General features: G+C 37.5%; 11 protein-coding genes across 17 annotated transcripts; 7 read left to right on the top strand and 4 right to left on the bottom strand.

Moving 5' to 3' along the window:
* Positions 1–23,118: 23,118 nt before the first annotated feature.
* Positions 23,119–33,820, top strand: cnr1 (cannabinoid receptor 1). Of its 2 annotated transcripts, XR_005896428.1 has the most exons (3): positions 23,119–23,409; positions 24,322–26,094; positions 33,810–33,820. XR_005896428.1 is itself a non-coding variant. In XM_041063778.1 (2 exons), exon 2 carries the CDS (start codon positions 24,367–24,369, stop codon positions 25,774–25,776), a length of 1,410 nt encoding a protein of 469 aa, XP_040919712.1. In that variant the 5' UTR covers positions 23,119–23,409; positions 24,322–24,366; the 3' UTR covers positions 25,777–27,445. The 2 variants fall into 2 exon arrangements, 1 of the variants encoding a protein (XP_040919712.1); XM_041063778.1 differs by lacking the exon at positions 33,810–33,820 and having other exon boundaries at positions 24,322–27,445.
* akirin2 (akirin 2) lies at positions 29,394–33,188 on the top strand. Its single transcript, XM_041063783.1, has 5 exons — positions 29,394–29,899; positions 30,498–30,632; positions 31,543–31,692; positions 31,785–31,856; positions 32,519–33,188. The coding sequence occupies exons 1-5, from the start codon at positions 29,728–29,730 to the stop codon at positions 32,527–32,529; spliced, it is 540 nt and encodes a 179-aa protein (XP_040919717.1). The 5' UTR covers positions 29,394–29,727; the 3' UTR covers positions 32,530–33,188.
* On the top strand, positions 33,589–42,131 carry rars2 (arginyl-tRNA synthetase 2, mitochondrial). 2 transcript variants are annotated; one of them, XM_041063776.1, is made up of 20 exons: positions 33,589–33,727; positions 33,868–33,941; positions 34,060–34,162; positions 34,421–34,504; positions 34,589–34,689; positions 34,789–34,844; positions 35,194–35,277; positions 35,363–35,439; positions 35,589–35,747; positions 35,882–35,988; positions 36,242–36,337; positions 36,566–36,626; positions 36,996–37,072; positions 37,733–37,857; positions 38,150–38,217; positions 38,353–38,462; positions 39,226–39,321; positions 39,442–39,516; positions 39,654–39,717; positions 40,705–42,131. In XM_041063776.1, the coding sequence occupies exons 1-20, from the start codon at positions 33,692–33,694 to the stop codon at positions 40,789–40,791; spliced, it is 1,740 nt and encodes a 579-aa protein (XP_040919710.1). In that variant the 5' UTR covers positions 33,589–33,691; the 3' UTR covers positions 40,792–42,131. The 2 variants fall into 2 exon arrangements, with proteins under 2 accessions (XP_040919710.1, XP_040919711.1); XM_041063777.1 differs by lacking the exon at positions 33,589–33,727 and having other exon boundaries at positions 33,879–33,946.
* On the bottom strand, positions 41,328–45,447 carry slc35a1 (solute carrier family 35 member A1). Of its 3 annotated transcripts, XM_041063780.1 has the most exons (10): positions 45,254–45,447; positions 44,840–45,020; positions 44,283–44,442; positions 43,725–43,877; positions 43,482–43,548; positions 42,876–43,052; positions 42,649–42,783; positions 42,250–42,379; positions 41,807–41,875; positions 41,328–41,664 (listed from the first exon to the last, which is right to left on the bottom strand). In XM_041063780.1, the coding sequence occupies exons 1-9, from the start codon at positions 45,261–45,263 to the stop codon at positions 41,833–41,835; spliced, it is 1,056 nt and encodes a 351-aa protein (XP_040919714.1). In that variant the 5' UTR covers positions 45,264–45,447; the 3' UTR covers positions 41,328–41,664; positions 41,807–41,832. The 3 variants fall into 3 exon arrangements, with proteins under 3 accessions (XP_040919714.1, XP_040919713.1, XP_040919715.1); XM_041063779.1 differs by lacking the exon at positions 41,328–41,664 and having other exon boundaries at positions 41,689–41,875; XM_041063781.1 differs by lacking the exon at positions 41,328–41,664 and having other exon boundaries at positions 41,689–42,379.
* A 46,581-nt stretch (positions 45,448–92,028) lies between these two features.
* LOC121199203 (protein yippee-like 5) lies at positions 92,029–102,334 on the bottom strand. Of its 2 annotated transcripts, none has more exons than XM_041063682.1 (3): positions 102,218–102,334; positions 93,277–93,443; positions 92,029–93,102 (listed from the first exon to the last, which is right to left on the bottom strand). In XM_041063682.1, exons 2-3 carry the CDS (start codon positions 93,415–93,417, stop codon positions 92,881–92,883), a joined length of 363 nt encoding a protein of 120 aa, XP_040919616.1. In that variant the 5' UTR covers positions 93,418–93,443; positions 102,218–102,334; the 3' UTR covers positions 92,029–92,880. The 2 variants fall into 2 exon arrangements, with proteins under 2 accessions (XP_040919616.1, XP_040919615.1); XM_041063681.1 differs by lacking the exon at positions 102,218–102,334 and adding an exon at positions 95,210–95,365.
* On the top strand, positions 100,044–111,586 carry LOC121199197 (phospholipase B1, membrane-associated-like). The gene is made up of 42 exons (XM_041063674.1): positions 100,044–100,095; positions 100,315–100,368; positions 100,654–100,714; positions 100,805–100,839; positions 101,694–101,778; positions 101,874–101,925; positions 102,270–102,350; positions 102,525–102,590; positions 102,693–102,754; positions 103,026–103,101; positions 103,277–103,384; positions 103,647–103,721; positions 103,857–103,928; positions 104,111–104,185; positions 104,284–104,344; positions 104,568–104,626; positions 104,831–104,904; positions 105,020–105,063; positions 105,196–105,304; positions 105,419–105,470; positions 105,791–105,871; positions 105,958–106,023; positions 106,129–106,229; positions 106,404–106,485; positions 106,577–106,681; positions 106,836–106,931; positions 107,328–107,399; positions 107,629–107,706; positions 107,963–108,023; positions 108,392–108,450; positions 108,913–108,980; positions 109,078–109,121; positions 109,259–109,358; positions 109,459–109,510; positions 109,613–109,693; positions 109,788–109,853; positions 109,963–110,057; positions 110,399–110,480; positions 110,575–110,679; positions 110,769–110,864; positions 110,972–111,046; positions 111,335–111,586. The coding sequence occupies exons 1-42, from the start codon at positions 100,044–100,046 to the stop codon at positions 111,584–111,586; spliced, it is 3,270 nt and encodes a 1,089-aa protein (XP_040919608.1).
* Positions 111,587–112,894: 1,308 nt separating this feature from the next.
* Positions 112,895–116,968, top strand: LOC121199199 (serine/threonine-protein phosphatase PP1-beta catalytic subunit-like). Its single transcript, XM_041063675.1, has 8 exons — positions 112,895–112,971; positions 114,234–114,365; positions 114,498–114,728; positions 114,928–115,032; positions 115,458–115,529; positions 115,839–115,990; positions 116,608–116,742; positions 116,833–116,968. Exons 1-8 carry the CDS (start codon positions 112,911–112,913, stop codon positions 116,935–116,937), a joined length of 993 nt encoding a protein of 330 aa, XP_040919609.1. The 5' UTR covers positions 112,895–112,910; the 3' UTR covers positions 116,938–116,968.
* Positions 115,867–122,041, bottom strand: bpnt1 (bisphosphate nucleotidase 1). 2 transcript variants are annotated; one of them, XM_041063676.1, is made up of 10 exons: positions 121,962–122,041; positions 121,377–121,495; positions 121,165–121,269; positions 120,955–121,062; positions 120,772–120,820; positions 119,991–120,082; positions 119,712–119,909; positions 118,961–119,066; positions 118,636–118,788; positions 115,867–115,974 (listed from the first exon to the last, which is right to left on the bottom strand). In XM_041063676.1, exons 2-9 carry the CDS (start codon positions 121,491–121,493, stop codon positions 118,637–118,639), a joined length of 927 nt encoding a protein of 308 aa, XP_040919610.1. In that variant the 5' UTR covers positions 121,494–121,495; positions 121,962–122,041; the 3' UTR covers positions 115,867–115,974; position 118,636. The 2 variants fall into 2 exon arrangements, with proteins under 2 accessions (XP_040919610.1, XP_040919611.1); XM_041063677.1 differs by lacking the exon at positions 115,867–115,974 and adding an exon at positions 116,036–118,044.
* A 646-nt stretch (positions 122,042–122,687) lies between these two features.
* Positions 122,688–123,729, bottom strand: saysd1 (SAYSVFN motif domain containing 1). Its single transcript, XM_041063679.1, has 2 exons — positions 123,325–123,729; positions 122,688–123,147 (listed from the first exon to the last, which is right to left on the bottom strand). The coding sequence occupies exons 1-2, from the start codon at positions 123,505–123,507 to the stop codon at positions 122,824–122,826; spliced, it is 507 nt and encodes a 168-aa protein (XP_040919613.1). The 5' UTR covers positions 123,508–123,729; the 3' UTR covers positions 122,688–122,823.
* Positions 123,727–125,565, top strand: grcc10 (gene rich cluster, C10 gene). Its single transcript, XM_041063680.1, has 4 exons — positions 123,727–123,848; positions 124,403–124,456; positions 124,585–124,761; positions 125,047–125,565. Exons 2-4 carry the CDS (start codon positions 124,405–124,407, stop codon positions 125,184–125,186), a joined length of 369 nt encoding a protein of 122 aa, XP_040919614.1. The 5' UTR covers positions 123,727–123,848; positions 124,403–124,404; the 3' UTR covers positions 125,187–125,565.
* Positions 125,566–136,227: 10,662 nt separating this feature from the next.
* Positions 136,228–218,235, top strand: LOC121199566 (disks large-associated protein 2-like). The gene is made up of 13 exons (XM_041064376.1): positions 136,228–136,342; positions 178,399–179,555; positions 188,693–188,910; positions 191,424–191,577; positions 193,050–193,269; positions 202,022–202,066; positions 206,620–206,676; positions 212,089–212,447; positions 213,349–213,434; positions 213,511–213,917; positions 214,250–214,341; positions 216,114–216,266; positions 218,020–218,235. The coding sequence occupies exons 1-13, from the start codon at positions 136,228–136,230 to the stop codon at positions 218,233–218,235; spliced, it is 3,279 nt and encodes a 1,092-aa protein (XP_040920310.1).
* Positions 218,236–218,703: the final 468 nt, after the last annotated feature.

The following is a 218,703-nucleotide window of genomic DNA, read 5'->3' as shown; positions in this document are numbered from 1 at the left end:
TGATGTGAGAATGTCAGCACTGGAGCAACAGACGTGGAGGGGTACATTCAGCCAGTGGGTGTAATTTTCTTTTTATTTTGTGGCTGACATTTTCAAAATCTTTTAGCGTCATTAACAGCACCTGCACCTTGGCCTAAAAGCTTTAAGGTTGATGCTTAAAACACTAATGTATAGTTACAGAATGTCTTTGAATGGTCTCATAATGCCGCAGCGTGATCTTTGGTCTACTCTGACCTGAACCAAAGCTTGTGCGAGGTTTTTCAACACAATGTGCGCCAGTGAAAACACACAGGACAGAGCCACAGAGCGGTTTATCATGACTTGAGTTCCATTTTTTAGCTTCGGTTATTCCTTCTGTTAGTTATAAAAACACCATACTCCCTAACGTTGGCGGTGGCGCAATTTCAATCATCAGCGAACCGGATCAGAAATCTGTGGCTCCAGATACCTTGAATTGAGCTAAAGGAATCAGTAGTTTTGCGACAATACGATTGATCCCCTTGTTTTCTTTGGTATTAATTTAACTTGGTTAGCCAAGGATTGGTTGATTGTTTTATCCATAAATGTTTCTCAATTGATTATCAGTATACAGCAATATGAAATTACACATGATATGATGAAGATTTTATACATAACGTCCCACGTGTTCTCTAATGTGTCATCAGGGTTATCTTGGCTTGAGTTCGGAGGCAATAAAGGTCATGAAGTCTGAAAGATATCTGACATTTGAAAGTTATTACGAAGTTGAATCAAGGACTGAGTCTGCTTAAACAAAGAACTTCTCAGATCACCGAGCAACATTTGAAGCCTGCTTTCTAACTGCGGAATCGGGTGGCGGGTGGGCGGGGACTCTCAAAACAGACAATCCAACAGTCTGACAGCTTTATGAAGCAGTTTACCAGGTGTTCAGAGGTTTGCAAGTGAGTGCGATGAAAAACTTCTCTCTGGTTTTATTTTTCACACAGCTACTCGTTGCCTTCAAAGAGAGATTGTACAATTCATTACATCGAGACAACAAAGACCCACAGAAGCCACAGAGTAGTTAGGGAGAGATCAGGGAGGCAACGTGATGTAGTCAGGAGGAGGCCAATTGGGAACAGGTGTAAACATTTATACTTTGAGACTTGTTTGTTTCATGCATTACGGAACCTTTTAAGTTGAGCGTGGGATCCAGCTTCTGTGAAATGTGTCAGATACCGGGGACTAAAGTATTGATATCTCTGCCTCTACCAGTTTTGACCTTTCGTATTTAGTCGGTAAACTTCATGGAAATGCAGCTCTAAATTGATGGAGTTCTCCTTTCACATTACTATTTGTCATTTATCCACAAAAGAGGCGACGTTCCCGTTTTGGTGTGCCCTTCAGAGAGCTTTACTTTTGTTCCAGGGACATGAGATGAATCTGTTGCTGTTGTGAGAGTACTTAACCGCACCAAGTTGGAAATACTTACACTTAGTGCATCAAGAGCATGTTCCATCTGCAACACAAGCACCAAAAATATTTTTTTTCAAAGCAGCAATCCTTAGCTTAGCTACCCTCCTGCTCTTCATTTATTTATGATCAGTGAGAGATTTCAGGTTGGAGTGGCCCCCAACTCTTTCTTCTTTCTTGTTTCAGATGCCTGTGGTTACCAACATGGCGCTGATGCTCCTGCACCGTGTGTCATTGCTAAGGTGACCTTGATGTTGCAAACAACAATGGCAACCACGTCGGCGTTGATGCCCTGCAGGAAACATTTCTCCTGAGTGTTCGTTTGGGTTTGTTGTGAGTATCTAAGCATTTGTTATTTCACTCCCTTTACTCCTCGAACTGAAGTGGCTGCTTTCATTTTTCTCTAAATTGAGTGCTTTATTTACCTTTTTCCCAGTGTATCCGTCGTGAGGCCATTTGAGACTCGATTTTGAAATTAACTTGATTTGAAGATCTGAATGTTTCCATGCAGGAAAAACCTGTTTTGTGGTTTGTTTGTTTTTTTTTTTCATGACAAAAATCAGGTCAGATCAAAGGATATTCTCACACATCCACAAAATCTTTCTTGGTATTGTCATTTTTTCCATCTTTTCTTCTTCTATTCTTTCCAGAGACGGCTGACAGCTGATCTTGTGCATCATTTGTGTTGCTAAATGTTTGCATACAGTTAACTGGCAGCATTTTATGTTGTTTCTGAGTATTGAACTTCTTAAATTTCAAAGGCCGAATCCAAATGGTTTTTCTTTAGACATGTGGACTGTAATTACATTAAATCTGCAAAGGATCTATTCCATGAGTGGTTTGAAGCGCACAGTGAGAAGGCACTTCATTCTTCACTCGTTCCCATGAATATGAATAAAAGGTCTTGACCTGTCTCAGAGTAGACTGTTGAAAGGCTCTTAACTGTATTGACATCAAGGATTTATGTTAAATATATGTGCAGGGTCTCCTGCTTCACATAGTAGAACAGAGATAGATAGTGATTTGTATATGGAGTAAAACTCTTCACCAGATGGAGATGGCCAACAGGTTAGTTCCTCTGCTTTATGATTAAGATTATTTCCTTTCTTTTATATCTTCACATCCACATTGCAATGAATTAAGGCTCATTTTTTTAAAGTCTACACCAGATGCTCTGGAAGTCCAGAGAAAGTCCGCCTGAGGCCCCTTTTGGACTTAGATGAACTGCAGTCTTGGACAGACCTCTGATTCACGGGAAATGCAGACTTAAAAGTCTGCATGTGCGGAGACATCTGTACTTTTTGTTTCAGCCAGTCAGTCACCAACTACTGTCATTTTGGGTCACTGACAGATCAAGTTGCCAGTGGCAGCTTTAATATCCACTTAATGCGGTTAGGAGGCTCCATGTTGACCAGCCCATTATTATACAGATGCTGTAATTCATCACACAAAGAGTGTGTGTTGTCCTCTTTTGTAGATGATGTGTTCATATTTTCCTTTGGATAAAAATCTGCTTTTCTGTGCAGGTTTGTTGTTGCCCAAATATATTTGTAAATTTATCATCCACTAAGCTTTTAATACAATTTCAAGATCTAATTGTCCCAAACTCTCAGTATAATTACACAAAAATGTGATCTCCAGAATCTCGCCTCAACCGGGTCTTGCAGATCTACAGATTATCATATTCAAAGAGGAAGCAGAGTGTTTTGGAGACAAGTAAATTGAATTTGGCGGAAGCGAGAAAGGGGGGGGGTGGCAGCTTTTGTCACAGCAAAAGTAATTTTTCATGTGGTATAGCTGCAGGACCATGTGGTGCTGCTGCTACTGCTGCTGCTGCTGCTGCTGCTGTATGAAAATGATGGAGTCTTTACTCAGTGGGCATATCCATGTACTTTACTTTTTCTTTGACGAAGTTTCATCGCAAAAATGCCAGAAGGTACAGTCTCATCTTGCCACGCCTCATTATGTTCAGGGAAACAGCGACAGTGAGGTGTGGGGGAACGTTGGTGTGTGTCCAATGAGGAGTCGTAAAGGAAATGGACTCGACGAAGCCTCCTCGAAAAAGACGGCAGTCATAAAGACAGAGCTGACACGGGGGAGACTTTGTTGTCTTTGGAGAATCTTTCTGGGCTGCAGTGTTTCCTCTGAAGTAGCTCTCACTGGCAACCTGAGACACAATGCTGATGAATTATCTTTACATTATTGATACGTCTCTCATGCTCTCAACACTTATTTTACCGCTTCGATCTCTGTCTGTGAGGCTCTCTTTATGTTCCGTTTTATGAACAAACGATGCTGTCTACAGCCCTGTCTGAAACCACAACCCATTCACCAACTGGCTGATGCAAATCTGCTTGACTCATAACACTGATGCACAATAAAAAAAACAGCGGAATACAAGGGTAATAATAAATCGTGTTATCGTCTTGCTCCTGAGTTCCTTCCTGTGGTTATTCAGCATCAGAGCTTCAGCTGTGAAAGACAGTGGGCGCAGTTTATAGTGAGTCACATCACCAAATGATCAATAAAAGGTGAATTATGCTGTGATTAAATTGATTGATTATTTCATATGTACAGTCTCTCTATTTACTGTTGTACGAAGTTTGCAACATTCAAATCCAGCTCTAAACTTAACAAAGAATTTCTCCATCCATTACATTTAAATTTTGCATCCCTTTTCACTGTGACACTCTTTTACTTTGATGATTCTTGGAGGAGTTCAGCCAAATGCAAAGGACACAAAGCAGATTTTACTATGAAAGTACATGCCACGTTTCACTCCCCGTGAACGGGCTGACAGGCCGTAAATTCTCAGGTAGTGACAGAGAAAAACGATTCTTTGTTTGGGACAAGTTTATATTACAGACAGGCTTTTGTTTCTAATTTCCCCATTTAATGCAAGCAGATTGTATGCACAGGCTACACAGCCTGCAGGACCTCCACGCCCTCATACAAAAGTTCTCAAAAGGATTATTTCTTCTTTAGAAAGTAGTTCCAAAGACATCCGTTCATCACTTCCTATGTGCAAAGACCAAATATGAAATCTCTGCTGGAATGGCTCCAGGTTCACCTTTAATTGAATGAAAGCCATTAGCCGTAGAGAGCAGGAAAGCTGACTTTTTTTCATTTTTTACAAAAAACTGTTGCTGTTAATTACTTTGCACACAATGTAATCGAGCTTTGAAGTGCATTAATCGAATTTCTTTACACAAACCCCTCTTTTCATATAAATTGCATGAGTGCATTGCTTTTAAACCTGCCCTGCTTCTACCAAACAATCACTGCACTGTTACCATTCACATGTGCCCACAGCCAGAGCAAATGAACGTGCTGCAAAATTTACAGAGATGATTCACATCTGGTTTGAGGGCTTAAGGGGATTTGTCTTAAGTTTTAAATCATGATACCCACAGTATGTTATCAGGTAACTTTTCAGAGTGCTGGCATCTGACTATGAACCTTAACCCCAAAACAAGCATCACTCATCCTCTTGTATGTTTAGCTTGTTCTCAGGGACTGGTCAAGGTGAGAGGAAACAGATGTTTTATGAAGGTTTTTATTGGCTTGTGTACAGCATCAACACCCTGAGCAGACCAGACTGTCAAAGCAGCTTTTGTGGCGCTTTTTTTTTTTTTTTTTAGCTTTGTCTCATATCTTCAAACTCCATCTATCTGTAAGATTGAAGAGCTGAATGTTTTTTTTTTCTTTGCTGCCCTAGACATCACAACAAACATATTACAGGGTTTCATGGGGTTGTTCATCAATATCGGTGGTTTTACAGGAGATTTCTACCTTTTTATTACTCAGTTTCAGTCCCATACACTAGATGTGTTATATTCACTCTATTTTACAAAGTGAGATTTCATGGCATATTCAGTTTCCCCACAATTTAGCTACAAAGCCGAAAACACCTCACTGCTACACAGACAATTCTTGTTAATAGGATCAATTCATTGTTGAGTTTATTGTTTTTTCTGGGTTTTGTTGTTTACATGTACATGAAAAATATAGAATATCGGCAGACTTATCCTTTAAACCAAGAAATCCAATAACAGATCTGACAGACTTTGCCCGGTGACGTATTTTCACTTCAGTTCTGTTGAACCTCTGCTCTTGTTTGCAAACTTGTTCGCCTCTAATTTGAAAATATGACTTTATTTCTGAAGTCAATTACAGGCCCATGTAACTCGAAGCGAGAAGCAATTTTGGCTGAACCTATTGCACTTCCTCCCAGCTGCTGTGGTAGAAAACCCTCTTAATGTATCTGCAGAAGTGTTGCAGGTTGGTGCAGCTCTGCTCAGCCTCTACAGCTGTCACCACAGGGATCCATTTGATTTTTGTGAGCTCCTCCTCCCCTCGGCTTCCAGCTACACTAATGATATGACTTGGTGTCATTGGCAACGTATTTGATACCCGAGGATGAGACACTTAGAGTGGGGAAACAGCAAGCTTCATTTAGCCAACAGTGTTCGCTACAGTAGCTGGTATGGTTTTTCAGCACCCCTCTTATCGACTCTGACACTTTTCAAAAGGCCTGAGGCAGAGTGATTGACATGTGAATGAAAACATACAACAGTGTCTTTATCCTCTAATTTCTCCACACAGAGAAAATGCAAATAATAAGTCCTTTTCACGCTGCTAACTATTGTAAACACTCGTTCATTCAGAGGAAACAAGAAACCTCACATGACCGAGTATATTACAAATTGCATTTCAAAATTCTGTGCATCAAAAAGACGTGTTGCAGCTTTAAATCAGCCTGTTTGGCCGCGAGGCTGGAAAGAAAATAGATGCTGGAAATTGCACCCCAGCTGCTATTTGTAATTATGCATTTTTGAAATCCAAGAGCAGAAAATCAAGTCAGGATTTTTGTGTGAGGGGGTGTTTGTAATTGATATAATGGAGCTAGGGGAAAAGCTTTGAAATGAGAGCTTTAGCGAGGAGAGGAGAGAAAAGCCTTTGTGCAACTGCTGCACGGGCTCTTTGTCTTTGTGAGCGGAGGCAACACAAAGTGCCGCTGATCTGAGACACAGCGTTATTTTGTAAGGATTTAAGAGGCTGGATTCCCCGTCAATATTGGCCCCTGCTACATCAAAGAGTGCCCTCTAACTCAGAACAGACAGGCTCTGTGTTGTTCACGATCCACTGTGGTTTAATAGAGGACGGCGTTAATGAATATCTCTGTGTATCAGAACATCTTGGCATTACTGTCTTCCTGAAACAACAACAACTAAATCCTACAGATTTAATATCTATAAAACAGACTCAGACATTAATTTGAATGAGAAAAAGGCCCCCAAAAAACTTTTAACATGAGAAAGAAGCAAACTTCAGGAAGCACAACAGGGGGAGGGATCTTTCTTCCAGGATAGACAAATGTGTAATATCGTAGGTGCATCTGTGTGTTGCTTGGCAACCATTCAGCAAAATGTCCCTACATTGCTTGCTCTACATTGACGTCTTTAGATGCGTCTTGAAAGCCTCGGCAGACTGAGGCTTGTGTTCACGTCGTGAAACCTTTCCGGGTACATGTAGTAACCATTTTATAAAAGCAATAAACCATGTGAGGCCGTGGTTTACAGCAATTTCAGAATAGCTAAGGGGGTTTTAGACACTGCTCCACATCGTGCCTGACAACACTTAGCTGTTAGCCCGTAGCTGTTCTAAAATCACAGTTAACCATGGCCTCATGGGGCTTATTGCTTCAGCAAACATCTATAGAGAGACCTCATGCCCACCTTCCCATTGGCTATGAGTAGCAGACAGAATTGAACCAAGGGCTCAGATGTAATCATCAAGCAATCTGAAATTTCGCTCATGGCCACCTGTATCATTCTCTGTGCTCTTGATGCATCTTGATAAGCTTTGGAAAGAAATTTATAACAAATTCTCTATTGCTGTTTAAGAGATCGACATGGAAGCTAATAAAAACAATAAAAATGACATGGACGTTCATTACAGCATACATACGTTCTTTATGGCACCATGTTGTTGTTGAAACTGTGGTGAGAAAACAATTTTGTAAGATATCAACACAAATTATAGGAGGCAACCTAAGGATCTATGTCCAACATGGACATACCAGGCAGAATATGGGTCAGTTCTTTGTTCAGTTCTTTGTTGTCTTTTCATGGGATTTATTGAGAAAAATGTAGAATATCACCAGACCTAACCTTTAAGGGTATGGATGTCTGCCTGGGAGAATCAGGCCACAAGTATAGTGGCACTATTAGAAAAAAAAAAAACAACTAATTATCTTAAATTCACTGATAAATGCATTGTTTAGCTTATTGGAATCAAGTGGAGGGATGGAGGGATCAAAGAGGACTGGACAGAGATGAAAAACAGGTCACACATGAGGGGATGAAGTGGCGGTTGATTGCAGATCCAGAACAGATGAAAGTCAAGTTGAGGAACCCAGGGAGTTGAGGCCCAGGGTGGGTGAAACATTTTGTTGATTAAGCATGTCAGTGTTGCATCTTTTCCTTCCCTGGGGTTCTGGACTTAGAGAGAAGAAGAAGGTGAAAGGAAAGGGAGAAAGTTCAAGAGGGAATAGTATGAGATTAAAAAAAACAGCAGAAAAGTGGGGTTATAAATATCTAAATACTGTAGGTTGTACAGGAAATTGAATGCGGTGTGTTTTTTGCTGCTGAACTTGGTTTATAATCATTCATTTTATTTGTATTTTCCTTGTTTAGATGTACAGGTGTTAGTAAAGGTACAAGGCAAACAGACCACAGCTTGCAAACACTTTTTGTCTAATTTTCTTCCTCTCTCCCTGCAGATCACTTTAAGCTCTGAGATATTTTAGTCTGTCCTGCACACGCAGCTCGTTTAAAATCTACCCACAGATTTCAGTGATGTTCAGGTCAGGGGACTGTGAGGGCCTTTCCTAAAACACGCTCAGCTTCTTTTCAGACTCACTTTCTTGAGCGGTGCTTCCTGTGCCACTTGCTGCTACACAGCTCTAAAGGTGAATATTTCCTCCCCCACGCTGAACAGTTGGCGAGATGCTCTTTCATCAACTGTCGCTCCTTTTTTTTTTTCCCCTTTCCAAACACAACTTTGGTGATTGTGACACGAGAGCTCAATTTGAACTTTCTGTGTTCACTGCACTTGTTTCCAAAAATGGCTCTGACTCAAACAGATGTTGTTTTAATTTCAGACACTGACTTGCGCAAGCTTTTCAGCTTGTAAAGCAATGTTCACAAATAATTCCAGTATTGAAGTTGGAGTTGTAAGTCAACGTTTGTGAACCTGTAAAATAAATCTACGTGAGAAATTCAAGTTCGTGCCTGTCTAGAAAAGATTTGGTCGTCATCAGCACAGCACAGTGGAACGGTTCATCAGCACTCCCTGTTCCTCCTGCAGCTCGGTTCTCAGACTTTACTGGTGTTCCCAAACTTTTGCATGTGCCACAATTGCTGATTATTCCTGTCTGATTTTTGAGCTTAGGGAATAAAAACACCACAGTGCATTGATATCTGAAGCATTTCATGTTTAATTTTTACTACCTTGTTTACTGCAGAGGTTGTATTCACTTGTTTTCACTTCAAAAATCAACAAAATATGGACTTTGCCCAGGGGTGCCCACACTTTTCCAAACAACTGTAAGTGGTTTTAACAGCTAAGCCTGCGAACAAAACACAGAATCCAGTCTCTGAGAATAATACAGTATTGACAGTGCCTTACTTTATCTCCTCATTTAGACAGTGCTTTAGACAACAAACACCTCAGGGCTGCCGTTCAGTCTAACTTAAAGCTCAAAATCTGTATTTGAAGTATGGTGCCACCTGTCTGACTAAGGAATGTGTTTTAAAGCTCAGATTGATCACTGGAGCTTTAAGGTTTTCAAAAAGCAACTGCATAAAATCTTTGTTGTCCTCAGCAGTGGCGTAGCACAGCAAATCTAGGAACAAACACATGCATCTGTTGTGTTTATGACAGTACTCAGCAATGAAGTGTGTAACACATTTAAGAAAGTCGGCACACTCTTAAATCTCAGCATGCTTTATTCATATGCAGCTAGACTGCAACAGCTGATAGATTTTGTGAAAGGAAACTGCATCTGGATTGTGTTTTCTATTATTGTAATGAGATTATGTTGTTAATTTATGTATTTTGCAAAACACAAAAAATGTTGATACTGAACTCATCTGTGAAATGTTCAAACAGCGCATTTGTTTTCTATTTGAAAAACATCTATACTGTAGAAAGTCAGAGAACATAAGGACAAATAGGCCAAATCCCCATGTAACCTTGAAATAGATTGTACCTTTATATAATTACTATCCATTGATCAGTGTAAGTTGAGTTTTGTTTTGCAGTAAAATTCTGTAATTTATTTCTCCTTTCCTCTAAAAGGCCCAGCTGTTAACCCCCACAGTTGTGTCTCCACTCTACCTACATCAGTGTACCAGCAGGAACCATTAAGTAATTTCATGGTACCTGACTCATACAACAAAATTACAGTGTAAATCGTGGGCTGTGTTACAAAGTGTTACTACTGTCACTATAGGGGTTTTTACAGTGTTTTACAACATTATTTCTGTCACAGTTTTTAGGCCTTTATTATAACCTGAGCTGAAGATAAAACAGGAAAGCCATCTTACTCAACACTGAGAAAGGAGAACTATTAATAATATATTTCCCAATACAAGAAAAATAGAAAAAGGCTTTTCTGGAGTTGCAGCATTATGTTCTGTTGCAACATAAAAGCAGCATAATACAACTTTAAAAACCTACAGGCACAATCCATATGTATACGACAAAAGGTAGAACTGAAGGCAATGCTTCTTGATTCTTCAGCATGTTATTATATTAGCCAGCTAGCCATGTAGCATACCAGTATTAAACTATTCTAAAACTCTGCTATCAAGTTATGTTCACAAATGTCTTTCTGTTGTCAACAGCTGCTTCGCCCCTGATTGCTTTCCTTCTCGCTCCTGTCACCTGAAGTCTCTGGCATCAGCACAAGAAAAAGGAAAGTAAAAGTCTGAAGATGAAATAATTTTGTCCAGCCTGCTACAGGAGGACTGGACTCCTAATGTTGGGGCCCATTCCCTTTGCCTCAAACCCTCACATAACAACAAAGATGGCGTCTTTCTTTGTAGACAAAACTAAGAAGAAGAAACAATGGTGACTGAAATTTCTTAACTTAAAACATATGCAGCAACAATGGCCCCACGTTTCCCTCTTCTTGAGTTTCTTGAGTCCTGACAAATGAGCACCCTTCAACTTTTTCACTCCTTGTCAGCGCAGCCACAGCTCTGCAAATTGTGTCAAACCTCCTCCTCTGCTGTTTTGAAAAGTGACTGTGCTATGACAACATGGTGTGTGTGTGTGTATGCACACATTCTGTAAAAGATGTAAATAGCACAAAGGGGGAGATGACAGACCTTTCTCCCCTCCTCCAGCTTGTCCGTCAGTCACATCCTCAAGCTTCTTCCCACACCAGCCTCCACCATCAGCCAGCATCACTCAGCCTAAACTCCATCTTAGACAACACCTCCCACCCTCTGAGTCTGCAGAATGTTTCCTGTTGCCCCTCTGCACCACCTCTCCTTCGTAATGACACTTTAGTGTTTCACAGTTATTTTATTGCTTTCTTTTTTTAGAATCACCTTCTTACAACTCGTTTTTGTGTTTTGTTACATGTGCAAATTAACTCTTTAAAAACATATGAAATAGTTTTTATTCTGTTTCTCTCTGTGCTCATGTTGCCCTTTCTACCTCCAGGTTTGGTTATTTAAACTTTTTCCAGTAGACTGAAGGATTTAAGTGTTCCCCACAGTGGTGGAAGAAGTGCTCAGAGCTTTTTTTTTGGACTTTGAAATATGGATTAATGTGTGTATTATTTTAATGCTGCAGCTGGTGAAAGTGGAGCTGATTTTAACACCTTTCTTGCTTTATCTTTACTGTAGAGTAGCTCAGATTTATTTATTTTTGTTATATTTTGTGTTGTCTGCAAAATAACTAGTAACTTGCAGAGTAAAAAGGACAAATATTCGTAGTGGAAAGACACATAATGCCGCAGAAAATGGAAATACTAAAGTTAGAATAAAAGTGTTACTTATGTGCCTTACGTGAGTAAATGTACTTAGTTACAGTGGATATCGATGATTTGTAGATTTAATTTCATTTGCTAGATATTTATTCATATTTTATTTCACCCTGATCTATGCTTTTCTTGGTTTCATCACTTTTTCAAACCCATTTTGACTCACATTTTAAAACGACCGTTTGAACACTGCTTTAATTACTATTATTTTTATACAGAATCTTGCAGAGGAGCCGTGCAAAGTGTCATTTTTCTCTGTACTTATTGTGCAATATTTCCTCACTGGGGTGTTAAAATGATGGACAGACACCGATCTGTACATTTTGTACAATCTGAATCTGTGACGTAAGTATGCTCGCAAAGGTGTCTGCTTATGCAGAGGGAACATCCACACACACAGACACTTCTCATTATGTATGGATGGTTTAATCTCTGCATGATGCACATTTTTCCATATCCTGTATATAGGCTGTTATTTCCCATCACATTTTCTCCATATCCCTTTCATTTGCTATATGTCTCTTCTAAATGCTGCACTGCTATGTTTGGTACAGCCCTGCATTATCAGCGTATAGTCTCATGAAAAGCAAACAGTATTTAAGAACATCACCATGTGTATGACTTGAATGCGTCATAGTTTTTTTTATCATATTCTAATCTGAGTCTTCTTAATTTTTTCATTTTCAAAAGCTTCCATGGCTGCTACTTAAAATGCTGCGACGCACAATTGTTCCTCCATGAATTCACATTTTTCTGCTTAGTGCTCCAGAGCTGCAGTTTTCCTCTAATAGTCTAAGTTCAAAAACCCATTTGCTGTACTCACATTTAGATTCTTCTTTATTGTGTCTTGTTGTTGTGATAGTTGCTGCTGCAGCATGACAAGCAGCCCCCCTGCCCCCCCACCCTACAAAAAGGGTAATTAAAGTTTATTTCTATCTAATCTTTATCTGCATTTCAGCAGTGAAAAATGTGATTTTAATGTGGACGGTAAATGTAATCTGCCTACATTAATCATATCAGGACACAGTGTGAATGCAAAGTGAATACTAATGACGGTTGTAAAAATGAGCCTTTGTGTCTCTGGAGTTCAGACTTTCACCTTAAAGCCAGAGAGTTTCCATCAGCTTTGCGCAATCCATAAAAAGGCTTAGTACTCTGGCACTAAACCCCCACAAAGACACAACCTGCTGCTTTCATACTTCATCAAACAAGAAGTATATAACATTTAAATAGTGAGCTTTAATAGCGCTGGATCACATGCTCATCCTCAAACACAGGAGGCTGTCCTCCGAAGAAGAACGGAGGTCATTTCAGCAGGTGCAGCAAAATGACACGTTTACGTTCAAGTGCTAAGTCAGGTGATGCTTTTAAAGGGCATTAAAGTCGATATAGGAAGGACTCTGCTCCTCAACTCCCCTCGGCCCCTGTCCCCAGTCCCTGCTCACTTCTCCCAGGCCACATTTGTCACTTCATCTCTCCAGACCTGCCATTTTACATCTACCCACCAGATGTCCCTGGGCTTTCTTCCTGTCCCCATATCCATCTGTTCACCTGAGCTTCCGTCCCAACACCTGTTCCCAGTTCACTCATCACCCCAGCCACTATTTAAACCTGCCATTGTCACTGGCTCCTTGTTGATTTGTCTGTTTGTGGTTCCCAGTGTTTTCCTATGTGTCTGCAACCAGACTTTAGCTGCATGTCTGTACTTGCCAGCTTGTCTACCTGTAAGCTCTATTTCTTCTGTTAAAGCAAATTCACTGCATCGGCCTTTCTGTTTGTCTGCGTTTGGGTCCTCTCTGTCTCTGCGGTTATCAGGAGCCGTGACCGTCATTTATTTTGGAGGACTTGTTGAACAGAGCCAGACTCATCTGGTTCCCCCTGTCTCTTCTTCTGTTATGCTAAGCTGCTGGCAGTAGCTGCACATTTACCGCACAGACACGAGAGCGGTGCCGATCGAAGACTGCATGTAAAAGCTGCACAAGTGGCACAATTTTAACATGAAAACACAGCCATCACTGCAAAGTGAGGCTGCAGCAGAGATGATCATCTCATCCCAAACATTCACTCTTATTTGCTCCAATGGGATTCTGGAGCACAACGATGGGGCAGCTGGTGAACTGAAACTTAACAGAGACACACAAACTGTCTTCCAGCAGCAGCGACTGAGAGCTCAGTCCCCGGACACCTGGTAAACATCATCAGGTTGCGTGCCTTTTTGGGTACTGAACTCTGTAAATTACCCTCTCAGTACCATTTTGGAGCTGCCAAAGTGCAAAAAATTACCTTGTTCAGATCCAAAGCAAAAAATGTCCTGTGATTTTTGTGTGTGTGTGTTTAGAGTCAGAGGTTTGATAATCACAGTGTCCACCTGTGTGTCAGACCTGAAAGCTTGAGTATGTGCCAGTGAGGCAGAGGGAGGAGGAGGAGGGGGAATAAATAAGTTAGTTCGCTAAATAACATTAGCGAGAAACATTAGCAGCATATTCATATTGGAGAAGCTGTCCCATCTGCATAGAGGAGGCACACATACCTGATTTTTCTCATTAGATATTAAGACGTGATGGCTTTGAAAGTGGCAAACACTGCATCTCTTGCACATCGTAGTCTTGTCCTCATCAGTACCTTGGGGCGAGGGGGGTGAGAAACTTTAGAACTTGTGCTGAATGCCATGTTCATCAAGCTAAATGCTGAGAAAGCTGTGTTTAATTTAAAAATTAAATTAATATATAAATCACCAACTCAAAATGACGTTCACGTTAAAAACAAAGCGGCGCTTTAAGTTGCACCTTTTGTTGTGGGACTGTCTCAGTAAAGGCCGTGTTGTCTTATAGTTAAAACTCTCAGGGGACGGACGGTGCACAGTAGTGTGAATGAGTGCAGCCCCTCAGTGTTCACACTCTGGCTGGGAGCAGCTCTCCATGACCGTATCGGTCCAGGTGCCTGCTATGCAGCCACATGATGCAGCAACACCAACATCTCATTCAAAGGGACTCGGTTGCCATGACGCCCAAGCTTAGCCTTGTGTTCAGTCGGCAGATGTTTACCGTTTTCTACTCATTTTTCCTTTTGTTCTTCGTCTCCTCACCTTTCCTCAAGGAGCTGTAATGCACCAGTTGTGAGTGGCTCAGTAACACTTGTGGGATCACGATGTGCCGGGCCAAAATATACACCCACTTCAGCTCTGTTGTGCGGCAGAGGAGACATCCTTGCACCGACTGGATGTCCCTGGGATAATTGGCACAGAACATCTTGTTATTGGTCCCTTCTTTTTGTTTTTTTTTGGTGCAACGCTGCCTGTTGTGAAATCTCTCCCTGTGGAAAAAAATGATCATGTTCTCTTGCTTTGTCTGTGCTCAACCTTGGCTGTGTCATGTACCTAGTCATTTCAATACTCACTGGTTGTCATGCCAACAGTATATATAAGGCTGCCGTGCCAGTTCAGTGGCGAGATGGGATGTTTGCACTTCACAGTCAGACAGGCGGGTAGGTGCATAGTAGGTCAGACTGTGAACTCTGGTCTGGCATTTATATTTTTTTTTCTTTTGAGTTAGAAAATCTTTCTTTTTTTGCGATTTGTTGTAAATTTACACGCCTGCTGTCTGAATCTGCTGTGAATTTTAAATTCTTCTTTTGTATTCCCAGTTGTCCGATAAACATCCTGTTTCCATTTTGATTTTTCTGATAATTCCCTCAGGGAGAGGAGGGTTTTTAACATTTCTCCCATTTATAATTCACCTTGGAGTTGTAGTTCTTCTGGCGGTTCCCTGTGTAATGTGACCTTGTGTAAGAAGTTGGCATGTTAATGCTCATATTTCACTTTTTAGCCATTATTCTAATATAACCTGTTTTATGTGAGAGATCAAGACAGGATTAACAGGTTAGGAAACGTTTCAGGAAACATCTTACTCTATAAAATTATTTTTATTTTGAGTGACTTTGCATCAAGTCTTTGCTTTGATTTTTGCCTCTTCAGGACCGCACAACCAGTTTAACATCCAGTTTTCTCCTTTTTATTTTCCCTTATGTACCTTTAAAGCCCCTGTGAGCTTGATTTCATGTCTTGGATTTTCTCTGCGAAGTTAAATATTCATAACCTAATGAGCAAAAATCAAAGTTAATGTTCAGAAAAATATATATCTTTAATTATTATTTACTAAGAGTTTAACATTCAAACGTTCAGCTAATCTGGTCCATCACTGTACACACTGTGAGCTTGTGCCAGTTTTTCATTGAAGCTATGTGATGTTTAAAACTAATGGCGTTTTATACCCGAGAATCTTTTCTTGCCGTCTGTGGAAACTCTGGTATCTCCACTAGAATTTAAAATTATGTTCAAATAAAGATCAATGTAAGAAGTTAAAATGAGCCAGTCTGAGAGAGAAGCAACACTCTTTGGTTGAACTGACTCACAACTCACATGCAACCTGTGATGAGGGGCTGTGAGTGTAGACATTGCTTGGCTAAGAAGTTTGCAGTCCACAGTTTGTTTGCCCCTGTGTGGCGATTCTGAACATTCTGCAAACAAACATTAGGCACAAATTAAACTTAATTAAATTCAATTATTTTATGCTTGCTTTATTTTTGGACCAATCCTGTGACATGAAGTCTCACAGTGTTGACATTATTCCATCTCAACAAAAGTTACTGGATGAAAAATTACTGCTAAGAATATTGTTATCACTTTCTGATAGTTACCTCGGGAGGAAAGAGCTGAAGATATTTGGTCATTATTTCATCTCGGGTGACTTTTTGTTTGCCATTAAAAGTTCGTCATGACCCAAGATGAGTCTCAGGGGTAATTTATCATCACCTGCAAATACACAACTCAGAGATTACACTGAGTTCAACTATGAAAGTAATTGCTATCCATCTATTGTTGCCAAATATTATGAATATTATTGTAACACAACGAACATCCCAAGATGTCTCACTGTGTTTTGAAGATGAATTCATAATTGAAGCCTCCTGGCACTGGATCACTGATTACTAATTAATTTAGTCCTGTATCCATGGACTAAATATGAGTACTTAAATTTAATACTTTTTAAAAATTCTGATTCACATGCAGCTTTTGTTGTAAGTAGTAAGATTTAATGAGTTGGAGCCTCAGGCATTCCCAGTCCAGATGGGATACGTAGTCCTCCAGTGCGTCCTGGGTCTGCCCAGAGGTCCCCCCCCAGTCAGTTTTACCCGGAGCACTTCCAAACAGAAGGCACCCAGCAGACATCCTCACCAGCTGCCCTGCTCAGCCCTGTTCACCATAACAGCCTGCGTGACTGGCAGCCAGTCTCACTGTGTTTCTTAAACCCTCTGAAGAGTTAGCCTGTAAGATGGCTGCTGCCCCCTGTCACCTGGATGGGACAGACCTCTTCACTCTGTGAGGACTGTGGACTCAGAGGTGTGGATCTGATACTAATTTGAACTGCTTCAAGCATGAAATGCAAATGGCCCGGTGCACTTTGAGGATCGTGATCCAACGAAGTCAGGTGGACAAAATAACACATGATTAAACTCTCCTGAACCACCTGTTAGTTCTGCTGCTACAGGCCGAGGCTGCAGGTGGAACTCCCATGATGCACTGACCATTTCTTTGCTCTTCTTTACTTTTATATCTAATATTATCACATTTATTTCCCACCACTGCATGTCATTAACTTTGTGTCCCCCTCCCTTTGTGCTTTTTCCTCTCTGTCCTCTGTTTCCTCATCCTCATTCTGCCAGTGTCTCTGACTCTGGAGCTGCAGAATCCGGATCTGCCCCTACTACTCATTATTATTACTAATATTGGTGCAGCTGTCATTGCCGCTGTTATAATTAATAACACTATTACACCTCCAAGAATCACTATTTTTATTATCATTATAAAAAATTAGTCTTGTAGCGTTTGAGTACAACAATATTCACAGCTGTTCCTGGTGTCTCTCTCGTCTCTCTCTCTCTCTCTTCTCTATCTTCTATCTCCCCTCTTTCTCCTCTCTCTCTCTCTCCCCCATTTCTCTTCTCTCAACCCAACAGGTCATGTCAGACGTCCGCCCACCTTGAGTCCAGTTCTGTCGGAGGATTCTTCACGTTAAAAGTGAGTTTTTTTTCTCACTAAGTGCTTTCTCATGGTGGGAACTGATTGGTTTCTCTCTGAAACCCATCTGTGAAGTGCCTTGAGATAATGTGTGCTGTATAAAATTGAACTGAACTGAATTTAATTGAACTGAATTAAACCTTTGCATCAGCTCCTAATTCCATTTCATTTACAGGAAATCAGGAATGTCTCATATAACAAATACATTTAAAACAAGAACAACAACAAAAAAAAAGACGGCACAGAAATCACTCACTCAATACAAAAATAATGAATCAGATGCTGAACAGAACAGAAAAAAAAAATCTAAACAGTGAGAATTGCACACTTCACTCTGCAAATGCAAAACAATGTCTATTATTACCAGTTATCTGTGGTGAAAATAAATTGTTTTCTCAGTGGGAGCTTTCAGTGTGCAGACTCCAATGTTCTGCTAAAACAAGACGTATAAATCAGAGTTTCACAGTTCATTCTTAAACCTGGAAACAGCACTGGACAAAACAATCTCACCTCAAGGTCCATTTAGTCGCTGGAGCTTTCGATCACATCATACAATGTTGTCATACTGTACAGGTCAGCTCATGGTATACACTATACTTTATTTTGGGCTTTGCATTAAGCTCTAATTATATTAAATATGTACAGTTTATGAGTTGCATCCACAACCTTCTACTTTCAAAGAACTAGACATTCATGTCTGTCTGTTAAACATGGAGTCAGAGCCAGGAGATGGTCAGCTTAGTTTAACTCGGTCCCCCGTTGAACTACAAAGTGACATTTTTACACTTTACACATTTCTACACCGTTTCCAGTCTGAGCTAAGCCCAGCTGAACATTTCCCTTAAGACTGTGAAAAGTGGCAATTAAGAATTGATGTAATTCTAAAAAAACAGCTTAGCAGATAAGTAGGTATGAATCTTTTTTTTTTCAGGATTTCTGCAGCGTATATTAGTGGTCTTGACTTATCATTCATAAAATGTGTATGAGGACGCTTGCAGAGGCAGTATCGTCACTCCACATGCCGCAGCAGAGAGCCGCAGTGTTCACCCATGTGAGAAGTCCTGACTTTATTACATTTTGTATAAGTTTAGCAGGAACAGGGCGATAAACAAATGCTGATTTGCCTTTTTTTCCTGCCTGCAGTGCATTTTATTTCCTATTTCATTACCATGATACCTCTCTTCAACTTTTTACTTTAAAAGTAAAAACTGACAAACTAGACATGTTGAACATATATATATGCACATACACTTGCAGGAATATACACATACTGTGTACTGTATTTGGCTAATAATATTTCAATATGGGGTGTCTTTCTGAAATTACAGAGGGTTTCAAGCAGGAAGGCCCAACAATGGAAACATGATTATCTACCAATAATTTGATACAGAACATGGTAATGCCTCGCAGGTTAGATTCATCAACAGATGGCCCCTAACTACTACTGTTTTGAAACTAATCAAATCTATGTGTCATAATTGCTGATGATTATTCATTGTTTGATATAATTGAGCAAAAGTCCAGCATGGTTCATTGTAGAACTGGAGTAAAACTGTAATTTGTCATGAACCGATGGTGCAGCTGCAGCTCTGTAACATTAACACACAGACTTTATAGCTGGTTTGTGTTTATTTATGGAGGCACCAGACAACGGCTCATTTATCTTTATAGTTTTCTCAGCATTTCACACAGAATTATGAGCAAGTGCCACATGTGAAAAATGAGCTCTGAGTTAGTTGAACTGCTTACTGGCAGAAAAACAAAAGTATCTGCTTACAGTTCATGTGGCCTATTTTCAGATGGAGTTGACTCATGCATTTGCCATATGATAACCTTAATCACTGGTTTAGCCTATTTAGTGAAAGCATGAGCAACTGAACTCTCATGTTTCTCAAGGAGAGCGGAGGTTTCAAGATTTAGATTAGGGGAATACCGGTGGGAAACAAAGCTTAGATGAATGGAGGAATCCAAGATGGATATTGTTTATGCAACCTTAGTTGGCCTCTTATATTGATGAGGTTGTTAATGATGCATTAGTGAAGTATCTGGGAAATTCTGGCTTGGATTCAGTCGGCTAGAGCTCCTTCCTGAGAAAGCCTTGAATGTGGAACAACCTGCAGGAAAGAGACAGGATGTTAGACTGATGCAAAATGCATTATGAGTCCTGAGTGAGCTCCTATCCGCCTCTCACCCAGCACTGCTGTAATGTGAACCATGTGAAGCAAAGAAGCTTCACTTCAGCACTTCATGGGTTTGACTTGCACTCCTGGACCACTAGTCCACTGGCTATTGGTACGTAAATCTCTAAGTTTGAGTGTGAGGTCCTTCCTTAAACCTTGTTCTAGCTGGTACATGGTAAAATAAGCAATTACTAAAAGCAATAAACATTAAACTTAAATTTTTATTTAACAGACTTTGTTTTATTATATAAAATGAATATATGGTGAAAAGTTTGATTATGGGGGTGATATTACATATTAATATGCTAAAAAAGACCAATAAAGACCTAAATTGGGAAGTCTGTCAGTTAGCACTGAGTAGCTAAATGACATTCTCTGATCCATGGACTCAAAGTGAGTCACCGGAGGACAAAATGTTATGTACCACAACTGAAACGCAGATGGCCGTGAGCTTTGCTTGAGCCATCACTCATTGCTCACTCACAGGTTAGCATGCCAACCAAGTCAGAGAAAACTGTCACTGTGCACCAGTCAGTTTGGCAAACCACCCTGCAGCCTAAAGTCTAACTGCTCCATGTGGTGGATATTACGAAGTTACTGGGATCAGAATAATAAGCAGATGAAATTCAAATTATGTCAGACATTTTTTGCTGGAACATTTGGTATTTGCTATATCAGGTGTTTTTTTTATGTTTAGAGTAAGACTGATGCTTCCTACACCATGCTGGCAACTGTTTAATGGCAGATGTATGTTATATTTGGAGGTGCTGCATGTCTAAGCAGGGATAAAAGACAATCAATTACTTTACACTCTGGCGACAGGGAGGATTGTGGGTATTCAGGTTGCAGAGACATCAGTCTCACAGAGACATATTTAGCTGCTGCTGGCTGTCAATCAAACGGATGTGAATACTTAATCGTGCATTCTGCAGGAGTTAAGTGCAGATGTAAGAAAACCCTACACATTCCAGCATGTTGTCAACAAATATAAATCAAGCTTTAAAGGAATTACTGATGCTGCTATAATTACAGCCAATGGCTGTTGCTGATGTACCTTTCATTTGAGGGTCCTGTTGAGGGATGACAATGTGGCTCAGTTCGGTGGTTGGTTGGTCCACCACTTTGATCCAGGCTGATCCTTGATGAATTGGCACAAAATCTGATACAGAAATTAATTTCTCCAATGACATCCCAGCCTGCTAATTAGCAAATGTTAGCATGCTAAGGTGCCAAGCTATGATGGTGAATGTGACAAACACTACCCCTGCTAAACATCAACATGTTAGCACTGTCACTCAGAATATGTTAAGATATACGATATTATGATATTAGATTTTAGCTCAAAGCACCATTGGTCAATGATAACACACAAAAATCCATCACAGAGGTGTCAGAGGTTTCATGTCTGCAGATATTCTGTGAAATGTAGGAAACAAAACCCAGAAGTTGACACGGCACACTGAAGGTAATAACGATGAAAAAGTGAACTACACCACATTATCAAAGCAGAACTCCCAGAATGCACTGAAACATTACAGTCTGAAGCTCTATAACAATGAAAGTGCATCTGAGGGTGACGTTTTTATTCCAGGGTTTAAGAGGCAAACTGGGGGCTGGAAGATCATTACCTCCAGCTTCTGAGCAATCCGACAAACCCTGAGCAGAGGAAGCGAAACACTGTTTTTCTCCTCTCACTCCTTTGATGTTTCCTAGAACAAGGCATTTACCTGCCGGTTACTCTGCCAGAGCTAATCAGTTATCAGCAGTCGTGAAAGAGAGCTTTTATTTTGGGCCACTCTCAGGTGTGAATCAGTGTGTGCAGCCCAGCTTTTGCCTGTATCTAGTCCAGAAGATCGTGACTGTAAATAATGCATTCTCTCTCAGTTTGCCCTAAGATGAATGAGAATCAGCTGCAGCTACAAGTCAGTCAGCTGCTTACGCTGACAACCTGTCAGTCAGCTTTGTCAAAAACAAGAAACAGATTCACAGAAACAATGAGCCTGAAACTCCCCATGATTGGTGTTTTTTTTTTTTAGACATTCCTGTCATTTGCTGATCATAAATATCTTCTCATTTTGTGAAGTAGAACATTTTGTTCATTTCAGACATAGACGGCAGCTATAGCTGAGCGATATTAATAATTACTGTGTTGATGATAGAGCCATAGCTGCATCTCAGTCCCAATGTGGAGCAAGATTTTCATGTTCTGCTGGCCGAGGCAATCTGTGGTCACAAAATGTTGCATTAGTGCATCTACTCTGATTTTGTCTCTAACAATGCAGCCACTGACCTCCTGCTTCCTTGGCCTGCACTACTGATTCTGCCATTGTGTGTGAGAGTGTGAAGAAAAATAAAACATCACTTAGATGTTTGCCTGGACACGGCCAAATGAATAAATGGAAATTAGATCATTCATAATCAGTGAATTGAATCTGTTTTTATTAAGGCCAAGCAGAGGCCATGTCTTTGTTATTGTGATTCATAGCAGGATCTGACTTGTTAATTTGGTGGTGTGTAATCTGATTGAACGTGCTGATAACTAGCTGGTCTATCCTGGGGTCAGAGAGGATGTGAAAAGGGTAAAAAAAAAACATCACATCACCAGTCAGTCCTGTCTGAGTTTTATTTTGAAGTGTGTAGATGAAATTTCTGGCCCCTAAAATCTCCTTTTCTTTTGCATTTCTCTCCAAATATAAACACTGACTCACATTTAAATACTCAAAATACTGGGATCAGAAAATGTCAGGAAAGTGAACAGCTTGATAGGTACAAAGTTAACAGTTAAGTAAACAGTTATTTAGTGAGGCTGACTCGGTTCAACATTTGCAGCTCAGCCAGCATCAAAATGATGAAGTCTGCTTTCTGTGCTTTGAGGTTTTCAATTTTGGTTAATTATTCACACAATAAACAGACATGCGCTGACTATCAATTAAGTCTGCATCCCCTATCTGCCTTTGAATGCCTTAAAATGAAAGGAAAGCCCACTCGCTGCCATTAAAAAGTTTCCCTCATGTTGAGGTTTTATCGGAAAAATGAAGCTTTTTGTTCATTCGTTATGTTTAAATTGTGTTCACAATTACCTTATGGATTGGGAATTTAAGACGTTTGTCCTAAACTAGTTTAATTAATCTAGTTTTTTTGTGCTGTGTTGATGTCGCGTCTTTGTCCGAGCACATCATCTGCTAAGAGGAGCTTTGGGAATTCAGATCAGATCCTTTTTATAAGCCTCCACTACCACCACCATTGTCGTCTGGCTTGTTCCTATGCACCGCACTTGACAGCATCATGGGTTGGGCAGATAAAGCTATATGGAAACACGTGACGGGGCTTGTAGGAACGAAGCTTCATAAGTGTGAAGGCACAGAGAAAAAGGCTGGAGAGACGCTGGAGCCAGCAGCAGCGGAAGCAACCTGTATCCACAGAGCAGGAGCGCGCTCCAAGAGCGAAGATACTTCTCCAGACATCTGAAAAACTTACGTTATATAGAGAATCTGAAAAAGAAACAAATAATTATGATAGTGATGGTGGTTTCATTTTAACACATGCACGCTGGTTGTCTCTTCTTTTATGTAAGATCTGTGTTGGTTGGATGATGCGCTTCTGACTTGGATTAACGCGCGGTGATAAAGGGCGATTCTGCGCACTTGGAAAAATTATGTAAGGTAAAGAAGCACTTTTTCTCCTTAAAACATTTCTTTGAGGCTTTTAATATTGCTCTCCCGCTTACGCTGGTACTTTAAACGCTTTGTGTTGTTTATTCCCGCATGAAAGTGTCAGTGCTGTCTCCTTTTTTTTAAATGTGCGGATTCCTGAATGGATTTGTGCTTCTTGCGATAAATCTACGCTCCTACATAGAAGATCAGACTTTCTCATTGGCCAAATATTAAAATAACTTTACAAATTCTTCATATATCTAAATGATGAAGTAGCAGCTTTCCCACTATAACCTGTCTCTTTACTGTTGCAATAAATGAGACCATCCAAATTTGAGAATGCATGTATTGTTTTGCACAGAGGAAGTGTGGGCTTGTCGGCTCATTTTGCAACGGTGTTCCAGTCTATACAGGTGTAGAGGAATTGCATTGTTTTGTCTGTTTACCATTTGTCTTTTGGTTCTAATCCTCATAGAAAAAAAGAGGTATTATTATTATTATTTTTCAGCCTCATACTTCTTGTTTTTTTGTGTAGGTTTCCTTTTTTTGAAAAGTAAAAGCTCAGTGATGAATCATTTCATGTGTGCTGATAAGCAGTGGGTGCATAATACAGTATTTATAAGTACACCGGCTCTCAAAGAGCAGATATGGTTGATGTCCAATCCAGGAACAGTAAAATGGGTGGGAAAAAAATCTGAAATTGTACAAACTATAAAAGAAATGTGCGTTTCTAAAAAAATTGCAATGAAATATTTGTATAAAGGCATTTTTACATCAGAGGAATCGACTGAAATTGTACACTGATGCAAATATACTAGAAAATGTCCAGTGATTATATGCATGAGATTCTTTTTTTTTTCTTTTTCTTTTTGGTTTTTCAAATTCAAAGAAATGTCTGAAATATCTTTCATCAATTTGTAGGTTGTCCCGGTGTCTTACACTGCAGTATTACCTTCAGACACAGCCATGAAATCTGTGCTGGATGGTGTGGCGGACACCACCTTCCGGACTATTACATCTGGTTTACAGTATCTGGGCTCCAATGATGCTAACTATGACGACCCCATCAGTGATGTAGACTTCAAGGGCAGCTTGTCTCTGCAGAAGCCCTTATCTGCTTTCCGCAGCAACTCCTTCCCAGACAAAGTACCTGCAGACGAGGAGCTCATCCTCAAGGGCATCCCCTTCTACCCCACCAATGCCACAGACTTGTTTGGCAACAGGAGCACATTCAGAGATGAGACTGACAATATACAATGTGGGGAGAACTTTATGGACATGGAGTGTTTCATGATCCTCACTCCCAGCCAGCAGCTGGCTGTGGCTGTGATGTCTCTCACTCTGGGTACCTTCACGGTGCTGGAGAACCTGGTGGTGCTCTGCGTCATCCTGCAGTCCCGCACCCTCCGATGCCGGCCGTCCTACCACTTCATTGGCAGTCTGGCTGTGGCTGACCTGCTGGGCAGTGTCATCTTTGTCTACAGCTTTCTGGACTTCCATGTTTTCCACAGGAAGGACAGCCCCAATGTTTTTCTCTTCAAGCTGGGTGGAGTCACGGCATCGTTCACAGCATCTGTTGGGAGCCTTTTCCTCACGGCTATTGACCGCTACATCTCCATACACCGACCTCTTGCCTACAGGCGCATTGTGACACGGACCAAGGCTGTCATAGCCTTTTGTATGATGTGGACCATCTCCATCATCATCGCAGTGCTACCTCTGCTGGGCTGGAACTGTAAACGTCTCAATTCTGTTTGCTCAGACATATTCCCTCTAATTGATGAGAACTACTTAATGTTCTGGATCGGTGTAACAAGTGTGCTGGTTCTTTTCATCATCTACGCCTACATATACATCCTGTGGAAAGCACACCACCATGCTGTGCGCATGCTGAGCCGGGCCTCCCAGAAGAGCCTCGTTGTTTACTCAGCAGATGGGACTAAAGTGCAGACCACACGCCCTGAGCAGGCACGCATGGACATCCGTCTGGCTAAGACCCTGGTGCTTATCCTTGTGGTGCTGGTCATCTGCTGGGGCCCATTGCTCGCCATCATGGTCTATGACCTCTTCTGGCGGATGGATGATGACATCAAAACAGTATTTGCATTCTGCAGCATGCTCTGTCTGCTCAACTCCACTGTCAACCCAATCATTTACGCCTTGAGGAGCAAGGACCTGCGGCATGCCTTCCTCAGCTCCTGCCACGCCTGCAGGGGCAGTGCCCAGCAGCTGGACAATAGCCTCGAGTCAGACTGCCAGAACAGAAATGCCAACATTTCTGCCAACAGGGCTGCGGAGAGCTGCGTGAAGACCACTGTGAAAATAGCCAAAGTAACAATGTCTGTGTCAACTGAAACTTCTGCAGAAGCTGTCTAATTGGCCATCACAGGGAAAACTGTAAATGTCATCCTCCCCAAACAATGCTATTCAACACAACAAAGCAGAAGTTAGAAAAAAAAATCCTCTCCTGAAAGTATTGACTTACATCCTCACATAGACGCTTTAGTGGTTGCATTATTTTATGTTTGCGTGTGAGTACATTGTGTGCCAAAGTGCCAAATGGTATTGCAAGGTCATTGAAAGGACTCACGATTTGAAAGGATTATCAAAGACTATCCTAAGTCTGCTGTTTACCATAGACTTCATGATATCCAATTAGTGAAGGCATATTATATTTTTGTACCGTGAATTCAGGTTTTGAAAACAATATATCTTCATTTATGGGATAAGGGGCTACTGACATTTTTAATTAGAGATGTTTTACTGTGTCATTTAGACTTCAACATGTTTCTTGCACCATAAATATAAGTCCTTGCGCCTTGACTTTCTACAGGCTTAATGTACATGTTGCGTATAGACATTTCTATAAGCAAATAATGGAAAAAAAAAGCTCAAATGACTCTGATTGTTTCCAAAATTGTCATTTAACATGTCACTTTTGTACTTATTCTGTCAACACTCAGTGAGTGGCAAATGTATGAAGAGATTTTGAGAAATGAGAGGTGATTCAAGTTAAAAAAAAAAAACAAAAAACAAAACAAAAAACCAAACATATTTATCACCATCACAAAATAAACTCCAATGAGATGGAGGTAAATGAATTCACAGCTTGTGAGTATGTTAAATCTGAAATGGCATTTTCTGTGGCAGAGTGACGATCGTCCCTGTCGTCCATTTCCTTTACTCGCTAGCTGTTAGAACTTTAGAGTAACTTGTCTTTGTTCAAATGTATAACTAACAACTGTACAGTGTTTTCTCGCAAAATAAAGTGTTCAGATCAACTTGTTCAGCTCTACAGCCAACACAACAACAGCAAGCTTTTGGCCAAGGCTTGAACACATTCATTAAAACTGAATTTGGACACAGTGTGCTGGTCACTACTGTGACAACCTGGAGTGGTTTCTGACTATAGCTGCTTTCATCAAATGTGTGATTTTACTGGATTCAACCTTGTATGTGTGTGATATCTTGTGACTTGGTGATATATTTCCAAACCCCAAGCCTTTTGCTCATTGCAGTGAGTTGTTTTAGTGCTACTGTTGCAGCGGGGCATCATTTCAGGAAAACAAAATCAACCCATGCACAGGCCTAGTGAAGTACTTTTGGCGTAATTCTAAATAAAAAAATATGTCTGCTGTTAATTTTACTTATCTAAACAAAGACACAAGGATCTTTTCAATAGCTGGTAACCTGAATGGAAGTTTGTATGTTTGCATTGTGTGGAGAATCGACAACTGACCTTACAAAAGAATTTGCGAAGATGTGATTTTTCTAATAGGTGATGTAGTACTTTTAATCTAGAAATCTCACAGCACAATTGTTCTGTAGACATTTATCTTGGTGTAAAGTTATCCGGACAGCTGTTTATCAGTATGCTTTGCTGCCTCTTGTATTATTGAGTATTGAAGATCAAAATGTCATCTGTCAAGTGGCTTCTGTACAGTGGTGGCATAATGAGGAATCTATGACTTAAAAATCACAATCAGTCAAGTGTTTTTAGTATTGCTGTTTTCAAACTTTTGAATAAAGTTGCAGCTGGTTGTCATTTCGCCTGCAGTTATTTGAATGATTATTCGATGATGGGAAACACGGGGGCACGGCACATTTTGCTTATCCTCATCCATCAGTCATTGATTCAAGCAGAACAGATACAGCGAGAAGGAGCCAAACCCTGAGCTGATGGGAGCCCAAAGGCCAAAAATTATGTTTTGGTGCCCCCTTGTGGAAGATCTAACACTGTCAATAATCACAGCCTTTCTTATCACAGAGGGCATCTCTACACATGGAGTTTAGCTTTGTTAGTATTACTTGTTGTAACCCCGAAAGTGACAAAGTTGAAAGTAAACTGCTGCCTCGGCATCCTCTGATAGCGACATCTGCTCTGCTCTTTTCATCTCTTGGCCTAGAGGGATCGGAAAACTGCAACATCTGCTCACACAGATGTCAACAGGATTTCATTCATTTATCTACCAAATACTCAAATGAACAGAGAGCCACAAGGCGGGTTTACTCTTCCTTGTGTGAAAGGCTGCAATTAGGGCTGAAAACAGCACCTAAATAAATAATCGGTTGAGACTGGAGCTGATATAATTAGTTGATTAATCAATTAGTCAGTTGACAGTAAATTAATCAGTAACTGTTTTTTTGTTAATTAATTTTTCAAGCAAAAATTACCAAACATTGCCCAGGTCAATTTCTCAGTCCTGAGCATTTGGTGCTTTTCTTTGTTTTATGTGATGTAAACTTCTGATCTTTTGGTTTTGGACTGTTGGTAAAACCAAACAACCAACTTGAAGACATGAACTTGATTCTTAGGAAATTTTTCATCATTTTCCAACATTTTGTTTATGGTAATTGATACCAAGATATTTTCTATACCTCTTACACCTCTAAGTGTACCACCATTATGTTGCTTTAATTTATTCATATTGTCCCATAGGTTTGGTCAGCCTTCCAGCTTGAAACTGGAGAATAGCGACACAATAACATACAGTTTAGTGAAGCATTATATTATCATGGGTATAAAATGTTTTCCATTTTTGGCTCAAGAACAAGTGTTCACCATTAAAGCTACCAAGCCTCCTCCCGTTTTGTACAGTTTAAAAGACTTGTGTGTACAGCGGTGGTTGAGGAAGTGGTACTGTTTAAGGGAAATTTCTCAGACTTTTGGGTGTGTGTGCAGGGGGGTGGATGGGGCGTTTCAAAGAAAAAGAAGCCACACTGAGAGTTTTGCAAGCTGATCTTCAAAAAGTCCAAGTACATGTCTGTTAAGTCATTTGTTTTGATCAGTACTTAACCATCATATTTTATACTTAATTGTACCTCAATTGCATAACTATTTATTTTTTGTCCAACTCAATTAATTTCTTTTAAAAATCTGAACATGATCCACAGATAAGTTGGGTATTTATTTTACAGATCTACACACAGTCTAAGCTTTTATTTCAAATGAGTTCATTCTCAGGCAGCATTATATTTTCGGAACCAAAAATATGCCTAAATTCAAGAATATGAGTTTACAGTGAGTAGCCGATTGTGTCATAAATAACATTACTGCGGAGAAGACATTCTTGTGGTGGCATTTTAGCCAAAGGTATCCAATTAACTGTATTGCATATGGACATGAATCAAATTAGAAAGGCCGACCTAAGATCGTAATTCAGTATTTCCTCATAACTCAATCCTCATAAGCTGTGTTAACGCTTGTATAAAGTGTAACTGGTTTTAGAAAAGCTAACTGTAAATATAACAGAGTGTTTTTATAAATACGTAACAAACGCCTCTGTTCGATTTTTAAGTTTTGAGTAAAAGTGAAACTTCGCCGTTGTTTTGGGGGGTTTTGTTTCCAAACAAAACAAATTTGAAAAAATGACTTCTTCTGGGTTTTCGGGAAATGTAGTATTCAAGCGTATAAAATGACGGACGCGACAGGAAATAAAAACTACAAGTACCAGCAAGAGATCGTTTTCTCGCGCATGCTCATAACCGACGAAACAAAACGGGGTAGTCTGAGCTGTTGCGGCAGGCACTGTGAAGTAGTTGAGGAAAATCTGAAATCATCTGATTTTATACAATATACAACTTAAATAATTTTATCTATTTTGGTTCATGATATAGCGGCCGACTTAAACTCGGAGAGATTTGCCAGCACAAGACAACGAGAGACGAAAGAAGTGCGTATTTGTCTACACCCCGGAATCGCTGCTGCGGTCCTACCTAGCTAACGTTAGCTAGCAATAGCAGCACAGACCGGGGCCCAGTGACTTTCCCAGGCAAGAGGGAATTTGAGGATTTCTGTTTCAAATTCTTAAAACAAACTTAAGCGCAATGGCTTGCGGGGCTACTCTGAAAAGGACTCTTGACTTTGATCCGCTTATGAGCCCGGCTTCTCCTAAAAGGAGGAGGTGCGCTGCGGTCATGTCTCCGGTCTCTTCACCACAGAAGTATCTACGTATGGAGCCTTCACCTTTCGGGGAAGTGTCGTCTAAACTCACCACAGGTATTGCACTCTTAAACCAATGTGTCCGTTTAATATCCAGCAAAGCATGTTTAATCCCTTCCCAATTTTATTTTGGATTACGTTTAAGTCGCAGCTTAGCGTTAGCATCTCCCCAGTGTGTACCGGTATTTCGTGTGGCTCGAACAAAACTCCATACGTAATTTCTTGAGTTAATGAGAGCTGGTGGCGTTATTGCTATTTTTCTGTACATATGTGTTAGAAACGATGTTATGTGAATATTTATTGCTAAGTTGTAAATTCGGCTAACGCTGTGGTATCTTTTACGATTACATTTTGACTTTACTTATAAGTGTATAGTGATTTGGGGAAGTACAGTGCTATAATAACAGGAAACCTTTTTCTCTGTTTTGTGTTGCTGTTGTGTAATTGATGGGTGGATGCCATGATGCTTGTAGTGTTTGTTGGTCACTGAATTGGACACACAGCATTTGTTTAAATGGCGTAACTTATGCTGTATAAGCACACATAAAATTATCAAGTCTGTGAGTTGTGTAGTAGCTTTGTCTTCACACAAGTGTCACATCTTTATGTGAAGATGTTGGCCATATAATGGACCAAATGCTTTTCTTTGTTTCAGAGCAAATTCTACACAACATCAAACAAGAATACAAGCGGCTGCAGAAACGACGACACCTGGACAGCGCTTTCCAGCAGGCAGATGGCTGCTGTCCTCTGGACCTGCAGAATATTCACAGTGGATCTGCCCTTCCAGGTAGCTACAAGTGCCCCATCTTAATGAAGATGTTTTTACATATCCATCAACCTTCTATTTGAGTTAATAATTTTAAGGGTAGTGCTAACTCTGTTATATAACAGTAATTTCACAGATAAGCTCACCAAATCACAAGCATATTGGGATGGATGGGTTTAGTTATTGGTTGCGATGACAACATGGCTGTTAAAAGTTGACTGTTGCACATGGTTACAAGTTGGATATTCAGACTGAATGGCCATTTTTCAAAAGTTTGTTATTCAGTCTGACATTGCTTGCTTGCCAGCCATTTTGTCTTGGAGAATGGTTTGATTCTGCATATCTAGTAACTAGCAACTCCACTTTGACATCAACAAGTTGGGATTCTTTTTCTTACTTTTGAATAGCATTCAGCCTTGGAAAATCCCAGAGCTTTGTTCAGGCCCCCACAGAGGAGGAACAGTAGACATATTAAACCTCCTTTGTCCTTCCACTTTCTTTTATTGTGGAGTTTTTTTAGTAACCCAACTTTGTGAAAGAGTAAAACTGTGTTAATACATCCAGGCATTCTGGGGAATTTTCCACAGTGGGTGTAGTAAGCTGTAATGATTATAAGAGTGGTGCAGGCAGATCTGTGATATTAGACTGTATAAATAAAATTTACTTGACTTTACAGAATGCACAATGAAGAGGACGACATTAGGCTAAGGTTCAAGTAGAACATCTGCCTTTCCTTATATTCAACTGAATTTTGTAAGCACATAAAGGCCTTTTGAGATGGTACAAAACATCTGTAAACATTCTTCCATACCTGGTTGGTATTAAAGTAGAGGGATATTAAAAGTAATTTGTTGTCAAATGAAACTGACAAAGCTGCTGTGCTTTGCAGTGTTTTAAGTCACTGACAGTGGGATATTGACTCTCCTAACAGGTACGTCCTCAGGTGCCTCGTCTCCTACCAGAAAAGAGCAGCCTTTATTTTCCCTCAGACAGGTTGGAATGATCTGTGAAAGACTACTGAAAGAACGAGAGGACAAAATCCGTGAAGAGTACGATGAGATATTGACAACAAAGCTTGCAGGTAGGATTTTTTTTTATTAAACATAGTTTAGAAAACACTAATTTTATAAAGAGTAATCCACATTGAGTGCCAATAAATTTCTCTTCCAACAGAGCAATATGATGCATTTGTCAAGTTCACACATGACCAACTCATGCGAAGGTTCGGAGAACAGCCTGCAAGCTGTGAGTATCTTTATTGTTGTCAGACACTTGATGCCTGGTCTCTACAAAGCTTGCCTCTGCATGTTTGTCTTTTTAGTGATCAGGAACTTAACAGAATTTATGACATTTTTAATTAATTGCAAAAACACTATATATCTGTAGTTTGTTATAAGAATACAGTGTGTTCACTGTCCCCAGTCATTGTCACTGTGCCCCGCAGTCAGCTTATGCTAGCTTGTCTAACCAAAGAAAAGCTGCTGCTTCAGGTCGACTTTAATGAAAAGCATATACTAGAGTTAGCATCTCACATAGGGTTCAGTCAGTTAGAAAATCAGCATTATCCCCCTCCACTGCATAAATCCTAGTAATCCAACATTCACAGAATTCTTAACCCTCTTGTGTACCTTAGTAGAGACTGAGACATCAACCCATTAGCTTTACGGCTTATCCTTAGAAAGTTGCATGTGGACTGGAGCCAGTCTCAGCTGACAGTGGGCAAAAGGCGGGGTCCTACAGATACTTCTGTAGAAGGGCATTATATACTAAAGACTATAGGTTTCTCCTAATCAACAGAGGACCAACGCCTACACTCCTGTACAAGTCATAGTGACTAAAGCCTCCTGACGTGAAATGTGTTACGGATGTTAATGCCGTAAATATTCTTTCCATGTTTCCCTCCACAGATGTTTCCTGAGTCTCAACATTGGATATTGGGGAATACCATTTGCTGCGAGCTACTCCAGGGACTAAGTGGGTCTAGTTGGACTTTTCTCCTAGCTGTGCCATATCGCCTCTATGTGGACTTACTGCCTCAGGCATCAGTTAGTGGCATCCACGTTTGCTGTGTCTATCAGAGTTAGGAGGGCTTCCTGCTGCCAACGTGTCCGAGGATTTTCTGTGACTCTACCAGTGGCCTCTTATCTGCCGTGTCAATATTTATTTGGCTTTATTCTGATGCCTTCATAAAAGTCTGACTGCCAACCATACACTTGGCCTTTTGATTTGATTTTATTTCTCTGTCGGATTTAGTTATATCACAGAGAAGATGTTAGTTGTGCAGCTTCTCTATATGTACGTTTTGAAAAAGGGATTTGGACTTTGAGGAGTGGGGAAACCAAGGCCACCTTCAGACTGCACTCCAGAGACAGGCGTCTTCTTTTTTTTTTTTTTTTTTTTTTAACATTGTTTTAAACTGTACTGGTAATTACTGCTATTACATTTGTATACACTGTACTTTTTCAATTTTTTTTGCTTGACTTTTGATCATTGTACCAAAATTTCATGACTTTATTTGCTGTAGGTATCAAGGGGCTTTGATTCAAGAAAAGTGAACAAATAAAGTGTTTACACTAATGTTTGTCATGGTTTTTTAATTTTAGATGACATTTGAGGAGCCATGACACCATATTTTGAAGGGATCTTGTAAACATTATATTTACAGTCCTGGTCACAAGAATAAACTCTAGGTTCAGGCTGCAGTTTTCTACAAGACCTCTTTCAGACAGTGCAAACTTCCCGGACAAATATAAAAAGCACTAAAAGTTCTTATTTGAAATATAAAAACTGAAAATGGATCATTGATGCATAAACTATTAGCTATAGTTAATCTCGTAGACAGATTTAATGTCCAAAAAAGAATTGTTGCCGTCGGGAGAGGCGGTGAACATAACCAAACCAACCTTTTTACTAGGAAATGACGTTGTCGGTAAAGACGCCTGTGATTGGACAAGCTATACGGAAGTGGTGTGGCTAACAAGGAAGCATGTTAGCAGCGTCAATGTGAACGAATCAGTGTGGATTTGTCTAATTTTGCGTAAAGTTTATCATTATATTGCACTTTTGCACTTTTATGAAGCATGGCTTGTTTCTTCAGAAGAAGAATTGCAGCGAAGGTAATGAAGCGGAAAGTCCTGAGAATGAAACGAGACTGTGGTGCTAATGCTAACAAGCCTTGACCCTGGAGCAAGTCGAAAGAAGAGAGTCGTTAAACTGTCTCTAATTTTTTTTTATCTGTGTGTGTTTTATTGTCCAGCTGGGCAGGACGCTGCAGCAGTCTGAGGATGCCTTCATACCAGCTTTGTCAGCAGTTCCAGTTTTTAAGAAACAGTTAAGTATGTTTGTGTTGCTCACGTTAAACCTATTGCCAGTCTGTTTGAGCCAGATGCTCCACTGGTGTTTGTCCTCTCACCAGTTTGTTAAAGCTCCCTGATTTTGTACTCCTTAGGAAGACTGCTGACTTCAAACTGTCAGTCAGCACGTTACGAACCAGCGGGATGTTGCCGTCCAGTGGGGACATTCAGCTACAGGCAGAAGACCTAGCCTCTCAGGTGAGATAGACCATGTAGGAACTGTAGATAAAGGCAACAACAGACTTTTGTCCAGCAGTTTTTAGACCAAACAGATTTGACCCACATTTAAAAATAAAATAAATCTATTTACAATTAGATAAACAGGGAAAATGGACAAGTTAACACATTGGTGATACCTTTTGGTTATGCAGTGTGTTTTCACATTCTTGGCTCATAAAAAGTAACCGATTAGAGAAAGCACTGCTCTTAATTTATAATTCATGTTTTATTTTTCAGTTGAAGCAGGACAGTGTGGTGGAAGACATGTTTGTTGATCGTGGAATGATCAACTTTACAGTTAATCGCAAGCTTCTTGTACAGGTTTGTGAGAGTACATTTTCGCAGTGCTTAAAAAGAAAATCTTTCTCTGTTGTTATTATAATCTTTCTGCTTTATCTGTTTTAGAAAATGCTGGAGCCATTTGGAAAGCAGGAGGATGAGAAATTTGGGCTAAACAGTGAACTTTTTAATACACTCAAGAAAGGAACAACATTAGTAGAATACAGGTATGTTTGTGTGTCGTGTATTTTTTTTCTTTAAAGCTTCATATGTCTTCACCTTAGAGATATTTGACCAGACAGAGATAATGTGTTTGTGTGTTACAGCTCTCCAAACATCGCCAAAAAATTCCATGCTGGACACTTACGGTCTACAATTATTGGTGAGTTTAGCCTAAAGTTAATTTATTCAGAAACAGAAATAAAAATTGCACTTTGAATTAGAGCCTGATGAGTAAATGAGGCAGGTCAACACATCTGCCAGTATTAGCTCAGGAATGCCAAAGAAATGTTTTGAAACAGCCTAACATCCTCTAGTTAGGCCCCCAGAGAGAAGTGACAAGTTTGTTTCTCAACTGGTATTTATTTATTTCTTGATTGTAATAAAAATAAATAAATAAATCAAAAATTAAGAAATCAGATAAAACTAAAAATAATGTAAAACATCCTGTTGCACTGCTATGCTGGAAACTCATTCTGAATTGATAGTAAAGACATAAAATCCATCTCCAGGTAACTTCATTGCCAACCTCAAGCAGTCCCTCGGAAACAACGTTATTCGAATGAACTACCTTGGAGACTGGGGTTTGCAGTTTGGTGAGTAAATAATGTGCAAAATACTCAACAGGTGTCCTCCAGTCTCATAATGTCCCAATTACTAGTTTTCCCTCTTGGATTTCAGGTTTGCTTGGAGCTGGGTTTGACCAGTTTGGATGTCAGGAGAAATTAAAACAGAATCCCTTACAGCATTTGTTTGAGGTGAGTCTGCGTGTTTGTATAAAGACAAACATGGGGTCGTTAAATTTAGTGTTGCATGGTCTAAATGCTGTAAACAGGCTCTCCTACCAGGACATGCAACATCACCATGGCTATGTTTTCTGCATAATTCATATGTTTGTGTCTTGCAGGTGTATGTTCAAGTGAACAAGGAAGCAGAGCACAATGAGGATATGAAGCAGGCTGCCAGAGACTTCTTTAGACAGCTGGAGCAGCATGAGAGCCAGGCTGTGTCGTTATGGCAACAGTTCAGAGAGATCACAGTGAATGAGTATCAGCACATTTACAAGGTATGACCAGCTGCACAGCAGAGTAAACAGACATCATGGTCAAAACTTAAATCTCTAAAATACAAATTTGATGTGAGAAATGAAAATATCCCTTAAGTCTTAACATTTCACTGACTGAAATCTGATCCTTCCAGCGGTTAGGGGTCCACTTTGATATTTACTCCGGGGAGTCCTATCACCAAGATCAAGCCCAGAAAGTGGTGCAGCAGCTGCAGAGCCAAGGCCTGTTGAAAACCTCTGAGTATGTGACAGTACGTGATGGGTTTTGATCAGTCACTGGTGTGACAGACACCAAGTATACATGTGTTAAGAGACCAGCAGATCTGTCAGATGCACCCACTTTACAGTTTTCCTACCAAGGCATAAAGAATATGGAGGTTTTAGCAGACTGTGAAGGTTATTTACATTTTTTGATTTTAGAAAATAAATTGCCACCCAACACCCAAACCTGAGGCTACATGGACTGGATTTCAAGAAAGTTGTTGTTTTGACAGGAAGGGAACTGGTGTAGTGGATCTTTCCCCCGATGGAGACATGAGCAGCGTCTGTACAATACTCCGCAGCGACGGCACAACGTTGTACATCACCAGGTCGGTACTAGTAGGAACCATCAATTAAAATTCACAACAAAATGTGGAATTTTGTATAATTTGTTCAGGCCCTGGAAAAAATTATTGAACCATGTTTATGTAATGCCATTGACATTTTGAGGAAAGAAACAATTTGATAGCAGTTAAACATACACACAAGTAGGTGCATCTGCCCTTTTGGAAGTGACCCCGACAATATTAGCCTATTGTGCATTTTCTCCATTTCAGAGATCTTGCTGCAGCCGTTGACCGAAAACAGAAGTACCACTTTGATGAGATGATTTATGTGGTAAGGACACTGATGCACTCCAGCTCTCTGCATTTACTTTTTCAACTGTTCATCGCTGTCCTTTAATAAGATGGGGTAACTTCATAGAAACTCCAAATACATTTGTACAATAGTTTTTACACAAGAAAAAGACACATTTCATCGCAGTTGTAAGTGTTGAGTAGGGAATTAGATGGTCAGTTATCTTCAGCATTGTCGTTTTCTTTTTTCAAGCACGCTCTGCGTGCCGACCCTGTTACATACTCAACCTTCATGACTAGCATTTAGTGTCACTCTTGATTCATATTTTCCTCTTGAACTATTACTACTGCTACTAACTTTTTTTTTTTTCAGCTCACTGTATCATCTTTATTTGTTTTTCTTTTTAAGACAGATAAAAGTCAGGCGAATCACTTCCAGCAGTTGTTCCACATCCTCCTTGCTATGGGACATTCTTGGGCTGACAGGTAACAAGATTATTACCACGATTACCACACAAAACAAAAACAAACAAAAAAAACAACGCACATGCAACAAAGACAGGTGTAATGGAAGTTGTTTGTTGTTTAAGAAGCTCTGACTCTCTTACTTTAAAAATATAGTTTTGTAAACTGTCTTTCATCTTTCATCACACTGTTGGAAATTAACTTTTGGGAAGAAAATTAAAGTCAAATATGTATCTGTTTGAAATAAAAGGAAAACAGGCCAACAGACAAGAGTCTGCGCTGTCTATATAATTGTAAGTCAAGTAACCAAGAATGTGGAGTGAATTCACTTGGATTTAATAATACTTTACATAATCAGCACCACACCCACTGCAGACAGCTGCTTTAATTAGAAACAGTGTTCTTCATTCTGCTCGTGAAGACTCTCTGTGGTGCAGGCAGTGGTGAAGTGTAAGTATATTTACTGTAATATAGCTATCTGTTCTATGCTACTTTATATTTTTACTCTGCTGCTTTTCAGAGGAAGACATTATACTTTTACCTGACAGCTGTAGTTAGTTTGAAGATTAAAAAATCTGAGTACTTTTACTTTTAGAAAACAGGACTTTTACTTGTAATGGACTATTTTTGTGGTTGTTTTGCTGCTTTGACTTGAGTAAGGAATATATCTACTGTTTGCAGGTGTCAACATGTGACCTTCGGTCTGGTGCAGGGCATGAAGACCCGGACGGGTGAGGTGGTGTTTCTGGAGGACGTGCTGGACGAAGCTCGGGCCAGGATGTTGGAAAACATGAGCCAATCAAAAAGTAAAGTCTGTCACACACATTAAGGCAGTTGTTTGGTAATTTGGAAACAAAGAGCCCACGTGACTCAGAGGCAAAAATCCATTTTCATGTGTCCTTGTACAAAAAACAGCAGCAACAGTATCAGAGTTTTTTTAATTGCCATGCTTGGATTAGTAGCAATAGAAGAACTGTGTGCAAAACCAGTTTGTTATCCCTAACATTGCCCATCCCAGTCTCTTTAAAATGCCAAATATGCATGATGGAAATAACGAAGGAATCCACCGTGGCAATAATATGCCCCCTCCTTCCACAGCAACAAAGGAAATAGACAACCCAGAGGACACAGCAGAGAAAGTGGGAATCAGTGCACTAATAGTTCAGGTAAATTATTGCAACAGTTTTACACTTTACCTCTAAGGTCTAATATTCAACAACATGTTTCATTACTCAGTCTGTCCAACATGATGACAGAGAGAACGACCTGTTTATCATTACTGTTTTCTTACTTTGTTTCAGGACTTCAAAGGTCCTCTGCTGTCGGACTATAAGTTCGACTGGGACAGGATGCTGCAGGCTCAGGGAGACACAGGCGTCTTCCTCCAGTACACACATGCTCGACTCTGCAGGTCTGTATGCTCTAGCTGCTAAAAACAATGAAACATGATGACGGGAATTCTTGTAGTTCTGTTGTAACTTGGCCATTTTGGCATTTGGTTGTGGGAGTTTTTGTAGTGCATTATTTTAAATAGTGATTTATTATTTAGTTTATAAAACTAAAACTTTTTGAGACCAAGGTGATATCTATTAAATTTACAGTTAGAGATGTTAGAAGGCATGGTGTTTCTGCTTAACAAATGGATTAAATTATTAATAGATGATCAAAAATTGATTAACCTACTAATAGTTTCAGCATGACATTGTAGTTAATTTTGTTATTGGAGATGATGTTTATCAGCTTTAATTTCTTTATCAAATTCCATTTCATGTGCTAAGACATGCTATAGCACATAAAAAATTTTTAGATGCCATCTTCAATCTCAGCGATGGAAAAAGCACTAAGATTCTCAACCACAAGCTAAAAATATTCTTTAATTTTTTATTACACTCGAGCAAAACTTGCTTCAGTGTGCATACTTGAAAAATTGTGAACCTATGCCTCATATTTTATAAACTGATCACGTTTTGCTAGTAACATTTGAATCTGTAAAATAATTATGAACTATAGCTGCCAGATGAATGCAGTCAAGTACAAAGTACAGTCTCTGCCTCAAGTAAAAGTGTAAAGTGGTATAAAATAGAAATAAGTGAAGCTATTAGAAATAAGTAAACTTTGTTAAAAAAAAAAAAAAAAAGCTAATTTACATCTTAACTGTGATACCGTTACTGCAGTTTAATACGGAGGAATGAGGGCATAGAGGCAGCGGCGTTCGATCCGTCCCTTCTACTTGAGCAGACAAGCATCTCGATCCTGCAGCACCTCCTTCGGTAAGCAAAATACTTTTCAAAACCCATCATCCTTGACTTCCTTGTAAGAAACAATTAAAGCCTCACAATGTGCCAATGTTGTATCACTGTTTGCTCCTCATCCGACTGCTTTGTTTGCAGATATGATGAGGTTTTATACCAGTCCGCCCAGGATCTGCAACCCAAACACCTAGTCAACTTTTTACTGAAGCTATGGTAAGGAACAGGATGTTAGTCCTGAGGGATCTGGCTGCTCAGTGTTAGCATGGTACATTACAGGGACTGTTTACAGAGGTGGTCATTGAACTGTGTACTCAGGTGTATTCATGTTTTTCCTCTTCACTCTTTTCCAGCCACCTGATCGCCTCAGCACACAGAGAGTTGCCGGTGAAAGGAAGCCCACAGGATGTTGCGCAGGTAGAAAGAAAAACACTTTTATGTACATACCTATACCGTACCAACATTACACAGTCAGTAAATCCATACCACCCTAAACATATTCAAGTAATATGTAAACAGTACTATCTTCAAACACAGTGGTTGCTCCCATCAGCAGACACTGATTATTTTTTGGCACATAACTAGAAGAAAGTACTCTTCTCCAGCACAAACAGATCTTTTTGTGATAAGAGTGACATAAACTACATGCAGTAAACTGTAATGATCATTTTTCTGTCCTCTGCAAAAGGGTTCAAGAGTTGAGGAAAGTATTTTTTGTTATTGTATGAATTGAACGCTAGTTCTGTTGAAGTGTTCTACACAGCATTTATCGTGTAACCTTTTTCTGGACTGTGATCACATGTGTAAAGTACAGGATTAATGACAGAGAATCTGAACTGCTGTACAGGTATAGAAGATTAATCAAGCAAGCCAAATGACTCAGTAATGTCAGTTACAATGCAATATTAACTAAAATTTTCTTACGTTAGCTACTGGTAATGCTACACATGAGTCTGCATTGCTAAAAAACAGTCTGTGGGAATTACACTAAGATTTGGTGCATTTTATTGTTTATGAATCCAACTTTTCTGATCAAATGATGCAGGTGCTTGTTGTTACGCAGTTCAAACCAGGCAGCTGCAGAAAAGTCACCTTAAAGTTTCATCAAACAGATACAGAACCATGCTACTTTCTGAAGGAAACCACGTTTTTAATATAAAAGAATTAGTCACTTAGCACAATGTATACTAGAGAAAAGTTTGCCTTTTAATGCATCTCTGCAAACCAGTCAGGACAAACAGCCTAAACACAGATAATGAACTTTACTCCCTAAGTTCAGATAACATCGGTAATTGCCTGTTCATGAAATGTTTGCAACAAATGAAAGTGCTCTTAATTGCAATTATTAAATGTATATATATTTTTTAATACTTAAATGTTATCCTATTTGCTGAATCCCAACAGGCAAGATTACGGCTGTTCAGCAGATCCTGCTCAGTCCTGGCCAACGGGATGAGGATCCTCGGCATCATACCGGTAGATAAAATGTGAAACTCACCAAAGTTTGGAACCACTTAATCAGTGTTACAAATATGGCTATAGTTAATTTGTACTGTAAATAAGGAGCCTTTCAAAAAAATTAAATTATCTTCCTTCATTGAACTCCCACAGAAGCATTTGCTTTTCCTGCTGTTGTCTCAGTTATTTTCCACATACACAGATTGTGATCAGATGTCCATCAAAACAAGTTCAGTGAGTCATTTGGTTTGTGTGTTGGCATGGACATGACACGCACAAACATGTAAAACCAGACCTGAGTAGCATAACTCAACTCTTGTTATAGTCACGCTTGATGTACTGTTGTGTACAGTCTAAATGCTAGTGGGCAGTTTGATGAAAGTGATAATTGAATGAACATTAAATGTATTCAGATCCTCTACTCAAGTAAAGTTGCGTATTCAACATTTTACGTAGGTTAAAAGTACATATATTAGAATAAACATATATTAAAAGTACATAAAGTAAGAGTACTCATAATAAAAATAATGTATATTAATGGATTATAATGATTGTTGAATTAGTATGTACATTAATGTTGCAGCTAGAAAAAGTGGGGCTAATTTTTATTATTTTATATGCAGTAAATTTTACATACTACCCATGATAATATATCTGAAGTTAAATTTTGCATTATTCAATCTGCAAAGTAATTTATAAAATTATAAATATATAAAATTAGGCTGGAAATGGCAGTAAGTAAAGCACAAGCACCTCAAAACGTTACTTCAGTAAAGCACTCGTAAATGCAAACGTGCTCAGTTACTTTCCTTCCATTTAATCCATTTCCCGAAAACACAGTCGCAGTTTGAGGGTGAGGTCTATGGAACCATCAGTCGAAAGCACATTGGTAGAATTGCGTGTATTCTGAAGCAAAATTCAGAAATTCTGTCACGTTAAACACATGTCCGTTCAGTTTTAATAATAGCTTTAAAATCCAAAGCAAAATGCTTCACAGATACGATACAAAAGGTACAAGATGCTCAAGAGATAACATAAACATACTCACACGTGCCATCTGTCATCTTCCTTCTTTCAAGTATGCTTTCCTGTGATTTGGGCACTTTCAGAATCAGCACTGTGTGACATAGACATAAAACACTCATACTGTACTGTTTAAAACACACTAATTACTAATTGAACAAAAAATAAAACACCCCCCATTAAAAACATTAAGATTTCTTCAAAATGTCTGGAAATTCATAGTATTGTCAGCAGTCCCATGTGGGTGAAAGTGGACTGGATTACATTAAAGTGGAACAAAAGCTGTCATCTTTGTGATGAACTAAACACAGCCACCCAAACTGAGTGTTCCTTTAAAAAAAAAAAAAGAAGACCAGATTGGCTCCCTAATCCCTCCAGTGCAGGAGCTGTTTTACGTCCCCAGAAAACCCCAGAGCACACCTGGTCCACCAGCAAGAGAGCTTTCTCTGCTGCAGGTCAGCGACTCACACAGTGATGAGTTTCTGTTTGTATTCGTTGTCTGTGCCTTGCCGGCTCAGCTTGGATGTGTCTTGCTTTGGAAGTCCATATAGGTAGATGGAAACACACACGAGGCTGGCGCCAGAGGCAAATGTGATCGCTGCATAAGAGGAGAGGAGAGGAGAGGAGAGGGAAGCAAAATGAGACATTTCCATATTTAAAACAAAATGTTTATGGAATGGTATAAGTTTTAAAAAATAATTTTATATGTAAACATTTATTTATTTTAACTTTTTTTGATATAAAAAGATGTTTTTTCTGTTTCTTTCAAATTGTGCAAACACACAAACTCACTTTATGAGCCAGATAACATAAAAGACAATAAAAAGTATAGTATATCAGCAATAGGGTTATGAGAAACAAACTTACTAATCTGTAGTCCAAACAAAATGACAGAAGCCACTGTTGAGAGAACAATGGCAGCTGCAGCAGAGAAGCCTTTCATGATGTTGTCTGTGTATTTCACCACCACTGACGTGTACAGACCCCCCACACTGGCCAGGACTAAAGGCACAGAGAAAGCAATGTCAACTGAAATATTGTGGGGGGAAAAAAGGTATTAAAAAGATAGCGTCCACTGGTTTAGTTGTACTTACATACTACAAAGCACACCCAGGGTGTATAACCGAAAAAGAAGCCTTTTTCCAGGACCTTTTCACCATCGGTCATGTAAACACCAATCAGCGTGACCAAGATGCCGGACAGGTACATCTGTATGTTCCTCACCCATAGAGATGTGTCTGAGCTCTTCAACACCTTCTCAAAGTACACACCTTAATCAGAACATAGATACAGAACTGTTAGGTGCAAGTACATATTCACAATTGTGATTTGATAAAAACACAAGCACAGCTCTGACACCTCCATGATAACAGCAATGCAAATAAAAATCACTGTTCACTTTTAGCAACTTGTGGTAGGAAAAGACATCAGTTGGTATCAGTTTCATACTGAAGTGCACACCATATTTTCTTAAGTGTTCTTAAGTATTTGTGTTATTTATATGTGTGCCTTAAAGCCGAGTCTCTGAAAAATTTTGTTATGTTCGCATAATGACAATAAAGGCTCTTGAATCTTGAATCTTGAACCATGTGTTTACTTGGCTGGTGAATGCTTTGGCATAGTGTTTTGTTAGTTACTGCAAGTGTTTGTTTTACTTACTGGTAGCTAAGGTCAGGTTAAAAGTTACAGAATCCAGTTACCTGCAAATCCAGAGCAAAGGACAGCAATAGCAATGGCGATGAAGCCAACCACTGGGTTTTGCTCAATCTGGGGGAAAAAAAAAGACATGAAACAGACAGATGGTTAATACCACCTCTAGGAGAAGGAAATACAGGTAATAAAAAGTTACCTGTATTTATGATAGTGATAGTTACATAATGTGGATGATGATTTACAGACACAAGGATGGTTTTTATATTTAAATGTTAACTTCCCACCCCTACCTGGACCTTAGTGGCCTCTGCAGGCTTCCACTGTACGAGTGTGACACCTCCGCAGAGCATGAAGACAGAGAACCACTGCAGCCTGCTGAGAGAGCGGTTCAGCATGAGGACCGTACACAAGGCTGTGCATGGGATCTTCAACTGATAGGTCACCTAAACAGGAAAACACAAGTCAGGTCTAAGAACTGTTGATTTATTTTTTTTTTTGCCTATTTATAAAAGCAAGGAGGACAGAGCATTGTGTGTTTGTGTCCAATATTTGTGCAGATATCAACGTCACAATTTGGGAAAATTAGCTTATTTCAAATAAATCTCTTTCGCGCTTGGAAGGAAATTTATTTGAAATAAGCTGTAAAATTATATATTATTCTCCACAGCATTTCATTTTCACAGTGGAAAAAACAGTCCTAAAAGACTCAGTGGTATTTATTAGAGCTGCAACAACAGACACCACTCAAAGTTGAACACACCCAGCCATGTTAAGAATGCATCCTGCCTTGAACATCAAAGAAACAAAACAAAACAAACAAACACAAAAAACAAGAATCAAAGTCTTACCTGATAAACTGCCGCATCAAGGTTACTCAAGGCAAGAAAGGCCATGTTATTTTGAACTGCATACACTACAGAGGGCACGCTCAGCTTCAGCAGCTCTTTTGGGCTGAGGAACACATGTTCCACTATGGCGTTCTTCAGTCTGGTGGGGCATCCCGTTTCTCTGAGAGAGGAGACATAAAAACAGACTTAAGAAGATGAAGTATTGATACTTCCAATGATTCATGTAAATAGGGCTTGATATATATATGAAAACAGTATCTGACGTGCTTGCAATGCATGAACCAAGGATGCAGCTTAGGTCCACTGACTTTTTTCTACTTATGCACTTACGCACTTTTTTTGCACTAATAAGGCTGCTTTAACTTTTATTTTTTGCTGATGCAATATTCCCAGATATCTGAGAGTGGCTGAAACCGAACTGATAATAGTGTACAAATGTCAAAATGCATATGGAAAACTGTAGCCCATATTCATCCCTCCCTACTACTTCTAGTAAAGCATTCTGAGAGACTGTAAAAACCTTTACCCATGTTCGTAGAATAATGGTGAACACTTACTTTGCCAACATCCCCAGACTCAGTATTAATTTAATGACCTCGGTGAGGCACACTGCAGTTGTGGAGAAGTACAGGTCTCCCGTGGAAACGGTCCTTGTGTACCGCAGTGCCACTGTGTATGTAGCTGCCACCAGTGTCATCACTGTCAGGCAGTACAGCTTGAAAACCACACTCACATTTTCTGAGGAGACACAGCAGTAACATTAAGTGGTTAGCTAACGACCATTACCTTTCATGTTTAAGTAGAAGGCTACTCCACACTGCTAAATATTTCACAGTAACCATGTTAATTTAAAGCCACTATAAATGACATGTAAACAGCGGCTAGCTGCTCTTTAAATTTATCTCAGTTTTGTTTGTCTCTCTCTACCCGATAGCCTGTGGTGCTAGCATGCAGTCACCGGTAAAACTCACCGCCAGCCATTGTTGCTCTGGTTTGAGTCCGTCCAAGAGGCAAAGAAGTCGGTTATCCTGCTCACGCTACGTGCCATTAAAACTTAAACACATTGGAAATGTTGACTGAGGAATGTTAACAGACCTGAAACACATTAATTAACGAGTCTGATTTGTGACTTCCTGCCTGCCGTCATACGACCTCTATTTCCCAAAATGCCACGCGAAACGACGAACTCGAATTAGTGATGGGAATTTTGGCTCTTTTTAGAGAACCGGCTCTTTTGGTCGGCTCACTAAAAAGAGACGGCTCTTTCGGCTATCAAGCAGCTTTTATGATTCTTTTGTTGATTAAATTAAATAACATTTTGACGCCTTACTATACTATGACCATTTTTGATGACATTTTGAGGCCAAAAAAAATTTTGACTTTTTTCATCCGATTTTGACGCCTTACTATACTATGACGATTTATGACATTTTGAGGTAAAAAATTTTTTTGACTTTTTTTGTCCGATTTTGACGCCCTACTATACAATGACGTTTTTTATGACATTTTGAGGTCAAAAAAATGTTGACTTTTTTTGTCCGATTTTGACGCCTTACTATACTATGTTTTTTATGACATTTTGAGGTCAAAAAAAATGTTGACTTTTTTTGTCCGATTTTGACGCCATACTATACTATGACGTTTTTTATGACATTTTTTTGTCCGATTTTGACGCCATACTATACTATGACGTTTTTTATGACATTTTGAGGTCAAAAAAAATTTTGACTTTTTTTGCCCGAAAAAAACGGCATACTATACTATGACGTTTTTTTATGACATTTTGAGGTCAAAAAATTTTTTTACTTTTTTTGTCCGATTTTGACGCCTTACTATACTATGACGTTTTTTATGACATTTTGAGGTCAAAAAAATTTTTGATTTTTTTGCCCGAAAAAGACGCCATACTATACTATGCCGTTTTTTATGACATTTTGAGGTCAAAAAAAATTTTGACTTTTTTTGTCCGATTTTGACGCCATACTATACTATGACGTTTTTTATGACATTTTGAGGTCAAAACAATTTTTTTGACTTTTTTTGCCCGAAAAAACGCCATACTATACTATGACGTTTTTTATGACATTTTGAGGTCAAAAAAAATTTTGACTTTTTTTGTCCGATTTTGACGCCTTACTATACTATGACGTTTTTTATGACATTTTGAGGTCAAAAAATTTTTTGATTTTTTTGCCCGAAAAAGACGCCATACTATACTATGACGTTTTTTATGACATTTTGAGGTCAAAAAAAATTTTGACTTTTTTTGCCCGAAAAAAACGCCATACTATACTATGACGTTTTTTATGACATTTTGAGGTCAAAAAAATTTTTGACTTTTTTTGTCTGATTTTGACGCCTTACTATACTATGACGTTTTTTATGACATTTTGAGGTCAAAAAATTTTTTTGACTTTTTTTGCCCGAAAAAAACGCCATACTATACTATGACGTTTTTTATGACATTTTGAGGTCAAAAAAATTTTTGACTTTTTTTGTCCGATTTTGACGCCATACTATACTATGATGTTTTTTATGACATTTTGAGGTCAAAATTTTTTTTGACTTTTTTTGTCCGATTTTGACGCCTTACTATACTATGACGTTTTTTATGACATTTTGAGGTCAAAAAATTTTTTGACTTTTTTTGCCCGAAAAAAACGCCATACTATACTATGACGTTTTTTATGACATTTTGAGGTCAAAAAAAATTTTGACTTTTTTTGCCCGAAAAAAACGCCATACTATACTATGACGTTTTTTATGACATTTTGAGGTCAAAAAAAATTTTGACTTTTTTTGCCCGAAAAAAACGCTATGACGTTTTTTATGACATTTTGAGGTCAAAAAAATTTTTGACTTTTTTTGTCCGATTTTGACGCCTTACTATACTATGACGTTTTTTATGACATTTTGAGGTCAAAATTTTTTTTGACTTTTTTTGTCCGATTTTGACGCCTTACTATACTATGACGTTTTTTATGACATTTTGAGGTCAAAAATTTTTTTGACTTTTTTTGTCCGATTTTGACGCCTTACTATACTATGACGTTTTTTATGACATTTTGAGGTCAAAAAAATTTTTGACTTTTTTTGCCCGAAAAAAAAACGCCATACTATACTATGACGTTTTTTATGACATTTTGAGGTCAAAATTTTTTTTGACTTTTTTGTCCGATTTTGACGCCTTACTATACTATGACGTTTTTTATGACATTTTGAGGTCAAAATTTTTTTTGACTTTTTTTGTCCGATTTTGACGCCTTACTATACTATGACGTTTTTTATGACATTTTGAGGTCAAAAATTTTTTTGACTTTTTTTGTCCGAAAAAAACGCCATACTATACTATGATGTTTTTTATGACATTTTGAGGTCAAAAAAAATTTTGACTTTTTTTGTCCGATTTTGACGCCTTACTATACTATGACGTTTTTTATGACATTTTGAGGTCAAAATTTTTTTTGACTTTTTTTGTCCGATTTTGACGCCTTACTATACTATGACGTTTTTTATGACATTTTGAGGTCAAAAAATTTTTTGACTTTTTTTGCCCGAAAAAAACGCCATACTATACTATGACGTTTTTTATGACATTTTGAGGTCAAAAATTTTTTTGACTTTTTTTGTCCGAAAAAAACGCCATACTATAATATGACGTTTTTTATGACATTTTGAGGTCAAAATTTTTTTTGACTTTTTATGTCCGATTTTGACGCCTTACTATACTATGACGTTTTTTATGACATTTTGAGGTCAAAAATTTTTTTGACTTTTTTTGTCCGAAAAAAACGCCATACTATACTATGACGTTTTTTATGACATTTTGAGGTCAAAAATTTTTTTGACTTTTTTTGCCCGAAAAAAACGCCATACTATACTATGACGTTTTTTATGACATTTTGAGGTCAAAAATTTTTTTGACTTTTTTTGTCCGAAAAAAACGCCATACCATACTATGACGTTTTTTATGACATTTTGAGGTCAAAAAAAATTTTGACTTTTTTTGTCCGATTTTGACGCCTTACTATACTATGACGTTTTTTATGACATTTTGAGGTCAAAATTTTTTTTGACTTTTTTTGTCCGATTTTGACGCCTTACTATACTATGACGTTTTTTATGACATTTTGAGGTCAAAAAAATTTTTGACTTTTTTTGTCCAATTTTGACGCCTTACTATACTATGACGTTTTTTATGACATTTTGAGGTCAAAAAATTTTTTGACTTTTTTTGCCCGAAAAAAACGCCATACTATACTATGACGTTTTTTATGACATTTTGAGGTCAAAATTTTTTTGACTTTTTTGTCCGATTTTGACGCCTTACTATACTATGACGTTTTTTATGACATTTTGAGGTCAAAATTTTTTTGACTTTTTTTGCCCGAAAAAAACGCCATACTATACTATGACGTTTTTTATGACATTTTGAGGTCAAAAATTTTTTTGACTTTTTTTGCCCGAAAAAAACGCCATACTATACTATGACGTTTTTTATGACATTTTGAGGTCAAAAAAAGTTTTGACTTTTTTTGTCCGATTTTGACGCCTTACTATACTATGACGTTTTTTATGACATTTTGAGGTCAAAAATTTTTTTGACTTTTTTTGCCCGAAAAAAACGCCATACTATACTATGACGTTTTTTATGACATTTTGAGGTCAAAAAAAATTTTGACTTTTTTTGCCCGAAAAAAACGCCATACTATACTATGACGTTTTTTATGACATTTTGAGGTCAAAAAAAATTTTGACTTTTTTTGTCCGATTTTGACGCCTTACTATACTATGACGTTTTTTATGACATTTTGAGGTCAAAATTTTTTTTGACTTTTTTTGTCCGATTTTGACGCCTTACTATACTATGACGTTTTTTATGACATTTTGAGGTCAAAAAATTTTTTGACTTTTTTTGTCCGATTTTGACGCCTTACTATACTATGACGTTTTTTATGACATTTTGAGGTCAAAAAATTTTTTGACTTTTTTTGCCCGAAAAAAACGCCATACTATACTATGACGTTTTTTATGACATTTTGAGGTCAAAATTTTTTTGACTTTTTTGTCCGATTTTGACGCCTTACTATACTATGACGTTTTTTATGACATTTTGAGGTCAAAATTTTTTTGACTTTTTTTGCCCGAAAAAAACGCCATACTATACTATGACGTTTTTTATGACATTTTGAGGTCAAAAATTTTTTTGACTTTTTTTGCCCGAAAAAAACGCCATACTATACTATGACGTTTTTTATGACATTTTGAGGTCAAAAAAAGTTTTGACTTTTTTTGTCCGATTTTGACGCCTTACTATACTATGACGTTTTTTATGACATTTTGAGGTCAAAAATTTTTTTGACTTTTTTTGCCCGAAAAAAACGCCATACTATACTATGACGTTTTTTATGACATTTTGAGGTCAAAAAAAATTTTGACTTTTTTTGCCCGAAAAAAACGCCATACTATACTATGACGTTTTTTATGACATTTTGAGGTCAAAAAAATTTTGGACTTTTTTTGTCCGATTTTGACGCCTTACTATACTATGACGTTTTTATGACATTTTGAGGTCAAAAAATTTTTTGACTTTTTTTGTCCGATTTTGACGCCTTACTATACTATGACGTTTTTTATGACATTTTGAGGTCAAAAAATTTTTTGACTTTTTTTGCCCGAAAAAAACGCCATACTATACTATGACGTTTTTTATGACATTTTGAGGTCAAAATTTTTTTTGACTTTTTTGTCCGATTTTGACGCCTTACTATACTATGACGTTTTTTATGACATTTTGAGGTCAAAATTTTTTTTGACTTTTTTGGTCCGATTTTGAAGCCTTACTATACTATGACGTTTTTTATGACATTTTGAGGTCAAAAAAAATTTAGACTTTTTTCGTCCGATTTTGACGCCTTACTATACTATGACGTTTTTTATGACATTTTGAGGTCAAAATTTTTTTTGACTTTTTTTGTCCGATTTTGACGCCTTACTATACTATGACGTTTTTTATGACATTTTGAGGTCAAAATTTTTTTTGACTTTTTTGGTCCGATTTTGAAGCCTTACTATACTATGACGTTTTTTATGACATTTTGAGGTCAAAAAAAATTTTGACTTTTTTTGTCCGATTTTGACGCCTTACTATACTATGACGTTTTTTATGACATTTTGAGGTCAAAAAATTTTTTGACTTTTTTTGCCCGAAAAAAAAGCCATACTATACTATGACGTTTTTTCTGACATTTTGAGGTCAAAAAAAGTTTTGACTTTTTTTGTCCGATTTTGACGCCTTACTATACTATGACGTTTTTTATGACATTTTGAGGTCAAAAAATTTTTGGACTTTTTTTGTCCGATTTTGACGCCTTACTATACTATGACGTTTTTTTATGACATTTTGAGGTCAAAAAATTTTTTGACTTTTTTTGCCCGAAAAAAACGCCATACTATACTATGACGTTTTTTATGACATTTTGAGGTCAAAAATTTTTTTGACTTTTTTTGTCCGAAAAAAACGCCATACTATACTATGACGTTTTTTATGACATTTTGAGGTCAAAAAATTTTTTGACTTTTTTTGTCCGATTTTGACGCCTTACTATACTATGACGTTTTTTATGACATTTTGAGGTCAAAATTTTTTTTGACTTTTTTTGTCTGATTTTGACGCCTTACTATACTATGACGTTTTTTATGACATTTTGAGGTCAAAATTTTTTTTGACTTTTTTGGTCCGATTTTGAAGCCTTACTATACTATGACGTTTTTTATGACATTTTGAGGTCAAAAAAAATTTTGACTTTTTTTGTCCGATTTTGACGCCTTACTATACTATGACGTTTTTTATGACATTTTGAGGTCAAAAAAAGTTTTGACTTTTTTTGTCCGATTTTGACGCCTTACTATACTATGACGTTTTTTATGACATTTTGAGGTCAAAAATTTTTTTGACTTTTTTTGTCCGATTTTGACGCCATACTATACTATGACGTTTTTTATGACATTTTGAGGTCAAAAAAATTTTGGACTTTTTTTGCCCGAAAAAAACGCCATACTATACTATGACGTTTTTTATGACATTTTGAGGTCAAAAAAAATTTTGGACTTTTTTTGTCCGATTTTGACGCCTTACTATACTATGACGTTTTTTATGACATTTTGAGGTCAAAAAATTTTTTGACTTTTTTTGTCCGATTTTGACGCCTTACTATACTATGACGTTTTTTATGACATTTTGAGGTCAAAATTTTTTTTGACTTTTTTGGTCCGATTTTGAAGCCTTACTAGACTATGACGTTTTTTATGACATTTTGAGGTCAAAAAAAATTTTGACTTTTTTTGTCCGATTTTGACGCCTTACTATACTATGACGTTTTTTATGACATTTTGAGGTCAAAAAAAATTTTGACTTTTTTTGCCCAAAAAAAAACGCCATACTATACTATGACGTTTTTTATGACATTTTGAGGTCAAAAAAAATTTTGACTTTTTTTGCCCGAAAAAAACGCCATACTATACTATGACGTTTTTTATGACATTTTGAGGTCAAAAATTTTTTTGACTTTTTTTGTCCGAAAAAAAACGCCATACTATACTATGACGTTTTTTATGACATTTTGAGGTCAAAAAATTTTTTGACTTTTTTTGCCCGAAAAAAACGCCATACTATACTATGACGTTTTTTATGACATTTTGAGGTCAAAATTTTTTTTGACTTTTTTGTCCGATTTTGACGCCTTACTATACTATGACGTTTTTTATGACATTTTGAGGTCAAATTTTTTTTTTACTTTTTTGGTCCGATTTTGAAGCCTTACTATACTATGACGTTTTTTATGACATTTTGAGGTCAAAAAAAATTTTGACTTTTTTTGTCCGATTTTGACGCCTTACTATACTATGACGTTTTTTATGACATTTTGAGGTCAAAAAAAATTTTGACTTTTTTTGCCCGAAAAAAAACGCCATACTATACTATGACGTTTTTTATGACATTTTGAGGTCAAAAAAAGTTTTGACTTTTTTTGTCCGATTTTGACGCCTTACTATACTATGACGTTTTTTATGACATTTTGAGGTCAAAAATTTTTTTGACTTTTTTTGTCCGATTTTGACGCCATACTATACTATGACGTTTTTTATGACATTTTGAGGTCAAAAAAATTTTTGACTTTTTTTGCCCGAAAAAAACGCCATACTATACTATGACGTTTTTTATGACATTTTGAGGTCAAAAAAAATTTTGGACTTTTTTTGTCCGATTTTGACGCCTTACTATACTATGACGTTTTTTATGACATTTTGAGGTCAAAAAAAATTTTGACTTTTTTTGCCCGAAAAAAACGCCATACTATACTATGACTTTTTTTAATACATTTTGAGGTCAAAAATTTTTTTGACTTTTTTTGTCCGAAAAAAAACGCCATACTATACTATGACGTTTTTTATGACATTTTGAGGTCAAAATTTTTTTTGACTTTTTTTGTCCGATTTTGACGCCTTACTATACTATGACGTTTTTTATGACATTTTGAGGTCAAAAAAAATTTTGACTTTTTTTTGCCCGAAAAAAACGCCATACTATACTATGACGTTTTTTATGACATTTTGAGGTCAAAAAAATTTTGGACTTTTTTTGTCCGATTTTGACGCCTTACTATACTATGACGTTTTTTTATGACATTTTGAGGTCAAAATTTTTTTTGACTTTTTTTGTCCGATTTTGACGCCATACTATACTATGACGTTTTTTATGACATTTTGAGGTCAAAAATTTTTTTGACTTTTTTTGTCCGAAAAAAACGCCATACTATACTATGACGTTTTTTATGACATTTTGAGGTCAAAAAAAATTTTGACTTTTTTTGTCCGATTTTGACGCCTTACTATACTATGACGTTTTTTATGACATTTTGAGGTCAAAAAATTTTTTGACTTTTTTTGCCCGAAAAAAACGCCATACTATACTATGACGTTTTTTATGACATTTTGAGGTCAAAAAAAGTTTTGACTTTTTTTGTCCGATTTTGACGCCTTACTATACTATGACGTTTTTTATGACATTTTGAGGTCAAAAATTTTTTTGACTTTTTTTGTCCGATTTTGACCCCTTACTATACTATGACGTTTTTTATGACATTTTGAGGTCAAAAAAATTTTGGACTTTTTTTGTCCGATTTTGACGCCTTACTATACTATGACGTTTTTTATGACATTTTGAGGTCAAAAAAAATTTTGACTTTTTTTGTCCGATTTTGACGCCTTACTATACTATGACGTTTTTTATGACATTTTGAGGTCAAAAAAATTTTGGACTTTTTTTGTCCGATTTTGACGCCTTACTATACTATGACGTTTTTTTATGACATTTTGAGGTCAAAAAATTTTTTGACTTTTTTTGCCCGAAAAAAACGCCATACTATACTAAGACGTTTTTTATGACATTTTGAGGTCAAAATTTTTTTTGACTTTTTTTGTCCGAAAAAAACGCCATACTATACTATGACGTTTTTTATGACATTTTGAGGTCAAAAAATTTTTTGACTTTTTTTGTCCGATTTTGACGCCTTACTATACTATGACGTTTTTTATGACATTTTGAGGTCAAAAATTTTTTTGACTTTTTTTGTCCGAAAAAAAACGCCATACTATACTATGACGTTTTTTATGACATTTTGAGGTCAAAAAAAATTTGGACTTTTTTTGTCCGATTTTGACGCCTTATTATACTATGACGTTTTTTATGACATTTTGAGGTCAAAAAATTTTTTGACTTTTTTTGTCCGAAAAAAACGCCATACTATACTATGACGTTTTTTATGACATTTTGAGGTCAAAAATTTTTTTGACTTTTTTTGTCCGAAAAAAACGCCATACTATACTATGACGTTTTTTATGACATTTTGAGGTCAAAAAAAATTTTGACTTTTTTTGCCCGAAAAAAACGCCATACTATACTATGACGTTTTTTATGACATTTTGAGGTCAAAAAAATTTTGGACTTTTTTTGTCCGATTTTGACGCCTTACTATACTATGACGTTTTTTATGACATTTTGAGGTCAAAAAATTTTTTGACTTTTTTTGTCCGATTTTGACGCCTTACTATACTATGACGTTTTTTATGACATTTTGAGGTCAAAATTTTTTTTGACTTTTTTTGTCCGATTTTGACGCCTTACTATACTATGACGTTTTTTATGACATTTTGAGGTCAAAATTTTTTTTTGACTTTTTTGGTCCGATTTTGAAGCCTTACTATACTATGACGTTTTTTATGACATTTTGAGGTCAAAAAAAATTTTGACCTTTTTTGTCCGATTTTGACGCCTTACTATACTATGACGTTTTTTATGACATTTTGAGGTCAAAAAATTTTTTGACTTTTTTTGCCCGAAAAAAACGCCATACTATACTATGACGTTTTTTCTGACATTTTGAGGTCAAAAAAAGTTTTGACTTTTTTTGTCCGATTTTGACGCCTTACTATACTATGACGTTTTTTATGACATTTTGAGGTCAAAAATTTTTTTGACTTTTTTTGTCCGATTTTGACGCCTTACTATACTATGACGTTTTTTATGACATTTTGAGGTCAAAAAAATTTTGGACTTTTTTTGTCCGATTTTGACGCCTTACTATACTATGACGTTTTTTATGACATTTTGAGGTCAAAAAAAATTTTGACTTTTTTTGTCCGATTTTGACGCCTTACTATACTATGACGTTTTTTATGACATTTTGAGGTCAAAAAAATTTTGGACTTTTTTTGTCCGATTTTGACGCCTTACTATACTATGACGTTTTTTTATGACATTTTGAGGTCAAAAAATTTTTTGACTTTTTTTGCCCGAAAAAAACGCCATACTATACTATGACGTTTTTTATGACATTTTGAGGTCAAAAATTTTTTTGACTTTTTTTGTCCGAAAAAAACGCCATACTATACTATGACGTTTTTTATGACATTTTGAGGTCAAAAATTTTTTTGACTTTTTTTGTCCGATTTTGACGCCTTACTATACTATGACGTTTTTTATGACATTTTGAGGTCAAAAATTTTTTTGACTTTTTTTGTCCGAAAAAAACGCCATACTATACTATGACGTTTTTTATGACATTTTGAGGTCAAAAATTTTTTTGACTTTTTTTGTCCGAAAAAAACGCCATACTATACTATGACGTTTTTTATGACATTTTGAGGTCAAAAAAAATTTGGACTTTTTTTGTCCGATTTTGACGCCTTACTATACTATGACATTTTTTATGACATTTTGAGGTCAAAAAATTTTTTGACTTTTTTTGTCCGAAAAAAACGCCATACTATACTATGACGTTTTTTATGACATTTTGAGGTCAAAAATTTTTTTGACTTTTTTTGTCCGAAAAAAACGCCATACTATACTATGACGTTTTTTATGACATTTTGAGGTCAAATTTTTTTTGACTTTTTTTGTCCGATTTTGACGCCTTACTATACTATGACGTTTTTTATGACATTTTGAGGTCAAAAAAATTTTGGACTTTTTTGGTCCGATTTTGACGCCTTACTATACTATGATGTTTTTTATGACATTTTGAGGTCAAAATTTTTTTTGACTTTTTTTGTCCGATTTTGACGCCTTACTGTACTATGACGTTTTTTATGACATTTTGAGGTCAAAATTTTTTTTGACTTTTTTGGTCCGATTTTGAAGCCTTACTATACTATGACGTTTTTTATGACATTTTGAGGTCAAAAAAAATTTTGACTTTTTTTGTCCGATTTTGACGCCTTACTATACTATGACGTTTTTTATGACATTTTGAGGTCAAAAAATTTTTTGACTTTTTTTGCCCGAAAAAAACGCCATACTATACTATGACGTTTTTTATGACATTTTGAGGTCAAAAAAAGTTTTGACTTTTTTTGTCCGATTTTGACGCCTTACTATACTATGACGTTTTTTATGACATTTTGAGGTCAAAAATTTTTTTGACTTTTTTTGTCCGATTTTGACGCCTTACTATACTATGACGTTTTTTATGACATTTTGAGGTCAAAAAAATTTTGGACTTTTTTTGTCCGATTTTGACGCCTTACTATACTATGACGTTTTTTATGACATTTTGAGGTCAAAAAAAATTTTGACTTTTTTTGTCCGATTTTGACGCCTTACTATACTATGACGTTTTTTATGACATTTTGAGGTCAAAAAAATTTTGGACTTTTTTTGTCCGATTTTGACGCCTTACTATACTATGACGTTTTTTTATGACATTTTGAGGTCAAAAAATTTTTTGACTTTTTTTGCCCGAAAAAAAACGCCATACTATACTATGACGTTTTTTATGACATTTTGAGGTCAAAAATTTTTTTGACTTTTTTTGTCCGAAAAAAACGCCATACTATACTATGACGTTTTTTATGACATTTTGAGGTCAAAAAATTTTTTGACTTTTTTTGTCCGATTTTGACGCCTTACTATACTATGACGTTTTTTATGACATTTTGAGGTCAAAAATTTTTTTGACTTTTTTTGTCCGAAAAAAACGCCATACTATACTATGACGTTTTTTATGACATTTTGAGGTCAAAAATTTTTTTGACTTTTTTTGCCCGAAAAAAACGCCATACTATACTATGACGTTTTTTATGACATTTTGAGGTCAAAAATTTTTTTGACTTTTTTTGCCCGAAAAAAACGCCATACTATACTATGACGTTTTTTATGACATTTTGAGGTCAAAAAAAGTTTTGACTTTTTTTGTCCGATTTTGACGCCTTACTATACTATGACGTTTTTTATGACATTTTGAGGTCAAAATTTTTTTTGACTTTTTTTGCCCGAAAAAAACGCCATACTATACTATGACGTTTTTTATGACATTTTGAGGTCAAAAATTTTTTTGACTTTTTTTGTCCGAAAAAAACGCCATACTATACTATGACGTTTTTTATGACATTTTGAGGTCAAAAAAAATTTTGACTTTTTTTGCCCGAAAAAAACGCCATACTATACTATGACGTTTTTTATGACATTTTGAGGTCAAAAAAATTTTGGACTTTTTTTGTCCGATTTTGACGCCTTACTATACTATGACGTTTTTTATGACATTTTGAGGTCAAAAAATTTTTTGACTTTTTTTGTCCGATTTTGACGCCTTACTATACTATGACGTTTTTTATGACATTTTGAGGTCAAAAAATTTTTTGACTTTTTTTGCCCGAAAAAAACTCCATACTATACTATGACGTTTTTTATGACATTTTGAGGTCAAAATTTTTTTTGACTTTTTTGTCCGATTTTGACGCCTTACTATACTATGACGTTTTTTATGACATTTTGAGGTCAAAATTTTTTTTGACTTTTTTGGTCCGATTTTGAAGCCTTACTATACTATGACGTTTTTTATGACATTTTGAGGTCAAAAAAAATTTTGACTTTTTTTGTCCGATTTTGACGCCTTACTATACTATGACGTTTTTTATGACATTTTGAGGTCAAAAAATTTTTTGACTTTTTTTGCCCGAAAAAAACGCCATACTATACTATGACGTTTTTTCTGACATTTTGAGGTCAAAAAAAGTTTTGACTTTTTTTGTCCGATTTTGACGCCTTACTATACTATGACGTTTTTTATGACATTTTGAGGTCAAAAATTTTTTTGACTTTTTTTGTCCGATTTTGACGCCTTACTATACTATGACGTTTTTTATGACATTTTGAGGTCAAAAAAATTTTGGACTTTTTTTGTCCGATTTTGACGCCTTACTATACTATGACGTTTTTTATGACATTTTGAGGTCAAAAAAAATTTTGACTTTTTTTGTCCGATTTTGACGCCTTACTATACTATGACGTTTTTTATGACATTTTGAGGTCAAAATTTTTTTTGACTTTTTTTGTCCGATTTTGACGCCTTACTATACTATGACGTTTTTTATGACATTTTGAGGTCAAAAAAAATTTTGACTTTTTTTGTCCGAAAAAAAACGGCATACTATACTATGACGTTTTTTATGACATTTTGAGGTCAAAATTTTTTTTGACTTTTTTTGTCCGAAAAAAACGCCATACTATACTATGATGTTTTTTATGACATTTTGAGGTCAAAATTTTTTTTGACTTTTTTTGTCCGATTTTGACGCCTTACTATACTATGACGTTTTTTATGACATTTTGAGGTCAAAATTTTTTTTGACTTTTTTTGTCCGATTTTGACGCCTTACTATACTATGACGTTTTTTATGACATTTTGAGGTCAAAAAAAATTTTGACTTTTTTTGTCCGAAAAAAAACGGCATACTATACTATGACGTTTTTTATGACATTTTGAGGTCAAAATTTTTTTTGACTTTTTTTGTCCGAAAAAAACGCCATACTATACTATGATGTTTTTTATGACATTTTGAGGTCAAAATTTTTTTTGACTTTTTTTGTCCGATTTTGACGCCTTACTATACTATGACGTTTTTTATGACATTTTGAGGTCAAAATTTTTTTTGACTTTTTTTGTCCGATTTTGACGCCTTACTATACTATGACGTTTTTTATGACATTTTGAGGTCAAAAAAAATTTTGACTTTTTTTTGCCCGAAAAAAACGCCATACTACACTATGACGTTTTTTATGACATTTTGAGGTCAAGAAAATTTTGGACTTTTTTTGTCCGATTTTGACTATGACGTTTTTTATGACATTTTGAGGTCAAAATTTTTTTTGACTTTTTTTGTCCGATTTTGACGCCTTACTATACTATGACGTTTTTTATGACATTTTGAGGTCAAATTTTTTTTTGACTTTTTTGGTCCGATTTTGAAGCCTTACTATACTATGATGTTTTTTATGACATTTTGAGGTCAAAAAAAATTTTGACTTTTTTTGTCCGATTTTGACGCCTTACTATACTATGACGTTTTTTATGACATTTTGAGGTCAAAAAATTTTTTGACTTTTTTTGCCCGAAAAAAACGCCATACTATACTATGACGTTTTTTATGACATTTTGAGGTCAAAAATTTTTTTGACTTTTTTTGTCCGATTTTGACGCCTTACTATACTATGACGTTTTTTGACATTTTGAGGTCAAAAAAATTTTTGACTTTTTTTGTCCGATTTTGACGCCTTACTATACTATGACGTTTTTTATGACATTTTGAGGTCAAAAAATTTTTTGACTTTTTTTGCCCGAAAAAAACGCCATACTATACTATGACGTTTTTTATGACATTTTGAGGTCAAAATTTTTTTTGACTTTTTTGTCCGATTTTGACGCCTTACTATACTATGACGTTTTTTATGACATTTTGAGGTCAAAAAATTTTTTGACTTTTTTTGCCCGAAAAAAACGCCATACTATACTATACTATGACGTTTTTTATGACATTTTGAGGTCAAAAAAAATTTTGACTTTTTTTGTCCGATTTTGACGCCTTACTATACTATGACGTTTTTTATGACATTTTGAGGTCAAAAATTTTTTTGACTTTTTTTGTCCGATTTTGACGCCTTACTATACTATGACGTTTTTTATGACATTTTGAGGTCAAAATTTTTTTTGACTTTTTTTGTCCGATTTTGACGCCATACTATACTATGACGTTTTTTATGACATTTTGAGGTCAAAAATTTTTTTGACTTTTTTTGCCCGAAAAAAACGCCATACTATACTATGACGTTTTTTATGACATTTTGAGGTCAAAAAAATTTTGGACTTTTTTTGTCCGATTTTGACGCCTTACTATACTATGACGTTTTTTATGACATTTTGAGGTCAAATTTTTTTTTGACTTTTTTTGTCCGATTTTGACGCCTTACTATACTATGACGTTTTTTATGACATTTTGAGGTCAAAAATTTTTTTGACTTTTTTGGTCCGATTTTGAAGCCTTACTATACTATGACGTTTTTTATGACATTTTGAGGTCAAAAAAAATTTTGACTTTTTTTGTCCGATTTTGACGCCTTACTATACTATGACGTTTTTTATGACATTTTGAGGTCAAAAATTTTTTTGACTTTTTTTGCCCGAAAAAAACGCCATACTATACTATGACGTTTTTTATGACATTTTGAGGTCAAAAAAAGTTTTTACTTTTTTGTCCGATTTTGACGCCTTACTATACTATGACGTTTTTTATGACATTTTGAGGTCAAAAATTTTTTTGACTTTTTTTGCCCGAAAAAAACGCCATACTATACTATGACGTTTTTTATGACATTTTGAGGTCAAAAATTTTTTTGACTTTTTTTGTCCGATTTTGACGCCTTACTATACTATGACGTTTTTTATGACATTTTGAGGTCAAAAAAATTTTGGACTTTTTTTGTCCGATTTTGACGCCTTACTATACTATGACGTTTTTTTATGACATTTTGAGGTCAAAAATTTTTTTGACTTTTTTTGCCCGAAAAAAACGCCATACTATACTATGACGTTTTTTATGACATTTTGAGGTCAAAAAATTTTTTGACTTTTTTTGTCCGATTTTGACGCCTTACTATACTATGACGTTTTTTATGACATTTTGAGGTCAAAATTTTTTTTGACTTTTTTTGTCCGATTTTGACGCCTTACTATACTATGACGTTTTTTATGACATTTTGAGGTCAAAAAATTTTTTGACTTTTTTTGCCCGAATAAAACGCCATACTATACTATGACGTTTTTTATGACATTTTGAGGTCAAAATTTTTTTTGACTTTTTTGTCCGATTTTGACGCCTTACTATACTATGACGTTTTTTATGACATTTTGAGGTCAAAAAAATTTTGGACTTTTTTTGTCCGATTTTGACGCCTTACTATACTATGACGTTTTTTATGACATTTTGAGGTCAAAATTTTTTTTGACTTTTTTGGTCCGATTTTGAAGCCTTACTATACTATGACGTTTTTTATGACATTTTGAGGTCAAAAAAAATTTTGACTTTTTTTGTCCGATTTTGACGCCTTACTATACTATGACGTTTTTTATGACATTTTGAGGTCAAAAATTTTTTTGACTTTTTTTGCCCGAAAAAAACGCCATACTATACTATGACGTTTTTTATGACATTTTGAGGTCAAAAAAAGTTTTTACTTTTTTTGTCCGATTTTGACGCCTTACTATACTATGACGTTTTTTATGACATTTTGAGGTCAAAAAATTTTTTGACTTTTTTTGCCCGAAAAAAACGCCATACTATACTATGACGTTTTTTATGACATTTTGAGGTCAAAAATTTTTTTGACTTTTTTTGTCCGAAAAAAACGCCATACTATACTATGGCGTTTTTTATGACATTTTGAGGTCAAAAATTTTTTTGACTTTTTTTGTCCGAAAAAAACGTCATACTATACTATGACGTTTTTTATGACATTTTGAGGTCAAAAAAAATTATGACTTTTTTTGCCCGAAAAAAACGCCATACTATACTATGACGTTTTTTATGACATTTTGAGGTCAAAATTTTTTTGACTTTTTTTGCCCGAAAAAAACGCCATACTATACTATGACGTTTTTTATGACATTTTGAGGTCAAAAAAAGTTTTTACTTTTTTTGTCCGATTTTGACGCCTTACTATACTATGACGTTTTTTATGACATTTTGAGGTCAAAAAATTTTTTGACTTTTTTTGCCCGAAAAAAACGCCATACTATACTATGACGTTTTTTATGACATTTTGAGGTCAAAAATTTTTTTGACTTTTTTTGTCCGAAAAAAACGCCATACTATACTATGGCGTTTTTTATGACATTTTGAGGTCAAAAATTTTTTTGACTTTTTTTGTCCGAAAAAAACGTCATACTATACTATGACGTTTTTTATGACATTTTGAGGTCAAAAAAAATTATGACTTTTTTTGCCCGAAAAAAACGCCATACTATACTATGACGTTTTTTATGACATTTTGAGGTCAAAATTTTTTTTGACTTTTTTTGTCCGAAAAAAACGCCATACTATACTATGACGTTTTTTATGACATTTTGAGGTCAAAAAAAATTTTGACTTTTTTTGTCCGATTTTGACGACTTACTATACTATGACGTTTTTTATGACACTTTGAGGTCAAAAAATTTTTTGACTTTTTTTGCCCAAAAAAAACGCCATACTATACTATGACGTTTTTTATGACATTTTGAGGTCAAAAATTTTTTTGACTTTTTTTGTCCGAAAAAAACGCCATACTATACTATGACGTTTTTTATGACATTTTGAGGTCAAAAAAATTTTGGACTTTTTTGTCCGATTTTGAAGCCTTACTATACTATGATGTTTTTTATGACATTTTGAGGTCAAATTTTTTTTTGACTTTTTTGTCCGATTTTGACGTCTTACTATACTATGACGTTTTTTATGACATTTTGAGGTCAAAATTTTTTTTGACTTTTTTTGTCCGATTTTGACGCCTTACTATACTATGACGTTTTTTATGACATTTTGAGGTCAAAATTTTTTTTGACTTTTTTGGTCCGATTTTGAAGCCTTACTATACTATGACGTTTTTTATGACATTTTGAGGTCAAAAAAAATTTTGACTTTTTTTGTCCGATTTTGACGCCTTACTATACTATGACGTTTTTTATGACATTTTGAGGTCAAAAAATTTTTTGACTTTTTTTGCCCGAAAAAAAACGCCATACTATACTATGACGTTTTTTATGACATTTTGAGGTCAAAAAAAGTTTTTACTTTTTTTGTCCGATTTTGACGCCTTACTATACTATGACGTTTTTTATGACATTTTGAGGTCAAAAATTTTTTTGACTTTTTTTGTCCGATTTTGACGCCTTACTATACTATGACGTTTTTTATGACATTTTGAGGTCAAAATTTTTTTTGACTTTTTTTGTCCGATTTTGACGCCTTACTATACTATGACGTTTTTTATGACATTTTGAGGTCAAAAAAAATTTTGACTTTTTTTGCCCGAAAAAAACGCCATACTATACTATGACGTTTTTTATGACATTTTGAGGTCAAAAAAATTTTGGACTTTTTTTGTCCGATTTTGACGCCTTACTATACTATGACGTTTTTTATGACATTTTGAGGTCAAAAAAAATTTTGACTTTTTTTGCCCGAAAAAAACGCCATACTATACTATGACGTTTTTTATGACATTTTGAGGTCAAAAAATTTTTTGACTTTTTTTGCCCGAAAAAAACGGCATACTATACTATGACGTTTTTTATGACATTTTGAGGTCAAAAATTTTTTTGACTTTTTTTGTCCGAAAAAAACGCCATACTATACTATGACGTTTTTTATGACATTTTGAGGTCAAAAAAATTTTGGACTTTTTTGGTCCGATTTTGAAGCCTTACTATACTATGACGTTTTTTATGACATTTTGAGGTCAAAAAATTTTTTGACTTTTTTTGTCCGAAAAAAACGCCATACTATACTATGACGTTTTTTATGACATTTTGAGGTCAAAAAAAATTTTTGACTTTTTTTGTCCGATTTTGACGCCTTACTATACTATGACGTTTTTTATGACATTTTGAGGTCAAAAATTTTTTGACTTTTTTTGTCCGAAAAAAACGCCATACTATACTATGACGTTTTTTATGACATTTTGAGGTCAAAATTTTTTTTGACTTTTTATGTCCGATTTTGACGCCTTACTATACTATGACGTTTTTTATGACATTTTGAGGTCAAAAATTTTTTTGACTTTTTTTGCCCGAAAAAAACGCCATACTATACTATGACGTTTTTTATGACATTTTGAGGTCAAAAAAAGTTTTGGACTTTTTTGGTCCGATTTTGAAGCCTTACTATACTATGACGTTTTTTATGACATTTTGAGGTCAAAAAATTTTTTGACTTTTTTTGTCCGAAAAAAACGCCATACTATACTATGACGTTTTTTATGACATTTTGAGGTCAAAAAAATTTTTTGACTTTTTTTGTCCGATTTTGACGCCTTACTATACTATGACGTTTTTTATGACATTTTGAGGTCAAAAATTTTTTTGACTTTTTTTGTCCGAAAAAAACGCCATACTATACTATGACGTTTTTTATGACATTTTGAGGTCAAAATTTTTTTTGACTTTTTATGTCCGATTTTGACGCCTTACTATACTATGACGTTTTTTATGACATTTTGAGGTCAAAAATTTTTTTGACTTTTTTTGCCCGAAAAAAACGCCATACTATACTATGACGTTTTTTATGACATTTTGAGGTCAAAAAAAGTTTTGACTTTTTTTGTCCGATTTTGACGCCTTACTATACTATGACGTTTTTTATGACATTTTGAGGTCAAAAATTTTTTTGACTTTTTTTGCCCGAAAAAAACGCCATACTATACTATGACGTTTTTTATGACATTTTGAGGTCAAAAATTTTTTTGACTTTTTTTGTCCGAAAAAAACGCCATACTATACTATGACGTTTTTTATGACATTTTGAGGTCAAAAAAAATTTTGACTTTTTTTGCCCGAAAAAAACGCCATACTATACTATGACGTTTTTTATGACATTTTGAGGTCAAAAAAATTTTGGACTTTTTTTGTCCGATTTTGACGCCTTACTATACTATGACGTTTTTTATGACATTTTGAGGTCAAAAATTTTTTTGACTTTTTTTGTCCGATTTTGACGCCTTACTATACTATGACGTTTTTTATGACATTTTGAGGTCAAAAAAAATTTTGACTTTTTTTGCCCGAAAAAAACGCCATACTATACTATGACGTTTTTTATGACATTTTGAGGTCAAAAAATTTTTTGACTTTTTTTGCCCGAAAAAAACGCCATACTATACTATGACGTTTTTTATGACATTTTGAGGTCAAAAATTTTTTTGACTTTTTTTGTCCGAAAAAAACGCCATACTATACTATGACGTTTTTTATGACATTTTGAGGTCAAAAATTTTTTTGACTTTTTTTGTCCGAAAAAAACGCCATACTATACTATGACGTTTTTTATGACATTTTGAGGTCAAAAAAAATTTTGACTTTTTTTGCCCGAAAAAAACGCCATACTATACTATGACGTTTTTTATGACATTTTGAGGTCAAAAAAATTTTGGACTTTTTTTGTCCGATTTTGACGCCTTACTATACTATGACGTTTTTTATGACATTTTGAGGTCAAAAATTTTTTTGACTTTTTTTGTCCGATTTTGACGCCTTACTATACTATGACGTTTTTTATGACATTTTGAGGTCAAAAAAAATTTTGACTTTTTTTGCCCGAAAAAAACGCCATACTATACTATGACGTTTTTTATGACATTTTGAGGTCAAAAAAAGTTTTGACTTTTTTTGTCCGATTTTGACGCCTTACTATACTATGACGTTTTTTATGACATTTTGAGGTCAAAAATTTTTTTGACTTTTTTTGTCCGATTTTGACGCCATACTATACTATGACGTTTTTTATGACATTTTGAGGTCAAAAAAATTTTTGACTTTTTTTGCCCGAAAAAAACGCCATACTATACTATGACGTTTTTTATGACATTTTGAGGTCAAAAAAAATTTTGGACTTTTTTTGTCCGATTTTGACGCCTTACTATACTATGACGTTTTTTATGACATTTTGAGGTCAAAAAAAATTTTGACTTTTTTTGCCCGAAAAAAACGCCATACTATACTATGACTTTTTTTAATACATTTTGAGGTCAAAAATTTTTTTGACTTTTTTTGTCCGAAAAAAAACGCCATACTATACTATGACGTTTTTTATGACATTTTGAGGTCAAAAATTTTTTTGACTTTTTTTGTCCGAAAAAAACGCCATACTATACTATGACGTTTTTTATGACATTTTGAGGTCAAAATTTTTTTTGACTTTTTTTGTCCGATTTTGACGCCTTACTATACTATGACGTTTTTTATGACATTTTGAGGTCAAAATTTTTTTTGACTTTTTTTGTCCGATTTTGACGCCTTACTATACTATGACGTTTTTTATGACATTTTGAGGTCAAAAAAAATTTTGACTTTTTTTTGCCCGAAAAAAACGCCATACTATACTATGACGTTTTTTATGACATTTTGAGGTCAAAAAAATTTTGGACTTTTTTTGTCCGATTTTGACGCCTTACTATACTATGACGTTTTTTATGACATTTTGAGGTCAAAATTTTTTTTGACTTTTTTTGTCCGATTTTGACGCCATACTATACTATGACGTTTTTTATGACATTTTGAGGTCAAAAATTTTTTTGACTTTTTTTGTCCGAAAAAAACGCCATACTATACTATGACGTTTTTTATGACATTTTGAGGTCAAAAAAAATTTTGACTTTTTTTGTCCGATTTTGACGCCTTACTATACTATGACGTTTTTTATGACATTTTGAGGTCAAAAAATTTTTTGACTTTTTTTGCCCGAAAAAAACGCCATACTATACTATGACGTTTTTTATGACATTTTGAGGTCAAAAAAAGTTTTGACTTTTTTTGTCCGATTTTGACGCCTTACTATACTATGACGTTTTTTATGACATTTTGAGGTCAAAAATTTTTTTGACTTTTTTTGTCCGATTTTGACCCCTTACTATACTATGACGTTTTTTATGACATTTTGAGGTCAAAAAAATTTTGGACTTTTTTTGTCCGATTTTGACGCCTTACTATACTATGACGTTTTTTATGACATTTTGAGGTCAAAAAAAATTTTGACTTTTTTTGTCCGATTTTGACGCCTTACTATACTATGACGTTTTTTATGACATTTTGAGGTCAAAAAAATTTTGGACTTTTTTTGTCCGATTTTGACGCCTTACTATACTATGACGTTTTTTTATGACATTTTGAGGTCAAAAAATTTTTTGACTTTTTTTGCCCGAAAAAAACTTCATACTATACTAAGACGTTTTTTATGACATTTTGAGGTCAAAATTTTTTTTGACTTTTTTTGTCCGAAAAAAACGCCATACTATACTATGACGTTTTTTATGACATTTTGAGGTCAAAAAATTTTTTGACTTTTTTTGTCCGATTTTGACGCCTTACTATACTATGACGTTTTTTATGACATTTTGAGGTCAAAAATTTTTTTGACTTTTTTTGTCCGAAAAAAACGCCATACTATACTATGACGTTTTTTATGACATTTTGAGGTCAAAAAAAATTTGGACTTTTTTTGTCCGATTTTGACGCCTTATTATACTATGACGTTTTTTATGACATTTTGAGGTCAAAAAATTTTTTGACTTTTTTTGTCCGAAAAAAACGCCATACTATACTATGACGTTTTTTATGACATTTTGAGGTCAAAAATTTTTTTGACTTTTTTTGTCCGAAAAAAACGCCATACTATACTATGACGTTTTTTATGACATTTTGAGGTCAAAAAAAATTTTGACTTTTTTTGCCCGAAAAAAACGCCATACTATACTATGACGTTTTTTATGACATTTTGAGGTCAAAAAAATTTTGGACTTTTTTTGTCCGATTTTGACGCCTTACTATACTATGACGTTTTTTATGACATTTTGAGGTCAAAAATTTTTTTGACTTTTTTTGTCCGATTTTGACGCCTTACTATACTATGACGTTTTTTATGACATTTTGAGGTCAAAAAAAATTTTGACTTTTTTTGCCCGAAAAAAACGCCATACTATACTATGACGTTTTTTATGACATTTTGAGGTCAAAAAAAGTTTTGACTTTTTTTGTCCGATTTTGACGCCTTACTATACTATGACGTTTTTTATGACATTTTGAGGTCAAAAATTTTTTTGACTTTTTTTGTCCGATTTTGACGCCATACTATACTATGACGTTTTTTATGACATTTTGAGGTCAAAAAAATTTTTGACTTTTTTTGCCCGAAAAAAACGCCATACTATACTATGACGTTTTTTATGACATTTTGAGGTCAAAAAAAATTTTGGACTTTTTTTGTCCGATTTTGACGCCTTACTATACTATGACGTTTTTTATGACATTTTGAGGTCAAAAAAAATTTTGACTTTTTTTGCCCGAAAAAAACGCCATACTATACTATGACTTTTTTTAATACATTTTGAGGTCAAAAATTTTTTTGACTTTTTTTGTCCGAAAAAAAACGCCATACTATACTATGACGTTTTTTATGACATTTTGAGGTCAAAAATTTTTTTGACTTTTTTTGTCCGAAAAAAACGCCATACTATACTATGACGTTTTTTATGACATTTTGAGGTCAAAATTTTTTTTGACTTTTTTTGTCCGATTTTGACGCCTTACTATACTATGACGTTTTTTATGACATTTTGAGGTCAAAATTTTTTTTGACTTTTTTTGTCCGATTTTGACGCCTTACTATACTATGACGTTTTTTATGACATTTTGAGGTCAAAAAAAATTTTGACTTTTTTTTGCCCGAAAAAAACGCCATACTATACTATGACGTTTTTTATGACATTTTGAGGTCAAAAAAATTTTGGACTTTTTTTGTCCGATTTTGACGCCTTACTATACTATGACGTTTTTTATGACATTTTGAGGTCAAAATTTTTTTTGACTTTTTTTGTCCGATTTTGACGCCATACTATACTATGACGTTTTTTATGACATTTTGAGGTCAAAAATTTTTTTGACTTTTTTTGTCCGAAAAAAACGCCATACTATACTATGACGTTTTTTATGACATTTTGAGGTCAAAAAAAATTTTGACTTTTTTTGTCCGATTTTGACGCCTTACTATACTATGACGTTTTTTATGACATTTTGAGGTCAAAAAATTTTTTGACTTTTTTTGCCCGAAAAAAACGCCATACTATACTATGACGTTTTTTATGACATTTTGAGGTCAAAAAAAGTTTTGACTTTTTTTGTCCGATTTTGACGCCTTACTATACTATGACGTTTTTTATGACATTTTGAGGTCAAAAATTTTTTTGACTTTTTTTGTCCGATTTTGACCCCTTACTATACTATGACGTTTTTTATGACATTTTGAGGTCAAAAAAATTTTGGACTTTTTTTGTCCGATTTTGACGCCTTACTATACTATGACGTTTTTTATGACATTTTGAGGTCAAAAAAAATTTTGACTTTTTTTGTCCGATTTTGACGCCTTACTATACTATGACGTTTTTTATGACATTTTGAGGTCAAAAAAATTTTGGACTTTTTTTGTCCGATTTTGACGCCTTACTATACTATGACGTTTTTTTATGACATTTTGAGGTCAAAAAATTTTTTGACTTTTTTTGCCCGAAAAAAACTTCATACTATACTAAGACGTTTTTTATGACATTTTGAGGTCAAAATTTTTTTTGACTTTTTTTGTCCGAAAAAAACGCCATACTATACTATGACGTTTTTTATGACATTTTGAGGTCAAAAAATTTTTTGACTTTTTTTGTCCGATTTTGACGCCTTACTATACTATGACGTTTTTTATGACATTTTGAGGTCAAAAATTTTTTTGACTTTTTTTGTCCGAAAAAAACGCCATACTATACTATGACGTTTTTTATGACATTTTGAGGTCAAAAAAAATTTGGACTTTTTTTGTCCGATTTTGACGCCTTATTATACTATGACGTTTTTTATGACATTTTGAGGTCAAAAAATTTTTTGACTTTTTTTGTCCGAAAAAAACGCCATACTATACTATGACGTTTTTTATGACATTTTGAGGTCAAAAATTTTTTTGACTTTTTTTGTCCGAAAAAAACGCCATACTATACTATGACGTTTTTTATGACATTTTGAGGTCAAAAAAATTTTTGACTTTTTTTGCCCGAAAAAAACGCCATACTATACTATGACGTTTTTTATGACATTTTGAGGTCAAAAAAATTTTGGACTTTTTTTGTCCGATTTTGACGCCTTACTATACTATGACGTTTTTTATGACATTTTGAGGTCAAAAAATTTTTTGACTTTTTTTGTCCGATTTTGACGCCTTACTATACTATGACGTTTTTTATGACATTTTGAGGTCAAAATTTTTTTTGACTTTTTTTGTCCGATTTTGACGCCTTACTATACTATGACGTTTTTTATGACATTTTGAGGTCAAAAATTTTTTTTGACTTTTTTGGTCCGATTTTGAAGCCTTACTATACTATGACGTTTTTTATGACATTTTGAGGTCAAAAAAAATTTTGACCTTTTTTGTCCGATTTTGACGCCTTACTATACTATGACGTTTTTTATGACATTTTGAGGTCAAAAAATTTTTTGACTTTTTTTGCCCGAAAAAAACGCCATACTATACTATGACGTTTTTTCTGACATTTTGAGGTCAAAAAAAGTTTTGACTTTTTTTGTCCGATTTTGACGCCTTACTATACTATGACGTTTTTTATGACATTTTGAGGTCAAAAATTTTTTTGACTTTTTTTGTCCGATTTTGACGCCTTACTATACTATGACGTTTTTTATGACATTTTGAGGTCAAAAAAATTTTGGACTTTTTTTGTCCGATTTTGACGCCTTACTATACTATGACGTTTTTTATGACATTTTGAGGTCAAAAAAAGTTTTGGACTTTTTTGGTCCGATTTTGAAGCCTTACTATACTATGACGTTTTTTATGACATTTTGAGGTCAAAAAATTTTTTGACTTTTTTTGTCCGAAAAAAACGCCATACTATACTATGACGTTTTTTATGACATTTTGAGGTCAAAAAAATTTTTTGACTTTTTTTGTCCGATTTTGACGCCTTACTATACTATGACGTTTTTTATGACATTTTGAGGTCAAAAATTTTTTTGACTTTTTTTGTCCGAAAAAAACGCCATACTATACTATGACGTTTTTTATGACATTTTGAGGTCAAAATTTTTTTTGACTTTTTATGTCCGATTTTGACGCCTTACTATACTATGACGTTTTTTATGACATTTTGAGGTCAAAAATTTTTTTGACTTTTTTTGCCCGAAAAAAACGCCATACTATACTATGACGTTTTTTATGACATTTTGAGGTCAAAAAAAGTTTTGACTTTTTTTGTCCGATTTTGACGCCTTACTATACTATGACGTTTTTTATGACATTTTGAGGTCAAAAATTTTTTTGACTTTTTTTGCCCGAAAAAAACGCCATACTATACTATGACGTTTTTTATGACATTTTGAGGTCAAAAATTTTTTTGACTTTTTTTGTCCGAAAAAAACGCCATACTATACTATGACGTTTTTTATGACATTTTGAGGTCAAAAAAAATTTTGACTTTTTTTGCCCGAAAAAAACGCCATACTATACTATGACGTTTTTTATGACATTTTGAGGTCAAAAAAATTTTGGACTTTTTTTGTCCGATTTTGACGCCTTACTATACTATGACGTTTTTTATGACATTTTGAGGTCAAAAATTTTTTTGACTTTTTTTGTCCGATTTTGACGCCTTACTATACTATGACGTTTTTTATGACATTTTGAGGTCAAAAAAAATTTTGACTTTTTTTGCCCGAAAAAAACGCCATACTATACTATGACGTTTTTTATGACATTTTGAGGTCAAAAAATTTTTTGACTTTTTTTGCCCGAAAAAAACGCCATACTATACTATGACGTTTTTTATGACATTTTGAGGTCAAAAATTTTTTTGACTTTTTTTGTCCGAAAAAACGCCATACTATACTATGACGTTTTTTATGACATTTTGAGGTCAAAAAAATTTTGGACTTTTTTGGTCCGATTTTGAAGCCTTACTATACTATGACGTTTTTTATGACATTTTGAGGTCAAAAAAATTTTTTGACTTTTTTTGTCCGAAAAAAACGCCATACTATACTATGACGTTTTTTATGACATTTTGAGGTCAAAAAAAATTTTGACTTTTTTTGTCCGATTTTGACGCCTTACTATACTATGACGTTTTTTATGACATTTTGAGGTCAAAAATTTTTTTGACTTTTTTTGTCCGAAAAAAACGCCATACTATACTATGACGTTTTTTATGACATTTTGAGGTCAAAATTTTTTTTGACTTTTTATGTCCGATTTTGACGCCTTACTATACTATGACGTTTTTTATGACATTTTGAGGTCAAAAATTTTTTTGACTTTTTTTGCCCAAAAAAACGCCATACTATACTATGACGTTTTTTATGACATTTTGAGGTCAAAAAAAATTTTGACTTTTTTTGTCCGATTTTGACGCCTTACTATACTATGACGTTTTTTATGACATTTTGAGGTCAAAAAATTTTTTGACTTTTTTTGCCCAAAAAAAACGCCATACTATACTATGACGTTTTTTATGACATTTTGAGGTCAAAAATTTTTTTGACTTTTTTTGTCCGAAAAAAACGCCATACTATACTATGATGTTTTTTATGACATTTTGAGGTCAAAAAAATTTTGGACTTTTTTGGTCCGATTTTGAAGCCTTACTATACTATGACGTTTTTTATGACATTTTGAGGTCAAATTTTTTTTTGACTTTTTTGTCCGATTTTGACGTCTTACTATACTATGACGTTTTTTATGACATTTTGAGGTCAAAAAAATTTTTGACTTTTTTTGTCCGATTTTGACGCCTTACTATACTATGACGTTTTTTATGACATTTTGAGGTCAAAATTTTTTTTGACTTTTTTTGCCCGAAAAAAACGCCATACTATACTATGACGTTTTTTATGACATTTTGAGGTCAAAATTTTTTTTGACTTTTTATGTCCGATTTTGACGCCTTACTATACTATGACGTTTTTTATGACATTTTGAGGTCAAAAATTTTTTTGACTTTTTTTGCCCAAAAAAACGCCATACTATACTATGACGTTTTTTATGACATTTTGAGGTAAAAAAAAATTTTGACTTTTTTTGTCCGATTTTGACGCCTTACTATACTATGACGTTTTTTATGACATTTTGAGGTCAAAAAATTTTTTGACTTTTTTTGCCCAAAAAAAACGCCATACTATACTATGACGTTTTTTATGACATTTTGAGGTCAAAAATTTTTTTGACTTTTTTTGTCCGAAAAAAACGCCATACTATACTATGATGTTTTTTATGACATTTTGAGGTCAAAAAAATTTTGGACTTTTTTGGTCCGATTTTGAAGCCTTACTATACTATGACGTTTTTTATGACATTTTGAGGTCAAATTTTTTTTTGACTTTTTTGTCCGATTTTGACGTCTTACTATACTATGACGTTTTTTATGACATTTTGAGGTCAAAATTTTTTTTGACTTTTTTGGTCCGATTTTGAAGCCTTACTATACTATGACGTTTTTTATGACATTTTGAGGTCAAAAAAATTTTTGACTTTTTTTGTCCGATTTTGACGCCTTACTATACTATGACGTTTTTTATGACATTTTGAGGTCAAAATTTTTTTTGACTTTTTTTGCCCGAAAAAAACGCCATACTATACTATGACGTTTTTTATGACATTTTGAGGTCAAAAATTTTTTTGACTTTTTTTGTCCGAAAAAAACGCCATACTATACTATGACGTTTTTTATGACATTTTGAGGTCAAAAATTTTTTTGACTTTTTTTGTCCGAAAAAAACGTCATACTATACTATGACGTTTTTTATGACATTTTGAGGTCAAAAAAAATTATGACTTTTTTTGCCCGAAAAAAACGCCATACTATACTATGACGTTTTTTATGACATTTTGAGGTCAAAATTTTTTTTGACTTTTTTTGTCCGAAAAAAACGCCATACTATACTATGACGTTTTTTATGACATTTTGAGGTCAAAAAAAATTTGGACTTTTTTTGTCCGATTTTGACGCCTTATTATACTATGACGTTTTTTATGACATTTTGAGGTCAAAAAATTTTTTGACTTTTTTTGTCCGAAAAAAACGCCATACTATACTATGACGTTTTTTATGACATTTTGAGGTCAAAAATTTTTTTGACTTTTTTTGTCCGAAAAAAACGCCATACTATACTATGACGTTTTTTATGACATTTTGAGGTCAAAAAAATTTTTGACTTTTTTTGCCCGAAAAAAACGCCATACTATACTATGACGTTTTTTATGACATTTTGAGGTCAAAAAAAGTTTTGACTTTTTTTGTCCGATTTTGACGCCTTACTATACTATGACGTTTTTTATGACATTTTGAGGTCAAAAATTTTTTTGACTTTTTTTGTTCGATTTTGACGCCTTACTATACTATGACGTTTTTTATGACATTTTGAGGTCAAAAAAATTTTGGACTTTTTTTGTCCGATTTTGACGCCTTACTATACTATGACGTTTTTTATGACATTTTGAGGTCAAAAAAAATTTTGACTTTTTTTGTCCGATTTTGACGCCTTACTATACTATGACGTTTTTTATGACATTTTGAGGTCAAAAAAATTTTGGACTTTTTTTGTCCGATTTTGACGCCTTACTATACTATGACGTTTTTTTATGACATTTTGAGGTCAAAAATTTTTTTGACTTTTTTTGTCCGAAAAAAACGCCATACTATACTATGACGTTTTTTATGACATTTTGAGGTCAAAAAATTTTTTGACTTTTTTTGTCCGATTTTGACGCCTTACTATACTATGACGTTTTTTATGACATTTTGAGGTCAAAAATTTTTTTGACTTTTTTTGTCCGAAAAAAACGCCATACTATACTATGACGTTTTTTATGACATTTTGAGGTCAAAAATTTTTTTGACTTTTTTTGCCCGAAAAAAACGCCATACTATACTATGACGTTTTTTATGACATTTTGAGGTCAAAAAAAGTTTTGACTTTTTTTGTCCGATTTTGACGCCTTACTATACTATGACGTTTTTTATGACATTTTGAGGTCAAAATTTTTTTTGACTTTTTTTGCCCGAAAAAAACGCCATACTATACTATGACGTTTTTTATGACATTTTGAGGTCAAAAATTTTTTTGACTTTTTTTGTCCGAAAAAAACGCCATACTATACTATGACGTTTTTTATGACATTTTGAGGTCAAAAAAAATTTTGACTTTTTTTGCCCGAAAAAAACGCCATACTATACTATGACGTTTTTTATGACATTTTGAGGTCAAAAAAATTTTGGACTTTTTTTGTCCGATTTTGACGCCTTACTATACTATGACGTTTTTTATGACATTTTGAGGTCAAAAAATTTTTTGACTTTTTTTGTCCGATTTTGACGCCTTACTATACTATGACGTTTTTTATGACATTTTGAGGTCAAAAAATTTTTTGACTTTTTTTGCCCGAAAAAAACGCCATACTATACTATGACGTTTTTTATGACATTTTGAGGTCAAAAAAAGTTTTGACTTTTTTTGTCCGATTTTGACGCCTTACTATACTATGACGTTTTTTATGACATTTTGAGGTCAAAAATTTTTTTGACTTTTTTTGTCCGATTTTGACGCCTTACTATACTATGACGTTTTTTATGACATTTTGAGGTCAAAATTTTTTTTGACTTTTTTTGTCCGATTTTGACGCCTTACTATACTATGACGTTTTTTATGACATTTTGAGGTCAAAAAAAATTTTGACTTTTTTTGCCCGAAAAAAACGCCATACTATACTATGACGTTTTTTATGACATTTTGAGGTCAAAAAAATTTTGGACTTTTTTTGTCCGATTTTGACGCCTTACTATACTATGACGTTTTTTATGACATTTTGAGGTCAAAAAAAATTTTGACTTTTTTTGCCCGAAAAAAACGCCATACTATACTATGACGTTTTTTATGACATTTTGAGGTCAAAAAATTTTTTGACTTTTTTTGCCCGAAAAAAACGGCATACTATACTATGACGTTTTTTATGACATTTTGAGGTCAAAAAAATTTTGGACTTTTTTGGTCCGATTTTGAAGCCTTACTATACTATGACGTTTTTTATGACATTTTGAGGTCAAAAAATTTTTTGACTTTTTTTGTCCGAAAAAAACGCCATACTATACTATGACGTTTTTTATGACATTTTGAGGTCAAAAAAAATTTTTGACTTTTTTTGTCCGATTTTGACGCCTTACTATACTATGACGTTTTTTATGACATTTTGAGGTCAAAAATTTTTTGACTTTTTTTGTCCGAAAAAAACGCCATACTATACTATGACGTTTTTTATGACATTTTGAGGTCAAAATTTTTTTTGACTTTTTATGTCCGATTTTGACGCCTTACTATACTATGACGTTTTTTATGACATTTTGAGGTCAAAAATTTTTTTGACTTTTTTTGCCCGAAAAAAACGCCATACTATACTATGACGTTTTTTATGACATTTTGAGGTCAAAAAAAGTTTTGGACTTTTTTGGTCCGATTTTGAAGCCTTACTATACTATGACGTTTTTTATGACATTTTGAGGTCAAAAAATTTTTTGACTTTTTTTGTCCGAAAAAAACGCCATACTATACTATGACGTTTTTTATGACATTTTGAGGTCAAAAAAATTTTTTGACTTTTTTTGTCCGATTTTGACGCCTTACTATACTATGACGTTTTTTATGACATTTTGAGGTCAAAAATTTTTTTGACTTTTTTTGTCCGAAAAAAACGCCATACTATACTATGACGTTTTTTATGACATTTTGAGGTCAAAATTTTTTTTGACTTTTTATGTCCGATTTTGACGCCTTACTATACTATGACGTTTTTTATGACATTTTGAGGTCAAAAATTTTTTTGACTTTTTTTGCCCGAAAAAAACGCCATACTATACTATGACGTTTTTTATGACATTTTGAGGTCAAAAAAAGTTTTGACTTTTTTTGTCCGATTTTGACGCCTTACTATACTATGACGTTTTTTATGACATTTTGAGGTCAAAAATTTTTTTGACTTTTTTTGCCCGAAAAAAACGCCATACTATACTATGACGTTTTTTATGACATTTTGAGGTCAAAAATTTTTTTGACTTTTTTTGTCCGAAAAAAACGCCATACTATACTATGACGTTTTTTATGACATTTTGAGGTCAAAAAAAATTTTGACTTTTTTTGCCCGAAAAAAACGCCATACTATACTATGACGTTTTTTATGACATTTTGAGGTCAAAAAAATTTTGGACTTTTTTTGTCCGATTTTGACGCCTTACTATACTATGACGTTTTTTATGACATTTTGAGGTCAAAAATTTTTTTGACTTTTTTTGTCCGATTTTGACGCCTTACTATACTATGACGTTTTTTATGACATTTTGAGGTCAAAAAAAATTTTGACTTTTTTTGCCCGAAAAAAACGCCATACTATACTATGACGTTTTTTATGACATTTTGAGGTCAAAAAATTTTTTGACTTTTTTTGCCCGAAAAAAACGCCATACTATACTATGACGTTTTTTATGACATTTTGAGGTCAAAAATTTTTTTGACTTTTTTTGTCCGAAAAAACGCCATACTATACTATGACGTTTTTTATGACATTTTGAGGTCAAAAAAATTTTGGACTTTTTTGGTCCGATTTTGAAGCCTTACTATACTATGACGTTTTTTATGACATTTTGAGGTCAAAAAAATTTTTTGACTTTTTTTGTCCGAAAAAAACGCCATACTATACTATGACGTTTTTTATGACATTTTGAGGTCAAAAAAAATTTTGACTTTTTTTGTCCGATTTTGACGCCTTACTATACTATGACGTTTTTTATGACATTTTGAGGTCAAAAATTTTTTTGACTTTTTTTGTCCGAAAAAAACGCCATACTATACTATGACGTTTTTTATGACATTTTGAGGTCAAAATTTTTTTTGACTTTTTATGTCCGATTTTGACGCCTTACTATACTATGACGTTTTTTATGACATTTTGAGGTCAAAAATTTTTTTGACTTTTTTTGCCCAAAAAAACGCCATACTATACTATGACGTTTTTTATGACATTTTGAGGTCAAAAAAAATTTTGACTTTTTTTGTCCGATTTTGACGCCTTACTATACTATGACGTTTTTTATGACATTTTGAGGTCAAAAAATTTTTTGACTTTTTTTGCCCAAAAAAAACGCCATACTATACTATGACGTTTTTTATGACATTTTGAGGTCAAAAATTTTTTTGACTTTTTTTGTCCGAAAAAAACGCCATACTATACTATGATGTTTTTTATGACATTTTGAGGTCAAAAAAATTTTGGACTTTTTTGGTCCGATTTTGAAGCCTTACTATACTATGACGTTTTTTATGACATTTTGAGGTCAAATTTTTTTTTGACTTTTTTTGTCCGATTTTGACGCCTTACTATACTATGACGTTTTTTATGACATTTTGAGGTCAAAAATTTTTTTGACTTTTTTTGTCCGAAAAAAACGCCATACTATACTATGACGTTTTTTATGACATTTTGAGGTCAAAATTTTTTTTGACTTTTTATGTCCGATTTTGACGCCTTACTATACTATGACGTTTTTTATGACATTTTGAGGTCAAAAATTTTTTTGACTTTTTTTGCCCAAAAAAACGCCATACTATACTATGACGTTTTTTATGACATTTTGAGGTCAAAAAAAATTTTGACTTTTTTTGTCCGATTTTGACGCCTTACTATACTATGACGTTTTTTATGACATTTTGAGGTCAAAAAATTTTTTGACTTTTTTTGCCCAAAAAAAACGCCATACTATACTATGACGTTTTTTATGACATTTTGAGGTCAAAAATTTTTTTGACTTTTTTTGTCCGAAAAAAACGCCATACTATACTATGATGTTTTTTATGACATTTTGAGGTCAAAAAAATTTTGGACTTTTTTGGTCCGATTTTGAAGCCTTACTATACTATGACGTTTTTTATGACATTTTGAGGTCAAATTTTTTTTTGACTTTTTTGTCCGATTTTGACGTCTTACTATACTATGACGTTTTTTATGACATTTTGAGGTCAAAATTTTTTTTGACTTTTTTGGTCCGATTTTGAAGCCTTACTATACTATGACGTTTTTTATGACATTTTGAGGTCAAAAAAATTTTTGACTTTTTTTGTCCGATTTTGACGCCTTACTATACTATGACGTTTTTTATGACATTTTGAGGTCAAAATTTTTTTTGACTTTTTTTGCCCGAAAAAAACGCCATACTATACTATGACGTTTTTTATGACATTTTGAGGTCAAAATTTTTTTTGACTTTTTATGTCCGATTTTGACGCCTTACTATACTATGACGTTTTTTATGACATTTTGAGGTCAAAAATTTTTTTGACTTTTTTTGCCCAAAAAAACGCCATACTATACTATGACGTTTTTTATGACATTTTGAGGTAAAAAAAAATTTTGACTTTTTTTGTCCGATTTTGACGCCTTACTATACTATGACGTTTTTTATGACATTTTGAGGTCAAAAAATTTTTTGACTTTTTTTGCCCAAAAAAAACGCCATACTATACTATGACGTTTTTTATGACATTTTGAGGTCAAAAATTTTTTTGACTTTTTTTGTCCGAAAAAAACGCCATACTATACTATGATGTTTTTTATGACATTTTGAGGTCAAAAAAATTTTGGACTTTTTTGGTCCGATTTTGAAGCCTTACTATACTATGACGTTTTTTATGACATTTTGAGGTCAAATTTTTTTTTGACTTTTTTGTCCGATTTTGACGTCTTACTATACTATGACGTTTTTTATGACATTTTGAGGTCAAAATTTTTTTTGACTTTTTTGGTCCGATTTTGAAGCCTTACTATACTATGACGTTTTTTATGACATTTTGAGGTCAAAAAAATTTTTGACTTTTTTTGTCCGATTTTGACGCCTTACTATACTATGACGTTTTTTATGACATTTTGAGGTCAAAATTTTTTTTGACTTTTTTTGCCCGAAAAAAACGCCATACTATACTATGACGTTTTTTATGACATTTTGAGGTCAAAAATTTTTTTGACTTTTTTTGTCCGAAAAAAACGCCATACTATACTATGACGTTTTTTATGACATTTTGAGGTCAAAAATTTTTTTGACTTTTTTTGTCCGAAAAAAACGTCATACTATACTATGACGTTTTTTATGACATTTTGAGGTCAAAAAAAATTATGACTTTTTTTGCCCGAAAAAAACGCCATACTATACTATGACGTTTTTTATGACATTTTGAGGTCAAAATTTTTTTTGACTTTTTTTGTCCGAAAAAAACGCCATACTATACTATGACGTTTTTTATGACATTTTGAGGTCAAAAATTTTTTTGACTTTTTTTGTCCGAAAAAAACGCCATAATATACTATGACGTTTTTTATGACATTTTGAGGTCAAAAAAAATTTTGACTTTTTTTGTCCGATTTTGACGACTTACTATACTATGACGTTTTTTATGACATTTTGAGGTCAAAAAATTTTTTGACTTTTTTTGCCCAAAAAAAACGCCATACTATACTATGACGTTTTTTATGACATTTTGAGGTCAAAAATTTTTTTGACTTTTTTTGTCCGAAAAAAACGCCATACTATACTATGACGTTTTTTATGACATTTTGAGGTCAAAAAAATTTTGGACTTTTTTGTCCGATTTTGAAGCCTTACTATACTATGACGTTTTTTATGACATTTTGAGGTCAAATTTTTTTTTGACTTTTTTGTCCGATTTTGACGTCTTACTATACTATGACGTTTTTTATGACATTTTGAGGTCAAAATTTTTTTTGACTTTTTTTGTCCGATTTTGACGCCTTACTATACTATGACGTTTTTTATGACATTTTGAGGTCAAAATTTTTTTTGACTTTTTTGGTCCGATTTTGAAGCCTTACTATACTATGACGTTTTTTATGACATTTTGAGGTCAAAAAAAATTTTGACTTTTTTTGTCCGATTTTGACGCCTTACTATACTATGACGTTTTTTATGACATTTTGAGGTCAAAAAATTTTTTGACTTTTTTTGCCCGAAAAAAACGCCATACTATACTATGACGTTTTTTATGACATTTTGAGGTCAAAAAAAGTTTTTACTTTTTTTGTCCGATTTTGACGCCTTACTATACTATGACGTTTTTTATGACATTTTGAGGTCAAAATTTTTTTTGACTTTTTTGGTCCGATTTTGAAGCCTTACTATACTATGACGTTTTTTATGACATTTTGAGGTCAAAAAAAATTTTGACTTTTTTTGTCCGATTTTGACGCCTTACTATACTATGACGTTTTTTATGACATTTTGAGGTCAAAAATTTTTTTGACTTTTTTTGTCCGATTTTGACGCCTTACTATACTATGACGTTTTTTATGACATTTTGAGGTCAAAATTTTTTTTGACTTTTTTTGTCCGATTTTGACGCCTTACTATACTATGACGTTTTTTATGACATTTTGAGGTCAAAAAAATTTTTGACTTTTTTTGTCCGATTTTGACGCCTTACTATACTATGACGTTTTTTTATGACATTTTGCGGTCAAAAAATTTTTTGACTTTTTTTGCCCGAAAAAAACGCCATACTATACTATGACGTTTTTTATGACATTTTGAGGTCAAAATTTTTTTTGACTTTTTTGGTCCGATTTTGACGCCTTACTATACTATGACGTTTTTTATGACATTTTGAGGTAAAAAAAAATTTGACTTTTTTTGTCCGATTTTGACGCCTTACTATACTATGACGTTTTTTATGACATTTTGAGGTCAAAAAATTTTTTGACTTTTTTTGCCCGAAAAAAACGCCATACTATACTATGACGTTTTTTATGACATTTTGAGGTCAAAAATTTTTTTGACTTTTTTTGTCCGAAAAAAACGCCATACTATACTATGACGTTTTTTATGACATTTTGAGGTCAAAAAAAATTTTGACTTTTTTTGCCCGAAAAAAACGCCATACTATACTATGACGTTTTTTATGACATTTTGAGGTCAAAAAAATTTTGGACTTTTTTTGTCCGATTTTGACGCCTTACTATACTATGACGTTTTTTATGACATTTTGAGGTCAAAAATTTTTTTGACTTTTTTTGTCCGAAAAAAACGCCATACTATACTATGACGTTTTTTATGACATTTTGAGGTCAAAAAAAATTTTGACTTTTTTTGTCCGATTTTGACGCCTTACTATACTATGACGTTTTTTATGACATTTTGAGGTCAAAAATTTTTTTGACTTTTTTTGTCCGAAAAAAACGCCATACTATACTATGACGTTTTTTATGACATTTTGAGGTCAAAATTTTTTTTGACTTTTTATGTCCGATTTTGACGCCTTACTATACTATGACGTTTTTTATGACATTTTGAGGTCAAAAAATTTTTTGACTTTTTTTGCCCGAAAAAAACGCCATACTATACTATGACGTTTTTTATGACATTTTGAGGTCAAAAAAAGTTTTGACTTTTTTTGTCCGATTTTGACGCCTTACTATACTATGACGTTTTTTATGACATTTTGAGGTCAAAAATTTTTTTGACTTTTTTTGTCCGATTTTGACGCCTTACTATACTATGACGTTTTTTATGACATTTTGAGGTCAAAATTTTTTTTTACTTTTTTGGTCCGATTTTGAAGCCTTACTATACTATGACGTTTTTTATGACATTTTGAGGTCAAAAAAATTTTTGACTTTTTTTGTCCGATTTTGACGCCTTACTATACTATGACGTTTTTTATGACATTTTGAGGTCAAAAATTTTTTTGACTTTTTTTGCCCGAAAAAAACGCCATACTATACTATGACGTTTTTTATGACATTTTGAGGTCAAAAAAAGTTTTTACTTTTTTTGTCCGATTTTGACGCCTTACTATACTATGACGTTTTTTATGACATTTTGAGGTCAAAAATTTTTTTGACTTTTTTTGCCCGAAAAAAACGCCATACTATACTATGACGTTTTTTATGACATTTTGAGGTCAAAATTTTTTTTGACTTTTTTTGTCCGAAAAAAACGCCATACTATACTATGACGTTTTTTATGACATTTTGAGGTCAAAATTTTTTTTGACTTTTTTTGTCCGAAAAAAACGCCATACTATACTATGACGTTTTTTATGACATTTTGAGGTCAAAATTTTTTTTGACTTTTTTTGTCCGATTTTGACACCTTACTATACTATGACGTTTTTTTATGACATTTTGCGGTCAAAAAATTTTTTGACTTTTTTTGCCCGAAAAAAAACGCCATACTATACTATGACGTTTTTTATGACATTTTGAGGTCAAAAATTTTTTTTGACTTTTTTTGTCCGATTTTGACGCCTTACTATACTATGACGTTTTTTATGACATTTTGAGGTCAAAAAATTTTTTGACTTTTTTTGCCCAAAAAAAACGCCATACTATACTATGACGTTTTTTATGACATTTTGAGGTCAAAAATTTTTTTGACTTTTTTTGTCCGAAAAAAACGCCATACTATACTATGATGTTTTTTATGACATTTTGAGGTCAAAAAAATTTTGGACTTTTTTGGTCCGATTTTGAAGCCTTACTATACTATGACGTTTTTTATGACATTTTGAGGTCAAATTTTTTTTTGACTTTTTTTGTCCGATTTTGACGCCTTACTATACTATGACGTTTTTTATGACATTTTGAGGTCAAAAATTTTTTTGACTTTTTTTGTCCGAAAAAAACGCCATACTATACTATGACGTTTTTTATGACATTTTGAGGTCAAAATTTTTTTTGACTTTTTTTGTCCGATTTTGACGCCTTACTATACTATGACGTTTTTTATGACATTTTGAGGTCAAAATTTTTTTTGACTTTTTTTGTCCGATTTTGACGCCTTACTATACTATGACGTTTTTTATGACATTTTGAGGTCAAAAAAATTTTTGACTTTTTTTGTCCGATTTTGACGCCTTACTATACTATGACGTTTTTTTATGACATTTTGCGGTCAAAAAATTTTTTGACTTTTTTTGCCCGAAAAAAACGCCATACTATACTATGACGTTTTTTATGACATTTTGAGGTCAAAATTTTTTTTGACTTTTTTTGTCCGATTTTGACGCCTTACTATACTATGACGTTTTTTATGACATTTTGAGGTCAAAATTTTTTTTGACTTTTTTGGTCCGATTTTGACGCCTTACTATACTATGACGTTTTTTATGACATTTTGAGGTAAAAAAAAATTTGACTTTTTTTGTCCGATTTTGACGCCTTACTATACTATGACGTTTTTTATGACATTTTGAGGTCAAAAAATTTTTTGACTTTTTTTGCCCGAAAAAAACGCCATACTATACTATGACGTTTTTTATGACATTTTGAGGTCAAAAATTTTTTTGACTTTTTTTGTCCGAAAAAAACGCCATACTATACTATGACGTTTTTTATGACATTTTGAGGTCAAAAAAAATTTTGACTTTTTTTGCCCGAAAAAAACGCCATACTATACTATGACGTTTTTTATGACATTTTGAGGTCAAAAAAATTTTGGACTTTTTTTGTCCGATTTTGACGCCTTACTATACTATGACGTTTTTTATGACATTTTGAGGTCAAAAATTTTTTTGACTTTTTTTGTCCGAAAAAAACGCCATACTATACTATGACGTTTTTTATGACATTTTGAGGTCAAAAAAAATTTTGACTTTTTTTGTCCGATTTTGACGCCTTACTATACTATGACGTTTTTTATGACATTTTGAGGTCAAAAATTTTTTTGACTTTTTTTGTCCGAAAAAAACGCCATACTATACTATGACGTTTTTTATGACATTTTGAGGTCAAAATTTTTTTTGACTTTTTATGTCCGATTTTGACGCCTTACTATACTATGACGTTTTTTATGACATTTTGAGGTCAAAAAATTTTTTGACTTTTTTTGCCCGAAAAAAACGCCATACTATACTATGACGTTTTTTATGACATTTTGAGGTCAAAAAAAGTTTTGACTTTTTTTGTCCGATTTTGACGCCTTACTATACTATGACGTTTTTTATGACATTTTGAGGTCAAAAATTTTTTTGACTTTTTTTGTCCGATTTTGACGCCTTACTATACTATGACGTTTTTTATGACATTTTGAGGTCAAAATTTTTTTTTACTTTTTTGGTCCGATTTTGAAGCCTTACTATACTATGACGTTTTTTATGACATTTTGAGGTCAAAAAAATTTTTGACTTTTTTTGTCCGATTTTGACGCCTTACTATACTATGACGTTTTTTATGACATTTTGAGGTCAAAAATTTTTTTGACTTTTTTTGCCCGAAAAAAACGCCATACTATACTATGACGTTTTTTATGACATTTTGAGGTCAAAAAAAGTTTTTACTTTTTTTGTCCGATTTTGACGCCTTACTATACTATGACGTTTTTTATGACATTTTGAGGTCAAAAATTTTTTTGACTTTTTTTGCCCGAAAAAAACGCCATACTATACTATGACGTTTTTTATGACATTTTGAGGTCAAAATTTTTTTTGACTTTTTTTGTCCGAAAAAAACGCCATACTATACTATGACGTTTTTTATGACATTTTGAGGTCAAAATTTTTTTTGACTTTTTTTGTCCGAAAAAAACGCCATACTATACTATGACGTTTTTTATGACATTTTGAGGTCAAAATTTTTTTTGACTTTTTTTGTCCGATTTTGACACCTTACTATACTATGACGTTTTTTTATGACATTTTGCGGTCAAAAAATTTTTTGACTTTTTTTGCCCGAAAAAAAACGCCATACTATACTATGACGTTTTTTATGACATTTTGAGGTCAAAAATTTTTTTTGACTTTTTTTGTCCGATTTTGACGCCTTACTATACTATGACGTTTTTTATGACATTTTGAGGTCAAAAAATTTTTTGACTTTTTTTGCCCAAAAAAAACGCCATACTATACTATGACGTTTTTTATGACATTTTGAGGTCAAAAATTTTTTTGACTTTTTTTGTCCGAAAAAAACGCCATACTATACTATGATGTTTTTTATGACATTTTGAGGTCAAAAAAATTTTGGACTTTTTTGGTCCGATTTTGAAGCCTTACTATACTATGACGTTTTTTATGACATTTTGAGGTCAAATTTTTTTTTGACTTTTTTTGTCCGATTTTGACGCCTTACTATACTATGACGTTTTTTATGACATTTTGAGGTCAAAAATTTTTTTGACTTTTTTTGTCCGAAAAAAACGCCATACTATACTATGACGTTTTTTATGACATTTTGAGGTCAAAATTTTTTTTGACTTTTTATGTCCGATTTTGACGCCTTACTATACTATGACGTTTTTTATGACATTTTGAGGTCAAAAATTTTTTTGACTTTTTTTGCCCAAAAAAACGCCATACTATACTATGACGTTTTTTATGACATTTTGAGGTCAAAAAAAATTTTGACTTTTTTTGTCCGATTTTGACGCCTTACTATACTATGACGTTTTTTATGACATTTTGAGGTCAAAAAATTTTTTGACTTTTTTTGCCCAAAAAAAACGCCATACTATACTATGACGTTTTTTATGACATTTTGAGGTCAAAAATTTTTTTGACTTTTTTTGTCCGAAAAAAACGCCATACTATACTATGATGTTTTTTATGACATTTTGAGGTCAAAAAAATTTTGGACTTTTTTGGTCCGATTTTGAAGCCTTACTATACTATGACGTTTTTTATGACATTTTGAGGTCAAATTTTTTTTTGACTTTTTTGTCCGATTTTGACGTCTTACTATACTATGACGTTTTTTATGACATTTTGAGGTCAAAATTTTTTTTGACTTTTTTGGTCCGATTTTGAAGCCTTACTATACTATGACGTTTTTTATGACATTTTGAGGTCAAAAAAATTTTTGACTTTTTTTGTCCGATTTTGACGCCTTACTATACTATGACGTTTTTTATGACATTTTGAGGTCAAAATTTTTTTTGACTTTTTTTGCCCGAAAAAAACGCCATACTATACTATGACGTTTTTTATGACATTTTGAGGTCAAAATTTTTTTTGACTTTTTATGTCCGATTTTGACGCCTTACTATACTATGACGTTTTTTATGACATTTTGAGGTCAAAAATTTTTTTGACTTTTTTTGCCCAAAAAAACGCCATACTATACTATGACGTTTTTTATGACATTTTGAGGTAAAAAAAAATTTTGACTTTTTTTGTCCGATTTTGACGCCTTACTATACTATGACGTTTTTTATGACATTTTGAGGTCAAAAAATTTTTTGACTTTTTTTGCCCAAAAAAAACGCCATACTATACTATGACGTTTTTTATGACATTTTGAGGTCAAAAATTTTTTTGACTTTTTTTGTCCGAAAAAAACGCCATACTATACTATGATGTTTTTTATGACATTTTGAGGTCAAAAAAATTTTGGACTTTTTTGGTCCGATTTTGAAGCCTTACTATACTATGACGTTTTTTATGACATTTTGAGGTCAAATTTTTTTTTGACTTTTTTGTCCGATTTTGACGTCTTACTATACTATGACGTTTTTTATGACATTTTGAGGTCAAAATTTTTTTTGACTTTTTTGGTCCGATTTTGAAGCCTTACTATACTATGACGTTTTTTATGACATTTTGAGGTCAAAAAAATTTTTGACTTTTTTTGTCCGATTTTGACGCCTTACTATACTATGACGTTTTTTATGACATTTTGAGGTCAAAATTTTTTTTGACTTTTTTTGCCCGAAAAAAACGCCATACTATACTATGACGTTTTTTATGACATTTTGAGGTCAAAAATTTTTTTGACTTTTTTTGTCCGAAAAAAACGCCATACTATACTATGACGTTTTTTATGACATTTTGAGGTCAAAAATTTTTTTGACTTTTTTTGTCCGAAAAAAACGTCATACTATACTATGACGTTTTTTATGACATTTTGAGGTCAAAAAAAATTATGACTTTTTTTGCCCGAAAAAAACGCCATACTATACTATGACGTTTTTTATGACATTTTGAGGTCAAAATTTTTTTTGACTTTTTTTGTCCGAAAAAAACGCCATACTATACTATGACGTTTTTTATGACATTTTGAGGTCAAAAATTTTTTTGACTTTTTTTGTCCGAAAAAAACGCCATAATATACTATGACGTTTTTTATGACATTTTGAGGTCAAAAAAAATTTTGACTTTTTTTGTCCGATTTTGACGACTTACTATACTATGACGTTTTTTATGACATTTTGAGGTCAAAAAATTTTTTGACTTTTTTTGCCCAAAAAAAACGCCATACTATACTATGACGTTTTTTATGACATTTTGAGGTCAAAAATTTTTTTGACTTTTTTTGTCCGAAAAAAACGCCATACTATACTATGACGTTTTTTATGACATTTTGAGGTCAAAAAAATTTTGGACTTTTTTGTCCGATTTTGAAGCCTTACTATACTATGACGTTTTTTATGACATTTTGAGGTCAAATTTTTTTTTGACTTTTTTGTCCGATTTTGACGTCTTACTATACTATGACGTTTTTTATGACATTTTGAGGTCAAAATTTTTTTTGACTTTTTTTGTCCGATTTTGACGCCTTACTATACTATGACGTTTTTTATGACATTTTGAGGTCAAAATTTTTTTTGACTTTTTTGGTCCGATTTTGAAGCCTTACTATACTATGACGTTTTTTATGACATTTTGAGGTCAAAAAAAATTTTGACTTTTTTTGTCCGATTTTGACGCCTTACTATACTATGACGTTTTTTATGACATTTTGAGGTCAAAAAATTTTTTGACTTTTTTTGCCCGAAAAAAACGCCATACTATACTATGACGTTTTTTATGACATTTTGAGGTCAAAAAAAGTTTTTACTTTTTTTGTCCGATTTTGACGCCTTACTATACTATGACGTTTTTTATGACATTTTGAGGTCAAAATTTTTTTTGACTTTTTTGGTCCGATTTTGAAGCCTTACTATACTATGACGTTTTTTATGACATTTTGAGGTCAAAAAAAATTTTGACTTTTTTTGTCCGATTTTGACGCCTTACTATACTATGACGTTTTTTATGACATTTTGAGGTCAAAAATTTTTTTGACTTTTTTTGTCCGATTTTGACGCCTTACTATACTATGACGTTTTTTATGACATTTTGAGGTCAAAATTTTTTTTGACTTTTTTTGTCCGATTTTGACGCCTTACTATACTATGACGTTTTTTATGACATTTTGAGGTCAAAAAAATTTTTGACTTTTTTTGTCCGATTTTGACGCCTTACTATACTATGACGTTTTTTTATGACATTTTGCGGTCAAAAAATTTTTTGACTTTTTTTGCCCGAAAAAAACGCCATACTATACTATGACGTTTTTTATGACATTTTGAGGTCAAAATTTTTTTTGACTTTTTTTGTCCGATTTTGACGCCTTACTATACTATGACGTTTTTTATGACATTTTGAGGTCAAAATTTTTTTTGACTTTTTTGGTCCGATTTTGACGCCTTACTATACTATGACGTTTTTTATGACATTTTGAGGTAAAAAAAAATTTGACTTTTTTTGTCCGATTTTGACGCCTTACTATACTATGACGTTTTTTATGACATTTTGAGGTCAAAAAATTTTTTGACTTTTTTTGCCCGAAAAAAACGCCATACTATACTATGACGTTTTTTATGACATTTTGAGGTCAAAAATTTTTTTGACTTTTTTTGTCCGAAAAAAACGCCATACTATACTATGACGTTTTTTATGACATTTTGAGGTCAAAAAAAATTTTGACTTTTTTTGCCCGAAAAAAACGCCATACTATACTATGACGTTTTTTATGACATTTTGAGGTCAAAAAAATTTTGGACTTTTTTTGTCCGATTTTGACGCCTTACTATACTATGACGTTTTTTATGACATTTTGAGGTCAAAAATTTTTTTGACTTTTTTTGTCCGAAAAAAACGCCATACTATACTATGACGTTTTTTATGACATTTTGAGGTCAAAAAAAATTTTGACTTTTTTTGTCCGATTTTGACGCCTTACTATACTATGACGTTTTTTATGACATTTTGAGGTCAAAAATTTTTTTGACTTTTTTTGTCCGAAAAAAACGCCATACTATACTATGACGTTTTTTATGACATTTTGAGGTCAAAATTTTTTTTGACTTTTTATGTCCGATTTTGACGCCTTACTATACTATGACGTTTTTTATGACATTTTGAGGTCAAAAAATTTTTTGACTTTTTTTGCCCGAAAAAAACGCCATACTATACTATGACGTTTTTTATGACATTTTGAGGTCAAAAAAAGTTTTGACTTTTTTTGTCCGATTTTGACGCCTTACTATACTATGACGTTTTTTATGACATTTTGAGGTCAAAAATTTTTTTGACTTTTTTTTGTCCGATTTTGACGCCTTACTATACTATGACGTTTTTTATGACATTTTGAGGTCAAAATTTTTTTTTACTTTTTTGGTCCGATTTTGAAGCCTTACTATACTATGACGTTTTTTATGACATTTTGAGGTCAAAAAAATTTTTGACTTTTTTTGTCCGATTTTGACGCCTTACTATACTATGACGTTTTTTATGACATTTTGAGGTCAAAAATTTTTTTGACTTTTTTTGCCCGAAAAAAACGCCATACTATACTATGACGTTTTTTATGACATTTTGAGGTCAAAAAAAGTTTTTACTTTTTTTGTCCGATTTTGACGCCTTACTATACTATGACGTTTTTTATGACATTTTGAGGTCAAAAATTTTTTTGACTTTTTTTGCCCGAAAAAAACGCCATACTATACTATGACGTTTTTTATGACATTTTGAGGTCAAAATTTTTTTTGACTTTTTTTGTCCGAAAAAAACGCCATACTATACTATGACGTTTTTTATGACATTTTGAGGTCAAAATTTTTTTTGACTTTTTTTGTCCGAAAAAAACGCCATACTATACTATGACGTTTTTTATGACATTTTGAGGTCAAAATTTTTTTTGACTTTTTTTGTCCGATTTTGACACCTTACTATACTATGACGTTTTTTTATGACATTTTGCGGTCAAAAAATTTTTTGACTTTTTTTGCCCGAAAAAAAACGCCATACTATACTATGACGTTTTTTATGACATTTTGAGGTCAAAAATTTTTTTTGACTTTTTTTGTCCGATTTTGACGCCTTACTATACTATGACGTTTTTTATGACATTTTGAGGTCAAAATTTTTTTTGACTTTTTTGGTCCGATTTTGACGCCTTACTATACTATGACGTTTTTTATGACATTTTGAGGTCAAAAAAAATTTGACTTTTTTTGTCCGATTTTGACGCCTTACTATACTATGACGTTTTTTATGACATTTTGAGGTCAAAAAATTTTTTGACTTTTTTTGCCCGAAAAAAACGCCATACTATACTATGACGTTTTTTATGACATTTTGAGGTCAAAAATTTTTTTGACTTTTTTTGTCCGAAAAAAACGCCATACTATACTATGACGTTTTTTATGACATTTTGAGGTCAAAAAAAATTTTGACTTTTTTTGCCCGAAAAAAACGCCATACTATACTATGACGTTTTTTATGACATTTTGAGGTCAAAAAAATTTTGGACTTTTTTTGTCCGATTTTGACGCCTTACTATACTATGACGTTTTTTATGACATTTTGAGGTCAAAATTTTTTTTGACTTTTTTGGTCCGATTTTGACGCCTTACTATACTATGACGTTTTTTATGACATTTTGAGGTCAAAACATTTTTTGACTTTTTTTGTCCGATTTTGACGCCTGACTATACTATGACCTTAGCCTTTGAGGCTATACTAAAGTATGAACTCTTTAAGGCTGAGACTCATATTAGACTCTTATTTTTCTGGTCAGCGTAAGGATTTTTAATGGATTCAATGTCTGCCAGATATTCATGCGCTAATTTTGTATTCAGGCAATTTTATGTCAGAAATAGCAAGTATTCAGGCACAAAACATTTACACAATTGCATGAAACATTGTTTTTGTGTAGCTTAAGTAACCTCCAAGGCACAGAAAGTTGGCTGTTCTAGTAAAAACACAGTATAGGCCTATATAAAAAAAATCACTAAATAAATTGAGGATGAATTGAATTTATTTTGACAAAAAACATGTTCTAAGTTTCCATTCAAATAATTTTCTAATTACCACCAGTCAAGCTAAACATTTGATTAACTGAAAAACAAATCACTGTGAAAAAGTTAAATTAAATGGTTAAAAATGACATCACAGAACACATGGAAATAAGATCTGAAAATCCAGTGGAAGGCAAAAGATGTTTGCAGCAAAAGTGTACTGAAATGCAAAAGACAAAAGCTGTCTTTTTTTCCATCACTGTAAACCATGTTCTGATCATCTTTTTTATTATTTATCATGAGGTGAAAATAAAGTAGGGATATACAAACTCTTACTAGTTCAAAATTGATGCCTGCTTCTTTGATAAATAACATCAATAATATTATGATGAAAGAACGTTCATCAATAATCTTTTCTTCTGTGAAACACTCTCGTACAGCTAATATTAAAGAAAAATAACTTGTAAGGAATTTCTGGCATATGACATTGAACCCTTGCCAGAAAAAGGAATGTATTGCACCATACCACCTAATGACTAACTCTTTAAGCAAACAGATTTTTTTTCATTAAATCAGATCTAACAGTCTTCTCTTTAGCATCCACATTCATCAGCGCTGTTATTGGCTATACAATTCCCTGCACAATAATTTATGTGTCTGAGCTCCTGGAATAAAATGTTTAAAGTTATGGGAAAATGTGCACCACTTCTTGCTTAAACTTTCCACAAACTGCCAGCCTGTGATTTTCTTTTGGTGTAGCTCTACTTGCAAATGGCACGCTGTCCATGCATGTCCATGCACTGCTGCTGGAGGAATATCTGTAGTGTGCATGGATTGAGCATCTGAATGGTAACAGAAGTGAACTCAGGAATTGTCAGAAGAAACATGCTCAAAGCCTTCGCTCTCTCTCACTAGCGCCCTCTCAAGGATGACACGGCCCTCCTTGTAACGCTGGCTTTCCTCGGTGGCAAACTCATACATCCAGCCTAGTTTGCTGTTGCAGTTTTTGCAGCTGACATCCCGCACCATGTGTCTTCCTGTCAGCATGACTCTGTCTTGGACCTCACTGTGCTGCAGATTCACCACCTGAAGGGCAGCAATCAGGTATGTATCACTGTAATATTTCAGTTTTCCTGTGTGGACTTTCGACATGTTGTTGCAAAATCAGTTAAATAAAATGATGTTTAGGGCTACAGCTAACAATTATTTTAGTTTCTTAATTAATTAAAATAAAAAGTGTGAGATGTGATGTAGCGGTACCTTGTTGAACAGGAAAGCTCGGCCAGTGGCTCCGGTGAAGCGCGTGGAGATGAGCTCAGCCCTGTTGGTCAGGATGGTGTCACAGTTGGCGCAGGAGAAGAGGCGAGTCCCACCAATGTGATCTAGGAAGATGCGGCCCATTTTGCTGACCAACAGGAAAGAATAACCTATAATAAAAGAATCAGCCCTGTTAGATGATGTAACTTATGCATACAATTAACAACCCAAGGAAAATGGTATTTTCTATTTGAGCTATTAACAAAATCTCAACTGGTTTCCCATAAAGTTTACTGTATCATGTTGAATATCATGATATAAAACTGTATACCATGACAGAGGAATTGTATCCATGTTGTCTAGTTTACTCCCTTTTTTGACATCCAGTTTCTAGATTTTAGACGTTTGACCTTTTACATGTGGCCGCCTGGTAAGCTCAGTTGGTAGAGCATGAGATTCAATCTCTCAGGGTCATGGGTTTGATCCCCGCTCCGGACAGCACCACCTCCCATGGGCTCACCACCTGTGGGAGGTGCCGTAAGACTTGGTGCATTGTGGACTGGGCGGCAGTCGCCACCGCAACCTGGGCCTGGACCCAGATAAGTGGCAGATGATGATGACATGACATTTTACATGTGAGTGGTGAAAAAAATGGAGACAATGTGTGTCAGTGTGAGAATGTGATCAAATTGATGAACTGTCCTTTATGGTTTTGCATAAAATTTTTTCATAAAATTATTGTGACTACTGTTTCTATTTGCAGTTTTGTATGTATCTGTTTGTTTTGTATGTACAACCCACAGATGTTAATAAATTTAACCAGTTATGTTTGGATGGTATTATCATTATTCCCTGTATCACAAAACTAACCAATAGGTCTGAATGGATTAGTCAATTAACTAATCATCAAGGGGGGAGTTATAGGTTTCAGCAGTGAGGATCACTTCCGCGTTCAAAAAGCTGCAGTTCCTGGGCTGCCGCTGGAGGAGTGGCTTCAGAAGTGAGCAATTCTCCATTGACCCCCATGGTAAAATAGCCAACTTTACAGCCTAAAAAAGTATTGGCTGGGCTAGGCGGCTACATCCAGAGGCCTCCGGCTACTTCCGGTGGTTGACAGGGGCTGTAGTGTCCATGTTTGTTTGCCAGTGTTCGGATAGTTTTTTGTGACAATATGGCTTGTTGTAGTGTAGATTGTACTAACCGACCATCGAAGGAGTCTGTGTTGCAGTTTTTTCGTTAAATTCCTCACTGTTTTACCTGGATGTTAGCACTAATTAGCATGTTTTAGCATATTTTGCCGCTGGCTTATGACTTAATTGCCAATTTATGGTCGCTGCTGATATACAAATCCTGGAACAGCTAAAGTTATTTATCAAACACTGATGCCCAACATTTGCTGGCTCAAGCTGCTCCAGTGTGAGGATCTTCTATTGTTTTGTTTGTTTTTTTGTTAGTTTTTTTTTTTTAAATATATGATTGTAAATGGAATACTTTCTGTTTTGGACGGTTAGCATTTAAGAAAATTCAATTTAAAGACGTTAACTTGGGCTATTTGTCACTTTTTTAAGAGGTTATAATGAAAAGAAAGGTCATTTGAAGTCCTACTAACCACAGTTACAGTTTGGTGTGCAAACTGCTAGGTTCATTTTTCACATTAAAGTGAAATTTGTAGGATTCACCTGAAGGCATCATTAGGCCTGGTGTGTGAATAACAAGGTTAGGAAAAATACACCAATAAATTCACGGTGGATTAGCTTCTTATCATAAACAAAGAGCTGTAGACTTTCATTAAAAAACAACAATAATAATAATAATAATAGTATTAATAATGATAATAAAGGCGACGCTGTGTTCGACAGTTTATGAGGAAAACTGAAAGGGTAATAGCTAATGTTAATAGGCCAAATAACGGTGAAGTCGAGGCTAATTTTCTCACCTAACGTTGTCTGAAGGTGAGGAGGTTCAGACGAAACGCAAGTTTGTCCGACGGGTCCTTATTCCCCGGTTTCTCTTTATTCTCGGATTATAAAACAAATTCGCGTTTCCTCTGTTATTGTTTTGATCAAACTCGGCTCAGAACAGTTGATGCTGTTGAAACGAATCTTCCGGTCGGGACTTTCAAAATAAATCCACACTGGCGAAAAGCAATCAAAAACTTTCACTGACACAACGGTGTTTTAAATTGTTCCAGCCGAATCATAAAGAACATAATCAGAAATATAATCTGAAACTTGCATTAGACTAAGATTATATTAAAGGGGCTTATCCAAGGGGCTTCATCAGTTCGTATGCATCGGTCTATGCATACGAACTGATGAAGCCCCTTGGATAAGAGGCGAAACGTCTTCCCAGACAAACATATGTCCAGTTGCCTTCGATTCAATTTTCAAAGAGAGAACTTTAACTGGTGTTTAAAAATGATCATGCCTTTTCTTCTTCTCTTTTTCTTTCTTTTGGTAAAGGGAAATATCTTAAATCTCTTGCTGTATCTTTCGGAATTGTACATTTTTCCATAAATAAATAACAAATAAAAATGAATTTATGTAATGAATGTATTGCAAATAGGTCAGTAATCATACAGTGCTACAGTGCTGTATCTGTATTTAGTTGTGACAATAAAGCTCTTCACGTTGAATATCCAGCCTTACAAAGTCTGTGCTTTTATTTTGAATACAATTCTCCCCAGTGTGGTCCATATATCTTTGGCAGCTTGATGCAGCTCTGAATAATGACCACATGGGAGCAGCAGTGCACACCAGAATAGACACATACAGTATGTTACACATATTATGGACCCAGATAACCCAGATAGTCCATCGTGCTGCTTTCTCAAAACAATACTGGTGGGCTGCTAATTCCCATAATAACTACCTGCTGTCACACATGCAAAGTTAAATTAAGTCAAGACATTCTAGAGAATAAGCTGAGAGCCACCCTACAAAAGAAAGGAAAAAGTTTGGGGTATTGACAGTTGTGGGAAAACTATTCAAATACTGGTTCAAGGCCAGCCAGACTATTTGCTGCGTGTCATTCCCCTGTTCTCTCTCTAATTTCCTGCCTGACTTAACTGTCACTGTCACATAAATTTAAAAAAAAAATCTGTTTCATTTAATTCAACTGAATTTAATTTTATGGAGCATTTAATTAAATTAAATTAAATTAAATTAAATTAAATTAAATTAGATCAGTAGTTTAATTGAGTACATGTAATTATATTTAATAAAATAAAAATGTATTTAATTTTAATTGCCCTGAGGAGCAAGTCCTTGGTTAAATTGAAATAAAATCCATCACTACCATTTCAGTAAGACTTTGCTTTCATATGCCTCATGCACTTTATCCTCCCAGTTTAAGCATCCCACCTTACATTTTGTGGCAGCGGGCCAAAAGAATTAGCAGCTTCCCAAAATACCACATACAGATCTGTCTCCTCCCGGATGACTGACTGCATCTGGCGCCAAATCGTGTTTGTATGCTCTGAGCAGCCAGAAAAGCAGCAATCAGTAACATCCATCTGGTAGTCTGTCACTCTAGTTGGTGGGATATGTGAAGGCAGCACTGTCTCCCTTTACTTTTTCTTGTTATCTCTTCCAGCCCCTCCTTTGTTTCTTTACTTAACTAAACAGAAACTTTTGTTGGCCTTTTGTAGAAACTCCAACTCTTTCTTGAATTCTGGTTTTCTTCAGAAGAGTTCCTGCTCCTCTCAAAGCTACCAGTTCATTTTTCTCATTTCCATACTTGATACTAAAGCCCCTTTCAAAGAGCTGACTGCGAGATGCTGTAGAAATAAATGTTACTGGAAAACATTTATTTCTACAGCGTCTCATACACTGCCCCCCGCAGCCAAAGCTGTATACACACCTCTGTTTCTGTACGCAGTTGTTCAGAATCTTAACAAACGTAAGAGACCTTTTGAGCTCTCCAGAGCATTTTAAGTCATAAGAAGTTTGCTAAATAGTTTTGATTCCTCAGGTTGGGAGAATGAATAAAAGAGGAAGGATTTTTATGTTTATCTTAATGTTAAGTATGTATGTTAAGCTTAAGTCCAATATTTTACTTTTAGCTTCCTCACTTCATTTATCTTCTTTTCCCAGCTACAGGAGCTTACCTGAAACATCTTTTTCTATGTCTCAGGTTTTTAAATAAGTACCAGCCTGGTTAGTGCTGAAGCTGTTTTAAGGCTGTTAATGAAATCCTGTCTGTTGCACCCTTTCGTGAGACAAGGAAGGAAGATGGTGCTTGCAGGATAAGTTAGGTCAGCCAGTTTTGAATTGTTTGTACAGATCACGATTGTCATGCTGTTATTGCATATTCGGAAGTGTAACTACAGGACAAACTGTTCAGCCCATCTAAGCCTGTTCAAAGATTAGCATAGATCATGGAGATAAAAGCCATGCCTCAGCAAGGAGGTCATGCAGAGTTAATGTCCTTGAGGGAAGATAACAGACTGTAAAGGCTGTGTGACCTCATATCAGCATTACAGTAATCATCACTGGAGTTGACTCTTGATTAGTGACAGTGCTTATAGTTCTGCAGAATTCAAGATCTGCTGGGAACAACAAGGAAACAATGGAGAGGTCATGATTACTGTTTTAATGCACAGTTTGTGCATCTTTCGGTGAGTGTACAACTGTCCAATTGTTGGCTGGATGAGAACTAGTATTAATGTCTGTAGTTCATGAGAATACAGACAGTAGTAGTAAAAATATGATTAGCTGTTTTCTTAACATCTTTGTTAAGAAAGACCTTCCCTCACCCCTAATCAGGGGAGAGATAAGCGATAGACAGGGTTTACAGCACTGAAGCATCTCTGTTTTATAAAAAAGAACAGTTCTTCAGCTGTGTTGTAGGGAGGACTTAATAAATAATAAGTTTTCCACTATTTTCCAACATATTAAATGGAAATTAATACACATATTTTATTAAATGAGGGGTAATGTATCTGCAGAATGCTCAGCAGGGAGCTGTACCATCTCACAAATTCACAGACTACATTGTTCTCACCATTACACCTAAAACTTTACTCGTCTCGTCAAAAAATAGTTTAAAGGACGCTATATTTTTTTCCAAAAAAAAAAAAAAAAGTTTTTAAGCAAATTTTAGTCAATTTATCCCACACACATCTAAAATACGTAAGCCAACAAAGAGCACAATTGGTGGGAAAACTGTTTTTTTCTTCATCCTAACCGTAAATTCGATAGATATATTGAAGATAGCTTCAACCCATTGTGCTAATAACCAAGGTAATCTTTTCTCCCTTGCACCTGTGGTGCTTTGCCCCGTCACACCAATAACCATTCACACAGTTAAACAATCATCTCACAAAGTGGCGTGATTCCTGACCTTATATTTTGAGAAGTAAAGTCAGCATGTCAAGGACTGATTCGTGCGATATTAGAGGAATAGCTTGACATTAAGGGAAATGTGCTCAACCTTAAGACTGAACACTGGGAAAATAGCTTTTCATCTAACGCTCAGCAAGAAAGCAAATAAATGTAACAAAAAACACTTTACTTTCGCCTCTACACTGAGAAAAGGTTACTTTACTATATAATAAAAGACTACCAAATGAGATGTCACTGGAATCACAGCTACATTGCAGAATTGAGGTGAATTAGTTTACAACTAGTGCTACCCCAGTTTGTTGCAATATAAAAGTAGCATAATAAAATTTTATAAACTTTAAGGCATAATCCAAGCATGTACAAGAAGGGATTAGGCCCTATCACTCTCAAACTGAGTAACTGATCTTAATCAGGGAGTAATGTGAAATCAGAAAAGAGTCAGCATCAGAACATGAGGAGCTGATACTGTTATAGAAATTGTCTTTCAAACTATTTGTCCGGCCAGCAGTGATAGTTTAGTAGTCTACTTAATGCTACTAACATTTCAAAGCTGCAGGTAAAACATGTAATTCATTTTTGTTTGTAATGTTGAGTAATTATTTCTGAAAATGAATAATGTGTAATTTACAATCTCCAGTCACTTGTTTATCTGTAGTTGATCCATCTGACTTCAGGAGGGTTCTGTGATGTAGAGCTTCAAAGTTTCCAGTATTGATGGAACTAAACAGAAGCAGGGCCTCTTGTTTCAAAATGTGGAGACTCAAAAGTCATCCTCCAAAAATGAAAAGACAAAGACTCATCAGGCTGAGTGGATGCAGATGTGCAGATTTTATCATAGCTACAAAAGAGATCAACAGAACGTTTTATGTAGCTTGTTAAATCAAGAGAAAGACCTGCCTGCAGACTGGATAATGAAGTACTAGAACATTTAAGTTACTTACTTTTGCAACTTGAAGTCTTTGTTATATCTATCCTCACAATAGGATGTAGTAGAGAGAAGTGGGAGTATATATCTTCTACTTATTATCATATTTTAGATTATCCTATTCATAGTTGTTCTTATCCATTGAATCCAAATTAACAATAAGTGAGAGTAAATTTTGCTAAAACCCTCTGACAGTCTATAAATAGAAACTCATTAACTGCTGGAGTTCACTGTCATGTTCACTCATTATTAAAATAAAGTTTCATTATGATCTTATCAGTGTCATTGTTTCATCATAAAACCTTGTGGTTGTGTCCTTTGGACAAATGGACTAGTCCCTCCTCTCTGTGCATATTTATGATATGTATAGTTTACTGGCCTGGTATGGCTGATAATGACAAAGAAAAACGCCTGACCGCCAAACAGAGCGAGCAGAGTGGAGGGAAGCACAGCTGCAGACAAGATCCATGAGGACAAAATCTGACAGAATCAGGGAAAAGATGCTTCCACAGCTGGTCCTCATCTCACTGCTGGGCCTCACATGGACAACAGGTCTCTTTAAATTAATGCTCATCTCAGCCTGTCCATTTTGCATAAACTCTTCATAAAACTTAAAATCAGGTTATCTTTAATTTTTTTTTGGACATATAACAACAAAAGGGTATAAATTAAATTATTCTGCATTATTATTATTTTCAGTTGTCTACATTGATCTTCACATTTGATCCACTCATATTAATTTCTTATTTTACTCTTTGTTTTATCTTTCAGTAACTGGATTGCCTTGCACTCAGACATTTCCTTCTCAGCCACCTCCATCAACTGGTAAGTCAGATAGAGATTCAAATTAATGTCTATAGGTTCACAAAGACAGTAAGAGAACAAGACAGTGGATAAAAATTACCAAGATTATCAAACAAAAGCTTTTTTTTTTTTTTTTAAAGGATTGTGAGGCTGCCTTTTTAGTAGACTTTAGTATTCTAGTATATCCACACAAGGCCAAAAAGGGCATATTAGTAAATGATGCACCCTTAAACTCAACACAAATGTTTGGTTGAAGCTCTTTAGATCAAATCTGTTGGAATTTTTTTTATTTTTTTCTTTCTCAAGTCAACAGTGTCAGACCCTCAGATGTGGCTGTACTTTCATCTATTGGACTTCACATGCACAGGTGAGCACAGGTCTCCAGTCAGCTTTCAACCATTGGAAATGTATCCGTGCAGAGACACAGTCACACTGTATGTCCTTCCTCTTCTTGCAGCACTGAGCTGTCCATGGTGGTATCAAGACTCAGAGGTAAATTTCAAATTTCTATTTTGTTATTTTTTGAGTTTTACAGGGTCGAAAGTCAAATGTTTATTAATGAATTTGCTCAATTTGTGCACTTGTTGGATGTCCATGCACACCCTGTGCTTCACTTTTCTCATTTTTTGCCCCACTGCCTTCCAACAGGCTTTCTGGAAAACTCCAGTGTCTGTGCTGGTACTAAATTGAAATTTAACTTTGAGTAGAATTGGCTTACAGTCTAAATGAACAGCGTAATTCATCTAAAGAGGTTGATATGAGCTTCTATTATACTACTGTGCGCTATCTTTACTACACTGATATCTACACTAACTGTGATAATTTGAAACAATGAACCCCAATACACTTTCCATACACACCACGTCTGTAGTCTGATATCTTTTTTAAAAATCATTCATGAAATAAAAAGCGCTGTCTGCAGGTCATACAGCTAACATGCTCACTGACACAAAGCAAGAAGGTCAGAGTTACTGATCAAGGTGTGCTTTACTTTTTCCTCCGATTAAAATATTACGGCAGAATTTGCAGTCATGTTGAAACAATTTTTTTTCCTATTATGTTTCATTTGAATCTAGATATTTGCTGCATTTCATTGTCAAACGAATGTTTAATTTATCAACCATTTATGTGGGGGTTTCTAGTAAATTATTAAATATATAAGGGTGTTAAAAGCTAACAGCAGCAGCTAACAGTAATTTATATTATTGGTCTGCTAGTTATTTTTTTGACTGTATAAAATGCAAGATCTATAAAATCTTTAAAAACCTATAAATATCTAGAAAAAATAATATAAAATATAAGATCTGGGCTTTGAAGTTAAACTTGTGTTCATTTCCATCTGTCAGAGCTGATGACCCTGTTCAATCCTGCACTGATCAGTCCCCTCTCAGATGAAACAAACTTGTATGCCTCTCACTTTGCTCAACAAAGGTACAGAAGTTTCTGACATTAATACAGTACCAGCGGATTGTGGCTTGTTCCAGAGATTTTAAATTTTTTTGTTCCATGTTACTTTCTGTTCTTAGCACGCTGGTGGAGCAGGCAAAGGAGGTATCCCTCTATCTCCAGAACAATCAGGTAGGAGCTTTAATGTCTGCTCTCCCATCTGAAGGGATATTCATAATTTTAAGGAAGACTCTTTCCTTCCATCAGATACTTTTACATCTACCTCTGCATTTCAACTTATCTTAAATGGCTCGTTTATTGCAAGCATTCCACAGTAATATCAGGGCATAGAGAATATCGTGGACACAATGGACACAGTCTCTAATTTCAAAATAATTAGTACCAAATTACAAGGAATCTTCCTAGGAAACTGGAAGTTTCCAGTAATTGAAAATGAACAGGAAATAAATCTGAGATTACATACCTGTAAAACAAACCACTCTAAAGCGGCTGATGTTATTTGTTTCCCTCTACAGGTCATTGATGTGGACAGAGACTGGAAGTTGGTCCTTCTCTTTGTTCAGGTGGATCAGCTCTGTGCCTGCAAGCAGCAGCAGGTAAACAGCGAAATATTATTATGATGCTATGATTATGATGTTTATCTGTGGAGACATTTAGTTATTTGTGCCAGTGGTAAGAAAATGAAGGAAATCCTGAAACACTGGCATTTGAGAGAAATGAATAATAAAAAAAAGGTTGTTTCAGTCTTAGTCTGCTGTGTCTCTGTGCAGGTTCAGTCCGTTATCCAGGCAGCAGTTGAAGAGGTGGATCGTGCTGTGCAGCTGCTGCACTCTCAGGTATATTTCATTATAATACACAGTATTTTCATTCTGTCACTGATGCTGTGTTTATAGTACTTGACCCATTTTACATTTTTGTTTCACATCACTGTATTGCAGCTAAAGCGGACCATTATCAGCATTGCACTGTGGGATGGAGAGCACGACACTTTCCAGCACAAGTGAGTTCATATTTTGAAGTGTTTCTTCATTAAATATGCAGGTTAAATGGTTTGTGACACATTTATTAAAAGAATGACTTTAGAGACACTGATCCACTGAGGGAGAGTAAGAGGGTACATTAAAAACCCTTGTCAACATACTGTGTTAGGAGGCTGTAAAATGGCTGTAGTGTTCTGTTGTTGAACCTTTTCACATACTCCTTCAGTCTCCTTTTTATCATTCACTGTAAAGATAGTTAGTGTGACAGAGTGAATCTGTTTTTACTGACAGGATGTGCCCATGCATGGAAACAAACAGTGAAGGAGAAATCAGACTCCTGAGGGCCTTGATGACTCACTCTCTGCAGGTTTGTCCATAATCCATCCTCAGACACATGCACAGTGAATTCAGTTGGCTACATTTAGTCCTTTGGTTATTTTAGTTGCCGAGACATTTTGACCTGTGGTGGTGCAGAGCAAACTTGTGTATACCTGACCTCTTAATGATTCATTTTTCTTCTCAAACTCCTTTTCGCTGGCCAGGAGTCCTTGGATGAGCTCATGGTAAAGAAACGCTGGTATGGCGACAGAGATGACTTCACTGTCACTCTACAGGACAAACCTTTCGTCACAGACCTGTCAACTGTTGCTGTGAGTTACATTCAACTGATACTAGGGATTTAACCGCAGTCTTATAGTTCCCTTCACCTTCACCATTTTTAGATCCCTAAATCCTTATTGATACTGCGGCAAGGGACACATTTTTCACAACTGCTGTAGTACCTCAAAAATCTGCCATCAGTGCCACAGTGGAAATGGGCTTCACTGTAAATGTGAATATGGCTTAGTCAGACTATTGTGAGTCAAGGTTTTAGAGGTTTTGGGTAGATAATTTTTCTTTTTTTTTTAACAGAGTGGGAAGCCGTTCTCTGAGTCCGAAGCTACACAGCAAACTGATAAACTGATGGTACAGATGTGGACAAACCTGGTAAAGCCTAAAACAGTCTCCTGTTCTCTCTATCTTTCTGTCTAATACAGACATAGTGTATATATACACACAAACGTGCAGAGTCATTGCTCTTTCTGTGGCAAACACAAAGACAATGAGTTTTCTGTCTTTCAGCTGCAGCCCACAGTTGGCCAAGATAACACAGAGGACAATGGAAAGATCATCACATTGCCGTGTCCAACTGAGGTGAGAAACTGTGCTAAAAACCCACACGCATGCAGATAAATCAGCTTGTCAAAGTGTGCCATTAAACGTACTGTACATGAAAATAATAATTCTGTGTGTCATACTAATATTGCATGGTGAATAAGCAACCTTCTTCCTTCTTCTCCACCTCCTCTCCCCGGCTATCTCTGTCCCTCCCCAAGGACCGACCCTTCCTGAGGACGGAGGGAAACTCTCCTTCATATCACCACAGCGATGTTTCCCCGCTCCTTCACCCAGTGAGTATTGTCTGGTGTCCAGCCAAATGGAGACCGTGGCAGTGCTGCTTACCTCCTGTTTAGTTCTGACTGTGGATGTGCTCTGTGTCTCCGGTCAGTTTACAGGAACAGAGATGTCCTGCGAGGACTTCAGCCCCTCAGCCTCCACACCGACCTCAGGTAAGATGCTTTACACTTGCTTACCAGCCATTTATCAGGCTCCAGGGTGATTTTCAACTGGAAAAGAAAGTAAAATGAAGCTTTATTCATGTGTCATTTTTCAAGCATAGGCTATTAGATAGTATTTCTAAGAAGTTTTATTACTGTATTATTATTATTTACAAGTTTGATATTGAGCCGATATAATTCTGACTGGTCTGAGATGTCCTCTGTATTTTCCCAGTCCATGAGCTCAGGCCTGGTGATATCAAAGTCGTGGCTGCTGTGGGAGACTCTCTGACAGTGAGTCATTTTGTCATTCTTCCATTTTTTTTTTTAAATAAATAGATAGAAACACAAAGATAAATTTTATAAAAAAGATCCTAAAAGGATAATTTACTAAATATACACTGTCTAGTGATAGAACCCAGTAAAATACTCTATTATTATTTTGAGGTCAGATTAGTGGATAATGTGTCACTAAAACACTGTCCTTGTATTTGTCAGGCAGGGAACGGTATTGCATCCAGCCAAAACAACATCCTGGACGTCCTGCGTCAGTACAGAGGCTTATCATGGAGGTGAGTCAAACCTTTTCAACACAACCATCACACAACATTGCTCAATGATGCCTATGCTGAACTATGCAGCTAATTATGTAGCTAAAAAGTAATCTAAACATGTTATTTTCCTCAGTATTGGTGGAGATGAAAACCTCACCACTGTCACCACTCTGCCCAGTGAGTCTCACTCTTGATAACCTACTGTATACGTTGTTCTAGTCAAATGAAAATCGTTTGTTAGACTCTGGTTTTGTGAAGTGAATGCTTGTTTCATTATTTCTGAACTGTACCCTTTTTTTGTTTTAACAGACATCTTAAAGCTTTTTAATCACAACCTGACGGGCTATTCCATTGGTATGGGAAAACAACACACTCCTCAGGCTTTCCTCAACCAGGCTGTAGCAGGAGCCAAAAGCAAGTGAGTCCCGTTGAAGGCAGCTTCAGCAGCAGAACTAAGCAGAAAATAAATGTGCTTTAAATTGCCTGAGCAAAATCTATGTCATTTCATTGTGATTTTTCATTTTGTTTTAAGGGACTTACCATCACAGGTGCGAGCCCTGGTGGAAAGGATGAAGAAGGACTCTGTAAGTTTATATTCATTCCTTACTTATTTTACTTGCATACTGTATGTTACACCTTATTTTGACAGTAAAAATGGCCATACTATTTCTGCTTTTACAAAATTGGAAAATCTAAGAGACACATATACTATATGACTATATGAATTATACTTCAAACAAGGAAAATCTGCTTATGTTCTTATTGTTCTGCCAGGAAGAAAAAACATACAGTTTAAATGCATTGTGTATCCATGTTTTACACTACACAGACTCAGACAAAAAATGTGCCTTTTAAAACCACCACACACTGCTCACACTCCCTGACATTTTTCTTGCTTGTACAGAGAATCAATTTTGAATCAGACTGGAAGGTGATCACTGTTTTCATTGGTGGAAATGACATGTGTGACCACTGCTACAACTCTGTGAGTACTAGTGCCAAAGATATCTGTATAGCAGTCAAAACACTTGAAAGACACAACATGAAAACATTTTTTTTTTTTTTTTACAGCTACTCTATTCTGTAGAGAATTATGTTCGCAATGTTCGTGAAAGCCTGGATTATCTCCACAAAGAGGTAAAATAAATACAATCGGCTTCATGCTCTAGACATACTGCATTTTCAGATATATGTTGGTCTCGTTGGTTGGTCATTAGCATTAACTGAGCCTGTCCCTGTCAGGTGCCTCGAGCTCTAGTGAACTTAGTGGAGCCTCTCCATATTATCCCCCTGAGAGAAATGCACATGGACACTTCAATCAAATGCCCAACTTGGCTGGTAAAGTGAGTATCACTTTTCTCTCTGCCTTTTAAAATGCTCTCTACAAAAGAGTTTGGGTCGTGGGTTTGAATACAGCTCAGGTGCTCCTATCCTGACTCCATGTTCTCTCTCTCTTCTATCATCTAATGAGTAATCATAAACAGTGATTTAATACCCTGTTATCTCTCCTTTGTCAGTATTCTGTGTCCTTGTGTTATCTTGCCAAAGCCCAAATCTAAAGCTCTTGAGATGTTGGAGGACCTCAACAGAAGCTATCAGGTAGGAAAGACCAAAGAAACGGTACAATGGTTGTTAAAGTAACTGTCCAGTTCGTCCTGAGGAACCGACTCCATCTCTTTCTTTCTTGAAGCGTTTACTGCGTGAGCTTGTGGAGTCAAGCCAGTATGACACTCGCTCAGACTTCACTGTGGTCCTCCAGCCTTTCCTCAGAGAAATCATCGTCCCCAGACTGCCGGTCAGTAACCATGAGAACACTCTACAAAATCTTTACTTGTGGACTCACCATATCCAATATCTAACCACAGCATTATCACCACAAACATATTGCATTGCCCAAAATAGTCTTTTATTTTACTGACTAAAAAACATATATTGTACCTTTTCAACAGGATGGCCTCCCTGATCGCTCCTACTTCAGTGCCGACTGCTTCCATCTCAGCCAGAAGGCCCAGACGCTGATGGCTCGCTCCCTCTGGAACAACATGGTGAGAGTCTGACACACAAGAAGCTTTCACAGTACTTTGTGCATATGTTGTTTTTTTTTTTGTAGATACACTGAACTTAATGTTTTCTCAATAAATCATTATCCCCCGGGGGGCATTGGTCTGCATCTTGAACATGTTAACACAGGTATTAGATCAAGATTACTTTTCACATCACCACAAGTGTTAATCCTCTGCTCTCATAATACAAATAGGAGCACAGCAATGCAGCAAGTGAGAGAATCGACAGCCAGACCCTCCTCCATTTATGTATTTTTGATTAGAAATATAATGAAGTGCTTTTGTTACGAGATGATCATCAAATTTAACATATCAGTGTTTTATATATTAAAAGTACTGAATGATACTCAACTGTCATTCTGTCTCTTGTTTTCCCAGCTGGAACCTCTGGGCAATAAGACTACCAAACAGGATTTTACTGTAGACGTTGACCTGAAATGTCCAACCAAGGTAATAAATTGTGATTAAAAAGAGAATCAGTGTTTTGAATATTGGTAAATGAGGTTTTAAATGGTGTTATATCTCTTAGCTTCCTAACATCCTGACTGTGAGGAAACAAAATACTGAAAATGGATTGCAAATGCTTGTTTTACTTGAATGTACATCATCTTAATATATTTTGAAGTTGCATAGTTGTTGACTGCTGTGATATAATGTAGGATCTCCTCTTTTTCAACAGACTTCACCATTTTTTCGCACCTATAACAACAGCAATTACACGTATGCTGGTCCCTCCCCAACACCTGGACCTATTCAAGTAAGCATCTGCTGTCTATCTGAGAGACTGAGAAGTGATCTAGTACGGATAAAATATGTAGCATTTAACAACTAAAGACCCAGATGAAGCTAAAATTTCACAGAAACTCTAATAATGAAACGCTTTTTTTTCCTCTATTTTTTTCTGTCATTTTATGGATTACATCATTAACAGACTGACAATATTAAAAACAATAGATCAGGAAGATTCATCTTACATATTGCCAGTTTCCATCTTTTTTTCTTTTTTTCTCCAGAACTGGGGAAGTGACTTCTCCTGTGTGGACCTTGCTCCGTCTGACGCTGTGCCAACTTCAGGTGAGATGACATTCATTATCAGTAGACGCCAGATAGGAGACTTGATGTCCTCTTTTATCTATAGGAAATAAGCTGAAATGAAGATAATGTGGCATACAAGTATGCACGCAGCCAGTGACATTGTGAATGAAAAGGCTGGAATGAACTGAACCATTTGTCCCCTGCATTGTCTCATTTTCCCACAAACAAAAACTTATGGAGTTAGGATGCTCCGATCCCATATGTGATCGAATGGCTTTAAAGTCTTTTTCTCCATATGCTGAAAATAGGAGCTGGTTAAGGGCCAAATATTACATAGTGCAGGGATAATACTTCTGGTTTATCTTGATGTCAATAGGTTCAATGTCTTTTATGTCTGTTATCTGTAGTTCACAAGCTGAGACCAGCAGACATCAAGGTGGTGGCAGCACTGGGAGACTCTTCAACGGTATGGGGTCATTACACAATGATATTCAGTTTATTCTCTAGACAGCACGAAGAAGCAGACATGACGTATAAAACAGCTGGACACATATTAGAAAACCACATCTTTAAATAAATAAATAAATGCTTTATATTCACAATAAAGGCTTAACAGGTAATGATTATGTATTTTTATGTATGTATAATATGGTATATGTGTGTGTGTGTGTTGGAAATATTAAACAATCAGCACTGACTGTGAACCTGCTGATATCAGTTATTTGATGTCATTGAACTATGAACTCCCTATATCAATTTGTTATCAGCCAGATAGCTCTCACCAGGGATGATCATTTCTTTTATGTGCTTGTGTTTGGTCTTTGATGTAAGAGTTATCTTTGTCTGTGTCTCACGGTCTTCACTGAGTTTCACACTATTTTTATGTGTCCTCACAATGCACTGTGGCTTGTTTGTTTTCTGCTTACAGGCAGGCACTGGTGCTAAAGCAAAGAATCTGTTTGACCTCAATAAGGATTATAAAGGAGTATCGTGGAGGTAAAATACACCTGTTTACTCCTGCTGTGAAAAGAAGTCTTACAGTAACTGTCACATCTGACAAACCACACCAACGTTTGTTGGGTTTTTCTTTCAGCATCGGAGGGGATAAGACCTTGGAGACTGTCACAACACTGCCAAGTGAGTGTATGCCACTTGTTTGGCTAAAATCTAATTTATCTATGTCATTGTATCCAGAGACACAGGCTTCCACTAGTAGACAGCAACCTGCAGTGCAATGCCTCTAAGGTGGCTCTTTCTCTTTTGTATCTCCTCAGACATCTTGAGGAAGTTCAACCCCTCTCTAAAGGGCTTCTCTAGAGGTCAGGGGCCAATCCAGAAAGGCTTCAATATGGCGTCACCTGGAGCTAAGACCTCGTAAGTGCACATTTCATTTAGTTCCTCGACCTGCATAAAATGTTTGTTCCACCCATTGTTACGTCTCTAACACCTCCTGCCTGGATGTGTTCTGCTACAGAGAGCTTCCAGCACAAGTGCAAGCTCTCATCAAGGCTATGAGACAAAATAAGGTGAGAACTCACCAAATCTTTGTGACCTGTGTAATTCTCTCCGTGCCTGACTCAAATAGTGTTTCTATCTTAATGCTGATGTTCTGTATAAATGCTACGCAGGAGGTGAATTTTGAGAAGGACTGGAAACTTGTGACAATATTTGTAGGGGGAAATGATCTCTGCCATTATTGCCTAGACCAAGTAAGTGGCCCTTAAAATCTGTGTATTGTACACAAATATACACATTTCTGGAATTGAAGTGCAATAAAGACCACATTTTTATCATTCTTTGCAGAATAACCTGTCACCTACGAATTATAGTCACAATCTCATGCTCAGCTTGGACATACTTTACAAAGAGGTGAGTTACACAAAAAAAAAAATCCAAAATAATCTAATCTGTCTTTGTGGGAATAAGTGGATCATATTTTACTGCCTCTTCCCCCTCTTTTCTCTCTCTGTATCTATAGGTACCAAGGCTGTTGGTCAATGTTGTGACAATCTTGCAGATATATCAACTGAAAACAGTTAAGAGGAACACACTGGGCTGTTCTCTACTACAGAGGTTTGTTTTCTACTGATCTCCCCTGTTTTTCTGTTATCTTATCATATGCCATGTACAATATCAGTACATACAAAGTCTACAAGATCCTTTCACTGGTTACATATCTGTACATTTCCACAAGTTATGGTGTGTTTAAATAATTTACACCGAAAATTAGTATTGAATTCAACTCAAGCCAAATTTACCTTTTTTTATTTTTAGAATAGCTCTTAAAGGAAAAAAAAAGTTGAAAAATAGGGAGAGTAACCTTGATATGGCTTTTGTAATCTTGATTTTTTCCATTTCCAAATTACATACACCTTACGCTAATACGGCAAGTAATGGGAATCTGTTATTTTCAGGACCAGCTGTCCCTGTGTTATCAACCCACTTGAAAACTCCCCAGAACTTGAAGAGATAAAACAAATCAATCACAAGTACCAGGTAAAAGCTTTTCAAAATATCAATATTTAAAAAAAAAAAAAAAAAAAAAAAGGTGGGTTCCCTCAGTGACTTTAATTTACGATTTTTTTCCTAGGCTGAGATCCAGTATCTTATTTCTGGAGATCGTTATGATGGAAAAGAAGATTTTTCTGTTGTCCTTCAACCATTTCTAGAGAATTCCTTCATCCCTCATATCGGAGTAAGTTACAGAGACAAAATGTGTCAAAACAGGCATCCACACACAAATAATGAAATATAGCCATGCTGAAAATCTCATCTTTTCACCAGAAGGGCGAGCCTGATCCGAGTTTCTTCTCTCTCGACTGTTTCCACATCAGTGAGCGAGCTCACTCTGAGATGGCCATTGCCCTCTGGAATAACATGGTGAGCAACTGGCAGTAATGGACCAAGCTGAAGCACAGTGACCAGCATTGCCAAGTGTTTTTTTGGTGATTTCTGGTGTTACAGAATTTCTCTTTCTGTCTTAACAGCTGGAGCCTGTGGGCAGGAAACAGGCCTACAACAACTTCACTTATGATCGCTCCAAGATTCACTGTCCCTCTGAGGTATATGTGGAGATTTATGGAGCCTGGAGAGAAATCCCTCTGCTCACAACTCATGTTATCATTATATCACTCAACTAGACTTATTTGTAATTTAGTGTTGAATGTTTAAATTCAACACTAATTGTATTGTGTCTATTTTTTTATTCATATAACTATTCATTTCATAATGTCTTATTTAACACCTGTGTGAACACCTCAGGCCTCCATATTATTTGACTCATCATTTATATTCTTTCATATATATGTTTTTTTTTTATTTGAATTTTTTAAACTTTACCTTTCCTATAGGCCAGTCCCTTCATCTTCACCAAGATAAACAGCCTCCCAAGTCCACCAGTAATCACCACGACCAGCTCCAGTCCTACACCAACCATCCCTGTGCCCAAGTGTCCCTCCTCCATGCCTGTATGGGTGCCAGTGGCTGTGGGAATTGTCAGTTTACTGGCTGGCATTACTGTCGCCTGGCTACTTCTCTCCTGCACTCAAAGCTGGAGAAACAAAGTGGAGAGAGGAGAAAAAATGAAAGGAACTGGTTTTTAATGCTGTTGTTATTGTTATTGTGAACAGTATGTTTAAGTCTTAAAACTGTGTCAAGCAATTTTTGAACAGGACAGAAAGACTCCAGAAGTAACACCCAACATAATAAGCCCTGGTTTGTTCCACCAGTTCTTGGTAAAATTATCTGCATCTCTTTGTTTTGCCAGATGTTTGACCTTTCTCGCTGTCTCTGTTGTTTAAAGGTAGACAGGCAGTGAACAGTCAGCTTGTCTGACACTGTGTGGTGGGAGCAGCTGTTCACAGTTTCATATGAGGGGTGTCAGTGGGAGCCACAGCTTAGCACTTTCAAAATTATATCTAGGACCAATAAACCATACTAATAAAAGCTGCATGGAGCTGTAGACAGGGATATAGATTCTCAGCTGGACTGTCAGAACTGGCAACCTTTTCACATAACAGGTACTCAAGTAATCAAATGCTTAAAAAAATCTGCTTAATGGTACAACAAGTATGTAAAATATTTGTAATTTTTTATACAGCACAGAAATTGTGAAATATTCCTTGTGTATTTATTGATAAAATAAAATAAAATTGCTACACTATTCAAGTCATAGTTGAGGTAGTTTTGAAACATGTATCCTACCCAGGTACTCAGGTGAAGATATAAACCCTTCACTTATCACGTGAAATATTTCCACATCTACTTCATCAACTGGCAGAAAAGTTTGTACAGATATTCATGGTTTCCACACAAGATATCCTCAAGATTTTGGTGATCCCCTGACTTCTCCTGTTGTGCCACCATGAGGATGACATTTGTAGTTTTGAATGTAATCGCTCAACAACTATGGGATTGACTGCCATAAAATTCAAAAACAAAAGAGCAAAAGTTTAACTAACTAGCTAACTGGCTTACTGTCCACAGTGGTGACCCAACATGAAGAGCATGATTTGATTCCCAGCTGAGGACCTTTGTTGCATGTCATATCCCCTTGCCCCCTCTTGTGTCCCTTTATGAGGACCGTCAAAGAAAGGAAAAATATCAAAAGTTACAGAGAAACAAAGTAGAAAAATCATTGCCTACTGTTTGAATGAATAACCGAAGACAAATGCTATGTGACAGCAGCCAAACAGGATTACATCCTGATCTACATTTAAAAAAAAATCATTATACTAGGACTAACTAGAGTAGTAGAGCAAAACTGGAGTACTGCTATAACAAACATGTACCCCCAAATTGTAAATGTATTCTCCACCACCGGGATGATCCATAATCTCACCGCGTGTGTGCGTAGGGCTGGTACACCTTAGAGCCTGCGAGCCAATACTCAGGGCCATTTACGCCCAGTACCCTGCCTGCCAGAGTATGAGAAACATGGCGGAAAGCGAACTGAACGTTGACAGCCTCATCTCTCGATTACTGGAAGGTAGAGGAGCATTGTAATATTTTTTCTTTCTGTGTGCTCTATCAAGAAAATGACTTGTACGTTCTTGTTTGTAACCGTTAACTTTATGACATGATTTTTTACCATTTTCCATCCGTACCTATCTGTGTTGATCATCAGCGACCCGTAAAGCTAACCGTTGCGTTAAACGCTCTCTGCTCCGGGAGTAATGTAAACGTTATTGTGATGTCACAGTTTGTAGGAGCCAGCTATTCGCTAATGTTCGAATTCTAACAAACGTTAGCCTCGACACTGCGTGTAAAATCGGAGATAGGTGATAAAAATCACTTGCCGCTGTCCGAGAAAGAGAGCTAACTGCGTTAAGTAGTAATATAACGTAACGTAACGACAATTAAACTATCTGAGTAACACAGGCAGGTTAGTGTTATCGTTTCTGTTAAAGACGGAAACGCAATGGAACGAGAAAGAACCATGGAATTCTGCGGTTGCTAAGTAACGTTAACTGTTCTCGTTGGCATGGCAGGTAGCTAGCAAGTCGGCCGGACACACCCCCCTTACGTGGGAGATCACTGAAGCCTCCATAACTCCATAACAATCCCTGAAATGTATGAATTTAAAAACTGAATGTGTACAAGCGTGCATATGAATTATACCTAAAATTAATTACCTTTTTAATTTAATTTGAAGACCAATTCATAATGATTATTTTTTTTATTGTATTGTTACAATAAATAATGTGTTTGTTGACCTCATGTAGGCGTAAAGACAGAAATATTTTGATTAACGCAATTAAAGTAATGACAAAACATCTACTCAACTACTCACTCAATGCCAGTTATGGTCAGAGCTAACGTGTTACTCAACAAGCTTGTTGTTTGTTGTTTATACATAAAACTGTCCTCTAGACTTTGTGTCCTTCCTGGACCCCACTGCCCTCTTTCACACACTTCCAGCTGAGCCAACAAGCTGTTCACTCCTGTACTTGCCAGTTCATGACAACTCGTGTTAACTGGAGTAAATGGCTTGTCTGGCCAGTAGCAAAGCTAATGCAACAGTCAGCTCTCTTTAATGAACATTGTGAAATGTCAACAAAAGGGAAGCTAAACCCAATTCTGAAAGACAAACATGATTGGAAGATACCATCATTCCCATAATAACTGGTAGACATTTTAACACATGTACAGTACAGTAGACAAATAGATTATGGTATATTATTACATACATGAATCTGGTACTTACTCGTCCCTGTTTAGAGTTGACCTCTTTGTACTTTTGCCTTGCAGTGAGAGGATGTCGTCCAGGGAAGATCGTACAGATGACAGAGGCTGAGGTGCGGGGGCTCTGCATCAAGTCCAGAGAGATTTTCCTCAGTCAGCCGATCCTGCTAGAACTGGAGGCTCCACTCAAAATATGTGGTAAGAATTTTGCCTTTTTTTTTTTTTTTTAACATATTTGTTCCCTTATGACTTACCACCTACTTACTTAACTGTATAGTGGAAAATGATTGGATAACATCTAACATATAATACCTGAACATATCATTCCAGGTGATATCCATGGACAGTACACAGACTTGCTGAGGCTATTCGAGTATGGAGGTTTCCCTCCAGAGGCCAACTATCTGTTCCTGGGGGATTACGTGGACAGAGGGAAACAGTCACTGGAAACCATCTGCCTGCTGCTCGCCTACAAGATAAAATACCCAGAAAATTTCTTCTTGCTCAGGGGCAACCACGAGTGTGCCTCCATCAATCGCATCTATGGCTTCTATGATGAGTGTACGCTGGAAAACACAAATTCTTCCTGTGTTATAAAATTTAACTTACGCATTTCACACATTTCATCTTTGACAAAGCAGAATCTTACTTTTACACCCAAAATCTGAAATCAAGTATTATTTAGGTAAAAAACCTCATTTACAATTGTTCTTTGTCTGATTTGCTCTTTATGTACTGCATTTCCTTATTGTTTCCTTAGGCAAGCGCAGGTTCAACATAAAACTCTGGAAGACGTTCACAGACTGCTTTAATTGCCTGCCCATTGCTGCGATTATTGATGAGAAGATCTTCTGCTGCCATGGAGGTTTGTGAAGTATCTCTGCTGTGTAGCAGCCAGTAATGTGCGACTAGATAATGTGATATGTTATTGATGTGACTGCAGTGTGCCTCTAGATTGGGTTTAAAAAGAAGCCAATGTTTAAAATGTTTAAAATTGGGTTTGCACATTCATTAGCATGTTGTATTTTACAAGGGATGTAATGTTTTATGTACTATAAGTATTGAATGATTTCATATTTAAAGAGAATAATTAGAAAGTGATATTTATTTGATATTCTATAATTTTCAAAAAATTTTACCACATCATATGATCTGGAGGTTACTACATTGTCATTTTGCTTTAGGATGAATAAATGTTTTTATATTTTTCCTTTACATACATTGTGATGCACATGGGATTTACTGTATTTAATGTGTGTCACTTATAAAACAATCACCTGTTCTCCTCAGGGCTCTCACCTGATCTACAGTCCATGGAACAAATTCGACGCATTATGAGACCCACTGATGTCCCAGACACAGGTCTGTTGTTCTGTGTGTTTGAGCTAATGAACCACAGTCTTCAGCGGTTTGCATCCTTTATATGCTGTTTTCTGGAAAACAAGAGATGGTAATGTACAGTATAGAAGTACATCTGCACTGGCTGATTGTAAGAGACTGGTGATAAAAGGTAAAACCAAAATATCACTACCTTAAACTGCTTATTATTTATAACTGCTAATGACATAGCATAATGTGCACTTGAAATCAATTTATTATACTTGTTTATATCAGCTACTGTTTCTGACCATGGTGTGTTTTTGACTTACCAGTGCCTCTGACTTGTTCCAGGCTTGCTGTGTGACCTGCTGTGGTCGGACCCAGACAAAGACGTCCAGGGATGGGGGGAGAACGATCGGGGAGTTTCCTTCACCTTCGGGGCCGACGTGGTCAGCAAGTTCCTCAACCGCCACGATCTGGATCTCATCTGTCGAGCACATCAGGTAACACTCGTTCTCCCTTGTGATTTATAACTATATTCAAAATGATACTGTGGAAAATTAAACTTTATTTAATTAAGGCAAAGAAAGTGGAACTGTTACAAATTCACAAAACTTTCAGAATATATTATTAGCACATACAGAAACAGAGACAAAGAAATGTGGTTCGTAATCATTGAGTTCAGTTAAATATGATAACATGACAAAAGATTCAGTTATTTCAAGATTTGTACATCTGATGCACAATTTTAATAATTACATCAATCACAGCATAACAGTGAAGGCAGTTTTCTGTTAATTTAAAATGCACAATGTGTTTCTCTAAGGTGGATGAATAATTGACTGTCTCTGTGGAAATAGTACAGAAAAACTCCTCCAGTTTACGTGTCTCAGAGTACAGTACATGGTCACACAGTCCAACCCTAACTGTACAATTATTTTGGCCACAATAGTGCAGCTCTCTTCTGCTGTAGCTAATCGTTCCCATATCAGTGTTATATAGTTTTTTAGTGCATGCTTGCTGGGACTTAAAAATACAAATAATTTGTTATAAAAGTTGCTGCTGAAGAATTTTCTCTAGGTACATTTATCATTTCAGCTCTAATCCTTCTACCTAACAGGTTGTTGAAGATGGCTATGAGTTCTTTGCCAAGCGACAGCTGGTGACGCTGTTTTCTGCCCCCAACTACTGCGGGGAGTTTGACAATGCAGGCGGGATGATGAGTGTGGATGAGTCCCTCATGTGCTCCTTTCAGGTACAAAGCTCAGTGTCTGTTGCACTGGCACATTAATCCTGATTTATGTGCTGTCAGTATATTTATCACTGCCATCATTCCATCTTTCAGATTCTGAAGCCGTCAGAAAAAAAAGCAAAGTACCAGTACGGAGGGGTGAATTCAGGACGCCCAGTCACCCCACCTCGCACCACTCAGGCACCTAAAAAGAGGTGAGCAGCTGGCCCTGACTCTCCTGCTCCTCCCCTGGTTGGTTTCTGGCCCACGTCTCTGCAGGCTGCCTCAAACACTCCAGCCTTCTCTCAGTAAGCTTGTTCATGTGTAAACAGAAACTCCAGGAGTGTTTTTTGCTTGTTCTGTGGGTATTTTTATGGACATGTGAGTGGTATTTTATCCATTTTTTTTATTCCATGGTATGTATTAACTCAGCCCTCATTTCTGCGACTCAGTCCATTCAGCAATATTAAAACCAGCCTCTTGTGGAATGGGCAAGATGTAAAGAAAAGATGCTTCTCTGCCTTCAAATTAACAGCTTCCATTTTATAAATGCATGCACACGCGTGAGACTGAGATGCCAATGTAAAATCCTCCCACACAACAGAAAAGCTCTCCCAAAACAACAGGGCCAAATATTCACTGTTTCATCTTGGCTTGTCTAATGTCCATATAATCTACCTAATTACTGCCATTTTCCCGTCTATGTTGAGTATATAACATAGAAATGGAGTAGTTGTACACTTTTGGAGAACAAGCTTATTTGCTTTCTCTTCGACTCAAGAATGTTAATCCTCCACATGGAGATATCAAAAAAATCCTGAGATTTTGATGATAAAAGTGCAATAAATATCTTTAGAAATCTTCTTAAATGCAAGAAAAAAATTGTAAAGGCCATTAAAGCCTATTTGAACTTTAACAACTGTCACAGCCAACTCATGCTGTACCTTTACTATTCTTTCATAAACAAAAGATTATGCGCATTCCAGCCTCAGCTCTGAACATTTTTTACCCCTGAACGAACATTTGTGGTTGTTGAAGAGCAGAGTTTCCATTATTGCTGTGAAGTAGGGAAAAAAGCAATGCAATAGCGTAAAAGGTTCCTTTTTTGTTCTGATGTAAATTTAGTGTATGTGAAAATGTGGGAATCAAACATCTGTGTGCACTTTGAGTTTGCGTCCTTTAGTCTGTTAAGTAAAGATAAGTGAGGAAGTGACGAGCAGTTATCCGTATGTTAATTTTTACAGCTTAAAAAGCTGTTGGTTCTTCACAGCAGCAGATGTCGGCCTCTCACACACTAAACGTTGCACTTCCAGTCATCGCATGACACTGTGAAGAGGTCAAAATGATCCAGTCAAGATGATATTGTTTGTTGTTGACATTTTGCTAGTTATATTACATTGTTCCCTCTTAGTGGTTATTGAATGAAGTACAGTGAATCATTTACAGCTCACTAATGAACATTTAGCCTATTTTTATTTATTTAAATCTTGCCTTTTGCCTGGTACATCTATTGGTCTTCAAGTGGGAAACAGTATGTTAAGACGTTTTGAGATTTGAGTTTGTTTCAAATGAGTGAAATAAATGGAAGTTCTGTTGAGCCTGCTTTCTGCTTGTTTGCGGTTCATTAAGTTTGGTTTGTCACTGAATTACACATGGCGATGTCTGACATCGCCATGTTCAATCTTAGGCAGGAGAATAAACTGTGTATTATATATATAACATTTACCTGTGGTTGAAATCAGATATCAAAATCAAATTATGTTGATTTAAGGGAGTAAAAAGTATAGATTTTTGTAAAAAATAGATTTTATGATATTTTCAGACACATTCAGTGGATGGATTTTAAACTTTTTGTTTTACATGGTGATTTTTCTGCCCCTCAGTGGAACATTAGTGTGTTTTCTGATTCAGACAGACCTCAATCTGACTTGAGGGCTTGCAGCACGGACTGTGGCACTCTGCTGGCGTAGTACTCGTGGTTGCGTAGTGTGGCGAGAACTCCAGCGGAATTCATGTGCTTGACATTAGCATCATAGCCGTATGCATTGCCATGCATGTCAGTCAGTTTACCTGCACAAGAAAAGAAGGCGATGATAAAATATTTTGCAAACTGATTCAAAGATGAAGTAAACATTGTAAAAACTTTGTAAAAAACATACATACTTTTCTTAAAGTTTGTATATGAGGACACATCTCTACATTTTAACATTCCCAATGTGCTGAGGCATAAATTAGTTTTTACCTCCGACTGCATGCAGGATGGCTTCAGGAGCACAAGTGTCCCACTTCTTGCACCCTGGACTAGCAAAGACATAAGCAGACGCTTTCCCCTCAACAAGCTGGATTATCTGCAGGGAGATGATCCAATAAACAGCTGTTATTATAATAATATAATAAACAGCATGCTTCATGCATTAGCACAGTCTTTGCTTTTTTTTGTTAGTGTTATTGGTAAAATGTCTTTTATTTTTGTCATACAAGTCCCCAGCACAGTTTTGCTTACAAGACACATCTTTATACAGTAACACTTTGCAGGATATACAGTATGTATGTATAAAACAAAAACAAACTTGAGTATCAATAGTACAGTAGCTGTAAAATCCTAGTCAATTGATTAGACCATTAACATAATAACATTTTTATAATTAATTCATTTAGAAAAGGCTTTCTTATATTTGATTCTCCAGTGGTTTCCTCGAAAATACCTTGGAAAGGTATCAAAAAAATTTCAAAATTTCATTTACAACCGTCTTAAATATTTTCTCTTGCCTGCTGTAGGCAGTAATATTAGTTATTATTATTAGCTAATTAGTTTCTGTATCAGGTTGTAGGTTCTCAGGAGATGTTAAAACACCTACAGACTAAAAGTGGGATTGTTGCAATAGTGTTCATGCAGGATTTTTTTTTTGTGGCATTTCAGTCAGCACCATCAGGCCTGTAGCACTTGATAATTCATGAACAAGCTCAGTGTTAGAACTTTAAATCCATCTCACCTTATTTCCAGCACCACCCACTCTAATAACTTCATGTGGCTCCATGGCATCTACGCAGTCTGTTACGAGCTTGTTGCTATGGGAACGGGTGGTGGTGACTATTCGTCTGTCACCTGGAACCTCTCGCAGCTGAAATCCAAAGGTGCCCAGTCCCAGCATTCCCCACATGGTTCTTCCTAAATCTGCTCCTGCTCCAAGCTGACAATGTCTGAATTAACCAGAGTGTTGGATTTTGATTTTAAGACACAGCCACAGGACATCATTTCGCTTGGTCTGTACCTGGTAGTTGTAGAAAGGCTGGTTGATGACACCTGCAATAGCTCTGCCTCCATATGCAATACCAATAAGCACTGTCACATTATCCAGGAGCCCTGAAGTCAGAAAATAGCAGGGTGTTAGGTGGAGGCCACTTAACAGGGCCAACTGTTCTACTAAATTTTAATCGCTTAGCAAACATGAAAAACTGCTCTGGCCAGTTAAGAACTGAAATAGAAATTTCATGCAGAGAACTTCATCTTAATCCAGAATAACTAATATTCAACCCTGCCAGATTTATTCTTCCTATAATTTTCCTGCTGTTGCCTTCTATCTGTCACCCATACAGAGAGCTGTGCTGTGAGGCTGAGAGGTGTCCGACCCTTTGTGTGGTATCTGGACCTCAGTTTGTTGATGGAGACACCTTGACGCTGGGGTCAGCAAAGAGTGAGAGAGAGAGGTAGACAGCAGAAGCAGGAATACACAGAGAAAGGAAAGAAAAAGGTGAAAGTGACACTCTCAGAGCCGAGAGCCAGAAAGCAACCCAACAAGTAGAAAGTATTTTGCAACCAAATAACAACATAGAAGCGCGAAATAAAAATTATGTGTTATCCACTTTGTGTGTTCTTTAATGTCTTCAATACAAGCTGGGGGAGACTAACAGTGCTAATACATACTGAAGCCTCAGCCCACAGAACAGAAAAATGCAAGTGCAAGCATTTGTAGTGCACGCCCATTCTCACACTCAAACACACACACATATGTGGAGGCAGATTTTTTTCAGAAGCATATTTGAGGAGCCTACCTTCAGTATATTCCTTTGTGCCATCAAGAGGATCAACCCACACAACAAGCTGAGATACAGAAAGACACAAACAGAGGAAATAAGAGTACACAGTAAATGTAAACACCACTTTATGTATTGATATAACTGTACTGCAGCAGTTTTTTAAAATGTGATACATAGGAAATGCCACTGGGGGTTTACCTCCTCCTCTTTCAGCCCAACATATTCTGCTGGACAGCTCTTCTGGAGGATTTCCTCTGCCTGGCCATTCTCAATGAGGTCTTCCCTTACCTCCTCATATGGAAGCTCCTGCAAGGACAAGAGATATGTGTAATCATCTGCCCTTGTCCTCATTGTCCTTTTAAAGCTGAATAAATCTGCAAAATAATTTTGAGGGACTGAATTACTCACCTCCTCTCCAATGATAGTGATTTTTGGGAAGCGTCTGGACAGTGAAGCACAAATGCTCTGCTGTGCTAGTCTGTCTGCCAGTGTCTGCAGATCGTTAGCTCCTGTCTGTGCATGGGTACATGGAGGAATCAGAAAGGGTTAAAACAATTAATCTCTATAATGAACGTACTAGACGGGGGCAGATTTAAGTACTAAAAACTAAAAACAAACACCTTTTCCACAATGCCAAGTTCTCCACTGTGAAGGACCTTCCTGACAATGGCCCCGGCCTTTTCAGCCACAGAGTAGGCAGAGGCCACCACCCGCATAACCACAGGAATTCCAGACATTGCTGATGGACAGAGACAGACAGTACACATTCAAACACATTACTAGCACCTATAGGAATTTTGTATCTTGTGAACTCATTTATCCAGGTATCTTTTGCAGCAGCTGTCGATTATGGTTGTTATTTGCCACTGGAAATAAATGAACTTAACTAAAACTGTTTAGCTAATGGTAATCATTGGATTCGAGTCACTATTTCATTAGAACAACAAGTCTTATCTAATATTTCTGTTTAACTGATGTAGCTTTAAAAACTGAGCATTGGACTTTGTATTTTAGCGCAATGAGGTTAGCATTGTAGCAAGAAACAGTTTATACACATTCAGTACGAGCAGGGAACCTCTGCTGTCCCCGCTAATTAGCCAAAACGCTACTCATCATAGCTAGCTAAAACAGAAACATTACACCATAGATGTCGAAATAAAAACCATTAAGTCGTAAAAAAGTGTTGAACTAGGGTGAATACTTACTGAGTGTAACACAAGCAGATAGCTACCGGTTTTTGTTAACTTCAAACTGGGAGAAGTAGGAAACGCAAAACCTTTGACCCTTCAAAGAACCGAAATGAATTGTCAAGATAGTTACCTACCCGCCCGAAGCTAAATTGTTAGCTAGCAAAATGACTTATAGGGACATTCAGCAACTTCTACTCACTAAGAATACGTTGGTCACGCATTAAGACAGGGCTAACACCGTCTTAAATCTTGTAGTGATCTTTAAAAACCGAGGGCGTGACAGTATTTAATGTCGTATCAAAACAGACATGTTAGCACGAGACTTTTAATGGTAAATAGTAGACGGGGGTGAACCATCTCGCGTTGTCCGTAAAATATGTACTCTTTGTGCAAAAAGTCATGCAATGGGTCCAAGTGTCCGTCGAGTTTGATTAAAGGAAAAGAGAAAATTGTAGATTGTAAATTTACATTCCTTAACACCTGCTCCACATTTTCAACCCCATCAACCTCAACCCCAAATGGAAAGGAGAGTTAAATGTATAAAGTTTTAATGTTAAAAGAAATTGTGAAAAATGTTCCACATTTAACTGGTGGAACTAAATAGTGGTGATGATTACTGTTGCTAATGATTACCTGTTTCACTACCCTTAAATGACAGCTATAACATTAACATGTTATGTCTCGAACTTTCTGTGACACTATTAAACTGCTTCAGAAGAGAAATAGAAACAAATATGAAGTTGTAAGCAGACAGTTTTATGTGTTATTCAGACATACAGTAATAAACTGATGTTACAATTTTAAGTCACAGTAAATTAACATCTTTGGGGGAAAAAAAGCCTGATTATTTAATAAAAATGTGCAAATCACAAGCATCTCATCTGTTAGCCATAGGTCTGTAACCCATCTCTCCCTCCAGCTGCTCTGCAGTGAGGGAGCCCAGCAGAGGCTGACAGTCTGGATTGAAGACAGAATAAGCGCTCAGTTCTCCGGGCTTGCGGGCCGCTGGGCTCCGGAGCCCTTCGTAGAGCCAGTAGAAGAGAGAGATGACGAAGAAGGGCAGACCAAACTCCAGTTCAACAAACAGGCCGAGCAGCACCAGCCAAAGCAGCACTTTGAGCAAAGTAAGGTTGGAGATGACAAACTGTCTCGACGCCAGCCATCTTCCCAGAGCGGTGTCCAACAGCCAGTCGCTACGGTCCTGCAGGAAGACATGGTAAAGTTCATGATCTCGGTCGGTGGTTCCCCACCTGGGGATGAGAACACTCCTGCGGTGTTGCAAAGTGTCACAAAATGACAGGAAAGAGAAGGAAATGCAGGTTTCTGCTATGCAAAAATGCTAACTTTTTAGTTTGAAATTAGTTGTTAGTTATCTTGCCTGGGTTTGAGAGCTGTGAGCCGCAGCTCGGTTGTTTTCTGTCTGTTGCCTGTCAGCTCTTGATGCTGTTTCAGGCTGAGCAGCTACTGTCGGAGCTGTGTCCTGTGGACCAGCGCCCTGATCCGTTTTAGCAGCATTTTCAGCCTGTCGTCGAGCTCTGAACTCCGCAAGCTTCTGCTCCATCGACACTCAATATCCACTAACGTTGTCAGATCCGCGTGAAAAAGCAGTTGCTAAAACGACTCATTCAGAACTTCTTGATATTAGCTTTGCTTTGACTAAGCTTTGTAAAAACAGAAAATACATTCACATCGACTGTCTTTCGCTTTAACTTCCACTTCAGCTACATTTTGGAGAAATTTCACCATGCTACAAGCTTAGCAAGAACTTTGTTTACCTTTCGCGTCGGCGTCTACCGGAAAGATGGACTTCCTGTCGTAAAAAGCTGTCTTCTGTCGTAAAAAGGCGTCGTTTACTAGCAACATTTCAAGGCTCTGCTACAAGCTAGGTTGTTTTCCTCAGTGGTGAGTTTTCGAACCTCTACACTTAGATTTTCATTGTCTGATTTATTCTTCAATTAACATATGTGTTGTGGTTGTATTATGTTGATTGTGGCTGCCTCTTAAGCTAACGTCAGATAACAGTTTCTAATGTATCGACAGAGAAAGTAAACGATGAACAAACATTAAACATGTCCAGCTCGTCATCACAACACCACGTCTCATTTAGGCTTCCTTGTAATTGTAGAAGACTAGTTAACGTTTGGTGAACTATAGTCAGTGAGGCTAAAAGCAGCAGAGGGAGAAGTACTCAGATCCTTCACTGAAGTAAAAGTAGAAATACCATCTTTCTGCAGTCCATCTTTCCTTTTAGTCTATCTTTCTGGATAGACTAATCGATTAATGGTCTCAGCCCTACATCTAAAGTTACTTCATTTTCTTTAAGCAATCCAGAAGGCGATTTAAGTTTCTTATAATTATTGCAAGTTCTGAACTTTGTCTGCATCAGTCCTGTATTATCTTTTCTGTTTATTTTGTTTACTGTAAATATTCGGTTGCTCTCTCTCTTTACTCTCCAGACATGGCCTCAGCTCCAGCACAACAGCCCACCCTGACTGTTGAGCAAACCAGAGGTAAGAAGAATTAGTACAGAGCTATACAATAGCTATACAATAGCTCTTTTGCTCTTTGATAAATGTTTGACATTTGCAGCATTTCATTCTTACGGTTTCATTCGCCTGATGTTTTTCTTGTTTCACAGTGGTGCTGAGTGAGGTGATCCAGGCCTTCTCTGCACCAGAAAATGCTGCCCGGATGGAGGAGGCTCGAGAGAGTGCCTGCAACGACATGGGAAAGATGCTGCAGCTGGTGCTTCCTGTGGCCACCCAGATTCAGCAAGAGGTTATCAAAGCCTATGGATTCAACAATGAAGGGGAGGGTAAGGCAGCATTTTCTAACCCTTACATGTAGATTTAGGCCCTCATCACTTGACTGGATGCCGATATGTTATTCAGAAATTTAATAAATACATATGCATATACTGTAGACAGCTTCTTAGATTACAGATTTCCCCTAAGCTCTTGCACCAAACAAGACTATTCATAACTTCAGAGCTAATGTAAAACCATTTCCACTGAACTTTAGGAACTGCCACATGCTACTACTCACACAGATGGCAAGTCATTCAGAGTAGAGGACACAATTGACTCTGCTTCACTTTCAGGTGTCCTAAAATTTGCCAGACTGGTGAAGATGTATGAAACCCAGGACCCTGAAATTGCAGCCATGTCGGCTAAACTTAAGTCTCTCCTCCTGCCACCTCTGTCGACACCACCTATAGGAGGTGCCATTCCAGCTTCATAGGAAATATTTACATTCATTGGTCAACTGCAAGGTTCCTTTCACTTAATGTTTTGGATGTGTGTGACTGTGTTTCTGAGATCATGTCTAGAGATTAAGGAAAAGTTAGATTCAAACTCAGTACACTAATATGCTCCAGCAAAGATTAAACACATACCTTTTCTACGTTACAGTTTCATTTAAAGTATCCTTGCAAAACTTGTTAAATTATTGCTTTCGAAATAATTCAGTATTTATTTGTTACATGTTACAAAATCACCATTTTCTTATGTGATTAAACCTTAAACATTTCCTTTAATGCCATCTTTTATATCATTCTTTTATACCATTTTTATATTCTGTCAAATGTTTGTCATTTTTTGTTATATATTGAAATTAAAATGTTTTCTGTGAATCTCTGTGTGGTATTAATGGAGAAAATGTGGGGGAAACAATAACTTACATTATACTTAACTTTATTATTGCAATAAGGATTTGGCAGCAACATCTTCACGTGTTAACAAGGTTTTTAAAAATACTGATGCGATTACACACATTTACATATATACATTTCCTCAAAGGCAACGGTCCTCAGACAGTCTCTGTAGTTTTTAAGGTTAAAACATCACTATTACAGAATATAAAATCTGGATTCATGTCTGCTCTCTTCCTTTGTGGGTTTTGGTTTTGGGTGCATGCAGACATGACAATACTGTATAATGGCAGGAGAGGATTATGCCTGAAAATAAGTTTTTTATTAGTCAAGATAAATGCAGTTTAAGTGCCCCAAATTCTGAAATCATCCACTTAAAAATACATCACAGCATTACATTAATCATAAAATAATATATATATTTTTTAAAAAGGCAAACAGTGCAAAACCAGTGCACCCAGCACCCAGTAACAAATGTGAAAGTAACTGTTGAACAGGTAATTAGTCAGCTATACTTAGTTAATTTAAATATTTTTGTGTCCTGTGCATATTCACCCAGCAGCTATTGGGATCCCGTGTCAATGTAATGTACAATATGTAGAAAAATAAAAGTATTCCAAGGGCAAAACACTAGTTTCTTTCATCTGGGTGTCAGCCAAGAGCCGTTTCTGAGTGACAGAGACTGTACTGATACATAAAATCATATCATAAAGTCTAATATTGCTAATACATTTTAAATCCTGGCTGGAGAGCTTGTTGTGAACAAAGCTCCCTCTTGTGGTGAACAGTGTTTAAGTCCCTCAGCTCCAGTCACAGTCAATGATAGAAAAGAATCACGAGAGAAGACGACTTCACATCTCAAAGTGACGGAAAATGCTTTCGACATAACCCAGTACCCTCTGCCAGTCCGGCCCGTCTGCCTTCAGCATCTCCTTCACTGTCTGTCACACAGTTCACATGAAAAGATGAAGGTTGTAAGAACAGAAGACGAGATAAATCTCCTCTGTGATAAGACTATCAAAGAAAACCACACTTATATTCTACACTAATCACAAATCTCAAGCAAGAAAGGTATTTAAAGTTGCACAATTTCTAATTTTCCAAAGATATTTGGTAAAAACCTGAATCAAACATTAGAAATGAACTGTGCAAAAAATCTCTTACCAGTGTGGCTGTGATTCCCACACTCTCTCCTGTCTTAAAAGCCAGGTCCAGATTTCCCCTCTGTGAAAACACAACATTCAACTCAGAAGCTGCTTTTGTATTAACTCAGGTTCAGATTTTTACCTTTCAGGTATAGATTCTTATAGAACAACTAAAATGTTTTGGTCCTCAGATCTATATTAGGTGAAATTCAGTCTGGTGAATATTTTTTATTTTTGTTTGGTTCTTCCACAGTCAGTTTATAATCCAACACACCTGGAGTGACTTTTGCAGTGATGTGTGGATTTTTTAATCGGTGGGTGATTGTGACTGTTCAACTTGTAATACTAGTTTTATGACTTCTGTGGTATTGGTCTTCATAAAAGAATTCAAGTCTAAATCAGCATATTACTGAAAGTGTTTTTCTTTTGAGAATCACCAGCAGTGGTTTTACCTTGTCTTCTGGGTTGAGGCTGTCATAGGGGATGTGACTTGGTAAATATGTGTGATAAACAGCACAGAATGCCAAACCATCTTCCCAGCTGCTACTGAAGTTGGTGATCTCAATATTCTGTTATAAAAGCACATTGGATGATGAGAAGATTTCATTTGTAAGAAGGTACCTTTGTTCCCTGTGTGGAATTCCACTTGATCTCACAGACTGCGATTGATTTAAAAACTCTCTAACCTTGTAACCTTGTGTACGACTTTGGCACCAGCGCAGCAGGGAGTTTCTTCTGGAGCCGCCGTGACGCCGCAGCAGAGCACTGAAACCATCCTGAGGTCTGGGAAAACATTTCAAAGACGAATCAGTTCACAGTTATGCACTGTAAAGTGCTTAAGGAAAAACTTAATTTGAATAGCAATTTTCTTAACATAGTTACAAAGCACTTAAAGAACATGAGAATGAAATTACACAGTGGAAAATAAAACCACATATAATGAGATTTAAAACAATAGAATAATATGGTCCAGGAGATACAGAATCATACAAGTACATTTAAAGGCAATTTTAGCTTTAGTTTAGAAAAAAGGCAGCAGCATTCAAAATTGTCCACAGTTCAGGTTTCATCCTCTGCAGCAGACTCAGGCTCAGGACTGCAAGAAAAGCTTTTTCTGCAGACTCATATTTGCGAAGTTCAACCTGAGCATTGTGGGGAGGTTTGAATGTGATTTCATGGCTGATTTGATTCACTCATGCTAAACATTTATCAGTCTAAGGGGGCTGCTGACTCTTCAGTATCAACAAATAAAAAAAAAGCCTAATAGTGACTTACTTGAAGGAATCTGTGCTTTGGTCTTCATCCTGTTTTCCTGCAAGACGCAAATGCAGCCACAGTCACACAGCTGTGCACTTACTAAACTGTCAAAAACACATAATGGTGGTTTGGTAATTGTAAACTCACCTGTATAGAAGCTGGACCAACTGTCCTGGCGCTGTAAAATGCGGTCCATCCTTCTCCCTTTCGTTGGCTGCTCTTTCTGGAAGAATTAAGAAATGACACAATGGTCTGATTCCACACAGGCCAAAAACAATCCTATCATCCTTCGAGTCATTTAGAAATGACACACATATATAAATACATATAATCCTGATAATGTAATAAACATGTTCAGCAGCTGCCATACCTTGCATAGTGGCAATGTTGTGCTTGTGTTTTTTGAGGTCCCATTTTGACTGGAGGAGTCCGTTGAGAGTGGGAGACGAGATAAACTCCTAAAAGACAAAAACATTGCATGTTCGATGAAATTTTGTTGTGATGTGAAGAGTGGGAACTTTCACGTAGACTCACCAAGATCTTTCAGACAGCATCACAATCCTCCTTGGATCTTTCTGCCCTCGTCCCTCTTCTTTCTTTTTCTCCAGTGCAGCTAAACTACGGAGGTATCCCTCTGCTACCCCCTTCCCTGTTAGCTGCATGCTTCCTGATCCATTTGCCTCCTCAGGATCATGGCCTGCACCTTTAGTTTCCACATTTTGATTTGCTTCATTCATATCCTCATCCTGCTTTTCCACATGTTTAGCTTCAGTCTGTGCTTCAACTTCCTCCATAACTTTCAGTGTTTCCTCCCTCTGCACCTCCTCAGAGTCTCGTCTCTCGGCCTGTTCATCACTACCTGTTATGTCATTCACCCTGCTGGCGTTTCTCAGAGCATCCAGCTCGGCTCGCTCCTGCTGCTGCTGCAGGGTGAGCTCAGTCAGTTTGCAGCAGACGTCTCTGTGCTCGGCTCTCAGACTCTCCAGTTCTTGGTCCTTCTCCTGCTGTCTGCTGAGGGCCTGGGACAGCTGCTCCTCCACAGCCCTGTGGCTCTCCTGGAGTAAACCCAGAGCCTGCTCCGACTCGACCCGCAGCCGGTCGGCCACAGACACCGCGACCTGCAGGTCGCACTGGAACTGATGCCACTCCAACCTCTCTGTCTGTGGAGGAGAACACAAAGAACACCAAATGGAAAAGAAACACTGTTATCTGAATGTATGAGATACTCCCACTCAAAGAGACTCTCAGTGTCCTTTGGAGTCCTGGATAATATGGTAAATATGATAAATGGTGCCTCTGATTTTTTATTGTGTAATTTTTCTTTTTCATAAATTCAATACCCTAAGGAACAAGAAAGTGATCAATATTTTTCAGCACAACCTGGGCTGTTTGATGCATGCTGCAGTGCAAAGAAAAATAAATCTGACACTTTTGCACAAAGGTGTCGTTTGTCTTCAAGTTTATATTGCACAGCAACTAAATACGAGCTTCAAGATTATTTTTTAGGGCCAAAGAGTCATTACAACTCACCCTCAGTGTCTCCCTCAGTGTGTCCACCTCCTCAACCAGCTCATCTCTCTCTGTTATCAAGCGCCTGAGCAGCTCTGACAGACAGGTCAAAAGCAAAAAGCACACAAGTTTGTGAGTGAAAGTAGATTTAAGTCTAACAGCTTGTAGCATGTAGCATCATCTCATAAAAGGTTGCAATATGGGAAATGTAGGGTCCAGTGTTTAAGGAGACACTTTGACAATCAAACAACAAGTGATGCCCTTCATCTACATTTAGTTTAAGACAAAGGAGGAGGCAAACTCTGCTAGTTTCCATAAAAGTGCCTTTAAAGAAGCAAAGAAAAAAAACCCCAATGAGGATAGAGGGCCTACCTACTGCTCCTGTGGTAACATCAGTGTTGGGGGTCAGGCCTAGTGGGGCACTGTAGTGCTCCATCAGACTGAGCAAAACCAGGGTCATCTCCTCTCCAGCTCTCTCTGATGCAGCCTGTGGCTCCAGTCCACTATCTCTCTCCTGCCAGCTCTGCTCTGAGGGTGATCCTCTGGACGGAGGCAGAGACGCCGGGCTGCCCGCTGCCTTTCCGTGTCCCGCTGCTGCATCACTCACGTTTGTCTCTGAGGGGGCGATGCTGTCTACACTTATCACGGCCCATTCTGAGGGAGCAGACAGTTTCTGCGTCCAGTCTGCGATTGGAGAGGCGGAGGAGGGGGTGGCGCTGCCAGCCGGTGATGGCGTCTGTGCCTTTTCATTAGAGGAGGCTGCAGAGGATAAGGCCATGGCAGTCAGCTCTGCCTCTGAGGGTGTGGTGGGAGGCGTGTGGAAGAAATCTAAAGGAGAACCTGAGAGGGGGAAATAAATCATAAAGCAGAAGAGGAGCAAAAGAAAGAGAAAAGCATAGAGGTAAAAAAAAAAAAAGAAAAACACCACTGCCCTGAGCTTTAAAATCATCTAATATAAGTTGAAAAATGTGCTGAATGCAAAGCCCCCCTCTTCTTTTCCTCGATGCAGATGTAAGCACTGAGTGTCCACTCCCTTATTTACTGTCCTGGGCTGACTGATGCAGCAAAAAGCCTCTCCTGCCAATGTCTTGGCTGGCAAACACACACACAAACACACACATACACACACACACATACACACACACACACACTGTTCCCCCATGTGGCAAGATCCAGGAAGGGAGGCAATTCTACCCTGATCTACTATCTCACAGCTGCTCTCGCTGCTACCACCAGGCGATTACACCCATCATCAGTGCTACCAGTCTTCCACAGACATTTTCATATATTAAGAGAAATGTTGCTGAATTACTATCTGTTTTACTTGGTATCCGGATTATGACGCATCATCTAAAGTGTCACCTGTCACGGACAGCTAATGCTGCATGCCATTTACGGTGCACTGATTATTAACTCCTGCAGACTTCGGCAGGCTACAGGGACCTCCACCTTCCTCCATCTGCCTCGACTCAGATCTTTTCACACTTCCCCTCCTTGTCCTTGTGTAGTACCGCAGGATTGTGCAGGCTCATCATTTCCCTGGCAGCAGCATGATGTAGCCTGTTCAGCTACGGCAGTGGAGCTATTCTCATCCTCCAGTCTAAGCCCACTTCCTGCATACTGACAGCCAAGAGATGAAAGCTGGGAGCAGCATTTTAAACAGCTGTGAGTGAGAATTAACCAGAGCGAGCGGCCGACTGAATGTCTTCAGTTAGAAAACAAGATCTGTATCTGCACCGGGCCATTTCACACGTTAGCTGAGCCAAATGACAGTTCAAGTCTGTGGTGCTTTGAACTGAATGATACCTAAGGCATGAAAGAGGCTTAAAGATCTGACGCAGCTGAATTCAACTTTCACTGAATCCTCTTGAGACACAGTTCTGATTCATCACGTCTCATGTCCCAAGAGATGTTTCTGTCATCATACAGTACCTCACACCAGAATTTCATCTGGACAAACTGTGTAAATCTACAGAGAATCATTCAATGGAACTGTGATGCTCACGTTTACAGCAGCCCCACTTTGTGATTTAGCTTGTACAGGTCTAAATTTACAAAAACATTATTGCAAAAAGATGTGGTTGAATTAAGCATTTTGGCTTTCTTAGAAATAGGAGTATTTCCTTAAAGACACAGATATAGACTTAATTTCATGCAAACATGATTTCCAGTGCCAGTTTACCCATTTTGCTTTGGGTAAACAAAAATGATAAATCATATTTATCTTTGCATTTTCTTGGAATTAGTGGGATGTAATGAAAAACTACTGAACTCACCATTATTTACCTTAAAGCCAGCAAAATCTGCTATTCTAAACAATTGTCTCCTGAAGTTCATTTGTGTGCATGTATTCTGAATTTTTATTGTTTTGCAATGTGTGAGATTAGCTGCTTCCTTCTTCAGTGCGAAGAATCCAGTTACTCCTCATCACAAAAGAATTAAAATGTCATAAGACTTAACTTTTTAACTCAGCGCAAACCAGTTCATTTTTGCTTGGAATTACACGAGGAGACACTGAAACTAATAACAAGTGGCACTTTCTGTCTTGAAACCAGGAAGACGGTGTCTAAAAATAGGCTCTTACAGTATGAGGACCCAAAAAAGGCCTCAGTTCAAGATTGCAAGAGAAAACTGGGCAGTGCAGCAACATAAAAACAGTAGTTTTAATCACCTGTACTTTGAGTTAAAAAGTAATAATAACTGAAAAAAATGATACATTTTCCATCATAGTAAATCCACTGTTTGTGTATTTGTGTTGTTGTAATACCTGTAGGGCCATGACTGTCTTTGCCAGCATGGTTACCCATGATCCAGCAGGGGTGCGTATCTGGACAGGCTATCCCAGTGTCCTTCACTGTGTCCTCCGATTTCTGAGGCCCACTGCTGTCTGGACAAGAGAGAATAAATATAAATATTTCATGAGTATGACTCACTGCTGAACTTTTGACCAGCATAACAAAAGGAATGCAGCATGTCAAGGAAAGAGCCTTTGCTCAGAAAATCTTCAGTGCAAAATCTCCTTACCTTCGAAGGAGGTGGGAGCCTAAACACTGATATGGCAATGGGGTCATAAAAAACACCAAACTACAGCACAGAAATCACAGTGTCAGTTGTGTCACCTGCCTCGAGTCTTCATTGGCCTGATTTCTATCAGACCTCCTCAAGAATTAAGAGCTGTCACACAGATGTAACAGACACTTGGCATGAAGTAACATGGAAACGTGGTGTCTTAAAAGAGAACCACGTGTGTGCGTTAATATGACAACATCCTTTCTAACAACGTGGACACACCTTCCCCCGCAGTGCTGTGGGGTTATATCATTTGTAACACATGGCCGACTCTCTATCAACGTCCAACCAAACTCCGTTAAATAATTTAGTGATTTAACGTTGCCATGGTTATCAATGAAATACCTATACATTAAACGAAATAAATAAGCTTGGTTAGACACTGGTGGTATTCCCAGACAAATTTGGCATGCACACAATTTCCTATGATGCACTGCATTTCACAATAATGTAATTGTTACGAGTGAGTCACACAGGTGACTTGCAGCCGCCGCAGACTACTTTAGGGGAGGACTGGGCAACCAGGAGAACTAAGTCTACAACCTAAACTGTTACTAAACCAATGCACAGCTTGGTGAATAATATGCCGTATTAAAGAGGGCCTCCAATTAATTTGTGAAACGTTTTAAAAATGTGCATTGCTTTGTATGTCTCTTTTCAATGAACTCCGCAACATTAAACTGCCAGTTTGGTGAATGAAGTTTGGCGTGACGATTTTTTCTCCCCCCAGAAATAACTATTCGCGTCCTGGGCGAATTATCTTATTTTTTTAAATTAAACTATTACGGCTGTGACAAACGTTGCATCTAATTGCACTCACTGCGCACGCCGTTACCCTCCAGGTTCATTCATCTTACCTGCTCAGGCTGCCAGCTGGACGCCTTCCAGTCTGGTCCCACAGCTGTCCGGTGGGTTTCGTCTCCGGGTGTCTCGACCTCCTTGGCAGGGGTTTTCTGCGTCCCGTCTCCTAAATTCACCGGCGTACACGGTCCGAGTTACTGACAATCATTTTTCTCCGATATCCCACATTCACCACAGGGCTATAGAGACGCAGCCACCATCTACAACTTGAGTCCAATTCCCAATAAAATCCAACTCTGCTTCTCCTTTAAATCCACTGCGACAAAAAGCGAAGAACGAGGCAGAAACAAACTGGTTGCGCAGCAGCTGCACGTTGGATCAACAACATTAATGTTGTTAATGGCATTATTTGGAGCAATGTCGGCAAATGTTTTCCCAAACTAACCATTTAAAAGGCCAAATAGTCCCTGGTATGGTGAATAAACTGCAGAGAAAAGTAAGCAATGGAAAAGCAGCGCGAGGAAAGCACCAGCTGGAGGGTAATTATCTTTTGTTAAATGCAGGTGTGGTTGGCAGCCAGGTAACAGGCCATAGCTTCACACGGTCTGGAGGTGTGTTATGTCACATAGCATCTGTCGTAGCTCACAACACGTGAAACGAAAACAGCCGCGGGCAAGAAGGTATTTGTATTATTAGCTTTGACAGGTGTCACTGACTGAAGGGCATCATAGGAAGGCTCACAGATAGGATCCACTCACAAACAGAACCAAGATTGTTCAAGTGTGAAGAAAATGGAATTAGAAAATTTCACAACGCAAATCCAAATCCAGCCACAAAACTAAAGGAACAGTTACAATTTGGTTTAATCAAACTCCAAACCAATCAAATAACCCAAGAAAATCACAAGAGCTCGCCTGTGGTGCTCAGTTTGTGCCAAAGTTGAGTGCGTTTAAATTCACAATTCAAAGGAATTCATCCACAGTATGGATAAGATTGACAAGACAGAGGTCAGCAGTGGTGGGAAAAGGTATTCAATTCATTTAGTAGAAAGTAAAAGTAGAAATACCACACTATAAAACTACACCATTACAAGTAAGAGTCCTTCATTCAAAATTTTACCAAAGTAAGAGTATGGTGTATTTGGTCGAGGTGGTACTCATTTTGATTTTAAGGCAAAACATTTTCTAAACTGATAATATTTTTAGTGTTAAAATCTTGACATGAAAATTCAATCTTCATATGTCTGACAGATAATTTTGTGGAGAAAAAATATAAAGTAGCAAAGAGTGGAAATACTCAAGCAAGTCCATGTACCACAAAGTTGTACTTAAGTACACAACTTGAGTAAATGTACTCACAGACAGCGGCAGAGAGAGACCAGATTGTTGTGTGTTATCTTTATAGTGTCATGTGTAGTTACAGTGTAAATGACTGTGCAGGTAACTGTTTCAGAACCATGGACAGAGCACGGTGGAAAAGATATCTGGCGCCCCCTGATGTCCAGATTCAGTACTGCCAGGAATAATGAAAAAATAATATTTGGATTTATTCTAAAGTCTGTCAACATTTCAGGTTCTTAATAAAACAAAGAGGAATTTTGTAAAACGTATTTTATTAATTCTTGTCCAAATTGATATCAAACATTTGGATTATTGTATGAATCAATGTGTAATATTTAGTGAGTTAACTTTGAAGTAACTTTAAAGTTTGAAGGCTGAATGAAGTTATTTATTGACTGAGGAGGACAAAGGGAAGGAGGAAGTTGGCTCTGAGTTCTGGGCTGATGTGTTACTCCTCTAGGAGGTGGGTAAAAGACAAACAGAGAGGTACAATAGATTTGATAACGTAGGTGACTGATTGTGATGGTGCAGTTCAGGTGTGACATACCTCCTGAATGTCAGTTATAACACTTGCTAAGGAAATATGTGCTGAGTATGTACTTTTGCCAGTATACTGCTGACCCCAACCCCCCAGAGGAGCTGCCCAGTAACACAGCAGCGTACCTGCATTGGCCTGTCATGGAGCTCTGCGGGAGTAAAGTGCCTTACCTGAGGGCATTTCAACAGCAGTGCATGAAGAACAGGATAGGACACTTCTGTTTGTCATTCACAAGCCCTAAATATAAAGTTATTCCAGTAAGATTTTCATAGGTTTTATGTTTTAATCATCTGGCTGCACAAGTAAAGTCAGTATCTTCTTTAAAGACTGATATTTATCTAATAGTTTTCTCTTAACTGATACTAAGTTGTTGTAATTGTTTAAATTATATATATATTTTTAAGTTAAGCTCACATATGTAACTCTAATGTGAGCCAATACAAGTACAGAAATATATTTACGAAATTTAATTTATCAAACATCTTTCACAAACTAGACAAAACACTTGTTTTCCTTTTCACTGTAAAATCCACTTAAATTCAACCGCACACAGCTGCCCTGACTATATGTATTTTCAATTTAAATTATGATATCACAATTATGTACATGTAGTGTAATTTAGAATCCAAATTTCTAAAAAGCATGGATAAAAAGTAATTATTTAACTTCATATACTTTTTATGGTTAAAGTTTGTATTTAGAAGTTATTTGTTACGTTATGTGTATTATATCAACACAAGCATGTTAGTGAAGACGCAGACTTTGTAAAAATGGCGTCTGATATAGGCTGCCCATATAAGCGCAGCTGTTCTATCAGTGACCATAACAACATTAGTGCATTATAAGTCATCTCCAAAAGAATGAAGTCTGCCGCTGCGCCAGGACTTGCGTTGGACAAGCTAACACATACAAGCCGCCTTCATCATGGGAAACTACGACCGCGCTGCTGCAGATGTTTCCAACGGACAAAGCAATGAACGTTTTCACGGATGCCAGGGGACATGATCGCCTTTCATTTGTTTATCGCCCGTTTACTATCGAAGAAGAAGTGACCTTCTCCGAGGCGGAAGATGTCAGCGCTGAAAAAGGTAGGAAGGAGGACGCACCAGTGTCGTTGTTTTGTGCATGCACCGAGCCTGCGGCGCTGCCTGTTATTGTTGTTATTGGATATTATCGCAAGTGCACCTACATGAGGTCTGATGGAGGCTTGAATTTTAACCAGCTGAAGCCAGCGTGTCGCACCTGGCCATGCAGACCGAGAGTGTGAATTTCAGAAACTGCCAGAAGTTCTGCGCAGCATGAATGAGTCACCCGCTGACTGATTATTCACTTGTCGGGGTGTTTCCTGCACCGATCAATCAAATGCACTGAATGATGCATGGTGTGTGGGTGAGGTGTTGTCAGTACATGTGTTTGGACGCGGAGGGAGGTGTGTGTGTGTGTGTGTGTGTGTGGATGGCGCGGTATTTTTTCCCATGGTGAAAGCCATTGTGAATGGAGGGGACCCGCAGCTTCTTCCCTCAAGTTTCTTGTCTCTAAATGCCCACATGTTCCCATTGTGCTGCGTGCTCCCCTCCATTCAGCGAGTGTGTGTGTGTGTTTGTGCCTGGTGTGACTCAGCTGTATTGTACTATATCTGTCATCCATCTTTTCATCTGTCACAGGTGTTACCATGGCTACTACAGACTCACTGCTGTCTTTTCTTTGAGAAGGACCCAGGTAAGAGGTGGGAGGGGTGGATTAGTCAAACTTAAGGAGGGGATGTCATTACATGCTGTATTAATGGCTTTATAGTAGCAGGGATCTGGAGGAACGACAGTGTCGTGGTGGCTGCTTCCTTGCCACGTTGGCCTGGGGTCTATGTCTGCAGCTGGTGTTTATTATAATCACAATATAAACTTCACTCAGAGACCCATGAAGACTAGGTTTGGTGATATATTCCGAGGGCCCTTAGCCTGCAAGCCATATCTAAGTTTTAACTTGTGTAATTAAAGCCAGCTTTTTTATGAAGTAAATCATTGTACTCATAAGTTTAGAACGCAGGGAAAATGTTGGCTGAAGGTTTATTTGAAGATTTATATCACAATATCAAAGGAGGTGACTCTTATGCAAATAAGTAGGTACAATGGTATTTCACACTTCGTGTTTTATTCTGTGTTAAAAGCTATCAAAGTAATTTGATGCATTTTGCACACTTCTCTACATATTAGTGACATGTTTTTCCATATACATACAATACAAATGTGTGCTTGATTTGCTCTCAGCTGTAGTTTCGTTTGAGTCAATCCACTGCACAAAATATAAATGAATGCATGGCAGGAAAAATACCCCAACAAATGCACTGTTTACCCCTGTGAGAGTAATGTTTGCTAAAAACTGCAGTGCCTAGATGTTTTAGAAAAACTGAACCTATTTTTAAAAGAAAGAAAGAAACAAACAACCAACAGAACTATATAGTTATGACCCATTTTAAGGATTTGCGCCTTTCACAAAAAGAAATGGGGGCAGAGAATTACTGACAGGGTAGTAAACTATTGATAGACGGACTATTACATTGTTTTAGTCTTTTCATTGGATTCTTTGACAACAAGAAATGTATATAATAATATGTAGAATAATTCTGGCTTTATCCCTTCAATGTGTTTCAAACAGTAGCTTAAACCTGCATTCATTGATGTTTTTGTCCACTTGGTGGCAGCGCAGCAAGCTGCAAACACAATGCTGACGTACCGCCACCTTATAAAGCCGATATGGCGAACATGTTAGCATACATTTGTTTCTTTACACATTCAGCAGACACAGAGCAACAGTAGGATTCATTTGGACCACCTAATGAACTAAGTCCAGTATCTCCACCATTTGGTTCCTTATAACTTTCCTACAGTTCCTACTCCTAATAGCTTTCCTCCAACTCTAAGTCGCGGGCCATGAAACCAAAACAACAAGCTGAAAGACACTAAAACCTTCGTTAGACCCACTATTCTCAGAGTTCTATGAGTTTACTATGAGCAACAACTTTCACATTACATGCAGTCATTTGATCCATTTGTAATATATATATATATATACTGATAAGTCCACCTTTAAACCAAAACGCAATTCAGCTGGTCATTGGATTAGCCCAGGTGTTACCACCGTCCCCTTTTAGTGACAAGGATTGATTTTTGATTTCCATTTTTCTTTTGCTGAGTATGTTACATGTGACACAACTGACAAAAGACCTGTTCAGAAAGTTCCCAAGTACCTGCCAAGAACACAATGCTTACATAACAAAGACCTTTAAAAAGAACAAGCAGGTAAAGGCAGCAAATCAGCCACAAATAGTGTGGTGGAGGTATTAGCTGTTGTGATGTGTGGAGAATTTGAGCATAGCCCATAAAGGAGATAGTTGTTAATTAGATAAACTCTGCACGACTCTTCCTCGCAGCAGAGGTCAGAGCATGGAGAACCATCCAAGGAAAAGGCACTGCAGGGGTCCGCTGCATTTCTCTTGGCATTTTTTGGCCATCGTACATGATCAAATGCTGGCTCGCATCAGCACAAACCTCAAATAGTACGACCAGCCCCATGTTGCTTTTGAAACCAAGGGCAAGAAGAAATCATGAAAGAGTAACCTGAAATTTTAATTCAGGTTTAATTCACCTCTTTTTTTTCTCTAAATACCACAGAGTGAAACACAACCAACCCCTCTAATGATTTCCATTACACGAGAACAGAATTTCGAGCATTTGTTTTGTTGGTCTATAATTCAACAAACGTTTTGAGGTCAGGTTTGCCTATTTTTACACCTGTGCTTTACCTTTTCGTTCTGCTCATTAATATCTCGGGCAGATTTTGCACATTTAGCACAGCAATAATCGTTAGTTTATGTCTGCAGTGTTGCAGCGTTGTTCTAAATCATAACACCCTCCTTAGAGAAAAACCGTAGGATGTCAAGTTTGACAACAGTGATCATATATGTGTTAATCACATTCTGAAAATGTCTTTTAATTATTACAAATGGGCTGACAGTGGAGTTTCAGCCCAACCACGCACCAGAGATTATCTGTGAGTTAATCATGTGTAGGGTCCTACTGTGATTTTACAGGCTTTGTCAGCACAAAGGCTCCTGATGAAGTGATTGTGGCTACGGGAACATCTTCACTTGTTAGATGCACATTACCTAAAGCATTGTTATGCTGTCTTTTTTTTTTTTGTTATCAACCATCTGCAGAACTTGCTCTTACCCTACTCATCATTTTCTCAAGGTTGAAGCACAATGTTAATGACTGTGGTGACCAAATCGTTTTAAGGAATATAAAGCAATCAGCAGATGCACTGATGCTGTTTATGACTTTATGTGCACGAGCTTGGGCTTTAAATGAGCACGCTGAGCTTTTGAAATGTGTTTCTATGGCTTTGAATGTGGAATGGTGTTCTAGCAACAAATGTGCAAATCTTTGATATCCCTAGCTCAGTGTTATACCACTAGGTGGGACTGTTTACTTTGATATCATACCCAACTGCTGGGATCACATACTGTACCTACTGGTGTATTTCAAATACTGGCCATTTCACAATCCAGTACAGACTGTGTGTGCTGTGTCGCCTTAGAAAAATGGATTCACTTAGTTGGGTTGCTCATGCTGCTCAACAGTTTGTGTAAGCAGTGGTGCAAGAGTGAATTTCTTAGGACAAGGACTGTATTGTGTCTCTCTGCTGTTGGAAAGTCCTCAATAAAATTCATCTTTCCATATGGAATCTTTTAGTCATCATATGCAAACTATCTTAACAGTCACACAAAAGTATTATTCGCACTATAGAATGAAATATCTTCCCATTTTAATTCTTTACATTAAGCTCTAAATGACAGTGTTGTGTTAGCATGCCAACTCCTGGAGAAGAAAAGAGGTGATAGAAATAGAAGCAGAACAAGAGTAAAGATTGGTGTTGCTCTCCACTGCTGGAGACAAGACTATTGGCAAGTGAAGGGATGAAGTTTGGTGCTGAGCTCTCAAGGTTCCTTCTGGACTGATACAGCTGTTAATACTAATGTTGGCTATGTAGCGATAGCAAGAACCTACACATAGCACTTTTAAGTTGTACATCTTCTGGTTTGACAGACTATGGAAAACATTTGAGAGTTTCAAGAAAACAATGTTTGTACATCAGAGAATTCTCGGTCCTCATATTCTTTGACTGCGGCATCGTCATTGCACTTAATGACAACCACAACTGAAGAATTTAAAGTATTACGGATGCATCATGACTGCTGGGGGACTGTGGGTTGAAAACCTTTGTCTCTTTCTAAACGTTCACCTGCACAGAAGAAGTGTAGAAAACTGGAGAAATAAATTACTCATCAGACAACTTTACTTTTTCTACTTGACAAGGCATCTGGGTTTTAGAGACAAAAGGTTTTACATCTTTTGTATTTTGGCCTTTTTTTTTCTGTGTCCTTTTCTATCTGCATCAGCTGTTGCCGATCTGTCTTTTTCATCAAGAGAAGGAGCACTCATATTTCTCCTGAACAGCACCTCTCCTCCTTCAGAATACCAATAGGTCTTACGTTAGGCCTCAAATCAATATGATCCTTTCCAAATCTGTATTTATTCCTCTCTCAGGTTGTCTTTCAGCCGTGCTGTGCTGTAGGACAGAGAAGAGGCTGATGAAGGAGGGTGGACGTGAGGAGAATGTGAGGGCGGTCGGGTTCGGAGATCAAGTGTTCACTAGTTGGTGGAATTTATGGTTCCAGTTTGGATGAGAGGTTGTCTCAGGACTTAGAAAGGCAGGGAATGTGATCAAGACTCGTGCTGCAGTTTTCTTAGGTCTGTTGCGGTGTCTTCACCTGAAGCGAAACTCCTTGGCATGCTCCTGTTGTTCAGCTTTGTTTAACTTTCTCTGTGGACTGTACGCCACTTAAGCACCTGCACATGGTCTGAGAAACGTGTCTGATCTCGGTGACGTCAGCAGGGTCCCGACAAGACCAGGAAACGACTCCCTCCCTTTCGGTCAGAGGAGTGATGTCATCGTAGGGAGAGCGTGATGTTGGCTGAGGCTTTATTGAGCTTGACGTTTTATTACCAAGAGCACCAGACGTATGACCACATGCAACAGTCAATGTGAGGACACGGAGAAGGAAAACTGAGAGCCAAATAACATGGCAACACCTTTGTGACTCGTTATAAACCCCCTGAGAGGGAAAAGGAGTGTGAAGCAAAGGCATAAAGACAGAGAAATGCAGATAGAAACCCAGAGGGGAAGAGGGACAGCATGAGTGTGCATGCTGATGGGGATAGAAGCGCTTGGAGCCACAGAGCTGCAGAATCCTGAATCCAGCAGATGGAGACTCCGTGTCCTTGTTTTGCGGTGATCTGTGGGAGCAACATGCAGCTCGCGCCGCTGCCTCGTACTGCTGCAGTGGAGGAGTAAATGCGGAGCCCAACACTGCTCCAGGTGATCCACAGCAGCCCAGCCCGGCAGACTGCTCCCTCCTCAGCCTTCCCTCTCCTCCTCCTCCTCCTCCTCCTCCTCCTTCTCCTCCTCCACCTCCACCTCCTCCACCTCCTCCTCCACCTCCTCTTCCTCCTCTGTCAGTGCTCCATTCTTCTGAGGGCTTTCAAAAAAATAACAAGAAAGGAACAGAAAAACAGAGGAGAAATCCTGCTTTCCCCCCTCCGTTCTCAGATGTGAAACACCTCTGCCTGACTGTCCGCCGCTTCCCTGTCATCGTGTGAAGACGCGCCGCGTATGTGCTCCAATGTCTCCAGAACATAGACTCGCTGCAAGGTAAGAAGATTCATTCAGAAAAATGCTTCTAATCTTTGCAGTTTTTTTTTTTGTTTTTCCTCAAGACATATTCAGTGAGCCTTGCGCGTGTATGTGTGTGTGTATGTGTATGTGTATGTGTGTTTTTGTGTGTGTGTGTGTGTGTGTGTGTGTGAATTTAACAGGTAGATGAGAAGTTGCCACAGCAGATTAGGTAACTGGTATTCCTCGCAATGATTTGAATTCAAAAAAGCTCTGTGAGGTCGATCTTTGTCAGATACGCCAAATACATCTGTCTTCAGTTATGGAGGAAAAACATCTCTTCTCGTCTTCTCCCCCTCAATCACAGCGATCTGTGCAGGTGTGTGTGTGTGTGTGTTCATATGCATATGTGTGTAACAGAATCCAGCAGGGTGGGAGGGATTGCTCCTCAGCAAGGCTTCTCGATGGGCAAGAAGGGGATTTTCATCTTGACAGCGTGGCCCAACAGCTTTCCATCGATCTTATGGGCACGAACGTCGGCAGAATTTCGGGTTTTAAAATAACTGACAGACTGTCTTCTTTAGTGGCACCAGTAGTTCATCATTATGTAATCATTCTTATCGATTCAGCTTGGCTGTTAGAGAGGGGAAAAAAAACTGCTGTGTGTCTTCATGCCTTATTTGTCACAGATGGAAGGAATTCAAGACAAAGAGGGGAAAGAAAGAGGGAGATAAGGATAAGGACAGCAAATAGATGGGGAGGGGGTTGTAGGAGAACTTACTCCATCACTCTCTGATTTGGGAAACCTAGTGGCCAACAGCTGAGTGGTGCAATCCCTCTCAAATCCTTCAATCTGTCAGTCACATGTTGGCTCTGACGCCGCAACGCCTGAGCCTGTAAGTGACCTAATGACGGTTCATCACTTTCACCTTCTACACACACCCTCCCTAATGCCACAATAAGAGATGGAGTGTAGCTGGTGCTGCAGCGATATCCAAATCCTGCATTCTGCCGTTGGTCAGGGCTTGATGGCTTTTCTGTGTGTGTTGAAACATTTGACAGTGTCTTGAAGCTGCACTTGACTGACCAGAAAAACAGAGATATTTTAGTTATGACTTGGAAAAACGAAACAAAAAAAAGTGAAGGAAAAAACCCACCAGCACCATTTAGCTAAAAAATCTGTGCGCATTTACGCTCATTCATGCTTGCATACAGATCAGACAGCGTTCCAGGCTCTTTTATAACTGTACTGTGATACGCAGCAGAGGACTGACAGATACTCTTTATCACTGGCAGCATTAATCCTCATGTCTTGACACATGCAGCCGCACACACATAAACTGTACATACAGCATTTGTCCTTGCAACAAGCACCATCTCCTAACATACAGTGCACAGAGTGAGCTAAAGGCACGCCTATATGCATACGCACAGGCACACTCAGGCAGCTGTGTGGACTGTATCAGGCTGCTTTCATGTTTAGCAAGGTGTCTGGCTGAGGTGGTCGTTTGTCATGTGTGGCACTGGGATGCAGAGGAGGATCTCAGAGGAGCTGAGTTGCAGCTCCTCACAGCTCCCAGTTGGCTTTTCACTGCTCTGATTCTCAAGCAGATACACTAGCATCCTGAAACGCCTCATTTGGCCGGTTCCCTGTAAAAAGCTCAAAGCTCCCAACAAGAATAAGAACGTAAAGCTCCACCAGCAGCCCCTAGAGGCTGCAGAGCTTTTTACACACAACAGTAGGGAAATGTTGGACGGAATGGACGACATACTGACTGACAGATTTTGCTAGAGACTAAAGGCTAGTTATTACAACCCGCTGTCCGACCAATCAAGTTATAGCTGCTCCAAATGGCAACACTCGAAGACGAGGTGAAAAGCTGGCCATCACAGAGAGGAGAGAGAGGCGAAATCGTTTAAATACGGAGATATCTGTGCACAATTTTCAGACGGTCTCTCCTTGAAAACATTCATAGTGCTGCGCTTGGCTGCACACACGAAAAGTGACAGAAATAACTGTGTCAAGAACGAAAAAAGAGAGCCACTAATCTGATGTCGGAAAGGCGCAAGGAAGGAAGTTGCTGAAGCTGTTTGACCAGTTCTGATGGAATACAGTGGCTCATTTACTGCTATGGTGGTTAAAGGACTGGTTTGACATTTTGGGAAATGCTCTTATTCACTTTCTTGCTGAGAGTTAGATGGACACCACTGCGCGCAGAGCCTCCAGTAACAAATCTACCGCACAGACATGAGAGACATGAGACATGACAGTGGCTTCAAAATGAAGGGGGGGTCATGGTCATGGGGGTCAACAAAATCAGTTGAGGACCACGAATATCCAAACCAAATTTGGAAATCTGGCCAGTAGTCATTGAGATCTGGAACAAATAGTCAGACAGGCAGACAGACGGTTTGACCAACATTCAAAGTGATCGTCAGGGTCTAATACTGTATTTTACTGCTGACATATGACAGTGGATTAGACGGCGGTTCGATTTCAGATTGATGAAACATTTTCTGCATGCTCCACGTATCCCGTTAAGGGAGTGGGCGAATCAGTCATCAGACACAGAGTTGTTTGCACACATGTTCCTTCCTTCACTGTAAATTTGCAGCTCTGGAAACTTACTCTATGTAGTTAAGGGCTAAGGCTGCAACTAATGACTGTTTTCACTTTTCACTGTCAAGTAATTGCCAAATTATTTCCTCAATTCATAGCTAATCATTTGGTCAATACAATGTGAGCATACTGGTAAATGTTTACAACAGCCAAAAGCATCATGTTGAAATTTCTTGTTGTGTGTTTTGTGCCCCAAGGGATCATTAAAGTTACAGCCTGGCTCTTAATGTTTCCTGGGCACCTGATTTTTAGTCCTGTGTTTGAACGGAAAGAAGCTGGATGGAAACAACCTGAATCCTAGTTCCCAGTTTTAATCCCTCTGAGTGGTGCTGAGTACAATACCATGTTAGGTAGCGAGAGAAGCTGTGTGGGTGTACGAGTGAGTAGAAGAGTGAATATGAGTTGAATATAGAGAGCATTCAGGAGTGAGCTGGATATTGGCAGCAGGGAGCATGACTGATACAATTTATTGTTTTGCCCTGAGAACATGTGGAAACGCGTTCTCTCTCGGACACTTTTGACCCAAGTAGATAACTGTGAATTAGACAGGAGATGTAGTTGAACGTTCTGGAGGATATGAGACTCAGAAATGGTTTGCGTAAACATGTATATTGAAAGCAAAAAAAGGTGGAGGGGGTGTACATAAAAAAACCCCAGATGGTACAGGGACAAGGGGAGGACAAAAAACAAAAGTAAAAGGAGAGAGAAACAAATTTTCTAGGTGTTTTATTTTGTATGATGTGACTTTTCTGTCTGTGTATAGCCATTTTTTTTCTCATACTGTAAGGGAGTGCTGTTGAGTGTCGTCAGCAGATCTGTGACTCAACCTTGAATTTCTCTCTGCACTGTTAATTTCACGGCAAATACGAGCTCTCGCTCATTGTCACCAAATATCAGTTTCAAACAATCTCAGCTAAAGGCTTCTCTGCACTACACCGCATCTTAGCACATGACCCACAGAGAGTGAGCCACTTTGGCCCACTCTCAAGCGTTTAGCTCTGTGGGATTTTGAAGCAGCATCAACAGAAAATCCTTAAGAATTCAGTGAGTTTATTTGAATTGAATCCCCTGCTTCTGGGGGATTGTGTTTTTTTTTTTTTTTTTTGTAATCAGTGCATCATCAGCATTTTGGGTCTGACTCAAGAATGATTTCCGCTTTCCCTGTCCACTGTCCGATAGTGTTCAAAATACAGAAGGTAAAATGGTAAATGTGAGGTGCCTGCAGGAAAATCGATGACCAGCAAGGACATGACTGCATTAGCCTGTGTGAAAATCATGCTATCTGCATTGATCAGCCTAGGGAGAGAATCTCTCGTCCCAAGTCCAATAAGCTAGTTGGACTATATTGACCACTTTGAGCTTGAGGAAACCCCTCATCCAGGTGTGTGTGTGTGTGTGTGTGTGTGGGGTTTTTTTTTTCTGTAAAAGAGCTGTTGCAATTAATAATGGAATCAACCGCCTGGTGTGCGGTGTGGTTTGGCTTCCCTAATGAGGACTGGATTCATCCTCAGTCTCTGACAGTACGCTGAGCAGGATATGCTGCTCTCCAGCCTGTTTCCATGGAGATACTCAGGAGCTGTAGCGTTACCCCCCCCCCCCCTCCCCTTCTGCTGTACATTCCTCCAAACAGTGTTGCTTCATAAGAGGGATCTGGGCCAGGGTGTGCGTGTGTGTGTGTGGGATATAATGGTGTGTTAACAGGCACACAAACACGTATGGTGCCATTGACGGATATGCTTATGCTATTGTGGTAGTATTAAGCTCTACGGCAGTGAATGTGCAAGTGTGTGTGTGTGTATGTGTGCAGCTCAGTATTTCCAACAGTGTGACTGTACAGTGTGTTAGTGTGTGTGTTGTACTCTCTCTCCCGGTGTGTCAGGCTAGTAGTGGCTGCTAATCTTGAAGCTCAGCTGTAGCGAATGTGCCAGTGTGTGTGTGTTCATGTATGCCATTGTGTGCTATGAAGGCTGAACTGTCAGCCGTGCATGATACTCTGAGTGGTCATTGACAGTGTGTGTGTGTGTGTGTGCGTGTGCATGCTGCGTACGTGAGATGGTGAGTCAGAGTGACAGAAAGCGTGAGAGAAAAGAGTGAGGCGAAAAGAGGTGGAAGAGAGAGACACAGAAACAGAAGGTGAAAAGACATGATGATCTAATGAATGCATAAAACAATTCACTGTAAAACCATGAACAATGTAATCCCATTGAAACAAAATCCTGCATTCTACGAGCCACGTGTGTGCAGCTTTATGTGCGTAGTTAGTGTATACGTATCCCCCTTGAGCTGTAAAGCCAGAAACAGAGTCCTGTGGTTCTTGCTTACATGGTGATAGAGGTGACAAGTGATTCCTGGCCAGACAAAGAGGCCACCACGGGGACGGAGCGTGTCGAAAATAGCTGTGAAAAGGATCTTTCTGTCTTGGCAGAATGATGCAGTGCAGACCTGAACAGAGAGTCCCTGCTGTATGGAGGCCAGGGCAATCCCTGTAGCAACAGGATTTCTAATCCTGAAGCTCTGCCCTGTCAATATGCAGCCTGCCTCTGTTTGAAGAGTAGATCCGCCCTTTGATTCATCGAACGTATCAGGTAGTTTTTGGGTGTTACTGCCTGGTTTTGGAGCATGGTAATTAAGCCGGGCCCTGTGTAAGCCTTTCAAATTAACCTTTTCCTTTTTGGAAACCTTTTAAAAACTGCATTCATCTATTTTTTTGGCCACTTGGGGTCAGTAGAAAAAGAAGAAAGACACCACAAGACTTGTCATCACCTTATTAAACTGGTATGACAAATATTAGTAGGGTTGCAACTAACAGCTAACTAAATACTTTTGTTACCAAATAATTTTTCTCAAAAATAGTGAATAATGTCCATCAGAAAGCCTCAAATATTCAGCTTCACGGAAGCTGGAACCAGTGAGCTTTGCTTAAAAATACTGATCAAATCCAAATGGCCGCTGGTGACTTTTCTACCAGTCAACTAATTGATAAATCAATACAGCTCTACATGATGGCAAGCAGCTGCTTATTTACACATCTAGCAGACATGGTGCAACATTAATTTTCATTTGAAGGTGAGTTTCTGGTTAAGTCTAATAATTAATCTCTTTTTAAACGACCGGTCAAAAGTTTTAGAACACCCCCATTTTCCAGTTTTAATTGAAATTCAATTAATTCAAGTCCAATGAATAACCTTAAATGGTACAAAGGTAATTGGTAAACTGCCTGAGGTAAAAACAAAAAAAAAATCCCAAAAACTTAGGTAACTAAAATCTGGTAAATGATGTCAGTTTCATAGAAAACAGGCCTTTTTCAGGGATTAGATATTAACTTACAGTTTTCCGGCATTATTAGGACAATATATACAGGAGGTAACAAAGGAAGACAGACTGGTTGGTTGGGGCTTCAGCAAGATGATGACCCAAAACATTAGAAGAAAAGAACTAAAGCGGTGGCTTCACATGATGGAAAACCAGCAGTCTCCAGAATCCTGGACTAACTTTACAGTGTACAGTGGGCTCTTTAAAGTTTTTTCACTGACAGCAGCTGCCCACTGCAGCTGAGAACAAAACTGAACCAAAGCAGTAACACTGCGAGCAAGACAGCTAAACAATGACCTGAAACTTGCTATGAAGCGCCGTAAAGCCGAGTGAGAGCTGCTGAATGAGGTGATAATTATCTGGAGGTTCATCAGCATGAGCACAGTGTGTCATGTTGTTTTCACATTTTCATTTATTACATTGTCATCATTGCCTCTTTAATAAATAAATTAAATGTCAAACTTAAATACTCAGAAAATTTGATAGAGCGTGGCTGGTGGCTAGTTAAAGACTGTTTTATGTGAGTGGGTATCTGCTGGGGGAATTTGGACTTATGACCGCACTTTCCAAAAGCCTTCCTATGGCTACGAAACATAAATATCCCTCAACAAATGAAAAAAAGCAGATACTAGATGAAAACAGAAAATGGATACATAAAGGAAATACGTCCTTAATTTGGTCTTTGATTTTACATTTGAAATTCATACCATAGGAAAAAAGAGATAAGAATCAGCTTTATCGACCTATGTAGTTTTAATCGGTATGCCATCATGCGTGAAATTGATTTGAGTGTGTGTGTCCTTCCTAACAACATCTATAGTGAACATCTCCATAGCTGATAATAGGATATGCTGTGCTCAGGGTTGGCCTGTGGAGAAGCAGGGTGGTAGCCGTCATCACAGTCTATCGCGCTCTGGGGAGCGCTTATAGGATCAGTGGAAATCGGTGCTGGAGAGAAGCTGTGTGTGTGTGTGCGTGCGTGCGTGTGTGTGTGTGGATCGGCAGGTTAACATTAACACATGGGCTTGATCCTTCGCCAATGCCATGGTACCTGCCGTGCGTTAATGGCCAGAGTGTTCTGACTCACGCAGGGTGGCGATGCCTGCCAGGTGGTACATGTCCACACTGGGAATTCAGAGTGCTAATACTAATGTGCTAAACCAGCGTCCAGTCAGGCAAGGGGGGGGGGGGTTTAGCCTGACCACCACAGACAGGATAAAACACCGGCAGGGCATGGGCAGGGTGCAACACTTAGCTGGTTTCCTCAGCTGGAAGCTCACACACTCTCTCTTGTGCTCCATGTATGTATTATGAATGTGAACATGTGAGCACACAAGCACAGCTACAGACACTTGTCCTCAGAAAATCATTTTTGTAGGTGTTGAAACAAAACACCTGTGAAATGCAGGTGTTTGAAAAGAAGAAACAACAACTGTTTTGAAACTTGCTTTCATCCAAATAGCTGTATTTTTCAAACTTTACCACTAAAGTGATAAAGCGGAGCTTGAAAGGTTGCTGTCCCGCATTGACAGTGGGAACACATTTTTTTCTTGCCTTGCATAAACACTGTGTCCCAGCTTCTTTTATATTAGATTTCAAACAAAATCTGACTTTCCGCTCTTCAACCATTCTTTCAACTTTCATTTCACTTTGGCAAATCCCCTAACTAGCCTCTAATCAGAAGGCTCTGCCCACTTGGAAAAAGCCAACGTAAGAGGTTTTAACTTGACTCTTGCAGGCTGCTGGCATGCAGCACCCTCAGCTTGGCCTGAACAGCAAACCCTTGGCTCATCAGCACAGCTCAAGCATGGAAGTGCAATATTAATAATGTTGGATATTTCACTCAATAGGGATCCATCAAGCCTCTCATGGACAGTCTGGGGTTCATTCCTGAGTCCATTAACGGTTTGGTTAATTTTCAAATCTCGGCTATAAACATGTTAATAATCATTTTAAGGGAGAACTATTTCGACATGGCTGAGATTGTTTTTACTGCTGCTCTGTAGAGGTTTGAACTTTTCAGCAATAGAAACGTGGTGTTGTAAACACTACATTAATTGTCTGGATTAGATTGATCTGTTTGTCACCACAGAAACACAAGAGGCTTAAAGATCTTGGCCTATGCTCTGATATGTCATGGCACACAGAGGTGGGAACACTGACAACACAGTCTGGCACCCCACTGGTGGTGACAGTTTAATTCAAAACTAATTATGGAGAATTTTGGAGCTTGTCTTCGTGTCTTCAGAGGAGTCTGCATGAGGAGAAAAGTGCTGACATGCACCTTTCACTGGTTAGGATAACGCTGCAGAAAGATCTTTATCATTGACTGGATTTTTAAAAACAAATTAGAGTGGCAAAGTCAGCCATCACAGATCATCAGCAAGATGGCATGCTTTTCTTTTACCTTTGCCATAACAAGAATCAATGTGAAAAGTTAAGTTGCTTTAGTAAAATAAGACAGAGACTTTTCCTCTGAGGAAAGAAAATTACCACCAGAGGGCAACTCTACCATTTTTCTTGATAAATCTTACATAAATTCTCACATAAGGAGGAAACAGTATAGATTTAGTCATAGAGACTATATGTCTGCCTACAGAGCTTTTAGATTGACTACTTAAGAGACCGGGCATGTGTTCGCTGTGTCATGCTGTGCACTGAGAAGAAGGAGAGACAGGTAAAAGCACGCACCTCATCTCAAAGCCATTACTCTGTCAGCCCATTAAAACCAGAAATCAAAGCTCTCTGCTCTCTGAATGAAGACACTATAGGTGTTCTGGTGCAGAATACCAATATCCCATGATCCCATTCAGGACTCTATAGTGTATCATGTTGAGTCGGGAAGTGCCACACATAGCCAGTCAGTATGAAAGCATCCGGTTTATTACCACTAAGAACTAGGTAATGTTTTCTGTCCCTTTTGTCTGTCCTTTAGTTAGAAGGACATCTCTAAAACTACTCCATTTGACTGAAAGTTTGGCCATGGACAGAGGAGAAGTGAGTTATTTTTGGTGAGGACATTGCCACCATGTGGCCATTTATACACTGGGACATAATATTCTGATAGCTGATACACACAAACTTTTTTTTAGAGCCACAGGCCTCATGTTACCTTACAGTACATTAAAAATATTTGAACAGGTACAGAGATTTTTAAATGTAGAAAAAGAGAGCACGGGTATCTAATTCACAGTGCAAGTGAATTTAGACAAAACATGAATGTATCATGGCTACCATTAGCCAGTTAAGGTTGTACAGTATGTCAGGTGGATACACACATTCATGTCAGATAGTCTTACTGCCTACTGGTTTTGTGGTCTACATCCCAGGCTGTTTCCAACGTAGAATTTATTTGTAAAGGGGAAATGAAAAATACATGAGCAGGTGATTCCTAATAAAATTTTATCTGTTTCTGTCATATGAGCTGCTGTTGAATTTTGTTTGAATGAAAAAAAGAAAAAGGCAAACAGCCCAGTGAAATTACACTGCATTGCTTTTACTGAGAATCCCATCACTCCATAGTTTGAGTCTCGTACTTGCTAAAATCATTTGGATGAATGTCTTAATGCCCTGTAGTGTTCTGATTTGCCTCTGTACTCGTTATACATTCAGGCTGTTATCCCTGCACAAAACCCTTCACAACAGCAGTGCTACCACCCAAGGCACTCTGAAACCAGGACAAAAGCTTGATATTGTGACTGCAGATGGGTATAATAAGAAATATTGCTGTGCGAAATACCCAGTTTGTGCTTGTGTAATCTCCCTCAGCTGCATCTTTATTAAAATATTCTGTCACTGCAGCATGCTCTTGGTGTCTTAAGAAGAGACAGCTTCTGTTGAATGTCAGACTGCTTTGACAAATCGCACTCGAGAGCGAGAGCCACACTGCTTGTGTGCAGCAAAACACAGCTGATGGAAACACCCCAGCAGGACATCAAAATGGTTGCAATCAAAGAACAAAGTGAAAGAAAACAAAAGAGGTGTAGCCACTAAAAACTTGAAAAATTAGAAAAATCTCATTGTCTGTATCTGAAGGAAGGAGTTTACAGATTAAACTCAAATCATCAGCTAATTTAATATAACATATACAACACTTGACAGACAAGAAAAAAAAAAGAAGGCAAAAAAACACAACCAGGGAATTTAAATGACCTGAATGATAAAGCGTCTCGTTCAGTTACGAGTCTCTATCTGCAAATCTGTAGAGAGACTTAGTCATAAGGTGTTTGAAATACTGAGATGTAGCCAGTAGCCATGCCTCGCTAAAAATAAAACAGGTAACAGCCTCTGTTAAGGATCCTGACTATAACCGGCTGTGCACATAACTTTTTTTGGTTTGGGTCTTAAGGGAGCACCTGGAGATGGGGCTTGGTACTTGGTACTTCTCCTCCTTTTTTCTCCCTGGCTGAGCCTGTGATAAGATGTTTCCATCCATAGTCTCTGTTTTGGGCTTTTAGTCTCTGTTGTCATGTTAGACTAGTGGATGTGGATGAGAGGTATTTTGAGGTTTATTTTGACCACGCACCCTGAGCACCAGTTCTGTGGGCCCCTGGGTATAACACCACATCTGCTTAGCACAACTGAATGGCCCTATTCAGTAACCTAAAACCTTCAGAAAACAAAGTAGGAATAACAATTGCAAGTGATGATCAGAACACCCTGCGGCACTTGTTGTCCCATTGACCTGGTGGACACAACAGTTTCATAATTTGCAAGCAGCTGGACAGAGATCAAACAGCAACACTGAGTGAAGTAGTATCAAAGAAGTAAGCTACTACAGTTAAAATACTGCATTAAATTTCGCTCTTCCAGAGGATCATGTAAGTCGGTCTGATATCAAACATTTCCAGATTCAGACTTGAAGCATGAGACACACTTTTACTTCAACATTTAAGCAAAATCACAACCTTTCTCTATCCTTAATTAAAGTAGGAACCACAATATGAACTCTGGTCTCCAAGTGTCAGAGTCCTCTGCTTTGTATGTTTACTCAACTGTATGCTGACACTTGCGTACTGTAGTATATAAATGTAGTGCTTCCTATACCTTGAAGAATTGCTGCCAGGTAAAATAATCCAGGCAGCAATTTTCTAAGATTGCTTTCCAAGGGTTAGGGACATTTTCAGAAGAACAACACAATGTACTGAACAAATAGGCACAGTGCAAAGGTCTTAATGTGTTATTCCAGTCACGAAATGTGAAAACATATTGGCCAAGTGAGGACAACTTCCAACACAGAGCATGAGCCAGAAATCGAATTTTGAAAGCTACAAATCTCAGCACCAGGCCAAATAATCACTGAGTCATTGGTATTTGTCAATAATCCTATTGACCCCCATAGGTATTATATACAGTAAAGTATAGAGTACAGTATAGAGTACAGTAAAATCATGTGACCTATAAGGGAATATGACATGTTTCATTTTCCCGCAATTATGGTAGTTAAGGTGATCGACTCACAGCAGCTCAGAAGCACATTGTTATACCTCATGATTATCATTATCGGTTTCAGAAGTGCCTAAATTAAAACAGCATGGTCAGAGCTCAGTGTGGGCTTAAACAACAGCCACACACATGTGTGTGTGTGTGTGTGCACAGAAATACACGTGTGTGCAGAAACACACGGGCGTCTAAAACGTGAGCACTGACGATCTACAGAGTGTAGACACCTGGTTACATGAAGGGTGGCTGAATAAGACGTCTTGTGTACATGAGAAGGCACTTGTTTTTGGAAACTGATTAAGAAGTGAGTAAATAAAACTAATAGTCATTTGATGACATGAGATGCTGTATTAATTACTAGCCTGTTCAATGCATTAAATGTATTATTCATGCAGAGTGGTTGGGTGGGTGCAAGCAAGTAGGAGGAGAGAGTATGACATCCTGATTTGCCACAGACCAAGTCCCCTTTCGTTATAATCTGATGCTGTTAAATTTTACTACTGTTAAAGTTTTACATTAATATTGTTTATCTTGGGATAAAACAGGTCAGTATTTTTCATCACCAAATTTCTTTGTCACACTCAAATGTGGATATGCTCAATATCAGAAAACCCCCCCCTAAAAAACAGTCATAACACCGTCCCAATTCCTGATTTATAAGAGGCTGGTGTTACTCTGTATTTTTCTTACTGTCAGCTAATTCCATTAAAAGACCAAAACGAACAATGTGTTTGTTTGTGTTTCAGTACTTTCTGCCTTCCTCATTTGTGTGTGGCTCTTAGTCTCAAAGCCCACTGGTTCCTCCAAAAAACAGGTCACAAATTTATAGTTTCATTTGAAAAAGAAAATTAAAAAAAATAAAGCAGTGAGTAATAGTTAATTGCCACATAGCACAAAAATATCTCAACAGGATGTTGATCAGCACCACTGACTCAATGATTACATAATCAGCACAGAGATCTCTGGCCTTCAAAACTCAGTCACTGTGTTTTGACACAAAACACCCCGTGTTTGGCCAGTGACGCTGCAGTTACTACTGGTCCCCTTAGAGGTCATAAAGCATCGGAGAAATACAGTGTCCATCACTACACTGCACTGTACACACACACACACACACTTTCCTCATGCTACAACCCTCTGCCCTGTTCTCCATCCTTCCCTCTCTACATGTAAAGCACTCTTTGCTCTCGCTCACCGCTCACTAAGCTCAGCTAAGTGTTGCTTTGAGATTAATACATGGGAGGCCCACTCTGCCAGATGATGTAATAATCGTGGTGGTTTGCTGTTGCCTAGATACAGGGAGACAGTAGAGAAAACACTCAGCCAGGTCTTGCTGTCTCTGTCACTAAGACCCTCGGGACTGTTTGCGTCAATCACAACAAAAGTGTTTTGGGATAGCTGCTGTTCACTTTAGGTGGCAGTATGGAAATGATTTTAACTTAAACACATTACAACTGCACAAGTATAGAAACCCACTCACTGTCTGCCCTGTTCAAAAATTAGATTTTCTCATTATATCATCTTCTTTAACGCACCCCAGGGTGTCGTTGCCTAAACTTGTTATGCCTCATCTATGAAAATAAAATCAGTGATTTGAGGATGCAAAATCTGCACTAGCAACAGACTCACTGACACTTCAGACACCTCCTCTTCGGTATTCCTCTCGTTCCTCTAGTTCCCTAGTGGAGGGCTGAAGGAGAACTCAAAGGGAACTCCAACAGCCTGCTGAGATGCAAGTCACTATATTTGAATTGGTGTGTGTGTGTGCATGTACTGTATGTGTGCACTAGGGAGGGAGGTGGTAACAAAGCCTCTGCTTCTGAAACAGTGCTGCATTAAGTGCATCTCCATTCTGTTTTTAGCTCAACAGAGCAAAATTCAATCTGCTGGTTGCTATAGCAATAAAGACTTTACAACACTGAAACTTTTTGTGCCTTTAAGACACAAGAAGATGATCTGATAGCCGTGTTTATTAGCAGGAGTCTTGGATTCTGAGGTGGATGGTAACAGAAATGGGTCTTAAAAGTCATCGGTCACAAACCCGAGTACTGAATTGAGCTCTGCATTTACTCACATATAGTTCAACTGAAATCAAGGATGCTTAGGAAGCTGACTTGTGTGGACTTGGGTTAGACAAATATCCCATTTAAATTCCGCCATGATGTTTTTTAGGTGAGAAATTAACTGTCTACATTTGGAATATGAGGTCTATTTGTAAAAATAACAGTACTTGAAAATTTGCTGTGACATTTTTGGACTGGTCAGTCATGTCAATGCTAGACTGACCTCTGCATTCATAATAATCCTGCAGAGAACAGTTGGAAATCCTTGGGAAATTTGGAAACTCTTTGGAAATTTACAGGTGACACTGATGTGGCATAAACTTGTTTTCCTTTTGGTGGACCTGGTCTCTTTTCAAATTGATTTCATGGCAGACTGAATATCCTGGGGTTTTAGGCTTTGGTCTGACAAAACAACACATTTGAAGACATCACTCTAGACAATTAATTGAGAAAATAATTGGAAGACTAATTGATAATGAAAACAATAGGTAGTTGTAGTGCTAGTTTGGGCCTCTGTCCCAAGTTAGAACTACTAAATATTCAAAGTGTGAATGTGGTGTACTCCATACTGTGAAAAGCCTTGACTTTTGAACGCCTTCACCAGCATCTCTGCAGCGAAAAGACTATTTGGTCATGGAAAAATTTCTGTGAAAAGAGCAGCAAACAGCAGAATCCCCACAAGCTTTTTGTGACAAAGGACAGCCATCTTCTCTCCTGGATGAGTAATGATGGGCCATCATTTCACCACCATCTGCTGCTCTGGTGCCAGTGCACTCTGAGAGACTGGCTGTGACCTTGGGGAGAGGCCGGCCTGGCTGGGCCTGTCTGTGACATGGACTCTTGCTGCCAGCTGTCCATTAGTTCTGGAGAAACACTACGTGATGAGTCAGTGATGCCTCTCCTATGCTGCATCTACTGTAGATCTGGCTGCTAGATTGGCTATCATCATGCATTTCTGCTGCTAAAAATGCATGTCAAGTGGATTCTGCCTCATTAGGCAGATTGCGGCACAGAGAACAGGAGATGGAGGAGATAAGCTGTGATGTTGAAAAGGCATGGCTGATGGCTCAGTCCTCTGGGTCTCTGGTAGACTTTTAAAATTTAGCCATTTTCAGTGCGACAGCAGCAAAGTCTGACATTTCTGACACTGTCATGTAAGGAGGAGCTGTGCTGGTTTCCAAACTAAAAGTAGAACCTGTCACACTTCCATTTTTCCTTTTCCTCACACACCAAAGCTGAAACCCTTCATTGCAAAATGCCACCATTGTTAAACAAGCTAAACTGCATTTTAAAATCAGGAAGCTACCCTTCTACTCCCAGCGTGGCTCTTAAAATACCACATAGCATGGCTCTGATTGATTGATTCACATCACATTGTGTTGACATAGGTTGAACTAATTGGCCACACAAGGCATGCATTCTGCCTTGACACACAGTAGAGGTGCAATTAAGTCTTGAATGTTTTTCAAAGATGGACACGTTATAGGGATATTAACTAATCTAGCTACCTCTACCTACTTAGACCAATGGGAATTGCGACACCAGTAGCAGAACATTGCTCCTTGGGCTAGTCTCTCTCTCTCCCTGCTTCCATTCTCTTCAGCTACACTGTCCTGTGCTCGACACAAGCAATAAAGGCAAGTCACATTTGCACAACAGAGGTGAGGAAGGAAGCTAATTACAGCAGAGATTCAACAGAAACGACCACTGAAAAGGTGATACATCATCCTAAATACAGGAATAATGAAACTGCTTTGAGAGTCGCTTTTGCTTGAATTATTAGCCATTGTAGCTGCGTTGCGATGGTGGTCACTTACTCACGGCTGCGTGGTTAAAAATCCAGTGTAGACGGGGCTGATTTTTTTTTTTTTGATTCCCTCTCAAAAGGTAGAAACGGTGTCATGAGACGGCTGAATGTCACCTCGAAAGATGACATCTGTTTCTGATCACGATGAAATTTTGTTTTTGAGCAAAGTCCTGTATGTGTATGGTAGTGTATTCTAGCATTCAGGCCTCTAGTCACATGTACAGTCTGTACATACTTCCCTGAGTGTGTGTTTTGGTTTGTTTACTGCCTGGGGTAAAAGTATCTCATTACACAGTGCCCAAAGGCACATTTTATACGGCAGAAACGGAGAGAGTTCAGGTTTATTTTGGCACTGCCATGAATAGAGACACACACACTGCTGAACTGATACTCCAAGCCCACACAAACAGTTACATGCCATTCCTTTGCAATTCTCATCTCCCTTTTTTCTCCTCACTGTACTGTCCAATAAAACAGAAACACCTTAAAAACAATAGATGGCACCTTAGCAAACAGCTGCATTACATCTATGGTCTTTTGATAGTGTTGTGTGAAATCCCAGTGTCCATTGCTGCTGTCTCAGAGCTTGCACACTGTCTATTTTTCCCTTCTCAAGGGGGGTGGGGTGTGTGTGTGTTGGGGAGGGGGGCTGCTCAGCTGACAGCCGAGGTCATCACACTTGTTTTTATCTGGGCTGCTGCTGTGACAGGCTTGTACTTTCAAAATGCTGAGGATGAGGCCTGTGGTAGAGTGAGACCAAAAAGACACGCACGCCATTCCCTTGTCCTTAGAGGTAGAGGCAATCATATCTGAAACTTCAAATCCAAAGAAGATGCTGTTTGATGCCTTGTTCTTCCGACAAATCCGAATACCAGGACAGAGTGCATGGATTAAAAGTAGCTGGCCGAAGTTAAAGGCAGTTGTAAGAATAAATGAAGATACAAAGTACAGTGAGCTGTGTTTGATCATAACTGTCTGTGTCACCCTTTATGGTGCATTTAGCATTTTCTTATGGTTCATTAATGTGCCAGACAGCTCAGTGAACACCGCAGCAGCATGTGGCTTAATTATCAGGGGGAGCAGCATAATCTGTCAAGATGAGTGATCTGGACATGTGCTCTTTTTGCTGGATATATTCGGTATTTGCAAGATGTAATATATTGCTCTAATATACTTTGAGCTGCATTTATATCTTTATCTGTTTCACTTTCCTCTTAATTTATGGGTGCTTCGCTCTCCTCTCAGGATAAGTGCAAAGTTGTAAGTGAGCCCTACCTTGCAAACCGTCTCCCACTGACATATCTGGTGTTGCCTGGCAACCACTTAGCATTTTTTTGTGAAGGATACCCTTATACCCGTATTCAAAAAAAGGCACGGTGAAGGCTAAGTTCCTTGAACTCAAGCTGTGGGTGTTCGAATGCTGAATACATTATGTTTCTCACCAAACAGCAGGAGGAGCATCACAGTGCTATCCCTGAGCCAACATCTCTGCCCTGGTGCTCCCAAAGAAGCCTGCAAACTTTTTCACGTTGGTTGCAGAGGAAAGAAGCAGAAAGTACAGAAGGCAATTACACACAGTTACAGATACAGATAAACTTACTGTTACAGATCAATAGGCTATAATGTCTTGAGGCTGGTTTGAGAATGGAATGTATACGTCAAGTCAAATCAAACGGATGCTGTGTAACTACAAGGTCATTTGTTTTCTTGGCTTGCACTGTCCTTTTTAAAGAGGCTGTTGGAATCTCTGCAGGTTAAAGACACGGGATGTGTAGTGTTTCATCTCTAAATTATGGAGAAAGTACACAACAGAATGGTACGTCTCCCTGAAGTTTTGACATCCAGACATTGTAAGCGACTAAACAATGACTTATGTAGGTTTTGTCAGCCGCCCTAAAATGACTTCCAAATAACATGAATATACATGAAAAGATAGGTGTTGCCTGTCTGACACTGGATTTTTAAGGCTTTTTTTTGGCAAACTTTTTAAAAGCATACTTAATTTACTTTTAGTGCCTAAAACTTTTGCTCACTTCCATACGCTGAAAGATACATCTGCAAAAAGCAAGTAACAGTTGACACTGTGAATCCAGGAAGCTGAGGTCCCTCTTTTAAGACAAAGCACGTGTCACTACACAATAAATGATACAATACAGTACAAGTTTAATACAACAATCTTGTATTTGATAAAGTGGATTAAATAATTCACAAATTATTATTATTATTTTTTTTTAAATCAAAGTAGCACAGTAAATCCTGTTTATTCATTCAGCCTGAACTCATCGCTGAAAACTGTTTAGTTTTGGTTCTAAATAGAACAGACTTTCATTGTATTGTACCAGTCAATGTTAAATGGTATTTTATGTAATCACAGTGAGAGCACCTACAGTATCCTCACAGTGGAAAACATATGGCTGCCATATTGATAACTTCATTATTTGTCATGAGAAAAATTTGCAAGAAGTCAACATCACAGCCAAATGACATGGTAATGGATTCAGAACAGCAGCTGATCTGCCTGTAACTGTAATTATCTCCACATCCTGCTTTTACTTTCATTAGCAGCCTGTCTCCATAGTGTGCTAACTGTGAGACAGCCAAATGAGAACAAATTAATAAGACTGTGGATCTGTCCCAACTCTCTTAGAGGAAAATGTCCATCTTATTGCGGAAAAGCACAATAACAACTGAAATAATGGAAAGACTGTGCAACTGTGTTGTGTGTCTCTTTTCTGGGGGAGAACGACAACATGTGGGAATCCTTTAATCTGAGGTTTTTGTGGAATTTCATGCTGTGTGTTACTAGGATCTATTGACAGATGAGAAAATATATGTCAGCTAATGTTGCTTGTTTAATTGGATTTTACTTAGGCTTGGGAACATGAGGATATATGTGATAATTGTTATCAGTCAGCGGGTTAATTAAAAGGGCATGAAAGAAAACAAACCTGGATTAAATTCAATATGTGAAAGAATTTTTCATGTTTCCAGAAGCTTATTACATGTCATAACCTGTAAAACTTACCATTTGCATGGACATTGTTTATTGTAGTGTGGTATTTATGGGGGAACAGATTGAGAATCTTCTGGACTTGAACCAAGGGAGCTGGGTTTGCCACTGGAGAGAACTAATTTGTCTCAATTCTGAAACCATTAATGGTTCTTTAATCTAAAAAAATGAAAGAAACTGAAAAGAACCTTGTGCTTTAGTTTGTCATTGTCTAGACTTTTGGGCTGTCTGTGGGGCTTTACTGTCATATCTTTCTACATTTTGTTTCCTGTGGGGATTATTTGCACACTGCAGGTATGGCATCAGTCTCTGTCATTTTTCAGCCATCTTATTTTATAACCAGAGTTCCTTATCATACATAGGCTGTGGCCACTCATTCTTAGAGCATAAGTGTGTTCTTGTGTGTGAAATAATAGTGTTAGTGATACTTGTCTGTGAATAAGTGTATATGGGGTCTTAAAGGCAGAGAGAGGAGATTTACCCAATTAAATGGCAGCTGCACAGCCTCATTATTTATGCACACCATGTCCAGCATCCTTGAGTAATTCGGATAAATCACTTTCCCTGTGGTACAATCAATAATTGTGGCAAACACAACATTTCAGCCCAAAGCAAACCTAGGTATTGTCTCAGATATGGAAGCTGTGTTTTCTCTCAGTGCCTGATGTGCACTGTATCAGCGAGTTTACAGGTTGTTTGTTTATTTCTCTACTTAAGCTATCTCTCACCTCACACTATGGCGTCAATTAAACAGAACACGAGACTCTCGTTGACTTAGGTCAGCATGTGAGATTGTGGGGACGACGCCACATCAGGGGAGTTAAAATAATTTTCAATCATAATTGAACAAGAAAATGCCGTAACACCTGAGAAAGAATTTAAAGGTGCACTTGCCAAAAGATCTGATGAAGAACGAGAAATGAGACTTGCCAGGGTTATATCTACAGCTACTCTAATGTACCTGTGGCAGGCTTTGGTTTTCTTTCTTTTTTTTTTTTTTTTAAACATATAATTACACAGCTGCAGGCATGACCTTTGTGTGGACAGGCATCATTTTGCTTCAGATACATGCTTGTAATCTACTTTATAGGTAGAAAACAGTTCCAGTGCTAGATACCACTTGGTTTGTGAGATTTTTGTGATCTTAAAAGTTATTTTTGTGTTAACTACCGGTCTTCAATTTTGAGGTATGTCAGATGGACAACTGGCCTTTGAAATACAGCTTTATGATGCACATAAAAACAAACAAAAAACAGATACGATTTCTCATGGCTTGAAAATGTTGCAAAACAATAAATATATTTCAGCACAAATCCAAAAAGAGGCAAAGGGTGAGGATAATTTTTTTTAGCAGGGGCATTCCACTAGCTTGACACACGTGTTTGGTTGATTTCTGACAATGTGATTTTTGATGTAGGCTTTCTTTGGTTGACGAATCTCTGAATTGGCAGTTGTTGAACTCGTCTCACAGTGTGATTGCTCTAGGATCACCATTCCTGACAGACATCTAAAGATTTCACCATGTTTCTCTCGAAAGTGTCATCTTTCATTTGCCCAAAATCGCGGGCCCTTAGCAGAAGCCAACCATCTCTCTCCTGTCCATTAGAAAACTGTCAGGGCACTGTGGTGGAGAGGGCATCACTCATAAGAAGGGCATGAGAATTAAAATCAGAATTGACAAATTTGTAGTCAGGATGCTTATTTGCAATGCAAAATGTCAGCTGCTGTGCCTTGTGTGAGCCGAGATTTACATACTTTGCTCCATGCTCCTTAATTAATGAAAGTGATGTTTACATAAAGAATCCTACTGTAACATCTTTATCCAATAGGATAGTTATAAGGAGTTCATATTATCACTGCCATTGTGTAATGTGACAATGAGCATATTGAGAGAAATATTTCCTAATATATGCATTAATGAATAATAAAATTTGCATAAGTGCTTTAATTTAAATAGTCACAATGATCAAGTGCTTTCTATTATTGGATAGCACAGTGCTGAATAAAAGGAAGCCCGAGCGAGAAGCAAGTCAAATCTGTGACAGAGGAAGTTCATGCCACAATAAAACATTGTCCCCAAGACTTTGTCCTCAAGGACCTGCTCTTGTTGACTCCACTGCACCACAGCGGTGAAGCTGTTTTCCAAGGGACATCTCTAACATCTCAGCATTACACCACGGGAGTTTAGCTGCAGCATCACATTGTCATCACCTGTAATTCAACAAGACGAGTTGTTTCAACCCTCCTCTCCCTGAAAACTCCCCACAGCCCCCATCCACTCACAAAAAAATATATCTTTTTTCCAGTCTCTTGCATCACAGCCTTAAGAAGTCAACACAGACAAAAAAACAGAAAACTGTGATCAAACAAACTGAGAGCGAAAAACCCTCTAAAAGCTTTTCTTTGCATTTGTCACATCTGCGGTATTCCTGACACTTTCATTTCAGACAGATGGGAATAGTGTCATGACAAATAGACAATGCTAATAAATAATCTACAGGATTCCTTTGTAAGCTTACTGGAAAGAGATTGCAATGAAAAAAAATCAATAATGGATGCTGTACTGCATCCTGATTATTTTTTCTTTTCTTATTGTACTATTTACCGCACCATTTTGGAAGCATCTCACACCAAACACAAACATACACACACAAAACGAATCTGTTCAAGAGAGAAAGAAAATGAATTAACATTTTGGTCCATTCTAATGCTGTCATAAGAATATGTGACTTAGTTGAGCGGAAAGACAATATACCCTCTAGATTAATTAGAGGTAATGGAACCTAATCAGTGGAGAAGCTCAAGGCTTCCTTCCTGGTTATAGAGTCCCTGGGAAATTGTGTAAAAATCAGCCCCATACAAGAAAGGCAAGAAAAATCCTTCACATTCTGGCAGCCATCAGCACTCTGGAGTCCTGCAGTAGATAAGTAGCCTTATGCAGGATTTTTGAAATAAGTCTCATGTTACTCTGTCTAAATAATATCCTATTTGCATAGAACAATACAACCGTCGTACATAAGGGGTTTTGTGACCATACATAGATTACTGGTCACTTAAATCCCTTTTAGACCTAAGTAACTTGTAAATCATAATCTTAGTAATAGCAGTGATTATTTGTATTTAACATGCAATTTCTTTCTCCTCTGTCATTTTCACGTGTCATGTGAAATGCAGGCAGTAGTGTATTTTATTTTTGACTGCAGACTTAAGTTAAAGCTTTAATTTGGGGTTTGATGACCATAAAATGACAGACTGTGTAATTTCAGACTGTGTGAATACATTTTGGATAGGTTCTCTTTTCTTTGCCAAAATTAAATTTTGTCATGTTGTTGTTAGTGCTTGTAAATATGTTTGTTATTAGCTGTAAGAAATTATCTGTAAATAAAACAAAAACCAAAACTATAAGATGAGTTTGACATATAAAAGGAGGTGTCCAACACAAGAAAGAAAGACATTTTTTGAAAGCTATTTGGTAAAATTCTCTGTAGTTACAGTATGAGTCATTTACCCTAGTCTTTTACATCAGGGTGGTAGACATTAAAATGTACTGTGTAGGGACCTCTCAGAGCTGTTAACAGCTGTCTGCTCCTCCAAGTGGAATGGACAGAGCTGAAGATTTAAAGGCACCAGTTTTAAACAGTCATGCAGGTGCTGCTGGAGTCGGAGGAAGAAAGTCCAGATTGGATTTACAGTATTTCAGTATTTGTCTCTTGCCACTGGCAGGTTGAGACTTCAGCTATTAAGGACATTATCATTTACATAATAGAAGAGATGGGCACTGAGGTTTGCAACTTGCCATTATAACTGAAGTTCTTCTACACCCTCATTAACCCTCATTAAAGACTAAGTAGGATGTAATTAATCTGCAGTTAAATTTGCAGAGAAATTCTCACATTTAAGGAGATTTTGAGGCTAAATGAAAACTTGAGACTGGATTTGGACTTTGTGACAGTTTGTGACTCTTGAACATGTCTCGAAAAACAAAATCAAACTTCAGCATCATACTGTTGATGGACATGACCTCAGTTACCTATTTCAAGTGTGCCTTGGACTGTAGCCTGCATTTTTATATAGATCCCAGGTAAATTCAATCACTGCATGAGCTCAGCCTCATACAGAGAATGCATATTTATCCTCCAGCCTGTCTTAAGATGGCACTGCCAATCAATAAATGAGATTTTCTACTGGCAGGCTGTGCACAATGGTACTAAAGACTGCAGAAACTGACATGCTTATTTAGCTATAAAGTAGAAGCAGAGATACCTGGTATAAAGTAACACTGCCTTTAGGTCATTAAGAGACTTTACTGTAAAATAAATAGGAGAAGGAATGCACCTATTAAGCTCATATTTCAACCCCACGGTAAATGTGAAACAATGAATTAACAAATCCATGAATGGATATGTGAATAATTTAAAATATTAAATAAATTAAAAGACAACAACAACACAGAACAATACATTTTCTTGCAGCTTATCACAGTTGGCATCAAAAGTCCTGGAGCTGATATTGTTTATGCAGTGCTGAGAGACTAAAGTGTAACATCTGTGATCCTGGTTTTTATTTTAGCGCCTGGGTTTTAGGTTGTGATGAACCGGGACTGTTTTGGGTACCTCTTGCAGCAGGAAATTTAGGAAACAAGGGGGAGCTGAGGTGGAACAATCAACAATCAGACAACAATCAAATAAGGCTCTCGAACCCTTCCAGAGATGTCAATCAACAGACGAACACACTCACTGCTAAGCCTAAAAATCTACCTATTAATACAGATCATAGAAAATGCAATATATATTGTAAATAACCCTAATCCCCACACATTATCTTTCAGGACACACATTAAAAATGGAAAAAATGAGGTACTGGTGGCAGATGGAGCCACCACTAGGTGTTGTTCTATAGTCCGTGATCCAGGTGAGCTTTAACCTATACAGTTGTCTAGATCCTGACTTCTTCACCTCTTCTGACAGGGAAACACCAACAGAACAAATGTGCCATGTCTGCTGGAGTGTTTGTGTTCGAGTCTGTGCATATGCATGTGTTTGACTTCATATACATCAAGGTACAGTACACTCACTATGAAGGTCACAGCACAGCGTCAGTAATGAATCCTGGAACCTGATGGTTGCAGGTTTCCCTCAGCCAGCTCTCTGACAGTCTGAACTATCACCAGAGTGACAGATGGAGCGGCGCAGCGGCGCAGCACAACACTGCTTTGTCTCACAGAGGAGAGCGCTGAGATATTGTAAGATGAGCATGTCAGGTTGTTCAAGCATTAAAAGAAATAAAGAGCTGAGTTTTTTGGGGGGTTGGGAATCTGTTCTGATTTTTTTTAAAAATTCTGAATCACATTCAGATTCTTCTTACCAGTTTCTGTTCTTATGAAATCCCCATCCTGACGGCTGCTATATTATTTGAGCTAGAACACAAACATGAAACAAATTAAGGTTAAAATAAGGACAAAATAAGACAACTGACAAGAGTTTTTCATACAATGACAAGAAACTGTTGCCTAATGAGACACGGGATTCCCAAGATGTTACAATATGCTCGATAAGCTCTGATACTGTGTATGATGTACAGACGACAACACATTTAGTCAGAAGATGAAAATTAGCCTAACTTGACAGTTTTTCTCCTGAATAGTGGGACCTGTTCCCTGACAAACTATTAATAGAAATAAAAATAAAGTAAAGAATAAATCAAGATTGCTCTTACAGTGTAGCTTTGAACTGTTAACTCATGTTAGCATACCCAGTTCATGCTTTTAATTAATCAAAATTGTTCCTCTGTTAGGCTTCACAGAACAGCCTTTCATCCCTGTGTCGCTAGACAGGTGGTTGCCACAGCAACAAGCCTTTATCCTACTATCTCTTGAGTGTTAGACAAATGGTGTGACCTGGCCTGGACATGTCAACTACACCCTGCTGCCACCTCAATGACCTGACTGTAAATCTTTATTCTGAACAATTTACACTAATAAGAACTAAGCAGTTTAACTAAAGCCTGCCTGCTAGTGTGAATGCACAAATTGTACACTTTTTTTTTTTAAATTTATGATACTTGTGTAGTCCTACAAGCTTCGCAGGCGTGCACAATCACAACAGAGTATATTTCTCCCAACAATCCATCTCCTCTGTACAGTATATACTAGTTTAAACACTGGAAGTTATGGTTATACAGTAACTGCAGACACTAATCTTACTCTCCTGTAATTCTGTAAACAGGCTTTCCTTTTAGGTATTGATTTGGAATTTCAATAGCCTCCTTTTCTACTGTTTACCTTAAAAAGCATTGCCGGGTGAGGCAATCCTTCTGTTTAGGCTCTCTGCCAAGTATTACCTTCTTTATGCAGCTTATTGTAAGACCCCTCTCACAGTTTCTCTCTGCATCTGCTTGAGCAACATGCGGGATCTTTTAATCTGTTATGTGCACAGCCATCAGGAGGACAGCCTGTCCTCCATATTTCATGTGCATCACATTTGGTTAGCTATCATTAAAGCGCAACTTTTCACACTGGCTGCTACACAATCTGGTGCAGGCAGTACAGGTATTGAAGGAGGAGTGATCCCCCACCCAACCCTTCATCCCTTCTCTCTCTCTCCCTTTCTCTCGCTCTCTGCTGCAGTAGGCTCAAGACAGATGGAGCGGTACATGACAAAACAGCCTAATTAAGAGAGTGGTGCACCTCTGAATTCCCACACGTGGAAACCCTCTCCAACACCGTGACAGAACATGTTGGCAGCGGGGAAAGAAGAAAAACATTTTTCAATTTGCATCATCCATCTTTCTCCTCAAAGTGTTAGGCTTTTACTACTACCTGGACGCCTCGCAAAGGAGCATGTAACAAAAAGGCCATTAAAATATACACTTTCTATGGCACATCACCTACAGCCAACGTGGAACGATAACATGGAAATCCTAATGAGCTACATGGCTGAATACATTTACAGGATAAAGATGATTTAGACATGGATCAAAAAAGGCAAACTGTTAGACCTAAACACTGAGAGAGGTTATAGTCTTTACTTGACAAGGAGGTTCCTGAAGATGAACTGCTTATTTGTGGACAGCGAAAAAACAAACAAAAAGAAAACAAAAACAAATACAGCTCCTGGAACTACAGTTACGGCATTAAATGGCTGCTCACTCTGACTTCACTAGATATAATATACACATTTGTCTTTGTGACAGAAATAAGGTATGAGTGTAAAGCTAAAATGATTAGTTGATTTCATTTGCAACGATTTTAAAATTAAATTAATCAGCAAAGTCATTTTTCAAGCAAAAAATGCCAAACATTAGACTGTCCAGCTGAGCAAAGCTGGACAGGAGGTTTTTTTCAAATATCTGAGAATTGGACTTTTGGTTGGACAAAAAAAACAACATGAAGACATCCCCGTGGGCTTTGTAAAATGGAGCATTTAATATTTTATAGACCAAAAGATTAATCAATTAATCAAGTGTAATTGAGTAACTGTTGAAAACAATAATAAGTTGCAGCCCTACATGAGCAAACAATCAATGAAAAGAAAGAAAAAAGTTGAAATTTTATTTTGAACACTGTGTATAGCTACTTCTTAATTAAACCGTCTATTAAACCAATAGCCTAACAGTATTTTCAGTGTTCAAGACATGGTTGTTGCCAAAAAAAGAAAAGAAATTATTGTGTACATATAGTCTCTCTGTTACTCTCACAGCACTAATATCTAAGGTGTTTTAAGAAAGCCCTCTAATCAATGCTGCATACAGCTTCCATTTAAATACCCTCCTGTGTATTATGCCCCCTATGCATTAGCCATTAAAGCCTGTGTTTAGTGAGAAAAGCTGTCTTCATTACAGCGAGAAAAAAAACCCAAAAAACTAAGACTGGAGAAAGCTTATCAGTAAGTTGCTGATATCATAAAAAAATTGCAGTATAACAGATTAACTTATTTATTTTACAGAGATAATGATGACAACAATAATTGTTTTAGTGTCACTTTGTCTCACTGTGCCTGTGTGGGAAGACTGGATGACAGTGATGCTATTTCTGCTGGAATAAATGTGAAGAGATTAAAGAGGGGAGCAGGGGTTGTTTCACTTTCGTCCTTGCTTGTGGCTGTAAAAGCCAAAATGTAACACACAAGCGGTAGTGTGTTTTTCTGCAGATGCACTCACTCCAGGCCACAGTGAGCTGCACCATGCTGATGCTTTTTAACATACTGTATATCACTTTAACAGACGCTTCTAATTCAAGGTGTATGTGTGAGATATATTGTAAGAGTATTACCGTTCTATCGCTGCAATGAAGCCCGACAAAGTATCTGGTCAGAGCAGGCATTCTGAATTAAACATCTGTGAGGATGAAGGGCTGTCTTGTGCTTTAATATTGCAGTTGTTGCAGACATGAGGTGCGGTTATCGGGACATTTTTCAGAGGAAGCTTATTTTTCATTCTGCTTCTGCTTCTACTCATCCTAAAAAAGAAAAAAAAACATCAAATAGCACAATGCATTTGGGATGAGCTTTCCCTTAATGTGATTTCTCTTCTTTTTATATTTTTCTCTCTTTCTGTGCAGGAAAGCTATTACACCACCTTTAATGTAATAACTGGAGATCAACAGCACAATGTATTGCATTGTCAGGAAAACATTATTACTGTCAGTCCGACTAAGTAGTATTAGTTAACAGTATTAATTACAGGCTAATAATACTTTCTACACATTTTAGAAAGACACTGTGTTACATTACTACATACTGATTATCATGGTACATTTATTCACTGTTATGACAAAAAAGGCTGCATAGATGCATTCTGCATACTTAAAAGAGATGTCAGTACATTGCAAATTACAGCTATTGAATTTTAAACTTTTGTGTAGGTCTTACTGAGACCATTTCCATTTTCCTAACACACAAACTGTTAAATACTTGGTATAAATATGCAACACAGCAAATGCAGAATAAGGCAATGTTCTCCATGTGGTCATAAATTCCAAAGCAATATGTTGAGGTAAAAGCTTTGTGGGCAGAGGCTTAAACATCCTACGCAACCAAGATGGCTAAAGTGTACCAGATGTCTCAACATTCAATCTCACACAAGCTGCACAAAGTGAGAGTTCTGCAAAGGCTAAATACTGTACATATGAGCAGTTTCCATGGTGATGTGTCAACAGTTGTTCGAAGACTTGAATGAGGAAAGGCAAGATGCCAAACTTAAGTCTCCCACACCTGGGTTTTAGCGCCCGTCCCCATATTCTGTCATCAGCAGTGATATATTTTTGTATGTTGCCTGAAACATGGGGAAGTACTTGATGAAAAGGGGCATATTACATTTAGAAGGGATTATATAATTTCTGGTCATCTCACATGGCTGCCTCAATGTGCTATACTTAAAGTAGACATAAAGTGGAACTGACTTAAACAGGAGTATTGTCAGTGCATTTGACCTAAAATCATGAATGCCCTCCTTACGTATTTCAGACCCAAGCTAATAATTTTGTTCTTATTCTATATACAAGTATGTAGAATTACATATAAACCCTGAGGGAAGGGTATGTTTCAGCTCTACCTTATCCCTTGTGTTAAATCAGAGTAGTGTGGGAGGTTTTACAGGCTGCTGCACAGTGAACAGTGATGGACTGTAAGCTCCCTATTTGGCATTTTCTTCCGTTGAAGGGCGTAGAGAAGAGACTGAGCCTGTGTCTAGGGTGTGGCATCACCCGAACATCAGCCAGTGTCTGCCTACCGAGGAGAGAGCAGCAGCAGTGGGTGGGAGTGGGCGGATATCAAAAGGTGAAATGCAGCCTCTACTGCAAAGCTACTTCCAATTGCATATGATTTTGTCTCAGTTGCAAGGTCTAAACACTTTTTCCACTTACATAATGTTCACTGATGTCTCTGTGTCTATGAGCAAAACAAGTTACCATTAGAGGGGCAAATATTTTAGTGTAAAACATCAAAAATTAACAAAGATTATCAGCAGAATGTGAAGTTCTGATGTTACGTCAAAGACGTCTACGAATTGTGGAGACAACTGAAGTTAGTATGCTAATCAGCTAGCCCTGGCTTGTCCCATCTCGTAATTCCACTTTGTACCTCAAGAGGCGATGGTGAGTCACTAAAGTGTCCAGTCTGCCCTCAGTCCAACATGAGAGGATGAAGAAGTAGCAACTGCAAATAGTATAAATAAACAATGTGTTGTGGCCAAGCTCTCACAGCCGAGCCTTTCCGTTTTAGTTCAGACACTCACTGAAGAGGCTTCATCAGTTCAGTCTTCGAGACAGTTTCCTCCCACTGTCCACAGACTCACTGACTACAGGTCTGAATGTCAGTGAGCAAATGTATCAATGTACAGGAAACCTGTCCAAAATTATCTGCCTGCCTCCCATCCAGCAAATGCTGGGAAAGCTCCAGATTCCAGTGACCCTTACCAGCAATTAGTGTGCAAAGAAAATGAATGAATCCTTTTATTTTGTCAAAAAAGAAGGGGTTGCTGAATGCTTTCATGATTTCTTTTTGGCTGCTTGTTCTAGCTGTGGGCAGGACACCTCAGGTAGACAGGAATCTTCTGCTAATTTCTTTAATGGCAAAAGGGAGATCAAATCACAGGCTATGAAAAGTACATGTAAACAGCTTAACTTGAATAAAACCAATGATAGAAGTAGCCAACTATGTTAATACGACACTGCGTCTGTGTCTCTCTTCTACATTGTTGTATTCACTTTGCCATTGAAGGTTAGTTTATTTAATAAACCAACCTGAAGAACCTTCATTCTTCTCTAATTCAGTCATCGTTGGTGACACAGGAGCACTTTGCTTGGTTACAGTCGCAAGCTTGTGAGAGAATGAGGTTGATAAATACTGGCAGTGCCTGCTAAAGATATTCACATCAGCTCGCTTATTTACCCTCCAGTACCATTGTAAAGACTGTTTAGACAGATCCAATGTGAATTATGACAATATAACTGGGTTGATTTGATTTAATCTGGGTTGTTTTTTTTTTCCCAAGTGAATGGTGGCTTGTTTTTCCTCACCAAACATCGGAGGTCAGTCTTTGATTCAGAGGTCAAGTCAAGGGAAAAATCTGGGCGAGTAATAACGATTGATTAAGAACGGATGTTTTTGCTCAACTCCGATCAATAAATTATCTCAAGGATGTTATTTTTCAACAGTGTGATTCATGCTCTACAGTTTGGCTGCCTGTTGCTCTGTTCTCCCCTGTGGCATTAGCTAGCTGTGCATTGGTGTGGAGGAGGAAGGCCTCATTTATTCTAAGTTATGCAACCATCTTGGGAAATGCTGGCCAGGCGCTGACTGTAGCATAGCAGCAGAGCTTAAACCTAGCAGCCAGCAGCACACTAGTTTCCCAGAGAGCAGAGCAAGCAGAGAGGCTTTCCCCTGTCTCTCTTTTCTTTTTTTTTCTCTTCTGCGCTGGCCTGAATCTCTACCCCATCAGAGTGTGGCGTCTTTGTCAGGGAAAAAAAAATGTTTTACAGGCTGCATCAGGTGCTGACAGAAGCACATTTAAGGCAGAGAGGAAATAGTCTGTTGATTATGCACCACAATAGCTGTTGCGTAAGCTCTGATACAGGAAAGCTCTCATCAATGTTTCATGCACTTTCAGTGTGAGCTCTTACAGAGCCAAGGGGGAGTATTTGGATTTTCAGAACCTAGTGTCCTACTGTAGAGAAAACACAATCAATCATGACAACTAAAAACAATTTTTCTTCATAATGCCAGACACAACATTGATTTTTACCTTACTAAAAATGTTTTGTAAAATCTTTCATTTTTGCCCACAATATATCAACTTGCACTGTGCGATTTACATTCACACCATGGCTGCATGTAATCTTCTCAACTGTAAATGTAATCTTCTGAAATTTTTCCTTCACCCTAAAATGGAAACAAGCTTGCTTGCTTTTCTCAAAAGTCTTAATGCTCCCCCCACTGAAGTCCATCAATTTCTCCCTCTCCACATGTTCTCTTTTTTCCTTCCTTTCTGGTTTTAGCTCCCCTCTCATAACACGAGTTAATCAGATTATATTGTCAGTAGATGCACATGTACAAATGTGCACGCTAAGCTTTTTGAAACTCTATTTATCCAAGCACAACTTCTTTTTTCCAGAAATGCGCTGTCTTGCATCGGGGAGCTGCCAAGTAACACTATCTGTTGGCCACTGTGTGGTTGCTCCTGTCTCAACTTACTCTTCCAGGGTTTGAACAGGCCCTCCTGCAGATTTACAAATAGAATCAGTGCAGAAATGTGTTAAAAACTACTGGCTGACAAAGAGGAGACAAGTAAAAAAAAACTAATATAAAAACGTGTGCTGGTGGTGTGAGAAATGCAGATTATGCCAAGTGAGGCAGATGTGCAAATTAGTCCAGGCAAGATAAATTTCTGGATTTTTCTGGCAACCAGGCTTCAACACTCTCCTTGGGCCTGAAACTGGAGTTGCTGTAGAATCAGGAGTAAGAGTTGTGTGGCCACATAGAAGTCTGCTCGAATCAGCACTTGAAACACTCCACAGTTCACCTCAGGCAGATGAGCTGCAGGCTAAAGGTGCTCCATAGTTGCATCAGCCCATTGTGCAGAGAGTAGGTGGTAATGTCCAAGATAGAGCTGAGAACTCATCCTCTCTTCTGCTGCTGCCTGCAGGCTATCCAGACTCAGCCCTATGACACAGCTAGCTTTTTTTTCCCTACCAGTTTGTTGAGCCTGCCGGCATCCCCTGCCTTGATGTCACCTCCCCCGCACATAGAGAACAGTGCACTGGCCACTATGTATTAGAAAAAAGTTGCAGAGCAGTCTGTTGCAAATATTGGATGACACGAGCCTGCTCAGGCAGACAGTCGGTGTTTGTTTGTGTTGGCAGACAACACCAAGTTGTTATATGATATGGACTTCCATAACCTGCCTGCACCACCTTTACGTCCTCACTATGGACTGGTGGCAGGTGTCACTGGCCTCTTGCTCTGCTGGGAAATATCCTTCAGGCCACTTCAGTTCACAAACATTGAACATGAAGAGTAGCTTGACATGAGTCTTGAGTTTAACCTCAGCATTTTATTTTATGGTGTACATTTTTGTTTTACAATACAGAAACAGGGGAGCTGTCAGCTCTTCTCAGACTCACTCACATGCAACTTGGGGACAAAAATGCTCCCAGAGGATAAAGTTATCCAGAAGTGCTGGGGATGTTGCCATTGAAAGGTGGCGCTCATTTCTTTGAGTGCTATTAGGACAGTATATGAATCCTTTGTATGGTTTGTGCCTTGACTTTGAGTCGTTGATTAAACACCTGCAAAAGTATCTTGGATGGGCTCACCTTTCGCTATATTTAGCTCCCTCCAGATTTTTTTGACTGTTGGTGAGAAAAGTGATGATTGATTTTTAGCCTTGATGTTAACTAAGTTGTATTAGTTTTCAAGACTGTGTCATGAGGTCAATTTGTTTAAAAAAACAAAACAAAAAAAAAAAAAAACACTGATATTTGAATAATTCAAAGTATATAAGCCCGGAGTGGCTGGATGTACCTGCGGATGTAAGGAGGGGTAATGGTAAAGTAATCTCTGCTTAATGATTGATTAATTGATTGATTGATTGATTAAGTAAAAACATTTTAGTACCTCCTTAGTAGTTTATTTTCTTCTTTCTGTCCCTCTCTGGAAAACGATTTATGTCAAATTGGCTCTACTTGAAATGAATTGGTTGATAGCTGGAGAGACCAATCTGGGTTGAAAGATTAGTCTCTAAACAGGTGATTATGGGGCAATCAAACCACCTCAAGAGAGTTTATATAATCAGAATCCTGGGGTGATTGTAGAGAGAAAATGCAGATCAGGCTCAGTGATACAGACACCACTCTGTGGGAGCAAACAGATGTTTTGTGTCTTCTAAATGCGTATTTGATGTTGCCATGTAGCGTTACTGAATTTGTGGGATTCCGACTGGTATAAACTGAGGACTGACATTGTAACTTGAACATCTGTACTATATAGCGCCAACTAAATCCTTATTAACTGCAGCCTTAGAACTTACTGTGCTGTTGCATCATCACCTCTGAAACTTTCTGAAATCTGAACATGCTTCACAAAAAGGTGGTAATGTTTTTATTTCAGGGCTACTCAACTGAATTAGACTGCAGAGATTTTCTTTTCTTTCTTCTCAGTTTTTTTTTCCTTTGGAAAAAGAAGACAATTACAGGGATATGACTCATGCATGGAAATGTTCCTCATACAGAGTGGCTGCTAATTAGTAGCTACTTGAAAGCCTAGTTTAAGTAGATAAACAGTGATGGTGGCTGGACAACATAGCGGGCCATGTTATTTAGATGAAACTGCCAATCGAGCCAGCTGGGCCAAGTGTAGTTTAGCCCAAGCAGATGCAATGTAGATATAAGGTCTGATTAAACAGCTATGTACTGTAAATGCTCTTTGCTTGGGCAAGGCTAAGATCAAAGTTTAAAGGTGTATCAGGTCAGAGAATGGTGTGAAAAAGCTTCTGTTATACTGTGACTACTGGCTGTTTGTGAGATTAATGGAGATAGAAAAGCAAAGATGGCAGCAGGGATGGGGGCTGGACTACGGAGCGGGGCATTCAGAGGAAACTGCTGAAGAGGAGGGCTGTGTGTATAGAGTCGCTGGACCAACCAATTTCAAGCCTCCTGTAACATCTAATACTACCCCAACCCTCACCTTTACAGGGAGGAAAAACAGATTATTATTTTGTCTTGAGAGAAAAAAAAGAATAGGTCTCAGACAGGCATTGAGATGTAAGGACCATTATCTAGATGATGTCTGTAATGTCTGTGAATTATCAAAATTACACAGCTTCAGCCAACCAGATAATCCAAAATGATAAAGCATAAAATGTTATGGTTGGTCGTTTAAAAGTACCACACGCGAGCTCCATTTATTTTCTTGTTTACTATGAGCAATGGGATTAATTTTTTAATTAGTTCAAGTCTCACCGTGGAAGCGAAACTGCATTTAAACAATATGTTGATGGATGCTCAGCTGTTCCGGTAAATGCAACTGACGCTCACCAAGCACTTTAATGGGAACACCTGTAAACCTGGTAAACCTGCTTATTTAACAAATTATCCAGTCAGCCAATCATCAGATGGGCTGGTGTGAGTATCTCTTGGGATTTTCAAGCACCACAGCCCCTAGAATTTACTCACAATGGTGCCAAGCGGCAGATCCGCGGACAGCAGAAACGCCTTGTCAATGACAGAGGTCAAGGGACAATGGCCAGATTGGTCGGAGCTGACAGGAAGGCTACAGTAACTCAGATAACAACTCTTTACAACTGTGGTGAGCAGAAAAGCGTCTCAGACAGGGTTCCACCCCTGTCAGCCAAGAAATCTGAGGCCTGAACACCTTTGGGATGGGTGGTAGAACAGGGGATTGACACCATCAGTGTGCACTGCATCAGTGTATGTAGGGAGCAGGTCCTGTTCTGGTGAATGGTACATGTCTGGACTACATTATATTGTACATAACAGAACATGGAAAATGTATGTATGTACACACACGCTGTCTCTCTGTGCATTCGTTACTACTCTAAGCTTTAATTTGAGACATTTTGTTGCCTCAGCAACCGGCCGATATCATCTCCTTCAATGTGGTAAATTAGAGAGATAGTGAGAGAGGACTTAGGGAGACAATAGAGAGCTATGATGGTGCGAATGAGATAAAGAGAGGAACATAGGATTATTACAGTGATTATTACAATCAAGCTCCACAACACTACATCTACCGCTTCGCCAAAAACATAGAGCTCTGCTACAATAAAGACAAAAATTAAATGTGAAAAAAAATCACATAATATAGCTTATTATACTCTCTAATGAATAATAGTGAGTTTAATGTCTTCTACTGTAGTTAAGACAAAATTCAGAGCAAGACAAGGACATAAATCAAATGAAAACATCTCCTCAGTGATGTTCTAAGAAAGCTGTTGGTAAAAACCTGCAACACAACACATCCCACTGATGGTAGAATTTAACCTGTACTAATTTCAAAGGGAGTTTGTGCTGAAATATCACCGGGTGAGAGACATTTAAATCCTGACAGCCATATTACAAGACATAGCTTAAGTGAAAATCAAACTTGCAGTTAGGTTTGGGTTCATTCTGTGTCTCCAAGCTGATGCTTAAATTCATCATTCATCTGAAATACAAAATGTGGTGCAATTTGTAATGGCGCACCTAATTAAGTAGTACATATGGCAAGTCAAGCTCAAGTGTCTGTAACATATCACATACTGTATGTGTCTCTTTTCCCCTGTTTTTGAGACCAGGATCCACCCCAAACAACCTTGAAAATCCTATTACAGTTCCTTGGTTTTCAGCTGTAGTTGCCATGACAACTGTGCATTTTATTTCTGGCTCCTTTGAAATTGTGTGTGAGATCACAGATCCCAAACGTTATGTAAGACGATGTGTACCGTTCCAGACTGGGGTTTCCTGCTGAAGAGAACTTAAAGTAGTTAATTACAGGGGAACGACAGACACTCCAGAAGTGCTCCGACAATGTTTCCCTGTTTACCTTGCAGCTTTCATTACATACTGTAGGCTGTAACTGTCATGCACAAAGCAAGGCAGTGCCGACAGATGCTTTTAATAACACCGCTCATTTTGGTACATTTTTTTGTTCTGTCTGTTTTCTCTGGTTAAAGTCACAAATATCTGAAATATAAATGTCAGTAAATCTAGAAATGAAACTTGAAAGCAGAAATTGGAAATTTTGCTTTAATTCAAGTTTCAGAACACTATCAATAGGATATCACCAGCTGCAGACACACAGAACTGATCCTATTGATTCACAGTGTCTCTCAGATATTAATTATAAAACTCCCATGTTTCCTGCAGACACTTTGTCCTCAAAGCTTTGTCACTGGAAGTGCAGTTGGAAGTGTCTATTTTTCATTTTTCATTTATAGTCCCCACCGTATTAATCAGAGAAATTGGACAACTCTACTCCCACTCTGTAAAACTATACAGTCTCCATGCTTACAGGCTACACAATAAGAAATAAATCTTAATATCATGATGAGTGGAATGAATGGAAGAGAACTGCCCTGATCAGTGCATGCATTTTAACATATCTTATTTTTAGTGGTTACGGTTGAGTATAATAAATGTTTGGCTTAACTAAACTATGAGCCCATATTGTTTCAGCACTGTACAGTATGAACATAATAGAGAAAATGTCACGGGAGCCTGAGTAGCATTCACCATTAAGCACATTCCAGAGACTGGCAAGTCAAAAGGATTTTGGAGGTTATGCTGAACTTTTTAACCCCTCGTACAAAAGCTATTCAATTTTCTCATCTAGAAGTCTCTTTGAAGATGAGCAAAATTTGTTGCTCTTTGCGATCACCGCCCAGTGATGTGCACAGCTCTTCTCAAAATAATTAGGCATATAGCTAATAACAACTGGTGTACCACCGCAGGGCTTGAGAAATAACTTTTTTTATATAATAATACTTTTATCACAGATTCCAGAGGAGTTCACTCAATTTGTTGAGAGAATCAGCTTCCTATTACTTACAAGATTGCTGTTGGATATGTTAAGGAATATGGTGCTCCAATGGAGAAATATATTGGATGAATTAAAGCAATGAAGTCTTGCTTTCAAAGGGGAATATATAATATATGAATTTATACTGCAGGTTAACCCACATTTCAATACGGAATTTAAAAACTTAGGTTAACTTCATAGTTCTGTAATTAAGAACTGTCATCCTTGGTTAGAAATCATTACACATCCATGTGTGCTGTGATACTCAAATAACTTCTGATTTAACATGGTCTCCTCTTTGCAGGCGTGTTCACTTGAATTATTGGTCCCTTGGTGGATTCTATGCTGGAAACAGCATAAAGTGGGAGGATGAAATATTTACATACACTCACATGTACATGCACAAAAAATGTCAGTGTCTCTGAGATAAAGAGATTTCTTGTCACTGAGAATGTGGGATGAATGCAAAGAGTATCCCACGGGAGTATTTATCTGTCATGTTGTTACTTGTAAGGAGAACCACAATAGCAATTTCAAATTATGGGGCTTTGGGCTATAAACAGAATAACTCCCCATGTTTGTTCAGACTGTTCTGACTCATTCGTTTCTTATGTCTTTATTTTCTTCTTTCTTCCCCTATCTCTGTAACAGACCAGAAATTTTCACCTTGGTCCCCGTCTCGAAAGTTCAATGAAGGCAGACGCCTCCCTCCGGCCAGGAACATGAAGGGCTTATCGGGCAGCCGTTCCCAGCACCAAATCCCTTTACCCCATGGCTTGGACTACGACCCCCACGTCCATGACCTCCATGCTCACCATGGCTCTGACTCCCGCCACTCCTATCTGCTCAGCCCCACAGAAAGCTGCCCCATGGACTTCCACCACCGCTACTCACCGCGCAGTTCCATCCACTCTGACTGCATGATGATGTCCCCTGTCATGATGGCCCCAGCTGCTGCATCTGACCACATCTCCAGCAGCACCTTCCCCAGAATGCACTACAGCTCTCAATATTATGACTCAGCGACACGGGACGACTGTGCTGCCATCACAGCCTCTGCCACTTCCCCAGCTGTTGCTGCAGCTGCAGCCGCGGCGGCTGCTTCCTCCCACCACGCCGGCACCAAGAGCAACCGCCTTCCTGCTAACCTACTAGACCAGTTTGAGAAACAACTGCCACTACACCGCGACGGCTTCCACACATTACAGTACCAGCGCACCTCCACCACCACTGAGCAACGCAGCGAGAGTCCGGGCCGCATCAGACACCTTGTTCATTCTGTCCAGAAGCTCTTCACCAAGTCTCACTCCCTGGAGGGATCATCCAAGATGAATGGCACAAAAGGTGATATTGTAGGAGGTGGAGGAGGAGCAGGGGGTTATCACCATCATGGCCACCACTCCACTAAACATGGTAGCAAGAGGAGCAAGAGCAAAGAACGCAAGCACCGCTCTGGCGGCTGGTGGAGCTCTGACGACAATCTGGATAGTGACAGCACCTACCGCACGCCCAGTGTCATGTCGCGCCACCACGGGGAGCATGTCAGCCACTGTTACCCAGATCCCATGCACAGCCACCACTTTGGAGACCTGTCTCTCAAGACCTCTAAAAGTAACAATGATGTCAAGTGCTCGGCCTGTGAGAGCATGGCCATGGCTCCCGAGGGCAAATTCATGAAGAGGAGCTCCTGGTCGACACTGACAGTCAGCCAGGCCAAGGAGGCCTATAGGAAGTCATCGCTTAATCTAGAGAAACCCATGATGCACATGGACCTCAAGCCTTCATCGCGGACATGTCACTACCTGCAGGTGAGTGGTAGTTTACTTTGTTTATGTTTTAAACTCTATTATACATTAAAAGATTAACAAATGCCTGTTTATGTGTGTATGCAACTGCTGGTATGTGTCACCATACTTGAATACTGGTTATGGATTTCACATTAAATTAGGATTTTGGTGTTAGAATTGAGTTTGTAATTATTATTTTTAATTTCTTTTGAGAGGGATCACCTGTTGGTGTGTGTCAGTCTGTTATATTTACTATAAATTGGAATATCCCTGATCAAAAGCGTTGCTGTAAGTTGTTTATTTTGTAGCAGTTTGAGAATTGAAAGATGGACCTTGGAATTTTAGTTATTTTATGCTCTTAACTGTCAGTACAACTTTAACATACAGGGATGGTGCTGATGTTTGTTCTTATGTTAAAATATGCAGCCTCACAAGCTGTTTACTGGAATCCTTGTCATTGCTGAATATCTATCTCTTTATAAAGGGCTAACAAAAAACAGTAAATACATGAAACTCTGACCATCACCTATCTGAAAATACAACAAACAATAATTGAGATCAATATCCACTCATCCCCATAGAGGCCCATCTAAATCAAATGCACTGATTGATATATTGATTATAAGTCCTGCGAGGGAGGCCTTTTCAGATTCCACCTTTCTTTCGGTTACTCTCTTGAGGGCAATTACAGTGTCCATGAGTCTGAGAAGCCAATATATTTAACCAGGATTCCCTTCTGTGTAGTGACCTCAGGGAGCTATTGTCTATTAAGACGTAGGGATCTATTGAGTGAATTACCTCACGGTGGAAAACGCTGAGAATAAACAGCTACCTGCACCATCAGACTTCAACGTAGAAAAAACACAGGCTTGTAACAAAAAATATATATTCTGTTCAGCTGGAGCTGTTGTAGGTAGACTGTGCACTAAAATAGAAATACATGGCAATAAAACAGAAATGATGTTACACACAGTTTTTGGGCTTCTGTCTTTGCTACCATATAACATGAAAGTGATCTAAGATCTAAAAAATAATGGTAAAATGGTGACAGGGATTTCAGTGCCTTCTGAACTGTGAATTAATTTAAAAAGGAGTATCATCAGGCCTTGGTAAAATATTTAAGGGTTAGCTGTATGTTAGCTGTATGCACGTCACACTACTCTCTAAGGAGACGTTGGCCTGGACTCTCCTCTCAGCCCATTATGAAATGGTCTGCTGCTTGTAATGGGGATGAGAAGAGCTGAAGTCATTATTAAAGCTCTCCCAACTTCCCCCCTGAAGATGATGTATGCCTTCTACTAACGTTGCTTCCATCCTGCTCTAGCCATTTTTCACATCGCACCCTGTTAGGCTTGTGCTTGCACCTCACCAAAGATGCAAACATTTATTGGCCACACTCGAATTTGCACCCAATTCCAAGAAAATTTAAGAAAAAACTGAGTTACATGTATGCACTGCAAAAAACTTTTACAGTCTGCCCTGTTTTTTGTTTTTTTTTTTAAGTAATGACAGTGGATTTGAATGGTGCTGCACTCTTACAAACCCAGAAATAGTTCTGGATGCATTCCTGTCCCTGCTTGGAGAGGGAGAAGAGGTTGAATTTTTGCCCAGCGCATGCACTTTGATGCAATGTGGAGTGCACAGTTACACATAGACACACAAACTGCAGTTGTCTGTGTGCCATGGGGACAGACAGACTCTGTCAATACAGAGGCTCTCTCACTGGCATTTGACAAGCTTATGTGTCAGCAGGCAGAGACCCTACAGCTGCCACATGAACACATTCAGCGTGTCCACACTGAGAGCCTTATTCAGTGGAATAAGTGAGGGAAGATCTGTATACAGAAGTCATGGTCAACACTCTGTGTGCTCATCGGATTTTATCTGTTTGATGTGTCCGGGTCCTTTAGGTCTGTGTTCACTTGTGATGAGGAGGACAGGTCTGCCTTGGGCAAGTTGTTGACATAATCTTGTTTCAGCAGGTGTCAAATCTTTAAACTTGCCCCCTAAGCCAGAAATCCCTGTTGTAGGGTGAATCTTATGTGAAACAAAACGACTGTTGCACATTGTGCAAAAAAGAGCTAAACATGGTAGTGTACATCTTAAAGATAATCATGAAACATCAACAGACAAGCATAGAAAAGGTACAGGAATCAGCTTTCCTGTGGAGGATAAAGAATGCTGTAATAACTGAGTCAAGTAAGCACCAGTTCAGACATACTGTGCTTTTCTGATAACTGACAATTTACATCATATGTTGATGAATAAAATTCGTCCTCTATCAGTCACTTTCAAGTCTTGAAAGCCTCCCCTTTTGTATTTTTGTTTCTTTCTTTCAAAGTTTTATTTTTACTAAGTACTTATTATCTTCTATCGCTACCCTGACCGGCTGTCCTGTGTAACAGAAATACTTGATTTTAACAAAATTAGGCTGGGTAAACAAAGTGTAAATAAATAATGGTTTGGCATGGCCCCAAGATCTTGAAGCATGTTTTGAAGGTGAGAAACAGTACAGCAGGGTGTGTAGGCAAGGCAAGCTGTACAAGGTTTCTGCAGTACTCTATAAATCACATAGCTTCAATCAATCATATGTTCTTGCCCTGCCTTGTCTGAAATGGAGCCAGTGCAGTGCTTTCCTCTTAGTGTAATAATGAAATCTCTCAAGCAATGGCAAGGAATTTGAAAAGATTATCTGGGGAGGAACTCTGTCTCTCCTTGATGTCTCTATTAGAGTATCTACGTTAACAACCCTAAAGGTTGAACTTGTGTCCTCCCTATGATAAACAGTGGCCATTACAACAAATTATGTCTGTTGGGGCACGCTGCACTGAGTGTGGCGCTGTATGCCCAAATCAACCAACAGAAAATTTACGTTTAAGTACGTGCTCCAGATAAAATTGTGGAGACAAATTTGGGTAATAGCCTGCACTCCTGTCAAAGGGGGTTTAACATCCTGCTGATTTCCAGTTCCAGTTCCAGTTACTGTAATAAGCACGAGATTAAATTGTCAAAACCCTACTTCAGAATTCAGTAGACTGTGATCAGCGTTACAAATCCCATATCTTACTATATCAGTATCCAACAATGTATGGTTATAGGCAGTATTGCCAAGATAGCGCCTAGTCGCTGGAGTTACAGAATTTTCAGACCCACTTTAGAACCTAGCAACTTTTTGGATAAAACTTAACTACTTTTTGTTGATGAGAGTCGGGCTTTCAATCCCCAGCCACCTAACACAGCTACCAAACAAAAATAACAGCACAGTCCTTGACTTTAACATATGTGTATGGTGATTTTGTCAGACGACGTAGCGGTTATAAAATCAAGGTTTTAGCAGTGCAGAGAAGCAGCTTGGAAATGGCTTGGAAGTGACTGCTGATTAGCACGTAGTCTTAAATGGGCCATGTTTCTGTCACTATCATGCAAATAAGAACAGCTTTATTGGGAATTCAGCTGTATTAAAATACTGTTTATGTGAGCACAGAGAGTAGGAGCAAAGCAAACAGATAAAGGGCAGTCCTATAATACTACGTATTGACCTAGTCTTGTTTTTGCTTGACACGCGTTAACGTCACGTTAACGTCTTACAAAATCACCTGCTGCAGTGAGAAGATGCTTTATCACTTGGCTATTTTTGCGCACAGTATTTTCAGTGTTTCATAGTAGCTAATGATGGTGTAAAGCCGCTTGTCTGTCTGTATCATCAAATGAGAACAGAGAAAAGGTAATGTTAATGAGTTAGCGCAATGCTTCCATGAGTGGTTGCTGCCTTGTTAACCCCACCCCAGATGATCAGTGGTTGTGTATTTGGAGGAAAATGACTCTTTCACTTTATTGCTGTTTTTAAGCCTAATTAATTTAGTTTTTAGACAATTGCTGCATTTTATTCTACTCATGTGGGAGAGAATAAATGTATGCATAGCAGATTAGAGTGCGTGATAGTTTTACTGATCGGTCTTTGAGGGAAGACATAAGCAAGCCTGCTAATTTTCATGGTGCCATCTCAAGTTAGGCAGCGTTGGAAATGACTCCCTTTTCTTTTTTTAAAGCCGATGACACAAAGTTGAAGCCTAATATCACAACGTTAGCGAACTGAATGATGATCACTAATTTTCCTACGTTGCTGTTGCATGTTGAAATATGGCGTTCAACACTGAGGCAGTGAGCCATGCGGCCCAAACGTTTATTTGTTTTGGATTCATAGGAGAGTTTTAGTAGCATATGGTCTAAATGCTTCAGAAGCCTTATCATCTTGACTACAGAAACATTTAGGGAAAACATCTGAGTAAAACACACTAGATTAATGATGGTGGAAAGCAATGGGTGCTATTATTAGCATCTCTAACTCTCTCTGCTTTTTCCCCCCATTTGCCACGTCCCATTGAGGAAAAAAAAAATGTTCATCGTTTTCATGTAAGTGCCTTATGCTGTCTAGTCCTTCACCTGTCTGCCCTGCTGAAGTGGGCTGTCAAGTCAGAGAGGATATTGGGTGTTAAAGAAAAGAGAGAGGGGGAGAGATGGCCGTCAAGAACAAATAGTGAGAACAGGAGTGGTAGAAAAATCGTTACTCTACCTCAAGGCGAAAAAAAAAAGGGGGTATCAGCCACGCTGCTTCCTGTGAAAACAGCTCAGCGATTGTGGCAGACAAACACCTAAGCTATATGATTGGGTAAAGGGAGTAACTGGCAGAGCATTAAGGACAGCCCTGCGCCTGAGGCTGTTGTTTCAAGAGCTAAGGCTGCCCTGTCCACTGGGACTGCTGCTACAGCTGAACCACACACTGACACTGTGTTGTACTTACTACATGCCTGATCAATATGGTGCCAGACCATGTAAGCATGTGACACGCTGCCGTTGTAAATGTCCACCTTTAGGAGGAGGAAACCACATTGTGTTTGGGAGGGGCATTGATTTAGATCCCATAAATAACTGACATTGTCAATATTTGTCACAGTTCAATCTCAGTTAAAACAAGTGAGCTTTATCGTACACAATGTATTCAATATGACACTCAAAAATATTGAGGGTAATTGCTTTATAGGAGTTGGATGGATGTACTCTACCTTGATTTCATTCACCAAATCTAATTAAAACCCACTGGTTTTCAGTTCATGAGCACCTAGTTATGTGTTGACATCTGTGCTCACAGTGTATAATTACTAGCTCATAATTACTTAATCCCGATGCTGTTATGCTATGTTAGAAGTCAGTTATTAGACTATGAACACTTAAAGCTATTACTAGCTCATGTCATGTCATGGCAGTGATCATATATGTTGATTATTTCTGTAGTTTTCGAATAACATTATCTTAAGAATTAGATTTAAGGTACAGTGTGTCAGAAACATATGCTAGGCTCCTTTGGCTGTCAGTCAAAGCTAATTTAAGAGCTCATATGTTTTTTGTATCAGCAGTGACGCTGAGCCATCAATGACTGTGCTAATTTAAAAGTTACAGCAGTAGCCTTAGGGGTATGATTGGCAACCTTTGCTGTGCCAGCAAAAAGTACACAAACTGCATTACTGCCAAGAGTGAGGGAAATTCTATTAATCGTTTTCTAAAATTCCTTGAATTAAATATGCTCATGCTTTGATTTGCAATATGAGTGCTATTCTCAAAGGCTCTTTCACCCTCCCCACTCAACGGGTTTGATGATCCTACAAATGTAAAGCAGCATTTGAATTCCTTCTAGAAACATGCTGATGAATCTCACCCTGTACCTCAGATTAATTTTCTCCCAAACCACTAACGTGGAGTCTATTAAACATAAATGAATGGAAGGGTAGATTGTGGATATTTTCATAGTTGGATAAGTTTTATAGTTGTTAAAACGCTGACATCCTGCTGACATACTGACATACCACTCGTCATATCAGACATTAGGGTTAGGGTTGAAACCCAGTGCTAGTCTCAATTATATCCATTCTTTTCCCACTGTTTTTAAATGTTCCACAACTGTCGGAGAAACAGAAATATGAATCCACCATGTGCAGAATGGATCACATTGTTATTTTTTGCTTACTGATTAGGCAGAATACTTGTTAAAGTACTGGTGTTATTTTTTCCCAAGATGTTTGGACTGTGCGAAGAAACCTCACTGTCTGGAAGAAACCCATGCAAACATTGCAAAAACATACATATACTGCATATGTCTTCCTGCTAAACTCCTACTTCTAAGCAACAGCACTATCAGTTTATCTCACTGTATATATTAAATCCACAATACATGACCAAATCCCTAACAGAATGCAGTGCGCCTTGTTATTACCACCCACTAGCCGGAAGAATACATATGGGAAAGAGCCTTCACTTACAGTCCCCCACACACACACTTCCAGCCAGCGCCAGGCTAACAAACAGTGGTTACCCAGTTTTTGTGTTTATTCCAGACAAACTGCTGCTGCTGCTGTTGCAAGCATAAAACCCACTGCTCTTAATGCAGCAGAGGATTTTTACACAGAAAGAATAAGCTGACAAAAGGTGTTTAGAACAGCAAATGGAGGAGCTTTAATGAACAGTGGCTAGCTTGAATCCCTGTCACATGAAAACATTGCACTCTGTAACTTTAATGTCTACCAGCAATTCTTTTCTCTCTGTTTCCCTTAAAAGGCTTTGAAATCTTCTCACTAGTCTTTATTATTTGATCTGTCCAACTGCCTTTGTATTTCCTACTCCACTTTTAGCCCATCATTCTAACGCCTTACATCTATTTGCCCAGTTTATTCTTCTCTGGAAAAATTCTGGCATGAATGTTAGAGATAAACATACACAGAATAAACATCTATTGCACATGTATTTATCTGAATGTTGAGGTTGAGGTACATATCACAGTAAAGTCTGATCTTAATATAAGGGCAAGTCAAATTTACATCACTTTGCTTGTGCCCTAAAATACAAATAACTTTTTCATTCAGCCTAAGTGAAAAAAAAAGTTGATTTTAAGAGGAGCTGTTCTGTTTAAAATCAAATTATCCTACACCCTTCCTCATCCTTCACTGCACAGAACATTTAACTGTCCTGCCTTCTGACAGTTCAGTCGTTTGTCGTTTTATATCCGTTTAGTGTTAAAATGATGGTGTACATGTTACTGTAATGTTACTATGTGTGTGTTATATAAGCTGAGACTCTGTGCACCATCATTACACTTCACCTGCCACCCTCATCGCGCATCTCAGCTGTCGATAAAAGTCTGTGAAACATAATATAGTGAATAACCACAGTACACAGCCACAACATTAACATGAGTTACTGGCTTTAATGTTGTGGCTGATCGGAGTGTGTTCGGTTCCTGCTTTGGAAAAAATATTTCGCATAAACACATTTTTCCCTTCGGTTGTATAGATGCTGCGATTTATCTTCGTATATTGCATTGCAGCATAAAGGGTAATAAAGAGCTGGTGTTCTGCAGAAGCACAGATAAAGACAATAATACAGATACGTGGTTGTGAAAAGAATGAAAAGGAAACCATAAACAGTTGCTTTTGAAGCCCAAGTAAGAACTATTTTTCAGTGTAAGAGCCACACACATCTGAAATTTATTCCATTGTTTGATGGAAAACTAGCAAATGACCTCAAGGTGCAAAAAAACAACAGATCCTATAGTTCAAAGTATTTCAGTCTAAAAGTCTTAAAACACTTAATGTTCATTGTAAACCTGTTATTGTCTCAACCGTGAATTTTGACGCTGTGTGACATTAGCTTTGCTTTTTATGCATGTGTGATTAAAATATCTGAAAAATGGTCCTGATTTATGAAAGATATTATCACTGTAAAACACTGACAGATGTCTCTGCCGGCTATCTTACCTGGCACTCGCAGCCATGCTTTGTTTAGAGCCAACATTGAAACCACTCAGCTAGGGTTTATCTGACTGCTTATCAAATACAATTTCCACACTTCTTTGACAAACAATCAGCTAATATTAAAACTCCTTTAGGAAATAAAGGTGTGCCTGTTTTACAGCAAGTTATTCCTACTTGATAAACACTCTATTGGCGTCCTGCCACTGACAGGCTTCAAGGTGCCATTATAACAGGCAGAAACTATATGTACATGCTTTGGACTCTACATTTTTCCACTGTGAATTTGTTTTTGTTTTTTTGGTTATAACAAATTGCATAAAGTTTACACATTGGACAATGGGAATTTGCACTTTTCAATAAAATGGTAAATGCACTGCACTAGGTGGCAAATTTGAGCAAAGATTTCAGACACGGTGTAAAGAGAGTCTGCGTCTCAATGTTTCAGCACCATGGAGAGAAACAGAGACTGTCTTTGAATTTTTCAGAACAATGGACAGAGCAGTGTGAAGCAGCTTCTTTGTGGCCCCCTGGGGGCCACAAGTAGTAATGGCAGGAATAATAACAGGCTGGATAACTGAGAATTTTTCCCAAAGCCGACCTGTTTCACTATTCCTGCTAAATATAAGACATATTATTCCCTCAATATATGTATAGATTTTTTATTTTCAACCAATAAGTTTAATGTAATACCTGAAAATTAAACTGTTATGCATTTCACTACTGCATTAATGGAACAAGGGGTATGAATACAGTAAACATATAACTTGTAATGCTTTATAGTTCCTATGCTTCAGTACACTTATGAGTTGTGGCTCTTGCAGACATTATCTACTCATTTAGTCCATAGCTACATTAATGTAGTTAATGTTACTCATTTCAAGAATGACACAAAGTGCCTGTTAATGGTTGCAGACGGGAACTTAAATAAACCCACTGGATGTGATTCTCATGGGTGGTGTAAGGTTAAGCACTGAGCTTGTTTAATTTGAGAGCCCAGGCTCAGAGATGAATGAAACAGGGGTGGAGATTGAAACCAGGGATGTGAATCAACTTAATTTTCTGTTTAGGGAGAAAATAGGCAGAGCTTATCCGACTACTTTTCTGATACAGTTCTCACACTCGTTTGGCTAATTGGACCCCATTGTACTTGCAAATAATATCTCTGGCGTAGCTCACTGTACAAGCCTGAAATTTTTTCCATGAACAAAACAACCCATTGTTACATCTGTACTCCACCTTCATTTAACAAGTCACCACAGATACTGGCTCAAGTAAATAAGTAATATATTGGATTAGTATAACCTTATTGTTATAATGCAAATTTAGTATTTAATCAAGGTGTGTCATCTCCCACAGGTGCCCCAGGACGAATGGAGTGGATACCCAGGCGACAAGGATGAGGAGATCCCGTGTCGGCGGATGCGCAGCAGTAGCTATGTCAAGGCTATGGGAGAAGTGGATGATGAAAGTGGTGACTCTGACACCAGCCCTAAGACCTCCCCACAGAAGGCCATTCGGCCTGATGCGCTTGTCCTCAAATCAGCCATGCAGAGACCCCATTTAGACTCCCAAAGGTAGGCCTGGCTGCCTAAATCAATACCCATGCCAAAAGCTATGTGTTGATTTCAATTTCAAGTCAGATATTTACCTCAAGAAACTGGCATTCTTTGGAATATACTATTATTAATAGGAATAGCTCAGGAATTGGTTGCTTCTGTAGGGTCAACAAAAACAGCTTTTTTTCCACAAACTGTTAATAATTACACGCTTAGATTTTGCTGCAGTGTGCGTCTTCTCAACTCTGAAGACAGGAATTGGATTTTTGTTCCAGTAACTGACAAAGACCGTGGTAAATGGTACATAGACTGTGCTATGAGGTCAGTACAAATGGTTAAGGTCAAGCTTCACAGTACTGCACAATTACCCATGCACACCAACACACACACTCAAACAATTATGGTGGCAGAGCTTGTCATGCAGGTTGTTTGCTCAGGTGTTGGCTTTCTTAAGCTTCAATACAGCTGGAAACTTGTGAGCAACATCGCCAAGGACACATCAATAGTCTTTGATCGAGCCTTTGATCACCAAACCTTAATTTTACCCTTAAGTAATAACTTTTGGGAAATGACAAGAACATAAATAGGAGAAATAAAAAAGAGCTTCATGCACAACTGACTTGCACTTCAGCCACTGACTACATGCTACTTACTCTTCTTACTAGTGTCTCTGAAAAAAATTATTCAATGTTTTAAGTTGGGGTTTCGAAGAAGAGCATTCAAATTGGTTTGTATAAATTCCAGACCTTGCCTTCAATAAATGTTTTAATTCACAGCCTAAGCCTTTTTGTTTCTATAAATCTGAACCATTTAACACTGACTCACTGCTTTGTCTACATGCTGTCAAAGTAAAATTGTTGTTTGCTGATGCTGATTTTTGCTCAGCTGCTGGTCCTGTGAGATTTGGAGAGGTTTAACATTATTTGGCGACTCCAAGTGAAGTTGCTTGGCAACAAAAGGAGAGGACTCGTTTTTGTTTTTTGTTTCTTACATCATATCATTTTATGCACGTCTTGACAATTGTATTAAGTCGTTATTTGGAGCTGAGCTGTGCTTAGTTGTTGGCTTGTTTTCTCACAATGTTATTAACTTGCTCTTGAGCACTGTTGGCTAAGTATTCCATCCATGACTGCTTCATGAGATCAGTTAAAGTAGTGCTCTGCTGAGCGTTTCGGTACCAAATGGGGTTTATGTTTGTGACCTTTTTCATCTGCTTGTTCAATATTTGCCCAACATCTTACACAGGCAATGTGCCTCATCTTATCACAGTGTTGTTGACAGCAAACTGTCACATTTATACAATGTCAGACTGAAGAGAGCAGGCTTAAATGTGCCTGGGTTTACTGGATGGGGGAAACGTTGACATGTGGAGGGACATACATTGAAGTTACTTAACACTATTGAGCATTTGTTTGATCAGTAATACATCAAAGTGTCAAGTGTATTTCTTATACCCAGAAATACATTTTTGTTTCGGATTAAAAATACACCAAGTTTCCAGTGTTAATGCAGTTTAATGCAGGTGTTTGTTGTCGGGGGTTCATTCAACTTTACGGTCATTTTAGAAGCTGTAGTTTGTGCTGCAGTTATTGCGAGTTAACTGTATTGTGTTATAGTAAGAGGTGTTTGTGATATTTACACTCATTGGTATAAATGAGGCAGACAGTATTTATCAACAACAATCAGTATAAATATACTAAGACTGTGTTGAAAAGGTCTTTGCAGTAGTCGAGCAGACTGTGAAATAAAAGTGATTAATTATTCAGAAGCGTTAAATACAGTGTCACAGTACAGTTTGTGGCCATGAGATTGTAGGTCAACGGATTCTTAATTATTTTTCAAAAATAAATTTGACTTCTCGGAGTGCTCCATCTTTACATAATGGTATCCTAATCATCTTTCTGCAGTGACATGTCTCTGTTCCACAGTGACTGTTTGTTTTCAGGCAGTGTGGCCTTCAGATTTAGCCAAATTATGTGAACCTGGGGAGGCGTCATGCATCCGTCATCCCTAATGCCACTCAGTGCTCAGTGCTATTTTTGTTACCATGATCTCAGCGGGGTTCTGATCACTTCTGCTTTTGTCCAAACAAACAAATCAGCCTTCTTGTTTCTAGCCTCTAGTGAATAATGTAATAACCTCTTATTATTGCAGCTCCTTGCTCTCATTGTTTCTCTAATAAGAACCAGAGACAAGCCGTACACATGCTCTCTGAAGTTTTGGGGTGTGAGAGTTACTGTTTTCTCGTAGGACACTTAGAGCTAGACTTGAAGCTAAAGACGCTAGTCATTAAAAATAGTGCAGTGTTGACACCAATAGTTCGGATAGTGTCATAGGGAGATGAGTCATTCAAGTGCTGATATTCAGTTTGGACGGAAATAGTCAATCATGAATTATACCAAAAAGGAGCCACAGTATGCCCACAGATGTTATCGAGTAGATTCATTAAATACAGTTTTATCCACTAATGTTTCAAGTGTGGCTTTTGAATTGTGCAATCGTGTCTATCCCTACCCCCTGTCCTTGTTCAGCCATGGCTACCACTTGCAAACCAGAGATATGCGGCCCCACCCTAGTGTCACGCTGGACCCTGCCACAACCTTTCATCCCCCGCCCTTCCGATCTCGCAACCAGAGCTACATGCGTGCCGTCAGCACCCTCAGTCAGGCTAGCTGCGTCAGCCAGGTGAGTCTCAAACACATGCATCGCACAGAGACACGAGACATGAAAGAGAGCTTGTTATGCTGTTTTGTATATAGTAGCTATGTATAGAGGGCATTACAGAGATATAAAACACCCAGAGGTCCACAGTATACATAGCCTTTGCTGTGTGAGGTCTATAGATATAACGAATTTCTGCTGTTTTGGACAAGGAACTGTCGCTTTAACCAATAGCCTACTTCTGAATCAGTTCCAGAAACAGACTACTGTTGTTTACAGTTTGTTTTTTGAAGCGTTTCATGCTACAAAGAAATGTAAAACTGTACATAATTGAGAAGCTGAGATTTCAGTTAGATGTCAGAGACTCTGTATCCTGAGTTGGCCCAAGGATGGCTGGAATAGGCCCCTTAAAAACCATTCATTACTCTCCTGTTGTTGTGTCATGCCAGCTAGTTAACTATGCCTAAAGCAGCAGTTTGTTTTGGTTTAATGAGCTTATTTTTCTCAAAAGACAACAAATGTTTAGTAGTAGCAGATAACCCTGAGATAACTTCTGTTATTATTTGGCGCTATATAAATAAAACTGACTTGATGTGAAGTAGAGACGAGGGTTAGAGATGCAGAAACTTAATGCCTAACCTCACATCACACACTAAACATTTCAGGTATCTGTTTTATACCCTGCTATGACACTATACAGTTGGATCAATTGTGCAAGTCTGTTTAGGATCTCCATGGTGGCACAAGACGTGGTTGCTACAGTAAGAAGATTTGTGACACAACCAGCAACCAAGCCTCTTTATGGAGAAGGAGTAACAGGTGGCAATAATTAAAAAGGTCTTAAATACTAGTGAAACCCAGCTCTCTTCTGTAATTTAGAACGTTAAACACTGAAGTAATCAAAATGCAATAAAAAGGCAAGACTATATAATATTCTGCTACACAGACAGCATTTTTTAAAGCAACTATCTTAATTTTCTCTAACTTTGTTAGTTGAGTATATACATTTGAAATGTACATGTTGAGCAGGATCTGTGGAGAGGACAGGACAGGACAGAACAGAATTGAGTACATAGCTTCTTTTTATAATTACATGACTGTCGTATGGTCTTGACACCAACAAATGACTCAATCATGTATCAGCTAGAAGAGTTTAGAGTATTTTGTAGAGACTTGCAAGAGTTACAAGATGCTTTTCCCAGTTTCCATGTAGTAACGTACAGTATACAGCACAGTACATTTTTGTTTTGGGGTTTGAGGTATATGGAATGCTTTTTAACACAAACTGAATACTCTTCTGATTGTTATTTTTTGCTGTCATCTGCCCTTTTTCTCATTTGATCTTGACATTTATTCAGTTTAAGGTCGGAAGTGACAGTGGCATTTCCTTATGCTAACACTCCTTCATATTTGCTGTGCAAAGGGGAAGAATCAAAGTGAGAAAGAGAAAGGAAGAGGAAAAATTAAGGACTGCTATTCCTGTTTTTGTCTCTCAGGTGAGTGAGACTGAGATCAATGGCCAGTTTGAGTCAGTTTGCGAGTCCGTTTTTAGTGAAGTAGAATCCCAGGCAATGGAGGCCTTGGACCTGCCTGGTTCGTTCCGCACTCGAAGCCACAGTTACCTCCGTGCAATTCAGGCTGGTTATTCCCAAGATGACGACTGCTTGCCTTCAATGACATCCTCCACTGTCACTTCAACTCTCAGATCCACAACAGGTAAAACAATCCCCCCCCTAAATGAGAGAGGGCTTAGACTACATATCCTCATACATCTATACATGCGCACAAACTTGACATACCTACATATGTACAGTGGGGAACCCTTGAGCTTCAGAGATGCCGGGCTGAATGATTCCAGTTATTTTCTTTGGAAGTTATGGTGTGCGTGTGTTTGTTTTTGCCTCTGCATACTCCCGATTGTTAAGATGGATTTGCTTGTGTGTTACTTTGCACGACTCATGCATCACTAGCCAAGCTTCTGGTTGGTCACTTGTGGTGTTACCAAGCTGTAGACTAGGATAAGGGTGGGAGGGCTGCATTTTAAACACTTGGATGGCAACACACGCTCACGGCACACAATGTCACAACACAGCACAGCCACATCACATGGCATGCCTAAGAGGAATAGGCCCTACCCTAAGCATGTTAAACTGTGGTGTTATATATGTGTTGTGCAAAGCGTGTGAGTAACTTAGGAAGGGGTGAAGTCTGAAACGGGCCAGGGGTAGGGGAGCGGCAGGTTTTTGACATATATGTGTTGAGTGGATACACTGGACAAGCCTTCCGCCTGTCCTCCCCCTGCTCTGTTGCACCATTAAATTAGAATATGCTTTGCAACTGACCGCGTAATTGACCTCATAAAATTATAAAAAAGCAAAAAACAAAAAAACCCTAAACACAATCCTGTAACCCAGTTAAGGTAAGTCAACAAGCTCTAGAAACTAGAACACATGCACACACATGTGCTGGTTGCACAAAGGAACTGTCCACTAATGGTATACTCCTGGAATTTAAAAAGTACAACCCTTACTTATTTTCAATATTGTTGTATTGTGTTGCATGAAACTCAACCTTGTGAGCAGCACTTTCAGTCAAAGAAACTATTGTTATATAAATGTTATTATTTCAAGAATTTTAAAATATTTTTTAGATTGTTGTCATCTTCAACTGCAACTCTCCGATTATGCAAATTTAATTAAATTTTTGTACATATTTCATTGTTAGTTACAATTATTTATGACAGTGGACTTAAAACTCAACATTGTTCAAAACAGATTTTCTGAAATCAGTGCACTTAATGATTCAATTTGAGGCTACTTTTTTTAAATACAGCATGCAAGGATTTCAAGGTTTTGTGCGACACAGTGCGAGCAATATATATATATTTATATATATATATCCCGAAAATTAGCATTTCAGGTTCTTTGTGCAAGCAGAGTCTCTGAAGTAACTCCCCTCACTAAGTGCATTTGGTTGTTTGCCTGCAAGAGTAAAGCTATGAACCCTATTGAAACATTTTTCTTTAATCACAAGCATTTTTAAATATTATGACCTGGATTTTTATTGTTTTTGTATACTTTTCTGTCAATTTAATATTGGAGACATTTGCACTTCTACTCATTTTGTGAGCTTTGTTTTCTTGTTCAATCTGGACTTTTGTTTTTGGAATCCTCTCATCTTCAATTGGGTTTCCATCTACAATTTCTTCGATGTGACAGAAGTACTGAGGATAAAGGAGTGTTCTCCAATCCCACCGTCTTATTTGCTGAACTCTATTCATTTAGTTCTCTGCTCCAAATCTGTCAGCTCTATATGGGCTGAATCAAGCAGTTGACTGTACAATATGTTGTGAATTTGTATTTTGAAGATTGGCGTGATGCTTCAATTTCAATTTGTCAGATAAGGTTATAGCAACCAAGAGGAAGGGTTCCCTGGATGGTGATTAGTTACTAGTACTGTACTGTCACCTCCCAGTCAAGCCATACTGTAAATAATATTTCTCATTTGGTGTACTCTTTGCACTGTTCTGAGGGAACAGTGGCCTTAAAATTAAATAAAGTAACTTTTCCAAGCTATCTTGGCTAAGAAAAATACTGATTCCCGGAATCATGTTTTTATGTTAGTGTTCAGTCCTAGTTTATAATTGAATTGTAAGCAACTTATGAACCAAACCCCGTGTGAGGCTAGTGGGCCCTTGAGTGGGAAAGGGATCCCATGATGCTCCATAGGGCAGACGAGCAGCAAACCCCTCTCCATTTGACCATCCATCTCTTGAAGGATAACCAGGGGGAAAGAACAACTGGAGGCATCAGTGATGATTGTTGCAGGTATTTTAATGTTGACACGCATACATATATCTATGTATATGTGTGTTTTTGCACTGCCTTCTCAGTAAAAAATAATAGATACATAGAGTTTATATATACATATAGAGTTGGTAGAAATATCTCGTTATGTTACCCTAGTAGCAAACACGGTTCCAAACAACTCACAAAACCTCAGACACTTTGATTTTCTCTTAAAACCTCACATCTCAATATTGATTACAGTGATGAATGTGATGCTGGCTTTTGTGAGTTGTTTACCCTGTCTCTATTTTAAGTGTTCTTAGACCACATTGTAAGTGTAAATGTATGAGAGATGTACTTCCCAAACTTTTAAGGAATGTCTTCATATCGCAACCATAAAATAGCACTGAATGTTATCGCATTGCCACTGTCTCCAATCATTTTATGAGAGCAGCGTCTGTCCGCTGTTCATGTGTGAACTTTATTTTTTCTTTCCATGAAAATTTGACTTCTTTTAAAGGCCACGTGTGCCAAAGTCTAATCATTGGCATTGAGTCTATCAGCTGTCTTTGACTGTGGGATTGCAGCCGCTCCCTGGTGCAGCCCTGAAGGGGGGAGTGACCCCTCCCCTCATTGGGTTACTTACTCCATATGGTCTAATCAGATACCTTGGACCTGATATGTTCAATAGGGTTCATATCTGCTTCTTGGCCCAGTGGGTTGTGATTCCTCTACTCCCTTTACATCTTTTCTTTTGCACAAGATGGCACAAATTTCAAGTCACAGAAAAACATTTTGATATGTTTTGAGAAAAGGGTTCTCAAGAAAATGGATTCGTCATTTGATCATGATTGATGTATTTCATGTTTAATTCCACTCTTTGCTGTGCTGTGCAGTGAAAAGATGGAAAGAAGCCTTGAGATGACTGAGAAGGCAGTGTAAAAAACATTGTGAAAAGCCTATAGTATGTGAGTTTAATGGCGACCATTAATATCTGAGTAAAGGTGTATATTCTGTACTGGCTCAGGCAGGAAGTAGCTCTGTTACTTAGAGCTGGGACTTATGCCATTTAGATTTTTTTGTAAAAAGTTTCTCTTGAACATCTCAGAAAGTTTAAGTAAAGATATAAAAGGTATTCATCCAAAACTGTTACTGATGATAAGGAAACTTTCAAAACTATGTTATGAATTCAACCAACAATATATTTAGATTGATCAAAAATTAACAGATGATTTCTTTACATTTATAATTGTGAGACTTTAAGACACTACTCAGTTACCTCTTGGTTTTGTACAAATCTAGTGCAGACATACATTTGAACAACACTCCAGTCCATGGGTGGGTGCCCATCCTTAATTTAACCTTTATATTATTAGAACCAAATGGAGAATTATTGGGTCTGATCTTGTACGTCTTTGGAGTTATTTGCCCCTCACATACTATATGTTTTCCATAGATATGTGTTTATTTTCTAGTTCAGAATCAAAATCAAATCACACTCCAGCTGTTCCTTTCACTTTGAATGTCCTTCTTTTTGCATATTCAAATTTTTCTTCCAGAGGGATATGATGTTGTGGATGGGACCTCTTTACTAAATGATGACATGATAGAGGATGATGATGGTGCTAGCTCCTCTGCCTATGCGGAGCTGGAAAGGCTGGAGAGAGAGACAGCTGCTGCTCGCAGCCAGCACAGTACTAGTTCCACCGTAACAGCCATCTCTGTCCCACCGGCATCGCCACCTTCATACAGGGTCCCTACTGCCTCACCCATAGCCACTTCTGAGCCGCCAGTCCCTCAGGCCATTCAGGCCTTTAAGGAGTCCGCTAACATGGTTGCCGCCTTCAATATGCAGTGGAAGGATGAAATCTCAGCAATGCGCTATGAGCTGGCGGAGCTGCGGAGAGATGTCTGCGGGGAACTGAAGACTTTCAACAGCAACTTCTTCAACTTTACTCAGTGCTACAATATGTGGACTTTGTGCCGGGAGCCTTGTAGTGACAGCACCACACAAACAGACGACAGAGTGTCCATAGGAATTCAAGCAGGCTCAAGTTGGTCCGTTCGACAGAATACAGAGGACAAGTCAGTGATGTGCCAACCAGAGCCAGCACCCTTCAGCATAATGGATTTAATGGACCCACCCAGAATTGAGATTATAGAGGGAACCCCTGAAAGCACGCCAGAGGGGTCAGGCAGCCCTGCCAGCCCACTCCCAATAGAGGATTTCCCATGGGAGATCATCAAAAAGCAAAAGGTCCATAAGCAGCCGGACTCAGGTGGCCACACAGGTGGTCACAGAAGTGCAAGTCTAGAACTATGGAGCAGAAAGTACACCAGTGGGCCCATGTCATATCTGTCTATGTCATTCTAATCATTCCCATTCTACGCATACTGTAAAATGAGATGAGGAAGCCAGGGTAAAAACCTGACATTTACCAAGAAAGACAGGGAAGTGCTGATGTTAGATGTCCCTTTACTCTATGCAGACACAGAGTCTGTCATCTCTTGAACAGGTTACAATGTTGTTCAAGCAATCTTTTAACAAGTGTCTTGCTTTAGCTACAGAATAAATGAAAATGATTATGTTTTACAACAGAAGGAGGTGACACAAGAATGTGGGAGAGAATGTGGCTGATGTTCAGATCCTCAAGTGCCAACAAGAGTAGAATTATCTTCCCTCCATTGTCTTAAATACCCAACCTTAAGAGAAAAGTCAATTACAGTAAACATGATTGGACATCTGAGGGTCATTTAATGATAAAAGTCAATAATCAGCCATTGTGAGGTGAGGCATAAGTTGGTCTGTCTCTGCACATGAATTTGAATAGCTCAAGCTCATGTTCATTCCAGTTTCTCTTCATGTAGAAACATTCTCTTAAGCACCTGAGTATACTGAAAAAATACTGTGAATAACTTTATAACCCTAGTTTTTTAATGAATGCATTAAAAATTAATACATTATTTATGAATATATTGATATATAATTTACTTTTTAGTTTATCTAATCAAAGCATTCCTCTGCCATGGCCTTCATCCATTTTGTAGCCAGTTCCAGTTGAAAGGGGCATTCTAAAAAGTTCCAACTAACAAAAGTTTTCTCAATGGCAAACGTGTAAACAACACAGCATAAAGAAGTGACTGTAATGATTTAATAAAAGATAGATAGTGCTGACAACAACTTATAATAACCCCTATAAAATTTGTAAAAGCCTAATCCTCTGGAATATTATATGGATGACAGTGTCTTAAGGCTTTATGGACTTAGTCCCTGGCTAAAAATTGTTTACGACGAATGATTTGTGACTGATTTCAAAGTCTAACAGTATGTGGAGAGGAAAAGAGTAAGTGGGATTCCCAGTGATCGTGAAGTATGAATGTATTGGCTTCAGTTCATTCCTGCACAAACTGCATTCATGTTCAAACTCTGTATATGTATATAAATGTACCATTTTGTATATAGAGAAACTTATATTCAATACTTGTACTGTTTGCAGTTATAAACATACTGTGTTGACAGCGATGAGAGGGGTTAAAGTAGTAATTGCGGTTCTAAACCAAACACAGCACTTTTTCCAGTCTTTGAGGTCTGCCCTCATTTATTTCATCATATTCATCGTCCAGCTGTTTGTGCACCTCATAAGGAAGTTGGTAGTTCATACCAGTGTTTCGCCTATTGTTTTTCGTGCAGTGGTGACTGGAGGTACTAAAACGTTTGGTGTCTTACCTATCTAGTCATGTTCATTTTAGAGGAAGTGGTCTCACAAATACTGTTTTGGATTTACTGTTTTGGTAAATTATCTTTAGAGATTTGGACTTAATTCTACCATATTCACCTTTTTTAAATGCCACATTTCTCTGGTAATGGGGTGGTTCATCACTGCTGAAAGATAACAGAGAAACATTGGTCCCTATAAGTAGACAATCAGAGCCGCTGAGGGCCTCTACCTCTCCGACATGTCCCTAGAGGTGCAGTATAGTACCACTGAATGTACTAACACCGCCTCACTAGTGATGGCTTAGCTGGGCTCCTGTCAAACCTTAATGGGTGGGAGCCCTTGATCATCTGCTATATTTGGCCAATTGCTCATTTTGTCTGTTACTCATAAAATAATAGTTGTTCATTAGCCACTGGCATTCCCCTCAACCACTCATCCGCCCCACTGTTCCACTGTACCGACATGGTGTACCAAAGTTAATACTGAAGCCCATGGAACTGAGGCCAACAACAAACATCTCCAAGTTTGACAGCTTATGTCTCTGGACGACAATTGCAGCACAGGACCATGGGAAGCCAGTATGTATCAGACCCCTGACTGAAATGTGAACCTTGAAAAAGGACTTATAATAAAAGGAGAGGCTACATCTTTCACTTTATAAAGAGAGTGGATCTGCTTCCCCCTTTGCACGACCAAAAGACAATACTTGCAGAAAAAGTGGCATTTTGAAAAGATGATATTTATAAAAAGGTTGAACTAGAGGTAAGATCAAAATTAAAGCCACAAAAGAAAAAAAAAGGCAGATATTTCCATTTCAGTTATTGCAGTAGCTCCACCCCACACACCTGTTACAGTAACTTAATTCCTAGATAAATAATTCATTTGCCTTGATAATCTAATATATGTGTTGCAGAGAAACACTATATTAAGGCATGTTGTGCTGGTAATTTTTGGCAGCAACTCTGTATTGTTGCCATTCTCCACTATTTGCAATACAGAATAAGCATTTTTAAACAGCTTATAACCTATTTATTATTGTTATAAACCAAAACAAAAGAATTTTGAGTTTTTCATTACAGACCAGCCATAGGCTGGGTTAGCATAAATCATGATTTCAGTGAAAGGCATATGACTGTGACAACATTTAGCCTATAATCATTTTAATATACTAAGATACATATATAGCATATATGGAAAAAAAAAAAAACTTTGGAAAGGCTTGTATTCATATTTTTGCTTTTTGAATGATTAAGAGGGGATTGCAATGGCATTCCTTACTTATATCTATTCCCATCGTTTGGGGAATGCAAAGTAATTTAAAGGTGCTGAAGACTGGCCAATCATGATGTCTCCAATCTACATTCATCCATTCTATGCAAGTCCTTTGTTCTTTGTTGTATTTTTATTCCATCTAAATATTTGCAGTTATAGATAGATATTTGGTGTTTATGTTATGCCTCCATGCAAGTCATCAATGCCAGGAATGGAATGATGTTTACAGAAAATATGGCGGCTATTTTTTAAAAAATATCTCTTTTATTTAGTTATTTTTGCATGAGCCACAGGCAACACTAAAGGTTGGTTTAGTGTTTCCTGCAAAACAGTTGTTTCATTCACATTTCTCCCATTTTAGCTTATACTAGAATCCAAGAGTTTGTTGGTGAGATTCCTGCTATGTAGTAGCATCCGTGTGCTTTCTAACATCACGTACAAAAAACATGAACAATCTTAAGTGCGTCACACATTAAAAATGCATTTACTTACTACAGCAAAATTAAAACCACAACCTGTGATAGTAAAATTGGAAATGCTATACAAAATGCTTAACATTCTTCTGAACTAATATCCAGTTGAACTGCAAACTAGTGACTGAGTGATGCCAGGGAACTCACCCATGCTAAGTTTAATGAAGTGTTTCATTATCATTTCATCATTTATCCCAAAGAAATTACCCTTCCCTTAAAACTAGTTGAAATGTAGCAAAGATAGAGATACTGATCTAAATGTTATTTTAAAATATATTCATATAGTATTAAAATATAAATTTAAAAAAAGACTTAAGAAGAAACAGACAAAGGGTTTAACCATGCAACCACATTTTGTGTAATAAAATATATAATTATTTGTAGGAAATTCTGAATTGTCTATATAATATGTTACAGTATGTAGTCAACTACCCCATGAGTTTTTGTTTACATTTTGTTGTCATCCAGAGATCTGATGCAACAACTGTGCCAACTCTGTGATGTCCAGTTATGAGGACAAAAGTTTGTGGATGGAATCTGATCTCGCCTGAACCTGTAACACTGCTTGAATATAAATCCTTTTCTACCCATGTGCTATTTTTCTGCATTTATTCAAGGTTTCATGGAGAAAACATGCTACTCTGTTTTGCATCAGTCATATTGCAATTTTCAGGGATCTCAGACTGTATTGTTTAGTGAATCAGAATTTGTCAACGTTAAAAAGCATCCTTTTGAAAACCATAGTTTAGCCTGCATTTGTTAGCTTATGCTTATTTTGTTAAATGAATGAAACCAGTATGTGATACTTTTGTTTTCAAATTTTTTATTTTTATGTTTTGGCTTATTGTGGTGTTTCCTGTGAATTTTCATTTACAACTTTTATTGGCCTTATGTATTTTTCATAAATTGATAAAAAACAATGGATTAAAATGTTTATGATGTTTATGTTTATGGTAATTTAAATGGCAAAATGGGGGTCATAGCTTTACAATGCAATCCAAAGATGCCGCTGACTTGTAGCATAAATAGTCATTTTTGTGTGCATAGTAAGTAGTTACGCACATTAACACACTGCAAATACACAGCATGGGTCTGGCACAGTGTCTTTTACTTTGACCCTTTCAATATGCCTTGCTTTTCTACTAAGCAATCATATTTTTGTTTTGGTTTTTGTTTGTTTTGTTTTTTTCCTTTTTCTTTTTTTCCCCAATTTTAGGCGCCCGTAGCTTAGCTGGGGGGCGTAGAGAGTACGGTAGGTCTGGTAGGGAACCGCTTTATTATATATTTTTTTATATGTTGTTAATACAGTTTTTCATACATTTTGTCTGGCTCATTAACATTTTCCACTTGTTAAGAGTGAGACATATCATAAGTTGACGATGCCGTCATATCACAAAGTATGTTTAATACATTTAAATGTTTTCATCTGTTTCCACATTGAATCCAATGGATCTTTCAAGATTATGCCTTATGCATACTGAGTTTAACAAACCAAAAAAAAAAAACTAACAAAACTGTTGACTACTGTCCTACACGTTGGCCTTGTGTTAGCACACTGGCATTTTTGTACAATATCTATTGCATTTGAACAGAGTAAGACACAAGAGCAACTGTTCCACTTAAAATCTTTTCTGCACAGCTGGAGCATACCTTAACTGAGACATACATAAAGCCTTTTACAAAATCCATAAAATGATTTATTTGGTTTGTTTTTATTTGTTGTGTTTTAATATTACAGTTCTGTTCAAATTCATTGGTATTAGTAGTGATTCAACCTCCTGCTTTAATCATTGTATACATTTTCTTTAAGTGAAGAGAGGGAAATACAATCAGCACACAGCAGTGTCTTTAGTTTAAATATCCTGGCATGCAGCAAGGCAGGTTATGACCAACATAACAGCTTTGTTCTTCAAACCACAACAAATCAATGCTGCTTTCAGTCGATATGAGTTGGGTTTTCATACTCAATTTGTGAACAGGCCACAGTTGTTGATCTACGAACAGGTCGATAGTCAAGTCGGCTTCTTTCACTAGTTGTGATTTTGACACTGATGGTATTTTTTTATTATTTTTATAATTCTTCTGCTTATTCTTCTAACATAAACTTTAGGGGAATACTTTAATTTTAAAATGTGCTGGATGATGGACTTTGACTTAAAAACTATCACATGGTTGCAGATTCTGGCCTATTGGAACCTGTTATCTCTATCTTTTTGGAACTTTAATTTGGAATTTTTCATCCAGTCTACACAAAAGCCTTCATAGAGTATTTCACCTGTAGTCAGATATATTGGGTATGTACAGTGTTATATAAGGCAGTTGTTATTGGTGCCCATTGAGTGGGCTAAATTTTTTTAATGTTTAAAACAAAATGTTTATATTTGGTGGTCAGCAGATTCAGTTTTTCAAGACAGCAAACCCATGTTTAAAATGTAACAGTTTTTCAGCTTTTCTGCTCGTGCCGCAATCCAGACAAACTTATATCTTGAACCCAGCGACCAGTGAGGCTCTAACAACAGCAAAATGATCGATATGTTCTTTGTTTTGTCCAACACTTGGGATCATAGGGTACAATGAACTTCACAGCCTCAACGGGTTGTTAGTGGGGCTCTTTTTTTAGTTACTCTAACTTTTACATACAGAAGATTAGTTTTTTTTTGCGGATATATTTGGGGCACTAACAACTACCTTATCATTGGGGCAAAGGAAAGGAAAAGAGAGAGGGTCAGTTGAAATTATACTTACAGGCCATTGATTTGTATTGGTTTGTTGTGATATATCATACATAAAAGGTTAACCCACCTTGCATCCATGGGGGCATCACCACTGTATGTATATATGTATGTGGCTACGAACAACATTGTTGTGTAATGTACAGCTCTTGAAAAAGGGGCTACACAAACCTAGTTTTAAAATTTTGTGTATCCAGCAGAATCAGCTGGAATTCTTGACCTATACACACCCTTACGTCCTGCTAGTTGTCCTACGTCAAATCATCCATCCATTCATTCATTAATCCATTTATCGACCCATTCGCTCGTCCATCTTTGAAAGCCACCAGTGCCATAGTCAAGCTCAATCCTAAACCTGAGGAAATATCTTCACAGTGGTTGGGTCAGGTATAGTAACACTGAAAGCGAAGAATAAATTCCTTGTTGTAAATGCTCTTTTTGCAAAGTACAGGAAAAAAAGCAATTATTATGCCAGTGGCAAAATGCACACACCAAAGAGATAAAATTTAGGTGAGCACATACGTTATTCAGAGAAATATACATTTGGAGGACAAATTTTCAAAAATGTTGAAAAGGCCATTTTAGACTATTTCAGTCCACAAGATTGGCTTTGCACATAATCCAAATCACTAAATAGATTTCTACTGATGCAATAAAAGCACTACAGTAACCTACACTGGCTTTAAGAAAGAAGTAAACTACTTGCCACACATATGCAATTATTTAAAACAGAAACAATGCTTTCAACTTGTTTGTCCATATACAATATGAACTCACTGCTCATTGCTCCAACAGCCAGAATACCAAGTTGATAAGGAGGGACATAATGATTATACTGCAATTAAATAAAGCCTTGAGCTGTGACTTCTAGACATCAAACTACAATGAGATAAAATAAATATATACCTTTTTAATTAAATTTCTCTATGGGTAATACAGTTTGAAGTTAAACAATAGTGTAGCATTAAGACCTGAGAAACCTCACACTCACTTTGTTACATCTTCAGCCCCCATGCTCATGTACGCAGCTTGTCAGTCATTGCACATCATTAAGCCACAAACCACCCTGACCTGAGTAAGAGCAGCATCTCACCAGCCTCTTTGCCAGTCTGAGTCCACAACTATGGCAAGAACGGCCTCTGGCACAAATGGAGGGAGTCGGACGGAGAGGAGAAGCTGACAGAACTTTTGCAAGGAGTTTTCTGAAATTTAAGTCTTGGCCAAAAAAGGAGCAAAAGGTTTGAGGGGCCTTGAAAAAGCACAAGGGTGAAAGTCTATTACATATTCTCTGCACCAAAAACTAACGATGTTAGGTCACACTTTACATGAAGTCAGTGTAAGTGCCATAATTTTTGTGTGCACTTTTACATAATCAATTGGGAATTTCAACTGCATGTGGCAAAGAGAGAAACAATAAGAGATTAGTATTTAGTGTTCCAGAAATGACGAGTGGTTATCATCATATATTAAGCGCAGCCGTGTACTTGCACTTCATGTAAAGTATGATTTAAGCTCTTGCAACCAAATACAAAAGGATTTAAAGTAAACTGGTCATAGAAATAAGGGGTTGGTCATACCCCATTAAGTATAAAAGTTGAAAATGGGAATGCTAAAAGTGAAACTTCAAGAAGCTCCACATGCTGCAGTACAACATGCAACGCTTTTCAAAATACTATATTGCTGCAACACCAGAGGCAGTACAGACTGTCTTGCCTATTAGTTAAAAAACATGTTATTTGTCTGGTTGTCTCAGCACATTTTGTCTGATTTTCTTTGTTTCCCTGTCTAAACGTCATATCTGTTAACTCTACAAAAATGCCACTTGACAGAGACTTAAATTTTCCAATTCAAGGTCATGTTTGTGGCATTTTCCAACAGTTGTAGAGTGGCTAATTCAGTAGTTGATTATAATGACTTGTCTTCGTCTCTTCCTCTAAGTCCTTGTCTGTACATGACAGTTTTTGTTGGCCTTATTCTCCAAAAATTGCAATACAGTGTGCTCCAGAGACACACTGTATTGTTAAAAAAAAAAACCCCACAAGTTTAATACTTCAGTACTGAATATTTCTTTAAATGATATCCACAGATTGGAAAAAAATAAGTGATCTCACCATTTAAAAATGTTAGAATAATTTAAGTTGGTTTTATTAAATCCTGAATTTTAAAAATCTGACCATGACTTGACTTTCACATTTATGTTTCAATAATTTCTGCCCTGTGTCTTATATGTATGTATAATATGATAAGGTGTAGCTGTCTGTTTTCAGAGAATGCATGTTATCTCCTGCTATATGTTATAGTGCATTACTGACTTACTGATTGAGCCAAGCCTGATAAGTACGATTTGATCTTTACATCATGTTACCTGATGAATATGTTTAATTAGGGCAATACAGATGGGCAAAATTCCAAACAACCTTGAAAAACTCTGATTCTTAAAAAGCTTAAGCTTTTTATTGTTGTTGTTGGTTTTCTAATGCACCAAGATATTTTTGGGCAGTATCGTAAGCTGCAACAAAAGCAAAAGGGAACAAGTACAAAGTCCACATAAATACATATAAACAAATGCCTCTGGCAATAAGAACCTTAATTGCAAACATGTGAACAAGGTTGAGGCACCACCTGAGAAACTGTTGCCTATGAACATTGCCCATCAAGTTGCAAGTTGTGTCAGTACCATGAGAATGTCTGCTTTTTGAGACAAAAACACAGAAAATGCTGGATAATGAGTGTTACCCATAAAGTATTATTCTCTGATGTGGTAAAGCAGCGAAGAAGTGTTTGAGCTTGTTACGGTAGGACTGCACATCATACAAAATCTTTATAGGCCAAGTGCAGTTTCTCCAAGTGTATTCAGCTCTGCACATTCATCATTTGTTTAGAAACACTGATTTGACCCATTTCTAACTCTAATTTAAGCATATCTGTGTTTCTCTCTCTCTCCCTGCCTGTTACTTACTTACCTAACAACTGGATAAGCAAGGAGAAAACATCCTGTGATCTGTAATAAGATTTAGACCTCTTGTGCATTAGTGTGTGCGATACCTGTCATTCTCTAACTGGTGCTGCTTGCTCCTTGCAGGGATTCAGTTTCGTCTCCCTACTTCCTGCAGTGTGGACCGCGCTCAGCCACCTCCAGGTACCAGTCCGTCTCCATCTCTTCTCCTTTCCTCCATACTAGCTCTTATCTTTGCAAACTACTTTTCTGTTGCAGTCATGCATCCATGGGTAGCAAAAGGGGTCCAGCTAGTTTTGTTATAAAAAAAAATAGGACAGAAAAAGTGAATAAGTGTAAATATGTGGTAAACAGGTGGAATACACATTAACACAGAGGCTTTTGTTTGTTTTTGTTGTGCTTTAATTATTTAATTTTTCTTTTCATATTGATGAAACTACCTATTTCTGAAAACATATCTTTAAAACTAAACACTCCCCATACAGGCTTGAATGATGGCTCTGAAAAGTTTGTATCTTGATATGCATAAGCAGCTACCTTTACACTGAGAAAAAAAAAAAATTATATATATATAACCTACTTTTCATAACACATCCATAAAACCTTTCAAACCACTTCAGCAACAGTTCGCTGTCCACTGCAATAAGCTCGGTATATTTAAAACTTATTTAATGTTTACTGTATCACTAAATATAGCACGCTACACCTGCTCTGCTTGTCGCTGACATTATGATGATGGCGCTGTTAACGTACTTCTGAGTCTTTTCGGATTCTAGCGGTTTTATGGCAAGAAAAAAAAATACAAAACGTCCAAGCAGACATGCAGGACCACTCCGACAGCACTTACCTGTCCTTATCTAGGCCAGTTATTCAACAAACACTTTAGTTTATCCAGCGTTCGCAGCAGTTTCTCGGTCACCACACCTGTTCGCGTAATTGCTTTGTCTTCAAACATTAGCTTGACGTTGGTCTCGAACGTGCACACGTTACGTAACAGTAACAGAGTCAGACAGGAAATGGAAGTAATGTAATCTGCCGGTGTATAAAAAAAAAAAAGTTTATACCACGCATTATAGAAAATGGCAAACTATAAAGTAATTCAGCTGCAGGAGGGTTTCGAGAACTTTATATGAACAATTTTAAAAAATATATATTTAATGCGTGTATGCAAACAAATATTTACAAACGATACATAACAGAGAAAATAGTACATCCTCAAATTTTGATCCAAAGTATGTGAGACATTTGTGCTAGATGCATAACCTAAACAATTAATTGATTATCAGAGATGTCATAAATTAATTTCCTGACAACTGACCAGTCAATTAGACTAAGTGAATTACCAGTACAGCTCCCCAGCCGTTCTGATGAGACGTGTCATGCACACTATTGATTCACCATGAGCATTAATTAAGTCAGAAAGGATCACAGAAAAAGTCAGTAAGGAGAGATAGCAGAGCAAATGAAGATAAAGTGCTGATGCAGAAGCACGCCCCTGCTTCAGAGCTGCAGGGGGCTGTTGTGTCAAAATGGCTGTTTTGAAAGCATAAACTGCCAGGTACCTGTAATACTACAAATACTGTACTTTTAAGCAAAGCATCAACACAATTTTATAGCATGACATTCAGATCCATTTATTCCTGGGTGCACTTCCATTGTGTGGGTTCTGTTTACTGAACTGCCCAGTGCAGCAGTGCTAAGCCAAACAATCATATTCAAACACATCCAGGCACAACTGACTACACAAAGGACAGGATGTTTCCCTGGACTATATTAACCAAACTTTCGACTAAGGCTGTAGCAATTAAAAGGAAAAGCTGCTGTAGCTCTGCAAATTTGCTTTCTTGAAGTAAACACTTTTACTCAACTTGTCCTTTCTAGATTTTATCAGTTATTGTGGGTAGTGGTACCTAGTCTACATTGAACATTATTTAGCATTTAGTAAAACTGTAGGTCTTAAAGTTTCAAGTTGAGAAAAAGTACCATTCAAACCTCTTACACAGAATGTTACAGGTCTTGTGTCTGCATTATAGTATAGATTACTGAGGCTATACTGTCAGTGCCAACATTGGATTTTCTCCCTCTTTTAATTTTGAAGTCCCTGTGTGATTTTTTAAAGTTAAGTACAAAATGTAAAGTCGAGACTTTACATTTTGTACTTTTGTATAAAAACCTGTCCCAAATCAAACATGCAAATGGTAATCTGCTGTGACGACCCCTAAAGGGAGAGACAGTAAAAACAGTCCTCTTACATGATCCAGTATTGCCCAGATAGAACGCTAAGTGTACAATGTAGAGTGTATAGGAGGACATCTGGTGTCCAGTCAATGTTATTGCAGTATATTTTGATTTTTCTTTTTTCCAGATTCTCTCTTTCTTCTCTCAGAATCCTATTATGTGATGATATGACACCCCAGGAGGAGTCAGAAAATTAAATGTCTTCACCAAACAACATTAACTCAAGAAAGCAATTGTGCGATTATGCCCAGCACACAAATGTAGGTGTATAAGGCAACAAATGTGTCCCCAAATGTCAGTCCATTTTGGTAAGCATAATGCATATGAATGAACTGCAGAAGGAGTGTGAGGTGCTGACTCATCTTACAGTCTGATGATAGACTAATTTAGACTATTTATCATTATCCGATTGTGGGAGTACAGTCATATTCATTACTTCTGCAAATGAGGTTATGTCACTGTTCAGTTGTAGTTTGTTGTCTGTTTGTTACCAACTTAGTGCACAGTCACTCTCTCAAGATAATGTTGGAAACTCTATGACCTTTCCTGTAGTGCCACCATCAGCTCACATTTACAGTTACAATACATCTCCTGAATCATTGGTTCCAAGCACAGTATTTGCTGTGCACATTTAGACCAACAGTATACACCACCAAGAAAAAGTTAAACTTCAGTGTGACATTTTCATTGACACATTAGCATTTCCACTTAATTTTGTTCATCTGTACATGTCACTGTAACAGATAACAGTAGATAAGACGTTTTTGTGATTCAAATAAGCAGTGTCTACAAAGTTTCATCTCTCTTAGGAACTTCAACTTCGGAACAAGATGGATTTCTTTATTTAGAATATTAGTCTTCAGGAGAAAAATAAGTTAACTACTACACTCCCAATTGCCACAGGTATACCTAGCTAAAACTAATACGGGTACTGCCAGCTAAAACTACTGCAGTCTTGATACAAATGTCCTGCAGTAAATCCTGCCTTTAAAAAGGTTATACTGTTCAATTTTTTGTTGTTTCAAAAGGATGTTGATTCAACTGTAATAATTTTGGAGGATGTAGTTTGTGGTACAGTTGAACTGTATTGCAGTATCCTCTACAGAGATTTTTTTTTCTTCAATATTTTCATAGAAATGGGGTGAACAAGTTCAACAGCACCACAAACTGCAGCCTCCAAAATGATCATACAGTTGAATCAACTCTCACTGTAGTTTCAACAAGGACCTGCATGAACAGTGTAGGCGTATCTCATAAAAAAGTAACTGAGTGAATGTTTCACATGTCTTTAAAAAGATTTTGAGGAAAGGACTTTAACCTAATGTCAGTATCATTTAATTTACTGCCACAGTATTGCTACAGTTTTATGATCTGATTTTTTGGATTAAAAATGGAAATGCTAATTAGATATTTGTTAAAATCACCAAAAAGTCAGATAAATTAGTGTGACTTAGACTCTGATTTCAACATCTTAACATCATAATTATGACAAAATAAAATTTTTAATTTGTTGTAATGCAAGGTAACTGTGAGAAATACAGATACTAGAGTACTCTAGTACTAGTACTAGTACTAGTACTAGAGTAGAGTGCCTATTCTAGTACTAGCACTCTAGTACTAGTACTAGAGTGCCTATTTGTCACTCAATTTTTAGCTGGTACCAAGTAATCTTTCGCATTTTCAAGTAATCTTTAACATTTTCAGTCAGTCAGACGGGCAAAATGTGTAAAAATAGAATGAGTGGAGTTGTGTATTGCCTGAGTCACTGTTCTCTTTTCATCTTGGTATCCACCCACTGTGTCTTGCAGAACTGCAGCCCCTTCAAGTTGGAAGGAAGTCAAGTCTGTGACTGGATTTAGCTTAACAGACTTCCCTGTGGTCTCTTATTTCTTATTGCATTTAATCACCTGTAATTCGAAGTGGTTTGTGTGTGTGTGTGTGTGTGTGTGTGTGTGTGTGTGTGTGTGTGTGTGTATATACAACATTAGGGACTGTGCCTTCACTTTCTTTAAAAAGTATGTTTGAGAAGACCAAGCACAACAATCTTGCTGTATTAAGTAATATATTCAGTGTGTTGAATATTTAACAGCTAATATGAATAATGGATGGGTGAATGAATAGGAGGCATCACAAGTGGATGACTAAAGGAATTGGTGAGCACTGTAGGGGTGAATGACTGAATGCTTATAAGGGCTATTATATGTGTCTTGATACAACATAGACAACTTAGAAAGAAAGAAAGTTTGAGCCATGATTCACAGTCTCCTTCTACTGTGATTCATGCTGATTTTTTTTTTTACTTTAAGAGGAGAGTTTATTTCTTATTCAGTGTAAAAAAAAAATCAATCAAGAAGAAAAACTATTTTGTAGTTGTTTCTAACATTATTAGAAATAGTCTGAAACTCGGAGAAAATGTCCTTTCCGTCTTGCAATATGTTAAAACAGAAATATCTTTGATTTACTGAAAAATTCAACCGGACCTGATTCCCTTTACAAGTTTGAAATGACAAGTCGCATTGTATTTATAACAAAGATTCTTTTAAAAATAAGTATGCCTTTAGTCAGTGTAATGTCTGCAAACGGATCCATGGTGTCTACACTCTTTGAATCTCAAGCACCTGATAAAATGGAATCATCTGTTGTACAAGCTCTGCGCTTCATTCCTCCTATAATTTAGGAGGTTTGGTAACTTTTCATAATTTAATATTTGAAAAAACAAACAAGATGTATCCAGTTCAAAACCAGTTCTCCTCATTTTTGCTTTGAGCACCAGATAACATGGACACCCCGTTTGAAATCTGACTTCAAGGTTCAGTGTGTTTTTCTGTGACTTATTTACCCGTGAATTTACTAGAACGCAATTATCTTTTGCATTATCTAAACCTTGTAAAAAATCATGAAAATTGTTCATGAAAATTCGTATGCTGGACAACTACACGCTAAGCCAGTGTTTTATCATAGATTTGAAAAAAAAAAAAAAAAAGCCACCAAGTGAAGTTGGCACTTGTCCAATTCTGCTGTGAGGTCCATCTGGATGGATTACCATCAAATTCTCATTTGCACTTGAAAGAGCAAATTTTTCCATAATCCTTCATTGCTCTTCCCGAATAAACAGAGACATTTTACAAAGCTGCTGTTGCTTTTCACCTTACTGACATTTCTCTCGCTTTAAGTGCTCTAATGCCTAATCTCTCATCATGCTATGACACTGTTCTATCACACACTGTGTGATACAGGTGTACTGCAGCACTTGGCCCTTGTCAGCTTTTGGCCACATTTTTCATTCTCATGTTTTATTTGATCCTCTACCCTTGTCTTGCCTTGTCCTCGTCCTCTCATCCTGCTTGTGCTATCCAGTGGTATCATATCCTCCCAGTTACAAGAAGACTCCACCTCCTGTGCCCCCGCGCACCACCACCAAGCCTCTTATCTCTGTGACAGCCCAGAGCAGTACAGAGTCCACCCAAGATGCCTACCAGGAGGGCAGGCATCCACGGGGCGGTCTGTGGACCACAGACAGCCTTGGGCGTCCCATCTACAGTTCCACAGACAGCCTAGACAGCACCAAGGCGGTCACCATGGCCATGGAGTCAGCAGCAGGCAAGAGGCATGCATCTTTGGGCAGCCACACCTCCGTCCAGACATGCGACAAAGCAGTGCTGGTGTCCAAGGCCGAGGAGTACCTCAAAACCCCACGTTCCTCTATTGGAATACAGGTAACAACATAACTTACCATGTCACTCACTGCTGCTCTCTTTTCACTCACCACATTCAGCCCTCACACTGATTACACCAATCTCCTCTGTCTTTTTCTGTCTGGTGCTGTCTGAAAGGATAATACTCTTATTTTCATTTTGATGTTCATATTGTTAATATGTGAGACAGCTGTCCTGTACAATCTAGGATAAAAAAGACATCTCTAGGCTGTCAGTCGTACATATTTTAATCAATCAACCAAATACATTTTTTCCACTATAGAAGAACACGCAATGGAATTTTTTTGCAGATGTCACTATGGATTACTCTGGACAGGAAAAAAACCAAAACAAAATAGCGGACTATAAACTGACAAGAGGAAGACGTATGTCCACATCTACAGGGATTAACACTTCAAAATGTTGAACTGGCATTAAAACTACAAGTATGCAAATTAGTTAATCTTGCCACTTTCGAGATGTCACCAGTTCCCAAATGTACCAATCTGTGTGAAGTATTCTCCAAGGTGCAGCAGTCTTGTTGACCTTTACACGTCAGGATGTACAATTACCTGGAGAGGACTTGACACCCCCCCACCCCCGGGGCCACGGTCCCATTTACACACTTATACAGGGATGACACACCCCCCTGGGCCGTGGCCCCATTCACCTCTGGGTCTCAGGAGGATAAGGTAGCCTTAGGTAACCTTCTACAACCAGCACACCCATCAATCTTGTTTCTAGCTGAAAGACAAAAATGGAAAATTGAATACTGTGATAAGTGAAAAAAAATTCTATCGAAGCAACATGTAACTCATTTCTTATTGTCATGCTGTCCTTTTGAGTGGTAGCAATGTGTGTCTGGATATTTCAGCTGTGAATGATGATCATTTGAAAGTCCTCTGTTGTGTGTATTTATCAGGTGGAAACTGTGACAGACTCTGAGACTGAAAGTAAAGGCCTTCCTCAGTTCCATTCTATAGGGATCCAGGTGGAGGATCAAAAACGGTATGTGGCACAAATGAAGCAACTTCTTCTTTGTTATCAAGAAAGTAAGTTTACATTTCATTGTTACTCTCTTTAGGCATGGCCGGTTCAAGCGCTCGAATAGTGTGACCACTGCAGTGCAAGCAGACATGGAGTTGGAGGGCTTTCCCTCCATGGAGGACAAGGGCCTGCAGTTTGGTGGTGCCTTTGGTCGCCACTCTGAGCCCAGCACGCCCACACAGTATGGGGCCATCCGTACAGTGCGCACACAGGGCCTTTTCAGTTACAGGGAGGACTACCGGCCTTCCAGTGGGCCTCCCAGCCCACAGCCTGAACCCTGGCTGGTCGAACCCAGCCTGGAGAGCACTGAAACAGGCCGTGTGTCCCCCCTGCGCAGGGATGGCAGCTGGTTTATGCAGCTGCTTCACAATGAAACCAAGCGCTTGGAGGGATGGTGCAAAGAGATGGAGAGAGAGGCAGAGGAACATGACCTGTCGGAGGAGAGTGAGTGTCCTCAGGGAAACTACATTATTGTAAAAGCAAGGACTGCTTTTGTTTTCTGAAGTCAATGCTTTCATCATATGTGCAATGTGATATATGTATATTTTTTTGCAGCATATTCGAAGTGAACATTCACAGTATTAGCTGTCATGTTGACTACACTGCATCGTGACAGGCATTTTGTGAGCAGATTGGATCCCTGTGAATGACTGACTGAAAGGCATTGCTCAACATGCTGGCCTTTGCCAAGTTGCCAGTGGTAAAACCAGAATCTCTCTCTTTCTCTGTCGCTTTTTTTCTTCCACTCTCTGTGCGTGTGTGTTTCTGTCCACCAGTCCTAGGAAAAATCCGGAGTGCAGTGGGAAGTGCTCAGCTACTAATGTCTCAAAAGTTTCAGCAGTTTTACTGGCTATGTCAGCAGAATCTGGTGAGTATTGTATTGTGAGTGTGTTTGTGAACAAGAACACTGTATCAACCTACAGGCTGCTAATATGTTACACAAAAAAACCCCACAAAAGATCGGGGATAAACTTGTTGATGGCCTCCTCTTTCCGAGAGCTCTTAGTAGGTGCTCGGCCTGACGCTGCACTTGTGCACCTTCCAGAAATAGACCACAGAGATCGATAGCGGTAGCAGTCCCTCTGCTGTTATTGACCCCGCAGTAAACGAAAGGGGAATTCCAATAGGAAGCAGCACCTGTGTTGAGGCCATCCATTAATGCACAGAGGCAGCAGTTTGAATGGGATCTCAGAGTTTGAATAATGGACTGTCACACTGTCTCACTGTTTAGCCCTCATGTCACGTCGACTGGAAACTCATACCTTTTCTAATGCTAAGTATCCACCGAGTCAGCATATATTAGAAAATGGTGGTGTCATATGTGGGAATGTTTTTGCAGATACAGTAGAGAGCGACAGTGAAAGAGACGGGCAGGCACTTAATCACACCTTTCTAAAGCGTAGCTAATTTTTTTAATGAAATGCAAAACCGTGTGGAGGTTGTTGAAATCTGCCTGTTCTCTCACTGCCTTGTGTTGTTTTTTTGGTGCATTTGTGTGTGTGTCTACTCAGTGTGTTGCTCTCTCTTGTATGGATTTGGGCTGCACTCTCTCCCTCTCTCTTCATAGATAATGGGATGATGAATTAAGACTAACATTGGTAGTGACAAGCCTTAGATTGCCCTGAGCCTTCAGACATGTCTGAATGAGAAAACGACTCTGTTTCCCTGGTGGATGGTGGAGGAACTGCATGATGCTCTGGACGTGCTTTGAAGTTTGACTTGATAGAATTTTCTTTGGTCTGAGTTCACATTCATTCTTTGTTTGCGGTTTGTGGTGATGAGCACAGGGCTGTATGTACCTGCACCTGTTGTCATTCGCATTTCACACATCAGCAGGCGGCTGGTTAGGTATCATGAACCACAGAAATGCTGCAACTCTGAGCAACACGTTTTTGTCATTTAAATTTCACAGAGAAGTCATGATTTTGTAAAATCACAGCAGAATGGAATTAAAACACTGAAAAAATTCTATGAAAACACCTGTGCTGACAGTTGTGCATGCTTGTTGGAACAGAAAGGAAAAATCTGAAGAGTGCACATATATTGTATTTGATTTGAGGTAATGACCACATCACTGTCTCTCCCACATCACTCCCCACTGTACGGGACTATGTGACCATAAAATGACCTGTAATGAACTTTATCATTGTTGCTGCTACAGCACACAATGGACCAAATCACCAAAACTGCTGTTTTTTTGGTTTTTTTTTAAAAAAGGATGTCATTAAAGGCAGTGAAAGGATGCACCCAGAAATTGTCAGTTGAGGTGGTAAACCACTGTTGGTGCTGTACTGCCACCCAGTGGTGGGAACGGTGAGGTTCAAGTATAGATGTGGCTGTGAGTAGCAATATATCCAGAAATTAAGTTGTACTTTCAAACATAGATTGTTTTAGTGGCGTAGTTTCTTTTTTTCCCCAATGACTTAGATGATTAAGATTAAATGTTTTCATTGGTTTTAGTTTGATACAGATGGTATAAATCTGTTTCAGAACAGGTAGCTCTGAAGCTCTTAATGTAAGTTCATTTACATCTGTACAGGGAATTCATGTTCTGTAATCCTGCACATTACAAAGATGGATGAAATCACTTCACTTAAATGCCAAAACCTCACTACACTCTGTTCTCCACCGTCTCTTCAGGACCCCAGTGCCATGCCCAGACCCACATCTCAGGACCTGGCTGGATTCTGGGACCTCTTGCAGCTTTCCATCGATGACGTCACTGCCAAGTTTGATGAGCTGCAGCAGATCAAGAGCAACCAGTGGCAGCTGGTGGAGAGCCCAGAGAAGAAGGTAAAGCTGGTAGCTGTTTTCCCAGGGATCCACACTCTCATAATAATTAGTGTTAATAGGCTCCAGATGAACTTGCTCAACTAACTACACTGACAGCATTTGTGTTCCTGTTTGTTTCTGACCAGCAGGAGGTTAATCATTCTTATCATAACAGTGCAGGAACAAGGAGGCATATTTAGCTTAGACATCAAGTGGCATCATCCGAAAAGTTTATTTTAACATTAAAGTCATCAGTTGTATCTCCAGAATAAAATTATCATCACTTATCATCGGATTCAAATTGTCACGCAACTGTCACGTTTTTCACCAGCACATAGTGATTTCATTACTGTTGTGCTTTGGCAGACTTAAATTAGACAATAGGTTTTAAAGAGTATGTCTTTCTTTTACGGCTAATGAACATGATGTCATAGAGTTTGAACAAAGGAACTGGCCGATACAAATCCAGTAAACCTTTTAACTTTTATTTGACGTTCCTTAACTTGAATTTTTTTCAAACTTGATGTCACAGTGCACAAGATAGTTTAAATATATGGTTTGATTATTGTGAGATGGCAATGTACCAATATCAATGATTGGAAAATAAAAGATATCAAACATTAAAGACATCAAACCATCCAGTTAAATCACCGATACCCAGCAGCTGAAATGAAAGCACGTTGGGAAGAGTGGTGCTTGTAGATGAGGGAGGCACATTTGTAAGAAGCACATTTAGATGGTAATGTGTTTTTAGAGATAGACGAGATCCTTCAGGGCACTTGGATAATTATCTTCATGCTACAGTTGTAGTTGTAAGGGAGTTATTTACCTCCAGCAGTTAATGGGCACATTGCAAGCTCCATGAAGCTGAGCCCTAACAGTGACACAGATGCTCTGTATTGGGTTTATTTCCTTAAAGGCAGGCACCATTTTACTCTAACACCAACTTTCTGAGCAATCAGAGAAGCTTGCCTTGCATTGAAATGTTAGTGAGTATTAGTCTGTTCAGCTCTGTAGGCCACATGGGTGAAATTTTAGTGCCTTTGTGGGTAAATGTCATTTTTTGAAAAGGCTTTGCAAGTGTAATGTTCTGGCTATATAATCAGTAAGGACTGTTTCTGTAGTCTTTCGAGATGTCTTTAGATGAGGCAGATTTTGTTTATACATTTTTCTGCTGCATACATAGTGTATACATTACAGAGTCTCTGCAATAGCAATGATTCTGTGATGCCAAGGTTTAGGCAAAACGGCCTTGGCACGCACTTGACTCATAGTCAAATTTTGCGAAATCTACAGACCCTGTAGAGAAAAAAAGTCCTCTGAGTATTTAATTCATCTGCACTGACTCAGCATTTATTATTTTCTGCCTGATTTCCTTATGAAATTAGGCCTCCCTGATAGTTTTTCATCTGCTGGTTAATATAGCTTTTGACCCCCCTCATAGCCCTCAATTCTGAGTTCCTGCATAGAGCTGAATAAATAGTCTCCCTTGTTTTTCTATAAAGGGATAATATACAACAGCCAAACTAAATAGAACAATGTAAAATAGAATAGAATAAAAACAATGTTGCTGTTGTCATTTTTAGTATATGTCCATAAGGGGAGTGTGATCCTTTTACTTTCACTTCATAGAAGCAGAACTGATCTGATTGACTGGATTCTTCATAAATCATTAAGTTCATGAAGTTTAAGGTCAAAAAATTGGTCCATAATTTAAATTATGTGGCTCACACTGACAGAACATTTGTTTAATCATGTCATTCTGTATCCTAAGGAGCGGAAGTGGCCACCACCTCTGCCAAAGCGGCCGGCCAAGGGGCGTGGTGGTGTGATGCGGGAGCGCTCTCTGGACCTTCAGGACCGCCAGCGACAGGAAGCCCGCAGACGCCTCATGGCTGCCAAACGAGCAGCTTCTTTCAGACAGAACTCAGCCACAGAGAGGGCAGACAGCATTGAGATATACATCCCTGAAGCCCAGACGCGGCTTTGAGGCCCACAAATTCATCCTCAGCTCCTCTTGTTCACCTCCACCCAACACCAGCTCGTGGCGTCACATCTGGCCTCCCCCTGCTGCCATCATCTGTCACTGCTCGTCCACTTTGTCATCATCTGTTGCCATTCTCTGGGTGGTCCCCACTGAGGCTACACTAGGCAAAGATTGCAGCTGAAAATATGTCCTTCTTATCAGCCTAAATGACAATGTGGCACTGCCATAGGGAAGAACGCCCCATCTTTCCTAAGTGAGAAGTCAGGTGAGTCCCTTGAGTCAGGTGTACATATACTTCTCCCACAGGAAGTGATAAGAATCAAAAATTTTGATAGAAACCTAAGCTGTCTCCAAAACATTAAAAAATGGATACACCAGCATTAGGCCTTTTCCCTCTTGCCCCTCTGGTATTTTTTTTGGTTAAAAGTGATCCCAGGCCAGCTGGATAGGTGAGCATGAGTGTTCTTATGC

The sequence above is a fragment of the Toxotes jaculatrix genome, chromosome 19, assembly GCF_017976425.1.
Source record: "Toxotes jaculatrix isolate fToxJac2 chromosome 19, fToxJac2.pri, whole genome shotgun sequence".
NCBI lineage: Eukaryota > Metazoa > Chordata > Actinopteri > Toxotidae > Toxotes > Toxotes jaculatrix.
Note: the sequence above shows the minus strand (reverse complement) of the source record. Positions and strands in the feature narration are given on the sequence as shown.

Excerpts from the sequence above, each read along its gene's own strand:
- cnr1 (XM_041063778.1), top strand. The coding sequence starts at position 24,367 with ATGAAATCTGTGCTGGATGGTGTGGCGGACACCACCTTCCGGACTATT.
- akirin2 (XM_041063783.1), top strand. The coding sequence starts at position 29,728 with ATGGCTTGCGGGGCTACTCTGAAAAGGACTCTTGACTTTGATCCGCTT. Across the intron at positions 29,900-30,497 it reads GTCGTCTAAACTCACCACAG|AGCAAATTCTACACAACATC; the intron begins GTATTGCACTCT and ends TCTTTGTTTCAG. Across the intron at positions 31,693-31,784 it reads ATTGACAACAAAGCTTGCAG|AGCAATATGATGCATTTGTC; the intron begins GTAGGATTTTTT and ends CTCTTCCAACAG.
- rars2 (XM_041063776.1), top strand. The coding sequence starts at position 33,692 with ATGGCTTGTTTCTTCAGAAGAAGAATTGCAGCGAAG. Across the intron at positions 34,690-34,788 it reads ACAACATTAGTAGAATACAG|CTCTCCAAACATCGCCAAAA; the intron begins GTATGTTTGTGT and ends TGTGTGTTACAG. Across the intron at positions 37,073-37,732 it reads GGACATTCTTGGGCTGACAG|GTGTCAACATGTGACCTTCG; the intron begins GTAACAAGATTA and ends TACTGTTTGCAG.
- slc35a1 (XM_041063780.1), bottom strand. Across the intron at positions 43,878-44,282 it reads TTGATGCGGCAGTTTATCAG|GTGACCTATCAGTTGAAGAT; the intron begins GTAAGACTTTGA and ends TTTCCTGTTTAG. Across the intron at positions 42,784-42,875 it reads CTGGGTGTGCTTTGTAGTAT|TCCTGGCCAGTGTGGGGGGT; the intron begins GTAAGTACAACT and ends CTGTGCCTTTAG.
- LOC121199203 (XM_041063682.1), bottom strand. The coding sequence starts at position 93,417 with ATGGGCCGCATCTTCCTAGATCACATTGGTGGGACTCGCCTCTTCTCC. Across the intron at positions 93,103-93,276 it reads GAGCTTTCCTGTTCAACAAG|GTGGTGAATCTGCAGCACAG; the intron begins GTACCGCTACAT and ends GCTGCCCTTCAG.
- LOC121199197 (XM_041063674.1), top strand. The coding sequence starts at position 100,044 with ATGCTTCCACAGCTGGTCCTCATCTCACTGCTGGGCCTCACATGGACA. Across the intron at positions 105,872-105,957 it reads GTGACCACTGCTACAACTCT|CTACTCTATTCTGTAGAGAA; the intron begins GTGAGTACTAGT and ends TTTTTTTTACAG. Across the intron at positions 111,047-111,334 it reads AGATTCACTGTCCCTCTGAG|GCCAGTCCCTTCATCTTCAC; the intron begins GTATATGTGGAG and ends CCTTTCCTATAG.
- LOC121199199 (XM_041063675.1), top strand. The coding sequence starts at position 112,911 with ATGAGAAACATGGCGGAAAGCGAACTGAACGTTGACAGCCTCATCTCT. Across the intron at positions 115,991-116,607 it reads TCATCTGTCGAGCACATCAG|GTTGTTGAAGATGGCTATGA; the intron begins GTAACACTCGTT and ends TCTACCTAACAG. Across the intron at positions 116,743-116,832 it reads CCCTCATGTGCTCCTTTCAG|ATTCTGAAGCCGTCAGAAAA; the intron begins GTACAAAGCTCA and ends TCCATCTTTCAG.
- bpnt1 (XM_041063676.1), bottom strand. The coding sequence starts at position 121,493 with ATGTCTGGAATTCCTGTGGTTATGCGGGTGGTGGCCTCTGCCTACTCT. Across the intron at positions 121,270-121,376 it reads AACTTGGCATTGTGGAAAAG|ACAGGAGCTAACGATCTGCA; the intron begins GTGTTTGTTTTT and ends ACCCATGCACAG. Across the intron at positions 120,083-120,771 it reads CACAAAGGAATATACTGAAG|GGCTCCTGGATAATGTGACA; the intron begins GTAGGCTCCTCA and ends TTCTGACTTCAG.
- saysd1 (XM_041063679.1), bottom strand. The coding sequence starts at position 123,507 with ATGGAGCAGAAGCTTGCGGAGTTCAGAGCTCGACGACAGGCTGAAAAT. Across the intron at positions 123,148-123,324 it reads CTCACAGCTCTCAAACCCAG|GACCGTAGCGACTGGCTGTT; the intron begins GCAAGATAACTA and ends GTCTTCCTGCAG.
- grcc10 (XM_041063680.1), top strand. The coding sequence starts at position 124,405 with ATGGCCTCAGCTCCAGCACAACAGCCCACCCTGACTGTTGAGCAAACC. Across the intron at positions 124,457-124,584 it reads GACTGTTGAGCAAACCAGAG|TGGTGCTGAGTGAGGTGATC; the intron begins GTAAGAAGAATT and ends CTTGTTTCACAG. Across the intron at positions 124,762-125,046 it reads ATTCAACAATGAAGGGGAGG|GTGTCCTAAAATTTGCCAGA; the intron begins GTAAGGCAGCAT and ends CTTCACTTTCAG.
- LOC121199566 (XM_041064376.1), top strand. The coding sequence starts at position 136,228 with ATGAACGTTTTCACGGATGCCAGGGGACATGATCGCCTTTCATTTGTT. Across the intron at positions 136,343-178,398 it reads AGATGTCAGCGCTGAAAAAG|ACCAGAAATTTTCACCTTGG; the intron begins GTAGGAAGGAGG and ends TCTCTGTAACAG. Across the intron at positions 202,067-206,619 it reads TAGAGAGTACGGTAGGTCTG|GGATTCAGTTTCGTCTCCCT; the intron begins GTAGGGAACCGC and ends TGCTCCTTGCAG.